The 284,157-nt window shown below is 34.4% G+C and overlaps 4 protein-coding genes and 1 pseudogene across 4 annotated transcripts; 3 read left to right on the forward strand and 2 right to left on the reverse strand.

The window, feature by feature from the left end:
• Positions 1-19,631: 19,631 nt before the first annotated feature.
• On the reverse strand, positions 19,632-24,976 carry LOC149426136 (uncharacterized). Its single transcript, XM_089639171.1, has 2 exons — positions 24,888-24,976; positions 19,632-20,016 (listed from the first exon to the last, which is right to left on the reverse strand). Exon 2 carries the CDS (start codon positions 20,014-20,016, stop codon positions 19,771-19,773), a length of 246 nt encoding a protein of 81 aa, XP_089495297.1. The 5' UTR covers positions 24,888-24,976; the 3' UTR covers positions 19,632-19,770.
• Ing3 (Inhibitor of growth family, member 3) lies at positions 24,739-45,798 on the forward strand. Its single transcript, XM_089638839.1, has 10 exons — positions 24,739-24,894; positions 25,110-25,181; positions 25,279-25,476; positions 26,425-26,566; positions 28,091-28,277; positions 28,810-28,929; positions 35,142-35,362; positions 36,383-36,484; positions 36,601-36,760; positions 38,113-45,798. Exons 1-10 carry the CDS (start codon positions 24,867-24,869, stop codon positions 38,224-38,226), a joined length of 1,344 nt encoding a protein of 447 aa, XP_089494965.1. The 5' UTR covers positions 24,739-24,866; the 3' UTR covers positions 38,227-45,798.
• A 135-nt stretch (positions 45,799-45,933) lies between these two features.
• LOC149426138 (MOXD1 homolog 1-like) lies at positions 45,934-197,406 on the reverse strand. Its single transcript, XM_089638719.1, has 12 exons — positions 197,258-197,406; positions 157,422-158,512; positions 75,417-75,560; positions 69,402-69,596; positions 64,054-64,324; positions 55,586-55,687; positions 55,274-55,437; positions 53,576-53,692; positions 52,491-52,792; positions 52,036-52,136; positions 51,538-51,704; positions 45,934-48,828 (listed from the first exon to the last, which is right to left on the reverse strand). The coding sequence occupies exons 2-12, from the start codon at positions 158,328-158,330 to the stop codon at positions 48,664-48,666; spliced, it is 2,637 nt and encodes an 878-aa protein (XP_089494845.1). The 5' UTR covers positions 158,331-158,512; positions 197,258-197,406; the 3' UTR covers positions 45,934-48,663.
• On the forward strand, positions 60,417-62,595 carry LOC149426139 (uncharacterized). Its single transcript, XM_089638960.1, has 2 exons — positions 60,417-60,986; positions 62,012-62,595. Exons 1-2 carry the CDS (start codon positions 60,513-60,515, stop codon positions 62,447-62,449), a joined length of 912 nt encoding a protein of 303 aa, XP_089495086.1. The 5' UTR covers positions 60,417-60,512; the 3' UTR covers positions 62,450-62,595.
• Positions 178,134-178,252, forward strand: LOC149426140 (U4 spliceosomal RNA; annotated as a pseudogene).
• Positions 197,407-284,157: the final 86,751 nt, after the last annotated feature.

The raw sequence follows: 284,157 nt of genomic DNA on the forward strand, positions 1-284,157 counted from the left end.
ATCACATTTTATTAATTTTGGTTGTTAATTCGGATTATTACATTTAATTTTATGTTGATTATTTGTTATAAATAATACATTCACTTACATGAATGAATTAAATATGATGATATTATTAATTTTACATGGCAATACTAAATTTTGTGTGATTGGCAGCAGTGTCTATGAAATATTTTATAGATAGAATTACGTTATTCGGTATAATTACGTTATTTAACAACGGCGACAACAACGGCGCCGCATATTAATTGACATATCGCGAAAGTTAATTAATAAAAGAAATAAAATTTCAAAGTGCATATTTTTTCGTCTCCCCCGACTTAATAAATCATCTTTTGAATTAATAAATCTAATTCCATTTATTTGAAACTGAAATATGGCGTATTAACTGTGGAGCGGAATAAGAGAGCAATATAAAAAGAGCCGTGGTTTTCATATCCAATATCAAAACAAATAGAGGACATTGCCGGAATACATTACAATTTAATGTAAAAAAATATTAGAGCAGTGCCAAATATCAATGTGCCAACCCTGATTTTGCTTTCGTTTCGGATTGGTTTGCTCAGTACTAACCGAAGCCACCGCATGGAAAGGCTCGGTCATTAGTCCGCCGTTTCCCATAGTCAAGCCCATTATTCGATCCCCTCCCATATGTGTTCTTAAATACATTGGCATCAATATTTTAAATTATGACAATAGTAGTGAAAATGATTTGCAAAGTGAATAACCATCTTCTTTAAAAAAATCCAAGTTTGCAGCGTAATTATTTCATCAGACTTAATTCAACAAACCTTTTTTGAAACACAGATTTTTTTATATTAACAGATAATTTATTTTTTTTCCTCGCAATTAACACATTTTATGTGGGGCATGTTATTTGTTTTATCTAGATTCTAGATAGTATAAAAATATTTCTCGTGATCTTATTGTGAAAAAAATGTGTATTTTAAAATGTAGTTCTATTTCTATATTTTTTCTATCTTCTGTTTCTATAATAACAAAAATAATATCAACCTTTATACCTTATTTTATTGTATTTTTGTTTTATTTTTTTGGTCAGTTAGTAAATGATCTCTAATTTTAGTTTCGCAGAGTAATGTTTTTAAAGTGTAAAACTTTTTTTCATATTATAATAGATTTTGATTCAACAGTAAAACGTTTAAAATAAGAACTGATCCCAATTGTTGTCATTGTATTGTAGTTACCTATAATGTCTTATAATTAATATTATTATTCCACACTAACTACACCCATTTAATTTTCGGTCACATAAATAGGCAGTTGTCAAAATAATGAATTGGTTAAAATAACATTACATTATGCAAGTATTTTAAAATTAAAATTGATATTATAGAAGCGTTACGTCTCTTTCATTGATTTTAACAACGCTTTCGGAAATGCCTGTTTGTGCTGCTTTTTATTGAGAATTTGAGAATTATGAAACAACCTCATTTACAATGCCACAATAATTTTAAAATATATATTGAGTTTGTTTGTATTGCACTTCGCATATAAACCATTAGTAAAATTTAATATAATTCTATGGTTACTATAAAACACTTTTACAGTAATAGAAACAGTTTTTGTAATTTTTGTTTAAACATTCATTCTTCCATTGAGGTATAATATTCAATGCATTTTTCACATTTTCGGACAACCATAAAACACAAAAAACATCAAGTCGGCTTCCCACCCCTCCCCACCGCGGCTTACTCCGCGGGCAGCGGTCAGCTATATCCCGCGCCAAACGGCTCGCTTGCCCCCCGTTCGACTAGCCCCACCCCTCCCCTTACCCCGCGGGCTCCCGTTCATCCAAAAATCACGCGAAATGAGCGTGCGTTCGAAATTAATTTGAAAAAATAGGTTGCCGTTCAAAATTTTGTTGGATCTTTGCAGAAGTCGTTTTTACATAGCTATCCCATCAACTTGGCGTAAAAAAATTGGACGGAGGATTTTTCCGGAGCGATATTTTTGACTGATATCAAAAAAGCATGTTCCAAAAGAAAAAAAATGTTGGATCTCTTGATTAAATAAAGCAAACACCAATATAAAGACACTCCGTGATCAAAAATTGGAGGGAGGAATTTTCCCGGCAACAATAGAATTAAAAAACATATCCCTTTTAAAAAAATCACTTTCCCTAGCATCAACATCAACACGTGCAATGTTCAGGGATAATAAAACCGTGCTGCTGGTTTTCGTGGCGTGAAGCGTTTGTTCACTTAAAAATCGTTGATTACTTGGTTTCAGGGCAAATATCAATTCGTTTCAGAATTGTGTTATTAATTATTAACTTATTAACTGCCAACTTTATTTTCGATTTTAATAGAAGTATTGTCATGTTTTTTTTCTTTTCAATGTAACTATGTACAAAAAGTTTTTTGAAAAGTGTAATCAATTTATTGATAAAATTGATGAGTTCAGATTCTTTTTCGAATAAAAATGGTCCAATTTACAAAAAGTCCATATTGGTTTTATTAATCCATAAGGAATTGTGGTTTGAAAAGCTCGAATTGAAAGCAGATATACGAAGCGTTGTCAATAAACCATGCAATTCGCCCTTTGTTAATTTTACACAGACTCTAGAAGCGGCCGTCAAACGCGTAGCGTAGTCCCGAATAGCACTAGCCCTACCCCTCCCTTTACCCCGCGGGCTCCTGTTCATCCACAAATCCCGCGAAATGAGCGTGCGTTCGAAATTAATTTAAAAAAATAGGTTGCCGTTCAAAATTTTGTTGGATCTTTGCAGAAATCGTTTTTACATAGCTATCCCATCAACTTGGCGTAAAAAAATTGGACGGAGGATTTTTCCGGAGCGATATTTTTGACTGATATCAAAAAAGCATGTTCCAAAAGAAAAAAAATGTTGGATCTCTTGATTATATAAAGCAAACACCAATATAAAGACACTCCGTGATCAAAAATGGGAGGGAGGAATTTTCCCGGCAACAATAGAATTAAGAAACAAATCTCTTTTAAAAAAAACACTTTCCCTACAAAAATATTTTTGGATTTCTATTTAATCAGGTGGATATTAATTAATACTAACAATATGCGAAGAGTTCTCGAAAGAAGTACTTTTCCAGCGAGAGTTATATTTTTTTTTTAGTTTTTGCTAAAAATAGCTAACTTCCCGTTAAATATTTTGTTGGATCTCTTGTCATTCGTCATCCCTAAATGATACTCCACGCGACTGCAAAAATTTCATCGACGGAGGAATTAATGTTTGGGTTAGCCTCATTTTGAGCCTTTATTGACTGGCCTATACTCACATTGTGTTGCGCCAACAATTATATTTATATTTATTTAATTTAGCGTGGCCTGTGATTACTTTAGAGCATATTGTACATATTATGTACTATGGCTTCTAAAAGCAATATGCTCTAAAGTAATCGCACAAATATTACTAAAATAATGTCAGAACTCAAAGCAGGCCACGCTAAATTAAATAAATATAAATATAATTGTTGGCGCAACACCATGCGAGTATAATGGGTATACAAACTTCAAAGAATGGGGTCTACTAGGAATAATAATAAACATATTTGTATCTTATATATTCCAGTACATTCAAGTCTACAACCTTTCTCTCTATATCACAGTGGTTGACTTTAATTTTATTGATAGGGTTTTACAAGCGGATTTTTTTTATTTCGACTTACCCGTTATAAAGGCCATATTGCAACCCAGCCTCTGAGGACTATCAACAGGCGGATATTCTTCTCCGTTTTTTACGTATGTCCTCATGCGTCCACCGCTCTTCGCCCGCAGAATGTCGTTGATTATTTTAGATGTGCCATACAACGGGGAAGTGTCCAAAGACCCCGATACCGAATTGATCTGAAATAAATTGATTAAAGCTTTGTTTACAGAAAAAAATGGATTTTTGCTTCCATGCTTCGGTTAAAGGATTTTAGAATGGATTGACTAAATTGATATGACTGAACGATCTCATGCAATTCTATAAATATATTTTTGAGAAGGGCTACAGCGAATTTGGTGATTGTTAATTTCGTGATTACCAAAAAAGTTAGCTCCGAGAATAGTTCATTTATAGGATCTTACTTTTTTAAATATTAATTCCCCACAAGATTCTCCAATGTGATATTTTGGGAATCTGTGTGGGGGATTACAGATCGATTAGCTTCAAAAAGATTTTATGGGGATATTTTAAAAGGTGTTTGCGGACTTGCGTCTCTGTGGTGTCTGATCTTAAGGAAAATTGGTCTTTAAGCGAAGTAATAGTCCACCATAAATTTACCTGGTGCCCTTTTCCTCTTTGACAGCCCAGATCTGCACACGTCTGGGCCCTGGAGAAGTTTTGGCACTGAATTTTCTCGATCATGTACATAGGGTCCTGCATGGAAATATGCAATGGCATGCAGGACATGTCCATGTTGTCCATATACTGGCGGTCGCTAGTGCAGCAGATGTGTGTGTCTGTAGGATCATTATTAGTTGGATGTTAATGCTTACAATTAAAATATACATTAAAATGCTCAAAGATATGTTATATCAATGCTCAAAGGTCATAAAACCTTCTGACAGAAGAGTACATAGTAATACAAATAAATTACATAGCAATACAAATAAATTACCCTTGGCGCATTCAAAATAACTATTGAGGATTATGGTGTTGATTATTTCACCAGATCACGAAATAGGAATCAAAATAATAAAAACCCCTGGTTTGTACTGACCTGGAGGATCTTGTATGAGCGACATGTCGTGGGCCATGAATTGTCCGAAGCCGAGGAAGATGATGTTCCCGTGGTGACTGTTATTGACCCCCTCTGAGAATAGCTTCAAACTGATCTCCCGCGCCGTGGGCAACGGTTGCACACCGTCTGTCAGGACGGGTTCGCTGATATCTGCAACAATTCATTCTCAATGTCCTCTAATAAACTTAAACATTCCCCAGATACTAGTAATATGTGATTAACCATTGTCTCCATTCTCCAAGACCAGATTACGTAGGACGACTGTTTTCGATGTGTATCTTGGCCATAAGAGAACAACATTAGTGACATCATTTAATGGAAACAAGTCTGTTATTGAGTTACTGTGACAAAACCAGGAACAGTGCTAGCCTGCTTAAGCGCTTGTTAGCTTGTTAAGCGAGTACGAATAAATTCAGCAAAACCTGCTCCAAGTGTCACTATTCATTGGGAATAAACAATCTACGGATCAGAAAAGAAGAGCACATATATTCACATTTCTTCAAACTTATTTGAAAACTCGGCTATCATAAATTTCAATGTTCCCCGTGATTATATCCATCACGGACAGCATAGATTGTTTTATCTCCCAACTTGCATGACTAACTAGGTGTTCAATCCAGAATCAATTCGGATATCGGCGTATTTAGAATCAATGAGGCTGCTTTCAAACGGCAAGCCTTGATGCTGCTGGTAAGTTCCTTTAGAAGCCTTTTAAATTTGTTTTACACTTAGGTATATGTACTGCTATATAAAATTTATTATTATACTTAATAATATGTTAATTAAAAACGCATATAACATTGACATTCTGTAAAATTTTAAAATACCAAAAAATGAATTGAATTGAATTTAACGCAGGGTCGGAGTTAAGTGTTGCCTTGACTGATGCGCACAGGGACTCCAAGAGACTCCTTGAGTCACAGAAGCCGCTCAGAAGTTGGGCGTAGTGTACAGACCAGCAGAGTAGACTCCTATCTACTATAAGAGATAACCTAGGTATGCAACTTTAGTCTCGGCAGAATTGAAGTATGTTTGATGGCATAGTATAGATTGCTCACCATCTGCATACTTGGCTGGTAGCAGGTTGAGGTAGATGCCGCCCGCCATGGCCGCGCCTGGCAACACAGGGTTGGTGCATGAGCCGTCGAACCGCCGCACCACAGAACTGAAGTTGCACGGCTCCACGGCGAAACCGCAGATGTCCGACCTGATTTTGGGATTCCTAGACCCACACAAGAGAAAAATATAGCCACTGCACAACACGGGGGTATCACAGATAATACTAGAGTCTTAGAAGGTGAAGTTGCAATAAACAAAGTAATTAGCAAATATAGGTGTTTTATTAATTATTTTCCTCATATGAGGGATTACTAATTTATATAAAAACGTATCATAAACCATCACATATAAAAGAAAGAAACCTACATTTAAATTATGAAAAATACCTGCGCCTACATATTGATAAGCACTTGCCATTGTAGCACATACAAAGCTTTAAACTTTAAACCTTCTAACTTTAGTATTTTTTTCAAGTGTCGATTTCATAGATAAGATAATTGTCAAAGTTTTCATTTTTCAAAACCCGCCAAAATTATCGAAATCTGACGGGGTACCAAAACTAATAACTCATTAATTTTTTATCTTTGATTAAATGCTTCCTATAATTTTTAGTATTAATGAATCTATCCTGAATGGCAAGCATAAATCCTTCTATTTCTGCGCTCAACTCTCCAATACTCAACCATTTGTTTGACGAAAATTTGTCAACATACGTATGGTTGAGAGATTTGAATTGTTTTGCGTGTAAAATTTTATTTGACCAGAAAACTCACACCAACATCAAGCCACTTTACAATCAAGACATCCACAACCACAATACTCGAAATAACAATAAAATCCGCATTCCTCAAACACACACTACAAAATATGGGTTAAAATCACTGAACTATATTGCCTATACACTATATAATTCGCTTCCAGATATGTACAAACACATCCACCATAATAAAAAATTGCAAAGCAATGCTTTAAAAGATTATTTTTTAACTACATTTAAAAATGAAAATATGTAACTGTGTTGTCATTTCTTGTTGTATCTTATCCATGTTTTTTTTTTCTTTCAGTACTTGTTTTCTATTGTTCTTTGTTCTTCTTAACGTGTCATTATTTTAATTTTTAATTTTTATGCTGTATTGAATGTGAAACTTATATTTGATATCAAAATACAGTTGTAAAATTGTTCCTACTACCTCCTACATATGAATTGTAAGTTCCTCCTGTCCTAAAATGAGTTCCGTTACTCATCGGGATTGCTCTAGCAAGAAATAAACACAATAAAAAATAAAATAAAATCTAATAATTCCTGGTTGGGATTTATAAAAATTTTGTCATTCTCGTCGTATAAATTTAAAGGTGTAATTGCCTTGCTAATTATTTTGTGCATTTCTGAGCTTTGAGCTTTCCTATGTTTTAAAGAAGTTATTTTGACTATACCTCTACCTCCTAAATTTCTAGGTAAATTAATTCGTTCTATAGCTGAATTTGGATGATGGCAATTAAACTTTGTTATCGTAGTTCTAATTAATCGTTCTAAGTTATCTAAATCTGTATTGGACCATTTAATTATGCCAAATGAGTAAGTTAATAGAGGTATTTGTAGAGGTATTTATAGAGGTATTTATGGAGGTATCAAGTATTTATAGCTTTTACTAATTTTTAGCAGACAGATTGCATTTTAAAAATTTTCTGATCCTAGTTTGAAATTTAATCCTAATATCATTTTTAATACTTGTATGGTCTAATCTATTCGATTGTTATTATTATTATTATTAATTTGCTCTTAGCCACAGTCAGATAAGTCCGCTCCTGGCGCCGAATTACTAAGGCGCCAAGGCACTGATAATACTTAACATCTAACAGTCCGAATAAGTCGCCCTTGAGATTATTTTTCAAAAAAACGACGCTACACAAAAATAAAAATCATCCGAATATTACAATGATTTCCTACCTAGCTGTCTACTGGTTTCGTTATGGGGCGCCAAAATTTTACTCGCGCCAGGCGCTGTTTAGCTCACTTTTTTTGTTTGACTTACTTAATCCAGTTCCTACCCAGAAACTGGATTCGACATCTCTACGTACCTCGCCAAATGCCCATCGGGTAGGGCCGACATTTATTCAATATATGAACTGTTGTAATGTGATCCGATTTCAGAGAAATGTGTATATGTCCGACATATATCGACAACGATCTGCCGACTTTCATTTCGATCGGATATTGGCATGTGGGTTCACAAAAGTGAAATTCAAATAGATCTATAAAAAATACATTCTGTTTTCAGTACATTAAATCGTTTTATAAATGTAATTTAGCAAAATAATTGTTTCAAAATCTTATTTCGATGTGGCTTTCTCCATTTGACGGACACTAACGGCAAATTAAAACAACTAATCAATGCATAGATTTCTCCGAATGATAGAGGAAATCCGCGTCTGGGTCAACTGAAACTTGCAGCTCAAAATGAGAAGAATTCATTGCTCTTTTTAAAAACATTTTCATATTTTCATTTCGGTCATATGGTTGCTTAAAAAATTCATCCCAAATAGGGTGACCAGGTTAGCAATAGAGGTGAATCTCTATGTAAAAATGTAAATGATCGTTTGTTAAAAATCTTAAATCTGAGAAAGTTCTTCAACGATTGTTTTGAAATTTTGACACGACATTGCATTCAAATAGAGTGTGCATATAATATTTATTTTATGTTTATACATATTACACACATGTTATCTGTGACAGGTAAAAATATTTTTTTTTTTAAATAGAGCCATCTGTTGGTGGCAAAAGCAACACGCGCTATTCTTTATGTATCTGCACAGAAAGACTGAGCCACAGAAACTCGTGTCAGTGTACAGCTAGTACTAAAATAAAGTTACTATCCGCGTCTGTTGGTCCTTAGTCTGTGCGCTTAGTGCTTCTAAACTATGCAACGGATTGTGATAGGGTTTTCACTATCACGTAGAGAATTTATTCTGGAATGTTTATATATGTAAAACATATATTATATTTGTAGAAAGTAGAGACAAGTCGAGCAAATCCGGGTACACGTTTACTAGTAGGTATCTAAGGGATGATAGTTTCTTCAAAAATATCCTCTCAATTGATTAATTTCAAATAATTACCCAGAGGTTTTTCTTTTTCCTCATTTCCGTGCTTATAAATTCTTATAACTTTCCTCGATTATTTTGGGGGAGGTGGGGGTGCGTTTGATGTGGCAAGAATGGACATAGGTATTTGTGTTTGTTTTGTGGCCACAGAAATTTTTTTTTAATACATCTATTTGATTTCGTATTGGTTTTCGTGAATGAATGAACGGAAATTTTGGAAGTGGAAATTAACCCGAGTTTCAGCTTGATCGGATGATTCATCCTCCCCATCTCCTTTCCCTCCCCAATACATTCAGCCTCACAACGGTTCCATGATAACTCAACTCAGTGACAATTCAACACACTTTTAAAAATTTCAATTCTGAATGGTGCTCTTACACCAGGGCAATATTGAGAGTATCTTCCAAACTGGAACGTGCCGGATGTATAAAAAATATTTTTTGGATAATAACATAACCTAATCTAACCTACTTAACCCAGTTAATAAAGTTTTTGTTTCATCACTTTCCATGACTTTATATAACTTTTTAAAGATGTGATGAATTATAATTGTGATGATTTATCCGGTCACCAACTAATTTAGGTTGGACCCATCCTTCATCAGAACAAGAAAGCATTAATTAATTTATTTTATTTTAAATACCCAAAGGCCATATAATGTAAGAGATCTTTTTATTTGGAGAAATTACAATGAAAATAATAATAAAACTAAACGAATAAATTAATACAGGAAACAGAAACTATAAATATGAATGTAACATAAAAATAGACAATCTGCCAATATTTCCCAAATCAACCCCAGTATTAATAAAAATCTATAAAATTGTTGTTAACAATAAAAAAACAATATTTTACAGGCAGGCCCCCGATATCTTTAAACTTGATACCATAATGATATCGAAATGGTAAAATTTCAATTGCCAATTAAAACCAAGGAATCGATATCAAGAACTTATAGTCATAATATATGTTTAAGCCCCGCATTCCGAATTTCTACCGATTTTCAACATATTTTCTCTTGAACTCTTTAAGATCCTAGAAAAATGTATGTTGTTTTTTAAGGTAATATCATTAGACCTTTGTCCTTTGTAGAGCCGAAAAGGAATTGTATGAAATTCACTCGAATTTTATTTTAAGGAAAACCAATTAAATATAACAGAACAATATTAAAATCCCAAAATTCAATTCCAAACACACTAAAAACTTATTTTAATAACCTTTCTTTAACTCTAAAAATTATCTCAAAAATTCACGAATTTGAGCTAAATTTGAAAAATTATGTTAGACTACTAAAAGAGTCCACATGTCTTTTATTATTTTTTTTTATAAATCTTAACATTCATTAATAAATCTTACTTATGTTTTCGTTATTATTTACAACATTTTATTAATTACTTAAATGATTTTTTTATAATTGAGCTAAAATTCCCTCACCAAACACCGGAGCCTTGTCTCTTTATGGTGAGGAAAGGCTATTTTTGTTTTACATTATAATACTGTATGCAAACATTGTACGTTTATTATAATAAATACAAATATTAAATAATAAAAACATAAAATGCTTAAATGCAACTATAAGGCATTTGCCGAGTTATTTTTTCTCTATTTTAAAAGTGTCATGTTTTATTAAATACTTTCACCATTTTCGCTTAATTATCGTCGTTTTTTATTATTAGTGCGCTTCCTCCAACATTCGTATTTACATATCTCCCTTTCAAACCATCTTCTTCTTCTTCTTTTTGAATGCTTAATTAACACTTATTTAACTATAATAATATAATATTTTTAAAATTCTACTACACCTTATGTCATTCTCGTATTGAATATGGAATTATAGGATGGGGATCTGCTGTATCTAAGAATATACATAATCTGAACACAATTCAAACAGGAATCAAAAAGACCATACTGAAAGTACCCATAAAAACGCCTTCATTGAAATTTTCAATAGTTTTGATGTACCAAATGTACAACTAATATATGCTTAAAATATACTATTGAAACTATTCAAAAATAATGAATCCTTTCCAATACCACGTATTCATCAAACTAGATGAAATCACAAAGACATAAAAATATTCCAGGTCATAAAACCACATTCGGACAAAGAAATTATATTTATTTTGCGACGAAACTACACAACATCCTTCCCCCTGATATAAAGCTAATAGAATATTTGAAATTACAAATCAAGAATAAAAATCTGGTTGAAAGTATTTAATGAAAAAACTCTGAAAAAACATTAAAACGACATAGAAATTTAATAAAACAGAAATGAATAACTTTAGTCCGCCTCAGCATACGTCACCCAAGTGAGGAAGACTAAGAAATAAAATTAACTATACATATATTTAATATAATATTTTGTATAGACAATGTTTAAATATTCGATTCAATAAAAAACTTTATTTTAAACACGGTTTCGTAATAAAAAATACAGTGTGTGGCAAGCCTACGCACGACGGAAGTGAAACTTTTAGTATTCTTCTCTCTCTCTTTTCATTTCATATTATTATTATTCAGAATGCTGTACATTATAGTTTTAAAAAGCATACATTTATTTATAGGCGTGTTGTTAACAAATGAACGTTTAACTAGATTCCTAATATTGACATATTTATAAGTAGCATGTGATAAAAAAAATTACAGTTATTAAAATATGGGATTCGAACCCGGGTCCTGCATAACGAGTGTCGAACGCTCTGCCTCTAGACCGCGAGGAGCGGTATCTCGCGCGACGAGAACCGCGTATACAACGTGTACTCCTCAATTGACTTGTCCCGCGCAAATTTTCGTTTTCAAACACGGCAAATGAATAATATCACATAACGTCTCGTTAACGCTTTATATAGGGTCGAATCGAAGATATGTCGGCAGTGTGAAGTCATATCTGTCGTTTTTCAAAATATTTCCGTATATTTGTCCGTTTGGAAAAGATCTATCGTGTTTTAACAGTCTCATACCCGTATGGAGTCTGAATTTGAAAAACATTTCTAAATTTTGAAAAACTCACTTACGACTGTGTTTTTTACTAAAAAAACTTGTCACGCACGTCTGCGAGGGTAATTAGTCGCGTTATCGGCCTTGATTAGTAATTTTAATGATTCAAAATAAACATAATTAATCAAAATACCGAGCGACTCTACCGGCTCGATTTGTAAGCTATATTTCGACCAAAATATCATATAGGTACCGACCGTTACTTCTAGCCAATTACTCAAGTGAACACCTGCCGGTCTAGAGTCTCACTAAATGGATTCAGACATTTCGGGAGACTCTCGGTTAAAATTTATGTAATTTTTTACTACATTATTACAAATCATGTAGATATCTTCTTATATGTATGCCTGACAAAGTCGCAGCATGAGAACATTTTATCACTTTTCCTCGTATTAAAAAAATCACAAAAAGAAAAAAAAAATAGTTAAAGCGGGGATCGAACCTCGGTTCTTCACGACGACAGTCGGGCACTCTGCCTCTAGACCGCGAAGCTGAGTTTGGAGAGTGACCTAAACTAGGTATATAATATTAGCTAGTCTCCTATAGCGAAATGATCACGGTTTTTCGTGACGGTCATGAGTCGGTTTTACTCCGGTCCTCGAAAATGCATAACGCGCGTAAAGAAGTTTCACTTCAAAAATTGTTGCAAACTCAACTTCTTCAGGGCAAAATACAACTAAGCATTGCTTACCCTATCCCCACAGCATCAGGCAGTGGATGAGGCAAATCAGCGAAATACTCATCGAATACACAAAACAGCACCCCACAGAACAGAACGTATAATTTAGCCATTTTACCAAATACTTGTGAATATTTCAAATTGATGTATATATTAAAATCCGTACATGTTTGGGGCTCAATCTATCATCGGTGCTAAGCGCACCACTTCGCCCGAAGACTAAAAAAAACTAAGGAAATTATCGAATCACGATAGCCATAAAGTATTCATGTATACCTGGGATTTATATCTCAAAGTCGTGATAAAGCAGCAAACTAAACGTAATATTCCGCCGGTCAGTTGCAATATTATGTTTGGCATTCGTTTGTGATGGATTATCAACAGTATCAACACCCCATTTCCTTTCATTGTAAGGTTTTCTGTATTTTTATTATGTCTTCTTCTGGTGAACTCTTCTATCGGTGGTTGGAAATCTTCAACCCTTAACACTGCACTTCTGCACTTCAACCCTTAACTCTGCGCCAGTCAGGGCTATAACAGTATGACGAAATAAAACAGGTGTGAATTTCATGTGAGGAATTACACACGGACGAAATTACACATTCATCTAGACTTACACAAGTAAAAAAACTTCGATAAGGTTTAAATTCCTGTTTAACACCATTTTGGTCAAAAAGTGTGTTTTATTTTATTTTGCGAAGTTCAAGCACAAATATTTAAACGCTTTAAGATCATTTTCCAAAGAATTTAATTAGCCACATTATACAAACAAAACCATAACTGAAAATAGGTTCGTAAGTTGGAGATTTTGAACTTAGAAGCAATTTTTATAGACCTGACACTTACTATTTTTTGTAGACTTAAAGCTCGAAAAAAGCTCGATTAATTCAAAGGCGAAGATGTGTTCTACTCGCAGTATTTAAATAAAGCAGCTAAGATATTTTCAAGCGATCAAATTTTTAAACCAAAAACACATGATTTAAAATAGTTTGAATACCGCAAGAGTCCCAACTGCTCCCAACCGCAAAGACACTAAATATTATTTTAAATAAACACAAATCAAAAAAATACTTGCGAACGCCGGGATTCGAACTCGCGAGCTTCCACTTGCTAGTAGAGAGCCTTACCTCTCGACCACCTTCGCAACTCCACATTTGTAGACCACGTTTTCATATATATATATATATATATATATATATATATATATATATATATATATATATATATATATATATATATATATATTTTATATACCTAAATTGAAATGTTGGTTGAGTGTGCATTTACTTGGGTTAATTTATATTCAAGAAATTTTTCACCTCCCATTTGATGAGGTCTCGTTATGTTCCCACAACATTTTCACATCATTGTTGCACCACTATACATTGGTGTCTGATGTCTTGTACAATAGCAGGATCTTTGCTTTAGGTTAACTGTCATTCAACGTGGAAATGCCGATGATCAAAATTTGACCTATTGATTTTTTCTTGAAGAGACAATACCCCAAAATAAAGCCAAAATCTTAACGACGTAAGTGAAGCAGCCGTGCACAAAAATATGCGACGCGCGGCCCTGTGTATTGCACAGATCTATGGTTGAATTTGCCATAACAAATCTCTAAAATAAAGTGGGAATAGCGACATAAGCGATGCAGGTGTGTGAAAACAATATTCGGCGCGCGGCCCAGCGTAATGGACGGACCTACGGTCGACTTTGCCGTAGCAGGCCCAGAAAATCGATCTCTCCTTGGGGTTTATTTTAATTATTTGTGCGTATTATTAAAATCTCAAATATCTTTAGAGGGATCCTTCGGGACGTTATGGTGCTTACTAATTTTGTAGTTGAAAAACGTTTTATACATTTTTCAAATCGTTTACAAAAAATATTACAATGATAAGGTCCTGTATTTATTTATCTTAAATATAAATATCTTACATCCGTAGGAATCCCTCCAGAAATTTCTTCCTCCATTTTAGATTTTTTTTTTTTTTTTTTTTTAATATTTTTATTCTAGATAAAAGAAAATTACATTTTCACTTATTTAACTAGAAATAACATATATATTACACATAAATATAAATATATTACACACCGATATTATTCACTTTCATTGTTTTGTTGATTGAGCATGAAACTGAGCAATTTTTTTTTAAATATACCTATACTTTTTTCATTTTTAATTTCGTCTGGGAGGCAATTATATATGTTGCTTCCCTCGTAACCAATGGATTGCTTGCCATAATGAGTATGTATCGTGTTTAAATGTATTTTATTGTGTTGCCGTGTAAAGTGTGTGTGTACTTGGGACGTTTTAATGAGTTCTGTATTTGTATGTATGAGTTTATTATTTATTTTGTAAATAAGGAGACATGTATTATATTCATATAATTTTCTTAATTTTAATAGTTTTGTTTCTATATATAATTTTTTTGTTGATGTTCTAGGTTTGAAGTGAAATAGTTTTTTGATTACTTTGTTTTGTGTTACCTGTAGTTCGTTTATATATGTTTCACACGTATTTCCCCAGATTTCAACCAAGTAGTTTAAATGTGAGTGTACGAGGCTATAATATAGACCTTTTTTAATTTTATTTGGTAACAGAAATGATATCCGGCTGAATACGCTAATTAAGGGGGTGATTTTATCTTTAATATCTTGAATATGCTGTTTAAAAGTTAGGTGTTTATCAATGCACAGTCCAAGATATTTCTCCTGTATCAGGATTTGCAGATTGTTATTTTAAATTTTTAAGGGTACATGAGGAGGAATTATTTTACGAGTTGAGCTTAAAATCATGTATCCTGTTTTTTTAACATTCATTGTTAATATATTTGATTGGAGCCAACTGTTAATTTTGTCTAAGTCACTCTGTGCATTTTTTAGTAAGATGTTTAAATCTTTACCCCAGTAGAAAATTGCAGTATCATCTGTATATAAAAAAATATCACCGTTTAAATCTAATTGGGAGATATCATTAATATAAATTTGGAACAGAAGTGGTCCTAATATGGATCCTTGCGGAACTCCGTAGTTTATTGGTAGGTGGTTGCTATTTTGATTATTGATGCTAACGAATTGCTTTCTGTTGCTAAGATATGATTTGAAAAGATTAAGAGCAGGACCAACTACACCAATTTTCTCGAGTTTCTTGAGAAGTATGTCATGGCTTACTGTATCGAAGGCTTTTTGAAGGTCAATTAGTATGGATAAAATATAATTTCCACCATCAATGCTGCTTCTAAGTTTACTGATTAAGTCATTTATTGCCGCAAGTGTGTTTGATTTTTTCCTAAAGCCATATTGTTTTTTATATAAGAATGATTTTTTTGATAGAAAGTTGTTTAATCTATCGTAGATTACACGTTCAAAGATTTTAGATAAGATTGGTAAGATAGAAATGGGTCTGTAATTTGAGGTATCCGTTTTGGACCCACCTTTGTGAATTGGTATTACCTTAGCAATTTTGCAACTATCTGGAAAAGTTCCCTCTTTAAGACACTGATTAATTAACTTTGATAAAATAGGAACCAATTCTGTGGAGAGACTTAGAACTGTTTTACATTTGAGTGTATCATAACCAGCGCTTGCATTTAGTTTTAAGGATTTTATTATTTTACTTATTTCTAATTCCGTGGTAGGTTGAAGATATAGTGATTCCATGCTATCATGCACTAATGTTATTTCATTGGCTAGATTGTGTGTCATTTTGTTGTGTATATTATTAGCTAAGGAGGAGCCAATGTTACAAAAGAAATTGTTAAAGTGGTCGCATATCTCTACGTTGTTTGTGACTGTTTCGTTGTTAATGATTAATTTATTACAAAAAGTATTCAAAGTATTCGATTGGTTCTGTATGATGTTGTTTATTAACTTCCAGGTTTTTTTACTGTTATTTTCGCATTTTTTAAAAAGATCACCGTAGTGTTTTTGTTTTAAGTTTCTTTTTTTCTTAGTAATATTATTTCTTACTACTAGGAATTCTGTTTTCAATAACGTGTTGTTTGGTTGTTTTTTTAGTTTCAGGTGTAATCTGTTTCTTTTGTTGATTAATTTTATAAGGTCTTTGGTTATCCAGTCTGGGTTATTTATGTTTTTTGTGTTAATTTTAGTGATGCTATTATAATTAATTTTATTTGTGAGGTAGTTTACAAGATTGTCATAGTTTAATACCGAGTCGTCATTCATGTTAAGATGAAAGGGATTTTGGATGATATCATTCTTTAGATTATCAAAATCAATATGTGTATATTTTCGGGACGACTTTATAGATGTGTTTTTAGTATATGTGTGAATTACATCAAGGAGTAAAATATTGTGGTCGGATATTGAATTATCACAGTTCGTTAATGAGTATTCTAGTTTTATGTCGGTGAGTATATGATCAATGATTGTGTTTGTATTTTCTGTGATGCGTGTTGCGTGTTTTTTGTTTATTTTGTTCAAAATGATATAATTATTTAAACTAATTGTATTTGTGTATTTACGAGTGTGTGTATTAGTTGGATCAAGTAGATTTATGTTAAAGTCTCCAAATATAATACCTCTTTTATATGTTTCTAGCTGAGAGGAAAGTGTCTCTAAGAAGTCTTTGAAAACAGTATTTGGTTTTTTATATACTAATCCTATTTTAAGATTGAGCTTGCTTACATGAATCCATAGAAAGTTGTTATCAGAGTCGCACGTGTTATCAATCACATTGTATTCTAAAGAATTTTGTAGAAAAATAGAGAGTCCGCCACCAAGTCCAGCTCCCTGCGGCCGGCAGGATGCTTCGTGTTTGTATCCTTCTAAGTTGAAGTACTTCAGGTCCGCTTCTTTAAGCCATGTCTCACACAAGAGGATGATGTTGAAGTTCGAGTTAGTGGATTTCAGTAAGCATTTGATGTCATCTAGTTTACCTCTCAGGCTTCTGACATTTAGGTACATAAAAGAGAGTAGGGTTTTTCCTTTAGATGTACTTGGATGTGTATGGCACGAAATTTTTTTAATTCTGATGTGTTTTTTTAGTTTTTCTGAACTTTTAGTTTTACTTAACATAACCATTTGTGGCTTTCTCTCCTCCAATAATATTTGGTGCTCTTCATGGTGTGATATAAAGCTTTGTATGTTTAGGTATAAGATCTGTTCCTTCAGCCTAAAAAATCGATTTTTTTCCTTTCTATTTCAACTTTTCTTTTATATACTGGGCATTCCTTACTTGTAGCTGAGTGATTTGTATTAAGTTTGAGTCCCAATCTTTTATTTGTTATTATGCAGTTTATGCACTGAATATCCCCATCATCTGTGCATTCTTTTATGTCATGTTGTTTTGCACATTTAGAGCATGATTTTTGATTTTTGCATTCTAGTGCCTTGTGGTTATATCCATTGCACTTAAAGCATCTCATTATATTTATGTTATTGTACACCCGGCATCTGTCCCACCCTATATATATCTTTTCGGCCTTTATTATTCTCATGTAAGTGTTTCCGTCGACTTCCGCATATACTGTATAATTTATCTGGTCTCTTTTATTTTTAAACTCTTTTATATAAGTTACTTCAATATTTGAACTTTTTTCGAATATGTCTTCATTTTGTGATTTTATTTTTGTTTCGATTTCATCTCTGTCTTGCTTCTGTGTTATTCCAACAATTTTGATACTTGGTTTCTTCGCTGTAATTTTTTTAATATCGTATTTGTCTCCTAATTTTCCCTTTACCTCCTCACACATCTTGTCTATATTCGACGCATTTTTACATTCAACTATTATTCCACCATCTTTTGCGTTTCTTATACCCGTCACACCGCAGTTTATGGGATCAATATTTTTTTTAATTTCCATTGTAGTTTTGACATTTTCTTGTTTATTTTTCGGTTTAATCATTACCACAGGCTCATGTTTTTTTACTTTCTCAGCATAAGATTCATTTAAAGTTATTTTTTTGAGGTCATTTTTCAGGTCGTCGCTTTTATTTTTTATGTTTTCGGAGAGACATTTATTTTCACTTATCATTTTCTCACATTTTGTATTTAGTTCATCATATTTTTCAGAAAAAAATTTCATCTGTTTCAGGATAATCAAGTTCTTTTCTAATAATTCATCCATTTTGTTCTCATAGATTTTGGATTGCTCTTCTAATTTATTTTCAAAACAGGTTTTCATTAAATCAAACTCCTTTCTGAACATTTTTTGAATACTGTCAGATAGATTTTTTTCATTTGCATCTTGCGTCACATTTGCCCTGGTTATTATTACTATTATTAATACGTTCATCAGAAATAATTAAAATTTGAGCGTCCAGCAAACCCCCGTTACCAGTCTTATGTCGCCTTAAGCCAGAAACTAACGAATATGTAGTAATATTAAAATTTTGAAAAGTGATAAAGATAGATAATTTATTAATTCATAATATTTAATAAAAATATGACATAAAATATGTGCAGTTTATTACCACATTACATTTTTAAAAATTAAAAAAGTTCAACGACCAACGGTATAGTTTTTTATAGTAAAAAATAGAATACCTTTTCAAAATTTAAAAAGATACTTTACAAGATAAAATAACAATACTTTGAAATCAATTTTTGTTTTTTTTTTGCAGAAAAGAGTCGATACGTCTAGGATTCGATTTAAATTCACAAATTTTCGGCTGTGTCTGGTAATACGCTCTTTACTTAGGTTCTTTGACGCAACTGATTCAATAATGGCTATTGTCTCTAATTAGATATACTAATTAATTGTATCCATTGACCAAATACGACTACATCAATGATTGTATCCATATTTTTACTACAGAATGAAGAGTATCCCATTGTGGTTTTGTTTTTAAAACAAATCTATAGTTTTATACCGAGACTGACGAAATTTTGCACACTTGGCCTTCAAAACAGGAGAAAGGTCACTGTCGAGATTTTAAAAAACCACACCCTCCCCTTAAAGCAAATACAATGTATTTTAAAACTTAAAAAATACCTATTTTTTGAGGATTGATTCTTCCTCCCCAGGCAAAATTTGCAGTCATTCATACATTCATTCAAGAAATAAAAGTGAAATTCAAATACATGTATGCAAAAAAAAACTACGCAGTTATGTATGAAAAATTTAATTTTAAATAAATTTATTTAGAATGAGTGATGTGTGGAGATATTATAATAACATTTTATTGACATAAATCTATTATAAATCAATACAGATATTCATGTAGTTAAATTTTGAATCAATTGGATTAAGTGTTAGGATTTGAAGATTTTCTCTGAGACGCGTATCCAATCCTTTGGTGGATCTCTTTGCTGGTCTTTGGACCAAGGTTCCAGGTAATCGGAGAATAGAGTGATGATTGATTGGGATCCTGAACGTTTGATTGATCCTTGTTGATGGATTGGCTGGCGTTGGCCTGTTGGCGCTTCATTGCGATGAATTCTTCCAAATCGTCGAGTTTCAGTTCGATGCTCGTCAAAGGCCTTCGAATCATCTGTAAAAATAAATTTTATCCCATTCGAAATCAATTATTAAGAGAAATGTAAAATAATTAACGATTTTTTATCATTGTGATTATTTTTTGGGTTCAGGGCATACCTATCTGCCTCGATAATGGCAACTAGGAAACTGCCCAAAAGATTGGCCGAAGGATTAGGAAGCGCAATACGGCAATCCTATACAAATCTAAAGAAGCCACCTCTTGGCTGGAGCCTCACAACACTTGATAACTTGAGGGAGGCTGATCCGTCTGATTGGCAATCCATTGTTCACAGACCGATTGCCATCTCTAATGCACAGACGCAAGGGTGGCATGCTGAGTCTGTTCTACAGGTATTTTAATATAGCCTGCTCCAATGAGTTAGCAGCATTGATCCCCGGTGCACCGGTACAATACAATAACAGTAGTGACGAGATGCAAACATTTTACCAAGTGTTCTTCAATGTTAAAAGAGGGTAATCTCAAAAATAAAAAAAATAAAAACGTCTAGACTCCCATACAAAATACAGCGCCGCACAGTGGGCTGAAAATCGCCTTTCATAGACATAGAGACTTGAATTTTCAAGGGTATTTTTTTTGGCTAGAAATGGATTCTGCTGATCATTACTATGCATAGACTAAATAAGACTAGACACGGCATATTCATTTAAAAATAACCCCAACACAATTTTGGTTTGGTTCACGTGCACATTTATGAAAAGGCCCACGCACTGTGTCGCAATGCGAAATGGGCACTGTGCATTGCGTTTTACCTTTTGTTGGTCTAGAGCAGGGGTCTCCAAACTACGGCCCGCGGGCCGTATCCGGCCCGCCAGTGTCTTCCATCCGGCCCGCGACATCTTATGACCAGTGTCATCAAGGACCCGCGACAGCTAATGGCTAAGACCTTGCTCAGAAGGGGCGAAAACTCCGCGAATTTTTTCGTGCGAATAAATAAATATGCTCGTTGGCGAGGTACTTGGCACCAATACATTGCGTCCACAAGTATCGCGCGAATATATCGAGAGGATTTTTTTGAAAAATCTTTATTTGATTCGCAATGATATCAAGGTCTGAGAAACGAGTATCAAAAATTATCTTCAAAGCTATCTAAAGCTATATTTACATCCCTGAAAATTCTATTGTCTACCCCCCCCCCCCCCCTCCATAGGACAGAAAATATGGGTGTCTAGAAATTAAAACGGTTTTGACCCTCTGAACTCACTTGAGGAGTCAATGTGGCCCTCCGGCTGAAAAGTTTGGAGACCCCTGGTCTAGAGTAAGCTATTTTGCTTCTCAGCTATGCTGGGCAGGTTCATTTTTTCAATCACAAAAATAACGCAGTTCCAAATATTTAAATTTGAATTATGTCCATATTACAACACCTTTGACAACAAATTCTCCATGGTTTCGCTTACGAGTTTGAACGCTTGTACAAGGAGTTTAAACAGAGTTGGGTTGTTAAGTTCATCTCCATATTTGTGACGTACACTACGTGGCGATATTTTTAAAATGAATTTAACTAGACAGGGCTAATCTAGTATAATACATCAATGTTACTATGCTATAAAATTTCCTACGAAGCAATTGCGTGTACAAATGAAGGAGTTATCAATTTTTTAAGAAAAAATTGTATGGCACTGACATTAAAAATGAGGCTATCTCTGGAATCACAAGGTTGGCCATTCTATCCTTATGCCGGCGCCAGACATGTGTTCAAAGAAGTGTTCACATAAGTGTTCACGTGTGTGGCACGGGCATTTGATACTGTGTTCACTTATTTGCGCACTTAAGTGCGCTTTGCCGTTCCGTGTCGGTTTCTTTGGCGCACATCAAAGGGATCAAAGTCAAAATGTTTGCATGCCTGCCACACTGCCACAAACTGCGCAAAGCCCAGTAGCGCGATCGTCGCCGTGGAGAGTTGTTGTGCCGCGTGCGTACACAAACAAGCCATAACCAAGCGAACTAGCGATGGAGTGGAACAATGAGGGCGTGTTTGAATTCATTGAATTATTACAAGGAGAGCCTGACATATGGGACCCAAAACGAAAAGGGCATAAAAACAGAAATAACATTAATGACGCCTGGAGCCGTATTCAACGGAATTTCTCAATACCTTGCGCTATCGAGGAGAATAATTACTAGCACATAAATAATATAAGCAAACTGTGTCGACCAAATCGTCGTCCATGTTATGTGAGGTCTATTTGAAAACTGTGAGCTCAAAGAAGTGATCAAATCTTTGAACACATATCTGGCAGAAACACACATAAGTGACCAAATGTGTGAGCAAAGTCTTCAAATAAGTGTTCACTTATTTGAACACATGTCTGGCGCCGGCATTACACACAGATATACTACTATTTATTTGTAATTTTTTGACATACTTCGTGTTGTGGCGCAACGTGTGATTTTATTTTTAAAATCCTCAAGTTGAAAAAAATCTTTTTAATGTTGATGATTCATTTTAATGCTTAAATGCTTTACATATGAGTAGGCTTGCAGTGTTAAAATATTGTTAGCTAGACAAAGCATACAAGATGCATTTAAGCATTAAAATGAATCATCAACATTAAAAAGTTTTTTTTCCACTTTGAGGATTTAAAAAAAAATCCTAAGTTGCGCCACAATACGAAGTATGTCAAAAAAATACAAATAAATAGTAGTATATCTGTGTGTAAGGATAGAATGGCCAACCTTATGATTCCAGAGATAGCCTCATTTTTAATGTCAGTGCCATACAAATTTTTCTTAAAAAAATGATGACTCCTTCATTTGTACACGCAATTGCTTCATATGAAATTTTATAGCATAGTAATGATCAGCAGAATCCATTTCTAGCCAAAAAAAATACCCTTGAAAATTCAAGTCTCTATGTCTATGAAAGGCGATTTTCAGCCCACTGTGCACAGTGTTTTGGCTTACAGTATAAATAAAATATTGTAAACTAGACAAAGCATACTCATACTCATATGTAAAGCATTTAAGCATTAAAATGAATCATCAACATAAAAAAAGTTTTTTTTTCACTTGAGGATTTAAAAAAAAAATCGCACGTTGCGCCACAATACGAAGTATGTCAAAAAATTAAAAATAAATAGTAGTATATCTGTGTGTAAGGATAGAATGGCCAACCTTATGATTCCAGAAATAGTCTCATTTTTAATGTCAGTGCCATACAAATTTTTCTTAAAAAAATGATGACTCCTTCATTTGTACACGCAATTGCTTCATATGAAATTTTATAGCATAGTAATGATCAGCAGAATCCATTTCTAGCCAAAAAAAATACTCTTGAAAATTCAAGTCTCTATGTCTATGAAAGGCGATTTTCAGCCCACTGTGCGCCGGTTGAAAAAAACGCAGGCTTTTTGAGACTGGTGACAGTCTGGTCGCGCTAGATTTGGTGCGTTTTCGGGAGAATAGAAAAATTAAAACTTCGAACTTTATTTTAACTATTAAAACAAACTATAATAGTAAAAAATGAACTGGTATTTAAGTTATTCAGACAAGCGATAAAGTACCTACCTACAATGTAATTTTTACAGAAAATTATATAGGGTTTTCCAATAAGAGGTGTTATTTTGATATTCAATAGTAAAAGATCAATGGTTTCGTTGCTTGTGTGGCACGTAGCGCCGTCTTGTTGAAAGTAATCGTTGTCCAGATCAATACCATCCAATTCGGGCCATAAAAAATCATTAATCTTCTCTCGATAGCGCAATTCATTCACCGTAACTGTTGCTCCAGCCTCATTTTCGAAAAAGTAAGGTCCAATGACTCCGCCGGACCATAAACCGCACCAAAGAGTCACACGTTGAGGATAGAGAGGCTTTTCAACAATAACTCTTGGGTTTTTCGAGCCCCAGATGCGACAATTTTGTTGGTTGACGAAGCCACCGAGGTGGAAATGGGCCTCATCACTCAAGATGATTTGCATTTGATTCACTCAAGTGAATTTTAATAATTTCAATGCGTTGTTGAAGTGTGTATCGTTCCATTTGTATTAATGGCGTAGTTTCTACTTGTCAAATGTCAAAAAATAACAGCTTCAAAAGTAACATCTACCGAAATAGCGGGCTATTCAAAATAACAACTCTTATTGGAAAACCCTGTATTATTGAATACGAAGATAATACTACGATATATAAAACAGAAGAAGAAACTGAAAAATAAAAAGGTAACGGTCTCAACTGCGAATCAAACCCAGAATCTGTCTTAAAGTTATGTTGAAAATTATTTTAATTGCTATTTTCAAAATTGGAACTGATTTGTCGAGAATTAAGACTATCCGTGATTTTTCACGCATTTACAGAAATTATCAAAGAGGAAGACACGTGTTTTGCAGACGGTTAGGTAATAAGTAGATAAGTAAAGAATATTGAACAGTTTAAATTTTATCATACCATACAAAATCATCAATAATTGATAAAAACCACATTTCTTAGAAAAGCAGATAGTAAAATATTAATACCTACATAAATGTGCTTCCTAACATTACGTTCTAATATTGTTTAGTATTTAAACTAAGGGGTTGAGTTGACATGGTTGTTATATACTTTCAATGGTTGATGAATGCTTCTACCTGGAAAGGTCGAAAACGTCAACATTTGCAAATAATAATACCGTCAGCTAAAATGAAAGGTTTCGTTTTCAAAGTTGTTTGTTTTGCCGCCATGCAAACATTCAGCATATTCTTGAAATCTTGAATTCTTGTCCTCAAGTTGGCGGCCATTATCAGGCGACGCTATTTCCAACGGTGACAGCTCCGTAGCGTGCTCGTGTTTTTAGCAATATTTCGATACGTTTACGCTATATTTGATAACATTTACGTTTTGAAAATATAATAAACTAAACAATTCAAAATGTTATATTTGGAGGATTACCTTGAAAGTAAGTAGATTGATGAAATCACGACAATGCTCGACAACGCTACCTTCAGGGCGTTTCTGGGCCTCTTTGCCAATCAGTACTACCAACTCTACCAACATTAAAACTAAATTTTGTCGCGGATTTATTTGAAATCATCAATAACTTCATGTTTGACGTTTTGTAATGTCAAAATTTGTTTTTAAACACAGCGATCTTAAATTTCATCTTATTTTCAGTGATCGAGCACCTGCCCCAGGAATTGAGAGATCGCTTCACAGAAATGAGGGAATTAGACTTGTCGGTCCAAAGTTAGTATTTTATGACATTGTTTTGCATGTAACCACATATTTTTCAATATAAACATCACTGATAAACCTTTTATTACAACACGAAATTATTTTCCAGACAGTATGGACTCCTTGGAAAAGCGGGTTCGCCAACTGTTTGGAAACTGTCGACGAGGAGATGTGACAACGGATTTGGCCAACCAAGATTTTGGCGATATCAGAAGGGATTATTACAGAACTCTGGAAGACGCCGATGAGAAAGTACAACTCGCTAATCAAATGTACGAACTTGTTGAACGATACCTGCGAAAATTAGGTATGTGATGAATTCAATATTTTTTATTTATTTTGAATCTAATATTAAATTTACAACATATATTGATCAAAAACTCAACGTAAATCAAACTGAACTACATTTATAATGCTTTCATCGATCAAAACCTGTAAATATATATATATATTTTTTAAATGCATATCAGCTTTTCAGAATAGCTAGCTTATTTTGTGAAAAATTCACTGAAAATTGTTGAAATGTACTGCATTCAAGATTAAAATGATTATAAAAAGTTCTGTTATAATTCATGAAAATGTCCCCATTTTGTTCTAAGCTTTTACTTTAATTGTTAATTTGTTTCAAAAGTACGATTACAATAAATCCTTCTGTTTACTTATTTAAGTGTAATTAAGTACTGCATTATTTTTTCCTATGGTCAGCATTTTAGAGTGAAAACATAGGCGAAGTTAGTTAGATATTATAGTGAATTTACAATAGTCTTTTCATCTGCCTCCTGGGCTCTTTCTTCCGACAACCGCTCCTGGATCCCTGGTATTGAGGCCAAATTACCCATTATTCTATACAAATATTATAAGCCTAGCATATACAGTGAAACTCTCTTATAAGGTTTTTCAAAGAACTGAAAACTAAACTTCTTGTTGGCTTCAAGTCAAATCAGGCAATTTTTTTTATTAGTTTTCAACGGACTGTAAAATAAAACCTTTTGGATACCTAAATCGACTACAGGCCGGCCTTTAGACATTTCTTAGATATGTAAAGGCGCTTTTTGTTGCTTAAGCGATGAAATTTGAAAGGAAATTGGTGGAACTCTTTTTTGTCTAACACGCTCAAAGGATAATGCGTGAAAAGTTGTTACCAATGTCCTTTGGGAACATTATAAGCGAGTTTGACTGTATTATGGAGATGTACATTTCTGCGTCAAAGAAGTGTTTGTTCTGAGCGTTATAATATTTGTGTGTGCCTTTCCAGACACTGAACTGTACAAATTCAAGTGTGAATTGGAGGCGGATAATAAGGGTATCACGGAGCTGCTGGAGAAGCGCTCGCTGGAGCTGGACCAGCCCAGCTCCCTCGGCCAGAGCAACCAGCCTGGTCAGCATAAAGAGAATAGGTACTGGACAGAACACAGGAATGCTCTATGTTTCTTCTCGCCAGGTTACTTCGCAAGACAGGGTTCTCGCTGCTGTCAGACATGCACTCCGGTGTTGAGAGATTGACCACGGTGAAATCACTTTAAATTGAAACATGTGTTAAGATCTGTAGTTCCTAAATTTCACCGTGGCCAATCTCTCGTTAGGGCCAGTATACCTCTTTACTCGGGCCGTTGAAAAGGAATTGTTTTCAAAAACAAATTTTGAATAAACTACAATGGTTTAATTTAATTTCTATATTATGTATGTGGAACAGATTTTGGTTTTTATTTCAATATATCTTAGTAATATTGGGTTTTAATTGCAATGTAAAAATTATGCATTTCGTTACAAAATATTTTGCAAAAACATTTGTTTTTGGAAATGATTTGTGCTGTGATTTGAGCCATGTGGGGGAGTAGGTAGTACCCAAAATTACTATCCTCCTTATATTAGCTTAAATACTTGACACATAATTTTAGTATTTTACATATTTCTGCGCAAATACATAAGTTACCATTAATAATTGACTGAATAATTGGGATTTCTATAGTTTAAAAGCCCATCATGGGGTAGTTGGAAGACCCACTTGGTTACAGACGTTTTGTTTGGCATCTTGGCCTGTCAAGAGTTAACAGAGCATATTGGTCTCATAGTGGGCAAATTTCATAGCTTTTAATCTCATCTCTAATTTCTGTTAGCGCAAACCCATCAATGTGTATTGGGTGCTTGTCACAGATAAATAAGATTTTGAAAATTATTTGTAATTTGTGATCATTATAAAATAAATTAAGCTTAAAAATAGACAAATCGCAACCGGTATTTGGTGATTGTAAGATCTTAAAAATTAAAAAAGTATATTTTAGAGAGAGATAAGAGGAACCTAGAAATTTGCTTTATGGAGTCAGAACCCTGTCGCAGTAGTCTTGCGTACTTGTGAACATAAGGCATGACGTTAACCGCAAACCAAAAGCTGCATCGGATGTCAAAGTGGAAGTCATTTTTATCTGCTTTTATGTCCCTCGCAGTTTTTGGTCTCGACTGTCAGTTGATCGTGCCTTTACTAAAGGGGAGTAAATGCGATTAATCTATTCTATGGATTTCAGAAGTGTAAATCTTCAATTGCTCAGCATTTTTACAGAAAATCCTGAAAACAGATTTATTTTTATTTTTCAGCTCTTATATTTATACAACGATAAATTACCATTCGTCTTAAAGAGACTTATATTAATAAAATTAAAATTATGTCTGAAAAGGCTGAATGAGTATTGTCCCTCATTCTTGAAAATTTCATGTATTCCTGTGACAAAGAAAAGTACCCTCAATGTTGCCGCAATGCAGAAGTCGTATTCAACTTGTAGAATTCGTTTGTTGGGTCAGCAGAAGAAATGTGTTTTGACACAACATTAATAATATTAACAATGTATTTAGAGTCTGAGAATTGGTGGTAGGAAAGCATCCCGTCTATTAGTCAAGTGTCAGATTTATAATCCACCTATTTGCAGGTATAGAGTGCGGGCGGAAAAGCGCCGAGAGAGCTGGGGCGGCAGCACCAGTTCAGTATCGGGCGGGGGCACTGGACGTGGGGCGGAGCTGGGAGCGGGGGCCTCTGGAGGCAGGAGCGCTGAGAGCAGAACTCTAGTGGCCGCCACGGCACCACTGGCTCTGTCAAGAACTGATTCCGCCATACAAGTAAGATGATGTTTATACATATTGATATTTTGGTGCATCGTTTAATATCGTATTGTTGGTGGACTGTGATGAAACAGATTTTTTTACAGAACTGATGCAATCTTGTAAGGAGTTGCAATAATGCCAAGATTCATTGCAGTTGATTTTGAATTGGATCAATTCAATCTAAATTTATTTTTTCCATAGCCCACATTTGAAATACTGAATTTTAAAATAGATATCACGTTTCTGTGTTTAGTTTGACACACCTAATTTTGCAGTCGGGATGCGCTTGTGTGGATTTTGTTGGTACAAAAACTCAATTGATTTAAAAAATGGTTTGTTCATTCGTTAGTTCTCTTTTTGCCACCTGCAAAGTTAAGTATGCCAAACTGTATAATTTTGTTACATTTCATTGTTTTCCATAATTTCCTACCTTTTTTTACCAAATTAATTTAATATCCTCATATTTACAGTTCACGACACCCATGGCAAAAATTATTATAGATTATAATTGCCGAGTACTTGTTAAAGATTTTTTTATGCTTTCCAGGCTGCCTTAGGTCGAGGGGTGGCAGAAAGCAGTAGCCCCGGGGGCTACACCCTGGGACACATGGGGGCTGGCAATGCGATTGCCGCTGCCGCTAGTCAGGCTATAGCAGCCACCCAACAAGTACGGTTTAACTTTATTATTGGAATGAATGTGGAATAGTTACTTTATTGAAAAGTCCTTCATATTATTTGAATATTTTACATTTAGGATGGGTTGTTTTACAGAATTTGAACAATTCATCAAATTTAAACTTTCATTTACGGGTTCTGTTGATTATGTTGATCATTACAGCGCCCTTGAGGTGATTTTGCACAAAACGGCGCTATACAAATCATCCAAATATTATAGGCTAGTTGCTTGACAGAACTTAAATAATAACAGAATTCTTTCACAAAACTTAAAAATTAACTTTGAAATTTGAAGAATTGTTAAAATTCTCTGAAACAACCCGTCCTTAGTGTAGGTACCCGGGTATTTTCATTAGTCATTGAGGTACCCACAAAAGCTAATGAAAATGGGGTAGGTACTTTCTTGTAATATTTTGTTCTTATTATTTTTGCTAATAATATGTGAATGTGTTCCATTTTTAAAGTGTATCCACAAAAGCAAGCACTATTTGTTTTGCTAGATGGATTAACGGAGGGAAAACAATGGGGTTAGAAAATGTTTCATTTTGGAGGAAGTAATTTTAATTTAAGTTATTAAAGTGATGTACCTACATAACATATTACATAATATGTACCTTAGGGCAGCGTTTCCCAATTTTTTTTCGCCCCGGAACCCTTATCGATCATACTTTTCTAAGCGGAACCCTATTTTTATAAGAAAAAGATAAACTTGTAGTTTGAATACTTTCATGTTTACCATGAAAAGAAAGATCAAAAGTTTTGTGTAAAACTTTATTTTAATGTGAAGAGTGGTATCTTTTTACATTTTTTGTTAAAATAGCATTGAAATCAGGCTTTATGTCAGACAGCTGAATACGAAGATCTGGAGCTGCATCCAGTCTGTTTCTGTATTTGTTTTTTTGTGTAAGCATAAGCCGAAAAACCAGTTTCACATCGGTAAGTGGTCACAAACGGTAACAAAACTGTGATAGCCTTCTCGACGACTTCTGGATATTCGTTTTTAAGTCCAATCCAAAACTCATCCAGATTAGTTTTTTCTGAATTAAACTTTTGCTGTAAGGAAGAAGAACACATGATATCAATCAAAGCCTCGTTCTCTGTTGCTGTAAGAGTCGACGGTGTCCTGTGAACTAGGAATGGATTATGTACCCAGTCAATGTCCTGCAGGTTTTTTTCAGGAAAATACTCTTCCAGAGATTTGTTGAGGACCATCAAATGTTCGTAAATGCATTTTTCAACATCTGAGGTTACTTGCAACTCATTTTTTTCCAGAAACTCGTTTAAAAGAGTAAAAAATTGGTACTTTTTCTGTTCAACACATTCTATCCAGAAGACAAGTTTCTTTCTAAGAGAAGAGATTTTGTCGTTTACTGTAAAAGTATTTGTGTTTCTTCCTTGCAATGACTTACAAATTACATTCAGTTTATCAAATATATCTGCCAAATACGGCAGATTCATTAGCCATTGCTCGTCGTTCAATAGTTGTACAAGACCACTCAAAGATGAAGAAAGCGATTCTTTGGAAAAAAATACCACTAGTTCGTTGCGCAATTCAAACAATCTTGATAATACTTTTCCTTTGGAAAACCATCTTACTCTCGTGTGAAGAAGAAGTGATTGATGCTGACTTCCTATATCTTCACACACTTTTTTAAAAAGTCTCAATTGGAGCGGACGTGATTTAACGTAATTCACAATTTGTACGGCTTGATCGAGAACTTTCTTTACCTCGTGTGGTATTTTTTTTAAGACAAGGGCATGTCGATGTAAAACGCAGTGACTGCTGCTGCATTTAGGTGCAACATTTTTAATTCTTGTTACAGTACCTTTTATTTTGCCAGTCAAAGCGGCAGCTCCATCGCTACATACATCGACACATTTGTTCCAATGAATGTTATGTACATTCATGTAATTATCAATGACTTTGAAAATTTCTTCTCCAGTGGTGTTGGTCTCCAAAGGAGCACAAATAAACAAATCCTCTTCAATAGATCCCCCGAAGGGGTATCTTACGAAAACAAGCAGTATTGATGGTCCAGCGACATCTGTACTTTCGTCGAGTTGCATTGCAAACATTTCACTACTTTTCAATCTACAAATCAATTCATCTTCAATGTGGTCAGATATTTTATGGATTCGATCAGATATGACATTATTGGAACTCTGAACTGCTGCAAATTTCTTTGCTGCGTCTTCGCCAAGTACACACTTGGAAATTTCTGTCATACAGGGTTTTATTAAAGTCTCTGCAATTGTGTGTGGTTTGCCAGCACGAACAATCCTGTAACTTAACAGGAATGATGCTTCGGTGGCATTCTCGTTATCAGTTTTAACATATTTATGTAAAGCAGCCACACTGGTTTTATGTGCATCTTTGTATCTTTTAAAAAAGTCTAAGCTTTTGTCTTTTAATTGCGGGTGGTTGGTATTAAGATGTCGTTTTAGCTTTGCAGGTGCCAAAGAGCTATTACACATGATTTTGTTGCAGATAACGCATTGACCATCCGGATTCACAAGCATTCCTACAGAAATAAATCCAAAGGATAAGTAAAATTCGTCATATTTTCTCTTTTTTGAAGTAGTGTTGTCCTGAGATTGCCCAGCCCTTTTAGTCGTTGGTGTATTTTGTCTGTCCTGCTCAGAACAATATCCTTCAGTATTTACAATTTCCTGGAATGAAATAAAAAACATAAGTAATGTGACGGCAAGATGCAGTTTGGTGTTGGCTAAAAAGAATAGTCCCACCCCAAATCCTTCTTTGGCACAGTCTGGAATTTGACCCCTTTTTCGGGCGTGATTCATTTATAATAAAATTAGATGGCATTTGCTGTTTAAAAGGCTAGAGTCGAACATCCATGCGTCAGTTATACTACATTAAAGTAATTTGTCAGGGTTGTCACGGTTGTCACCAATCAAAATATGTTCATGAACTGGGCCTAAATGATTATTATTGCTAGGTAAGTATAATTTACTTACGGATAAATCAACAGCTTCTTCTGAAATACTTTCATTATTTGCTGACGATGAACTTGATGAAGCACTTGAGCCACTTTGTAAGCGCCCTGTTTTGAACCAGTTATCCATTTTTTAATAAAGGCTGAAATAAATAAAAAAAAAAGTGGGTGTGTCAAGCCTACGCAAGACAGAAGTGAAACTTCTTTTGTTAAACCGTATGAACCACAATCAATTACGTATTTCACTCGTATTACACTCACGACGCAGTATACTAACCAAGCAGCTGATGCTTGGCGTGGCGCAGTTCGCTGGTGTCTGAGAGAGAGGAAAGAAGAGAAGAGAGAGAACGTTCGTGAGCGGCTCCCCCACCTCAACAAGCGCATATGGTGAGAGAGGGACAGTGAACGGTGAGCGGTGGTGGGGGTACCCGCATTTTCGTGTCGATCCTGACTCGGTTTTACTCCGTCCCCGAATTACGCGCCTAAAGAAGTTTCACTTCAATAACATGAATAAGAATAAATCGTTTTTATTTGTTTTGGCACTATATGCAATTGGTAACAAATAAAAAAAATACTTACCTAAAACGGATATCGTAAGTACAAGATTATAAGAACAGGAATAACAATATCACTGGAATGTCACCTTTGTAAGTTCACACGAATTAAAAAAGAACGAGAATACACACGTTCCCTCATGTCACAGTCATAGACTCGACTGAGCTTGCGTCGGGCGATACGGGTCGCGGGTGGAGGGAGGAGGCGACGGCGGTCAAGCGCGCTGGATCTAGCTCCCGTGCGCATTATTTTTTTTGTTATAGTACGTTAAATGCGGACGGAACGCGGAACCCTTGTGATGCTTCTACGGAACCCCAGGGTTCCGCGGAACACCTTTTGGGAAACGCTGCCTTAGGGTGTCCCAGGACATAAGGAAGATTTTTTTTTTCATGAATTTAAATATGCATACCCTCTTATTTTATTTCATTTGATCCCAATAACTCACATAATAAATATTATTTTGATTAAACACCGGCAACCCGTGCCGACTTGATGCCAAATATATGGTACAGAGTTAATATGGAAGGATTTTCAACATTCATTTTTGTCGGTTTAAAAATGCACAAATGTTCAATTATGTAGTATTTCATATTTAAAAATGGTTTATTGATTAAATTTTTTCTTCATAGTTTGTTTTTTACAGTCAGGATAAATCTTCCGGTGTTCCTGAACGCTTGGTAACAAAAATTATTTTTGTTCCTCTTCGACCGTGAGATTAAGCCATGAAAATCTTGCATTAACTTAACAGTTCTTTCAGCTGTATCATTCACTACCCTCAGCGGCGACACCTTCTTTCTGACTTCTTGATACGAAGCATTATTTGACCACATCGTAAGTAATTCGTTAAGAAAACAGGCATCTGTTTTCAGACGATCAAACAAATACTTGCTCTTGACTGAAATGAAGTCGTAAATATTTTTCTCTGAAACAAAAGTCACTAAATTATGATATGAACAAAAACCTCAATACAAAACATAATTTAAACTACTTAATAAACTTACCATACAATTTACCATCAAGATCTTCCTTCGATGGGATGTAACGTTTGTCATGGGTTGATAAATTATTTTTTTTGAAATTTCGAGCATTTTTATTTTAGTTGTTTGATCCACAGCGTCGTCAAACGGCGATAAAATAGATCCTTCATCGGTCAAATACCATAACTGCTTACTGAACAGAAATAAAGCTGCCATTGAGATGTTTTCATCCATTTTTTCTTAAGCCTTCATCGATTTCAAAAAGCACAAGTCCTGGTAAGGTGCTTTAACTGCTATAATATATTGTAACCATGGCTTAACATAGGATGTTACTCTGAACAGGCAAACTTCTAAAAGTGCCGCCTTATCCTTACCGGTAATTTTAAATTGCGCACAAATTAATGATATTTTCAAGGAATAAAGCGCCTTTGCCATCCATCGAGCACCTGGAGGCCGAATCTTAAATTTTCTGGCTGTATCTCCTCCTAAAACTATCACACAGAGCTCTACAAACTCTCAATAGTCATTCCCAAGTATTTTTGTTGTCAGTGCAGTACGGTAAAAGTCAAGCAAATCATCGATTTCGGAAGCGGTTAGGTGCAATGTGAGATTTTCTCTGTAGCACTGAATTTTATCGGGATCAACATTTTTACAGTTACCTCGAAACTTTTTGAAGAGTGGTATGTCAGGGCTTGTAGTCACTTGACTGATTTTTACTTCAAACACAGCTTTTAATATCAACTATGGCCATATTTGGTATATATTGACAGTTAAATTCACTTTCCGGATATTGTAGAACAAAACTTCAAGAACTTGTTGTAGATGGCAGTTTAGAACACGATATTTGGTGTTTTACGACTCCTAAAAATATACTCTTTTTAGAAGTGCGTAAATCTAACAACATCTTGCCTGAACGAGAGATTTTCGTTTACTAACAAAATAGCAAGTTACTACAAGCTCATCAACACGTTTGCTCGCTGGCGTCTTAATGTACAAGTACTGACATCTTTTGATGCAAGTCGGCACGGGTTGCAGTTGTCCAAAGTAAACGAAATTTTTTTTATAAGTGTTTTGTCATTATTAAAACAAAATTAGAGGGTATGCGTTCAAAAATAACAACTTTAATTTTTTTGGGACACCCTAATGTACCTACATAAGAGGTGCAAATTGACAATAATAAACAGGGGAGAATGACTTGCAACGACTGTTGCCAGAATATGGTCTAAACACAACAATGTTTGAACACTTTTCGCAAAAAAAAAAACCCATTTTCAACATTTGCGACACCAAAATGATACATAAGTGAACTTCAATATAAGCTAAGCATTTTGTGACCTAGCTTCCTGTAGGTACAATATGAATTCTATTATTATACTTCAATTCTGATTTTCACCAAGGCAATATTGTGAGTATCTACCACTTCGGGTTTGTTTTAAGTCCTTACCAGGGGGTATAAGTCCGATCGAAAATTGGAACCGAAATATTGTGATGTCGTATGTTTGCCTAACTATATCCACCAATGAAAATCTATGGAATAAACTTTCAAAGTTTTTCATTGGTGAATAGTATAATGAGTAGGCTCCGAATAAGAATTTTACTGTCTATATATTGGCATATCTATGGTTTTTTAGCGCAAATTTGTTTCATACAAAAAGCCCGAAGTTACCAATCTATAGAAGTTGATTTATGGTCCTTACTGACAATACAACTCTCTTTAGATGCAACAGGGTCGACGCACTGCCTCGCTGAAGGCCTCTTACGAGGCAATCCACGCGGGAGCGCCCCCTGGGGAGCTGCAGCTGGGCCGCGAGCTGGCGGGGGCGGCGCAGCAGGCGCTGCAAGCGGCACACCACGAGCCCCCGCCAGCAGCGCCCTACATCCCACACCCGCAGCCCCCCACGCCCACCGCCACCACACAGGCCAACAAAAGACATAAGAAGTAAGTCTAACCTCAAACTGGTCATTAATAACTCCGAAATGAAAAGTATATTATTTTAAAGTACAACTGGTAGACTGTCAAAATGGAAAGAGGTCGACAAACATGCGTACGAAGCCTTTTATACCTTTGTTCGTGTTGTACATTCATCATAGACGTTCTCTGTTATTCCATAGTCTCCGACCCACATTCATTACAGATAGTGTAGTTGTTATTGTAACTTTAGGTTTTTTTATTACTTAAAACTTGATTAGTATACCTGACTATGTCCCAATACATATTACTGTGTCCCTCATTTGTTACTTATTTTATGCAATAATTAACTGAGCATAGCAAAGTTCTGGTTTCACTCAACCATATGCATTTTGTCGTAAATTTGTTCTTGCATTCCATTCCCGTTTTCGAAAATCTGCTGCTTCCACTTTATTATTTAAGCAAGCCTTACTTTGATTAGATGGCTAACTTTGACTATGGTTCAGTAAAGATTCTGTTTTCAAATGTGAAATCGTCATGTTTATTTGGACTTTCTTATTTGCATTTTTTTCAAATATTATGGTACCTACCTGCCTGAACAAAGTTTGAAAAAGAATTGTTATTGAGATATTGACGGTTTCTTTGGACAATTGTATAATACCTTATTCGAAATTTAAAAAAATATTTGGTATATAAATAAATAGGTATTTTTAATAGTTTTTTTATTTTTTTTATTCTTTATATTGGCTTTCACCCATTAAGAGTGATCTTGGCCATACATTACAACATTATTCTTATTAATAAATACAACAAATTACAGGATAAAATTGATTACATAACATAACGTAACATAAATAAACCAAACATAACATAACAATGTATTAAGTTACTCAGTACTTTAAAATTTTATGATTCAATGAAAATTTAAGTTTTGATTTGTTAGAAAATTAGACTATTATACTTTTTTGGACGCGAGGTCTACTGTCCACAGAACTATTAGTATTCATTCACAAAATATATATTGACACGTTTTAAAACTGTGATTTCCAGAAAGGCAAGTTACGGTGGCTCCTCAAGCGGCAGCAGTGTCATGCTGCACTCCCAGCAGACCCTGGCCTCCTCGGTCAGTCGCTCTTCTTCCCCTACACAGAGGTACAATACAATTATATTGTAGTTTGTAATTCCAACTATGTATTTCATGATACACTGTAATTCTCTCCACGAGAGCAGAGTTTGCTAACTATGTGGATGTGGCTATCTTTTTCCAGTGTTGGCAGTGTGGGGGTGTCTAATGCTGCGCCCATAACCTCTATGCCGCTGGAGGAGGCGCTTACCGACGGGGAATGGACCTACGACCCCAATGAGCCCCGCTACTGCGTCTGCAACCAGGTGTCCTACGGAGACATGGTGGCCTGCGATAATGAGGATGTGAGTATTGCAAAGGACAGATGTAGGATATTGCAAGGCTGTCTGAAACATTAGCTAATAGAGGAGGAAGCGCAACACAACATAATACCCATAGACATCCAAATTGGTAGACTTGCCCAGTTGTACATTGATCGCCGAAGAGCGCACATTGAAATAATCAGACCCTGCGCTGAAAAGTAAAGTTTGCTAAAGTAAGGCAAAGGTTTGCAGCGCATTCCATTGTGGGACTTTTCTACGTATCTGTATCTGAATGTTCGTTCTTAAACAAACTGCTGGGCATTGCTAAAATGTCTGCGGTTGATAAATTATTACACATTTGTAAAAGTGTCTAAAATTAAATAGTGTAACAAAATATTCAATTTTGGAAATAAGCCAGAACTTTTTTTTTACCGTTCAAGTAAGTCGTAAGCTGATTTTATTTTCGAGGACTGATTAGTGATATTAAGATGTGAGTTGCCTGTATACTGTCAGATTAATTTATTGACAAATCACAGAAAGGGAGATGGTCATGACGCCTCATTGCGCAATTTTCCCTGATTGGCTTGTCTGTCAATTTGAATGTCTGATAATACTCCAAAAATCAATCACAATTTTTTTTTATGTGTCACCTCACAAGAGCACCCCTGCCTGTACAGTATAAAGGCAGGGGAGCTATGTCGCCACCCCGTTGGGCAGCGTTGTGAGGCGGGTGACAGATAATACGTTTGGCTGCTATACCCTTACGCGGATCTGTATTATGGGATCTGTGAAGTTTCACTAAGTGTGGATAGATTGCATCTAAAAGGTCAGCATTGCAAAGGTTAAACATAATTTTGATTCATAGACAAGTGATTGACTGTGGCTGAGGCTGGAGAAAAAAGAGATGATGCAGATGAAGGAAGGGAAATACCAGGCTATTCAGATCTAGTCACTAACCGTAACTAAAGCCATGTCCTGAGATGTTGTTGAAACCAAAAAGTTGAATATCATTTTAATTGACACTTCACTACTGTAAAGTGTATTTTTTTAAATTCATGTTATGTTAGGTACAAAGCTGGGCCATGCGCTGTTCATTTTAATAATAATAATCAGAGCAACTTCATGGCTACAAGGATACAAGCCACATTACATCAATCAAACTATAGGAACAAAATTTCTGGGTAATCATTTTGTATCCACATCCCATTTAAATTTGAAAACTTACCTTAGGTCAAGTATTTCTAGTTTTCCTGGAAAAATTGAACCACTGCTGATGATTTCTTTGTGTGGCCTTTGTTTTTTCAACATGATTTTTCCTGTGCAATGTTGGTTTCTGATTCACGGCATATCTTATTATTTGACCTGTATATTTAAACTATTCTGTTTCATTGCAGTGTCCGTTTGAGTGGTTCCATTACCCGTGCGTCGGCATAACGGCCCCGCCCAAAGGCAAGTGGTACTGCCCGCAGTGCAACACCAACATGCGGCGACGGAACAGGAAGAACTGAGCGCCGCCGGGACGTTCAGCTACTTGTTCACAGGACCTGCTCTCGGCAGGAATCCCTTCGTCGCAAATATCCATAAGAAGACTTCATATTATTAATATTGATAAGTTAGGATATTATTTCAAACACCGATTTGAATGGCGTCACATTCATTTAAGGACTTGTAATGTAGACAAATGCCCTTTGCAAATTTCCACTTCACATTAACATTAATGTGTTATGTTAGTTGATTGTGGAAAAATGATTTGCCATGTTAGTTGACTGTGGAAGTCAACACGTGTTTGGGTTGTATTTTTATGCATTTCTAAAGATCTTGTTATAGAAAAAATTACATACTTATCCATAGTAGACTTCACATTAACATTGATATGTTATGTTAGTTGATTGCAAAAGCCAAATGATTAAATTGTATCTGCAATTATTATTAAGATGCTCGTAAACGTAGACGAAGTAACCCTCTGCAAATATCCATAGAAGACTTGACAAAAATATTTGTAATATTATCATCACATGTGCTATGTTATTTGACTGTGAAACCCAATATTTATTTGGATTGTTATTACTAGACTTGTAACCATAGACACAGATCCTTTGCAAAATATGCATTGAAGACTACACTATAACCTTGATACATTATGCCAGAAAACCTCCGCAAATATCCATAGAAGGCTTCATATTAACATTTAACCACTGGAGCATTTTTGGCCAATTTTCAAACACCCGCCGAAATGCGGCTAATTTGAAGAGATATTTTAAAACATTTATTGGCATTATTTCAAAAGTTTCCGCGCGTTGGAATCTTCGATTTATCACAAAGCTAACTTTGTAGTTTCATACTTTAACAAGAGATGTCTCACATCTATTTTGAATAATTTATTATTGACAGTGAACCGAAATAATTAAAATATATTTTGTTACAAATCATTGATCATGATTTAAATTTATATCTGTGATTATCAGCTTGGCCATAGACAACACACAGAAGTCGTAATATTTAATATTGCTCCAAGTAGGTACCATAATCGGCAATTTTAAAGTAAATAATTTGCAAAAGTCACGCATTTATAAATTTGATGTTTTTTATGAATCCTAGATGGGATAAATGGTCTTTAAGCAGTTTATATGTAAGCAGTTTATACGTCTCCGTATTAAAATCGGAGGTATGTTTTTTTGAAAGAGGATGGAAAATTTCCAAAGTGAAAGCCTAATAATTTCCGAGCACTCAAGGTTGACATTGATTATATAACGGAACGCTCTAATGGTTATGTCAGTTGCTTGAGAAAACCGTATGGATTGTGTTTGCATTCCGTAAAGGACTTTTTGTAGAAGGCTTTAATTATTGAGTTATGTTGGTTGACTGAAATCACAATGTTTGAATTGTGTTTGCATTGACCTCTGATCATGAATAGAAATCCTTTTAAAATATTCATAGATGACTTCACATTATCGTTGATAATTTATGTTACTTGATTGTGAAAGACGCTGTATTTTGTTTGCATTTGTATTAATCAATGGATTTGTAACCATAATGCTAAGAGAAACCCTTTTGAAATATCCATAGATAATATTTACCCTTTATATAAATTATCTTGCTTAACGGAAATCATCTCAGGTGTGCCCCAGGGATCGCATCTTGGACCACTCTTATTTAATATTTATATAAATGACATTTCCGTATGCTTTAAAAATAGTTACTTTGTTTTATACGCGGATGACATGAAAATTTATAAAGCTATACAGTGTTTATCCGATTGTATGGAATTGCAAAGCGATCTTGATAATTTGTGCGTATATTGTGAATCAAATTTATTGTCCTTAAACATATCTAAGTGTCACTCAATTACATTTACTAGAAATAAAAACAAAATCATCTATCCATACAACTTGAATAACAAACCTTTACAACCTATGTCTACGTGTAAAGATCTAGGTGTTTACTTAGATAGCAAATTAATTTTTGACAAGCACATTGAACACATTATTTCTAAATCCTACAGAATGCTAGGTTTCTTATTAAGAATATGCAAAGTTTTCAAAAGTGCTAAGATTCTGAAAATTTTGTTCTGTTCATTGGTCAGAAGTCCACTGGAGTATGCTTCCACAATATGGAATCCTCAATATAAGGTATACATAGATTTAGTAGAAAGTATACAGAATAAATTTTCGAAACATTTACTCAAGAAATACAACAATACTACAAATAATATGTTAACTTTACAAAAAAGACGCACATTGTCAGACCTGTTGTTTCTACATAATCTGCTAAATAATAAAATAGATAGTCCCGAATTACTATCCGTCATTGGTTTAAATGTTCCAACGAGGCGTACCAGGCACACTACACTATTTCATATTGAAGCCAACAATACCAATGCAGCAAACAACTCAGTAATTACTCGCGCAATCACAACATACACCCATTACGAAAAATTACTACATTTAGACATCTTTCATGATTCCTTTCTAACATACAAAACTAACTTATTAAATTTCTTAGCATGACAAATTTCAAAAATATTTTCACATCATTTTTCAAAACTCCTATGTATTAACAGTCAATTACAATTCGTGAGCTTATTATAAGTCTTATTTTCAATTCATTTATTATTATCTATCCACACACTTCCTTCCTTTTATAACAATCTCAGGCGAAATTACGTAATGACATTTTATGGACATACGTAATAGGTACTACAACTATGTAATAACTAAAAAATTTCTAACTGTATCTTATTGTACTGTGTATGTCTTAACAAATAAATAAATAAATAAAGACAATGTGGAAATTCATTGTGCAGGCAACAAATAAGGTACAAATTCAATCATACGAGTTGACCCTTTTAATTGTGCAGATCAAATAATGTACTGGTTGTTAATTCAATCATAATAGTAGTTGACTATTTTATCCACTCGAGCGATAGATACCCGGATAGTTGATTTTTATGAGTTATAAATTTAATGATTTTCAATTTTTTATAAAACTTAAAAATATGGGATAGGCCGTGAAATCTAGATTCATTAATTGACTTTAAACCGCAGTGAGCAGTTCATATTTTTCTGTATTAATATTTGGAGTATGATATTAAATTAAACCGAACACCCGGAAATCTCCATCGCTGGAGTAGTTGGTACTACATAATTGTAAATTCAAACATAATAGTTTACTTTTATTTGTTCAGAAAACAAAAATAATTTACTGCTTGTAAATGCAACTATGTATAATAGTACATAGTTCTTAGTATTTTATTGGAACGGAAAATGGCAAATAAAGTTTGCTTTGCTGTTTATTATCAGTTGGGTCTAGCCCAGTTAGCGAGATTCTGGATTCAACAGGCAAATTTTGAACAGCTAAAAAAACATAACCTAGGATTCAGCGGATTTTTACATACAATCATCAAATATTTTGTTAAATTGTATGATCAATTTCGAACTTTAAAAATAGTATGTTTCTTTTATCTGTTTTATTCTTGTGTTGTACAATTATTATAATATGTAAGTAGCACTTAGATGAGAATATCGTTAATGCAAGTTCAATACCGAGTATGGGCCAACAATTGTAAGTTCAACACTGAGTATGGGCCAACAATTGTAAGTTCAAAACCGAGTATGGGCCAACAATTGTAAGTTCAACACTGAGTACGGGCCAACAATTGTAAGTTCAACACTGAGTACGGGCCAACAATTGTAAGTTCAACACTGAGTACGGGCCAACAATTGTAAGTTCAACACTGAGTACGGGCCAACAATTGTAAGTTCAACACTGAGTACGGGCCAACAATTGTAAGTTCAACACTGAGTACGGGCCAACAATTGTAAGTTCAACACTGAGTACGGGCCAACAATTGTAAGTTCAACACTGAGTACGGGCCAACAATTGTAAGTTCAAAACTGAGTACGGGCCAACAATTGTAAGTTCAACACTGAGTACGGGCCAACAATTGTAAGTTCAACACTGAGTACGGGCCAACAATTGTAAGTTCAACACTGAGTACGGGCCAACAATTGTAAGTTCAACACTGAGTATGGGCCAACAATTGTAAGTTCAAAACTGAGTATGGGCCAACAATTGTAAGTTCAACACTGAGTACGGGCCAACAATTGTAAGTTCAACACTGAGTACGGGCCAACAATTGTAAGTTCAACACTGAGTACGGGCCAACAATTGTAAGTTCAACACTGAGTACGGGCCAACAATTGTAAGTTCAACACTGAGTACGGGCCAACAATTGTAAGTTCAACACTGAGTACGGGCCAACAATTGTAAGTTCAACACTGAGTATGGGCCAACAATTGTAAGTTCAAAACCGAGTATGGGCCAACAATTGTAAGTTCAACACTGAGTACGGGCCAACAATTGTAAGTTCAACACTGAGTACGGGCCAACAATTGTAAGTTCAACACTGAGTATGGGCCAACAATTGTAAGTTCAACTTCGAGTATGAGCCAACAATTTCAAAATACATACGTTTTTTGCCTCTTTCAGTTGAACAGCACAGACCGCATTGATTGGTGCTTTCAAATTTTGAAATTGACTAATTACTTGTACTTGGTTAAAGTCTATACTGTGAATGAACCATCCCCATTACTTAACAAGCCCGAGTATACCCCTACATAGTTTTGCGGTCCCCTTTGAACATTTTTATAAATGTTTCTTCCACTGTGTTGGACTTGGCGCCGACGATATATTATTGCATTATAATAGACGTTTTGTATTCTAATCTGATATTATTGGTGACCGGATAAATCATCACAATGATAATTCATCACATCTTTAAAAAGTTATATTAAGTCATGGAAAGTGATGAAACAAAAACTTTATTAACTGGGTTAAGTAGGTTAGGTTAGGTTAAAAAAAAAAAAATTTCATCGTTTCTAATGACTTTATATCACTTTTTAAAAGTGTGTTGAATTGTCACTATGTTGAGTTATCATGGAACCGATATTATTATATCTGTCCATTCCCGTCTAGTTATCTTTTTACCCATTGATATAGAATAGTCAAAAGATGAACCCAATGCTTTATGGACACATGTATGATTTAATGTGGGTCTATTTAATCCAAGTTCAATCTTAAGCATTCTGTACCATCCTTGTAAACCTTGTAAACTTTGGCTAGTAACTAAATATATAAAGTGATAAGGCTTAAAAATGATTATCAATATTATAGCTGGCTGTAAAAAAACATTGAAATAAATAAACCATGAACTTATTCATTTTTCTTTTATTTAAAAAAAACATGTAAAATGAAAAAATATTATGTATTAAAATAAATATCACTGAACCAGGAATCGGTAAAATATGTACATAATTTATTGAAATCCGGAGAGATTCTGAATATTATTTTTATGTGTAAATAATATTGATTATACTCGTAAGATAACTAAATAATATTTATGTAATAATAATTATTAATCCCATTATTGTATTTTATGTGTAAGTACCACAGACAAACGTTTTTATTTTGCACTTTATTTACGTGTACATATTCTGAAGTTCTGGTCATATTCATATTCTGATAGCTGGCGCACACATGTGTTAAGTGCAGTTTTAACAAAAAAACAATTACGTGTTTTGTAAAGCATTTATCAAGATTACACTTTGTAAGATATTTTGTGGAAATTTACATAACTTATTTTATCTAGAATATCTAGCGGACAATCACATTAATTTTGTTGTTTTACATCTTATAATTAACCTGGAGTATTCTTATAAATGAATTTTCAAATTGCACTTAACACATGTGTGCACTAGGCCATCGATGTACAGTTTTTCAAATTACAAACCCAATGTGTATGTATTAAATTGGCCTGTTATACTAGACATTGGTTGTAATTCTCAGTTAAAACAGTTTGGTAGGTAGAGGAAAATACTTATCGAAAATCTGTATTTCTTTAATTATTTCAGTTCCATAATTAACATAAACACCTCAGTACAATAAACATTAACTACATTTAAAAATCTTTTATCAAAACTTGCTGATTTTTTAATACAGTCAAACTTGGTTATAACGATCACGGCTATAGCGAGTTCATGGCTATAATGAGCAATTACATAATGATATTTTAGTTCTGCCTTATTCACTGATATAACCGAGCAAATGATTCTGTCAACACAATTTCTGAAATACATGAATGCTTCGTTGGGTCTGAAAAAATAGTTTTGAATTATTCAAGAATTTCCTATCTTGTTAGGGACGGTTACATATTTTTATGGCAATACCTGTGTAAGATTGTCGGCTATGTGAACCATTGCTATCCATCGGGCACAATGTAAATTGTCATAAAATCTGCAAAAGTCATGCGAAATTTGAGCTTCGCAAATTTGTTCCCTTTTTACGTCTCCTTATGTATTACAACTGATCGTCAATTTTGTTTTAAAAACCAATAAAAATGTTAATGAAGGTACCTAGTTACGAGTACCTATATACCCTGCACAGGGTAAATTTATGATAGTGATTCACAACTTTTTCAGCAGAGTTTGCCTATTTTCCAAACAGGTCGCGACCTACAAGCAGATTTTTTTTATTTTCTTTGAGGGGAGGGCGTTGACATATTCAGGAGTTGAAATTTCTGTTGATTTTTTGAATTTTGTGTTATGCAAACCGGTTCTTCAAATTTGGTTTCATTTAGGAAATGCAGCGTAAATTAACCAAAACTCTATAAAAATATGTTCTCAGCCAGGGTTTTTTAAGAATTACCCAAAACATTTAGATTTTTCTCTATAGCAAAGTGGGCCGTATTAAATTGACGAGCGGGCCGCGGGTTGTGCATCACTGGTTTGTGACAAGTAAAATTTCACAGCCGAAAACCAAAACAAATCCAGTTAGCTAGTTATTTATGACGAGTACAATTTTACAAGCGGTAGGTACAATACACACAAGGTAGTGATAAAAAGATACACAATTTAGTGATATTTTTCTTGGAAGCCTTGAATCAGGTGATGATAGTTGATTGTTTTGAAGAGGAAATTGAGAAGCATGAAAGCGAAATCCTTAAAACAATCATTAATAATAAATTTTGAGTAAAAAAAGTGTATTTTTCAATAAGTAATACCTTCTCATATTTTGAAAATATACTGTACTTTTGCGAATATACTGACTTTTAAAAAACCGATTTTGAATAAAATGATTGATAACCGAGTTTGACTGTAATTTGAATAGTAAAATAATGAAAAGAAGTATCTTGACTAGGGGCTAGACACATTTCTTTTAAGTTTCATTTTTTATTACAAGAATATTATTAAATAAGTACTACTTTTAAATTATGCATTTTTTAATCATGTCTTTTTTTTAAATAAAATTTTGGCACATTTTATCGAAGAAGACATTTTGAAATGTAAAAACGAATTGTGTTTGCATCAGAAATGTTTTGAAGAAAATAATTCAACTGCTTATTTCTTTTAATAATTCATGTTTCATACTATGTATATTAACAACTGTATTCGTCAAAATAAGAATTGTTGTATCGTTATAAAAAAAACTCCTGCATTACAACGTACGGTGACTGGATAACTCATCAAAATGACAATTCAAAATACCTTTAAAAACGATGTAAAGTCATCAAGTGATGAAAACAATAACTAGATTAAATAGCTTATGTAGGTTAGGTTTATATGTTAGTTTTTTTTTCATTGCTTTTAATGACTTTATATCATTTTTAGAGGAGTGTCGAATTGTCACTGTGTTGAGTTATTAATTGAATTAAAAAATAATAAATTGGAATAAATAATAATTTTTATTAAAATGCAAGGTTAGAAAATTCAATATAAATCAAAATCAAGACCTTTTCATTTACACACTTACATACAGTTATTGTACAACTACTATTGACTTAAATCAATTAACTATCTAATATAGAATAAATAAAACTAAATGATTAGGATTTATTTACAATGATTGTTCATGATTAGGACACGGAAACATTGTGGCAAAATGTAGAATCTCGGAGCCACTCTTTTGATCATGATTAGGACACGGAAACATTGTGGCAAAATGTAGAATCCCGGAGCCACTCTTTTGATCATGATTAGGACACGGAAACATTGTGGCAAAATGTAGAATCCCGGAGCCACTCTTTTGATCATGATTAGGACACGGAAACGTTGTGGCAAAATGTAGAATCCCGGAGCCACTCTTTTGATCATGATTAGGACACGGAAACATGTGGCAAATTGTAGAATCCCGGAGCCACTCTTTTGATCATGATTAGGACACGGAAACATTGTGGCAAAATGTAGAATCCCGGAGCCACTCTTTTGATCATGATTAGGACACGGAAACGTTGTGGCAAAATGTAGAATCCCGGAGCCACTCTTTTGATCATGTTTAGGACACGGAAACATTGTGGCAAATTGTAGAATCCCGGAGCCACTCTTTTGATCATGTTTAGGACACGGAAACATTGTGGCAAAATGTAGAATCCCGGAGCCACTCTTTTGATCATGATTAGGACACGGAAACGTTGTGGCAAAATGTAGAATCCCGGAGCCACTCTTTTGATCATGTTTAGGACACGGAAACATTGTGGCAAATTGTAGAATCCAGGAGCCACTCTTTTGATCATGTTTAGGACACGGAAACATTGTGGCAAAATGTAGAATCCCGGAGCCACTCTTTTGATCATGATTAGGACACGGAAACGTTGTGGCAAAATGTAGAATCCCGGAGCTACTCTTTTGATCATGTTTAGGACACGGAAACATTGTGGCAAATTGTAGAATCCCGGAGCCACTCTTTTGATCATGTTTAGGACACGGAAACATTGTGGCAAATTGTAGAATCCCGGAGCCACTCTTTTGATCATGTTTAGGACACGGAAACATTGTGGCAAAATGTAGAATCCCGGAGCCACTCTTTTGATCATGATTAGGACACGGAAACGTTGTGGCAAAATGTAGAATCCCGGAGCCACTCTTTTGATCATGTTTAGGACACGGAAACATTGTGGCAAATTGTAGAATCCCGGAGCCACTCTTTTGATCATGTTTAGGACACGGAAACATTGTGGCAAATTGTAGAATCCCGGAGCCACTCTTTTGATCATGATTAGGACACTGAAACACTAGCAAAATGTAAAATTCCGGAGTCAAGACAATTAGATTATCATTATTTAATTGGTTAAATTCGTTTTAATCACAGTGTTGTTCCTCGAGCTGCAGAATGTAAACCACAAGAGGTCTGGTCTGAACAAATTATCAATACACTAATATTTTTTTAGCGAAATAAGTTTTCATTGGCATTTATAATATGTCAACAAACTCTTATTGTCGACAATATACCCGAGTCTTCGCATGAGGACCAAGGAAGTTAAAACCAGGAAGTGATCGAAAAATAAGTGTTTAATATAATTTCTGTTAAAAAATTCAGTTATTTTTCCCTAGACTGCACTGGTATTCCCACAGCATTCCCATGTCATAATCATTTATGTAAGAATATGATTTAAAAAAAAACATAAGAACTGTTTATAAAAGGTAAACATTAAAAATATATTTCGATGTCTTCTTGGTTCAACATTAAAATCACGTTGAAAGTCTAGAAAAAAACTTAAATTATAAAAACTACCATAGAGTTTTAGGTAAATATAAATATTTGGCAGTTGCTTACAGTTACCAAGAGAAGGTAGTTTATATTACACAAAATTAAAAATTACCAAGTACAAAATAATATCTCCTTCAGTCCAATTATTAAATATAAATAATTGAAGGCAATTTTTTTTTAAATTATCAGTGATGTAAATATGTACGTACTTTCTAAAATTAGATTTCAGTGTAGTACATATTGCACTAACTTTCTGATTTTATAAATTATAGAGCATCTAAGTGGATTCTTTTAAGTTGCATGAATTCCACAAATCAATGCAGCTTTTAGGTTTGCTGGTAAATATACATGAAATAGGGACTCGTTAAATGCGCACATTTTATTTTAAAAATACTTTGTAGTAGTTAGATAATAATGAGAAGTAAATAATTCAGTTTCCGGAAATGGAAAATAATGCATTTTAATATTTATTTCGTTCAAATTAATATTCCGATTGTTAATTGGCGGCCATTGTCACTGAAGTCAAAGTTTAAAGTTAGTTTTTTTTTTTTTCTTATTTTAACCAAAATATGAATCTATGACCCTAAAATAGGTTTTTAAGTTGTCAGTTTGGACTTAATTAAAAAAAAAACAATCAAATTGTTATGTCAAATCATACCATGAAAAAAAGATGTCAAATTATCTGTTGTTTTTAGGAAATAGCTACTAAAATACATTATTTTCCATTTCATGAAATACTTCATATTGTTATCTAACTGGCGCACAGTGGTTTTTCTTTTAAAAGTGCTTATTTACTGTGCCCTTATTTTATGTATATTTACCGGTTTGCTCAAAGGAAATATTGTGCCTTATATGAATGCTGCATTTGGTTGTTTGTCACATTGATATAAAATAGTATTGTAGCTTCAACATTTCGTAAACAAGAATGTAAATATGAGAGTGGCAAATAGCATAGAATAGGCGTTGTAAGATGAAGTAGGTGACCCGTTGTGTTGGGATTTGTAGCTGCACTGCTTTGAGGGGTCTTCTGCTACTTCCGAGAAGTTGGGGAAGATGCTGATCTCGATGGGCTGAAACAAAATAAGTTTTCATTTAAAACTACTTATTCAAGATACTAAGCGGCAGAACAGATGTTCTAGCACAGCATAGCGTGACAAGAGGAATGGCGCTATTAAATGAATTTTCTAAAACAGTGGATATTTTTAATTACTCTTGTAATATATAATTTTTAAAAAATTCTTTATTCAGTGCATTGTTTATTACAGTCATTAAGAATATTTCGTCCACCATGCTAGGCACGTGCCCATGGTGGTGGTCGATTATATATAAAGTACATAAAAAATAATTTTGTAATAATAATATGAAATATAGAAGAATTTAAAAGAAATATAAAAGAAAATAGGTAGTATAAAATTTAAAAGAATATAAATTGTATATAATTTAGAAATACAAAAAAAAAAACAAAAAAACTAATAATATTTAAATGTGCGAGTTGCAGTGTTAATCATAGTATATTAAAATAATATGAAAAACTATATCAAGTATGAAAATAGGTGGTCAGTCTGATTGAAAATTCGTTCATAACAGACCAGATTGTGCCATCTTAATGCACAGACGAAATGCAGGCATGCTGAGTTTGTTTATACATGAATTTTTCAATGGAGTCTACTCTAAGGATCTAGCAGCATTGATGGACATAAGCGGCACACCCACACTATTAATATTGGCTTAGTGAGAATGTTGTACCCAATAAAACTATCAATGCTGAGTTATTGATGATGTTATTATGTTATTATGCATCTTTTAAGGTAAAAATTATGGTAATGAAAAATATTTAGGCCTGTGGCAACACTTTTAAAGATTTGGTTTGTGGAAGAATGTTGTACATGTTGTTTGTCGAAATCACTGAGAGTGGTTTATTTCATGGGAATATAGGGTGAAAATGGATATCTTATGTTTTAAACTGAAAAGAAATCAAAGCCAAGAAGCTGAAGATTGCAGGAAAGTAGTATTTTTCGAGAAAAAATACAAGACCGAGTTGTTTGGCGGTCCGTCCTCTCTGCCTACCCCTGCGGTAAACGGCGTGATGGTTAGTTAGTTAGTTAGTTATAAATCACTTATTTACGATTATTGTGATTTGTTTTTGGGGAATTATGTCGTGTTGCGCCACAGCGCCCTTGAGGTGTTTTGCACAAAAACGGCGCTATACAAGTCATCCAAGTATTATTATTTTATTATTATTGCGCTACCTCCTTCTTTAGCCAACGTTTCGGACAGCATTGCAGTGTCCATCGTCAGGGCAGATGTGCAGGACACATCATATCTGCCTTGCCCTGATGATGGAAACTGCAATGCTGTCCAAAACGTTGGCTAAAGAAGGAGGTAGCGCAACACGGCATAATACCCCAAAAAAAATCACTATTATACTTTTGGCCGTGAAAATCTCAGATCCCACTTATTTACCTGTCGAAACAGGTTTGTGGAATAAAGTTGTAAGTTGATCTCATGGCAATATCACAAAGTGAAATTGAGTTATATATATAGTTTTTGTCAGAATTTGAAGCTGCGTCGAATGAGCCAACTCCTACGTAGATCGGACAACATTTTTGGCGTTTACATCAAAAGCCCTCTGGTACTACATATTTCTATAATGGTTATCCAAATAAAATATCTTTAACCTCTCAGACAAACACTTTTATTTACTTTGTGTTCCTTTGCGAACTGTCAAAACGTGAAAATTTTTGTGTTATTCACGAGTTTTGTTAAAAGCTTCATAACTCACGTTTTGAGAAACGTGGCCTCATTCTAAAAAATGTTTTGGAAAGATTATGAAATTCACTATCGTATTGTTTTGTTATACGTAAATATTTGCGTTTCTAAATATACATTTTCTGAAAACATCAAAAATATGTAAAAATCGCTGACCATTATTTCAAAGCTGTGAAAAATGTACTTTTTTCTGAGTATCATTAAGAAATAACACTTTATATATTGAAGAAATATAATTAAAAACTATTAGTCACCTCAAAATATTAACCGTCCAAACTTAAATATTTTTAATAAATTATTTAGAAACGCAATAAATTATGAACGAACAAGATGACAGATCCAATCGACTTAGATAATGCACCTCTACATTCCATAGATATTCTTGAATACAGACGCGTAGCGTTATTCATTATCGATACTCTGTTTTTTAAATCATGGCAATCCGTATACTAGTGATGGAAATAAATCGATTTTTGTAAAATCTCGCGCGTTTACGTGAAAAGACGTTCTAATGTCTTGACCGCTATTATCATATTTACGTCTTTTGACGTTCTAATGTTCTGAGTGGTTAAATACTAAAAAAGTGTTTTTAATATTATGATCAAATAATTGATTTTCATTAATAATAAAAGAAGTTAAGCTTATTATTCATTAAAAAAAAAATCTTTGGTTTGCGTGTCCTGTAAAATTTACAATATGACGCATCAGTCATTTAGCCTTTTTACCGTTGATATTATATTTGTTGCTAAACTCAAATACCCCAATGATGTATATTAATTTATTTATGTTGAGAATGTTGCTCTCTGTAATTGAGTAGAGTAAAAAAAACACATGGAATGATGTTGTTTGTGAAATTTTTATATGTATACAACATTTTTCCACTAATTCAGCGTAATTTCTAGAAATATTGCCTTTCTACACCACTCTTTACATTTGAAATTCTTCAGAATTTTATGTTTAAATGTATTTTATATTCAATTTTTCTTTTTAAAAATAAGCCATGTACTTACGACTGCTATCGTGTTGTCTCTTTTGCGGCAGAAAGTCATGTGTTTTCCTTTGTAGAGGGTATCTTCTATCCTCTTAGTCAGAAGAGGTTCGTTCCATGGGATTTCATTCAGATGGGCAATGAACGTCTTGTTGCGGAATTCTGAGGGCTCTTTGATCACCAGTTGACCTAGAGTTTAATTAGAAGCGCATTACAATCATTATATTAAATAAAAAAATGCTCTTTTATGTAAGTACTAAGGGATAAACATCCACAAAGAAGAGTGTTTGACAAAATTTTGGGCAAATTTATATTAATACTAGTTTGCGTGTACTCTGGGTTGCTCGACTTTTCTCCATTTTCTATAAATACAATATGCATGTATTATATATATAAACCTTCGGGAAGAAATTCTCTAAATGCCTTTCAAAATCCGTTGCGTAGTTTAGAAGAACTAAGCGCGCAAACAGACAGACGCAGATAGCGAATATATTTTAATATAATAGAGATTAATAATTACCTAAAAGACTAACACCCTGATCATCCCCTTGTACAGCCATGTCTTTTGAATTTTTATCAGCAGCAAAATTATTAAGTAATTCCGGGAAATTTTCAAGGGATCTGAAACAAGAATTGAAAACATTATAAATAAATTATTGGATACGAATTTTGTATTCTGTTTAAAATATAATATCTCAAATGGGAATTATTTCATGAATAATTCAAGACTTAGAATAGACTAGATGAATTTTCAATTTCTATAGTACGTTTGTGTTGATGCTAAGCTTCTGTTAAAAAAATTTTAAATGTGGAAAAAGTGTATGTTTTTAAAATTTTCTTGTGTAAACATGTATGATTTTTTTATGGACAAACACCGATATAGTTCCCCTGTCTTTACACTTTACACTGTACAGATAGGGGCGCTCTTGTAAGATTTGAAATTTGAGAAAAAAAAATGAAGTCAAATGAACTCACCCAGATGCCATAAACATGCTTTCCACTTGCTTCATGTCAATGTTGTAGAACTCCTTTACCCCGAAGGTCTCGAAGAACTCCTTGACAGGGGTCATGGAGTAGCATCCGGCCAGCGGGGTGCGCGGGTAGTGTAGGATGAAGGACAGGCACATCTCCTGCTTGGAGGAGTAGCCACCGAGGGTGGGGCGGGGTCGGCCGCTCGTGTCGTAGGTGCACTCCATCATCAGGGCATCTCCCTGCTGCACATTCCGCTCCTCCAAGAGCACCTTGGTCTGCTGGTTCTTGTAGTCGTACTTGTCATCCTGAAGAATTCATGGAAATATTCTAGTATATTGCAGTCAAACATATCTGGCTGACAGGAAGGCAAGACTAGAGGAGGACTGGAGGTAAAGGGCTATTAATAGACCAGAATCATAGAATAAAGAAGAAATATTTGGCCATTCGGGCCTTCAATTTCCAAAACACAACTGTGTTTCGCCATGATTACGAAATTCAAATGGAAAGGAGATCTACAATGTCAGGCAAGTGTAAGATAGACAGAACGCGTGAATGGTCTAAAACCAAAAGGTACTAAATTAGGGGCAAATTTTTTTTTTCTATTCAAATTTGCCAGAACCATAATACCATCCTAGTATCACGTAGCACAGTGCTGCCGGTTAACAAAGAAAAACATTTGATTTTAAAAATTATACTAGCGCAGACTCGCGAAAAATCAGGAAATATTATAATTGTAGGATTTGAGAAATTAAAAACCTTTATAAAATATTTTCCTCCGCCTTTCATTAACAAATATTGTCAATTTTTCATCAGATTCAATCAGAAACTCAAACTTGAAAAATCACAAAATCTGTTAAAAAATTTAAACAAGCAAATATGCATTTCAAACACATAATTAACAAGTTTTTAATAATAAATATAAAATAACTTATATAGGTAATTTATCGCTCATCAAATTCACACAATTTTGAAAATTTCTATGCCGATTAGAGTTCGTTGAATGTGAATAATTTCACGCAGGAATATTTCACTTCAAGCATAGAAATTAATATTTTTGATGATTTATTTATTTTTGTTGGTGTATTTACCTCTGCTATTTTGGGAAGCTCCTGCCCATTGCGAACGTGCCTGAGTGACAGTTTTCTACCAGCGCTGTGAGCATGCAGCAGAACGGACACCACATTGATCCCTTCCTCTGGCAACATCTGAAACAATGCACTATAACATAAATAGCATGTTCGCTTCAAAAAGATAGTGGGGTATCAATCATCCTTTATCTTAAAGTATCAACAAATAGTATGTAAGAATTATAATAATCAGTTAAACCAAAAAAAACACAAAATCTAAAAACTTACACGATAAATATAAACAACTAACATGTGAAAAATCACAGGAAAATTGGCAAATTCTTGACAAATAAGTTCCAATTTTTTCAAAGACACATTTAATAATAATAATAATAATAATTTATTCCAGAATGTATGCAGGGGTAGTGCAATGCAATACATTCCATATTTGAAATAATATACATAATAAGTAATAAAAATAATAATAAGGTAGGGAATAACATAGGTGATTCCGACAGGCACACAAAAGCGGAATTTAAGTGAAAAAAGATATAATATAAACACAAAAATGAGCGTGAACAGCTGTTTATGGGGGATATTTGCACATCTCCCGTCTCCAGAGGGCCATCAGAGGGGACTCCATCCAGGCAACCATGGCAGCGATGATTTTGTTACTAGATTGGCATAGTCTGCGCCATAAGCTTCCCATGTGATGGCGGAGAAGCGCTCTGAAAGAGTGTACTCGTCCCTCCAGGAACATTTCCGTGGCGCTGCAGTATCTCGGTAGGCAGAATAGTTGACGATATGCATTATTGTAAGCAACTTTTATCTTATGCCATTGGGATGAAGTGTAATCCACCCACAGCTCTGACGTATACAGCGAAGTGCAAAAGGCATTTAAGTTCATTTAACCAGATTTCACGCAGAACGCACAGATAATGAAAATTAGTATGTATGATGATGTATTTTATTGCTTGATGCAGTGCCTTATATTTGGTTACCACAATTCTGATGTGATATATTTAACAGTTAACTAACTACTAGATACTATCAATGACCAAATACCCAATAAGATTGCTGTGATCCTGGTACATATTTTGTCCATGTCATGTTGAGAATGAAGCCGAACGGTTTGTCAATAAAACCTAATTTTCTGCATTTTAATACTTCTCGGTATCTGGAGCACAGAAACCAGCAGAGTAATTTCGACTAAACAATAAATAGAAATTAAGAAATATATGTAAATTCAGAAACAGTAATTTCAACCCTTTCAAATAATTGTGCTCCTGGTAAATTGGCGGTTGCCATCTTGAATAATTAAAAAAAAAAACACCTGCAAATAATTGTAAAAAAAAATCTATCAGTCATCTTCTCACATGCTTACGCTCCTGGCATTTTTTGGCAATAATTTGTTTACTTTAATTTCAAGAGTCTTCGATCTTCCTCATGTCGGCTAATGGATTCTTTTCAAAATAGAATTGTTTTGTCAGACAGAAAAGAAACGCATCCAAAGAACAAAATCTATGAATTTCATAAACAGTTTGTTCGTGAATCTTTTGGCTGCCTGCAAAGTTGTGCCAAACTATTTACTTGCCCAAAACTTGACATTTCAAACTGCGCTGCCTCGCCTCCATCTGCCCTGATGATGAATACTGCAAGGGCGTCAGAAACGTCGTACCGGTATAGGTACATATAAGTTAGTGTGATTGTTGAACTTACTTCAGTGGTGCAGGGTTCGGAGCAGTACCCAGCAGAGTGATATCGTTTCTGTCCCGCCGGCAACACATGGAGAGCTGAGACGGTGATTCCCGTCACCATTATCCCCGCATCGTGTTGGCGGAGTTCGCTGGTGTACAAGATGGTCACTCCGGAGTTGTCAATCACTACAAATAGGAATATTATTGTGGTAGATAGGTGAGAGAAAAAGTTTTATGTACAAAGGTAACGAATTTGAAATGGTAGACGGGAATAATATAAAATAAAGCAATGACTTGGGAAACATGAGAAGGCATCTATAAAATGTATGTGTACCTTTTTGTAAGGAAGGATTTTCGTAGTGAATTTCCAACATGTAGTAGATAACCCCATTAGGATCTCCGAGTGGTATTCCAACATGTCCAGGGAACATCTCTCCTGTAAAAAGATAAACATTAGTCAATCATGTTATTTATCACCCTTTTTGGGAATCATTGGTCTTCAAAGCATTTTAAACGCATCGTTCGAAAGACTGGATTTGGAGAAACTCTTGGACACTGTAAAAGTTGAAGGCAGCGGAAGCAGAGGATTCCCTTGACTAATAAAGTCTCTAAATAAACCGGAGCTAGTGGGACTATGGCATCCTCAATTGAAGGATGTTGTCAGATTGAAGAGAGTAGGGGTGGGAAGGAGATGGCCAGAGGAAGTTTGGAAAGTATTTATCAAAACAAATCACTAAAATTGGATAAGCACAGACATTTCAAATTCAAGCGACCGCGACGTTACGTTTCTGAATGGAGGTCTTTCACCAAGGCGATACCGGCAGCAAATAAACTACAGGTAAGTATATAATTTAATATTAATTATGTGAAATCAAACTATCTTTTTCAATGACTAAAGAAAATTCCCTATCTTTTATAGAAGAGTCCCAGTGTGGGTTTGTTTTTTTAAAAAATGTATGGTTTTATTCCGAGAATGATGAATTTTGCACATTTGATCTTTAAAATGGGAGGAAGGTCACATTGAGAGAAAAAGAAATTTCGAAAAACCACCCCATCCCCTTTTGGAGCCCTTTAAAGCAGACTTTTGAAACTCTGAATGACATTTTGCACACTTCACTGGCATTCATAATTGTAACCGGACAACTCAACACAAAGACATTTCAACACAATGAAAATTCAACACAATGACAACTCAACACACCTTTTGTTTTTAAAGTTATATAATGTCAAGTAAAGTGATGAAACAAAAACTAGTTTAAATAGGCTATGTAAGTTAGGTTAGTTTTTTTAATTGCTTTTACTGACTTTGTGTCACTTTTTACGAGTATGTTGAGTTATCATGGAACCGTTCAAAATGAGAGGAAAATTACAGTCTAAATCTGATTTCGAAAAGCTCTGTGTAAAGCCCAGCAACGCTATTAAATATGAAGTATTAATTAAAAACTAAATAAAATTTACTTGCGTACACCGAGTTTAGAACCCACCTCCTGAGGATCCACGGAGATCGTCGATTTAGAGACAGGCAATTTAAATCTTATTGCCACTATAGCCCAGTCAATGAAGGTTTTGTGTCGGAACTAATTCCCCGGAAGCTGAATTTTTCACAGATGTTAGAAGACTTTTAGACATGTATTTTTACAAAAGTCCCCGACTTTCCCCCTTGTGCTTCCTTCCCCACCCCCTCTTGAATATGTTTTTCAAAGCCTTTCGGAATACGCTAATATCTCCTTAGTGGTTTTATTAAATCAAATAATTTATTTTTTGTTTAGTTTCTGATAAGTTATTCTAAAAAATTGTATTCTTTCATTTTTGCGAGAAGAGCTATACAATCTCTACAATTTATTAGTAAAGGAAAAATATCAGTTTTTATAATAGTATTTCAGAATATATTTGCACATAACTTTTTTCTGAGCCTGTAAATGACAAAAAATAAATCAATAAAACTTGTAGACAATACTTTTAACTATAGAATAATGTATATAACAATGGGTTTTAATTTACAATAAGGCACGTAGGCTGTTAATAAGGAGCACGGCGCGCGGCGGCTCGAACGCGCAGCGGTTCGCGGCGCAGCGAGAAATTACAAAAACCTAAGGAAAGTAATGATTAATTCATGTGTTTGCTTTTTTTATAACAAATTCATTTAACGTTGAAGAGTTTTATTGTTATTTACCAGTTTTAGTTCGGAGGGGAGGGGGGGAATATAAATATTTTCCCCTGCCCAATGAAGCGCTTTCATTATCCACCAACCGCCGTGCCCCGGTCTGGCTAAACAGTCATATTATGTTGTATGATTGTTTGTTACTTATTATTTAAATAAATGTATGTGGGAAATTTATGGGAATCACTTTACGCGTCCTCAACAGTAACCCACATGCTCCATGGACATGAATATTCTCGGGCAAACAGAGCCTACACAACAGCAGCGTCTCTTGTCCACGTAATCAGAGAAGAATACCGAGATATTGATGGGAAATTAAGACAAATAGAAAATATGTATCAAGATTTAGTTACGTGGAAAAAATATATGGAGGAGGTTAAGACAATCTAAAAGAGACGATTCCATATACTGAAGCAAGTGAAGACAGGATTAAGGAATCATCGAGTAGTACTGCCAAGTTGTGGCTTTAACTTCTACATTGCATCGACCTCATGCTTAGATTTATATTTGCAGAGAAGTCCGGGAATCGGAAAATGCATCTAAATACTATTGTTGATATGCTTCCATTTTTCCACCCGGCAGGACATTTACCATACGCAAAATCAGCACATATGTACGTTCAAAGTATGTTGCAACTCGAATCAAGAATAACTAAAGAAGAATATAAGCTGAACACTGAAAATGGGTACTTTACATGAGACATGAGACATCGAGTAGTGTCTCATGCGACCAATGAAGTCAGTAGGAGGTTTGACACTTGGGCGCAGAATCACTGACAGGAATCAAAGTGGAAACTTGGAACCACTTACTGCGTGAAAGTGCAAGAGAGCATTGAAGAATTCATCGGTTTAGAATTTAATTTTACTGAACAGCATGTTGAGCTGCGCGAATCACGGAAGAAAAGGGATGAGCTAGATATAGGAAAATATACATCATGGCTAAGACAGCACAGCCCGGTCACCAAGCTCTCGGTAGAACTGGTGTCTTTATCTTCAGGGTTTATTTCAGATAATAGTGTCAATTGTGATAACGCCTGGCAGCTATGCAAAAAATGAAAGGATGTAATTTTGGAGATATACGACTGAAAAGGAAAGACATGGTGACTACCCAACAAGATTCAAATCCGCAACTGTTGGGACGAGACAAGTTGCAGTAAACCCCAGCAGCTATTTAACAGAATACTGTGCATTAGTGATAGTCCTAGCAAGCTTTAGACCTACTTAGGATATGAATTGGCTTCAAGACCCCTTCTATTTTTGATGAAGTCTCCCTTCGTAAAGGAACAAAATCATGTACGGCGAAAGTATTTAGCGAAAGTATTCATGACGAAGTTGATTTGGAAAATGCTGCAATAGTCATCGATGGGGGATACCTCCTACACTCTGTTGTTTGGCAAACTTAAACTACTTACGGAGACATCATTAAATCATACTCACGTTTCGTCCATACTAAATTTAGCAAACATTCTATTGTCGTTTTCGATGGATACCCTGAAGAACCGACTGTAAAATATGAAGAGCAAAGACGAAGGTTGGCTAACAACTCATCGTGCGATATTGAATTAAACTTCACTACAAGTTGTTTGACTAAAAAGGAAGCTTTCTTATCTAATAAGAAAAACAACAAAAATAATGATTGAAGCACTTTGTCATGAATTTAGTGAATCTGGTTTGAAAACAGTCACGGCCGAAGGTGATGCCGATATTGACATTGTACTAACCGGCATCGAACAACTCAACTTCTTCTCAAAAGTGATTGTTGTTGGCACGGATAGTGATCTTTTGGTATTACTTGCTCCTGAAGGAAAATTCGTTTTTTTCTGTAAAGATGTTGGTGGAAAGGCCCCTTCCAGAACTTTCTACATCATAGAGAAACCTATAATGTTACATAAAGATATTCGAAAACACATGCTATTTACCCATGCCATTACGGGCCGTGATTCGACCCCATCTTTATATGGGTTAGGAAACATAAAAGCTGTTGACATGATGAAAAACAATCCCAAGGCAAAACGCGCAGCTGAGGCATTTCTGGAAAAAGATGCAACTGAAGAGAACTTGTTGCAAAATGGAGAAAAATTCGCTCTCGCCATGTATGGTCTTGGTAGCTACTCTAATTGAAACGAAGCTCGATACTATAAGTTTACCAGACTAACGACAAAATCAGCTTTTAAATCTAAAAACTACCACCGACTTCAGAATCGTGTCATCAACATTTGTTGAGAGTTTATTTGCAAGTACAGTTTTGGTTAGGAAACAAAACTAAACCCTATAAACTGGGGATGGAGGTATGAAAATGTAAATGAAAATTGTGGAAAGAAGAAATTTTTAAAACCATTTGCTCCTGATGACCTTCTTTCTCTGGTGTCCTGTTCCTGCAAGTCTGGATGTGGAAATTACTGTGGCTGCAGAAAATTTGGATTTACCTGCTCTGCCACGTGCTACAACCGTAACGAATTATCATTTCTGAACACACCCCAGTATGACGAACAAATGGAAGACTCTCTTGACTAGAAAATTATTTTAATATTTGCCTAATGTTGTCATAGATAATATTGATAGGTATATAATATAATTTACAAACCGTTTTGTCATTATAATATTTTTTGAGGTATATTTTATGAAGCTTGTTTGAAAGTAAACCATTTTAGATCTATGCACTGTTTTAAGTGATTTGTTGTTTCGGTATTTTATTGTTGATAGGTGCATATGATAAAACAAGTGAGAATTTCCACAAAAGATTTTTTAGAACTTCACCATAACATAAGGTCTGCAATATTTTAATGTTGTGAAAGAGTAGTCTCACGCTGTTGTCGGTATTTTTGGCTTATTTTACATAACTTTATTTAAATAATAAGTAACAAACAATCATACAACATAATATGACTGTTTAGCCAGACCGGGGCACGGCGGTTGGTGGATAATAGCTGCCTTTATACAGTCGCTCTGTCGCGCGTGAAACAGCAATAGTGCGCGAAAGAATGCGCGTGTAAAGGTGAGGGATTCGGAAGGGATAGACCGTGCGATTGCGTTCATCAGTATTTGACGCAATCGCGTGGTTCGAGGTTGCTTTACACGTACAGTTCTTTCGCGCACGCAAGATGGCGGACATACGCACGTGGAGTAAAGAATTAATAATAGAGTTACTTGAGTTATATAAGTCTTTTCCTTGCCTATGGAAAATTAAGTCGGAACATTATAAAAACAAAAATCTTAAGGAGGAAGCTTACATCAAAATAATCGACTTTTGTAAAGAGAAAGGATTTCCTGATGCCAATCGAGATTTTGTGGTCAAAAAACTACAAAGTCTAAGAGGCTCTTTTCGAAAGGAACTAAAGAAAGTTCAAAACAGCCACCGCAGTGGAAAAGGAACAGATGAAGTGTACAAATCCTCGCTTTGGTACTATGATCATTTGCTGTTCACTAAGGACCAAGAACTACCTACTGACAGTATATCTAACATTGAGGATGATCCAGTTGATGAAAACAGAGCTGTTGAGGAAAATATTATTTCGACCAACGAAGGCGGAATAACAGAAAGTGGCGTTGGTGAAATTGGACAGCAAACTCAAGTCGTAAGTAAATTTAATTTATTTTTATTTATTATTATTATACATTTAAATATATCCAATAGTACAGTTAAAACATTTTGACCGTTTAAGAACTCACGTTACTTAACCCTATTGGTTGTCGCACACAAAGACACACACTCACGCAACTTTAAGAGAAGGTCCGACAACCTTTACATTATATTTTCTGTTTTTAAGTTCTTCCACTATTAACCATACGATCTTGCCACTCAACACTCCCATCTGTATTAAAGTATGTTTTATATTGTTCTCTGTTTCGTTTAGCTTCCGAAGTGATCTGTGTGTGGGGACGTCTTTGAAGATTGATCAATGGAACAGAATTTTGTTGAGAGTCTGTAGTAATCTCGTCTCGTGGGTAATTAGAAATAGGATATGTGTTACTGCGTTTACACAAAAAATTGTGTAAAGTGCAAATAGCAAGGACGACGTAACAAATACTTTTGTGGTTTTTTATATTTATTGCTGTTTGTAATACCCTAAACCTAGCTGAAATGATTCCAAATGCATTTTCAACTACGTTACGGGCCCTTGATAGTCTGTAATTATAAATCCTTTTTTCGTAATCTAGTTCTCTCTGAGAATATGGTTTGAGAAAATTAGGTTCTAATCCAAACGCTTCATCACCCAGAAAGACAAAGTTCAAGTTATTTACGGTATCACAATTTTCTGGAAAATTGAGATCGCCCATTTGCAGTTTATGATAAAATTCTGTTTGCTCTAAGACTCCTCCATCGGATACTCTTCCATTTTTACCCACGTCAACATAAAGAAACTCATAGTTTGGACCAACTAAAGCCATCAATACGATGCTATAGAAGTGTTTGTAATTATAGTACACAGCTCCGGAACCCGGCAAAGGCACAATGCGAATGTGCTTGCCATCCATGGCACCTCCGCAGTTGATGAATTGCCATTTCACTTCAAATTCTTTTGCTATCTTGATCCATTCTTCCTTCGTAGACGGCATCTGAAAATGAAATTATAATATGTTTTTTGTCTTATATTTTTAGAATGATGCTGCTCCTACTGGATGGGACTCGACACCGCGTAGAAATAAAAGAAAAGCTACAAACAACTACCAGGCCGAATTCTTTAAAGTCTGTGCAGATACTCTCAAATCAAATAGCAAGGAGTTTTCGGAGTTCGAAGTCGCCGGAATGAATATGGCCAAAAAATTAACTAAAATGGATCCGGTGCAGGCAATTTATGCGGAATCCTTAATAAATAATATTTTACGCGAAGGGTTGCTGAAAAAGTTGACGGAAGAAACTGACATATGCGACAATTATTGTAATAAGACCATTCGAACACCGTCTTCTGCTGACTTGCACAGGACTTCATCGATTAGTTCAGACGTATCACAGTCTATATTAGAAGGCATCTACCAAAATCAGGAAGAAACAAGCCTGAGAACTTTTTACGAATCTTCTACTGATACGTACCAATGACAATCTGATATGTATCTCAAATGAATCACAATTAATCTCAATAAAAAATACTATGTAAAACTATAATTTGGATGATGATTAAAGATATACAGGACTGATTATTTAGATTTTTATTTATAACAATAATAAAGTTACTTACCTTTAAATAATCCACCCTTAAACATTCATAAATAGCTCGACACGTTTCTGGTATTATTGAAGAAAGAGATGGAGCAGATATACCGGTACTGAATTTCAAATCTTCAAATGAGCGTCCTGTGGCGAGATATCGAAGAGTTGCTGCTAATCGTGCTTCTGCACTAATACTCTCTCTCATAATGGTGTCTTGCCTCGATATTTTATGTTTGATTTTATCTAACAACATACTAAATAACTGATCATCCATACGCAAATAATTCTTGAAATCGTCCGGATAATTTTCACGTAATTCTTCAATCAGTGGCATATGACAATATTGCTGTCTGTATTTCTTAACCCATACAGATCGTTTCTTCTTCTTTTTGAGTAGGCTAACACCAGCAAATATCATGACTTGTGCCATGATATTTCTTTTTCTTCTATCCATTTTGCTCCGTCGCACTATACTGAGTGTACGCGAACTTGAGTAAAACTTTGTAAATTGCACACACTCCAACACGCGCCAGTTCCACGCGGTCTATCGCGCATGATTAGTCTTTACACGTTCGCTCTTTCCGTTCACATGTAACGTACACATGTAATCGCGCGCGAATGAATGTTAAGCTTAAAAACTAACAAAAAGTGATCGCGCACGATTGCGCGCACAGGCTTACCAATACGCAATCCTGTACGCTCCTGAGAATGCGCGATAGAGCGACTGTATAAAGGCAGCTAATGAAAGCGCTTCATTGGGCAGGGGAAAATATTTATATTCCCCCCCTCCCCTCCGAACTAAAACTGGTAAATAACAATAAAACTCTTCAACGTTAAATGAATTTGTTATAAAAAAAGCAAACACATGAATTAATCATTACTTTCCTTAGGTTTTTGTAATTTCTCGCTGCGCCGCGAACCGCTACGCGTTCGAGCCGCCGCGCGCCGTGCTCCTTATTAACAGCCTACGTGCCTTATTATAAATTAAAACCCATTATTATATACATTATTTTATAGCTAAAAGTATTGTCTACAAGTTTTATTGTTTTTTTTTGTCGTTTACAGGCTCAGAAAAAAGTTATGTGCAAATATATTCTGAAATACTATTTTAAAAACTGATATTTTTCCTTTACTAATAAATTGTAGAGATTGTATAGCTCTTCTCGCAAAAATGAAAGAATACAATTTTTTAGAATAACTTATCAGAAACTAAACAAAAAATAAATTATTTGATTTAATAAAACCATTATGGAGATATTAGCGTATTCCGAAAGGCTTTGAAAAATATATTCAAGAGGGGGTGGGGAAGGAAGCACAAGGGGGAAAGTCGGGGACTTTTGTAAAAATACATGTCTAAAGGTCTTCTAACATCTGTGAAAAATTCAGCTTCCGGGGAATTAGTTCCGACATTGGGTCTTTTTTCCCTTCATTGACTGGGCTACTAGGAGAGCAAAAAGTGTGTGATTTTTATCGATTTTCACTATAACACTAACCTTTGGATCCAATAGCCCAGGCGGCCACCGGGGTGAGGCAGGAGTCCCACTCGACGGGCATCTCAGGCCCGTAGGCCCCGGGCCCCTCGGCGTAGCGCTCCCAGGCCGGGCGCTCTGCGGGCGGGGGGCCCGCGCACTCGTGCAGCACCATATGGCGCGCAGCAGGGCCCGCGGAGGGGCTGTACCCCACCACGTGGTGCTTGCGGGGCAATGAAGGGGCGCGGAACACCTTGCACCAGAACATGGTGGCCATGTTCTCGGGAATAATCACCTGGAAAAAAAGGAAAGTTTTAAGTATTATTTTATATTCATTTAAATCTGCATCGGTGAAGCTTTGAGCTAAGCCTTCTCCAGTCCTTGATAGAAATCATGGAGATGGGCCATAAAGCATACAAACCGCGCGCACAGAAGTAAGACAAACATTCCTGGGTTACGATAAACCTGACAATATTTGAAAATCTGCTACTACCACCACAGTAAGCGAAAATGTTGCTTGTGTTATGATAGCTTAGATGACTTAGCCAGCCGAGGAATTGAAGACACTACGCCCGGGTGGGACCTAAACTTGATGCCAACTCAGCCACTGACCAGTTCCATGATAAACTAAACGACAGTTCAACACACTTTTAAAAAGTGAGATAAAGTCGTCGAAAAAAAAACCATTAAACCTTACTTACCTAGACCTAAGTAACCTATTTAACCTGGTTTTGGTTTCATCACTTTTCATGAATTTATATGAGTTTTTACAGGTGTTTTGAATTGTCATTTTGATGAGTTACCCGGTCACCGTTGCCAACATCGTTCACTCACACTACTGCAGATCACACCTACGCACAGCAACGCCCCGCCTAAGTTTCTACCTACATACCAAATGCATAAATTCATTAGCTCTGCCGCAATCCACACAATTTGGTACGTTTCGCTTAGGTATGCTTTCATGTCATATCTCCTGTTGTTTCTATGATCTAAGGATAATACGCAAAAAAATCTTGCACAAGTCTGAAAAAATTGCATTGCTGATTTATTAAAATCCGGTTAAAAACGGGATTGAAGGCCGTTTACTGTTAAACTAGAACATTCTTAAAATATGATATATTTTTTTATGAACAAGATTTCGACATCGCGATAATACCTTCTCTTTTTACTAAAAGTTTGACAGGAAAATTATAAATTCATTCGTTAAGGGCTTGCAGTCCCGTTTTTAAGTGGAATAGGAATAAGTTGAAGAGATAATTAATAAATTTTTCAGTATAGTTTTCACCGTGTGTAAATCTCAGAAAACCATCATTACCTATATCTGAAATTATTATCAGGTGTTTTCAATTTTTCAATTGTTCCCGGGCAGCAAAAGAGTACGAATGCATCATTTTGCTTCATAACAATTGTGCAGTGAATAGATTCCGAGAGTACTATATTATTATAGATGATTACAAGTATCTAGACAGATAAAGCTGGGTACATTTAATAACCGTTCAGGAGTTTGGAGACTTGCAAACAGATTTCGAACTGGACTGACTCGAGATTTTGACTGGAAAATATGCCGTATTTTGTGGCTAAAAATATAAATGAAAGCCTGTAGCTTATTGGTGATCGAAATGACAGAGTTTTCGCTGTTTACTACAAATTTATTATTATTACCTATTATACTGGTCTTGTTTTTACTCGACCGTTTTGCATTTCGCCTGTCTGTAAATTTGTTTGTACATTCCGTTTCCGGTTCAAGATGGTTGCCGCTTTAATGGTTCAGTATAGATATGTTTTTTAATTGTGTAATTTTCGACTTTCTCATTCGCATTTTTCTAATATTATGGTATCTAGTACATACCTACCTCCCTGTGGAAAGTGTGAAAAAATATTTGTCATTGAAATAGTGTCATTTCTTTGGGCAAATTGTAAAATTCCTTATTTGAAATGTAGTTTATAAGTAGGTAGGTATTTAAGTACTTGTAAATCTTATGATTCCGGAGCAAATTTTTGTTTTGATTTATTAAGACGGGACAATTCCCTAAATAAAGTTGACATCTTAACACCGTTAAGGCGATGCCATACGTAGTAATGCAAAATCATGTGTTTTTGGTTTGAAAATTTGGTCGCCTAGAAATGTTTCAGATGCTTTAATTAAATACTGCGAGTAGAATACATCTTGGCCTTTGAAATAATCGAGTATTCTTTTTATACGCCCAGAAAAAAATAATGTAAAGGCCTATGAAAGCCGCTTTAAAGTTCAAAATCTCCTACTTACGAACCCATTTTCGGTAATGATTTTATTGTGAAATGTGGCAAATTAAGTTATTTATAAAATGATCGGGAAAAAAATAAATATTTATGCCTGAACATCCACAAAATAAAATAAAAGGCACTTTTTGGCCATGTTTTTTTCTTGCATAAATCAAAAAAGGTGGATGATGTTAAGCGGGAATTTAAACCTTATCGCCATCTACGTAAGGGTTGTTATTGATAGCGGCTCAATTTAAAATATTACACAACGTAGTGCATCGCCTTAAGTGAAGAAGCCACTCACAAAAATATGCGGCGCGCGGTCCTGGTGTATTGGACAGACCTACAGTTGAATTTGCCTTAGCAAATCTTTAAAAGTATGTGGGAATCTTAACAACGTAAGTGATGAAGTCGCGTGAAAAATATATTCAGCGTGCGGCCTCGCGTAATGGACCAACGGTCGAATTTGCCCTAGCAGGCCAAGAGCACTGATATTTCCGTAAGGTTTATTTAAATTATGTATTTCTGACGAAATTATTACTACCTGAGATGTTTCTAGACAAATACCTCGGGAAGTTACTAATTCATCGTCTATAAAAAAATAGCTGGTACTTACCGCTAATTTTATGCTTCAAAAACATTTTATAAAATTATATTTAATAATTATATATAATATATTTTAATGATAAGGTACTGCTTTTATTAATTTTAAGTATAAATAAAATACATCTATGGGGATCGGTCTTCGTCGGAATTAATTAAAATGTAAGCCTAGAGCAAACCCCAGTTATTAGAGTCTTGTGTCGCCTTAAATAAAATATAATTAGAGACAGTTTCACATGGCAACTCGTGTTATAGTTTTAGCATAATTTTAAACCCTTTACTAAACATCCAATGCATTTAAAGCCGTGGGAGGAATGCTCCCGCCAAGAAAATGGGTAAATATTTTGGGTATTTATTTTAAGCAAGAAATAAAAGAACCTAAAATGGTAATGGAACGAACATGAATAAAAAGAAGCTGGTCTATTTCCGAATTTATTCTCGAATCGGGACATTTATAGACGTTAACCCTAGGGGCTTTTGGGACCTCTTCAACTCTTCAGTGCTACCAGTAGGAATGCTATTTTTTCAAATCTATCTTTGCTTTTTAAATTGGAAGGATCCCAAACGTTGTACAAATAACATTTTCGAGTATTACATAATTTAAATGTATCCTTTGTACTGAAAAAAAATGTATATTTAAAGCTGAGTAATCGGAACATTGCAACCTTTTCCTAGAATAATAATAATATTTGGATGATTTGTATAGAGCCGTTTTTGTGCAAAATATATAATACATTTCTACAATGATCTATGTTATTACTAACTGTAGACTAGTCACACTACAGGGTTTTCCAATAAGAGGTGTTATTTTGATATTCAATCGTAAAAGATCAATGGTTTCGTTGCTTGTGTGGCACGTGGCGCCTTTTTGTTGAAAGTAAACGTTGTCCAGATCAATATCATCCAATTCCGGCCATAAAAAATCGTTAATCATCTCTCGATAGCGCAATCCATTCACCGTAACTGTTGCTCCAGCCTCATTTTCGAAAAAGTAAGGTCCAATGACTCCGCCGGACCATAAACCACACCAAACAGTCACACGTTGAGGAAAGAGAGGCTTTTCAACAATAACTTTTGGGTTTTCCGAGCCCCAGATGCGACAATTTTGCTTGTTGACGAAGCCACCGAGGTAGAAATGGGCCTCATCACTCAAGATGATTGCATTTGATTCACTCAAGTAAATTTTATGCGTTGTTGAAGTGTGTATCGTTCCATTTTTGTTAATGGCGTAGTTTCTACTTGTCAAATGTCAAAAAATGACAGCTTTAAAGTAACATTTACCGAAATATCGGGCTATTCAAAATAACACCTCTTATTGGAAAACCCTGTATTATCAATTTATGTCTAACATATTGCATCCACCAGTTCGTCGATCACTAATACAAAGCTATATGTACAATGCATTTTATTTATGAAGGTGATGCTAGAATGTACATAATATGTTATTATTCGTATTCATTTATATTTTGTACAGGCAAATAATAAACAGTACCATACTAGTTGTAGGTCACTTAAGATTAACACTGATTATTGTTTTCCATAATTGGAATTTCCGGTATTGATTGTAATAATATGTATTTATGTTCTTTAATGATTTTATACTTCAATGAGGCTAGGAGTGTGCGCCAAGAGCTAAGACCGAGTTGTTTGGCGGTCCGTCCTCTCTGCCTACCCCTGCGTTAGTTAATTGGTTAGTTATCTATCTATTTATACATATCTATATATCTAAAATATGCTATGTCTATCTATGCATTGAAAAATATATTTATTTATTTATTACTTTATTTTACCCACCTTTTTTGGGGCTTTTACAAATGAATAGTAAAAAAAATGTATTAATACAGTACATATTTATTATACATAACTAAACTGTCTCAGTAACAATCTTTTTATAAATTAATTATTTGCAGTGACTCGGTATAATTATTTTCCTCCATAAGTATTCTGGGCAGTGAGGAATACATATGGTAGTTAGTACAAGAATTTCTGCACTGAAATAAATCCCTACTTCTAGTATTACGTAGTGGAATCCAAAAGCCTATCAATGCAAGCAATTCTGAACTATCAAATGCATAATTTAGAATTTTATATAGAAATACAAAGTCAGTAAAAATCCTTCTGTCAGACAATGTAAGCATATTCATTTAATATAAAAAAGTGTTGTAGTTCAATAAAATTGCTGGAGTACTCATTTAAAAGAAAATTAGAAAACGAACGAAAATTAGAAACTTAGAAAACGTAAGAATTTATTTTGTATTCTTTCAATAGCGTGTACATGAATATTGTAATGTGGTTACACGGGAGAATTGTACTCAAGTTTACTTATAACAAAGGCAAAATATGACAGTTTAATAGACGTATTGTACATGTGATACAGACAAATTTTGTTATTTACATATTAGGCCTAATCATGACATTATTTTTTGTTGTTTTGTTCGTAATATCAAAAAACATTATATTATGAAATTAATTTATCTACAGGTGGTGAAACTCAATACTAAATATAAAAAAGTAGAGTGTAAGCTTACATCTTTCATAGTAACATCCCATCTCAGGTACTCCTCGGCGCCCTTGAGGCGGGGGGCGCCGGGGGTGGGGGGCGGTGGCGGCGGCGGCGGGCGAGGCCCCAGTAGCTGCAAGGGGCGTAGCCCGAGCCAGCCGCCCCAGCCGCTGCCGCGAGGGTCGCCCCCGCCCAGGGACCACTGCACATCTATCGGGTCGGACTGGGGACAAAAAAATGGTCAACATTATATAACATGTCATGTAAAATTTATAATCAAAAGATTTTAGTTGTATTTGCGTGAAATATTATTTATTCATAAATACGTTCAATGAACTCAAATTTGTTTTGAAAATAAATGTCATTTTAAAAATAGGAGCTGATTGTTCAAACAAGAGATAAAGTAGGTAGGTAGGTATCAGAAATTATAGTTTTTTTTCATAAATTAATAATTCTGTGAAATGTGTATTTCTTTTGTTAAAATACTTGACAGGTTTCGTGAAGGATAATTTAGACAAGCAGTATAGTAGGTACCAACCGGTGTAATATACAGGGTGTATCGGCACTAACCCGACAAACTTTAACCAGCTATTCCTTAGCACATTTGGAGTAAAAAATGTTATGGGCACTTTGCTGTCCGGTAGAATTTTTTTTTCAATTAAAAACAAAAAAAAATTAAATTTCCACACTACATCACTGTCATTGGCATTGCGTTTCGTGTTCAACAGCTGTTATAAGCAAGTATGTCAAAAAGCGTCTTCGCTCTTTCGCACACACTAAATAATAATAGTTAAAAATGAGACGAATGGTGCCGTGCCATTTAGTTGTGATAGTAAAAGTGCGCCAATATAGGTATACACGTGCATTATTCAACGGAATTCGAATAAAATATTTGCCAGATGGGTTTTCAAACTTTGACAAAGGATAAAACAATGGTGACATGTGGTGAAAATATGAATAATAAATTTTTTATTAAAAAAAAACGTTACCGGACAGCAAAGTGCACATAAGATTTTTTACTCCAAATGTGCTAAGGAATAGCTGGTTAAAGTTTGTCGGGTACGTGCCGATACACCCTGTATATCTAATATTTTAGCAGAAAATAATTTTAATTGACTTTTTAAAATTAGAATAATATTCCGTGATTTTTCATTGAAGCATTATAATATTTTATTTAAATGGGATATTTTAATAAAAAATTTGATAAATGGGGTTTTTCTTAGTTTTTCTGTCAAAATATTTCATTGGAGGTAGATATTTGACTTAATTTATCGCTTCTCTGAATTATTCTTCACACAATCAGTTCCAATTGTGAAAATGACATTAAAATTCAAAGCATATTTGAATTCATTGAACGTGCAACATTCCATGCAGAAATAGCTTTAATAAATAATTGGGTAGTCCATCGTCCAATATTGTAAAATTCATTGGTTCAATAGTTAGTTGGTCGAGCGGTCCAGAGCTTCGGGTTCCCACCCAGGTCTCGGGGGTTCATCCCTCTATTAATTAATGCACATGACATACCACGCTACGGAATATGATAACTTCGTAACCTATTTACACAGCAGAAAGTAAAAACTTCATAAGTTATGTAATAGATTGTAGAATTGAAGATCTTCGGGATTACGTAGAATTCAAAATCTTCATAAGCGATTATGTAGAATTTAAAATCTTCACTATGTAGAATTCAAAATCTTCTTAAGGGATTATGAAGAATTTAAAATCTTCATAAGGGATTATGTAGATTTCAAAATGTGCATAGGGGATTATGTAGAATTCAAAATCTTCATAAGGGATTACGAAGAATTCAAAATCTTCGTGCGTAATATTATAGATTGTAGGTAGAATGTGGAATAAAAGTGAAAAACCTTAACAAGTAGGTATATAATACAGCCGTTAGAGTCTCGGCGTATGTAGTGAAATGAATACTGTCCGGATCGTAAATTTTTACAACGGAAATTCCGATCGTAAAGATAGGAAATTTGTTTCGAAATTTAATACCATTGTTTGAAGTCATACGTGTTCAACCCGTTGCCCTTATCACCTGTCAATGTGGCCCGCTGGTGTAACACATTATTTTGTTTATTACGAGGTAAGTATAAATATTGTTCGTATGTATCTAGTTCTGATTTCGGTTTTGGTACAGAATTTTGAGATCTGGTTTTTGACGACCTTCGTGGACCTGGAATGAATCTGGACCCATGGGTTTAATTCTTGGAGGGGTAAATAATGATATAAAAAATAAATCGAATTTTTGAAATAGGTATAGAAATTAAATATAAAGTAGATTTTCGCCACTTTCCAGAACGAGAAAATTTCTAGTAAAGCTGTGTTTTTTTTATTTACCTTAGGTTTAATTTATTTTACTCAGCGAATGTTTTTATCATTTTCTTTTGAATAAATTTTTATGTGGAAATAGTAAAAGCACAACCAGAATATGTTATTAGCTATGTACAATAAGAGATTACGAATTTGAATTTACGTGATGCCGTTACAAATGATTGTAAGCCCGAGTGGCCCTGATATCCCAAAAGGTATACGCCCCTGGTTTAGGCAATAAATAATTCAGACGTGGTCTGTAAATTTCCAAGTCTCCACAATACAATATATAGCGCAAAAATCAAATTTTTTGACAGGTCGCAGTTTGAATTAAAATTAAAACACAAACTGTTTTATATCACATCATAATATGATATGAGGTCTTTTTAAGATATACAATTCCGTAGTACATTATTTTGATGTATCTCGTAAGGTTTATGGTGCAGCCACACGCAAAGCTCACATCAACAGATAATATAAAGCACAATAGCGCTCGCCATACAATCCCATACAGACCCGACACACGTAAAAAGATAACGCGCTATAAGTGTGGTTCTGAACTTCGCTAACCGAATTTATTTTACGTAACCGCTCCCGACGCGATATTTGAAAAGTTATGCGTCCCCCTCTCCGCCGTAAAAAGGAGAGGGGGTCATTTTAATTGCAGAGCTACCAACTAAGTTCCGTGTTCCCTCTGACAGCCATGACATAAGCAGCCTAATAATGCATTTCTTATTTATTATGTTAGCTCATATCGTCATGTGTGCTAGTAAATTTAGAAACATAAAAAAAACTTTATTTGGCAAACATACTTAACATATATTTAAAATATAAATATAATCAATATTTGAATTTGAAGTAAACAAATTTTCGCCCTTTCAAAATTAATCATATTTTTAACTCAGTATGTTTATTTGGTAATATCATTCGGTTTTTTGATAAAGTTGGACGGCCCGATACCTACATAGAGAAGCTTCTAGTTTGTTCGTTTGTTGATTGTTTTCAATTGTTTTCCTGGGTAATCTGGTTTGCTCTCGTCAGCTCTCGTGCTCTCTTCTCGTTCCCTGCCCTGGTGTTGGTCCTTGCCGCCTTTGCCTTCGACATTTTTGGAAATCGACGTGAGCTTATTTTACAATAATTTATTATATGTCGCTTTCGTCGATCGGCGTGCGAACTGCGAATTTCCTGATTCGACGGAGAGGTTATGTCAGGTTATGTGAAAATGCGCTATTTACGCGCAGATTGTTTAAAATCTAAAAAGTTTATAAATAGCATTTATAATTATATAGTTGGCGGCATCATCATCTGAGGATGAGCTGTCCAACAGATCCAGCAATAGGCGACAAGTATCATCCATTTCGAAAACGTGCTCAAGCTGTCAGTAAGTAAAGTTGTCACTTTGACAGATGAAATTATGTTCCTCGGCCGCTCTCGAATTCAACTGACCCCCTCTCCTACCATAGGAAGAAATATTTGATAGCGTCGTGTGTCGGTAGAAAAGATGATGCGCTGTACATTAACTTTTGATGTGAGCTTTGCGTGTGGCAGCAGCTTTAGCCAGCGTTAGCTATATAAGCCCCTGAAAATATTTTTTACGACTTTCTTACAAAACATCGAATTATCTCTAATTTCTAAAAATATAATATGCACGAATTATATATTTAAATCTCCCGGAAAAAAATTATTAATCTAATTAATATCAAAATCCGTTGCGTAGTTTAGGATAACTAAGCGCACAAACAGACAGACGCGGATAGCGACTTTATTTTATTCTGAAAAACCTACACTGTTTAGGCACCAAAGTATTCAACAACCCTCGTTTGAACATTTCTTGCAATAAAAATAAGTTATTTTAATCTAATTATTATAATTATATACATCCACAAAGTGTTTGCTATATGCGAAAATCATATTTTTGTTTATGAGACAAAAGTTGACCTAAAATTAGTCAGGTTCTCAGGTATACATGGCGTGATCAAAGGGATTAAATACATGAGTCGAGTTATATCTAGAGTCGGCATAAGATATGAAATTTTACGATAGATGTATGATTACGGATGAAATTAGAAATGTGTGCCAGGTCAGATATTTCTGGCGTCCAATCTTGTCTACTCACCTCAGCTGCAAAGGGTGTAATGTTTACTGTCATTACACCTAGTTGGCTTTGTACAGTGCTTATTAAAATGTCACAATTGATTGATCAATGAATTCATTTGTTTACGAATAGATACTAGGAACTTGAGATATTTTGGTTTCCTGACGTCCTTCGTCTGCTATCCTAAATATATTGTAATTTTGGTAAGGTATAACTGGGTTATGTTATTCACTTATAGGTCATCACATTTAAACTACAACAAAATTATTACAAACGAAGGTATTGCTAAGGTACCTCCATCACTTTGAAATCAGAAAATAGATCTTTAGGAGGTAGACCTAATGTTTCCGTTCCGTTTTTTTGGTTAGTTGGACGCACGCGGATCGAAATATGTAATATAATACCTATATTATTAATGCTCAAATGACGCGTAATCACACAGACATCAGCAACAGAGTAGTTTTTATTCTATATTCTATTCAGTATCCAAAAAGCTGGAAACAGTTTGATATTCGCGTGGTTTGATATTAGTTCTGGCTAGGCCGAACACGTATTTGGCAAGAGCATCAAAAGCACAAAATACGACTTAAATGCTTATAAGCATAATGCACAGAATAGCATACCCGAAACGAGTGGTTTGTTTTGGTACGATTTGAAATTTGTTGACGTGAACATTTTTTGACAATTTGGCTTAAATAACTAAATGAAACCGATTGAAGCATACCTTTCAATTACCTATTTAATTTTGGACCCGTATTTGGTGTCGTGGAGCATAAAGGATTTAGAAAGCTATAATATGATATACTATTTTTATCAGTAATGACAATAATTACATCTTGTTCGTGGGTTAGTCTATAGATTTATATAATTGTAGTAAGTTAGACCAAAGAAAAGGCGGATAAAAAACTTGACAGAAAAAGGTGGTGATTCAAAGGGAAGGTCTATGCCTAAAATTGAACCCAAGACCAAAGACAAGGCGAATAAATAAGATTGCTTGACAGGAAAAGGTAGAATCAAACCGAAGTCGTATGCTCAACACTGAGCCCAAGACCAAAGACAAGGCGGATGCAGAAGAGTATTGCTTGACAGGAAAAGGTGAAGAATCAAACGGAAGGCCTATGCCAAACACTGAACCCAAGACCAAAGACAAGGTGGATAAAGAAGATTGCGTGAGTTGAAAAGGTAGACAACCAAATGGAAGGCCTAACTATGCCTAACATTGAACCCAAGACCAAAGACAAGGCGGATACAGAAGATTACTTGACATGTAACGTTAGAGAATCAAACGGAAGGCCAATGCCTAACACTGAACCCAAGACCAAAGACAAGGCGGATACAGAAGATTACTTGACATGTAACGTTAGAGAATCAAACGGAAGGCCAATGCCTAACACTGAACCCAAGACCAAAGACAAGGCGGACAAAGAAGATTTACATGATAGGAAAAGGCGATGAAAAAAACGGAAGGTCTATGCCCAACACTAAACTCATCTATAGTGATCCATTGACTATCGGCGAGTATCTTTGGCAGGTACTGTCGTACTTCTTTTTTACGTGGTTGTCAAAATTTCGTCGCAAATTAAAAGGATATAATATAACAGGTGAAGAAATAAATAGTTTTGTACTCACACCAATGATAGTATCATCAGGGTCGCAGGTGTCCAGAGGTCTCTTAAACTCGATGACCAGATGGGTGTGGTTCCTTAGTCCAAAGACCAGCTCGTAGTCTTGGGAATAGTCGGCCATGGGAACTCCTCCAACCAGGTGGCAATCCTGTAATACAAGGAAAATATTTTATTAGTTAGGAACGACTTTTTATGTTTAACTTACTTTGAAGGTTATACCCGAGATAATACTAATATATCTAAACGAAACATAAAACATTACATGACACAGAAAAATAAAAATATAACGGTCACAACTAGCAATCGAACCCAGGATCTCTTTTCTCAGACTATTATTAAACCTATTTATTTATAAACAAATTTGTCGATCTAATATTTCAAATTCAGAATTTATAATATTATCTTGCTACTAATTTTTTCCAAATCTTTTGGCTAACTACTTTTTTAAATGAACAAAAGTTTCTAATGAATGTTCTGTTTCATGTTTCGTTTGGATTCATTGATATTATCTTCTTCAATGATATATTATATTAGTTGAGTGCGTTTATGCTCAAAAGGGTAAATAATATACAGGGTGTTAGGAATAATTTTAAGAATCACTAATACTGAATTATCATTTTTAAATTTGGTACAGTTAAGCGCACTTGGAGTGAAATGACACTAAACTGCGCTATATAAATGCCATGTTATTATTATTCAGGGAGGTACTTAACTTACTATAACCAGTGATTCTGGGTGACTCCAAACGGAGGACTTTAAAAAAAATAAAAACACAAATTTCAAATAGTAAGTCAAGTAGGTCCCTTAACATCCTGTAAACCACGTTACTCGTTATAATGGGCAAGGGAAATAAATTATTTTGTTTAGATGGTCAGTATATTATTTGTTTGTGGGTTAGGACACAATGAAAAAATTATAATTCATTATCAGGAGAACATTTATATCAACCAACACTAAAACTAATTACTTAAATGTCTAAATGAGACGAAACAATTGTAACAAAATAATTTTCTAATTACGCAAAATCATTAACTATTTTGAATTAACAGAGATAAAGTTTTTTTCATTTCTGATGACTTATTCATGAGTAACATAATAAAGTTACTTACGTGACCAAGCTTTTAATCCACCGAAGATATTGACAGATAGAATTGTGTTGTAGGCGTGTCTGTGTGCCCGAAGTAAGGTCAATTTTTTGAAAAGATAACCGATTTCATTGGCCTGTCCCAGTTCTAGGAGAAAAAATGCTTATTTTTTACATTAGTAGCGAAACACTTGGGGTGACCTCTGGCAGAAGTGTTGGTTATCCAATAAATGGTTACCTCCCAAATTGATAAAAATAGAAAGATCACACATCTAGAGGTTATTTGTTCAGATTTCAGTTTGATTTAATATGTACATTTAAAATAGGGGTCGATTTGAAAGTTTGATAATGACCCGACTTTACAATGTAACTAACAACTTTCTCATGTATTAAATATTTCACGTTGTATTATTAATTACATCGACTGTGAAAAAGTAGAAGGGAGTAAGCCAAAAATATTATAATTTTTTTTTTGTTATTTAAAATTGAATGAATAACATTATTATTTTGGTAGACAGACTTTTATTTAATTTCTGAGATGATGGATATTGAATTCGTAAGAAGAAGCTGTAGTAAGTTCAATAGATTATGCACAAACATCGATTTGTTTAATCATCGAACCTCCGTAAACATGTCAGAAAACTTACTATTTCATTGATTTTTTTTTTCATCACCTTTCCTTCTTTTTTCCTGTTTTGCTTTCAGTTTGAATTGAGTAAAATAAGTTTGAATAACAGAATAGTATCACAATTGAATAACAACAGCTTGAATTGAATAAAAATAGCTTGAATTGAATAACAACAGCTTAAATTGAATGAAAATAGCTTAAAAACAGTTTGAATTGAATAAAATCACTTTCTTTCATTTTTATTATTGATTTAACGATTGTTAAGAGTTTTCTTAAATTTTTCAAAAAAGCACTTTTTGTATCTGTAGTTGCATTTTATCATAAGTGCTTGTATTATATTGTTATGATTTTTTTTTGGCATTAAATCTTGAAAGATGTTATGATATAAAAAATCCTAACACTACAATATGAATGTATAAAGACGGTTTACAACGCAAATAAAAAAAATGTAAACAAGTATACGTTAGTTAAAAATATAAATTATTAATGTATATGTACGTATATTGTTTTTTTTTCTAATTCATTTTCGATTAAAAATACATTCTTGTGTTTGCAAAAGTACTTGTATGTACGCTGAATCCAAATTATGGAGAAACATCAGTTTATGATGTTGTAAATTACACATTGAATATAAGATGATACCTATGCAGAAAAAAATACCAAACAAAGCCAAAAATATAGGTAGGTACCTACCAACAAAAAAAATTAAACCGAAAATTTTTAACAAATTTTTTAAGGTGTATCAAGATTTAAATACGGTCCACGTGTGGAAATAAAAGTGCGGTTCTGAAAGGGTTAAGGAATAATTGTTCCAGTCTGAAGATAGCTATAATAAGCTAAAACTGGTAACGGTCAAAATATAAAATAAATGGAAAAGGTTTAAAATGGTTTCAATTTTATTATTATTAGGTACGTTTTAGGAATAATTTTGGTTCTACACAAGAGAAAATATTGTGCATTCATGTTTATTTTAGAGAATTAATTAAACAAAATTATACAGATATTCTCTGTGGAGGTTACTCCCTTCTCTATTTTCACAGTTGACATTATAAATTACATTTGTTATTCCTTTATCATAATTATATTATTAATTATAATGTAAGCGCTGTTTGGTATGTTTTGTACGTGTGATCAGAAGTTATCTATTTCTACTCGTACTTGCTAATGTGAGTAACTTGGCTAGTGTCAACGAGTAAATTTAGGCTGACATATGTCACGTGGGAATTATCCACACTGACACGTGTCCAAAGTTATGACTGACACGTTATTATATTTGATTTCAGTGAAAAGGTAAACAGCTTTATGGAAAATTCTATCGATTTAAGAAACACAAAATATCGCAAGGATTGAATAATTTTAAACGATTCTTCACGTGGTGACTCTATCTTTCCAACTTTCTTGTTTTGATATTATGTACAGGTTAAAAAACAGAATTAATCAATTCGCAGTAAATAAATAACGTATTGTACCGTACCTACATAGTTAAGTATCGACTATTTTCAAATTTAATCTATATATACCTAAAAATAAGAATGTCTGTAAGTGGGTTTGTGAAATTTTTCACACTTAACCTTCAAAACAAAATAAAGGTTATTGTCTGCATGAGAATTCCAAAAACAACCCCATCCCGTTTTCCCACCCTTAAGGCAGAATTTTGATGATATTTTACACATTTTTAAAATTACTGCCATTACTTACATCTGCTTTCGTAAAACTCGCGTAGAGCCCGCTCGCCGCCGGGGACTTCTGTTAGTTAATGAATAAATTACACTTAAAGCGGCCGCTACACTACTCGCTTCGGCGCTTCGACGAAGTCCTCGACGAAGTTAGCCGAAGTCCGAAGTGCGTGCCCACACACTCGTGCAACTTCGCGAGTAGCTCAGTCTCTCGGAGTCCGTGCACTAGGCAACATGGACGTTCAAGTGGCAAATAAAGGATGAAATTAGATTAAATGCTGTTGATATGAGATCCCTGAGGCGTATAATAATAATAATAATAATAATTGGATAATTTGTAAAGCGCCGTTTTTGTGAAAAATCACCTCAAGGGCGTATGTGTGGTAAAACCATGTTTGATCGTGTGAGGAATGTGGAGATCCGCAAAGAGTGCAAGGCTGATGTAAGCGTAATGAGTAAGATTAAGAAAGGGACGCTTAGATGGTTTGGGCATGTAGAGCGAATGAGCGAAGATAGGAGTGTGACGGCCGGCATAGTCCAGTGGTAACGCATTGGACTACCATTCCGAAGGTCGCGGGTTCGAACCCGGCGTGCGCAAATAAATTTTATTTGATTAATTTGTGTTATTTCACAATTAATTAATTAAAATAATATATAGTATATTTGCGGCACGTTCCAGAGTGGAAGATACTACCAGTATCGCCCTGGTGTAAGACCACCATTCAGAATTGAAACGTTGCTCCAAATGGCTTTAGCCGTGTTTAGTGACTAGATCTGAATAGCCAGGTACTTCCCCACCTTCCTTTTTCCCTTCCCCACTTACCTTCAGCCTCACAACATCCCCCAATTGGGGATGCCATAGTCTCACTGGCTCCAGACGGGAGCAGTTGGGACTCTTGTGAGGTATTCACTATAAAAAAAATATAAAAAAAGGAGGATATATGATGCAAATTTGAATGGTAGCAGAAGTCGGGGACGCCCGAGAAAGACATGGCACGATCAATTGAATCAGATACTCGAGTCGGGCCATGTCAAGAGTCAGAATAATAGAAGAGTATGTATGAGACGATGTATGAATGTGAATGAGGCAAGGAGTGTGTGCCAAGACCGAGTTGTTTGGCGGTCCGTCCTCTCTGCCTACCCCTGCGGGGAAACGGCGTGATGGTTAGTTAGTTATCTTTATGGTCCCTTTCAATTGGGTCCCAAATAACCGCCTCGGATTGGAGTGTTTCTAGGAACAAAAAAATTAGGTCCTGTGACCACAGTGTAGAAGCCATATTTTATTACGTATAGTCACTATGACTCTGCGCACGCACAACCACCAAACACGACGTCTCGAAGCGAACTGAAGTGAACCGAGTAGTGTGGCCAGACACTTCGTGTTCGAACTTCGAGTCCTTTGACTCGGGCGCATTTACCGACAACAATCGGAAGTCGGGCCAAGCGAAGCGAAGATGCCCGAAGCGAAGCGAAGTTCGTGCCCACACTATCGTATTAGGTCAACTTCGATCAACTTCGCGAGTAGTGTAGCTGGGCTTTAACGAATCGAACTTCATAGCAAAACACCGGGAGTTACTAATTGGAACTAGCAATTATATACACGTAAAGAAATAATACAATAGAAAAGGCATTCGAAGTGTTTAATGACGAGATCTAAATATATAGGAACTTTCCAACCTTCCTCCACCCTTTACCATCCCCCTCCCCTCTCCACCCAGTTTGCCAACATACCTAAAAGGGTTGCCATAATCACAAAAAAATAATTAAAAATAATGTCATACGTAGCGACGGATCAGTTTTAACAGCCTAGTTAACATAGAATAAAAAATAATACTAAAAATGCCTTCCTTACAAATTTGAATGCAACAAATGTTCCATTTAGCCCAACAGCACAGCGCTTTGTCTCACTTACAAACGCCTGACATTGTAGATTTTCATATTTTGTATTGAAAATTTAAGCCTCGGTTAGGCAAATACTTCGATTACAAAACACGCCCACAAGGCACTCTGTTATTCTTTATTCTATGGTAGTTAACAAGATTTTACCTTGAAAAAATAACAGAACACTATACATGGTGTTTGGAAACTTATAGTACAATGTGAAACTTCCACACATTTGGCGTCGATTATATGCTATTACTTTTTATTTGATGTTTCGTTTTCAAGAAAATAGAAAAGTTGAAATTTTTATTAATTGTTTATAAAATGCGTCGATGTGTAAACTTATCTCTAATCAAAGATATTAGAAGAACGAGATATGCTATGTTGGCCGCCGGACCGTAGGCGGAGTACTACCTAATTAGGGTACTTTGAATACTATCGGGACGTGTACGCACAGAAATCTGTTCTATGTGTTAGTGCGGATACCTTAGCGTAAGCGAAGGTGTGCAGTAGTATTGGTGAACAAAACCGGCGACACTGGGCAAAACAATTCCACACAGTATGAACTGCTCATAGCACATCTCGTTCTTCTAATATCTTTGTCTCTAATAGTTATTAACTGTAAAGTAAAAAGAAAAAAAATGTTGAAATTAATAAAAAAAAGTGTTTTTGGGTTATCTATGTGACGTAGATTCCCGTTTGTACACGTAGAAAAATTAGTCTTGCATATCTTATCTCTAAATAGTATGAAATAAAGTCGCTATCCGCGTTTGTCTGTTTGTGCGCTTAGTTCTTCTAAACTATATAACGTATTTTTAGTTTTCACTTTCATTTAGGAAATTTCACCAGAAAGGTTTTTGTATTTAATACATGCATATTATATTTATAGAAAGAACAGAAAAATCGAAAAAAAACGATTCGGGCGTTTATATTGCTAACGCTGGCTAAGCCTTATGAGACACATCAAAATAATGTACTACCGAATTGTACATCTTAAAAAGGCCTACAGAAAATCTAATTTGTTATATGTCTATCTGCTAAGGATAATTCCCAGCAACGACGGGAACAAGTCAGCTAGTTTATTAATAATCTCTTCAAATTATTGGTAATCCGGTTACAAAAGGGATTGCATGCCGTTTCCTGACAATTTTTTAGTAAATTTATAATATATCAGAACACGTGTTTATGTGCCTGCATTTGCCTTATATATATCACGACGAAATGCGAAAATATTAGGGCTTTTATGAACACGTGACAATAATTCGTGGTTTACTAAAATGTTATCAGGAAACCTTTCAATTCATTTGTTAAGGACCTATAATCCCGCTTTTAACCGGATTATGAAAAATTTGAAAAGATTCTTAGTAAATTAGCAATACTCATTTTTCTCCGTATACCACTAGTTTCTGGACACCATGTATATGAAGACGTCCCAGGGCTCACAATGGAGCGGAAGTACCCCGAAAGGTTTCCCACATCCTGTTTGCAGATTGATGATATTGGCTTATGCAAAATGGCTCGTTCCTTGTTGGATCACGTTACACCCTCACCCTTCTCTCTAAAAGAATCGTTTCACGAACTCTGGATATATTTCATTAGGCCCCTGAATTTGTCACGGGTTGTCAATAAAAACGGGTAAATTGGTTATACGGCTACATATAACTTAATGTGAAGCTACTAGATCGACGTGATCCCCTTTTTGAAGAATAAAAAATGTGTTCAGATTATAATACACCTGTGTAATACAGGAACTACTTATTTATCATTGTACTTATTTCGGTTGTGGGTCTGTGTGCGAGTGATTGTTTCAAAACATATATTTTATTACATTAACGGCACACGGGAAGCCCTGAAGAAAATTATTTCCCTCAGGGCCTATGTCATCTTTAAAGATGCTGTATGGAGGGTATTTTTGAGGAGATGAAGGAGTGAACATAAGTCTTGAAGAGATCCATGTTGTAGGAGGGAGGAAACACAGAGGCCGGCAAATCGTTCCACAGCCGAGCTATTGAACTCAAGAACGAGTCGTGGAAGCAACCCGCTGACCCCTCAATGATCCTGATACCTGTGATCACTCAACCATGGAGGCCGTCAATTCCTAGAGGTACATTGTATTTTGTCATTCTTTGTATTACCTCTCCCTTATTTCTAGTTCTTAGTTATTAATATTTCACTGTGTTACCATCGTCTTGACTTTTCCAAAAAAACTTGGAAATTTCTCGAATGCTAATGGATTTCTCTCATCAGAGTATTTCTCCTGAGGGAGAGAGAGAGTAATTAATCAATGTGGGAATCGGACCAGCATTTCTGCGGGACAATGCAACTGCACTGACAAAAAGGCTAATCTACTGCAAATCTATCTCAAACCATATTCGGATGTAGGTCAGATCAAGCTGATTTCTTTTCATTAGCGTAGCCATCACACGGGCAGCAGGGATTTCCACCAGAGGACTAACTCTCAAAAGGGGCCTTTTCTCAATTTGTGGAATAATGACAATGAATCGGGATCAACGTCATTCAACATGCTGTAATAATTCTGTGAGGCATTTGACTAGTTATATAATAAATTTCCATCAGAAATTAAACCAGCATTTTATACTAATAAAAACTTAGGAAAAATTTTAATGAACGCTAAAGACAAAGAGGATATTTTAAGCTACTCGGACTTTTATAAAATTAGTTGTAATGAAGTCCAGCCTTTTATATTGGATAAACATCACGTAATATAGAAACTAGAACAAAATAACACTTAAGATGCTTAACTAGTTCAGGTTTTTCAGAGTTCGCGGAACTTTTAATTAATGAAGACCATACCTTTGACCGTGATACAGGTATCAAAGTCATACATAAAAATGGAATAGGTTTAAGACTAAACAATTTAGAAGCTTTGGAAAAATCAGTAAATTCAAAAATTAAATTCTTAGTATGTTCCCCATTACTTCACTTATCCCAAGTTCCCCTTTCCCACCTCTCCCCTATAACTGACGCAATGTCCCACTCTAGTATACTGTCTCTTTTTTAAATAATTTATGTGTACATACTTCTGTATTTAATAACATAATTTTATATAACTGTCCTGATGGTGGTACGGAGGTACTGAAACCGGTAGATAGTAAAATTTATCAATAAAGTGACCTAAAAGCAAGTGTTTGCTTCTTTTTCTAAAAAAAAGTATATAATCGATTAGTTCTGACGTTAGTGGTGCGTAAGCTTGCCCCGGGGCTCGGGAGTTTGTGGTTACGACAGTGTAGGTATCTATTATTCGATTCTGCGTGGAATCTTCAATTGTTCTTCAAGAAGACGAATGCATTTGAGAATAAAAATTTCCACCAATATTAACAATGCTGTATTATTTCACGAACGTCAAAGATTTCTCCCATTTTAGAGATAATCACATTAAAAACGGTGAGCTAAATTCTTACTTGAATACAAATATTTTCTAAAATTCAATTGCAATTTAAAATTAAATAATATTTTCTCCATTGTCATTGGACGGTTTTTAATGAACAATGAATAAAATAACAAGCTGAATCTATCTGCGCCGTGAACTAAATTCACTTGTTATATATATCTTTTTTTTGACAGTTTCCTTTATTAAAATAATAATAATAGTTGACACCTAACATTTTGTAACGTAACATCGTAGAAAAATTTTGACACTTGGGTTGGGGTTAGACGCAATAATATCAGGTCATCAAAATATTCCCGCGTGACATTCAATTTCGAATAGATTCGCTGTTTTAAACGCAACGCAAATAACTTCTGTTTTGAAGGCAAATGCAAGATTTTCAGATTTTGATTTTAGATACAAATTATCATTTTTTGCAATAAAATGATTAAAACTTCTTCAACAATTGTAAATTCACTTTGTGGTGTCATTTTCATTTAAATTAAATGAATATTTGTTAAAAGTTTAGTCTGACGAAAAAAAACATGGATTTAAAACATAGTGCAAAAAAAGGGGTGTTTACAAAGTTGTTTATTTTATTTAAATTATTAAAATTTCGAAGGCCATTCCAGCAGAAGTTTTTAAAATCGCTTATGATGTTTGTTTCTTGTTAACAATATTTATCATTTACCACTTTAAACGATACCAAAAAAACACATTTAATTAGAACTAAAAGTAAAATAATTTTTTTTTTAAATTGGTAAACCTTGAGAGAGTTAACTGCTTGGCGGTTATCTGTTTTATTGAATTATTGAATTGAATTGAGTATCTGCGGTAAACTTAAAGGCAGATAGGAGAGAGAAGGCTTGTTGTTCTCTTTTGTAAATCTGTTAATAGGTATTATTTGTCTGCCCATAAGAAAATAGGACAACATATAAAAAGTTTAAGGATGTGTTCTTTAGTGATAGATGAATGCACTGCGTGACCCGAGTAGCAGAGTCTTACATATGATGAAAACGTTAAAGTTCCTCACAACTTATAAAGCTAACCGATGCATTAGAGGGGAATGATTACTCCGCAAGACAGATAAGGCTAATAATAAGAGCCAAATCTACCACAAACGAAGAAAGAATTGGACACGATCCAAAAGGCTGTGCTTTTTTGTCTTATGTTCATAATGTGGTGAACAGAATTGCCAAGATACTGAGAAATAATCATAAAAGCTGTCTTCGGAACCATGAAAAAAATACAAGACTTACGGAGGCCTGCGAAAACCAAATTTCCTCTTGAGACCGATGGAGATTATAAACTCAGCTGTTCCGGATGTGACAAGGTTTATGTAGGCCAGACAAAACGGACGATCTCCAAAAGGATATCAATAAAACACCTTCGAGCATGTAAACTTGTCCATCCTGACAAATCGGTAATTTCCGAGCATTTAATTAAAACAGGCTATTACTTGGATTTGTTCTTGAAGTCCCGAGAAAACCCAAAACGCATACAGCTTACCTATGTACGGAGGCAATTGAAATTCATAAAAGTTTCATTATCATTAAAAAAGGCGACGGGAAAAGCTAAATAGTTTCTTGTATCCTGTAATTGACGGCTACACCAAAATCAAACGCAGAAAACCATTTTAAATTATATTGTAATACCAGTTCTTAAAGAATTAGAGTACAAAATTTACCACATCGATTACACATCTGTCATGACACCGTAAAGCTGTCCGAAACGTTGGCTAAAGAAGAAAGCACCTTAAAGTAAGGTACACGGCATAATACCCCTAAAAATAAATAATTACAATTCCTTACAAAACGGTTATTAAGGTATATCGAATAGTAATCAGTGCACCACTAGATGAGACGAGTGTCAGGTGTATGAAAGACGCTAATGATTTGGCTGTGAATTTGTGCCAGAATAATGTTGGGAATTTCAGCGTTGGCGTGTTGCGATTGCCCATTGTTGGTTAGTTAGGCCGGCGGTCATTACAATTGTGTTTTTAGAACGAGGTGCACCTCGGGTTTAGATAATTATATCAAAATGTTCACACGAAGCCAGACATGATATAAATTATTAATGATTCAGCCAGGTAAACATTCCAAAGACAATCTCTTCACAAGTCAAAGAACTCTGAAAGGTCAAAATGTCGAGCGGGTCTAGTAGAGTGGTCGATTTTCATTTTAGTGAAAAGACTTAAAAACTTGATTGTAGTTATTTCTTATCATTATTATCGTCAGTCTCTTTAGTTCCATTGCTGGACGAAGACTTCCATTTGGACTCACCTCCCCTTTTTCTGTCAGTAGCATTATTGATCCACCTGATTTCGTGTGACCAGCAGATTTCACTGAAACCTATTTTAGATGGGTCTACAATTCTACATTAATGAATAACCACTCCAGTGATTTTCAGCATATTATGCCAAGTTTTGCAAAACGTCTTGAGTGATCGCACGGTAAAATATATCATTTTTCTTTACCTTTTGTAAGCCATTTTTTGCGAAACGTCTTGAGTGATCGCACGGTAAAATATGTCATTTTTCTTTACCTTTTGTAAGCCATTTATTTGAAATTTTCAAACATTCCCGCGTATGTTTTCATAGGTAGAAAGCTGATATAATGATTTCCTCCACTAGATGTCTAAATTCCGCCATTTAAAGCCTAAAGTAAACTATTCTAGAAATCATAGATTATTTAGTCTTTCTGAATTGAAGTTTGTTTACGAACGCCGGGTTATCAAAATGATGCAAATGTTTGTTTTATTCAATATATATCACATATATAAATACCAGCGTGTTTGTAATTGAATTACCTATCTATTTAACGTATTTTAAACTCACAGAAAGTGATTTTTATTCTATATTTTTCTAATCAAAATGAAAATTCTCTGCCACGAGTCTTTTACATTGACAAATGCCGCGTAAATGGCTGTCTGTATAAAACGTTTTGTCGAATTATAAAAAGCAAGATTCGAAATTAGTCTTATTGATCATAGTAAACAGAGAACGTATCTTTCTAAAGCAATACCAGTTCTTTGTGTTAAAAGTATTTAATATCCTTATTTAGTGAATTAAATTTTAACAGTTCGCGAACCCAAGTTAACACAAATTCCATTTACAAAACTTTTAGAATAGCTGTTTACGATTAAAAATTGAGTCTCGTAATATATATTTGTAATTGTGATTATCAAGTAGGCTATGAAAATATGCAGAAATAGAAAATATTCAATGTCGACCCAAAAAAGTGTTAAGTACGGCAATACGGCGACAGGTGATTTTTCACAAAAACGGCGCTCTACAAATTATCCAATTATTATTATTATTATTATTAATTTTAAAAGAACAATACGCAGAATTCACGTGTTCATAAAGTTTGTGATTTTTCAATTTTTTTTTGTAAATTCTAAAAATATGAAGTAAACGGAAAAATATAGGTAAATTAATTGGCTATATGGCACTACAATCAGTATATATTTCTTCATGTTAAAATTCAGAGGCATGATTTTTTTTACTGAGGGCGGAAAATTTCCGAAACGTGCCGAGCACTGTACTCATATAATAAAGTTTTAAGTCTCTAAGTTAATTAGTTTTTTATACCTCCTCAAAACCGGGTCGTTACTTCTGCCTCACTCTGCACATAGGTATATGCAAAAAGCATAGTTTTGTTTGTCTTAGTTTGTTCTATGCACGAATCTGTTCTTCTTACCAGTATCGCCACTGCATTTTTCTTCAGAAGTTTACTACTGCGGTCAAGACAAACACACTTTTGAACTCTTTCAATCTCTTGTCTTATCCGTCGATTGGAATTGATGGAGGTAGTTTTCTGAACTGATAAGCTGTTCTTTAATAAGAAAATCAATTATTTTTAAATTTTCTAATAAAATGGCTTTGCTTTGTAGTAAGCAGTAAGGATTAGTGACATTTGAAGTGCCTTGTTTAAGCGTAGATAATCTCGCAGTCAAAAGTTGTCTTTTGACCCAGAACAATATGTGTATTTTGAGCATCATAAATTTCCAAAGAACTTTTCGAATAATATTTAAATTTATTTTCGAATAATGCATAAAGGCGGGTCTACAGCGAAAATATTATCACAAACGTTGAATCAAATGTTTGGGCAAACTTGAAACATTGCGGGCAAAGCCACAAAGTAAAACATTTGGTCGCTCGAGAAAATATTCATAACCCAGAAAAATGTTTGGACCCAGTATTTATTATGATTCAATTTTTTCCCTGAACCAACATTTGGACAGCCCCGCAGAGTCCATCAGGGCACTGAGGGTGCAGAAACGTAAACGCAAACCTCCATAGAACTTGTAAATCAACTTTCAACGTTCAATTTCGGGTTCTGTTAAAGTCCTATCCTAGTTCCGTTATTATATCAATATAAGCTAGTTGCTTGACAGAACTGAAATAATAACAGAACTTGAAAAAATCTTTTACAGAACTTGAAAATTAACTTTGAAATATGAAGAATTGTTCAAATTCCCCGAAACAACCCGTTCTTAATTATTTGCATTTTTTCAACATTGCCTGAATATTAACGTTTCTTTGGACAAATTGAAAATATAAAAATGTTATAAAATATATGGTTCATAATTATGTAGGTAGGAATTAAAGTAGCTACTTCCAAAGCTTTAACGCTTCCGGAGGAAATTGTGGTATTGATTCAAAGAGAAAATTAGAAGTGTATACTTTTCTTGGACGCGAGGTCTACTAACAGAACTACTAGTATAAAATATCCTAATTCTAAAACTGGGTACCAAGAAGCGTTCACGCGCTAACATAGAGAATATTTCTCAACATCGATCCAAGTCTGTTTCCTGTCCGGGGTTTATAAATATTTACGTGTTTATTTTAAGCGTTAAAGCTTTGTTAAGGAAGTAAAATTTTCAAGCAAGTACGTCAACAGGTTATTTGGTTATTTCCATCGTCCATTATCTCGTAATCTCAGGCAGCATTAAGGCGGAGAGGATTTAATATTCCGCGAAGTTTTCTGCAATAAATTTGATATAAATAAAGGTCGGCGGAAAGCAAAGAAACGCCACTGATAAAATAATTCTAATAAATAAATAATGTTCTATTAGTGCCAGAAGAATGACGCTGAGATAAATAATTTTAAATTAATAAAAATGTGTTTTTGCACAGGTTTTAAAATTTTCTACTTTTAGAGCAAGGAATTTTTGTACTACGTAATCTATGTAAATGTGTCTTACGTGATCCATATTCAAATTACGGCTTGCGTAATTTTTATTTATATATATCTATCATAATGACTGTACAGTTTAGGACTGTTGTAAGCAGAAGTGGCGCCCTCTGTTATTTTCAAAAACAACCGTTAAAGTTTTCAAACTGCGACAGCGGATATTATCTGATGGTTGTAATGAATATAGTGGATTAATTAAAATGTTATCTGTAACTCCGGTTTATAGAAATCTAGAACTAGTATGTGTTTTGAATTTAAGTGTCATTTGGAAGTGATTGTGTGAACAAATCAGACAAGCGATAAAGTAGGTACAAAAATTATTTTATTTAAGTAAATTCATTAATAATTCTACATTAAAAATGTGTATTTCCTTTGTCAAAATTTTTGACAGATGTCGTAATTTATCAAGCTTACTGACGATGTTCATTCGACAGGTAAATTTCTGATAGTATCTAAAATTGACAATATTTCTTTTTGAAAGTAAATGAACCCAAGACAAATATTTTAATTTATTTATACTTTCAGCTTCACAAATCTTACAATTGTAGTATCCCGTTATTTTCCTCGGGTCTGCGCTAGTTTAAAATAATTTACATGATGCCTGTTCCAGAGTTGTGTGTACTCTCAGCATCGCCCTGGTGACATTGCTTGGAATTGCTTTCGCGTGTGGTGACCAGTTCTGAGCAGCCGGGTAGCTACTTCCCAACCTTCCTTTTCCCTATATTCTTATCTTTACTACTACCGTCAATCTCACAATATACCGAAATGAGAGAAATTTATTTGACGTACGAAATAATGGATCTACGAACGCTTTTTCTCACGTACTTATCTCTCGTAAGGTCGTCTCCGAAAACGAAATTGCATGATTTTTTTATAAAATATTGAAAAGCTTGTGATATCACAGGACGTGTACGGCGGTACTGCAGCACTGCCATTTACCATTGTTCACTTTAAAAACTCTTAACATCGTCATTTTCATATCGAAAAAGTTTTTTTTTTCGTAAATAACTCTTTATACATAATACATTTTCAACAAAACAAAAAATTACGAGTCGACCTCATTGGCAAAAGTACCTACCCACTTATTATGTATATGATTGAGAATCACTGGTCCAGGAAATGACTCGAGGGTCCAATTTGACGTTAAGAAGGAAATATGTAATAAAGATGAAGCACCATTATGACCTAAATTGGAGCATAAAGATGACGATAAAAACCTCATTAATTCCAAAGATTTTTTGCTTATCAAAAATGTATTATTTTGTTCTAAAATATTTTTATTTCCTCTGGGTCACGTGATAGTTGATGCGATCAACACATGTGTGTAAATGTGTGAATTGGTAAGGTATTGTAAATGACAGCAAAGTGCCCATAACATTTTTTACTCCAAATGTGCTAAGGAATAGCTGGTTAAAGTTTGTCGTGCCGATACACCCTGTATTTCTGAAGGTTATTGTTATTGATGTCGATATTATAATATTGTGTGATATACTACGCAATTATTTTGCGGGGATTTGGGAAGTTTTAATATACTGTAAGTTGTACAGTCTAATACATATATAAATAAGTACATGTGAGTAAGTACAGATATTTCTACTAAACTACCCCTACAGCACTCAGCGTACAAGTTGCTTAATTAGGTTAGCAATAAAAATAAATATGATCGCGTTCGCGTTCCCCACATTAATGACGCCATTAAAAAAGGTATGTGATAAGCCTAGTACTCACGTATGGACATGTTTGGCCGAGCACTACGTCATTGGAGCATTTCTATAAGTGTGGATGGATCGGTCCGGCAGACATGCATGCAGAAATGCTCGTCGCTCGGCCTGCGACATCATGCGCGCCCGGACACACTCGCGCGTGAATACTAGGCTTAAGTGATATATATGAACAAACATTAAAAAAATATCGCATTACTTCCTACTAACCTATACAAAATCAACACGTCAACAGGTATGGTTCCATTAGCGATGGGCGTGGATATTTTCACAAAGAGTGACAAATTATGATATATTTGGAGAAAATTTTTACAATGAATCTGTTGTTTCATCAGCATGAGTTTCTATTATGATGTATGCATTACGTCCTCCATGGTCGAGGGGTAAGGCTCTCAACTAGCAACCTGGAGGTCACGGTTTCAAATCACGGCGTGCGAAATTTTATTTGTGTTATTTCACAACTTATTAATTTAACCTAATAGTATATTTGCGGCACGTTCTAGAGTAGAAGATACTCTCAGTATCACCCTGGTGTAAGGCCACCATTCAGAATTGAAACATTGCTTGAAATGGTTTAGCCGTATTTGGTGGCCAGATCTGAATAGCCAGATAATTCCCCACTTTCCTCTTCTCCACCTCCTTGCCTCCCCACTACCTTCAGTTTCACAACATACCCAGATTGTTATAAGCAGTTGGGACTCTTGTGCGGTACTAAAATAAATCAGTTGTACGTGTTAATACCACCCATATGTCCCTTTATTCAAATATTCATTACCCTTATAGCTTTTAACGACCTCGCATTGTTTTCAGATGACTTAAAATAAATAATTTTGGCAAGGCATTTTTCAAGTGTCGATGAAGAAAAATGTAGATTCCAACAAACACGATAATAATAATAAATAAATAAATTCCAGCATCGTTTTTGTGAAAAAATGCATTGACCTGGTAAATAATTCAGCAATTGAAATGGAAATTCAAATACAACAAACGAAAACAAACTTAATGTAATATCCCAAAAGCTAATATAATACACTAACAACTTCTAATAGAGAGTTTAAAACAAGTGACTTACAACCAATAATAACTATAACCTTACTTTTAGAACAAATTGTAACCACCAACCTCATGAAATGGATGTGATTAATCGGTGTGAAATTTTGTCCCGATTCTAAACAACCTCACACAAAGCAAACAATGGCCCAACTTTGGCAATATTTGAGATCCCCCAAAACTTCAACTTCCCAGACAAAGCTTTTCAATTGCCATGGTTGGCTCGTTCAAATGCGATGGTAGAATTTCCTGCATTATATTGTCATTTTTAGAATTTCTATACCCACTGAAAACCCCAAAAGTTAACATTCAAAAAGCAAAAACGTCATTATTAAACAAGGAACAATCTGATCCTTTGCATCAAACTAAAAATATAAGCCTTTTTTTATGTTTTAAGTAATAAAATGCCACCGAGTCTACTCGAATACAAATTGAGCTACTTTACGAAATGTACCACAGTTAAATTTTACGTTTATTTCTGGGTACTAGGCGTTCGTAAAATTTTACTGGAAATGTTGGAAACTGGAAACCAAAGTGTAAAAATACACTAAGCCTTTATTGCAAAGCGTTGTATATCGAAAGAAAGCATCGTATGACAGGGAATTACTGTTATGTCTGATGCGAGTTCATAGGAATAGGAACAAAAGGCAAATTCATTACTCTTTCCTTGGGATATAATTTGATCGATGTATCTTTCTCCTCGACTACCCACTTAAATATTGTAACAATTAAATTTTGAATATTTTATATCTTTCCACTGAAAAAAGTAATCATAAGTTATATCATGGCAGTATTGTGTAAATACCCACTCGGTCATAAAAAAGTATGTAATAATGATAATAAAATAACTTTGTTTTTAATACCATTTTTTGTATATATTTGAAATATATGAAACCAACCGGTTTTGGTTCACCCTGAACCTTCATCAGGGTTATATAAAAACACATAACAAACCTTGGTTTTATATATTGAATATATATACAATAAAGTAGTATTAAAACAAAGTTATTTTATTATAGTTATGTATATCCACAAAGTATTTGCTACATACGTGAAAATTGAAAAAAAGATGCATTGTTTTAAACCTCTAGTTATAATGTATTTCTTTCAAGTCACTAGCTATTAATCATAGTTATAAGTTATCTACGATGTTATAATTCTAAGTGATGGGGTATAGGTTAAATTAATGAATTAAGTTGTTAAGCGTCCTAGAGGCATTTTCTCATAAAAACGGCTATGTTTAATGAAAATCTAATGTTTAAGACACAAGATTTTTTATGCATGGCACAAAGAATTACGTACTATTTTTTTTGCAATACAAACAACACCCAAGTAAATTGAAAAGAGAAAAATTAATATTCCTAAAAAAGTCAAAATATTTCACCAATAAATGAAGATATAATATATCTCGACTCCATCTAGTAGGAAATTTAGCATTACCAATGCCTTTTCCTACAAAAATAAAGTTGGTTGTTTTCTAGTGAAAAATCTAATAAGAAATAATTGTTGAATGAAAACTACCAGAACATATTGAATAACTTGGCGGGTTTTGAATAAGCCGACGTAGCGCAATTGATAGTGCACCTGACCGGCAGTCAGAAGGCTTTAGGTTCAATTCCCGTCGGCGGTATGTATTTTTTTCTCGGAATATTTTTACAATTTTTATATATAATACGCTATTATTATAGATTACTTAATATATAATAATAATAACATAACATTTATATAGCGCAGTTTTGTGTTGTTTCACTTCAAGTGCGCTTAACTATAATAAACTTAAAATAAAATTTCCTATTGTGTTCCTTTAAAAAAAATTAATTACATAATATGAAATAAAGAATAAACGGTTTACCCAAAAGCAGAGAATAAAATTTAACAATAACAGTGCTATTTTAGTAGAGGACAACAATAAAAGACAGTGACAGTGCACGAAAAATAAGAACTTTAAAATTAAAATATTATATAAAACAGGAAAACATTAAAATATTATATAATAGGTGGACATTAAACATAAAAGTACAATAAGGAGGAAACCGAAACCAAACAATTACCGGAAAACTTCAAAACCTGGCTTTTTATAGTATATTAAAAAAGAAGCTTAGATTCATGAGAATATAAATGATTTTAAATTATTAAATATGATTTTTTGAATAATTTTGTTTTTAAAACCCGTTTAAATTCAGCCAAATTTTGTATATTGGTAAGGGCTGGGGGAAGTTTATTCCAAATGAGTGGGCCAGCTACACGAAAAGAGCGATCATAGTAAACAGCTCGATTTGACCGAGAAAGTTCGATTAAACGATTGGTAACATCTAGATCTGCTGACCTCAGAGTAAGCTGTCTATCGCTTAGGTTTTGTCGGACACATAATTCCGCTATATAGGCTGGCGCCATTCCCTGCAATGCTTTGAAGGTCATTAAGCAGATCTTGAACTCTATTCTTTCAGGGCATCGAAGCCAATGAAGACGATCCCTTAGAAGCGGGGTTATACGACAATGCTTAGATTCACCAAAAATCATTCTCGCCGCAGCATTGAAAACGGACTGGATTCTGTTGAATTGTTTTTTAGGTAGGCCAGCATATGCACTATTACAACAGTACATACGTGAGACAACGAACGAATTAATGAGTGATTTCGCTCCATCAAAGGGAAGGCATCTCCTAATTGATTTTATCTGCCTTAGATGGAAAAAGCCAGCACTTACAGTTTTTGAAATTTGCGATTTAGACAATTGTCTAAAGTGAAACCTAGAAATTTTATTTCCGTAGAAGGGATTATATTTGTATTCTAAATACGGATTGGACTGGAGTCGATGAGGGCTTGTCTTCCAGGAGAAGCTATCCAAATAAATTCCGTCTTTGTCGGATTAAGTTTGAGTTTATTAACAGACATCCAACTTGAAACCGTGTCAATGAAACTAACCACCTCGTTTTTAAGGACGTCTTTTTCATCCGGGGAGCAAAACTTGAAAATCAAACGATCATCCGCGTAGCCTTGTGATTCAAAGCCAGCTGAGTGAATGAGTCGTTCGAGACGATTAGTATATAGAATGAAGAGAATGGGACCCAGTACAGAACCCTGGGGAACTCCAAATTCGATGGGAGTTTCAGGTGATGTATATTTATTGAAAGTTACTGAAGCTACTCGTCCAGACAGGTACGATGACATCCATTGGAGTACATCACCTCGAACGCCAAATTCGGTTTCAAGCACATTTAATAAAATACTATGATCTACAGTGTCAAATGCCGCACTCATATCAAGAACAGATACCAAACCCAACTTACCTGCTTCCATCCCGATGATCAAATCTGAAATTACCCGCAAAAGGACAGTTTCCGTTGAATGAAATTGATTGATTGATTTTTGGCAAATAGACCGGCCGAGTTCAAGTACCCCACCAATTGTTTGGCAACGATTTTCTCAAGCAGTTTTGACAGAAATGGTAGGTTAGATATTGGCCTGTAATTATCCGTATTGTCTGTATCAAGATTTTGTTTTTTTAGAATCGGAGTTATAATTGATTTTTTGAGTGTTCCCGGTACAAGTGAATTTACTAGTGACTTCTGGATAATTGCGGTAATTATAGGCGTTATATCCGGAAGACATTTCTTTAAGAGCCAGGTAGGTATGGGGTCTTGTGTGCATTGTTTATTAGGACAAGACATCACAGCACGCGTGACATCTTCTTCCGTTACAGCTGCGAAAGTAGTGAAGTCACCAGAGAGCGGACTTGGTGCTGCGACAGAAGGCGATCCTACTACACTGAGGGCCCGAATGTTTTCAACCTTATTTCTGAAGTGTGTTGCGAGGCTGTTTGCTTCAAGGGAGGAATCAACCTTGATGTTGCTCTCTCCAGACAGAGTCTTTATGTTTTGCCAGAGCTTTCGAGGGTCCTTTTCTGACTCAATTTGGTCACACCAAAAGTTTGATTTTTTCTTCGTCACTTCTTCCTTATACACTTTTTGCTTTGCAATCCAAAGCTGCCGATTGCTGAGAGTTGGGTTCCGTCTGTAAGCCCTCTCCAATTTACGCATTTCCCTTTTCCTTTGAAGACATTCTGCATCGAACCATTTACTGCAATTTCTAATGCGGCAGATCTTTTCTGTGAAAGGAGCATTTTTATCAATTAATGCCAGTAGCGTAGAATTATAGAGAGTAACTAACTCTTCTACCTGCATTTCGCAATAATTTTCCTTATCACAGAGAGGCGAGGTTTTTAATTCGATGCAAAATGTCTCGAAGTCGAATTCTCTCCAATTTCTGGAGCTAATAGATTTAAACTCCAGTTTAATCAGGATCAGCTTTTCGTCAATTAAAAGAAAACCTTAACTATACATTAAAAACTGCCCATCAGCTTTACTTAACTAAACGACTGTATGTATTTACAAAGTTTGGGACATCTTGTGTCCTATTTGTGTACGATTTCATAGAATGACTATATTGGTATTTTCCCGCTAGACAGAACACAAGATGAGAACATACAAATACTTTTAATATTCATGTCAGTTTAACACATCTCACTTTTTGTTGTTACCGTCTGCCTACAGGAAACCCAACCATGATTTGAAAATAATAAAAATCAAAAAATAACTTGTATGATAATAATTTTATCTACTGTCAATCAAATTGCAAACAAAATATGCTTTAGCCTATGATCATTCTGACATGTTTGTGCTTTTCAGTAGTTATGTCAGAATTATTTAATATATTATTTGCAAAAAAAAATCATGGAATTTCAACTGACGAAATTGTAACTAAAAGCAACTAAATTAACCGAGAAGATGGACCGCCAAATTTCACTACTTGCTTGCTGAACCCCGCCACGCGTTGTTGAGGCACAGTTTGTCTGTGCAGATAGAAACACAATAGTGTGTGTTGCTGTTACGTCCTACAGATTGCACTGTTTAAATAAACATGTTTATCCAACAGATTACGCTGTTGTTTAAAAAAAGCATGTTAAAAAGACATCTATATAATTTAGGTAGGTACCTATATCAAAACACACGCGTATTCAAATGTAACGTTGGGTCAAAATTTTAAAGCAATCTGTGTAGAACTTTCGGAGATTTAAGATTTTGAACAAACGAACATTTACATTTTTATTTTTATATATATTCATTATTATTTACTAATTTTTTTTTTTGAATTTTTCATATATTCAATAATATTGTTATTGGGTTTATAAAAACAGTTTATTTTTAAACAAGTTCTGCTGTGTAATTATTATTACGCGTGACAGCTGTTTCGCCCTCTGAAGGCATTATCAAACTGTCAACAGAGGGCGAAACAGCTGTCACGCGTAATAATAATTACACAGCAGAACTTGTTTAAAAATAAACTGTTTTTATAAACCCAATAACAATATTATTGAATATATAAAAAATTAAATGGAGTTCTAGAAATTAAACTTAATAACAATAAATAAAAATTATTTACTATCGTAGAATTTGCATAAAGGAGCACAACAAGTTTACAAATCTATAAACCTTTTTATCTTTTTACCCCGTTAAATAGACTTTTACAAATATATTAGAATATTTTATTCATCAACCAACTTCGTTTTGCACATCCAGAGTTAATCAATTTCTTTATAAAAATGAGGTCAATTTGAAGATTTTACAATAAAATGTATTGCTACAATAAAATGGTAGGTATTATATTTATAACGAAATTAAATGTAGCAGTTGAAGGGCATTCAACATCGAATTAATACTTTTAAATAAACATTTTAAATCGAAAATAATTCTTCGTATTGATAATTTTAACAAATTTAATTAGTAAAAGTAAATCAATTTAAAGGTAGTCGTAATCTAGGCATTCTCTAGGAATACCAACTCTAAAATTTATTGTTGATTAATTAATTTATTATTATTTGACTACTGCCCTCTTTAACTCGTCCGGCAATATTTTGACTGTAGATGTGTTTCTACTTTGCAATGTATAAAAAATGGAATATTTCTCAACGTATCCGGAAACTAAAAACCGTTCTTAAAGGTGCTAATATACGTTTTCAAATTTTATTATTAAAAATAAAAATATATTATTATCGAAATATTAAAATTTACAATGCGGCATAAAAAAAATAAAATGGTCCACGTTTACGTTTTTTGTAACCACAAATACTGATAACGAAAACATATAAAAAACACTTGCATTTTATTAGACATATGTATTACAAACGTCGTGGTCACCTCACGTTTTTAACGTTTCATAAAATAATTAAATAAAATTCACCAAGTTTATTTTTTTTAAATGGCGTTCGTAACATTTAGTTTCATCGAGGTGAACATTTTAATAATTCTATGGTTAACTTCTAGGTATATAAAGTTTGGTGATTTTTTTTCTAACATTATATTCATATTTCATATTTCTCACCATGACAGTGAGGGAGATACGATTTCTAAGAGACGATGAGTTTTTCCCAAAAGCGAACAAATTGGCTTGAAGGGTTAAGTATTTGTCCGACTCGGGCGTATATAAAGAATATCCCATAATGGTTCTGAAGTAACAAGAATTCACGAAACTCGAGCTTTAATATCATGAATTTCTATTATGTTTCTAAGTCGTTTAGTTTAAGCCTTTGTGCTAGATTGTTATTGTAAAGGGAAAAATTATCATCAGATTCTACTTAGATTCTGATCCAGGATTAAGCTGGCAATGATAAACAGGGCATAAGTTCTTAATCATTTAAATCGAGAAGCTGACGTGCGACATTTCATTGTTGACGTTTACTTTCACGTGTTGAGAAAAAAACTTATTACTTAGTTGCGCAAATAGCGAGCAGATGTGGAGTAGATATAAAGTCAATGAGCTTTTAATTGAATAATAATGCCGAGTACTGGTTTTGTAAGAGGCATGCCGGCTGTACGTATTCCTTTATTTATTATGCATCCACCATATAAATGTGATAAATATACACAATAAATAACAGAACCTTCTGTTGATGAAAAATTGTCTTTCTGTAAAATTGATTACACTTACGTTTACACATTGACATTTAGGTGAACGGTTTGTTTCGGAGAATTTGAACAATTCATCGATTTTAAACGTTCATTGTCAGTTCTGTGAAAGTCATATTCAAGTTCTGTTATTATATCACTATAAGCTAGTTACTTGACAGAACTTTAATAATAACAGACCTTAAAAAATCTTTCACAGAACCCGAAAATAGACGTTGAAATTTGATGAATTGTTCAAATTCTCCGAAGCAACCCGTCTTTAGGACGGTTTGCTTCACATAATTTGAAAGAAGAATTTATGAATTGTTCAAATTTAAAAGTATGTTTTCATTTTTTTTTAATGTTCACTCAAGATTATTTTATTACTTCATTTATGTGTAATAGCTGGCCGATTATGATAAAATAACGGAACCTTTACAGAACTTGAAAATTAACTTTGAAATGGGCGGTCTGAAACGTGGAAGGTGGGTCCAATTGAGGTTTTACCACGACGCCGGTTAAGAGTTAACAAAATCGCTTCACCGGAAATCTCTATTATAAGACGATTTCTTCAAACTTCAATAGTGAAGAAGTTAGGGTTCCAGAAGGTTTTAGAAGGGGGCGATTTCTATGCTATTCGCAGTCACATACAGTTTATAGAAGAAAGGATATCCCATATGAGTGTGTGGCAGCTGCCGCCGACAGGTGGTATGGAGACGGCAGACGCTCAGCAGCACGCGCTGTTTCACATGTCCCGGCAGCTGGCAACACAAGGAGACTGCCACGTGCAACAATAACAAGTGATGGAGGAGTCAAAGGTGGAAACCATCTGTTATTCGTAATAATAATATTTAAAATATAAAACCATACATTTGAGAAAATATAAGAAACTAAATAATATTGGCATAAAAGAGATTTATAGATATAAAAAAAATCAAAAGTGTTAACAATTTTCTAAAAAAATTTCAGGCAGTGGTGAAGGTCGCGTCAATAAGGATAGACACAATAGGATTTCCCCTTTGAATCTCTCCCCGCTGATACAAAATACAGGGTATCCAGGGGTAAAGTGCACAAACTTCGGGAGTTGATTCTAAATAATGATAGAAGTATAAAAGGTTAATAACTTTTTTTAGAAATTCCGTTGTTTTTTACAAATTAAAAAATATTTTTCCATAAAAGATTTTTTTTTCCATAAAATGTAGAAATTTCGCATAAGGTTGTTTTTATTTTTTACTTGTACTATTATGTAGAATCACCTCCGGAAGTTTGTGCACTTTACCCCCGACACCCTGTGTATCGCGGTTTCGGAAGAGCTTTGGTTCATAAGCAATATACTCCTCCCGGGAGAATCATTGGCAGGTTGGTCCTACAGGCAGGAAGATAGAATAATCTATGGTGATGCTATCTAATAGTACGTATACATTTGAGAACCGAAACGCGAACTGAGAAAGGAACAAAGAACTGCAAGCGGCGTTTTGCGCCATTTGCGGTTGCTTAGTTCTTTTCATTGAAATTTGATAATCTAGAAATATTTTAGATAATTACATAATGCGAATTTAACATACCTCGGCCGTTGAAATAATCGAGTTTTTTTTTGTAAGCCCTGAAAAATATAAAGTAGGTATAAAGCCCATACTTAAAGTTTAAAATACTTTCGATTATGGTTTTATTGTATAATGTGACATTTGTTTAAGTGTTTTCGAACATTATCGTAAACATTTAAATATTTGTGCCAGAATTGAACTTGCGTGCAGCGTGCCAAGTGTAATATAAATCACCTTTTGCTAATGTTTGTTCTTGCCTAAATCAAAACAATCGGCTGGTTTAAACGGGAATTTAAAACCTTATCGCCATCGGCGCTCTACAAATTATCCAATTATTATTATTATTATTATTACATTAGGAGTGTTATTGTTAGCGGCTCGATTACAAATGTTACACGACTTGGTGCATCGCCAATAAACAGTATTTGGCCAATTTTATACATAGCAAGAAAATAACTGTTGATCAATTTTGATGTACTCTACATTGTTTCAGCTATTACTATGAATGGTAGGTATCTTTACTTTTACTATCGCCCTGGTGGAATATCACTTTTCAGAATAGAAACGCTGTTTGAATTTAGCCATGGTTGATGACCAAATCTAAATAATCAAGTACTTCCCCATTTCATTAAGCTTCATAAAAAATCTTAATTGAGAATACTATAGTCCCCGTGGCTCCGTACATTAGAGAGAAGTTAACATTAGCGAGAAGTATTTATCTCAACGCAAAAAAAAATCCTCAGGGCTCTTTGAGGATGCTAAGTGGAGGATAATTTTAGGGAAAGGAAGGAGAGGAAGTTCTGGGAAGGAAAAAGGTATGGGTAGGAATTTGAATCCACCCTTCCCACTGCGATGGGTCGAGAGATACAAGTTTGAGAAGTCAAAAGGTCTTCCTCGACCAGTTTCTCCCGATCCGGCTCACCACACAGTAGATGGGCAAACGCAATAAGCCGCCAAGACATAGACAAAACTTCCTTAAGTAACCAAACGAACCAAACCACATCTTTGTTAAGAGTTGCCTATCTAAGAAATGATTTTGCTGAAATAGCTCTTTCAGAATGTCATTATTGCGAAGAAAATGATACAAAATATGCTAAAGAATTTTTACGGTTCAAAAGGTTTTTATTAAATTTCATTAGGTAGGTACCTATCAACCTACCTAGGTAGGTACCTATTAACCTACCTAGGTAGGTAAATACAATGTTTTTATCCCTTTCTTTGGGACTGAAACTTTTTGCGAGCAGCAACTGCGCAAAAAATGCATGGCGTGCAAACTAGGATATTGCAGAAGTTTTAATAAAACTAAATGATATTATCTTTTGCAGCAGTTTCCTGTATCTTTCGAAAGGTTAGGAAACAATGTTTTTTCGAACATCTGTCCGCCTTGCTGTTTGCTTTGATATAAAGAAGGCAATAACCAAAAATCCATTATAGAATTATTAGGCACATGCAGTCGGACCAAAACCGCTCATTCAGGTGTACTTTAGTAATCTTTTGAAAATAAATTGTTTAAAACAATGTTAAGTAGTTTATTTATTGTTATTGTAATTTAATTGAAGTAGATAACTTTGTATATACCACTATTCAATCAAAAAGTATCGCCATGTATCAAAACTAATGGTTTCTTCGTCGGGAAATATATTTATTATACGTGTATCCCAACAAAGAAACCGCCTATACTTTGCCTAAATAAATAGTGGCGAATACAAAGTAATTTATTTAATTAAAATTAAAAGCGAATTTACAATTATGGAAGAAGTATTATTATTGTGTAATCGTAGAACACCTTTCAATAATTTTTTTAGAATAAATCAACTTCAGGTGTTTCGGCATTCAAGCCCACTATCAAACTGTAGTTAAGTCACATTGGAACGTCTTATTTGTACGATTTTAATTTATTCTTCCTTATCTTTATTTATGATGCGATTTATTGAAATTTTCGGTAAAAACTGATTTACTTAGAAAAGCGATTATTGTGTGTGGCATTTACCGTTAAAAAAATTGTTTTACGCGTTTAATGATAGCAGGTTTGTCTAAATTCTTTTTTTTTAAATTTTATTTTTATTTTTTATAGTGAATACCTCACAAGAGTCCCAACTGCTCCCGTCTGGAGCCAGTGAGACTATGGCATCCCCAATTGGGGGATGTTGTGAGGCTGAATGTAAGTGGGGAAGGGAAAGAGGAAGGTGGGGAAGTACCTGGCTATTCAGATCTAGTCACTAAACACGGCTAAAGCCATTTGGAGCAACGTTTCAATTCTGAATGGTGGTCTTACACCAGGGCGATACTGGTAGTATCTTCCACTCTGGAACGTGCCGCAAATATACTATATATTATTTTTAATTAATTAATTGTGAAATAACACAAATTAATCAAATAAAATTTATTTGCGCACGCCGGGTTCGAACCCGCGACCTTCGGAATGGCAGTCCAATGCGTTACCACTGGACTATGCCGGCCGTCAAAAAAGTTAAGTATTAAAAACTATATTTCATTTCATTTGTGTAAAAACTATATTCTTAGGGAACTTAATAACAACATTATTAAATTTTAACTACATTAATTTTAAAATTTTTATGGTTGTAGTTAGTAACGTCTAATTATTCTATGTTGTAATTTGTTAATCGAATATTCCTTTTCCCCGTCTTCAATTTGTTCAGCTTAATAACATTCCTCAAAACATGGATTATAATGAATGTAAAAATGAACCCAAAATATAACATTGTTCTGAAATACATATACAACAAACTAAAAGACACACTCACTAAAAAATAGGATGCATGATCTAGGCAAAAAGTTTTAAAAACTAACTAAAATAGAGTTCACTGTTCAATTTAAAACATACTAGAGAGACTTAACACAGTTAAATGGAAAATATTTCATAAATAAATTTAATTTTTAATTTTGTTTGTAAATATAGTTAAATTTAATTTCACAACGATGTCTATTTATAATGCACCGGTCTTCTGTTTGTAGCTGCTTCCTGCGATCATGTTTCCAATATTCCTTTCCTGGATTGTAATTTGGGTAAATTTTGCTATCCTTAAAAACCTTTAGTAAACCACGACTATATTATCACGATGTCGGAACACGTGTTCGAACATATTGTAATTTGAAGAAATTCCTAATAATTCATTTCAGAAACAACTTCAGAACTTAAAAAAATAAAGCTTTCAAGATAAATAAATTTTAAATTGGTTACCGGGGGTAAAAGTATTTACAATAATAAATAAGAATAAATTACTGATAGAGAAACATTGTTACAATTTATATGACTACCTTCAATAATTACGTTAAGGGTGGGTTATTCACTTCCAGTTTAAATTTTTCGCCAACAATATTTGGACCTTTGATAATGTAGTTATCAAAGCTTTGTAATCTAAACCATTTACCTGCTGTACCCGAATGTAACAGCTTGTGTGTTTATTTGAACGGAAGCGTGGGATTGTTTTCTCACCGACCAATCTATTGTAAGGACTGAGAGCAAATAATAATATAAAACCTAGAGAGACATTCTGCGGTGAAAGAAATCCCATAAAACCACAGTGTTTGATCGTCCGATTATTGTCCTTATATTAATGCACTAAGTACATTATCAAGTGGAAGTTTTATGATGATCGAATAATGATTTGGTATATGGCAATGATTTTGTTTTATCGAAGGCAATATCGTTTGTAATTTTCACAATTGTTGCATAATTGTCCAAAGAGGCGGAGCAAACAGTCCACAATGGAGTGTTACTAGAGGGTTCTGATATATAGAAGTGAGGCATGGAACTGGCAGAGGAAGGATCAAAGTAGACTGAATGCTGTAGAAACGAGATCTCTAAGGCGTAAGTGTGGCAAAACTATGTATAGTCGTGTGAGAAAAGTACAGATTACCAAAGAATGCAAGGATTGATGTAAGCGTAATGAGTAGCGGCATATAAAGTTGTGATATACAGAAAAATAATATTTGTATTGCATATATTCGCTTCGTTTTCATCTTCTACATTCATTTTTCAATTGAATAATTTAAAAATAAAATACTGCTTTTATTTTATCTGGCATTTTCATAATATTGTTTAAACAAAAACCTAGTTAACAACCACTCTGTAAATTGCCATCTCAACACAAGCGTTAACATCTAGTGAGATGGGCAATACGTCATTATTGTCATGAAATCTAATATTCAAATAATTAAATTAAATTAAAATATCTTAAAAAGCGTAAGCGTGTTTATATCTAAGTATATTTGATTACGTAAAGAAACGAAGGGATATCTTGAACTGTAATCCAGGGGAAGAAAAACTTTTTATAACTTAATCAAATAAGCCACTTTTGAGAGTTTCGAATCCAGAAGACGCAAGTTTATTTTTGTCGCCGTAAATATTTATTCAGTGTTAATCTTAGATCGAGCGGTAAGTTCCCGGTTCCCATATCTCTCCACAGAGCGGAAGAGGCTGGGATGATGTGGTACAGGGTAGAGTGGGTACCTACCCGGGATGGGAACTGGGAATTGGGAGCATTGGGATAGGAGGGTACATTGTTTTTCCTTTCAATTTGACACTCGGCTATTTGGAGAACGCTATCATAAGAAGACGGGCCTTTTCATATAAAATGAACTTGAGATATAATGAACATCCCTTGTATGGCCGTGGGAATAAAGCGGAGAACAGGGCCGCCGCGATTACTGCCGGTGTCTGCTGCGAAAAATGCTGCCCCACGCTCTCGGATTATAATAACCTCTCTAACTGGCGAACATACCTTGAACTCATGTCCCGGCATAAAATATGCAATAACGTTATCGACTGTCCTCACGTATTCGAAATAACAAACTTTAAAATACGACCCAGAGCAACTAGTTTAAAAAACTAATTCTTTTTTTTTATTTATTTTTTTATTATCAATATAAAGTTTTTTTACAGTTTTTTTTTTCGATGTCTGTCTCACTAGGATAAACCTGTGTCGAGACAGACGTATTTGATACAAAAATTAATGTTTACATATTTTTTGATACATAAAATATTTCATTACATTAAATGACATTGTGAAAAAGATAAAAAATAATAATAATAAATGATAAATTTGTTAATCAGCATCTAGTTGGAGTACATACTTATGAAGGGATTTTTATAAAATTTTTGATCTTGGATCTGTCTTGGCTGATGATCTAAGACTTGATGTCTGTTTTATATTTCAAAAAAAAATTCGTTCAGTCTAATGGCTAGTGGGAGAGCATTATATAGCCTTGTTGCAAGATATCTAAAATTTCTCTGGCCAAAAGTTGTTTTAGCGAAAGGGATTTGTAAGAAATTATGTCCTTTGGTTCTAGTATCACGAGCAGTTTGGATATTGTCAAAAGTAGTTTTGTGGTTTAGTAGTTTTCTACACTAATAAAGTTGTCAGGTATCCAATCAGATGAATGTGCGAGTTATTAATTATTAGATACCTGCGATAATTTTAGTAGAAAAATGAAAGCAGTTCGAAGTACATGTTTTGTCTAACATTGTATACTTTTCCTCATTTCTCTGTGTAACATTTTTTTTATTTTCCTCCTTTTTATTTTTTACAAAAAAAAAATTGTAATTTCAGTCATCTGATAATATACAGTTTTTCTCATTTTTCTTTTTAAATTTTTAACAAAATTTATAAATTAAATTTTTCTCCCTTATCTGTGAGAGATAGTTAGAATGCAGGACAACTCTCCTGTTAATGTTTTAGTACTGTTTCGTAATTACTGTCTGTGTGTAAGTTTTCTCGTCAAAAAAGGTTAGCAATAGACAAGTGGCCTATGGACGGAAGATTGCTTTGCTGATAGCCAACCGCTCATAGGAGATGGCACCAGAAGAAGAATAAAAAATTGTAGATACTACTGGTATCACGTGTGTAACGCTATATAAAAGTCAGGCAAGCCGCATTGCTTCTTGTGAAATAACATTCATATTTTGAACGAATTATATAAAATATGAAGAAAAATTTGTTCATACTTTATTAATCGCATTATTTTCGGATCCTTTACAAATGCAAGCACGAAGCTCATCTTATTTTTATAATTCTTTGATATACGAAATATCTTTTCAATTATTAATTCCATAAAGGTGTTTTTTTTTGCACACGGGGTTGAATATTAAAGGTTAAATATTATTTGCATACTTACTGCTGTGAAATTTTGTTCATTTATTAAAAATCTTGTCAAATTATTCGTTTCCTGTTAAAAATGGAACTGGAAACCCATAACGAATGGACATTTTCAGACTGGTAGTTGAAAATCTTATGCTACGGAATTTATACAAACTTAGGCAGGGGTACACAATATTGTCTTTATATAATGAATGATTATATTTTTTGATAATTTAATGTATTATAAGTTTTTTTTAATTTAAGGTATATATAGGTAATTATAACATTTATTACTAAAATTCCGAATGATGTTACATAGTAAATAGATATTTTTAATTGAAATTATATAATTGAAAAGGTTTGTGATTACTGATATTTTACTCTGTTAATGTTGGGATATTCCCTCCTTGTTGCTTAGGGCTTAATTGACAAACTATGATAATTATTGTAATTAGGGTTCTCCATATATTTGGGTTATTATGTTTTCATTTACATACTTAAATAACAACACTGTTCTCCGAAGTAAAATTATTCCAATATATTATTCCAACCTATACTAGTAGGATGAAACCGGCCCTGGTGAAAATAAATAAGTAGAACAAAGTGCAAAAGTTGTTTAAATTTCTATTCTAATACAATGGAATTCCACCACGAATTAACAGTCCAAAAACTAGACTCATAACGAATGATTTGACAAATTTCATAAAAAACTATCCGTAAAGCACGAATATGTTATGTGAACACGTGTTCTTCAAAATAATAATAGTCTCGCGTCTTGTCTATTACATTGTTATTGGGAATCATGCACTAACATTTTTAAAAATTATCTTGATAAAAGCCGTACTCATTTTTCTCCGTGTATATAATACTTGTAGTTTAGAAATTAATAGAGATTATAAATGACCGAATTATAGAACCCAAGCGCGTTTGCCACTCGGTTCGGCCGCCCGTGTGCGCCGCACCCAAAGCGCGTAAGGCTGCAGCGCCCCTGGTTGGAACTTCAACCCTCTGTCCCCCGTGTGATCGGCGGGGATTCCCACGAAACTTTTACGCTTTGTCGCAACTCGCTGCCAGACTGTATTATTGATATTGCCGCAAAAAATGTACGAGATTTTTCGTTATTGGTGCCATGGGAATTATACAGAAGAATTTTCGTTACACGGCATTCTCCCGCTGGCGTATCGTTCTGTACAGGGACGTCAAAAAGGCAAACAGGACAACGTCTTTAGTCCCAAAACTGCTAACCGAAAATATTTATAAGACGTTGATATTTTTGATTGATTTATTTACAAATCAAGCATTTTCGCAAATTTTTTCGACTCTTCTCTTCTTTGAGACATTCTTTCATGTAATGAGGTTGTCAGAACGATAATTTGTGTTTTTTCAATGATGCATGCAAGTCCTTAAAGTTTGGCAGATTTTTTTCTATTTTTGTTTTGGAAAACTGTTTCGAGAAATGTTTCATAGAAAGGGCGCTATAAATTAGTAGAAATTGAATAGAGATTAAGTTTTGCTTCCGCGTTTGCATGTTTATAGAATACACATTCACATGTTAGCGCAAAAAATGGCATTCTCGAAAGATTTCAGAACAGCTGGTCTTAGTCTAGGTACTCGTTTTGTTTGCCCTGTAGTAAAAGATTAATGAATCTCCAGGGAACCAATGTGGCATTGTAGTTTTGGAACCCAGTATCTCTTTTATCTATGTAGACTTGCCACCCGTCCTTTCTACAATATAAGAAATGGACAAGAATGTGTTGAAAGATACAAGATTTTGCTGTTTAAGTGTCTTTGTCATTATCAACTCAAATCAAGACCAAAACATAGGATGGGTTGTTTCGGAGAATTCGAACAATTCTTCAAATTTCAACGTTCATTTTCGGGTTCTGTGAAAGTCCTATTAGGTGCTGTTATTATATCATTATAGGCTAGTCGTTTGATATAATTGAAATAATAACAGAATTTGAAAAAATCTTACACAGAACTTGAAAATTTACTTTGAAATTTGAAGAATTGTTCAAATTCTCCGAAACAACCCAAATGAGAAAGCTCTAATTAAGAATCTAACGCCACTTCATTAAATATCATTTGCGATGAATTCAAATCCAAGTTTATCGAACAAATGTACATAACGTAATAAAATGATAGTAAAATATGATGCGACACGGAAAAGGAATGAAGCATATAAAAAACAAATGGAACTTGGTTTTTTTTTCGCTGAATTATTTTCCAATGCCTTGACAATATCTGCCAGTGAATAGCTGTTTCTTGTTTCTTTAGACCAGTACTTCAACCTAGTCGTCGAAATATTTAGCATTTTGAACAAAAACAAAACTGAACACTTCAAATATTTAAGCCCAGTAATTAAGCCCCCGCATACCAAATTTCTACCGATTTATAACAAGTTTCTCGTTAACTCTTAAGTTTTTATGGTCCAAGTTCCATTATTTTTAAAATATATATATATACATTTGTTCTGCCGAAACGTTAATTTTGTGAAATTTCCTCGGTAAAAAAAACGCAGAATAAGCTCCGAAGATTATTAAAAACACTTTTTGTTCTGTTATTTAATATGTTATAGGTATGAAAAAAATCACAGTGTATCTTTAATTGCTACTAAAGCATATGCAAAAAGATTTTTGTTCTATTTCAAACGAGTCATGTTTTATAAAATATTTTCACAATTTTCGCTTAGTTATTATCGATTTTTATTATTGGCGCGCTCCCTCTAACATTCGTATTTACTTCAATATTTATCCATTTCAACCCATCTTTGAACGCTTACTACGGGCCCTTAATATACCAAGGTTAAGGTTTATTGAATATTCAATGTTCTGGTGGAAGTAGACTTCATATTTTGACCACAAGAAATATACATAAAACATCTAAAAGCGCTTTTCAGAAAAAAAGTTTGGTTTTGCACAACACACTGAATCGTAAACTTTTATTGATGTATTTGTCTGCGTTTTGTAGAAATGCATTGACATAATAATATAAAACGTTTCATGTGTAAATATTAATCTATTATTCTATCCACAGGCCAAATAATGGATGGAAACGAACAATAAAATAAAATCCACACAGCTGCTGGCAAATAAGTTGAATAATATAGGTATATAAGTTTTTTAAAGTTTATTTTTAGATTTTTACATCATACGTAAATGGATTAAAATATTACGAGCTATAGAGTTCTACAATTAGAGGCGCTATTGCGTACTAATAGCTTATCGACACGTTTTCCACTATTATAATTAGAACGCGATAACTCAAAAACTACCACACTCAAAAACAAACTACGCACAGAATTCGTTTTTCAGAAAGACGTGCACAAAATACAATAATTTCTTTTCAGACGCTGGTGTTTTCCATTTGTTCTCACGTCAATTTACTAAACGTATATTGGAAAAAATAAATCAAATTGTTAATTATGAACCCTCCAAATTGTTAATTACTCCTTCTGTGTGTAAGAAATTTAAGTTATTTACTGATTTTCATTGTGTTGTTTTTATTTTTTTATTTTATTTATCTTTAAACATTGTCTTACGATTAAAGTAGGTATTATTTTTTATATAGGTAGTTAGTTTAAATCATCTATCTATATACTTATATAAAGAGCTTTTTTTATTTTTCTTTTCCTGTCCACTCAATTTTATATCTTTCTTTAATTATATATGTTTTTATTACCATAACATGATTTTTTTGCGGAAACTTTCCTAGTTCATGCAACCACGTAACATGTAATTATTTCAATAAAGTATGTAAGTTTGACTTGGAATTTTAGTTACAGCGTTTGAGGTAAAAAGGTGGAACATGTTTTTTCTTTTCGTGTCCCATCTAAATATAATGCCTTAATGTTAGGAGCATCAAAAATATACATTTTTTAAATATTCTGAACAGCATTCTACTATAAATTACCAGTCATTTTAAATATTTTGAATCGCGTTCTACTCTAAATTACCAGTCATTTTTCAACGTCAGTAAAATAGTGAGTTATGAATTTAGAGTGAAGAACTACCCACGTGATCATTTTACATTTATTCGTTGAATGATTTTCAGGTCGAGTTGTCCTACATATGATTCTGCCGCTGAGATGTCAGTTGTAAGTTGTAACCCATCTTTCTATCACATACTTATTTTATGAGAAAGAGGGAGATGTTAGAACGGGGCTACCAGCGGTTTTCGTGTAGGTGAATTGATATTCTAGTAAAGCACCGATAATTCAAGCAGCCAGATAGAGTTATTTGGAATTTTTAGGAGCGCCGGCCGTAGGGTCTTGCGCCGACCTGGGGCGTGCGAGGGCGTGCTGCCCCGTGAATATAGATTATCAAAGCCTTATCTAAATATACAGATATAATCCATTTGTAGCAAAGCCATTACTTGAATTTGACCAGGAGGAGCATGGTGGTCTGACAACTTTATCATCAAATTGAGAGCTTATTCCAGATTAGGATATACACCAACACTAAAAAACGTTACTCCTTTTCCTTTAATGTGAATACCGCACAAGAGTCCCAACAACCAGGAATCAGAGGGACTATGAGATCAACAAATATGTCATGAAGCTGAAGGAAGGGAGGAGGAGAAGGAGATGGGAAAGAGGAAGCACAGAAAGTACATCCCTACTCAGATCTAGTCACTAAACAAGACGAAGTCAGTTTAGGCAACCTTCAGATTCTGAATGGTCGTCTATCACCAGGGCGATGCTGAGAGTATCTACCACTCTGGTAATCAATACAGAAATACCCATTAAATGGTGAGCTCTGTCGTCATGAAATTAACATTTTTTCTTCTTTGTTAATTTTTTACGTCACGCATATTTTCAGCCAGTGAAGTCATTTCCCCCATGATTGCTCGTCCCTGAAAAATGGTAATTATTTTCGAACAATTTGTAGTGATTTAAATTAAAATAATAATAATAAAGAGATAATATTTAAGCGATTTGTTCCGGGTGAACAAGAAATATATTATTGTATTTAGAAATGAGTTTAGGAATCGCTGAGTTGTTGAAACAAGAGTCGTTTGTTTGAATAACGGTTTCAACAAGGAAATCATTGTTTGTGAGACAAACAATGATGATAATTACTATTCTTGAAGCCTCTTTCGTACTAGAGGTCTAAAGGTGTAAATTATAGTCGGCAATCCGCACTCTTCACATACTCCGCACTGCTGCACATAGTCAACAGAACATAGTTAGTTCTGGTCGCTGAACATTCCTAGAGGTGCAAAAAAGGGCGCTACATAAATTACTGTCCAAGTATTGTTACATACTACAGTCACGCTATCTTGACCAGGAGTCGAGGGACCCTTTAAATAATTGTCCCTGTGGTCGCACATTGCATGCGAACCAATTTTCGTGGTGGACTGTAATCAATGTTTACTTTTTTTCATATTGACACAACTACCTGAGAAGCTGGTTAATATTGGTAATTGGAAACTGACTTACACCTGATCTTCTAAAAAACGTCTTGTGTTTAGCATGTAAACTTTCCTGCTTCTCTTAGCAGACTATTATAAACACTGAGGGCCACTTGACGTGTACACTGCACAGTTTGTCTTAATATAGTGACGAGGTATTTATAAAATGTTGCAATTGTTGATCACGTAGGTATTCCAAACTGTCAGACCGGGACAGGTAATTGGGTAACAGGTTCATATGTTAGTAGAAATGTATACTTGCGTCAACAGCCATAGTGTAAAATCTCTACATCATGATTAAAACCAAAAGTATAGTTAGTATGTAGGAGATGCCTATAGTTTCGTCAACAGTACCTTTTATGTTTAGTGTTACAATCCGTCTTCATCAGTTGCTCTATGAAAATATAAAATAAATTGTGTTAGGTAATATTTATATTTTTTTTTTTGTAGGTACAAATGTCCCGTCAAAAGACGAATGTTGATAATTGAAACGTTTCAACACTCTAATAACTCGAATACAAAAAATTATTTCGCTCCCCCTTAACGGTGTTGTAGCATCTCCCCTCCGCAAAAACGTTTTAAAATAAAAATCGAAATAATTTCGAAAAAAATTGCGGTAACTAATTTATTCGAATAAATTTGAATAAATTATTTTCAAACGGCTAGCCTTAGTATAGCTACCCACCCACCCCTTGAATGTTGGTAGGGTATCTATACACTTACTAACGAAAATTATCATTTTATACGTAAAAATTTTGTTCCTAATAAACATAGAATGTCGGAAGTTCTGGTAATTTGAATGGAGTATTTAATTATTTTTTTGATTGAATTATATGTTCTTGTGAGTATTTGTTGCTAATTTACTAAAAATATCTTCAAATTATTCGAATTTCCGGTTAAAATGGGATTGCAGGCCTTACGAGTGAGTTAACAGGTTTCCTGATAAACTTTTAATGAATTATGAATATATTATCATAAAAATTAAAATGAAGACATGTTCCGACATCACGATAGTATATTCAAAATTTCCTAAAAGTTTATCAGAAATCCTGTTAATTCATTCTTAAAGCCTGCAATCCTGTTTTAACCGGAATTACCAAAAAATTAAGAGATTCTTAATAAATTAGCAATAGTCAGTCGAAAATCGTCATTAATCTAAGTTGTGTAAGATATTGCAGTAGGCCACTAAAAATATTCGATAAATAACAGAATGTTCTAAATACACATAAATATAAATCTAATCCCTATTTGAGTTCCACTGGAGTTCAATTTAACGGTGATGAATTAAATAAGCAACAGTAAAAAACACAAAATTACATGAGGATGAATGGAGAAGGCGCACAGGAAAGTAAAGAAACACATCAACAATTTCTTAAAATTTATAACTAAACCCATTCCAATAAAAGTGTGATTTATTCTAATGGATTTCTTTTACATGGACCATAACAAAAGATACAATATTCTACTCCGTATCGGAGCGCACAGAAAACATAAAGAACCCAGATGAATTTTATTGAAATCCCATGCAACTTTAATATTGTAACAAATGGCTTCGACAAACCCTTCGTTTATAACCCTACAAAATTCTACGTCTTATATTCTTTCAGAATCTCCCCATCTCGGTAATTTCAGCAGTAAAACTTTTAGCGAGTTGGAACACTTAAATTTAACCCATTTTGCACTGGTAACTGCATATTGAATAACCGGCCTTTGGGATTTGTGCCCTGGAGCGCAAAACCAATTTGACCCTTTCATGTTCCTTGTGGAACGCCGCAAAAAAAATAAACTAAACTTAATGTGAATACCTAATAACGATATTTTTTTTATCTAACTGAGTTAATTTGTTAAAGTTATACGGTTTGAGTTTTCTGCAGGTTCGATGTGGAAACATGGACACCTAGAGCCAGGTAAAGGATTTATTGGAAAGATGTCCTCGTGATGGTGTCGGTAATGATCAGGTTACCATGGATGGCGAGACATAAAATTCCATCGCTGCTTAAAGACACCCATAAGAGCATGTTAACCTAAAACGCATCCTGGGATATTTTGTACAAATCTTTTGCAAAAAGCGAACATAATTACCGGTAGAAATTTATGGTGAATGTATAGTGGAAGGTAGAAGAAGACATGCAAGATCTCCGTTGGGCTAGCAAAAGTATCAAGAGCAACTGAAACATTAATGTGTCCGAGTCGCGTTGGACGGTGAAGAGTGGAGGATTGAAAGAACGACTGAAGAAGAACAATGAACAAATGAACAATAAATAAATGGGTTAAAATAATCAAAGACGGGAGACATAATTAAAATATTATTTTTTTAAATAAATCATTTTATTTCATCTGTAGTGTATTCTAAGGGTAACTGCTTATTCGTTAAAATACTCGTATTTTAAAATAGAAGCATGGGCAATAATTACAAACTAGCAGATAAAAAAACCGCTGCCGCGGTTCGCAAACTTTAAAGATTCCTTTTTTAAATAACAGAGGGCGCCACTTCCGTTTACAACAGTCCTTAACTGTACACCCATTAAGATAATAATATTATCAGATGTAGACATCACAAAACATGACCACATGACATGTAGTACCTAACGCACAGTGGCACGAGTCTTAACGGCCCTCGCTACTAAATGTTTCTAGCGCGAATTCGAATATCTAACTCGCTGCACCTGGCAGCTGGCCGGTGCGTTCCATTCAATACAAGACACGCACAGAGCAAAACAAATTATTATTAATTAAAGATATTGTGATTATGAAAATTATGTTAAAATATATTTTAGAATGTAATGCAATATTACAATAGCTTGATTCATGGAGGAGGTTCTCAGTAACAACATTTAATATAACTTTTTATTTGGATTTTTTTTTGATAAATACAATTATAAAGAGTTACAAAAGGCTTCCCTTTGTTCCAGCCTGGTTTCGCAGTGCGGCGGGGCACTGTTAATACTAAATTGTATAGTTTAATTTGAGGTCACGGGTTCAAAAGCCGGCGAGGACAAAACAAATTTAATTTAATTTATATAAGTATGTCATATTATAGAATTAAAATAAATTTTATATAGTTACATATAATGAATCTGTACCTCGTTCAAAAGTGGAAGATACGTTCAGTATCACCCTGGTGAGAGACCATAATTCAGGATTGAAAGTTGCTTGAGAACGGCGTAGATATGTTTAGTGACTAGATCTGAATAGCCTGGAACTTTCCAACCCCCCATCTTCCCTATCTCTAAAAATGTAGACCACATACATAAGGAATAAAAATGAAATTTCTTTTCAGGACACTTCAATGAAAATGTTATTGATCTTCTTAAAAATTCTTACATGTTTTGGTTTTAACTGAAACCAATTTTACTTTACTTCTTTTCGGTATTATGCACTTTGAATTACTCAGGATTTATAATAGGCATGCAGCGATTATGTCCAGGATCAATTAATTCGGGTAGCATGCAAAAATTGTAAAATCGATTCAGCTGTTCAACCATATTAGTCTGCCGAAATTCGTCATCCCGTAAAATTTTTTCGATTTTTATCCGAGTTCAGTCCATACAACAAACATACAAATAGCTTTTTTTGTTACATGTAATTGGCCCTGAACCTGGTAAAATCAATCGTGAGATGTATTTACCAGAATTTCTCCATTTTTGCTAACATAATTTTTTTGGATTTTACTGCTTCTTATATGAGCATGCTGCGTGCTGCGAAAGGACATTTAATTTCAATCATGGTGTATTCAGAAGAAATTCCATCTGGTGTCGCACCCATATACGGATACTCTTCATGTATGAAAAGACCACACTTTTCTATGGTAATGCTTTCTAGTTCTGCAAGCTCCTTCAGGACATTGTATTCATGTTTGACTTTGACTTTGGACAATACCCTCAAAACTACATCACTTGTTCCTGTATTCTCTCTGAAACCAAACTGATTGCTAGAGAGTATATTATATGTTTCTAAGAATGATACCAATCTCGACATAGCTAATCTCTCTATTACTTTTGAAAGAGTATTGAGTAAGAATATAGGTCTGTAATTATTAACATCTAGACGATCTCCATATTTAAAAAGGGGAATTACTTTAGCTTTCTTACAATGAGAAGGGAACATCCCACTCTCGAAGCTAATACAGTGTTTTCCAATAAGAGGTGTTATTTTGAATAGCCCGCTATTTCGGTAGATGTTACTTTTGAAGCTGTCATTTTTTGACATTTGACAAGTAAAAACAACGCCATTAATAAAATGGAACGATACACGCTTCAACAACGCATTGAACTTATTAAAATTCACTTGAGTGAATCAAATGCAAATCATTTTGAGTGATGAGGCCCATTTCCACCTCGGTGGCTTCGTCAACACGCAAAATCGTCGCATCTGAGGCTCGAAATACCCAAGAGTTATTGTTAAAAAGCCTCTTTACACTCAACGTGTGACTGTTTGGTGCGGTTTATGGTCCGGCGGAGTCATTGGACCTTACTTTTTTGAAAATGAGGCTGGAGCAACAGAATGGACAACAGTGAATGGACTGCGCTACTGAAAAAAAATTAATGATGTTTTATGGCCGGAATCGGATGGTATTAATCTGGACAACGTTTACTTGCAACAAGACGGCGCTACGTGCCACACAAGCAACGAAACCATTGATATTTTACGATTAAATATCAAAATTACACCTCTTATTGGAAAACTCCTGTATTTACAAGGTGAGATATGAGACAAGCTAATTCGGATACATGCATTTTATACACCATAACACTTAAAGAATCAATACCGCACGAGAAAGACATTTTAAAATCATTTATCACATTTGTGACTTCAGAAATGCTAGTTGGTTTAAAATAAAAATTGTCCCCTGTAACGTGAAGTTCAGATTTAAAATCATTCACCAGACACATCTCAATAGTTTTATTAGCACTGCACAAATTACTAGCGAAGCTTAGACCAATGTCACTGAAGAAGTAATTTATATGATTAGTAATTATATTTGGACTCTCTTCTATTGAAGTAATAATACTATTAATTTTCAATTTTTTAAGGTAGTTTGTTTCTTTAGTTGTTAAGTGACTAGATCTGAATAGCCAGGAACTTTCCAACCCTCCTTTTCCCTATTTCTAAAAATGTGGACTACATACATTGGGAATATAAATGAAATTTCTTCTGAAGACACTTCAATGAAATAAAATGTTATTGATTTCTTCGAAACAATTCCTTTTTACATGTTTTGGTTTTAGCTGAAACCAATTTTACTTTGTTTATTTTCGCTATTATGCACTTTTCTAAATACTCAGGATTTCTAATAGGCATGCAGCGATTGTGTCGAGGATCAATTAATTCGGGTAGCATGCAAAAATTGTAAAAGCGTTTCTTGACATTATCAAGCTCGAAGTCATATTGGGTACGTAATTAGTGTCGCCAGTATCCCGTTTGCAAAAGTATGCCCGTTCCTTGCATAGTGAGTGGTCTCCAAATACATGTTTTGGACCATTCAATATATCCAAATAAAACTGTTTTATTTTTCCTAATTCAAATCTTCCGGTACGTTATTGCACAACGTACAGCCGTTCTCAGGCGTAAAATACGGCTTGACACAATCTTCCTCAATGCTAAGGGATACTTCTAACAGTGATTTAAGTTTTTTGCAATAATTTCGAAGTAAGTGATTTCGGCATTCGATCTTTTCGACTGAAACATTTTTATACGATGTGCTTCTTTTATTTTATTGTAAGTGCTGGAATATTTTATATACTTTTATATTTTAAAAACATCAAATTGTTTATTACTATATTTATTAGAAACCCGAAAAAAAGTTAACAATAAATTAATTCTTAATAATATGAAATTGTTTATTACCTAGAAACCCGAAAAAATGTTAACAATATATTAATTCTTAATAATATTAAATTGTTTATTACCTAGAAACCCAAAAAAATGTTAACAATAAATTGATTCTTAATAATACTATTTGACACTACACAGCTTCGACGGAAACGCACAGATGAAACATAAAAAAAGGCGACACACTATTATAGTCCCTACGCGCAACGCATAGAGTGGAATATTGTTGAAACGTCTCATGGAAGTGTAATAATTACGCGGAATTTCGAACTTTGAAAAAATATTGACACGACGGACCGTAGAAAGCGTGCATTCACGGCCACCTCATAGAGCCGAATGAGTAGGAGAATTCTTCGATGTTCATTATATAGTATTTAACGAAAATAAATTGTTAGTAAAAACATATATCTCGATAGAAAAATGTATTTATGATAGCCTAGCGTGGCTACATTATCGATATTTTGACGATTAATAACTTAGATTGTCGTTTGAATCTGACAATTCATGATTCTTCATACAACGATTGAGATCGCTAGTAAGGAAGGCCCTTAAAATAACAATGTCCGGTTTTTAATCAACTTCGCAAAGCTAAGATTAATGCTGACAAGGATAACGTAATCCGAGCTTTGTACGTGTTGTATGACATACATTTCGATCGAGATTAATTCTCCATAATACACTGGACTCCGTTTTTACACGGTTTCGCAATAACACGGTGCTACATCCCTTGCATGTATTTACTATTCAGAATAATACTATGCTCAGAGAGCGGGGGGAGGGGCACGAAGTCCTGCAACTTGCTAATAAACTTCGGAAATCATTTTATAACAAACTAGCTAACGTATACCCGGCGTTACTAGGGGTTATATGAATGGTTTTAAGTAAAGTTTTGAGATTGTGAATTGTGAAACCGCATAAGAGTTCCAGCTGCTCTCAACCGCCTGGAACCAGTCAGAAGCACCTCCAAATGGGGTATGTTGTGAAGCTGAAGGAAGTGGGGAGGGTGAGGAGATGGGGGAGGGAAAGGTGAGGAAGTACCCCATTATTCAGATATGGTCACCAAATACGGCCAAAGCCATTTCAAGCAACGTTTTAATTCTGAATGGTGTTCATACACCAGGGCGATACTAAGAGGATCTTCCAAACTGGAACGTGCTGCAAAGATACATTTCGTTTCGTTTTCTTTACGCAGTTTTCGTCCTTGCGAAATATTAAATTTTGACAACTATTTGTCAAGTATTCGAATAGGGGAATTTGCTAACGTCAATAAATAATATTTCATATATAATGTATGGCTCCGAATGCTGGACTATGTACAACTCCTACTCTAGGCAACTCGAATCAGCAGAAATGCGAATGCTTAGATGGACGGCAGGAGTATCATTAAAAGATAAAATTAAAAGCTCACGCATTCGTGGTAGCCTGGGTGTCACTGACATAAACAGTAAGCTAGAGGAACGACAGTTAAGATGGTATGGGCACATAAGACGGAGACCACCAGACCACACAGTGAAGCAGGCAATGTCTATAGAGCTTCAAAGACAGTCATCCAGGGGTAGACCAAAGAACTCCTGGATGACCCAATGCTCCAAAATCCTACAAAGAAACGGCCTAGATGAAAGCGACACTCAGAACCGAAGAAGCTATAACCTGAGAACGAGAAGAGCCGACCCCAACAGCCTACCTAGGCAATGAGTTGGGATAGTGCTAGGAAGAAGAAGAAATATATTATTTCACAACAATAACTTCGTGTTCAATTCTGTTATTGAGAGAATACATAGACCGGGTAATGAGCTTATACTCGTACATGTCTTTGATATTTTAAAATTCAATCTCGACACTTTCAAAGGTAAATTAGTTCAACACTAAATGTAAATAACGAGTAATCATAATTTATGCATCAGCTTCAGTTATAGTGATTTGTTTTTGGGGTATTATAGCGTGTTACGCTACCTCCTTCTTTAGCCAACGTTTCGGACAGCATTGCAGTGTCCATCATCATGGCAGATGTATAATCTAAGGTTGTGGTGAAATGTGTGCTTATGTATGAAGGTGTGATACCATGTTGCCATCTCCAACCCTCTAAGAGCTGACATTAATAGAAAAATTTTAAAGAGGTTTTCTGCGTTTAGTTCTGGTGTAGCTTAGCTCCATCGTCTCTGTTAATATTGCCTCCGTAATCACAATAGTATTCACAATATTTTTTTACATTTTTTTTTATTACTCGTATATAAATTTCAAGGGTTCTTTAAAGTTAGTGTGATGATTAAACTTAACAAGTATTTTGTGGTTTATGCTTTATTTTGTACTGTTATTTTCAATTTAATTTATAATCGTTGTGTAAAATTCAAATAGGGAATTAATAAATAAATGCCTTTACCATAGGTAACATTTTTCAATATTTAATGGAGAGTGATATTAGAAAAAATCTTTTTGAGTAAATTCAAAATCTGACGGCCAGCTGGTGAACCTTTTAAAGGCTGTATTTTTTACTGGTCTGGAAAAAACGATATTTCAAATACTAGATGCGCCCACGCTAGCAGCCAAATCAAATTATTATTTTTGAATATCGAATAACATGGTTTTTGTACACGCATTTTTATTCCATCACTAAACGCAAAAATGTAAAATGTTTTAGTGCGTTCGGATGACTGCAACTAAGTGAAATTATTATTACCAAAAATTAGGCAGAATACAGTAAATATTATCGTAGAGCACCTATATGAATATTCAACACGCAACGTTTTGGGTACGGAGCTGAAAGTTTTACGTAAACATTATACAAAACAGTTGGATTCGCCCTTTTTGTTTGGGAGTAAAAATCTAGCTCTTATTCTAACCTGGAGTTTCTTTACATCTTTCGTCTTACTTATTAGATTCATTACGCGCCTATTCAGCTTTGGTGCAATGTAGTGTTTGGTTATCTTCTTAGTATAGAATGGACTTAAGATCGGGCATATTCAATAAATGCTTTGGTTCGTCAAAGATTAGGAGTACTTCATTATCGTAAGATAATTACAATGAATCTCTAGCAGGACATACGTCTGTTCAATCAGTCCGTTATTCTAACGAGAGAGGCAACTGAAGTGAGCTCCCTACCTAGGGATTGACTAGCATCGGCTGTACTCGTAACTATTTGCGTACAACCGACATGCTATCTCTGTCAGATGGTGCAAGTCCATATATGGAAAAACCTTAAACATACAATGACTGGATAAAAATAACTTAGATCTACACTCTTTACCTACATCTGGTGTGCGGTATCGAAACTAAAATAACAACACTACAGTTGGTACAGCTAAACCGGGTGTAAGGCCGATTTACTTATACCCTATTCCTACGCCATAGTTTAATGTCAACTTTCCACTATTCCAACAATTCGGCCGTCGTAATATTTATGTAAGTAAGGTGGCTTAAATATAACAGAGAACAACGACTTTTCGCATTACTTTTCTGACATTATTTTATGATAAAGTACAATCTTGAGAACTGCATTTCATTCAAGGAAATTATTTATTATGACAGGGTAAAAAGGAAGGTAAACCTGGGTAGGTACCGTATTAGAATATTCACTGAATATAATATACATTGAGGGTTGCGAGACGTAATCTTCCAATCTATATTCTGAGAAAAATGAGAACTGTTTAACCCTTGCGAACAGAAGCGATATATTGGCTGTGGTTTTCTGTGGCCAAAACGACTCATAAAAAAAAGCTTGATGTTCCGGTGGGTTTGATATTTTGATTTCACATATTCACACTTCCATCTCAGACCCTTTATTTCCGGTACCTAAATAGTTTTGTTGCAACTCGCAGAATTTTGTTAGAAATAAGAAGTTTTTTTTGGACCATGTCTCAGGTTTAAAATGTTTAACTTATTTTTTTTAAATATATTCCTGAAAGAAATGTTCATTTCTTGATCTTGTATTTCCAAACTTTGTAGAACTGCTATCAATATTAATGAAATCGAAAACTTTGCTAAACCTCACGCATCAGCTATTTGGAAAATGTTTTTTTTGGTGTCTTTATTTCATAATATGAGTACCGTACAAGAATTCCATCTGCTCCTAAATGGCTCTAAATGAGCCAGTGTAACTATGGGATTCTGCAGTAGGAACTGGGTCACACTGGCTATGTTGTGAGGCTGAATGTAGTACGGGGGCTAAAGAGATTAGGAATAAAGGTGGGGAAATACCTGGGCTTTCCGATCTAGTCAACAAACACGGTTTAATTTATTTTAAGCTAATTTTCAATTATGAATTATGGTCTTTCATCAGGGCGATACTGAGAGTATCTTCCACTGTAAAATTAAATAAATTACAAAATTAAAAAGCATGAGTGAACCGAAAAACAAGGTGAGAGAGGAAAAATACGGAACAGAGGCAGACAAATCATCCCGCAGCTGATCTGTTGAACGCAAGAACCAGTAGTAAGATCTCACGATTGGAAATTTCTAACAAGATAATATTATAACTAGGCTAAAATACCTTATAATATTAATAATACCTCCAACTTCCGACACTTCCCATACATTCAGCATGCTTCATTAGTGTCTCCTAGCGGCGTGAGTTGTGCGCCTTGGTTTTCTTCATAAAATTTAATGGACATTATGTGAAATATATTTTTTATTTTACGTTTATTAGTTAATAACCATAAAATAATATATTTTCATGGTATAATCAACTTTAAAATAACATTTTATTACCAAGAATTTAAAGGACTAGTTTTATATTTCGCCAACTAACATGTCAACTTTTTTGGCATTCTGATAAACGAATGAAGTGTTTTTTGGTTTGTAATTATTAAATCCTTAAATTGCACACACAGAACCCACTTTTCGAGAAATTCATATATATTGTTTTAATAATCAAAATTTATCAAAATATAAATTTAAAAAAACACCGCCACCAAACACTAAATAAATTCAATTTGCCGCCATTGAATGAAATCTCCACATCAATATGCTTCACGAGCGACTCTAGCGGCCAGCATTGTTGATACTGCCAATATTTTACTGGAGTTAGACGGATTATTATTATTAAATTTAGGGTATTTGTTCGGCTTTACTAGACTTTAAGGGTGGTCAGGTAGTAGAAAATGCGCTCAAGTTTCATTGTCCGCGTTTAATTCCCCAAACAAACAAGTGGAATTGGGTTAATGAACAACTTGATGTAATGACGTTGGGGTAATTTGTCACGCGACGATCATGGTGACTTCCGCTCCCAATAACCTCTTAGCACACACAGCTACCAATACTGTCATCAGTCATCTGGACTACAACACACATCACCAAACGTAACATTATCTTGCCTGGTGTTACGTAAGATATTTCAAATATAGAATAGAAATACTTTCATTAAGGGTGAAGCTAATAAAAACTATTTATTATTACAGTGACTATATAAACATTGTATATTCAAAATAATGTTAAATTTATTTAACGGAAAAAAACTTAATCCTGTCATAACAACAAAACTGCAAGAGTATATTTATATTTTTTTATGTAGTGGGAAGGTGGGGAAGTACTTGGCTATTAAGATCTGGTCACCAAACATAGCTAAAGCCATTTTAAGCAACATTTCATTATACAATGGTGGTCTTTCACTAAGGCAATATTGAGAGTATCTACCACTATAGTTTATTTGAGGTAGAAAAAATACGCGAATAATCAATATATAAATATAAATTAGACGTAGGTGTGAAAAAATATTTAAAATATATCAATAACTTGGTAAATACAACTTTTATTTTTTCGGGTTTCGCTCTTCATCAGGGCTGTAAAATACCATATTAATACAATATTTATAACACTATATTAAATTATTCTTTTATTTTAAATTATAATGTCACATCAAAAAGTATCTGCTTTACACGAACAAATATTAACTTGATCAAAAAAAAAAACATAATAATTTTTTTATAATGTACTTAGGCAGACTTAATCATTTAATTATATTATACTTTTATACCTATATCAAAGTGTGTACGTGATGTAGGTATAAAATTATAATATAATTATAAATTCAATTTTTTTCATAGTCTTCTTCACTACGTTTTTTTTAAATGGTTTACTTGTATTAAAGGTATGCAAAAATTAGAATTAGCGAAACCTCCTTGTAAAACATTGTAATGACGATAATACCCTTGTTTTATTCAGCGAGAATATCATTTTCCCTTGAAATCCCTTCCTGGAAGGATATATGATCTTTTGTCAGACCCTTTTCCATCAGCGTGCCCCTTTTTGACAAGATTATGATAAGATGTAAATAATTTCATCAGATGCTACCAAAATATATTTTAATTTATAACACTATATTAAATTATTCTTTTATTTTAAATTATAATGTCACATCAAAAAGTATCTGCTTTACACGAAGAAATATTAACTTGATCAAAAAAAAAACATAATAATTTTTTTATAATGTACTTAGGCAGACTTAATCATTTAATTATATTATACTTTTATACCTATATCAAAGTGTGTACGTGATGTAGGTATAAAATTATAATATAATTATAAATTCAATTTTTTTCATAGTCTTCTTCACTACGTTTTTTTTAAATGGTTTACTTGTATTAAAGGTATGCAAAAATTAGAATTAGCGAAACCTCCTTGTAAAACATTGTAATGACGATAATACCCTTGTTTTATTCAGCGAGAATATCATTTTCCCTTGAAATCCCTTCCTGGAAGGATATATGATCTTTTGTCAGACCCTTTTCCATCAGCGTGCCCCTTTTTGACAAGATTATGATAAGATGTAAATAATTTCATCAGATGCTACCAAAATATATTTTAAAACTGTATTCAAAAGTATTTTTGCTTTTGGTTACGTGATACTAACCTGTTTTCAGTGATAGATCGGAGATATTCACCTTAGTGACACACAACTATATTTATCGTTTGACGTAAGTAAAACTCATGTGGCAGTGGATATGGTAAATGGTGACCTACGTAGAGTTTGCAGTTGGGCAAAGGAGCACGCGTTACTTCTCAATCCTCAAAAAACTGTTGCTTTATTAATGGGAACTAAGCAAAAAATATCATGCGTAAAAAATGGAGGACATGTTGTAAAAATACATGAAACCACCGTTCCCTTTGTTGATGCTGCGCGCAACCTTGGAATAATGGTGGACGGTAGATTGAGGTATGATGAACATGTTAAAAACAGGTCACAGTGGTGCTACTCGAGGCTTCGTCTATTGTACAATATAAGAGATAACATATCAGTGAAACTACGCAAGATTATTACTGATAGTCTTGTTCTCTCAATATTGGACTATGGAGACTCAGTTTACGGTCCATCTTTATTGAAAAAAACCCAAAAACAAGTACAACGAGTCCAAAATGCATGTGTCCGATATTGCTATAATGTCCCGAGACGCGAGCATATCTCGCCTTACCTCTATCGGCATCGAATACTGAATATGTCGAACAGAAGGAAGTTACATCAAATGTGTCAACTGTTCAACTTGATGAATTCAAAGGTTCCTTCCTATCTGTTTGACAGACTGCAGTGGTCCCGTGACTCACATGCACATAGTACACGCCAAAGAGACCATTTACTTGTTCTCCCCAAACATAAAACTGCTGTTTTTGAGGGTAGTTTTAGCTACTCATCGTCAAAACTTTGGAATAAAATACCACTGCCTATTCGAACAACAACATCGTTGCAGTGCTTTAAGAAGCTCTGCAGCGAATGGTTGCTGACAGCACAGTCAACCGCACAACATCATCATTGATCGAATTTAAAATGAAAGGGACACCTACTTGTGATTATTATTTTTTTTTATTTTATCTATGTATTTTATGTAAATTTAATCCTGAATTTATATTTTATTTTATTTTAAAGAAATTTGTATTTATCGATTTATAACACATTCTATTAAAGGCACTGCTGAAAACCAGCTACATTCCCGGAGAAATCCGGAATGTACAGCTGAGCAGTTGCCCTTTTGGCAATATAATCATCTAAATGTATGTGTACAAACTATATGCAAACATGTAAAAAATTATTGTCAAATAAACGTTTTTATTATTATTATTATTATTAGTGATGGGTAAATTTGATACAAATTCGAAGAATTATTTCAACTAACAGTCGTTATATATTTAATCAAAATAAGCAGAAGCGTCATTATTTTGTAAATACAAGAATGTTCACGTCGATTTTTCAAACAATTGGAGAGTTATTTATTCGAAACATCAGTCAATCACAAATTCATTTACGTTCGCTTGAAACAGACACTAACTAACTAACCATCACACCGTGTCCCCAAAGGGGTAGGCAGAGAGGACGGACCGCCAAACAACTCGGTCTTGGCACACACTTCTTGCCTCATTCACATTCATACATCATCTCATACATACTCTTCTATTATTCTGACTCTTGACATGGCCCGACTAAAGTATCTGATTCAAGTGGTCGTGCCATGTCTTCTTCGGTCGTAAAACAGACAGTTTTTAATAATAATATTTTCTATACCTCTTACTCAATTACCAGAAGAATTATAGTGATGCAATGCAATTTGAACTAATTGTAAAGATTTTTGCTTTGAATGATTTCGTATTTGTTTTATGTGAATACCGCACAAGAGTCCCAATGGCTCCCAACCGTCTTGAGACAGTGAGACTATGGCATCTCAAATTGTGGCTTGTTGTTAGGGGAAGAGGAAGGTGCGGGAATTCCTGGCTATTTAGATCTAGGCACCAAACACGGCTAAAGCCATTTCAAGCAACGCTTCAATTCTGAATGGTGGTCTTACACCAGGGCGATACTGAGAGTATCTTACAATTTGGATCGTGAGACAGTATACTTTATATTATTTTAAAGGAATGATTTTTTAAGGGAACCTCTCCCCATGTGAAAGCTATAGCTAAGGCACAGGTGATTGATTCTCTGTGAAAAATTAGTATTTTGATTTTATTAAGAATCTCTTCAAATTATTGGTAATCCGGCAGAAGGTGCATGAACACGTGTTTCGATATATTTTGAATTTACTAAAAGTTTATCAGGAAACGGACTGAAATCCTGTTTTAAACCGGATAATAATTTGAATTTGCAATAAAAAAAAATATAAAAAAAAACAATTTCAGAACACCAATCGGAAACACCCATAATAAAATGCCATTTTTCATTGCGATTTTCCTAATCTGAAATAGTAATATCAACTGCAGTAAGTTTATGCATGCGATGCAGTTTTTACTAAGATCTGTGATTGTATATACTTGTATATAGTGGTTTTTGTTTTATAACAATATAATATGTGAGCGATATTGGATGCTAACTTTTCCATCGATCAGTTAGAAGTTAGTGGTTCAAAATATTTTAGGAATTTATGTGGGTGTGCTTACAATTCTTAAAAAGGTTCTCTAACTGTGAGACATAAACAGCCCATCCATCTCCAAATTTACTTGTTGACGTTAATCTCACAAAAGGAACAAAGGAATTGCTTTCCAAACTTGATCCATTACACATTAAATGACATTGATGAACGCTTTATCTTATAAGAAGATACTTTACTTTGATGGGAAGTTAAAAAAAAAAGAAACACAAAAACTAGCTAACCATCACGACGTTTCTCCGCAGGGGTAGGCAAAGAGGACGGATCGCCAAACAATTCGGTCTTGGCACACACTTCTTGCCTCATTCACATTCATACATACTCTTCTTTTATTCTGACTCTTGACATGGCCCGACTCAAGTATCCGATTCACTTGATCGTGCCATCTCTTCCTCGAGCCTCCCCGACTTCTGCTACCATTCAAATTTGCGTCATATATTCTACTTACATTCCTTCCTTCGTTCATTCATTCTACATGCCCAAAAACCCTTTTGAATTAATGAAAAATCTATCATTTTAGGCTATTAAAGAAATGAACGAAAGGAAAGAAATTTTATATAAAAAAACCTCTTTAACCCAGATATAAAATGACTAGAAAATTTTTATGAGTACAAATCAAAAATAAAATACTGGTCGAAAGAGATCAATGTAAAAATAAAAGCAGTGAGTTAAATAAGTTGTACAATAAATAAGTATAAATAAATATCTCTCGGATTCTGCACAGAGTTTCTGTAAATTTGTCAACTGATTTTCGAGGAAAGTCTTTGCACGAGTAAAGTTCTTAGAGTTATGCGTATTAAGTTGAACGTAAACTTTGTAAAACTTCAGTAGGTACCTACTTATTAAGATATAAACTTTATTATCGTGCATGTGTGTGGAAAGTTCAATCGAAATACCAATTGAAATATTAATCTCTGATAACTTTTTGTTCAGTTTACTTTCAAAATTAAATTAGAACTAAACTTGAAAACAAGTCTTGATTTCAATTTTATCTTTGCTTCCATCTTTTTCGTACTAACAGGATGTCATGAAATTAATTAATTGAACTGACCCACCAAAATAATCCTTTTTCACATTTTATTTTTTATCTCATTCAAATGTGAAAAACAAAAGGAAATAACCCACACTTATTCAAAAAATCACATTTTGGCTTTATAGTGTTCTTGCAATATACGCATTTCGGGCCAATAGAGATAATCCTAAACGGTCATGAGATAAAAACAATTAATTCATTATTAAGTAAAATTTGGGATTCCTCCGTAATGAAGTTTTTTTTAATTGAATTTAACAGGATGTATTTATATATGTTTATTAATACTTCCTGTTAATTTAAATGTTTTAACTTGTTATATGAATATAATGTATTTAAAAGGTTATGAAAATACTACAAATAGAGCTACGAGAATTATACTGAAAATATATATGCGAAAAACAAGGAAATGTCGAAGGAGTTAAATATCTGTCATTTGAACAAATAATTAATGGCCGTACATCGATTGAATTTCTAAGAAAAATTAAAAACCTGCAGCATAACTACACACATGAAACGAGGAAATCAAATAAGACGACTCTTCAGAAAAAAACCATAGTCATAAGACATTGATATACGGAGCATTGAGAAAACATTAAAACTTCAATTAAGAGGAAGCTACAAGCCAAAAATGTGATTATTTATTTCTTTGTATTCTACTCAAGCGAAGCGATAAGAAAACCTTCAATTTAACTAATGCAATTTTTTTGGTTTTCATAATGTACACCAATTCGTTATAAAGATTAATCAAAATAGTGATTTGGCATTAAGCTTCACCTTAAGAGAATATGTAATTGATTTATTCTAAATTTTTTTTTTAATAATACATCTATATAACGATTGTATTATGACATATATAACTACGTAACTATTAAAATACTTATGCCACTAATACTATTTAAATAGATCATGCAGGTTTTCAATCATTTTTAGTGTGTGTAACATATCTCAATTTATTTGGGTTAAATGTGAATGAGGGGTTAAATGACGCGAGGCATGGAACTGGCAGAGAAAGGACGAAAGTAGACTGAATGCTATAGAAATGAGATCCTTGAGGCGTATGTTTGGTAAAACCATGTAAGATCGTGTGATAAATGTGTAGAAAGTGGGGACGCCCGAAGAAGACATGGTACGATCAAGTGAATCATATACTTGAGTCGGCCATGTCAATAGTCAGAATGTATGAATGTGAATGAGGCAAGGAGTGTTTGCCAAGAGTGAGTTGTTTGGCGGTCCGTCTTCCCTGCCTAACACTGTAGAAAAACGGGGGCGTGATGGTTAGTTAGTAAGTTAGTTAAATTTGTAATACTACGACTTATTCAGTAGTAATTAAGTAGCATTATATTAGACATATTCATAAAATTGCTATTCATCCACTGAGACTGGACAACCTCGGATAGAGGTTTCTTTAAAGTGGAATGGAGTTAGGAGGAGGTGCTGGAGGTTGGGCAGAACCTAACTATTAAGTTCTAGTAATTCAAAAAATTTATAAGTACATACATTTCAAGCAATGTTTTAATTGTGAATATTTGTCGCCAACCAAATTGATACCGAGACTGTTTCCACTGGAATGTTTAATTAAATTTTATTTGCACTTTACCGTGTCTTGAACCCGTGACCTTTAGGCCCAGGGCTACAAGCTCGTGTTGACGTATTCAACTCTCAGTAGAAGCATCTTTAGCGACAACCCACTTTCAATAACAACAAATTGTTTCTTCAGTTTAATTAATAATTAAAAAGATATATTATGAATATAATAATGGTGAAAAAAACAAATTTTATTATGTTCACCGAATTTAGAAATCTTAATCACCACAGTATTTTTAAAAACTTGTCGAAATGCGAACGAATTATATGGCGAATAAAAAAACACAAACAATCCTTTTTTTGCGTCCGGTCAGAATTCAATGTCCCAAATCACTGACCCAAACTTTATTTTTAATAACTGCTTTGTAGGTACGTACTTATTTTTTATAACGTAAGAATACATGTCAGCAACTAACTAACTAACCATCACGCCATTTATCACAAGGGTAGGCAGAGGGGACGGGCCGCCAAACAACTCGGTCTTGACACACACTCCTTGCATCGTTCACATTCATAAATCGTATCGTATATACTCTTATGTTAGTCCTTATCCCTTATGTTATTGACTCCTGACATGGCCCAACTCATGTATTTGGTTGACTTGATCGAGCCAAGTCTTCCTTGGGCGTCCCCAACTTCTTCTACAATTTACATTTGCGTCACGTATTCTCCTTGCATTCATTTCCTTGTTAACTTTTTTACGTCTTATGTTAAAACTCATAAATCTTTAACCAGTAAATCATGTTAGATAAACCTTTCAACGTAAATCCAAATATCGATCATATTGAAGAACTTCCTGCTTTCGACAGACAATAAAACGGTACATTCACACAATACTATACCAAGGCACAAAGGAATAATGCGTATTACCCCCGGCTTTTGGTAAAGTACAGGTGAACATCCGCAGGACTCTATTGCAAGGGAATTGAAATCGGATACAGTACAGAGCACCCGAGTTCACGAATGCCATTAGTGTTTGTTGCTCAAAGGACCCAAGTTCATGAATGCCATTAGTTGCTCAAAGGACCAGTATCGATATTAGGGAGAAAGGAATATTCGGTGCACTGTGCGAAGCCGCATTGCGAGGAGTCCATTTAGCCTCACTGAATTTTTAAGTAATCTGAGAGTAGGTACATAGGACTGTTATCATCGGTGTCATCAGAGTCCTGCCTGCATCAAACGTCTTCACTCCTATAGATCTTTTGATTTCACACTACCATCGATATGTAGATTTAGTTGGTCAATGCTCATTCCAGTTTCTTTCCCTGGGATGCGGTATTTCCTTTCACAACGTGTCTCAACACTCCCAACGTCCTGCAGGCTTATTATAATTGAAGATCCTTTGATGGTTAGCTATCTCATATCCTTGCCACAATCCTTGGCCAGTGGATTTGTCTCTGGAGTTTGCATCAAAACGGACCTCACGTTTTTGATTTTAATCTAAAAAATACAGAAGATGATGTAGGAGATTGGTATTGTTAAAAAAAAATTGTGGTAAAAATGTGATTTGAGGAAAATAAACAGGAGCTAATGAGAAAACATTATCAACAATATTTTATGGTCGCTGACCAAAGTCTGCATACCTCTTGAGAAGTTCGGTGATTTAAGACTGGTTCGCTTTGAGAACCCCTGTCCCAGTCATTTGGCGGTTGGGTTCCCCTGACCAGGACAATACCCCATAGACAAGTGAACGATTGTGCATGTGCAGAGATAATTTAATTAACTGAATAATTTCACACGGTCAAAACGGCTCATTGAATCCGCGTAGGCCATTATGCCCGCAGGAAGTGCTCGCTTGAGCTGGCAAGAGTTCCGAAACCATACTTCGTACTAAACTTCCAACAGCAATTATTTTTAGTGGGTTATATGTTTTTTAAAATACTGTTGGAGTGAAGAATTTCATTTTAGTTTTATTATTGGTCTTCCTTTTTAAGCCATTCACCATCTTACTAAAAACGCAGTTTTTTATTCCTGACAATTTTTCATGGAAGTATTTATTTAAAAAAATATTCTTTTTATCATTTCAAGTGTCCAAATCAGTTTATTTCGCACTGTCTTGTCTAATGGCGCAGGTTTGGTGGAATGACGCTAGAATTCGTCCGGAGCGTTTAGTTATTTTGGTAAATTAATCATTTTTCGTCGTATTAATTCTTCATATATAAATTACAATCTTCACGATGACGGCCTCCGTGGTCGAGGGATAAGGCTCTCGACTAGCAAGCTGCAGGTCGCGGGTTCAAATCCCGGCGTGCGCAAGTAAATGTTATTTGTTTTGTCACAATTCAATAATTTAAAATAATATATAGTATATTTGCGGCACGTTCCAGAATGGAAGATACTCTCAGTTCGCCCTGGTTCAGAATTGAAATGTTGCTTGAAATGGCTTTAGTCGTGTTTGGTGATCACATCTGAATAGCCAGGTACTTCTCCACCTTCCTCTTCCTCGTCTCCTTCCCCTCCTCAATAAATTCAGCCTCACTACATACCCCAATTGAGGAAGCCATAGTCTCACTGGCTTCAGACGGTTGGTAGCAGTTGAGACTCTTGTTGGGTTTCACATAAAAATAAAACATTCAATATATCTTATAAATTTTTAAGAAAAAAAGTATTTTTTATGTTTTAAAGTCATAAAATAAGTCTTATTTTCATTTAGGAATCCACAGTTCGGAGGCACGTTTAATGTTAGTTAATAATATTGGAACAATGAAGTAGCAAGTTAATATTTAAAAAAAATCAATTATGAAATCATGTTTTGTAATATTGGCCACAATAATTTCTGGTTTGTACATGTCATGTTACTATCTAAAACAGAAAACATTGTTTAGTGGCGTATTACGCTCAAATAACCTAGTTGCCAAGATTAAGATTAACGTAGATTACGTCAGATTAAGTAGAAATTAAAAAAAAATGAAGCATCAAAAATAGAATTAAAATTGTCAATTAAAACGCAACAAAATGAATTGGTTCCACAATCGTACCATCCTCGAAGATTGTTTTAGCTAGTACTATATTTTTCGTCTAATTGTACTGCCTTTGCTGTATGGTTATAATGACTCTTAATATGAACGCCACACGTAAATACCAGTATTCGCTTATGTTGTAACCGGTGACAAGTTGATATTAAAAAAAAAGGTTTTAACAAATCTCATAGGTGCTGCGCACTCAGTCAGCTAGTAGATTCCCAAGATTTGCAAGTCTACCACTCTGGCGCCACTATTATGTTTGTATGAACCTAAGAAAGTTGATGGAAGGTCTCATAGGTGCTTATATTTATAACGCACCTATGAAATTTTGGATTAATTTCTTACTCGCTTTTGGGCAGTACGAGTATTATTCTGACGGGTGGATTTTTAACACGATATTTAAATGGCGCGGTAAAATTATAATACAAGTCTTTCTCTTTTCATTTTATGTTTTATATGAGTTCACTGTACAAACGCACTTTCAAGAAAATCAGCGACGGGTTGCATTTGTTGTCGTTTAATGTCGGTGTCGGTGTCAATTTCAGGATCTTGTAATACAACAAATCATAACATATAACTAAAGACTATAAAACAAAGTGACTTAAGTTAATCTAATAATGTCGACAGGGGTGCGATTTAGCGAGCATTGTTTCAGCCAACATACACGGTAGTAGGATCCATTTTTTATTATCCGGACACAAACACAGCTCGCCAAATTTATTGCGTCTAAATAAAGGGCTAAAAAGGTTTCCGGCCCGGCACGGCCTCGCTTTGTTCTGTAAATCTGTATCAGTCCAGTCAAATATCATACCAGTCACATGTACATTTGTCCAAACGGAAAAAATTTATTGGGAAAAGAATCAATTTCCTGTGGGTAATACTGAGTCGTTATTTTGACTGATGAGTTGATTTGTGTGGTCATATCTGATGAATATTGATTTATTTAGAGTCCAAACTGCTCCCAATAGTCTGGAGCCAGTGATATTAGGGCATGCCCATTTGGAGTATGCTGCGAGGCTGAATGTATTGAGGAGGGGAAGGAGATGGGGAAGAGGAGGGTGGGGAAGTACCTGGCCATGTTTAATACAATTTTACAACGTACTACGATCTTTTTTTCAATCTCACGGGATTTTTCTTGTTTTATGTGAATACCGCACAAGAATCCCAACTATCCAGAGGCAGTAGGATAATGACATCTCCAATTGGAGTGTATGATGCTGAAAGGAGTCACGAGGGAAATGAGATGTGGAAGAGGAAGAACTATCCGCACGGAGAAAAAATATGGCTGATTTATTGAAATTCTGTTACAACGTGATTGCAATTCATTTCCTAGTAAAATATTTATCTTTTCAGAATATAACATACAAGTTATACCGACAGTTTATTAGGAAACCTGTCAAATCATTTGTCAAAGTTACTTGTTAACGTTGCTTGTTGATTTTAACGTATGTTAACTGCTGTAATGGCATCCGATTTTAGAGAAGTGCGTATATATCTGTGTACTTCATTGCCACCAAAAGACATAATGCGTTATCATCTACAACGAGTCGATTTGCCGACTTTCAACTCGATCGGATGTCGGAAAATGTGTTAATTTTCGCTTTTAAGATTTGTTGTCATTCATTTCAATTCCAAATTCAATTAATTAAAAATTTAGTTGCATGTAAAAGGTTGACCCGTAAAACACAGTTATTTTTACTAACTCTTTTAAAAATAAAAAAAATAATACTAATTATGTTAGTATTAATACTTTTACCAACCTTTGTCAAATGCCGATCGGGTAGGACCGACATTTATTTTGTATATTATTAAAATTTGCATTTAGTCATTCATTCACGAAAACAAAAGCTAAAATTCAAATAGATGCATTTGAAATATATTTCAAATACATATATCTCAAAAATATGTATTTCTCAAATATATATATTTCTCATATATATATATTTCTCAAATATATATTTCTCAAATAAATATATTTCTCAAATAATAAAAACAACAATAGGTGAAGTAACATATTATTATGTTTAGTAGAATTACAAAGTAAACAAGAAAGCACAACTTTGCTTTCGATTTCGAATTCACGAAAAAATTAACAAAATAAAATGTTGGACCCGTATATTGAAATATTTTATTATAATGTGAGTACCGATGGAAAAAAATACACGTCGCGCGGGAGATGTAAATGAATAAATACCGACCAATTTTACTATTGCAGTGCGTAACGTACACTTTTAACCCTACATAGCTAAAGTTTTAATTGTATCTCAATAAGCTAACCATTCGTTATTTTGACGAACATTTTTTGAAGTCCTATTTTTTAATTAATGTGTTTTTACCGTATTGTCTATATAATATCCACTGTAGTGGCAAGATCCTAGACATATTTAGCGATAGTACGTGAACTTTATCAAATCTTTTGTTTTAACTTACTCTACGCAAACATTATTTTGTATTGGTTTTTGCAAACTTATTGTTTGATTTTTACATTTTGTTGTGTACCGTTTTTGCTGGTATTTATTTTGTGTTATTTATTTGATTTTTTTTGCATTAACCCACTGTCGTGCTTATCAAACATGCTAATTTAGTTTATTTGTCATGTGTATTGAAATATTATCAAATGAAATTATTCACGATAAATTTTAAAATTGGAACTGATTGTGGGAATAATTCAGACACGCAATAAAGTAGGTAGCAAAATTATTTAACTAAAATTAATCAATGAATACTTTTATATATGAAATGGGTATTTCTTCTGTTTAATTTATTTCTTTTAAATTATACTAACGGTGTTCATTCGAAAGGTGAATTTTTGATTGAATTTTTTTGGCCTATAATTTGTCAGCAAAAAATACATAATACGCCATTTGGTTTTGAAAGGTTCATCGTGACGCAAATATTTTATAAATACGTACATCTTCACAAATCATACAATTATAATATACCGTGATTTTTAACGGGTCTGTGGTAGTAATAAATAAAATAAATTAAACTCTTATTAGGCAAAAGCAATAAGAGGGAAGGGACAAGGAAAAAATAGCGAAAGGCGTAGATATTGGAAAACCTCGTTCCAATATATAAAAAATATATGCGTATATTTGTTCTCGCAAAAATCGAAAAGTAGTCGACAAATATCGCTAAAAGTTTTTTATTAGAGTCAGAAGTGTTCAAAGATTGATTTAAATGGTAGAACCATCATCCCATACGTCAACGGATACAATACATGTCTAATAAATTGAAAACATAATAATATTGACATTGAGAAAATGAATCATATCTTAGATTTTGTATGTTGGACCCTCTGAATCGTGAAGATTTGGAAGAAGGGAACCTGACAGGAAAGTGACAGATGATAAGTCGGGAAACAAAAGCCAGAACAATAAAACTTTTATCTCAGCCCCGCAGATTATAAGGCGTAAATTTTTTCCCATCGGCGTAATTTTGTGTGGAAAACTGTGATAAAAGAAGCGATTTATCGGCGTCCAAGTAGCGGCAAGAATGAAAGCCATAAAGTAAGTTAAGGCGATGCCATACGTAGTAATGCAAAATCATGTGTTTTTGGTTTGAAAATTTGGTCGCCTAGAAATGTTTCAGGTGCTTTAATTAAATACTGCGAGTAGAATACATCATGGCTTTAAAATAATCGAGTATTTTTTAGATAAGTCTTTTTATAAGCCCAGAAAAAAATAATGTATAAGGCCTATGAAAACTGCTTTAAAGTTCAAAATCTTCTACTTACGAACCCATTTTCGGTTATATTTTTATTGTATAATGTGGAAAATTAAGTTATTTATAAAATGATCGAAAAAAATTAAATATTTATGCCTGAACAGTGAACATCCACAAAATAAAATAAAAGGCACTTTTTGGCCATGTTTTTTTCTTGCACAAATTAAAACAGGCGGATGGTGTTAAGCGGGAATTTAAACCTTATCGCCATCTACGTAAGGGTTATTATTGATAGCGACTCAATTTAAAATATGAAACGACGTAGTGCATCGCCTTAAAAGAAGGATTCATTATTGAGACCTAAAGGCGCACAGCTGATGGATCCGTTGGAACCTCTCTCTCCTTCTCTTACAAAGTATCAAACGTAATAAAGGGTCTCTATCTCTCAGTGACAAGATAATTTTCCACAAATACTCGAACACATATATATAATTCTTTTTGACGAAGCACTACATAGTAAAGCAAAATAATGTCTTTTTTAAGTTCGAAAATTTGAACGCTTAGAAATATTTTATATACATCAATTAGTAGGTAGGACTGGCATTTATTTCATATATTAACTGCCGTAAAGTCGTATATGTTCGCGTTTGTGTACCTCATTGCCACAAAATGATGATAGAATGCATTGTCATCGACAACGAGTCTATTTGCAGAGGTTCAGCTCGATCGGATGCCGGGAAATTGGTTATTTTCCGCTCCCAACATTTGCATTAATTCATTTATTCATATTTATTTATTTATTATTCATTAACGCCCTATCGGGCTTTTACAGAGTAAATCGACAGTTTATGTATGTAAGTGTGGGCACGCACTTCGAACTTCGGCTAACTTCGTCGAGGACTTCGTCGAAGCGTCGAAGCGAGTAGTGTAGCTGACACTTTACATAATAATTGGATAATATTCTAACTAAATACAAAAAGATAAAAATAAAATGCTAATACTAAAATTAACATAAAATCCAAATAAAATAATATAATATAATAAAATAATATAATGTAATAAAATAAAATTATATTATTAAAACAATACTAACAACAAAGCATTCACATAATTAGTGGTAACTTTCATTCATTCCTTCGCAGTTGTCACACGGGGTTACGAAAAATAAGAATTAATCATTGGTATATTTTGTCTATTTTTTAATAAAATTAGAAAAAAATCACTCTTTGTTGATCACAAAGGTTTGAAAGAATTTAGGATTGGTTGTAGCGGCGTTTATGTGTCAAGTAATTACGAACAGGAAACGGGTAAAAATGTTAGTTCAGTAATTGGGTCTCACAGGGGACACTCCGATGCCTATATTTTATATACAAATATACACAGGAAACAAAGGACGGAAATATCTAATAGTTGGGAAGATACGCCCGCTGACGGTGCGGATATAAGAAACTGTAAGTGTCTATCTACCTTTCCCATAGAAAAGTAAGTATTCACTTACATTCCAACGATGGTTCCACGCTAACTCAACACAGTGACTATTCAACACACTTTTAAAAAGTGATATAAAGTCATTAAAAACGATGAAGAAAAATATTTTTTTAACCTAACCTAACCTACTTAACCCAGTTAATAAAGTTTTTGTTTCATCACTTTCCATGACTTTACATAACTTTTTAAAGATGTGATGAATTATCATTTTGATGATTTATCCGGTCACCACTGAAATCGAAACAACCCAACTGAACAAAAAACACCTTGTAATATAGTTATAATTATTTCAGAAAAAACTCTATTCAATATATTTATAATTACTTTATATTATCTCTACTACTAAATTTTAACCATGTGCAAATGAAATCCTCAGCACAGGAGATCCCAATGAGGATATCATTATATCCATTTGTTACAAAAAAGGAGAAAATCTTCATTATTTGATAAAAATTTGTTTTATGTTACCTTATATTTTTAAAACGTTTTGTTAAATTTTTGATTGCCCGTAAAAAATTGGAAAAAACAAAAAAAAAATCTAAGTCTAAATATAGTCACTTTGTCTATATTTAGACTTACTTGATAATACTGGCGACGCCGACGTTCTGTTTTATCGGTTTTATTGTAAATATTACCGCCATTAACATTACCTATGTATGCTAAAAAATATTTGTTCAAACATGTTATTTTTAAAAATTCAATGGCTCTCGAGATTTTAAAGCGAATTAACTGCACTGTACATGTAGTGATTTGAATATCGGAGGCAATTTGTATTTACGATTCCCACGGTTCCTACCCCGAATGTTCTTGAGCTTAGTCAGACAGACCATAAAGCGACGATGGAGCACATACTGATTGCGCAATATGTAACTTAATCAATATGCCAGCATGTTCCCTTGTCACTGTTCACAGCTCACCGGGCAACGTTCAAGTTCCCAGCTGAATATCAATCAAAATGAATTTCATATCGAAGCCGGTGCAGACTGCAGATTGGTATCATTTTGCCACCACAAAATACCAAGTAGGATCCAGCTGGAACTATGCATTATTTATCAGATATACAGCAGTGTATTGTATGTTTATTTAATTAAAGTTGTATGAATCACAACATCGAGATTTACAGCCAAACACTGAACGCATTTAAAGTGGATAAAGGGGTACACCAAGGATGTATTCTCTGGCCAATGTTATTTGTGATGTTTCTTGTCGCCCTTTTTAACGAACAATCAATAAAAAGTTTCATTTCTAAAGTATAAATTCTATGCATTTTGATCAACAAAACAATTAACTTACATTTTCCTCACAACTATTAATGAACGCTATAACAGGCTTAGAAACGGTGTGGAACAGAAGAATCGAAATTACAAAATACGCCATGAGTAAATTGCAAGCAAAGTGGTAAAAGCATAGTGAAAATCAGAAAGACAAGAATCGTCTCCGATCAAAGATATTTCAGGATACCATACATAGCAGGCACTTGAATTTGTTTATATTGATTTTAACAGAGCATCACGGCATCCAAACATGCCATCAACCATTTGTGTATAACGTATAGGTACCTACCCAAATGTATATTAAACGCATCGCTGGCCAAACTGAAAAATCAAAAATGGAGGTTAAATGTATTAAAAACTCATGGCCGTGATCATTTATTCAAACAAGTTGTGTTAACTTCAAACACTCAATTCAGAAAGCTTCATTTACCGGACAGTTTTTAGAAATATTTAACAATTCAGCGAAAAATACACCCTAAAGTTTTGTCCACTTTTATTTAACTGAGTGAATCACGTATATAAATGCACACGTGCGATATGTCCGTCTCAAACCAATAACCTACCACCAACTAAAAACCGGTTCATTATCGATAATTGAGCGTTAACTTCAGAAGTTAAGTCACGACAGATTTGAGTACCAATTAGCAGAGGTAATTACTTGTGCTTACTAAAATCAAGGTGATTAGAAAATCGTAAAGCCGATTAATTCGCATCCTTTTTAGAAGGTGTTGTAAGCTCGACCACTGACTAGCAAAAAAGGGGTTCTCTTGTCATGTTCGGCATGAAGTGGAAGTGAGGAATAGAAGGGGGGAAATGCCAGTGGACAAGCGTGTATTATCGTTATCGATCCCTTTTTTACATGAGTACCGCACAAGAGTACCAACTGCTTCCAACCATACGAAGTCAGTAAGACTATGGCATCCCCAATTGGGGTGTGTTGTGAGGCTGAAGGTAATGGAGAGGGAAAGGATATGGGGAAGAAGAAGGGGGAAGTACAGGATTATTCTGACCTGGTCACCAAAGATGGCCAAAGCCATTTCAAGCAAAGTTTCGATTTTGAATTGCGGTCTCTCACAAGTGTGATTATGAAAGTATCTTCCACCCTGGAACGTGCCGCAAATATATTATGACCAGGTCTGAATAGCCAGGTAATCCCCCACCTTCCTCTTCCCTATCGCCTCCAGCACCCCACGAACTTCAGCCTCATAACATACCCCAATTGGGGATGCCATAGTTTTACCGGCTCCAGGCGGTTGGGAGCAGCTGCTACTCTTGTGTGGTATTCATAAAAAAAACCTCTTAACTCTCATGAGTTAGCAGGTAAAACAAACATGAACATACATTTTTAAAGCAAAGCGATCCATTCAAGGTTTTCAGCCTTCAATACAAATGCCAGGTGTCCTGTATCCTTTTGTATCTTGTAAAAACATCAATGGCAGCGTAAACTATATCGTGTATCGTGTCTAGCCGTTCGAACTTCTCGGAAAGGAGTCGGTTATAGCGCGGAGGTAAGCGTCCTCGGGCTGGCTGGCGGCCAAACCGGTTCCGGCGGGCAGCATCCCGGGCAGGTGAGCGGTGAGTTGCTACTGGAGATGCCGAGATATTAATTAGGGCTTCATTGATCCACTGCGGGAAACAGCGTGGCGAGGATGGCCGAACTGAATTCTTGATCAGATGCAGCCAAATACTGAACGCATTTAAATTGGATAAAGGGGTACATAAAGGATGTATTCTCTGGCCAATGTTATTTCATATAAACGGTAAATATAAGACAGGTGGGAAGGTTATGTGATGGTGTTTCTTACGCTTATAAGTATAAGAAAAAATCTAAAATCAAGGCCGTCTGATCAATTGACAGCCAAATTTGTGTTATTTTGTTTTAGAGCCTTGATTTTTCTGAATTCAAATCATGTAGATTATCGGTATATCATTATTGGCTAGTTGTTTTACAAAACTGAAATAATAACAGAACTTAAATATAACCTTCACAGAACTGGAAAATCTACTTTGAAATTTCATGAATTCTTCAAATTCTGTGAAAAAAATCGTCCTAAATCCAACCAATATAACATGCTAGCTCTGACGTGTACCTGGCGGTTACGAACTTTTGTTCCGATGCGACATGACAAAAAAAATCCCATTTCCTTTACGGAGAAAAATGATCGTGTTATAAAAGTGACAGCATTCAAGTTCCTGATAAAATATTAGTCATTCAGAACACGTGTTCTTTTCCGAATAGATATCATGGCGGTATGCTACAATATAATTATGTCAGTATTTGTATGAACACATGTTCCGCCGTCCGCATAATAAAAATTGCTTTTGACTGATACTTTGTAACAAATTCTTACAAGTCATTCGTTACAGGCCCGCAGTCCCATTTTTAACAAGAAAACGAATAATTTAACCAGATTTTTAACAGTATTTAATATCAATAAGTTTTCTCCGTATAACTAAGTAAATTTAGATGAGACCTTTTGGTTCTGACAACGTATATATTATAAGGTCGTGCTAACCTCTATCAAAAATGTTTACTAATCTTGTTGAACAAAATTTATCTACTATGCTGCAGGTTGTCTAAGAATAATATGACTTTGTGTGATTCATCATAACATGGAAAAATGGATTTTGTTTGTAAGATTTTTTTGGGTTTTATCTTTTGTTGAAGTAGGGCGCTTTAAAAAGTACATATTATCAAACCGAGAGGTTTCATTTTGAAGCAAATGTTTGCTGAAGGTATTCCTTTTGAATTTATGTATCTGCAAAATACCTTTTGCGTACAAACCTTTGAAGAGAATTCCAAACATCCCGAGGGTATATAAAATTTTTGGCTCGTTGAAACATTACTTTTGTACGCGTTTAAATGTTTTAAAATGCCGGCATTTGAACACATCATAATCACCTTTGTGTCTCTTTCTAAACAGTAGCACGATATTTGTCATTTTGACTTTTTTGGATTTAAACAAGGTTTTTAGTTATTTAAAACTACGGAGGTTGAAGTTGTATATGATTTTCTTTTTCGAAACTCATATTTGGCTGCAGTTTGATATCTATATAAATAAAAATATTCGTTTGTTCAAAAACTTAAATCTCTGAAAGTTTTTCACCGATTGCTTTGAAATATTGTCACAGTATATGTATACGCGTATGTTATTATATAGATGTCACCTGTGACAGGTAAAAAATTCTGTTTTTTTTTTTAAACAGCGCCATTTGTTGGATGTAAAAGCAACACGCGCTATTGTTTCTCTATCTGAACAGACAGACTGAGCCACAGCAACGCCTGGCAAGGTACAGCTACTTACAAAAATAGTGATATAAAATAATTGGTATAATTTTGAACGTATTTTAATCTTACTTAAAATATTTTGATTCTTCTTCCTATTTTCTTTAAAACATCTTTTTATCAAAAAGCTGAATCTTCATTCTTATTTCCAATAAAGTTTCTATAGTAATATGTATTTTTAAAATTTTTGTTTTGCCATAACATGTAGTTTTCCCTTATGTTTCATTATTTGTTCTACAAAATATTATTTTGTTATTCTTACATAAATCATTTACGATTACCATTATACGGGCATGAGCCTAGGATGGTAGTTGAGAATATCACCAAAATTGTAATTTAAAAAAAATTATAATTTAAAAAAATATATATATATATCTGTACGAAAATTTATGGTAAGCAGTAGCTTAGAACAAACTCAAAATTTAATGACAACACAACGACTCGCATGACGTCATAAGTCTCGGCGTGTAACATTTCACTTCCACGTGAATAAAGCTTCGCAGGACTGATGTACTCGTACTTTTCGCGACAGCATTAGCGAAATTTCTAAATTGAGTGATTGAATGTAAGCTCACTACTTTTAATGTTGAATCGTCCCGTAAAATAATAATAGTATTTTATGGGTTTTTATCAGATGCATCTCCGTCTTCTGTCGTTCAGTGTTAATGGGAATATTTTGACGCAGAGCGAGGGGTTTTCAGCCATTGATCTCTATAAAATTGGCATAAAACTTTCCGATAACCCTAAAAAACATTTTAATGTTCGAAGATATCCGAAACCGGGTTAAACCTTTAAGGGTAGGTAGCGGACACATACACCCCCATCCCTCTTAGCGATAATTTTTCTTCAGTTGTAAAATCATTCACATTTTTCAAACTTCGTGAAAACGATAAAAAGAATCGGAATAATTTGAAACACCTGATGGGCCGAGGAAGCAAAATTATAACTACATAGAAATTAATTCGATTGCTTTTTTAAGACTTTGAACAAAGGAATTACAATGTTGCTGCACAAAATTCCTCAAAATAATTGTATTTCTCTTGAGACTTTCTAACTTCGTTGATGAAGAGTCGAAATATACAAAAAATATAGCAAAATACATCTGAATCAAAGCCTAATTCCTAGACACTACAGAAGTTGCAGAGGCCGTCCAACTTTTGAAGAATTAATATACTTCTGCTCCGGGAGGAACAGCGAATGTAAATATTAAATTATGCTGATTTTATCAAAGAACTTAGTACAATTATCATAGTGCTATTGATTTAAGATAATTTATTAATTACAACGTTATGATAGGAATATGTAATAGCATTGAATTGATTTCAAATTGTAAAAATAAGATATTCAACCGAAGAAGCCACAGGTTTACTTGTCCCAAAATAATGTCGAAAAAAGATATCAAGAAAGTCGAGCTTAAGGTAGTTTTAGAAGAGAATGGCAGAAAAAAATATTATTGCGCTGCGGCAACGCTGCTTGAACTCCGAATCTTCCGAATCAAAACCTAATTCTTATTCCATCACACTACAGAGGCCGTCTAACTTTGTCGGTGGAGAAATGCAGATTAAATCGTAATACTTAAGTAAATATTAAATTAGTCCAATTTGATTCGCTGGCGATGGAAACCGAACAACTGTGTGCATAGATCATAATGCTATTGATTTAAGATAATGTTGACATTATAAAAGAGCTTTGTGTAAATTCGTATTTTAATTTAAAATTGTAATAAAAGACTGTTTGAAGCATCTACCAAGTAAAGCCGAGGTACGCTCGTTGCAAAAAATCTAAAGGAAATTCGAGTTTTAGGTGATTTTGGAAAAAAATACCAGTAAAACGATATAAGAAAGTTGTAAAAACTCCCCCAAAATTCATTCTTAAATAATCATCCCTAGACCTTAAAGTCTCGGATAAGCACAAACTGTATTTGAATTGGTCCCGATAGGTAAATACTAATCCCTAAACAGGGCAAGCACAGATAAAAGATATAAAAGTTTTGCTATTGAGGGACTAACAATAACCCCACTCCAATAGACATGTAAATATAAAGATAAGACCTTCGAAATAAACAAATACTTTGTTTTTAACAACTAATTTTAAATAAACTCTCAACAATTTTTTAAAGAACCATTCCCTCATTAGGACAAAGGAAGTAACAACAGATGAAAAAAGAATTAAGTGTCTAGTCATTATAACATGATGGAGTGGGAAGTAACCATAGTAGAATAGAAAGGATAGATATATGGTTCCGGATGGAACAGAGCAATAAGCTGTACTGAATATTGAACTCGATACTGCTGATAAAACGACGATTATCAAAGGCTAAACATTTTTTATGTCACCCCATGAAGGAAAGAACATACATACTATACTATACTTCCTCCAAGTTTCACCACTTCGAATGAATCCCGATTATAAAGTCAGTTTAATACAATTCGATTACGTCATGCTGAAGACCTCAAAAAGGTGCTTCGCTATATGTGAATTGCTGATAGTCGAAATCATAAGTACATACCAACAAAACATCGTTAAATAAATTATTTCTTCGAATTGTTTAAAAGAGCAAGGGCCATCTAGAATATTTTATGTCCATGGGAAAACCCTAAGCCAGTTCTGTGAAGTGTTCACCTCATTTAAATACCTCGAGCGGATGTTCACAAGAAAGATGCTTTAAATTTAATGTAAACATAGTTTGGGCTTATCTCAGCACCTAATTGAGACCGATATCTATCCTCGTTATGGCATTATTAGCACTAATTCTGGAGACACTTTCAAGGCAGACAACAAATGTTTTCATACACAGATTAAATATATGTGTGCAGTGTGGGTAAATTATATTGCAAAGTGGAGTTTCTTTGTTTCTGTATCGCGACTAATTCCTTTGAGAAGGCATGTATTATAATTGAGTATTGACACCAGTGAGTCCGATGCGGTCTTTACCTGGTCAAGCAGATCTCGACTCTTGACCTTTTTCTTCCTCTGCGTTCTTCAACCCTTCCGAGACAACAGCAAGTTTCTTCAGGCTTTCATGTGTTCTCGCAAGGTGTTTAATGTAGTGCTTCACATGTCTCAAGCATATCGTTCCTTCATTTAGAACTAATATGTTGGCAAAGAGTTCGCGACTTACTGACACACATAAATTTAAAAAATGTAGAGTAAAATTTAATTGTTTATGGATAATACATTGGGGGATAACCTGTGCTGCTTAATAATCGAATGCTTACATTGGTGTTTAGCATGTAATTAAATTACGTATTATGTTATTAAGATAAGTAAAATATTTAAAGTTCTTTGAGTCCGCGAGTTGTCAATGAGTCTTAATGATAGTTTTCATAAATCACTGTGTTTCGTATGAAGATTTTTCCTCTATTTACTGAGAGTTGAGTTGGTAAGAAATCCCTGTGTTCTTTTTCAAATTACCAAGTTCCCAAGGGATACCACGAGTATTTCTCACTGATTGGCCTTTCGCCAAATTGCTAATATAAGTTAATCTTAACAAGCGGAAAGAGATTTAAAAGAAAGTAAGAAACCATTTACAGGGATTTTAAGGTAACTTCATTAACGCCATAAAGCAAAAATAGGAAAATTACATGTTTTAAACACGCCAACGCTGTTCAAATATTTGAAACATTTTTCAGTATAGTTAAAATTTTTAATCAATCAGAGAGGAGGCTAAATTTTCTGCCGATAAAAACTATGATAACGGTGAAGGTGATGATGACGATTTCGAAGATTATGACGATGGTGACAATAATGACGTTGACGACGACGAAGATGATGGCGATGATAATGGCAAAGATGATGATAACTACTATGAAGATGGTGACGATGGTGAAGATGATGACGATGGTGATAATGGTGACGATGAAGACGATGAAGATGATGACAATGGTGACGATGTTAACTGCGAAGAAGTTGGATGACGATTATAAAAATTATGACGGTGATGACGATGATTACGATGGTGAAGAAGATGAAGATGAAGACAGTGATATTTATTTAATCATCACAACCAGTTTCATAAATCTAATCCACACTTTCAAGTTCGCTATCTTGAACACAGTTTGAATTAATTAGTACTTCTGGATAATAATTATGGTACTTCTCACGCTTCAGTATAGTTGTTGCGAGTTTCCGTTATGTTTTCATACAAAGCCGGAGCAACATTTTCAAGCGCTGTAATGGGAGTTGAGTTTCCCCTAGCGAGCATTTCCCTCTCTGATGGAATATCAACTTAATTAGATCGATAGTGTTTTTGCTGGCTGGAAATTTGTTTTTCAGTACACCTATTTGTACGAGTAGAAAAGTTTTTGACAAATGCCTCGGGTTATTTAATAACGTCAGTATCTTCAGGAAGGTTTAGTGACTTCAGTTGCATTCCTGGTCATAAGTAAATTGTAGTGTTTGATCATAGTCACTATTTTATAATTCAATTTTTAAATTCAAAAATACATTATTTAGTAGGTAACGCTTTTATTTTTAATAAATTAATTAAAAATTATAATTTTATTCTGCTCAAACGAAACGATAGGAAAAGTTTCAATTTATTCAATAAATATTTTTTGGTATTCATAACGAAAACAGAGTTGTAGCAAAGATTAATTTAATATAGTGATTTCACTCGTAGCTTCGCCGTTTGACGTTTTTTTTACTTGGAGATATGCTGTTACATCGGGGAATGTATCTTTTAATTATTCAAATCGCAAATTTACATGTGGGATTTATCAAGGAAAACGCTTTCAGCCGGATCTTAGATCTAAAGATTGCAAATATTTACCTTATTATAAGGGCCTATTGAACGTACGTAATAACAATGAAGAAATACACCGATTCAAGTGTCATGTGGGCGTTAACCAATTTCATCGACCTGTCTATGGTCTAGGGGTCGAAATTACTCATTTAAATTTGGGACCTTTCTAGGGATAATTATTTGTTCAGTGCATAATAACAATTGAAACACTCGAATGAAAAAGGGTATTTTCGGTATAAAGGTCCTTTTGTGACCTGTTATTTGCAATAATAATAGAATTATCTTGCACAATCTTATCGCAACCTGACTTAGTTATTATGAATCTTATTTTAAATATATGTTACTACCTCTCGAACCCGACTCCGCCTGCGGTGAGTTCACATCAATCATAGAATATGATGTTTGCTGAATTGTTTTCATCTGTCGACATAAAAAATGTAGGGTTAAGTAGAAAAGTTAGTGGGTCTATCAAACTATCGCATATTTTTTCACTTACCGCCTAAAATATTTCTTGAACATTGTAAAAAATGTTTTAGCATTAAGTTATTTGGTCTTCATTAGTTGTATAAGTCATTTTTCAGGTTTGTAATGGTGCGTATACATTTGCGAGCCAAAACGCGAGCCGAGCCTCGAATTATGGGAAAGGAACGAAGCAACCGCAAGTGGCGTTTCGCGCCATTTGTTGTTGCTTCATCCTTTTTCTATAATTCGAAGCTCGGCTCGCAAATGTATTCGCGCCATTAAATGTCTTTTAGGTGATGTTTCCAATGAATGATTGGCTAAAAAAATAATTATTTTTCTATTATTTTAATTGTGGTTAAGTTTTCGACCCAATTTAACAGACCTTAAAAATGATAAGATACAAGTAACGAGTAAAAAATACAATGCACGGATATAACTAGAGGAAACCGGAATGTTGTTCCGGTTGGTGAAACCCATCGGCCTTAACATTCCTGTCAGTGAAATATAAAAAAAAACGATCGTTCCGGTTTGTGGAGCAAATACGATCCTTCTATGATTTTGAAGAATATGGAATCACAAAACTAATATTTTTCAGAATTTGAATGTTTTGTATCATTTGTTGGCAGATTTCGTTTCAAGTTACATCAATCATCCACCTAAAACCGGATTCTGGCAATCCGGTTTGCGAAAATGTTAAATTCAAGAAATGAAGTTGAATGAATTGATATATCAAACAAAGTTAAAGGAACAGAAAAATAATGATTAAGTACTGATGTCAAAAACATTTACGGAATTTTTCGACGTCAAATGTCAAAATAACGTACGATCCCATAAATTATATCAATAACAATATACATATTTAAATAGCGCAATTTTGTGATATCTCACGCAAATTTACTAGATACGGCTTGAATGTACCATCCAAGCTAGGAGTAGTCTTGTCCCGGTGCGACCGGTACACCAGGGGGTACTGTTTTGTTAGGACTTGAGGTTTAAGTTTGATCAGCACGTGTACATGACAATAACCTTTACTCAATATAGAGGATGGATATAGACAGGGTTCGAGGGATAGATTAAGCATAGTTTTTATTTGTTTTCGTTTTTGTCCCCATCCATGCAATTTCTTAGTGTGATTAATTTTTGATTACTATGCCGTGTTGCGCTTCCTCATTCTTAAGCCAATGTTTCAGACAGCAACACTCTCCATCATCAAGGCAGATGTATAGATTGTGGTGAAGTGTGTATTTATGTATGTAAAAATGACATGTGTTGCGCGCGTTAATCCTCATACGGCCGGTATTTCTATATGATAATTTATTAAATGAATGTGGTTTTTGGCATTTAGTTTTGGTGAAGCCGTCAAGCACCGGACACGTCTTAAGCTTAGCCACGTCTTCTTTATTGATATTAAAATGTGTATTGTTGAATTTAATTTGCTCCTCAATTGGCAAAAGAAGGAGAAAGCACAACGCGACACAATAACCGAAAAATGAATCACGATAATACTTTTGATCGTGAATATCTAAAAATAATATCATGTTATTTACTGTTTATTCTAGCTTCTGTTAGCGTCTTCTTGCGTCTTCTAACGTAAAATCTTGCTTCATTTAGCTTCTTCTTATACCTTATAACTTATCTTTGCTTCATTTAACTTCTTGTGTCTTCAAAGGTATTTTTGCTTCATTTAACTTCTTCTTGTCTCTAATACCTTAGCCTTCCTTCGTATAGCTTCTTCTTGTGTGTTCTAACTTATTCTTTCTACATATAGCTTCTTCTAGCTTCTTGTTTCTTTGGGATTCTTATTGCTCCTTCTTTCTTCTGATCAAGTGTGATTCTAGATTACAATGTTCGTTTACAATAATTAATGTCTACGATAGTACATTTAAAGCTCTCAGGGTCAATATGCTTGACGTTGGCAAAACAACCTGAATGTTCGAGTATCAGGTGCTAAAACTCAAAGTCACGGTTTGAGTATAAATAACACAGTTTTACATTAATAAAAGTTCAGTTTGTTACGAGGTAAGTACGGGAAGTACGCGATGTGGTAGGTCAGTAACCGAGCGGACACCGGCCAGGAGGAACGGGAGAACAGAACGTTGCAGGAGGTTTACGATGCTTGTAGTATGCAGTATGCACCAAGTATTCAGATGTTGGTAGCTTGTATGGACAAAAAGCAAAAAACGATTTACGCGAGACATGCTTGTTTGCAACGTATGAGCTACACGAACCCGTAATCAAAAATTCCAATTCAATTTTTATGGAATTGAATATATTACTGTCAGTTATTGCAACAGTGTCCAATACAAAATTTTGAGATGTAAATCAGTGTTTGTATATTGCTCACTAAACTTGTGACAGCTGCCGTGGTTGAGTGGTTACGATCCTTGGCTATGAATCCGAAAGTTTCTGGTCGAATTCCAGTGTGCGCAAGTATATTTTATTTGATTAATTTGTGTTATTTTAAAATTTATCCGTTTAAAACAATTTACAGTATATTTGCGGCACATTCCAGATACTTTAAGTATCGCCTTAGTAAAAGATAACCACTCAAAACCGAAACATTGATTGAAATGGTTTTAACCGTGTTTTGCGATCAGATTAGAAAAGTGAGGTACTCACCTATTTTCCTCTTTCCTATTTCTTTTCGCTCCTCTTTAAATTCAGCCTCACAATCTCAGATTCTATGATATAGTCTCATTAGCTCCAGACGGTTGGGAGCAGTTTGAAATCTTGTGCGGTATTCACATAAAGCAAATAATTTTTAAGAACATACAGTTTTATTGGTTTTCTGGAACTTAGGAGTAGAAAATTTTTTGCAAAGACTGTATGAAAAATCACATTTCTTTAGAGCAAAGTCCACCTAATAAATTAAACTGCATGAACTGGTTTTAAGAACGCATTTAATTTTGTATTTAAACTAAATCTTCGTCAAAGATTGCAAAGTTAAGTTTGTCAAGCTACACACTAATCCCTGGTAATCGTACCTTTACCTCAAATACTTATGCCTGTGACAGACCACGCTAGAAGCGCGCTATAGCAATAAGTAAAACCACGAAACTACAGCGCAAGTGTGTCAGCCCCATTATTGCAAATAATCATGATACGTTTTAGTTCCTGAGTGAGACCAAAGCTCAACTCAAAAAATTTAAGAAAGTTCGATTATGGAGAGTTATAATTTACGAAGTAAACTCAATTTAACTAAATTATTAGAAAGTCAAAAAATATTTGATCTCCTTTGATGGCATAAAACTATAAAATCAATGTTTGACTGCTCTGACGCTATGGTTTTTTTTCACTACATGTACCGCCCAAACATACTAGATGGAATATTTTATTTCACAACAATAACTACGAAGTCAATTCTGTTATGGAGAGGGTTAGTTAGTTCAGCATTTTTTAGTTCATGTAAATAACGAGTAGGTAATCAAATTTTGGCATAATATGCTCAAATCAGGTTCGATTCCATCTGCACGTAATTTTTTTATTTGTTAATAGGTATGATTGCTTCATTTATATTTATATCATACAGGTCTGATAGCTTCATTTCAGTTTATTATTTTACTTGACTTCTTTGTTTATAATATCTGTCTTAAATCAAAAATATGATATGTTTCCTGGTTTGACTGATGTTTACTTAATCCAGATATCTGTAAATTAGGTTGTTTACATTATTAAGAGCATAAAACTAACATTAGGATTTGAGACCGAAATACCTAACTATACTGAATAATATTTTTTTATTCGAAAGGTGTAGCAAATATCTAGTATAGATATGTGCTATTTTATTTATTTGTGGTTTAAATTATGATATATAGGGAAATAAAAAAATCATTTTCGAATGCTTTCAGAGTAAACTTTGTCATTTTTTGAGAGCTAATTGTATTAATTGTAAACACTGTATAAAAAGGTGTTTTTTGGGTAGAAATTTTAAGTTGTGTACGATTAATTCATGTTCCTGCGAAAATCAGGTGGTTTGTATTTATTATTTTTTATCTTATAAATTGTATTTTTATAGTAAATTAAGCAAATTTTTTTAAATACCATCATTAACTCACAAATAATTGTTAAGTCACCTCCAAAATAATGAAAATTTTATTTCTTTAATGGCCTATATTTTGTAATTTAAAACACACAAAAATAAAATAGCACATATCTTAATCGATATTTGTAAAATTTTTGGATTAAAAAATATTTTTCAGTTTGGTTAGGTATTTTTCAGTTTGGTTAGGTATTTTGGCTTCAAATCGAAATTTAATTTTTATATGAAAAGGGCCGCACAGCCTTTCCCCCTAAAGTATGACTGTGGGAGTTCATTTTATAGAGAAATGCGTGATGTTCTTCTTTAGTTGTTGACTCGTAGATAAAGGATCATTGCTCCCCACTCCATTTTCCAGAGAAATAGAGAAAATTTATTTTTTGTTAATACCACAAAAGTTTCCCAACTGCTATCAACCGTCGGGAGCCGGTGAGGCTATGGCATCCGCAATAAACTGGGGTATGTTGTGAGGTTGAAGGGCAAGAGAGGGAAACACCAAACATGGCTAAAGTATTTTTTAATGTTATTACTGCTGAGTCCCAACTTGCCATCCGTCTGAATAGACTATAGCATCCCCGATCGAGGTATGTTGTGAGGTTGAAGAATGTGGGGGAGGGGGGGGGGATGGGAAAGAGATCGATAGGGGAAGTACCTGGCTAGTCAGATCTAGTCAACCAACAACGCCATTCAAGCAATGTTTCAATTTTTCTGAATGGTGGTGTCGTAGACCTGGTAGATATCTAAGTATGAGTGTTTTTGACATCATGTTAATAGTAAGCAAAGAGCTACAATTAGAGGCGCTACTGCTTACTAATATTTCTTCGAAACTTGTTCCACTATTAGAACACTATAAGCGGTGCGCGTAGACCGAATTCGATAATTTTAGTTGGGAGAGTTGGAAGTCAGTTGGAGGTAAAAAAACGGAACCTATTTTTTCACTTCACGTCTCATCTAAATATAAAACATCAATGTAATATAGTAAATATGGGTTGAAATATCAAACAATTCCACTATTCCGCATTTTCTTTTAGTTATGTGGTGGGAATACCTTAGCGTTAAAATAACCCGTTGAGAATCGAGGCACACAAAGCGGATCGCGATGGATCCCTTTTAATTTGGTATTTAGCATGCTGCCGACACACGGGATTATTTGTTACTTTATGGCTGCGCCCGTGCTTGTAATGCAAGCTGACACGTACATGTCGTACACAGGCAGCCATTCCACGGATCCAGTAAAGAGTACGCAGGGCACAGGGTGGGGTACAGAGCCATCAGTCAGCGTGTAAAACATGGCTTCCCAGCGCCGACATGAATAAGAATATATAATACTTCCAAGAATCAATACATTCTCGCCCATAATTCGGCGCTTTGTGAATATGTAATCAAAACAACTTTATTTATTCAAAAATTCGAATTCTTAACAATTTATCCCTCCCTCTTGCTGCTTCTTGCTCATGTGCCTACACAGGAAAGGTACAATTATTATTATTGGAGTACGTTTGTTAAAACCAATGACTAAATAATATATGCTAATTAAATCAATATTCATCGAATTACAACGATTATTAAATCATTAATAATAACACATCTTTTTTTCTGCTTCCACCCCCCACTAGAGGAAGAATCTATTTAATACAACTACTAAGAAATAGTGAAACTTTCCATATTCCTTTTCAAAGGAACAATTTAACCTTCTCCCAACCTCTTACGTGTATGAGTCGTCTATGTAACATATCCCAAACATGACAATTTTTTAGCGATAACCCACAAAACTTTCTTAAATTTCTCTGGATCTTTTGTTTTCACGTGATTTTACTCGATCCAAACATTATTTTCTCTTGTTTTGGTGTTGTTATTGTTTTAAATGCCTATTTATTGTTTTATTCTTAAATATTGTTGCAGACCGTTACTGGACTTTATTATTATTTCTTTTATGTTTGTCTGTTGTGTGCGCTATAAAAAAAGACGCTTATCGCATAATAAAACGCATTCAAAATCATCACAGACTAGTAATGTCTTCATACTAATATTAAATTTTACACCCGAACGCTTAAATTCCATGGAAGAAATATTCGAAGAATGTTTTAAATCGGTTAAGGGAAATATTGAACTGAAAATATCTACACTTCATTTATTGTTATTAAGTTTAGTTTGTAGAACTCCATTTTAATTTTTATTTTTTATATATTCAATAATATTATTATTGGGTTTATAAAAACAGTTTATTTTTAAACAAGTTCTGCTGTGTAATTATTATTACGCGTGACAGCTGTTTCGCCCTCTGAAGGCATTATCAAACTGTCAACAGTTGACAGTTTACACTGGACAGTTTGATAATGCCTTCAGAGGGCGAAACAGCTGTCACGCGTAATAATAATTACACAGAAGAACTTGTTTAAAAATAAACTGTTTTTATAAACCCAATAATAATATTATTGAATATATAAAAAATAAAAAAAAAAAAAAAAAAAAAAAAAAAAAAAAAAAAAAAAAAAAAAAAAAAAAATCTACACTTCACTTGTGGTCTGCAGGGATATGTTTAGTCGACTTTGCCAGCGGTCTGGCATAGAAAATGGGATTCTTGTCTGTAGAAAAGGCTAGGAAAGGGGAGGTTTTGTGGGGAACTTAGTGGCTTGAACTGTAAATACATTTTGAAAAGGGTGCGGATTTATCGGTTTAGTGGTTTTCTAAACTCTGTGATTTTAGAAGAAATAATTAACTTTATTAATTGCCTTTCAAACATGTCAAGATTTGAAGAAAAACTTCAATAAGGATACTTAATTAAGAAAAGTGAAATTGTTTAATGTGGTTATTGGTTTGGGGTAACAACTCAAAGAGTGAGTCTGGAACAAGAAGGTGCGATTACAATTTTGCACGTGTGCATTTATAAATAAACATATTTGGTGACTGTTTATTTTGGTCTGATAATAGTTTTCATGGCTTTGGTCTACCACTTCTGTACCGTTTATCGGGAACGGGATTTTGCCGAACAAACCACGAACTTAACGCTTTTTGTTTAATTTTGTAAAATCGATATTTAAACAATAATACTCATTCGATTAGGTTTAATTGTTTAGCTCCCGATCGGTGAAATCATAATTTGAGCTTTTTAACTTTAGCAAAACTTTTCTTGATCAGATATATTTTTTTTTGTGTCTATCTATCTTTTATTTTCATGGTTTTAATTTTTAAATATTACCACACATTTGAGCTGTGACGTTATGTTGCTTGTCACTCAAAAAATGTCACAAATCACCAAACCGATATTTTTGTGACATAAATAACATTTGCCTCGCACCAGCCGCGTAATTCACACGTCTAGTTTACATGCATTAAAATATCGCAGAGAGTTGTTATCGATTAGTCAATTGAAACCTTTTTTTTTGCGAATATTTGCGTAGAATTTGTAATACTTGATACTGCATCCGCAGTGAAGAAATCTTTTTAGAAAATAACGAACATTTTAAACGTTGTTCTTTATTTTTATTAAGCCCACACAAAAGGCCCTGAGGAAAATAATTTACCCCAGGGCCTATGTCATCTTTTTGTATGCTGTGTGTAGGATCTTTTTAGAAAGGAAGGAGAGGAAATTCTGGGAAGGTAAAGGGTATGAGGGTTGGGTAGGAATCTAGGGATTAGTGTTTCCAGGAGCGATGGACACATAATACATCCCTGACACCGCGGCGCAGAGCGATGCGTCTAGAGACCAGTCAGAGAGGTCAAAACCAAACCAGCCTTTCCCGATCTGGCACACCACGCAGCTGGCGGGCAGGCGCATCCTGAACACACTCACCCGATGAACCCGGCCACCCCTGCTAAGTCACCAAACGTAGCGAACAACTTGGGGTGACCTATGACAGAGGTGTTGGTTATCTCATAAATGTTTCCCGGGGTGGCGGTACCCAAACCCGCCTCCCAAATTGTGTTATGTTTCTTCTTAAGGCGATGCCATACGTAGTAATGCAAAATCATGTGTTTTTGGTTTGAAAAATTGGTCGCCTAGAAATGTATCAGATGCTTTAATTAAATACTGCGAGTAGAATACATCTTGGCCTTTAAAATAATCGAGTGTAATCAGAAAAAAATAATGTAAAAGGCCTATGAAAACTGCTTTAAAGTTCAAAGTCTCCAACTTACGAACCCATTTTCGGTTATGATTTTATTGTGTAATGTGGCAAATTAAGTTATTTATAAAATGATCGAAAAAAAAATTAAATATTTACCCCTGAACATCCACAAAATAAAATAAAAGGCACTTTTTGGCCGTGTTTTTTCTTGCTTAAATCAAAACAGGCGGATAGTGTTAAGCGGGAATTTAAACCTTATCGCCATCTACGTAAGGGTTGCTATTGATAGCGGCTCAATTTAAAATATTACACAACGTAGTGCATCGCCTTAAGTCTTTTGTGGGAAAGACTGAAAGATTACAACGGAGTACGCATTTACATAAAACATCACAGAAATCAGCTCATATTTTCGCACAAAACATGTTGACAAAAGAACAACTGACAGTGTATTTACAACACAATAAACTGTTTACGGGTTCAAAGATCCTACTCTTGTAACTGTCAGAAAAACGCAAGGAAGGAAGCACTCTGTCGTTTCCATTTAATTTCATAGATGTCATTTCGGGACGAGGATGAGATAAAAGGTTCATCAAAAACATTATAACGCTATCTGGTCCCCCAGATTCGTCTTCTTATTTTTATTCCCAGAATAATGGGGATATCATTTGGGTTAATGTTTTTTTGTGGTAGAGATCAATGATATTTAAAAATTCACAACGGTAATTTCGACTTTGACGGTTCCGGTAGTTTAATTAGGCGTATGAATGATTAAATTTGTGTTGTACATTAAATACCAAAATCATCTTGTACAGGGTTTTCTATAAAGATATATTTATTTAAAAAAACTCACATTTAAAAATCGACGCATGAAGCCCATTTTTTCTCTATTCATTACTCGTTGTAAAAAGAAATAAAACTTTGCGTCCCAGGATACATGGTTATCGGTGATATTCGAGGCGCAGAAAAGCAATTATTATTTATTATAAGCTTGATCGAATTCCATTATACCAACTAAAACTTAGTGATACTCTGCAGGACTATCAAAACTTATATAATAGTAAAGAATCAGTAAAACTGTTTGTTTTTACACGGTGGGAAAATAAAATCTTCAAATGATACCAAAATAAAGGTAAGGAAACACTAGGCCCAAGTACGTCGACTGTGCCGACGTGTACACTTGTCCTACGTACGCAATACAAATTTGAATCACAGTGTCGCGACATTCGATGAATTTTAAATTATAAATCACTTCTTAACATCTTACAATCTATTAGGTGTTCTTCACTCATTTTAAAAAGAAAATGAGCCATAAATAAATGTCAATAAACGCCAATTGTCAAAACTTTAAACGTCAAATCAACTCGTTGGAAGGCCTTTCAAATACGCCATATTTTTTTATACGTCTCACTCGGATCTTATCAGCGCAGATCGACATTGTATGAGGAATGTAGGATTACGATACAATTTTTTCTATTTTTATTAAAAATATATGAAATGTAAGATATCAGATGTATTATTGCGTCGCTTATGTTGCGTACGTGGGCAGAGTGAGTCTACCTTTATAAGTTTAAGCTTAGCTAAGCAATCATAATAATAAAACTTACCAGGATATGGGGCTGACCATCGTCGTCCAGCCAGGCCAGCACGGCGTCATTGCCTAGAGCGAGCGCGACATGCCCTGTAGCGCGCGCCTCGGCACGGAACACTGCGGCGTGCCCGGATACACGAACGCGCAGGGCAACCTCCCCCGTGCTGCCCAGCCACCACGGAGTACCCCAGTGGGGACCTACACTCGAGTATTCCGAGTTCACTACAGCACGTTTGCTCCTCTTTATTCCAACTTCCCTGGTATTTTCAAAAATCTTTGCTTTTAATTGAGCGAATTTTTTGGCATTTTCTGTGCGATATAGCGTTTTTTTTGCTTTCATTTTATGGTTTTTTGGTTGTTCGACTGATTTTGTATCTTTATCTAAGTTGTTCACACTTCTTCTACTTATAGTGGAAGCATCCTTCACATTTTTAAGATGCTTTCCGAAATGTACAAATAAACTAGATTTAACTTTTGAGTTTGGGAACTTGTTTCTTGTTTGAGCCTTTTTCACTATTTTTGTATCGATACTTCTCAAATATCTACTTTTTGGAGATGTGGGTGTGCTTGATCTAGCATTATCTCTGATGACTGCAAGTCTTTGCTCCAACCAGGGGTGTGGAAGATTTGGATCTAAATTTAGGGCTACTTTAACATATTCATCAAATTCCTTTTCTTTCTCATCTTCTGCTTTTTGGTCAGCTTTTGAAAGGGAGTTATAATCTGGTCTGACCCTGCTCATGGATTTAGGTCTGGAAATAGAGGCGTCTGCGTTTGTGATTTCCATATTGAGCCAATTAACTTGGTTATTGCTATCGAGGAATTGAATGGGTAATTTAGTATGTTTTTGTAGCTTGGTTTCAACACTGGTCAAGAGGAATATAGCAGCGCCCAGGAAGAGGATTCTCACTTTAGAGGACGCCATTGCTGGTTTTGGCACTTATCACTGTTCACAATCACTTTGATAACGTCACGCGACGTTTCTGCGTCCACTGAGAAAAAATTACACTACTCCGTCTTTGCCATGAAACGTAATCCAGTTTCACTCAGAACTTTGAATCAACTGCAGGTAGTGGCTATCATCCCCAATCAGTCGATATTCGTTATCTGGAAGAAAACAAACTATAATAAATATCAATTGATGAGAAGTGTATCATAATTAGAGATCAAATTACAATTAATTACATCATTGGTAGCCGCTACATTCGATCATTAGAAAAATCAGTGCCCATTATCAAGGTTAATTGAACTTTGCACTCTCCTGCCATGCCACTCTGCCACGGAGTTCTTCAGAAGCACAGAGAGACCATTCTTATTAAATAAAACATGAATTCAATGCTAACAGAGTTAAAGTTAGATAAACGTAAAACGCAATTTTGCAGCAATCTATAAAAATTTCGGTGTCATTTTTTTAATGAGCCCTGGAAGCTATTTGCGATACGAGCTTCATAAAAACATCATTTCCGCTTCCTGTATTAAATGCGCCTAAACGGCAAATAGCGTTCACATTCGGCATATGGCGTTCAAGTGACCTTTTCTCTCAAGGAACTTTAATTAGCATCATTAAATAAACTGTTCGTATTACGGTAAAATAAAAATAATAGAGCGCCATCCTGTCAGATCCATATCTCCCAAATTAACACAAAAATATCATATCGCAGAGTGCAAATATTATTACTGCACGAAGGCTGCTTTATTAAGTGATGCAATGATTCCGATTACGACGCGTTGTAACAGCAGGGAGTCATTATCTCTGAGGTTATAGTAATCTTTGTCATCTGCGAGATAACGATTTTAAAATAAATATTTTTTCGAAGTCATTGTTTTTGATTTCGCCAAAGAAGTGCTAAGCGTTAATTGAATGCCACATGAGAAATTTTTTTCTAATTTATTTAGATTCTTTAAATTATTCGTTATCCGGTTAAATCGGGATTGTAGGCCCTTAAAAATTAATTGACAGGTTTCCAGATAATCTTTTAGTAACATACCAATCTGTTATCACGATGTCGGAAAACGTATATAAAAAATAGCAAAAAGCGAGTGACAGTGAATACCTACTCACACATAATATACATTGCAACAAAGTACTTGCTCACACATAATATACACTGCAACAAAGTACCTACTTACACATAATATACATTGCAACAAAGTACCCACTCACACATAATATACATTGCAACAAAGTACCTACTCACACGTAATATACATTGCAACAAAGTACCTACTTACACATAACATACATTGCAACAAAGCATTGCAGTATTCAGATATGCCTACGCTAAACCAATGAGCGACAAATATTTCAATGAATTAGTAGTTAGTTTTGTATAAAAGCAATCTTTTATTAATTATAATAATATAATATCAAACCGTAAAGTGATTGTTTCTTTAAAAAAATGCATTTTTAGAGCGGAAGCACACAGAGAGCGGTCAGAGTTCTGCGTTCTAGTGACCGTTGACCGCTCAAGAGTTCCAAAGCACACAAGCAGCGTTCAAATTCTCGCGTTCTAGTTTCGTTTGGGTCTTTTAGAAAGTTCATCATCCGATGAAGAATTATTGCTCTTGTGGAGCTTAGCAGCTTCTAAAAAGAAAAGGAAGTATTGGGTGCACCCAATCAACACAACGCGAGAAGAACAAGGCGAATTTACTAGTATTTTTCAGGATTTACTTTAAGAACAACGATTCTATATTTATTTTCGAATGCCGATTAATAGTTTTAATGAATTGTATAACATCATACAACCCGATATCGAAAAACAAAATACTAACTGGAGGAACTGTGTTTCATCAAAAGAAAGGCTGGCTGTATTTTTAAGGTACGTATTTATTTATTAAGGATAAGAAAAGACACTAGAATATTTAGAAATAATAACAAAATATACGAATAAATAATTTACATCACTTAAATCGTATAATAAACTCCTTTCCCTAACAAATTCAATGAACTTTTCCGTGTTTGTAACCTCAGACATCGCAGCGTTCTGGCGTTCTATGCCTCGGCGGGAAAAGAACTCTTAGGACAGGTTGTTTCGGAGAATTTGAACAATTTATCAAATTTCAACGTTCATTTTCAAGTTCTGTGAAAGATTTTTTCAAGTTCTGTTTTTATTTCAGTTTTGTCAAGCAACTAGCCTACAATGATATAATAACAGAACTTGAATAAGTCTTTCACAGAACCCGAAAATGAACGTTGAAATTCGATGAATTGTTCAAATCCTCCGAAACAACCCGTCCTTAGAACGCGACGTTCCGTTTTCACCGCCGCGGTCTGACGGGTCTGACTGCCCGCTGTGTGCGTTGTTGTTACAGTATAAAGCTGCTGCCACACGCAAAGCTCACATCAAAAGTTAATGTACAGCGCATCATCTTTTCTACCGACACACGACGCTATCAAATATTTCTTCCTATGGTAGGAGAGGGGGTCGGTTGAATTCGAGAGCGGCCGAGGAACATAATTTCATCTGTCAAAGTGACAACTTTACTTACTGACAGCTTGAGCACGTTTTCGAATTGGATGATACTTGTCGCCTATTGCTGGATCTGTTGGACAGCTCATCCTCAGATGATGATGCCGCCAACTATATAATTATAAATGATATTTATAAACTTTTTAGATTTTAAACAATCTGCGCGTAAATAGCGCATTTTCACATAACTTGACATAACCTCTCCATCGAATCAGGAAATTCGCAGTTCGCACGCCGATCGACGAAAGCGACATATAATAAATTATTGTAAAATAAGCTCACGTCGATTTCCAAAAATGTCGAAGGCAAAGGCGGCAAGGACCAACACCAGGGCAGGGAACGAGAAGAGAGCACGAGAGCTGACGAGAGCAAACCAGATTACCCAGGAAAACAATTGAAAACAATCAACAAACGAACAAACTAGAAGCTTCTCTATGTAGGTATCAGGCCGTCCAACTTTCTCAAAAAACCGAATGATACTACCATATAAACATACTGAGTTAAAAATATGATTAATTTTGAAAGGGCGAAAATTTGTTTACTTAAAATTCAAATATTGATTATATTTATATTTTAAATATATGTTAAGTATGTTTGCCAAATAAAGTTTTTTTATGTTTCTAAATTTACTAGCACACATGACGATATGAGCTAACATAATAAATAAGAAATGCATTATTAGGCTGCTTATGTCATGGCTGTCAAAGGGAACACGGAACTTAGTTGGTAGCTCCGTAATTAAAATGACCCCCTCTCCTTTTTACGGCGGAGAGGGGGACGCATAACTTTTCAAATATCGCGTCGGGAGCGGTTACGTAAAATAAATTCGGTTAGCGAAGTTCAGAACCACACTTATAGCGCGTTATCTTTTTACGTGTGTCGGGTCTGTGTGGGATTGTATGGCGAGCGCTATTGTGCTTTATATTATCTGTTGATGTGAGCTTTGCGTGTGGCAGCAGCTTAAGTACATTCTAATGAACGCCGAACGCCGAACGCGGAACTCGGAACTCCTGACCGCTCTCTGTGTGCTCCCGCTCTTAAAAGTTCCACAAGCTATGCTTAGAAGTATCTTATAAATAATTACTAAGCCTCTCCGTGGTCGAGGGGTAGGCTCTCGATTAGCAATCCGGAGGTCACGGGTTCAAATCCCAGCGTGCGAAAATAAATTTTATTTTTTTTAATTTGTGTTATTCGCGGCACATTCAAGTGGAAGATACTCTCAGTACCTACCGAAATGGCTTTAGTCGTGTTAAGTGACCAGATCTGAATAGCCAGGTATTTTCCCCTCCCTTTCTCTACCCTCCTTACACTCCCCACTACCTTCAGCCTCTCAATTGGGGATGGCACAGCCTCATTGACTCCAGAAAGTTTGGAGCAGATAGGACTCTCGCTATCGTAAATGCGAATGTGTATAGGTACCTATTAATGTAACTGCATCTGTTACTTACATTACGACCAGACGATATGAACTTTTTGGTAGTCGCGTTGTAACTTCGGTTGTGCTTCGATATAATAATATCGTAGAATATTGGTTCTGCAGCCGTCATAAGGAACATTAATTAAAAATAGGAAAATAAATACATGAAGGCATCTTTTCACGTACAAATTACAAGAGCATAAAACAAAGTTGAATACCATTACAGTTTTTTTCCCACAATAATTTAAAGGCCAGGCGTACAGCGATCACAATTCGAGCAGTGGGCTCCCAAAGCTGGGGTGCGTAACTAATAGATGTTTTTATACAAGAGCAAGAGAACATAACTCTGTACAAAAGTATGTAAACAAAAAACCTCATTATGCGAATTGATTTAGGGAAGTCAATTGCACGATAAATTGGGTACTTTTCCATCAATTTGTATTTCTAGTGCTGTTCTGTAAACCGACGCAGCGTCTAGGAAGCTTTTTCGTTATAAATGACGTGATTTAGAACAGTTTCGGTGGAAACTGCCGCATGAAAGTTCAGATATTTGTTTACTTGTGTTGTTCATTCGTAAATCGCACAATTTACGAGCTTTTTGCGTGATTTTGCTTGGAAATAATAATATATTTATAGGGATGGGGGAAAACGAGATATCGTAAGCATTTATATGTGATCGATTATTTCATCAATCGAAACATAAAATGGCAATGACATGGTTAGTAAGCAGTAGGAATAATCGATAAATTTTCATAATTGATTGATGTGTTGAATTCAGCGCTCGAGAACGATACGACAGAGAAGGTTCACAAAAAGGTTGGTCAATGTTTTTTTGGCTTCCAAACGGACCTCGTCCTTTTTTCGAGCGATTAATTCGAAACATCGAGCGATTGTTTTAATGTTTTGATCACTCGCATCACTACTTCAGAGCAGCTTGTCACACGAACTGTTTTATTTATCTTTGAAATCATTTATACGATGTAGTATAATTCAATGCGGTCATATTATTTACGAATTGGAAACGATTCATGTTTGGCTTCTACTGTAAAATTTATTATATTCTAATGTTCCTTTCCTTTCTCTAAAATTTATTACAAATAAAATATTTATCATACTATCATAAACATATACTAAACAAAATATGTCCACTCAGTAATCTTAATTCATCTCGGGAGTATTTTAAATTTTCACCATTTTGAACTTGTATAAAGGCTGACAACGTGTAGTTTTAACACAACAAATTTTGAAATCTTTAGAGACTGAACATCTACAAACGTACAGAGTTAGGAATTAAATCGTCTATCTGCTCGATAGACCAACGTAAAATATGAATGTTTTTAAAGACTCCTTTGTAAAATTACAAGCCCAGAGATATGTAGGGTAATACGGCGTCTAGAAACTAGCATTTCAACCGGGAAACTGGTGAATACGTCACGTAGAGAACTCAAAAAAACTGAGTAATTTGGTTTTATTATATTTTTAACTTTTTATCAGGCAAATATAGGGTTAAAAAAACTTTTGGAGCTAGGCTTACGTTTCGAATTTCCAGACACCGTGTATAACCTGAAAAAATGACATTATAACAAACATTGTTGTGGTCTGTGAAAAAAAGTTTAGATTTGTAGAGAAAAGTAGGAAAATTAGGATTCTTAAAAAAAAATAAGTGGTTTTGCTCAAAGAAACGAACCAAAACGCCACACGGTATGAGCCTCGGAGCTGAAAATTTCACTCCAATGTGAATGAGGCTCGGAACACTGGTCCGTTGTTGGAGAACCGTTTCATACTTCGTTCCCCCAATGACGTTTGAAGGACTCGTTCCCATGTGTTCGCGCACATTTTTATCAAACAAAATAAATCGAAGGCCGAATAAAAACAGTAGAAAATCGAATGCGAACAAGCCAGGGAATTCCACCCAACAGGCGCGGCCAACGAAACTATTCGGAACTTGTAAAAAGGTTGTCTGACACACTATTATTCTTTGTTCATAATCTTATACGTGTGGAATTATACAGGGTGTTAAGAGACGTATCTGACTTTTAATCAGTGGCCACTGAGCTTATTTGGAGTAAAACATGCAAATCACATTTTGGTCTCCGATGACTAACAAAAACATACAAAAAAATTAGTAGGTTGGACAGTTACACGGAGAAAAATAAATGGCTTTATTATCAAGACAATGTTAAAAATGTGACTGCATGATCATTTCCCAGTAATTAGTAATACTGAATATATCAGAACACGTGTTCACGCAGGTGCCTTAGTTTGAATAAATGTAATGCGAGCTGCGAAACCATTATTATTTTGGAGAACGCTTGTTCCGACTTCCTCATAACACATTCGTGCTGTAGGTACTGATAGATTGTTATGAAATTTGTCAAATCATTAGTTAATAATAATAATAATTTGGATGATTTATATAGCGCCATTTTTGTGCAAAATCACCTCAAGTGCGCTGTATAAATATATAATAAATTTCTACAATGATCTACTAACTATACATATATGAAGATAATATATATGTATATATATATATATATAGTACCGTACTTACCTGATAGGTCACTTGAGATTGACACTTAAGGCGATGCACTACGTCGTGTAATATTTTAAATTGAGCCGCTATCAATAACAACCCTTACGAAGATGGCGATAAGGTTTAAATTCCCGCTTAACACCATCCGCCTGTTTTGATTTATGCAAGAAAAAAACATGGCCAAAAAGTGCCTTTTATTTTATTTTGTGGATGTTCAGGCATAAATATTTAATTTATTTTCGATCATTTTATAAATAACTTAATTTGCCACACTATACAATAAAATCATAACCAAAAATGGGTTCGTAAGTAGGACATTTTGAACTTTAAAGCAGTTTTCATAGGCCTTTACACTATTTTTTTCTGGGCTTATAGAAAGACTTATCTAAAAAATACTCGATTATTTCAAAGGCCAAGATGTATTCTACTCGCAGTATTTAATTAAAGCATCTGAAACATTTTTAGGCGACCAAATTTTCAAACCAAAAACACATGATTTTGCATTACTACGTATGGCATCGCCTTAATTACCATTAACTAATTGTTTATTTGCGAAATTTAGATACAGGATTTAGGACATGATGGAAATTTTTATATAATTGAACTTTCTCTCAGGAATGGTATATTTTTTAAGGGTATGACAGCTAAAAAAGGTTTTAGTTTAGATCTGAATTCTGTTGGACTTTTTATGGATCTTTATTCCGAAGGAAGTTTGTTCAAGCCTTCCGCCCAGATGCTCAGCGCGATCACCAAACTTAGTATTAGGCTTGCGCTTAGGTTTCATCAGTCTGCCTGTTATAGGCCTCCAGTCCCATTTTTACAAGAAATGAATAATTTGACTAGATTTTTAATAATCTATTTTTAATAAATCGTCACTGGTTAAAGTAAGTTAGGTAGTCTATACTCTATATAATGTGGAGAATTGGTTTTATTATCTACTGCCGATTATGGCAATTACACGTTGCCTGATACAGATAGTAGTTGCTTGTTGAACTACACAGTTTTCCATGAAATACGAAATGAAACACGTAAAATCGGTAATAAATGCAGTTTTTAGATATCTTAATTATTTAGATAACAGATAAAACTTTAAAATTGATTAATTTTTTTCAAAATTTATGTTGTAGGTAGGTATCTAGAAAGTATCACTTGATTTATATTTTGGAGGGATTAATAAGCATAAGGCGTTTGAGAAGAAAAAAACCTTAAAATCATTAGGTAGGTGTCTTTTTTACATTAGCTCCCCACATAAGAGGCCCCGAGGAAGATAATTAGCCTCAAGGCCTATGTCATCTTTGGTAATGCTGTGTGGAGGGTCTTTTTAAGGAAAGGAAGGAGAGGAAATTTCAAGAAGGAAAAGTGTATGGGGGTAGGTAGGAATTCGGGGATCAGCGTGTCCAGGAATGACGGACGTATGAATGCATCCCTCGCACTGCGGGATGGGTCGAGGGAGTTCTGTTGAAGAGGTCAAAAGTCTCCCACAACCAGTCTCGCCTGATTCCCGAACCGGCTCGCCACGCTGTTGGCGGGCAAAGGCATCTGCCGCCAAGACCTAGACAAACCTCACCCCATAAACCTGGGCCCTCCTGCTAAGTCACCAAACGTAGCGAACCATTAATGGCAGAGGTGTTGGTAGTCCAATGAATGGTTCCCGGGGCAGCGGTACCCATATTCGCATCCCAAATTTCTACTAGCAGTTGCAAGTTATAAGGTCACCTCATCGTTAGTTGCTTCCTGCCACAATTACTAAATGATGCTAAACGATATTTGGTAGATGAAGATAATGCTGGGCTCCGAGGACCCATTTTATCAGTGGGCGGGTTCTTTGATCGATTGGTAAAATGAGAAGAATCCATGCTTATTATGTGATCAACATAATCGAAATATTTCGAAGTTTCGAAACTTATCGCTCTAATGAGAAACCATCGTTCGGAATACAACTGTTGCTTAAAATTGCATTAGCTTCCCTAATTGTTGAAAGTATGTTTTAAGAAAGGCTGTAGGGATTTATAAAGTAAAGAAAATGGGGTAGAGGAAGGTTTGAAAGTACCTGGCAATTCAGATTTGGTGAGCAAATCTGGTTTAAGCCATTTCAAGCAACTTTTAGATTTTGGATGTCGATCTTTCTCCAGGGCAAATACTACACCAAATATAATACACCAATTCAAAGAGAATATTCTGTTCTAAAAATACGATTTGTGAATCTTTAAAGATACAACACTCTTAATTTAAACATCTAGAAATGTGGTTTCGATTATGATGTGTCTCCAGGTTTCCTCACTAACTCTTTTATTAAATAAAACTCCGGCTCAACAAAACACTCTGATATCGTAATTAGCAGACAATTGGAAACATGTGGAGCCGACCTTGAGGCTCCCACCTTATTTATTATACGCTTGCTACCTTCACTAATCGACGGCTAAACGCCATCTATGGGTAACCTAATAGAAAATATCTAGTGCCATATATGGTTTAACTTTTACACTAATATTAAGGTTATTATAATACAGATTAAAACAAATTTCAAAACTTATTAGACCTTCATTTTATGGATCTCGATGGAACTATATAGATATGTCGATTATTCTCAGAACTGCCTTATACTTTTGCTACATTGATCACGTTGAGTTTGTTACAACAATGAATCCGCCGCAACTTTTGTAACTGCATTTTAGTTATAATGAATTATTACTAGTTCCAATTAACAATCACAATAATTTTGGAATTGGGAATTATGATTTAAATTAACATACGTTCAAAGACCATGATAGAGGAATTTATTAAAACACAAATGTACACAAAAAAGTACACACATCTGATAATATTTAATTAACAAGAAAAATTGATAAAATATATACAATGATTATTATCATACTACAACTCGAAAATCAGTATTTTACTATGAGTAAAAATTGATAATACGTTTTCAACAAAACAACGAATGTTAGTGTTAATTCGTCGAACAATGCCATTCAAAAGAGAGCCATACAAACAAAACCCATGACACAGTGGCGTTGTGAATATTTGAGAAGCATGGGCAATTGGGCAATCATCATGACTGATGAACTATTTTAAAAACTGTGCTCTTCGTTAGTTGACTTAAGTCAAATACTTAATAAGTCATTGGGTACATAATATCTTTTGTTTATGTGAAAACCGCATAAGAGTGCCAACTGCTTCCACCCGTCTGAATACTATGTGGAGACTATGGCATCCCCAATTAGGGTATGTTGTGAGGCTGAACGCCCACTTACTGCGTGGCAGGCCGGAAAAGGAGATTCTGGTTTAGGGAGATCTTTTGACCTCTTCGGCAGGACTCTCTCGGAACATCGCCCTGCACCGCAGTGGGATTCGATTTTCTATAATATCTTCATACCTTTTTCCTTTTCAGAACTCCCTTCTCTTCCTTTTCTAAAAGTACCCTTCACACAGCATCCCCCAAAGATCACGTACCTGAGGGGATCATTTTCCTCGGGGCCTCATTTGTGGAGCTAATGTTAAAAAGATAAAAGTTAAGCATGTAATTTTGAGCACGGCAAAATATATTTTTTGATACTGTAAACATTATCGACGAAAATGCCTACTTCAGCACACTACATCTTATTATGTAGTCAACAAATTTGATCCAGAAGGTTAAATAATAATAGTTTTAAATATATTTATGTGCAATATGTTATGCATTTTAAAAGAACAGAAATTGGGAACATTTATTTAGTGATGTTAAGTAATTTTATTTAAACATATTAAATTAATCAACTGCCTTCTAATTTTATGTGTTATTAGAAAACTATTTAGTGCAGACCAGTGAAAATCATGGGATAATCTGAATTCTCAACAAATAAGTTTCAATAATGAAACTGACAAAATATTTTTTTGTTAAATTATTATATGTATAATAGTGCATCTGAATTTATCGTTATTTATTTATTAAAGAGTTATAATCACTCACCGACTCACCCACATTGTTATACATAACTTGTATAAAAATTCATTGCAGATTGATATATTATTATGGATTGTTGGGGGCTGGGCAATTTTTCGATACGCCATGCCACTACAAAAATGGATTGGTAAAAAATTACGTACAAGACATTGAAGATAATATCATTGCGCGTAGGCAGCTAAATATTACCACCCAAATCAGTACCTACCTGGCGTCAAAACACAGAGCTCACTGCTTTTTCACAAATACAAACACATATAAAATTGTAGTTAAAAAATAATACGAAATAGATTCATATTATATTCTGTGGCACTATTTTTATACATAACATTGTACGTTTTTACAATTTATTACTGTAATTTTCACTAAATTCAAAATCATGTAGCGCAGACCCGTGAAAAATCACGGATTGTCTGAATTCTCGACAAATCATTTACAATTTTAAAAACGGTAATTAAAATATTTTTTAAACAATAATATACTATGGGTGGGTAGGTACTTTATAGCTTATCTGAAGTCTCCAAACTAGCACTTCCAATTTTGAAAATGATGATAGTTAAATTCAAAGCAAATTCTTGAATTATAGACAGAGTACAACAGAAATTAGTATTTTTAACTAGCTAACTAACCATCACGCCATTTCCCCGCAGGGGTAGGCAGAGAGGACGGACCGCCAAACAACTCGGTCTTGGCACACACTCCTTGCCTCATTCACATTCATACATCGTCTCATACATACTTTTCTATTGTTCTGACTCTTGACATGGCCCGACTCGTATCTGATTCACTTGGTCGTGCCATGTCTTTGTATTATTATTATGTCATGTATTTTTTGTATATTATTTATATAATTATAGTGAATCGTGAACACTTCATTAGGACAACCTATTCTAAGGACTTTTTGACATAATATTTTTGTGAATTGAGTTATTTAAAGAAATTGGTAAAATACTAAATCAGTAAATAATTAATATTAATGATATTGTGTTGTTTGATTTTGGGATTATTAAATAAGGAAACAATTCCATGCTTTTGTTTTTATCCAGACCGAAACATTATGTTTGACTATAAATTATAACAGAAACATATTTTTAAAAACTTGTTCGCACTTGCATATTGTAAATTTTGTTGCAGGACTACCAAAAACAACTGTCTATTTTTGTCGGAAATGACAATAGAAAGCATTTGTTAAGTTTGTCGGTTTATTGCATTCAAAATAGTCATCCCACTTCAGTCGAGGGCGGTCGTAAAACACTACAAATAACAATCAGGTATATGGAGAAATTAGTAACATCCGCTCAGGTATAAAGAGGTGTCACTTCGTCAACACTTGAGGTAAACTTTCTAAGGTGAGGGTAGTTCTAGACCCTACTATTAGTTACCTGGCCTTGTGTTTTGGGAGTTTGTCTAATATTTCATTGATGTTTAAAATACTAGAGTTGCCCACGCGCTTGTGGTACGAAAAAGGCAGACACACGGTCTTCTTTCATAATTGTGTAAACTAATTTCACAATAACTTTTTAGTAGAATGCACGTACTCCATTATCGTACTCTAACTACCGTACTCACTGGAGATAAGTTCACTTATCAGGAGCTGGTCGTACTGTACAGATTACAACTTGCAGATGCTGCAAATAGCACCTCTGATAGCTGGAAGACTGCAATGACTTTTTGACAATAATGGGAAAATGTCCAATTCACACGTCATTACGGACGGTTTATAGTTGTTGGAACACAACGACGCGCGACGTGTGGGAATATCGTGTTGGTTCTATCGTTATTTCAATGGAAGATGTTTCGAGAAACTAACATCATTTATCCACTCGGAACTGGCGCACAGTCGGTACACCAGGGGGCACTGTTTTGTTAGGACTGGAACACGTGCTCAGAAGATTAGAAGGAGGTTGGAGTTTATTCGCGCGGGATATATGGCAACCTAATAAAACAAACTTAGAATTTAGGATGGGCAGGAATAAAGGATTTGATTGAGCGTTATTTTTTCTTCCTGGTGGCTTACTTCGTCTAGCCTTCTTACATTTCCTTGCCTATTTTTTACTTTTCCTGGTTCATTTTGTCTCTTCTTGTTTCTCTTGGCTCTTTTTGGCTCTTCTTGCATGGTGCACAATCGCCAGGAGACAGCAATTTATTCAACTCCCAAGTACTCCATCATTGTAATTTCTGCAGGACGATGAATTTGGCACGCAATTCGAAATATTGGCATTAGAAGGACAAATATTCAGGTAAATCATTGTATTTGGACAAGATATGGGAATAGGAATTTTACCCACGAGCTAAATTGTAAGCTGAATTGAAATTACATATTTAGTGTTTTTCCTGTTTGCAAAAGATCATCTAGTTTTTGCAATTTCGATGGCAATATAACTCTGTCCTTACTCCTGTCCCACAAGACCTAGGACTGAGAACTTGCGATTAAATTTACAAGGCACTTCAGTCGGAGCAAGTTAATTAAACATGCAAGGTAAATACAGGTACAAGGTACAACAAATGTGAGCATTTATTACCCCATGTTTTATTTTGCTGGCTTCAGTCGGGGACTTCAAAACAACTATTATTTGTTTGAAGATCTCACGGACGTTATACTTTACACTATATCTATCTACATATACGCTATCTTACCTGTTAGCTGGTAGCTTCTGCCGCTGAGAGCTCCGTTGTATTAGTCATCACATTTTCTGTTACATTCGTCATTTACGAAGAAGTGGGAGATTCTACGCTACACGTCCGTGGTAATAAACCGCACAAGAGTCCCAACTGATAATGATAAATGGTTTTTAAGATTTTAGATGTATCAACGAGGAAAAGATGAGATTATTTTGAAAAAGACATCTTGAGTACGCCCGCTGCCGCTAGGTACTCGATCGGCTCTTTTATGAGAAAACTTTTGGGGTATAAATACGCCGAAAGAAATAATAATGATGAAACTTCGCAAACTATTGTTCAAATTACAAGTTTTCTAGGAAGATCTACAAATTCCTCAGGTAGATTGCAATGTTAAGAGTAAGAATTCGTTTTGTTATTTGTACCACGAACAAACATTGAATTCGCCAACAATAGCGTAAGAATGGAGAAGTTTCAACTCAGCCTTGTTGAAAAGAACCATATGAAGTGCAATAAAGCGTATGTGCCTTTACGACTGCACTCAACAATCACTCTTTTTTATTATTATGCATAAGGTACATTATTCTGTACTACAAATAATAATTATTTGTGATTGTCTTTGAGGGAGGTAGCTGAGCGTGACGGGCCGTGTCGACTGCTCCACATTTGGAACACTAAAAATACATTTAAATTTTTGCAAGAATTCTAGAAAAGGAGTATACTAGCTGTACCACTGGTAAAATTTAACGATAGAAATATATTCGCCTTTTGTATAAGTGTTGCGCAAAATTTTCTATAAACTAAAAAAGTTTGCGGTTTACTTTTGTTTGGGATGAGTCACAGTAGAGAAGAGTTGGTGCAAAATTGCGTGAAAAGGGTGGTTTATTTTTTCTTTCGTTTAAATACAGTAAAAAAATTGCTTCGCCTTTTTTACAAGGTGGGTACATTTTTGCGCATGATGTATTATTATGAGTAGACTTTAGGAATGTCGGAAAAGACGGTTGTAAAAACAGCGTGAAATAATTTATGTCGTTCTGCCTGAACGATGTAAGAAAAATAATATAAGAATAAAAAATATTTTTGCATACAATTGTCTCTAAGCAAAAATTCTTTCTTTGTCTGAAAAATTAACTAATGCATTTAATTTGCTTTAACTTAAGGCCACTAGTTTTAATAAACAGATAGGTTTTTTAAAAGGACGTAAATTCAAAAAAATATTTCGATTTTGTATGTGCGAAATGATGGATCGTAGAATGAATTATGTCCATTACAAATAATTAGGATATATTATTTGAATAATTACATTTATATATATGCGTAATATGAACAGTTATTTTAGGCTTAGTAAGAAACCTAATTAATTAAAATCGAAATTAACAATTTTGGTGGTACTTATTTGATTTTGCATGTGGCATAACGAAATTCTGTTGCAAAACGAGGTGAAGTCATGGAAGTATATAATATTCACCTGTACTAATGCTAGAAAAAGTGCATATAGAATATAATATTATTTGTACTAATATACACTTGCTGTCCCTCTTCCGCTAGTGACATCAATAGGGGTAAAGAAGACAAAAGGCCGGCGGTCTCACCGATGGAAGCGTATTTATACCGATGCACAAATACATTTAATCGTAAAAAATTTTATTGCAGTCAACTCTCGTTGCGTTATATAACACACCTATTTTTATTATATGGACTTTACATTTTTAACTCGAATTAAATGTAACATGATACCACAAATCGATTTTACATAAAACCAGATACGGTTTTGTTACAATTTAGTATTCAGCTACTGTTATCTCTAAAATAATCATAAAAAATCTCATATGATTCGACCCACCCGTCATTGTTATACCTACATAATCTTCATTAAACAAACCACCAAAAATGTTATACAAGTTCATTGTGTTCGTACGGAGTATTTATACTTCAAAATCATTAGAACAGGAAAGAGAAGCCCCATTCAGACGGTAGTAAAATGTTCGTCGCCGAAACTTTACGGCGTGGGATAATTTTATTGTAGTTGTCTTATTACAACCTACCAGTTTGACATTAGTATACATTGTAATATTATGGGGTTTCGGTTTATATCATCGATTTTTTCAATCTCGAAAAGATGCAGTGCCAAGGAAACCAAATATGTTGACTGTTCAGATTTAGAAGCAAATTTAAATCATTCATATGTGAACCGTGGATTACATAATGTTTAAATTATGACAAACTTTAGCTACATTACAAAGCTTTTGACGCAGTCAACGAATGCGTCGTTCTTAGTTGGGTAGAAGTCAGGTTTATTTATAAATTTCCGTTAGAAAGCGGTTTAGTAAATTTAATTCTATAATAGACTCCGCGCTAAAATAATCTTTATGTGAATGAGGCTCCAGGTGTTTCATTACAAATGGTTGTTTTACAAGAGTGTTCAGTAATTTATAGTGATTGTGAGAGGTAATAAGAAAGGAATGGCGTCTCTGAAAATTTTACCGCAGAACGAAAACAAAATTTGATATTCAAGACGTATTGAGATTTACAAAGATGTGTTTGGAAAATTAATGTTTACGTGACTATTTTTTTCCTCGAACAATGGATCCTACAGCTGCAGTTTGTTACAAAGATGGATACAGGAATTTATTTGTGTAATTGAAATAGCAAGGCGCATTTTTGTTATATTTTGTATTGTATGTGCGAAAAGAGCACAAAAAGTGACATTCATTAGAATATACAATACAACATATTTTTATAGAATATACAATATTGATTAGAATGTAAAATACAACATGTTTTTGTATTAAAAACATGATAATGTTCGTTTTCAGAAAATACACTGTTGAAAGTATGCAGTACACTAGATTTATATATTATAAAGATGGACATCATAGTAGTTAATGTGAGGAGATTATGGGATTACGATAAACAGAAGCAAACATTAAAAAAGATATTGAACGACACTACCGACGATGTTTACGAAGTCGAGATTGTATGGGATGGAGAGTAAGACCATCACTAACAATGCTTGCAAAATTCCAGAAAATAAGCATCGTAACTACAATTTAAAGACATTGAATGGGACCCTACCTCTTTACCAACGGCGTTATAAGGAAACATATGGTTTCCTCCATCACCGCACACTTCAAGACTCTATTTTTAACCACTCTAGACCATCAAAGGCCCTGCATACGGGGTTAGCGAGCAGTATGCAAGTACTTACATATTTAGTTTAATATTACAGACACCGCAATCTGAAAACAGAAGAGAAACAAGAGGTAATGTAAAAGACAAAAAAGGAGATCTAAAATTAAATATGCAAGGTTATGAACTTGCATCATCGCGTACCGAAGACAGCTAAATCGCTTTCGCCGGGCAGTCCCATTGAGAATGAGCAATTTAAGGACAGATTTTTTGAGATGTATACGTACCTAATCAAAGATATAGCAAAATAGGAGGTTGGACCAACAGGTTTAGGGCAAATTCTAACACAGCAGATAAAAAACTTTAACAGTACTCCCCAAAGAAAATTAGGTTCTTCCGAAATCCTTCAATTTATAAACCTACGCATACCCACAAGAACAACACGACACAATACTATATTCTACTGCTGTATAATACCAAAGCGCAACTACATTGCTCATTCCCCGATACAGCGGTTTTACATTATGGGAAACCAATACTTAGGTGATTTGGACATGTTTAATGAAAACTTGATGAATTTTGTGGATCAAATTAAAAACTCATTCCAACCCTATTCTGAATACATTTGATTGTCACTTTGTAAACCTAACTGATCGCTGTATTTTGTTTAGGGTACTTCCTATGCCAAAGACGATCAAGCATATTATATAGATCCAGGCAATGGATTTTTTAGCATTCCAATAAGCACGACATCGATGACAGAACATCGATATTTTTGATCTTCTTAGTAATAAGTAATAAGACACTATTATTGAAAACGTCTACTTTCAAGACACAATGGATTAAATTGATAACAAAGGTGATACATTAACCTTGAGACATTAGATGTTGTAAATCTAAATCACGTGTAACAGCAAAACGCCACCGCAAGCCGGCGTCAGGGATTAATTTTTTTTCGTGGAATTCGAATGTCCCTAACCGCAATCGGGCTAAACGCTAAACGCTAAACGGATCCCACCGAGCTGCTATCTGCTGTACATATTATAACATACTTTGTACAAGTCGGGGAGGAAATGATACGTGAGCTAAGTGCGAATGTTTGGATTATGAGATGAATTCTTCGGTCGCTCTAAATACTATGAGCGATTCACAGAATGTTAATGGGCCATTTGCCCGATCACCGCTTTAAACTCAGTGGACTTAACCATAGATAAATCGTGGACATAGGACGTGGATATAGTTCGTGGACTTAGGTCATGGATATGCAAACTATTCTTAAAATTTCAAAGCAAGTTCATTCTTTTGTTGGGAAAAGGTATTTTAAGGGAAAACCTTGTATTAGTACTCGCATAATATAATATTGTTTGCGATATATTTAATCTTTGGTCTAATTTAAAATTAGTGTTCCGAGGCCAACTTTAATTTCTCCGTTTACCCTAATACCTACTCGTAATAAAGTACTGAATGGATTTAATTTACGTGGGCAAAGGATTAAAAATAAGGGTTGTGTATAATACTTTGTGCTTTTTTAGATTAAAGCGGAATCTTTCGGAAAACTGCACACCATACTAACAAGATTAAACATGGCGTCGAAAGATAAAACGTGGTAAATTGGTTAGGTTTATTAATTTTAACTACTTAGGCGAAGCACTACGAAATTTTGCAGAATCATGTGTTTTAGGTTCGAAAATTTGATACTTTTAAGATGCTTTAATTAAATACTGCTTGTAGAACATATCTTTGAAATAATCAAGCATTTGTTATGAGCACGGAAAAAATGTTATATTTGGTCAATAAAAACTGTTTAATGTTTAAAATATCTCCTGCTTACGAGCTCCCTTTTCGGTTATGTTTTTACTGTACAATGTGGCAAATTAAGTTTTTTTTTAATTTATCTTAAAACATTTAAATATTTGTGGCTGAACTTAGCAAAATAAAATAATGCCCACCTTTTGCCAACGTTTCTTTCTTCAATACAAAGGCGGTTGGTTTTGAGCGGGAATTTAAACCTTATCGCCATCTACAGAAGGAGTGTTATTGTTGGCGGCCCGATTCCAAATATTACACGACATGGTGCATCGCATTAAATTGTAACTTTAATGCAACTTTTTCCAATTCCTCAGATATCTGTTTCTTGAAGTAAATGAGTAGAAAAGTGTTATTTAAAAAGAGAACGAAATTTTTTCTAAATATATTTTGACCTCTCTTGACAAGTATTATTGAATAACAATGGAGTTGGTGGGTCATTTAGAATTAAATAACCTCAAGGGTGCATTTGTTTTTTTAACCATAAGGATTAAGCCTCCCCTAAAAATAATATTTTAATTCCTGAATGAAAGGAGAAGAAAAACGTTACGTACTTATTTTAAATATATTGAAATCAGCTAAAAGAGACGATTTGATTCTGAATTGTCTTATCTGGGTTATGCGATGTTCTGGAACGAATTCATATCGATTTGCAAAATACGTGTAAGGAACATACTTTGCCAAGTTTTAGACTAGCGACCTGTGGTCCCACACCCATTAACTTTACGACTTCGATACGGAGGTTGCAAAAAATACAAAAAAATCAACGAGCGGTGGTTTTTGAGATTCCTTTCGCACAGCGGTGTTTATTACAAATACTTTTTTAGCAATAATTCGGTTCTTTGCTGATAATTTGTTTTTAGATCAGATTTTACGTTTACGATTAAACTTTACTTATCAACCATAGAATAAAAAAGGAACACAAGAAATGCGATTTGGGCGTGTTTTGTTATCCAAAAGTCTAACAATTCTTTGCTTAAATTTCAAATACAAAATTGTGTTTCATCAACTGTGCGAAAATGTTCATTTCGATCAAAAGGAGAGATGGCGATATACGATGTTTGCAAGAAAGACAGAGCGCATGCTAAATGGGCAAAAACCAATAGGTATTAACCCAGTGGCGACATTGGATTTCAAAATCTACACGGAAGGCTTTTTTAGTGTGTATTATATAATTAGTATTATCTACTTAGTATTATCTATTTAGTACCATCTATTTAATATTATCTATTTAGTACTATCTATTTAGTTTTATCTATTTAGTATTATCTATTTAGTTTTACCTATTTAGTATTATCTATTTAGTACTATATATTAAGTATTATCTATTTAGTATTTTCTATTTAGTGTCATCTATTTGGCATTATCTATTTAGAATTATCTATTTAATATTATCTATTTAGCATTATCTATTTAGTATAATATATTTAGTATCATTAACGAAGAAGTTAAACTACAAAGCCGGGATGGGTGGCCGCCAGACAGTGGTTAAAATACAATATGGTTGTTTGGTCAGTTATTAAGTCGTTTCCCATTATACTTGAGAAGTAAACATTTCTTGTGATATCTTCAGGTTATCAAGTATTTCCTATTAATGTTTAGCAGCTTAAAACCAACTAACTCTGAGGGCTGTGCCCTTTCTAAATACATCTATTTGAATGACACTTTTTTTTTCGCGAATGCAAATCTTGGAAGCGGAAATTAAACCCGTTGCCGACATCAGATTGAGCTGAAACACGGCAGATAGAGTCGTTGTCATTACAATGCATTCTATCAATTTTTTATATCAATCTCGTACACACCCGCAAATATACTTTGCGCACTGGTGATATCGTAACCAATGAGGTTTATCCGAAGTGCGAATATTGATAAGTTGAAAACTTTTACCAATACTCCCCCAGTTCACAGCAGTTTGAGAGCCAGTCTCTGGGGAGGAAGTTTCAATCCTCAGTCAAACCATTTTTTTCTTCTTTGAACTTGGCTACTAGCTGGTCTAAGAGATGGCGTACCTAGGTCAAATATTGAAAATAAAGATGTATTATAGTATATGTTTTTTTTTATTGCAGACCATATCCAATTATAACATACATCATATTACATGAAGCTAATACAAGGAGAGATTTTACAATTTAATGTAATTAAAAAAAATACAGCAATGACAAAAATAGATCACAAAAAATAGAGTAATCACAAAAAATAGGGATAATGTCAAGTCAAGACAGGCTCATGTTAAAAGGAGTACATTTTGGAAATTTGTAATCACAATTCAGTAATTGGGCTACCTTTTTGGAGTAGATTAGATGTTCATCTTACATTGACAGATCAATTCCAAAAGGACCGTTACTTTATTTCCTGTCAAAGACCTATTAGCTTCCATTCTTTTAACGAGAGTGATCCCAGATAATTTGCTTCTAGATTAGAAGATAACTTCAGTGGCGATGATTGATGATTGTGATGATCAACGGGCTTTGTTTCGCAAAAACACTGGCTGTAAATTCGAACACATTAATTTTTACCTGAATACGATTAATTAGAAAATTAATGAAAAAAATGATTACTAACAAAACAAAAATTAGCAAACCAAAAATTTCATCTGTAGGTATGTAAGTTAACTACAAAGGGCCGCTGCTTGGAGGACAAAACCTTTCCCTCGAAATGTGAGACTTTCACATCAATTTAACATTGAAAAAATACTTTTTGTTGTGTTTTACACAATACGAAAGGTTCAACTACTAAATATTATTGAGAAATACTATTCTATATTACACATGGTGTCCGGAAACTAAGGAAGTGGAAACGTGGTGAATCTATAATAAAATTTACATTAAGACTTTTTTGATTTCAGCTTTCGTTTTCAACTAAATCGAGTCGGGAGTTGAGTTTTTCAAAGTCAAATGTGAAAAATGTCAGTCGCTAGGCGGTTGCTCAGATGTGTTATTCCTTTTAAAAGGCGTTCAAGCGCAGACCCTGTTCCAAAAGATTTTGACTCTTAAGTTGCGGTTATAATTAACTAACTAATTAACTAACCATCACGCCGTTTCCCCGCAGGGGTAGGCAGAGAGAACGGACCGCCAAACAACTCGGTCTTGGCACACACTTCTTTCCTCATTCACAATCATACATCGTCTCATACATACTCTTCTATTATTCTGACTCTTGACATGGCCCGACTCGAGTATCTGATTCACTTGATCGTGCCATGTCTTCCTCGGTCGTCCCCGACTTCTGCTACCATTCGCATTTGCATCATATATCCTCCTTACACTCCTATCTTCGCTCATTTGCTCTACATGCCCAAACCATCTAAGCGTCCCTTTCTTAATCTTATTCATTACGCTTACATGAGCCTTGCACTCTTTGAGGATCTCCACATTCCTCACACGATCAAACATGGTTTTACCACACATACGCTTCAGGGATCTCATTTCAACAGCATTCAATCTACTTTCACCCTTTCTTTGCCAGTTCCATGCCTCACTTCCATACATCAAGATAGGTACCAGCACTCCGTTGTGGACTGCTAACTTCGATTCTTTGGAGAATTTAGGTAAAACAAAAACAAAAATCAAGTACTCAAATACTCAAATCGAGAAAAAAGTATTTTTTAGTTCTCCGTGTAATATGGATTCACCAATTGTCCGCTTGTACAACGAGTTCCCGGACACCGTGTACAAGTTACATAGAAGGCTGATTTGATTGAGTGTCCCGGCCTTGTGATCTAGGAGGTTTTAGCATAACTAGCAATGGCTCTAATCGAAAACCGATTGTCTCCAGATCCCGTATGCAAACTTCGTGAGATTTCATTTAAATGAAGAAGTCGAGAATTGCTTCGCGTTAAAATACTTATACCGTATTATGTTTGAGGGTTCATTTCTCTCAGGCGATTGATTTAAAGGGTTTAGTATGAACTTCAGGGTTCAATCAGGTTACCGTACCAACATCTCGCCTTTGTAAGTTGGAAATAGAGTGATCGTTATTTTCAAAGCTCAGTTGATCGTTGATCACATTTCGCCGTTTTCATCGATCTTAGTTGAAAGTTGATGACATTTCCGAAAGACGCATTTTCCCTCAACTCCGGAAATTTGTTTTTTTCTCATGAATTATCTCAAGTCACGTACATAAACGATACGTCTTGCGAAACCATTACGACACTTTTATACCTTTTTATCTTTAATGTTTTGTACCAAAATCAAAGATTAAACTTTTCGTAAAAAGCATTCAGGTAAGAAATACCAATCTTATACTTAATTAAACTGAAAATTTTGTAAAAAATATGCCTGTAATGCTTTTACATACTTAAGCTGAACACTGAAAATTGTCTCTGGACAATTCTGCTTTTCGATTAAGGAACAAAAAACATCGGCGTCTTCTGTGCTTTTCATTCCGCGGTCCACAATCAGTCATTTTTTTTACTTTTTAGGAATTTCGGAGTAATGCACTTACCGGTAAATCGATCCGCTTCACTGAAAGTACGTCTATTTTCACCAGCTTTTTTGGTGGAACCATGTAATAGGTATCTCAAAAAATAAATCACTAATGAGATATTTGACCCTTTACAATTTAAATAGCCTTTGCGGAAAAACATCCAAATTGAAGATAAAATAGATATTCTTTTTTCAAATTTTGCCGATGAAACAGGGTATATTTTCACTTTTTTTTTTATTCTCGAATAAAATCAAGATAATGAAGGCATTTTAAATTTATTTTTATGTTCGCGAATAAATTTAAATTTAAAATGTACCATTTTTGATTTGCCGCCAAAACGTCATGTTTTGTTTTTATTCGTGAATTCAGTGGCGTTGACGTTACGCCGGGCAACGTTGGTGACAGCCGTCTTAACAGCCAGTGGCGGTTTTTAAGTCAAAGTGACGTTGTAACCAGTTGGAACCAATCCAGAAAATGCGATTTTTTAAATCAATAATTATGAATGAAAAAAAAAACAAATTTATCAAATAAAATTTACCTGCGCACGCCGGGATAAACCATTAAACCAAGGAAGCCGTCAGAAAGAATTTAAACCGTGTTTTTGCGTGCTAATAATTACTTCAAAAAAATTGTTTCATTTTTAATAAGAGTATTGAATTTTATTTTCTTGAAATAAAATGTTGAGTCAATTTGATGGTAAACCCAAGAGAGTTATATTTGGAAATGTAAAGCTAAGGAAAGAGCCAATCGTTATACCTTTTTCCACTCTTGTCTTGTTCAAATATTACGTTGTTTTATAAACAACGCCACACGTTCTGTTTATCTGAACCAAGGTACAAACCACACAGAAAGGGGAGAATCATCACTTCAATGATAGAGTCAAGTAATGAAATATCGTGAAAAGAACCATATTTAAAGCATTTTCCAAGAGAATTACACCGATGAAGTATATAAATATAGCATTTCAACATTCTTTGATAATTCATTAAATAATTAACGTGATTTTGTTATTATTGAAGAAGTGATTACAGCAAGTAAGGCTACAAATGCAAAAAAAATATTGAATGAGCGCAGCGAAAACCATTTAGCAATACTGTAAAATTTGTTACGTTCCGGTTCCGGTTCAAAATGGTGGACGTGTTGGATACTACATATCTATCCCGCCAGTGTTCGCATAATCGTGGTTCTACTACGAGTTGCCTAATCGATATAATCAATATTATGTTACCTTCCGGACTGAAAAAATTATGTAAAAAAAAAATTATTGTCAATGAGGTGGTGACATTTCTTTGGACCTATTGTATATTCCTATGTTATTGTATTGTATGTTTGAAAGGTGAAACGAAAAAATGTAACGTAAAATATTTATGAATTATAATTAAGGCGATGCCCTACGTCGTGTAATATTTTAAATTGAGCCACTATCAATAACACCCCTTACGTAGATGGCGATAAGGTTTAAATTCCAGCTTAACACCATCTGCCTGTTTTGATTTATGCAAGAAAAAAAAAATGGCCAAAAAGTGCCTTTTATTTTATTTTGTGGATGCTCAGGCATAAATATTTATTTTTTTTGCTATCATTTTATAAATAACTTAATTTGCCACATTACACAATAAAATTATAACCGAAAATGGGTTCGTAAGTAGGAGATTTTGAACTTTAAAGCAATTTCCACAGGCCTTATACATTATTTTTTTCTGGGCTTATAAAAAGACTTATCTAAAAAATATTCGATTATTTCAAAGGGCAAAATGTATTCTACTCGCAGTATTTAATTAAAGCATCTGAAACATTTCTAGGCGACCAAATTTTCAAACCAAAAACACATGATTTTGCATTACTACGTATGGCATCGCCTTAAGTATGGGGGTATTTAAGTACCTACTTACAAATCTTATGATTTTAGAGGTAATTTTGAATGATGGTTCCCTTTTTTACAAAGTTCCCGTCTTTTTAGAGCATGCTCCAGTGAACATTGACATAGCGATGTGTGAATGTATTTACCTTTCAGACACATTGAGAGATACCATATTTGACTTAGGAACAAAACTTCCGTCCCAATATTACAGACGAGATGGGAGAGGTTTTCAGATTGTGGCAAATACAGGCTAAATAATTTGCTTACTAATCGCTTCATCAAATAAACTGAAATGATTTTTAACCAAAGATTTCAGAGTTCTTCATTCATTAACCCTTAGAATGCCGGGAGTAAAATGCCAATCGCTCGCCGTACACTGGATGACGCTATTTTTGTAATAACTTACTTTTTTTGTAAAAATTTTTTTTTAGAAATTGTGTCGCTTTACCAGATAATGTGTTTATATATTTATTGTTTGTAGTTTCCATAGGACAACTACTTATATTTAGGGATTTTTTTTCTCTCTCTAATGTTATAAAAAAAATTATGTTATGAAGACATACGAAAATATTCTTGACATTAATAATATTTTCCAGTAAAATATGCGTTTTTCACATTAAAAATAAGTAATAAGAGGCTTATGATTTAAGATTTTCACGGCCAAAAGTATTTTTGTTATTTGTTTTTGGGGTATTATGCCGTGTTGCGCTAACTCCTTCTTTAGCCAACGTTTCGGACAGCATTGCAGTGTCCATCATCAGGGCAGATGTCTTATTTGAGGTTGTGTTAAAATGTGAGCTTAAGTATGAGGTTGTGATACCGTGTTGCCAGCTCCATTCTGGTCAGCTTTGACGTCGTGTCACTTTTCACAAATGTGCCTCTAGAAGACTCCATGACAATGCTCAGGGAGATATATGAGGAAGACATTTGCAAACTTTTTGAACACTGCCTCAAAACGGGATACTTTGCATTTCAGGGTGAACTATTTGAGCAATTGGAGGGAGTTGCGATGGGCAGTCCGTTATCGCCAGTACTAGCCAACTTTTTTATGGAGAAGTTTGAAGAAGTGGCACTCGACACAGCTTCGGCTGTCCCTAAAGTATGGTGGCGCTACGTCGACGATGTCTTCGCCATTTGGCCTTATGGAACGGAGAAACTAAACGAATTCCTGGACCATCTTAATTCTCTCCACAGCAAAATTAAATTCACAATGGAACTGGAAAACGAAGATAAAATCCTGCCCTTTCTAGATGTGGAGGTGATGCGGAAACACGATGGTAGCCTAGGGCATACTGTATATAGGAAACCAACCCATACGAATCGGTACTTACACGCTGATTCGCACCACCACCCAGCGCAGAAGAGAGGACTTATCCATACATTGGTGACCCGAGCGACCAGAATATGCGAAGAACATAAAATCGGAGCGGAACTTACGAAGCTGACCGATGCACTGGAGCGTAACGGCTACCCAGCAAGTCAGACAAGGCAAATCATAAGAGCCAAATCTGCACCAAACGAAGACAGAGTTGAACAAGAGTCGAAAGGCTGTGCCTTCCTGCCTTATGTGCACAATGTGACAGACAAAATTGCCAAGCTTTTGAGAAAGGAAAATATCAAGACTGTCTTCGGAACAACAACAAAGATACAGGACTTACTGAGGTCTGCAAAGACTAAGTTTCCTCTGGAAACAGATGGAGTGTATAAACTCAGCTGTTCCGGATGTGACAAGGTCTATGTAGGCCAGACAGAGCGGACTATCTCCAAAAGAATTTCGGAACACTTCAGAGCTTGTAAACTCGGCCACCCTGACAAATCGGCAATTGCCGAGCATTTGATTGACACCGGGCATTACTTTGGATTTGTTCCTGAAATCCTGGGGAGACCGAAAACTTATAGAGCACGGCTGATTACGGAGGCCATTGAAATTCATAAAAATCCCGTAAACATCAATAGAGACGATGGAGCTAAGCTTAATAGTTCTTGGTATCCGGTAATTGACGGATACACCAAAGCTAAACGAAGAAAACCACTTTAAATAAAAAAAAATGATACGTTAATGTTAGCTCAGAGGGTTGGAGCTGGCAACACGGTATCACAACCTCATACTTAAGCTCACATTTTAACACAACCTCAAATAAGACATCTGCCCTGATGATGGACACTGCAATGCTGTCCGAAACGTTGGCTAAAGAAGGAGTTAGCGCAACACGGCATAATACCCCAAAAACAAATAACAAAAAAAATAAGAGGCTTCACTGTAAATAAATACAATACCATGACTTGGAAAATTAAAAATTATTGTTGAAAATTTTTGACTAACTGACCTGCTTGCCAAGGAAATAAAAAAATGTAGCATGTTGGGACAATTTTCTAAGGTTCAAAATACCATAAAATGGAGGCAAGTACGGTGAGCTACTAAAAAATCCATGGTGGATGTCTCGGCACACTAAGGGTTAAGGCAAGTACGGTGAGCTACTAAGAAATCCACGTTGGATGTCTTGGCATACTAAGGGTTAAGGCAAGTACGGCGAGCTGCTAAGAAATCCACGGTGGATGTCTCGGCACACTAAGGGTTAAGGCAAGTACGGTGAGCTACTAAGAAATCCACGGTGGATGTCTCGGCACACTAAGGGTTAAGGCAAGTACGGTGAGCTACTAAGAAATCCACGGTGGATGTCTCGGCACACTAAGGGTTAAGGCAAGTACGGTGAGCTACTAAGAAATCCACGGTGGATGTCTTGGCACACTGAGGGTTAAGGGAGCGCCAATGATGTGAATATAATTAATGTTGATTGGCGTGGATATTTTTGGTAGAAAGCAGAAATTATAATAAAGTCGTTGTTTCCTAAATTGATTAAATCTTGTTAGATTGTAAAATGATTACGCGCGACTTAATTCAATACAAATCAAGTAGAAGAAAGTGGAAGGCAGAAAAAAATGCGTACCTTCATGAAGATAATCTGTATTAAAACCCATTTTTGTTTTCAAAGAATCAGACTCGCATAACTCTGTATATATCGCTGCAAGCCGAGAACTCACAAGACAGAATGAGTAACTTATGTATCGTGGCAAGAATAAGAAACTCAGGGTCAAACAGTCAAAAAGCAGGGATAAATTTAACACCGATAAAAATCGTATAGATATAAACATTAAATCATCAGAAGCTTATTTGTACACAACTGCTGACCCTATACAAATCGCAAAAGTGTGCCCCGCTTTTGAATTTGGCAGCCACCTCTGGTCTAGAGCCTTAAAATAAGTGAAAAACTTTGAGTCTGTGTAGAAACGTGTCGTCCGTTTGATAGCTTTCACTATCTTAATAAGCGGATTGCAATCTTTAGAGCACAGGCGTCACGTAGGTATGCTGTCCTTGTTCTACCGATATTACAATGGAAGATGCTCCAAGAAACTAGCGTCATTGATCCCTTCGGTACCGGTGCATACTCGGGCAAACATTATCCAAACGCGCGCTCAACATATTTGACACAATAGAACGGGTGGCTTCTACGACTCGTTCTTGAGTTTCTGCTCGGCTGTGGAACGATTTGCCGCCATCTGTGTTTCCTCCCTCCTAAGTCTTTTCAAGACCCATGTTCACTCCTTTCTCTCCCCAAAAAGATCCGAAAGAAGGAAAGAGATTACATAGGGCCCGAGAGAAATTTAGTTTCTCAGAACCACCAGCGTGGAATTAATAAAAAAAAAACAACTATGAGTAGGAAACACTGAAAATGATATGTTGTATATTATGCAGGAAGAGCATAAGGCTGGCATAAGGAAAATCTCATTTCTGATGAATCTTCTAGAATGGTTCGGTAGTAACTGAATACATATTTCTATTCCAGTTTGCGGAGGATCAAGTGCACAGGTGTCAATGATGTACTCCAACATCCAAAATAGCAAATGATTTCGACAAAAGAAAATATAAAGTGTATACAGATTTTGAATTTTCCACAAGGTGAAAACATTTCACTCACCGTGGGAAAAAATAGCTGATGTAAATAAAATTTACAAGGTGATATAAAACTTTTTCAAAAGATTCTGTCCTCTCGGGAGGGTCATTATCATAAAAAAAGAAATTTGCATTTCTAACAGAATAAACCTTTCAAGGAATACTGACATAATGGATATTTTCAGAGGCCGTAGAGTTTGTAGCCGCTGGGCCGTCAAGGAGGTATTAGGAGTTTCTTAATCTTTCTCTGTCAATTTAAGCTCAAGTTGATAAAGGAGATAAAACGAAAGATTATGGCCAGATTATTCATCACCAGTTTCACCCCGGATTGGAACTTGGAACTTGGAAAATCTGCATTTTTACGACTTTTTCGCCAACAAAACCACGAAACTAGTACGAAAACGTAAGCCAACCTTAGTCAACTGTTTTATTCAACCAATTATTGAAAGAGCTCGTAAAATCACAAAAACAAATGTTGATAACCGTTTTTTATTGTCAATACAATTTGAAGCCAAAGATATTTCATTGAATTCGAATGAAGTAATCGGTAAGTAAACAATTAAGCTCTGATGCTGAGTTTTCAGAATTTGTTGAAAAACTGAGCGTAAGAGATTAAATCACATATGCTTTACGAGTATATAGATATATTTTGATATCATGAGTAACTCATGACAAAGTTCCGGAAATTTCCAAGATTCGTGATATTGAAATGATTTTACGAAATTCTTTAAGGCTCCGTAGCAAAAATAAGAAGAAATGCTAGAGGAATCTCGTTAATACTAAAAATCGATAATAATTAAGTAAACATTTCGAAAAATATAAATTCAGGCTATATATGTTTGCGCTCTAAAAACTCGAAAAGTAGTCGACCGATATCGATAAATATTTCCAAGTTTGTTCTTATTAGTGCCATGAGTGTTTAGATAGTGATTTTGAATGGTATTAGAAGTCGGGGACGCCAGAGGAATATTTAATGCAATATCTCTGCACCGTCATGAGATACGGAGTCGACTTAAATTCGATTTAATATATTTTTTTAACAATAACATTGTGGTAATGGTGGAAGAAGTCAGAGACGCCCGAGACAGACATTAGCAATAGCGAAGCATTGAGGGAACCACTAGTATTTAATAAAACACGACTCGTCTAAAACAGAGAAAAAATCTCTCGACAAATTCCTAAGTCGCATAAAAAGATACATTGATTTTTTATAACCTATATCATGATAAATAACTGAACAAAATATTTTTAATAATTTTCAATTCCAATTTTACCGTTCCGGTTCTACAAATGTATATTTGTTATTTTCGAAAACAACTTAGTGTTCAAGAGAAATGTTTTAATAAATCGGTAGAAATTTGGAACGCGCAAGATAAATTATTTTTCAATGTGATAATATTTTGACAGAATAAGTGAATAAGGCATTTTCAATTCATCAATGTCTCGAACAAAAATTGTAAAGTTGGAATTCACAGAACTTGGCGTTTGATTCACAGGATTATTCACAAACGAAAGAGAAACTTTAAAGCTATTTTAGGAAATGTAATTTCTGAGGCTAAGATAAGCAGGTAACATGATTCACGCTGTAAACTTTTCAAACAAAAGAGAGATACCTACGTGTTTTTGTTTGTCCAAGTCATTAGTATATTATCCATAGTAATATTGTATTTTGCAACAGAAAATTACTTACCATAGTAGTATTAGCATATTTTAGGCAGTGTCATACTGAATAATCCAAAAATACGCAATTTCCACCTTTCGGCATGATGTGGTTTAACATATTGTGAATAGTAATTATTTTTTACAGTGTACACAGGGTGTAACAGCACGTAGCCGTAATTTAACCAGCTATTCCTGAACATATTTAGAGTAAAAAACGAATATGTCAATGAGAATTTTTTTTCAAAAAACAAAAAAAAATATTTGTACATCACATGCCGCATTCTGTCTCGTCTATTACCGTGCTGCTGGAACGAGATGGAGTGCGTATCACGTGACTAGTTGTTCCCAACACAGTTGCGACGTGTGATGGAATAATATTTTAATTGTTGGTATAACTAATTTTTGACGAAATTCTTACGATAGTTTGTGGTAGTATACGATTTTCAGCGGTAAAAATTTCTTTATTATTGTGTGTTTTGTCTAGTTTTGCAAACTTTCAGTTTTACAAATGCTATCATTATAATATCCCGTGATTTTTCAGTGATCTGCGTTAGCATAAAAACCATAAATGATTGAAAGCATTCGATGTTATTTTATGATTTATAACTTAAATCTACAAAGTATTAGAGCAGACAATGCAATAATGATAAGATCTAACTTTAAAAAAAACCTGTTAGAAAACCAGTTTGCAGGTTGGTAAATGTTGTAGGAAATGAGTCAACTATCAGGAAGAGTTTCTTAGGAATCGTTTTTGCATTGTTATGAATCTAACGAATTGGTCATCCTAGGTTACTTCAGAATGAATCAAGACATTTTGCGCTTCGTCATAGTTATGAATGCAATTATAACTCATTGGTCTAAGAGATTATTTATAAATTTATTTACCTTGTTATTTATGACAGCTTTTACAACTATTTATAAAACTTTACAAAACAACATCCTGATTATATGGTTTTATCGCGCAGCGGCGGAAATCAGAAAAAAGAAAACAACATATGAGTATTATGAATGCTATGTTTACCGCATTTACAAAAATATTGAAATAAATTATACAACTAAAAATAAAACCCAGCTTTATGTCAATACGCTTTCTTTGTTGGCATATTTCGAAGAAAGTAACAAATTACATTGAAATGACTTGTCAATTTCCTACTGATTCATAACTTGACTAATATTTAGAGAACTAGAATGCATCATGATACAGGGTTTTCCAATAAGAGGTGTTATTTTGAATAGCCCGCTATTTCGGTAGATGTTACATTTGAAGTTGTCATTTTTTGACATTTGACCTTAACATACATTTAAAAAATGGAACGATACACGCTTCAACAACGCATTGAAATTATTAAAATTCACTTGAGTGAATCAAATGCAAATCATCTTGAGTGATGAGGCCCATTTCCACCTCGGTGGCTTCGTCAACAAGCAAAATTGTCGCATCTGGGGTTCTGAAAACCCAAGAATGATTGTTGAAAAGCCTCTGTATCCTCAACGTGTGACTGTTTGGTGCGGTTTATGGTCCGACGGAGTCATTGGACCTTACTTTTTTGAAAATTAGGCTGGAGCAACAGTTACTGTGAATGGATTGCGCTATCGAGAGATGATTAATGATTTTTTATGGCCGGAATTGGATGGTATTGATCTGGACAACGTTTAATTTGAACAAGACGGCGCTACGTGCTACACAAGCAACGAAACCATTAATCTTTTACGATTGAATATCAAAATAACACCTCTTATTGGAAAACCCTGTATGATACAAAAAATGTACAGATTTTTACTGTTATCGTAATATGTATTGTTTAAATTTTCTTCTGTTTTTATTTGTAATGTAAATTTATCTTATGTTCATTACACAATTTCGGTGCATGAGTGCGTGATTTAAAAATATGATGGGACGTGATGCGTAAAAGTATTCAAGTTCAGTGAATTTTTAATTTTCAAAATAGGAACTGAAAAGTAAAAATCATATCAGACAAGCGATACAGTAAGCACGAAAATTATTTTATTCATTGACAAGCTAACATACCCGGCATTGCTCGAGGTTGTGAATGATTTGCAGTAAAGTTTTACTGTTGTGAATTCTACGATAAACATCGATGGAAATACTATCAAAATCCCTTGCGTAGTTTAGAAAAATTAGAAGAACTAAGCGCACAAACAGGTTGACGCGGATGACGACTTAATTTTTTACTATTTGGAGATTAAAGAGAATTCTTAATTTAAAATGTGTATTTATTTTGTTTAAATGTTTGACAGATGCTTAGATGAACTGAAAAATGTCGAAATTTTTCAAGTTTACAAACATTCGAATAAACAACATACACTGAATAAATATATATATAGTAAGAAAATACATCGTCTCATATACATACATAAAAATTCAGCTTGCGTATATTTGTGTCCGCAAAACTCGAAAAGTAGTCATCCGATATCACTGAAATTTCGTTGAAAGTTTGTTTTTATTAGTACCAGGAGTGTGTTGTTATTAGATTCAAGAAGGTATTTGATTCATTTTAATGTACATCATCCATGAACTGATTGGTTTAAATCTTTTAACACCTAACAGCTGTTTCGCCTTTCGACCGACTGCTAACATGTACTTGTATGTAACCTTTTGTTATGACTTGTGACGTCTTCACGGGCTAACCTATGGTGAAATAAAAACACAGTTGTCAGTGAATGTGTCATAAGTTAAAGCAAGTCAGTTCATGAATAGTATCCTAATAATAGTCGTTCACACTATCATCAAAGCGATTATCCCACAAGGCCAAGCGGCGGTACAACACCTACGATAAAAATGAACATAATATTACGAATTTACATACATTATCTATATTAAAACCATTGTGAAATGCGACTCTTATTTTCTAGAAAGAATATAAATAGAATCAACGGTTCCATGATAACTCAACACTGTGACAATTCAACACACCTTTAAAAAGTGTTATAAAGTCATTAAAAACAATGAAAAAAAATATTTGAACCTAACCTAACCTACCTAACCCAGTTAATAAAGGTTTTGTTTCATCACTTTCCATGACTTTATATAACTTTTTAAAGATGTGATGAATTATCATTTTGATGATTTATCCGGTCACCAGAATCAACACACAAAAACTGACTACAAATAAAACAGGTTGCAGAATATTTTTTTTATGTGAAAACCGCACAAGAGTCCCAACCATGGAGTTCTTTCTCCGTGGTCCCAACTGTTCCCAACCATCTGGTGCCAGTGAGACTAGTGGAATCTCCAATCGGGGTATGTTTTGAGGCTGAAAGTATTGGGGAGGGGGGAAGGAGAGGTGGAAGAGAAAGGTGAGGAGTACCTGGTTATTTAGATCTGGTCACCAAACACAGTTAAAACCATTTCAAGCAAAATTTCAATTCTGAATGGCGGTCTACACCAGGGCGATACTGAGAGCATCTTCCACTCTGGAACGTGCCGCAAATATACTGTATATTATTTTAAATCAGTAAATTGTGAAATAACATGAAATAAAATTTGATAAATTTCAAAGCCGGGATTTGAACACGCGACCTCCAGCTTGCTAGTCGAGAGCCTTATCCCTCGACCACGGAGGCCGTCATGTATGAATACATAATTATAAGTAATAATTTATAAGTATATTTCCAGAGTGGAATATACCAAGGACGGGTTGTTTCGGAGAATTTGAACAATTCATCAAATTTCAACGTTCATTTTCGGGTTCTGTGAAAGACTTATTCAAGTTCTGTTATTATATCATTGTAGGCTAGTTGCTTGACAAAACTTAAATAAAAACAGCACTTGAAAAAATCTTTCACAGAACTTGAAAATGAACGTTGAAATTTGATGAATTGTTCAGATTCTCCGAAACAACCCGTCCTAAGTATCTCCCTGGTGAAAAACCATTCATTCAGAATTCAACGATGCATGAAACGGCTTTTACCTTGTTTTATGATCAGATCGGAATAGCCAGGTACTTCTCCAACTTCGCCATTTCCATTTCCTTCCCCTCCCCACTAACCTTCATCCTCACAACATATCCCAATTGTGGATCCAATAATCTTCCCTCGTACTTTTCAAAAACTAAAGAAGAAATAAATGTTCCAAGTAAATCTTTTTAAAGAGACCTTTGCTTGTGTAGTACAGGTGTATAATTTTTTTAAACAATTTTTCATTATATTTTGTTTATTAGAAAGTTGAAGATATAAAAAATAAAGTTTTAGAATTGAAAAATAAAATAAAAATTTGGTGAATAAAATATATTCAAAACGATTTGCCTGTAATCCTAAATGAAATGTTCTGTTTGCTTTTATAATTTATTCTCTTCGCACTTGAATTATTTATCGTACACTATTTTGGGCATAATGAATGCACAAGTTATAGAAATAATCATTATCCTTGGATCCGGACAAAGAAAGAACAAAATAACACAATCTTTCCAATTTACATAAATGTTCCACCTGCCGCGACCGGCTTCTACCTACTACAAGCATTCTGCACTAGCGATGGGTAATGTCACATTTTATTAAGATCTGGAGTCACGGTACCAGCTCAATATTTTCGTACGGCTCAAAGAGTCGAACAGTGATAATACTGTGCTCGCGCGATACGGCTCCCAGCTCACAGCGTATGAAAGATCGTACGACTCTTTGTACCGGTTCGCAGCCTAGAAAAATAAATAATATGCTAGGTAGTTAGTAGGTGTAGGTACACATGCCTAAGTCCTAATAACAATTAATATTTGGATAATTTTAATTGCGCTATTTTTCTAAAATATCTCCTGATAAAAATGACTAACCATTCAATCGAGCCGTGGTACGATTTACAAAGAGTCGAACCAATACGGCTCATCAAAAAGAGTTGTTTATTGTGCCAGTCGCTCATGAACGACTCATCGCTAATCTGCAGGAATAATGGCCCGGTGTTTGCAAACGAGAAACCTTGTGCGTGACGTGATTAAAAATAATACCAATGATACATATTATGTAATATAACCGTTAATAAATTAACCGATTGCCGCTTCTAATGCATATTTGTAATGTGAGCATTCTGAGTCTTTTCTACGTGTATTTTAATGGAGCCTGCTTAATGTAGCTAGTAGTATTGATATGTGCACCGGTGCACGTACACGAAACTCGACACCAGCGGAATACTAGTTCACAATTTGTAAGTTGACTTTATGAGAGTTATGAGAAGTCGGCTCGAATGTGGAACGAGCCACCGGTATCTGTTTTTCCTCCTTCATATAATCTGGGCCTCTTCAAGACCCGTATTAATAAATCCCTTCCCGTAGTCCCCACCTTAACCCGCCTCACAACGCCTCCCAACAGGGTGGCAGTATAGTTCCCCTATCTTTAAACTGTACAGATAGGGGCGCTCTTTTAAGAAAAACAATTTTTTATTATTATTTTCCATTTTTTCTCTCTTCTTATTAGTTTCACGTCTACCGCTTTCTTGCGATGCGCATGTGCAAATTTGTTGATCATCACGCACAAATTTGTTAATCATCACGCACAAATTTGTTAATCATCACGCACAAATTTGTTGATCATCACGAACAAATTTGTTGATCATCAGTCATCACGCACAAATTTGTTGATCATCACGCACAAATTTGTTGATCATCACGGACAAATTTGTTGATCATCACGCACAAATAAATAATATGCCAAGCGAGGATTCTTTTTTTTCCATTTTTTTATGTGAATACCGCGCAAGAGTCCCAACTGCTCCGGACTGTTCAGACCCAGTGGAGCTATGAAATTCCCAATTGCAATAATATTGTGAGGCTGAACGGAGTGAGAGGAATGAGAAGGGAGTATGAACGTTTACAAGTAACTACTTGGGAATTCAGATCTGGTCACTAAACACGGCTAAAGCCATTTCAAGCAATGCGCGACGTCTCGATTCCGAATGGTGATCTTTCACCGGTGCGATACTGAGAATTTATACCTACCACTCAGTGTAATAAAATTTTCTTTATCTTTAAAATGTTCCTACCGCGTGTGCCAGATTTACGCAATCAAATAAATAAAAAATGTTAATTCGTATTCAAGTGATAACATATAATTTTAGCAAACAATTTTTGTTCGTATTATACGAAATGCACGACTTTTATTCTCATCATTAAAGAATAACACACAAGAAGAATTGGAGTGTAATATTCTTAGTAATTATTTTTTTTTATGTTTAATACATGTATATTATATATTTTTTAACGAGTCGACTGATTTTTGGCATAAAATACCAAGTTTGCAAAACGTTTTGAGTGCCAATTTTATGGAACTTAAAAATATAGGATAAATCTAGGCGAATTCATTGGATTTAAGCCGCACTAAGCACTAAGCAGTCATGTTTTGTATTAATATTTTGAGGATTGGTGTTAGTTCAATAATATGGTAAATTTATATATATATATATATATTACACCAATCGCTCGAGTGTTCATACGAGTAGTATATTTCATTTAGCTATAAAATTTAACATTTTATATTTAGTATATACCTATTCTAAAACTACTATAATAATATTCTATTACCTATGTACTCATATTTGGACATCACAGCATTCAGACATAATATACGCAAAACTTCCTTAAAATTTACAGCGAGTTCATTAAACATTTTAAAACCTTTATGATAAATATTGTTTTGTGCTGCCGATAAATTTGTCTTAGGAAAAAATCGTTACAGCTTCTCGTAGAGCCATAGACTATACTATTAATACTAACACTTTTTAACATGTAATCGGCAACATTTTGTTTTTCAACTTAAATATATATATTAGGGTGTTAAATATTATGTAAAATCATTATAGTTCTCCCTCACAATAAAGAGACAAGGCCTGGTGAGGGGATTCAAGAACAAATAATGTAAATGATGATAAAAAAAGAGAGAAAATAAATAAGAAAAAAAATCAACCCCGTCACAGTTTTTTTTTACTATAATGCATGCATTTTAAAATGTATTATTGTTTTTTTTGTTTTGATTGAGGATTGAACCTTTCTATCTACTCACTAACTGGAGTCGACAACCTCGCCAAATACCGATTGAGTAGGACGGACATTTATTTCGTATATTAACTGCTGTGATGTCATCCGATTTCAGAGAAATGCGTACACGTCTGCGTGTGTGTATGTGATTTCCACCAGAAGTTGATAAATTGCATAGCCATCGACAACGAGTCTATCTGGCGCTTCCTAGGTTTTCATTAATTCATTCATTCATTCACGAAAACAAAAGTGAAATTCAAATATATTTAAAAACGAAATAATGGACTCTTTTAGTAAATTTTAGGTAAGTAATTTTTAAACTTAAGCCATAAATCATAAATATTTTCATACGTACTTTGTTTTCAAACAATACTAGAAAAGATTGTGGGAATGTGTGCAGACAAAAAATCAACAATATCAGTCGTTTATGCTGAAGACCAATAGGCCAATTTATTATTTAAATGTGGATTGGTATCAGACGTGTTATAATCATTTCAAAACATGAATGCATCATGGTATGAAGCAACATGGTAACAATCCACAAACATTTTGGACTAGTTCCTGATGAATGTAAAATCTCCCCTAAATACGTTGTAACAGTAAAGTAATTTATTCAAGTACGAACATGTCGTATGAAAGTAGGGGAGAGCAGGGTAGCGTTACACAGAATTTGCACCGGTTCATTTAAAATAGTACTTACAGGTAAACTTAACCTGTTAATGATAATCTATAGGAATATAAGCACAGCTGAATGTGTTAGCTTTCTCTATAGGTGTGTGAATTTCAAAAAGGAAACCGAATTAACTGATACATTACTTTCAAATAAAGTGTTAATCTCATTTGTCAAGTGAATAAATTATTACAGTGTGTTGGTTCTCAATTTATTACGGAAATTATTCAAATTGTTTCTTTTATCTTCCATCTTCTATAAATTCACAAATTTTCACGCTTTCTTTAAGGCCCCGTAGTAAGCGTTCAAAGATGGCTTGAAAGGAAGATATGTAAATATAAATGTTAGAGGGAGCGCGCAAATATTAAAAAAACGATAATAATTAAGCGAAAATGGCGAAAATATTTAATGAAACACTATTTGAGATAGAGCAAAAATCTCTCGACGAATGATTTAGTTGCTATTGAAGATACACTATGAAATTTTTCATGCCTATAACATATTAAATAACAGTGTTTTTAAAAATTTTCAGAGCTTACTTTGCGATTTTTTTCTATCGAGGAAATTTCATACAATTAACGTTTTGGCATAAAAAATGTGCAGATATTATCTTCAAAAAAATTTTTTTTTTGAACTTAAAAACTTGACGAGAAACTTGTTATAAATCGGTAGAAATTGGGTGTACGGGGGCTTAAGATGAGCTCCAAGAATAAAATATCAATTAAAATTGAACAATTGAAAATAAAGCTAGATGCTACAAAAAGAATAACACAAAATATGGGAGGATAATACGTGAAATGTAGCTGAAAAGCTACCTAACATTTTCTGTGCTAACAAGGACGAAATTAAACTATAAATCTCATCGATAGCATGCAGATGCAAGTGCTGTCATTCAATTTCCGTAAATACTGGTTTTCATCGGAAAAGATCCCTTCATAAGATAATTTATAAAAACCATTTGCAGGCATACAAAGATATGCAATGAGAAATGTTAATAGATGTTGCAAACTAATGCAATGAATATCCCTGGCAATATGATTTTTTCTAAGATGAAGCTTGATTGGGTTCTGGTGTGGTCCAATAATTTATCTATGTACCTTTTACAATGATAATAATTGAATAAGCGAATATTCGAACAATCACGTCAAATGGAAACCCAGGACTATGCCACTTTTTAAATTGAATTTAAACTATTTACAAATACGTTTTAAAATTCTTAATGAATATATAAATTATGAAGAATGACAACGCTATTTTCAAAACGTTTCAGTTAAAAACAAAGTTAAACATTGGAAACAGTATTTCGCAGGGTTAAATATAGTATAATATTAAACAAACATTCATTTTCCTTGTATTGGTTTATAGAAATTCCAACTTGTGCTCACCTGTTAAATCAATCACTCAATTAAACATCACAACATCCAAACGTACGTTTTTTTTACCGGCGTTTTTGTTTTTGTTTTGTTTCGGAGTCGAGTGCTCGATGCGCACTGTGTAACTCGTGCATGCGCTCGAGAGATGCGCAGTAGTCGAACGGGGGGACGCGCAAGACTGAAGACTGGGACTGGATGGCGGGCGGCTCAAGCGGGGTGTGCGGTCTGGGGGGGGGGGGGGGGGGGGGGAGGAGAAGGGGTCGAGCCCCCAAAGGACGGGTTTGTTAAGCGGAGTTGCATGTTATTGTTGTATATTTAAATAATGAATTGTGGGTTAGCTGTATGAAATGTAGTTTTGAGTTATGAGAGATGATTTACTGTAAAAATAGAATTTACTTTTATTGCATGTATAACACGTCTTTTTTTCTAAAAATCAAAAATGTGGAAATCTTTCATCAATTTGTAATTTTAAATCAATTTATTTCATACGTGTTGAGTATATTTTACTGCACTTTTTGGTAATATTATTATATGGCCTCTTTCTGGTAAGAAACCACATTTAGACTTATTTAAAAGTAAAACGGAGTTAATTAAGAGTCTCTACCTAACTTCAAACATTCAAAAGGAAAATCAATTACCTTTCAGACGTATAATATTAATTTGGATTTGAAGATCGAGCTTGGAACTAATAATTGATTTCTGTTCTAAAGCGGGAATTCTTTAAAACACAACTACAACGAGATGATTGGTTTAATTTTTTTCTTTTGAATATGAATTCGTCCTGTATATATCTGTATAAAAGTTATTAGAATGATGGAAAAAGTCTCGAACCGCAAACAACAGATCTGAGAGAATGTCTAAATTATTTTTTTACATGAACAAAAAATAGATTTAGATTAATAATTTGTAATTGGCAAGAATTAATCTAAAACTAACTAACTAACCATCATGAGCAGGGGTGGGCAGAGCAGGGGTTTCTGAGCAGGGGTGGGCAGAAAGGAAGTAATGTAAAACAACTTGGTCTTACTATACCCGTCCGTTATTCTGACTCTTGACATAGCCACACATTATTTGGTTAATTTCATCGTGGACTACAGGTTCAATAATAAAATATCCCCAATTCCCCGTGAATGCAGTATTATACCAATTCTCATAATGTAGACATTCTTAGTGATAACCTTTAAAACTATGGTACAGAAGTAACGCTTATGATGGTAAATTAATACATGAGTATGCGATATATCGGGAGCATCTCCTAACCTTATCTTATATTCCTCTTCCTCTCCCCTTTACCTACTAATTTTAATACATGATCTCTAAGCAACTTTAGCTTAAGAAACTTTTTGGCTAAAGTTTATTTTTTTATGTGAATACCGCCCAAGAGTCCCAACTGTTCCCAATAATCTGGTGCCAGTGAGACTATGGCATTCTCAATTGGGGTAATTTGTGAGGCTCAAGTTAGTGGGGAGAGGATGGTTGGGAAGTACCTGGTAATTACACTTAGATATATAAGAAAATTTAACCAATACACATAAATACATGTACCATTTAAACATAACCACGTAAACACCTCAGCACAGGTTCTCCCAGTGAGGTGTTCACGAAACATATAACATTACCCACCACAGTGTCACCTACTCAAACCTACCTCACACCCAGCATAAAACACCATATTAACAACAGTTCTAAATTTATGTATTATATACAAATGTAAATATTTGGTAGACACTGTAATGTATGTATAGAAATAAATAAATAAATTCCGGTCTGCTCACTAAACACGGCTAAAGCCACTTCAAGCAACGTTTAAATTCTAAATGGTGGTCTTACACAAGGGCGATACTTTGAGTATCTTGCAATCAATAACGTAACGCAAATATACCATATATAATTTGAATGATTAAATTGTGAAATAACACAAACCAATCAAATAAAATTTTCTTGCGCACGCCGCAATTTGAACCCGCAACCTTCTGATCGCTTGTCGAGAGCCTTACCCCTCGACGACGGAGCCGTCAATTAATTACCTCAAATTATTAAAACAATTAACCTCAAATTTACAGATCTTTGTTATGTAAAATATAAACAAAAAATCGATAAAGCTATTGTATGAAAAATTTAATGCTAAAAGCTTAAAGATATGTTTGAAAATATCATCGAAAATCCAGCCACACGTGAATAGAAGCATTTGCGGAGTTTGAGCGCAGAGCAGCTGCCAGCGATAGCAGCCAGCGTCGAGCGCATTGCACGGGCTTCGGAGGCAGATACAGTACAGAGCGCGGGCACTAGGCAGCTAGGCGGCCGGGCCACGGGCGGCATTATTAGTACCTTCCCCGCTTACCGGCCTTGGGTGGCGGGTCGCGCCGTAAAACTCCCCAGATTTCATAAAAACTCCCCAGATTCGACAAATTCAATACTTCAACACTGAAAAATAGGCATAATGTAAAATACAGGGTTTTGACGATGTTTTATTTCCTATTATTTTGGCAACACAAAACTATTTATTAACATTTAACACTTTCTACAAACTTAATAACGATACTTTGTAAAGATAGAGCTGGTATGTCGGTATTTTTACTATTTTTTTCAGCAGGCTTATTTATCTTGCCATGGTTCCAGAGACATCAGAGAACAACTTGACAGACGTAAATATATCTCTCAAGATGCGCCCCTGAGGTGATATCTCACAAAAGCGGCGCTATACAAATTATCCAATAATAAATAAATAAAATACCGGCACATTTTGATGTTCGCTATGGTTCGGTATATCAGATGATTCAAGCTCGGCTTCTTAAGAGTGTAGAGCTTAGCGCGGCTCTGAACATAATCCGAATATGAGTCTAAAGCCTAGATATCAGCAATATTACACATTTATCTATGATTTCATTAGAGGAAAGTACTTGATTTTCCATGAGTGGTGTGTCTATGCTACTATGTTTTCGGAGATCGCGAGCTCTCAAAATGTCAAATGTGTTAGGCGGGCTATTTTACCAGTTGATTTTTTTATAAAGTTCTCCACTTCTATCAGCATGGTGCTAAACGCGAGGATACTAATTTTAAATAGTATTTATTTTGGTGTCATTGTCAAAACACTGTCCAGGTGTTTAAAAATTCCTCGTATAATACCTTACCAGACTATATGTCTATTTTAGACTGATAATCAATTAATAACATCAACATCCAACACGCTCGATGAAGATAACAGTCAATACTCATAAAATTGTGCAGTTTACGTATATTTCGGTGAGATTGGAGTACGTAAATACCGTAAAAGTTATATGTGATATTTGTTACTGCTAGCGCCTCGGTGTCTAAACTATTCTGCAGCTTACAAAGCCGATTTAGCCCGCTTAAATTTGAGCGAGGATACGGACTGACTGATATACGGGCCTATGAGAGAGATTTAAGTCCGTCGGGTTGCTCTATGGTAGGAGCCCTGGCATGATAAGCCTAGTGATACCATTACTAAAGCATACTGAAAAAATATAATGGAAACAAAGGATTAAATATGAGATGAGCAATGTGCTTTTATGAGTGGGAGAGGGTGCATGTTCTGGCTAAAACCCAGAAAATTTTCTGTGCCTTTGTAGATCTTCAGCATACGACCGAGTCGACAGAAAAAAAACTATGTAAAGTGTTATCTAAGTATGGAGTTATTACGAATCTTATACATTCAACTGAGTCTTTATATAAGGGAAGCTTTGCAAGTATTGGAGGGAACGGTGGTTTTGCGGGGTGGTTTGATATAAAAAAGGTGTGTAAAAGCAAGGCTGCGTAATGCCACCGCGGGTTTTCAATTTATACAAGGATACTTGGATGCAAGAATTGAAGGAGGTAGGATTGGGCGCGAATTTGAATAATCTGAAAGTATGTTGCCTGCTGTATGATGATGATGCGGTGTTGATTGATTGAACACTATGGAAGATCTACAGTGTCTTGGATGATCGAAGTATGTATGAAAAATGAGTTAATGATGAATGAAAGTAATTCTAAAGTCATGGTGTTTGAAAGAGAGAGTACAAAACAGTGTGCAATATAGTTGTGAATTATGAATACTTGGAGCCGGTGGATGGCGATACTTGGCGTCAAAAGAAGTGAAGCTAGCAGTCCACAATGGAGTGCTGGTACCTACCCCGATGTATTTATGATGTAGGATGAAAGAATACTGAATGCTGTAGAAATGAGATCCCTGAGGCGTATGTGCGTAAAACCATGTATGATCGTATTAGGTAGTAAGCGTACCTAATGAGTAAGATTAAGAAAGGGACGTTTAGATGTTTTGGGCATGTAGAGCAAATGAACGAAGATAGGAGTGTAGAGAATATATTATGCAAATTATAAATAGTAGAAGAAGTCGGGCACGCCCGAGGAAGATATGGCACGATCAAGTAAATCAAATACTTGAGTCGTGTCAAGTCTAGAGAATAATATAAGAGTATGTATGAATGAGAATGAAGCAAGGAGTGTGTGTCAAGACCGAGTTGTTTGGCGGTCCGTCCTCTTTGCCTACCCCTGCAGGGAAACGGCGTTATGGCTAGTTAGTTACTGATTCTTCACAGCCAGACAGTTACATCAGTTAATGAAATCATTGGAAATCCCCTTACCAACATATAATATTTAAGAAATACAAACAATTCCAGACAAACTACGTTTTTCACATAAGTCTTTAACCCATCGCTCACAAATGGCCAATGAATAAAATGTATATTTTCACAAAATCCAGATTTCTTACATTTTTCCCTTTGAAATTCAAAATCCCCGAAATCTGGGGACCTCTCCCCAGACATGCCATCACGGGCGCGCGCTGTCGGGCGCTCGCAGCCCGCGTTCTTGTCCGTCCCAATCACCCGTCTGCTAGTCCGCTACTGCCGCTAACTGCTTCCATTCAAGGGGCATCTGACTGTAATTATTATTATTATTTTACCGTCGATAGGAGGTTTTTTATGTACATTCTATAGACTGGGGCCCGCTGCCGGAATAACTACCAAGTAGATGTACCTGGGTTAGTATAAAGTTTGATGCAATGATTCTTTACGACTACGATTATTAATTGGTTGATACAAACAATTTTTTTATTTGTGTTTTATACAAGGGATGAAATATGTTTTTTTTTTAATTTGCTCATTGTGGGGCACTTTGTTGGGCAGGTGGGCAAATGCATTCGCCGCCAAGACCTAGACAATCCTCATCCCATGAACCAGTGCACCCTTGCTAAGTCACTAAACGTAGCGAACCACTTGAAGTGACTTATGGCAGGGGTGTTGGTTATCCAATAAATGACTTCTGGGGCGGCGCGGCGGTACAGTTACTCTCAGTGTCGTCCTGGTGAACGACCGTCATTCAGAATAGAAACATTTCTTGAAGGCTTGAATAGCCGTGTCTGAGGACCGGACTTGAATAGCCAGGTACTTTCTCCATCTCCATCTCCTTCCCCTCTTCCCCATCTCCTTCCCTTCCCCAATGCTTCACTACGTACCCGAATAACTGGGGATGCCGTATCCTCATTCGCTCCGGATGGTTAAGAGCTATTGGGACTTCAAAAAAACACAGTAGAATGTTCAAATATTAACGATTTTCTTTACACTTATCAAAAAAAAAACCAAGAAATTAAAGAATATCTAATCATTTCAAAAAGACTCAAATAAAATGGGATAAAATTAATTAAAGCTTTATTTACATTTTCCAAACATTAAGGAACTACTTGACTTTATTCAATTTCATAATTACCCAAACACAGAATATATGATTCGTACGATGACGAGTATATACGAGTCAGATAAAATATAATGTTACAGATAATCTTTCGGAGAGTGAAAATTTCCACAAGTTAAAAAGATTCTTCCAATCTCCGGTTAGGTTAGGTTAGGTACTGTAGATCGGAGACGTAATCGTTAAATCACTGGTCTTAGTAATGGGTATTATTACCCTTTTTGGAAGCGGGTAATGGGTAACGCGAGGAGCCGGAATTATAGACAAAGACGAATGAGGGTCGGAAGATTTAACTAAATAACTTCAATGGAAATAAAAAAAATGTCGAAAGTGTTTTGTTTAAATTTTACTAAGTCTCCTTTAAAAATAATACAACGCTTAAAGTATGCATTCACGAACCCCTTTAATAAGGCGTTTTTATAATTTTTAAATTAGGTACCAGAATTGATGGAATGCTCGTCAGTCAGTCAGTGGAACAAGTTCAGTGAAAGTCACAAGTTTACAGAAACAATATAATTATTTTTCCAATAAATCGATCGGTTCTTCCCAGAAATTCCTTAAGGCGATGCACTACGTAGTAATGCAAAATCGTGTGTTTTTGGTTTGAAAATTTGGTCGCCTAGAAATGTTTCAGATGCTTTAATTAAATACTGCGTGTAGAATACATCTTGGCCTTTGAAATAATCGAGTATTTTTTAAATAAGCCCAGAAAAAAATAATGTATAAGGCCTATGGAAATTGCTTTAAAATTCAAAATCTCCTACTTACGAACCCATTTTCGGTTATCATTTATTGTATAATGTGGCAAATTAAGTTATTTATAAAATTATCGAAAAAAAATTAAATATTTATGTCTGAACATCCACAAAATAAAATAATAGGTAATTTTTGGCCATATTTTTTTCTTGCATAAATTTAAACAGGCGGATGGTGTTAAGCGGGGATTTAAACCTTATCGCCATCTTCGTAAGGGGTGTTATTGATAACGGCTCGATTTAAAATATTACACGACGTAGTGCATCGCCTTAATTACCCCTTCCCCTTTGAGCACCTCCCACTCCAACACCTAGAAATATGTACATATATATTATCAATATTGTATATCATATAAGTTAGTTTTAATATTCTCCTAATGATGGAAGAGAGAGGTAAAAAAATGTATCTGTTTATATTGTTTTTTGAATTAACGGCACATACACGATAAAATAAAACAGGAGAAAAAATATAAGATTCTAAATGTTAACATGACAAAATAAAAAATAGTTTACCTTGGCACAAAGTTAATAAAAGAAATGAAGAAAACCTGGTTAAAATATACACTGCTAATATGTTTAATTAGTACAGCTTTATACTTCAATAGAGGTATATTAAAAACATCAGCTAGCATAGCATCAGAGTTACCAGTAGTGTGTTATCTATTTATAGCATATACCGGAGTTGTTTCCGTTTGAAAGTTAGATTCATTATTGAACAACTCCGGATGTTTAGGTACTATTTGATGAAAAGTAACAAACATGGCGAAACAAAATCAGGAAGCTAGAAGTCGACAAAAGAAAACATTAAAAAATACATTTTTTTATCAACAGTCATCATTTAAAACTAAATGTATTTCATTTATTGACCTTTTTAACATTTACAATTATTTGAATTCTTTCGACTAACATAATAAGCTTATGCTCGTATTATGTTAGTCGTATGCATAACATAATTTAATACTTATATTATTATGTAGAAACAAAAAAAATATTTATTTAAACACTCAATACCTTGTTACATAGGTACTCATACCAAACACTCAGAGTTGATTATTACTTATTTTTTATTAGTGCCCAAATAAAAAAAAAAATAAAAAAAAATTCTAATTTTGGTGCGGTTTACAAAACGTTGGTGTAAACATAACTTTATAATTATTAATATTCTTCCACGATTGGTCAGCTTTTCTATAATGATGTTGATACTGAAATAAAACTATTTAATTTTTTTCACTTTTAATTGGTAATACAACATGTTTCCAAATGAATACCGCACTACTAGGCAAGTACCTAGCGCCTTGCATTACGACCCGGAGAAGTAAAGGCCGAATTACACCTGCCGATTTCCGAGGCTTTGTTACTCGGCCGATAAACTTATCGGTGATCACATGAAGAAGAAACAGTGGGCGAGTCAGTTTATTGAGTAGTTTAAAGTGCTGTTAACATGGTTTCGCGATGGAAGAAAAATAACAACAGCAAACGTCTGACACTCGACGAAGTCCACTGTCTTGCCTGAATCACTCGCCCGCTACTAGGCCAAGTACTGACTGTGTCTTGGCCGAGCACTTGACAGATGTAATTCAGGCATTAAACGGTTCCATGATAACTCAACACAATGACGATCGATATGAAGTCATGCAAAAAAGCGATGCAAAAAACTAACATACAAACATTATCTACACTGGGAAATTTCCCGTATAAAAAAATATTGCCAATTTATTAAGAATCTCCAAATTATGCATATTCCTGTTAAAAACGGGATTGTAGGCCATTGACGAATGAATTCATAGGTATCCTGATAAACTCTAACGGCCGTTGTTCCCAAATTTTCGAACGATCAATCTCAGGCTCCGATCAGCCAAGTGATTTGTTCAGTAACGTTCGATTTGCCTGTTTCCTAACATTTTCCCTGTCTCCTTTCATAGATAATAAAATGACATCAAATTACAATCTTTCAATGTTAAATTAATATTGACAAATTAAGTATTTTATTTATTATTAATATATAGGAGGCTTTTTTAAATAGTGTAATAAATAAACCATTTTTTTCAAACAAACGTATGTAATATGTTAAAAATTAAGTGTTAGCTTGACCTTTTTCACTGTGTCAACACTTTTTATAACTAGTCATTTACTGATACAAGCTTAATCCAGTAGTTTGGCTTCCTTAAATTGGTTGATTGCTCAGTCGTCACCTTTCCGTTGGAAAGAGCGTAGTTGTGCGTTTGAACAGTGTTAAGCCAAAATTTCGATTCAACAGTTGATCAGTAGGATTGGAAACAACGATCGCAAGTAAAATGCAAATGTTTTGTCACGATGTCCGAACTTGTGTTGATTTATTATTAAGACAAACGCAGGTGAATGAACTTGTTCCGATACTATTATGAATTTACAAACACTTTATCAGGAAGCGGCTCGCAGCCCGTTTTAAGAATGATTATCAATAATTTTAAGAGATTTTTAATAAATCAGCATAACCCATTTTACAAAACCTATTTAACCTTGTTTTTGGTTTTCCACTTTTCATGACTTTTAAATTAAAGGTGTGTTTAATTTTCAATTTAATGAGTTATCCCGTCACTATTTGAATCGTATTCGTTGCAATATTAATTCTTTAAAATTATTACATGTAGATTATTAATAATAATGCTTCAATTAATAATCTTCTAATATTTCAGCGTGAGCTTCAAATTACCCTTTAGGGCGCAGCAGTCTTTATGTAAATGCAAACGTAAGGCAAAATATTTAACTCCTAATGAAAACAATTTTGAGGTGATAAACAATTTAAAATCAACAAGCCAGCGCGTAAAAGCAACAAGCCAGCGTGTAAAAGCAACAACCTATACCACCCTTCACCACAAGATTAAATTTAATTCTGGGGTAGTCTGGTGTGTGGGGTCTAGGGTCTGGAATGCCAAAGTAATAAACGCATGAATAATGCTTTCTGTGTTCTTACTAAGTTTGATAAACATAATTATTTAAGACATGTTCATTTTTGTGTCACTCTAAAAACCAATTTATTGCCGTTAAACTTGGTCTTATACACATAAGAGTATAGAAAATACAAATTTTATGTATCAGGATCGCACATGCCCTTCATAGTAATACATAATATTGCAGTAAAATATTCTTGCTTGAATTTGCAGGTAAAGAATTTTTCGCAGCCAATTTGTGTAATTATTATGCATACGCTTACTAATAAGTAATATATTTTTAATTAATGTTGAAGTCGAAATACTTAGGTATGCAAACTCACAAGTTATACCAATTACGGTTTATATCTAAAAGGTGTTGAACACTGCCCTGCCAGCATTTTTTTCCTACATTTATCGTTTTCTTAAATCAGGGGTAGGCTTCCTTTTTTACGGTCGGGGACTCTGGATGTTTGTAGTGTCAGGGGGTGGGGGGGAATCGAAGGAATCGCAGGACCGGTTTTTATTTTATACCTCACCTAGAAGGCAAAATATGTTACAAAACGTCGCAAATGAGTCTGTAACTATAAAATTATAATAACACTCGGAACACGAGAATGGTTTCCGTGCGTCAGCAGATGAATCCGCAACTGGAATTTTATTCGTGCATTCTGAACCCCAGACTGGTTTTGCACGAAGATGATTTCAAATTTATTTAAGTACTAGCTGTACCCTGCCACACGTTGCTGTATCTCAGTCTGTCTGTGTATATAGAGAAACAATAGCAAGTTGTGCCATTACGTCCAACATATGGCGATTTAAAAAGAACAAAAATATGTGTTTACCTGTCACAGGTGACATTTATATAATAAAGGTATTCGAATGCCTTAAAATTAAATGTGTAAAATTTTTATAACCAATCGGTGAAGAACTTTAGGAGATGGATGATAGGTGGCGTGTTAATTGAAGTATTTTACGTCTAATTGCTTATATAATGAAGAAGGATCATTGCTCGGGTGGAAAAAAGTTGGTTGCAGATTTTTAGTGGAACTGAAACACGAAGTATTGGCAAATAAAAAAAACAAAAAAACGTTTTTGTAATGTTTTTATTAAAATCTTGTTAAGATAGTTCTGATAATTACTCATAGATGGCAGTGATTGTACGGTTGGGCGTTGATTACACTGTCGGGTCCCGAATGGTTCCGACGGAACCCGAGGATAGCCGATCAAAGGTCGGCAGTTCATTCCATTTCATTGCTTCCGCAGAATAACTTATAGAGTCAAATAAATCAGGCGTGTGTCCAGTAAGACTTTATTGTAATTATCTACGATTGTAAACTTCTTGTAATCTTGAACGAACCGAGCAATTTTTGAAGATTCCCGTAAACAATACATTCAAGTGAGAATATAACTACTAATAATCCAAGACATTACAGTTTTCTTCTGTCACTAACTACAGCAATGTCATATATTTTCCTTACGATCAAAGGTAAATCCTACAATAACTGAAGGGCAGAATTTTGTAAACCTCTGAAAATTTAGAGCATAAAGCTCTTCAAAAATATTACACTTATCTTAAACGTCGATCCTGTGAGGTTTCCACGAACCTTGTAAGACTGCTTGTAAATCAGTTGCTTGATCGATAGTACTCCCAAGAAGATATATATAGTTTGTGAAGGTAAAAAAAAAACAATTGTATTGTTAAAATATCACCTCGAGGGAGCTTTATAAAATAGCTATAAACTTGGATAAAATCAATTTTATTCATCACGTTTTCCACCAAGCCGTAGATCTTACGTGCCACAAACACTGCGTTGGTTATCCACGAGAAAATGCACTAGCGATAAGCTCATCAGATCTTTCCTCAGAAACCTGCAAAATGAAAGCTTCACAAAAATAATAATGCTTCGTGAATCATGCAGTAAAATATTACTGTAGTAATCAGGTACAACATACGTAGACGGTTTGGAAGAGGGATGGAAATGAATTAATTCTATTTCAACTACGCTGCCGTCCTACTGAAAAAAGAGGAATCTCAAAATTTTCAAAATGAGTTATATCTATTTTGTGTACCTCCAGTACAATATCTAACATAATTTTTCTTTTAAAAAGGTGTTATATTTTTTGGTTTTTGAGAAATAACGACCTAAGACTAAAACCGTTAACTGTTAAATAAAAAGTGAAAAAGTGGCATCTACCCAAAATTACGTTAAAATGTGATTTGTCTCTACTTATCTTCATTTTAATTATTGATTCTTGGTCACAATGAAAGAGTACCGTGAGGGTGTTGAGTGTGTTTGATTCGGTTTAAACTAATTTCTACAATACAAATAACCAACATACAGTTAACTTATAAAAGTAAAAAAAATAAAGATATTTAGTTTTCCCAATGATAATACATCTTACATACATATTTCTATAATATTAACAATTATTACGTCTCAATCAAATGTGTTTTTATTTCATTATGATGAATCATAGGTTACATTGCATCCCATTACCTAAGTCAAATAATCTTGCATTAAAAGTGGAAGTCTTCAAATGCCAATTTTTAGATACGTATGTTAAGAATTTATACTGTTTTTCTTCTAACTAAAATTGGCATATTCTCAAATTCCACCTTATTACTACAGATGGTACCTACGTATCTTAAAAAAATAGTGATTTTTCCTACACTACTCATTCCAATACATAATTTGTTTTTATACAATCTCATAAATCGTAATAGTCAGGATAAGTTTTTAAAAACTTATCTGTTCTTTAATTTAATAACCATTTATTATGGGTTAAATATTTTTGTAATATTTTAACCTTACCACTGACACCACGGGCAGAAATCATAACAATCTATGTTTGTAAACGTAAATATGTATGTTAGTCGTAAATCTCTAGTTTAAGCCGTAGTTGTAAGTCGTATTATAGCGGTATTGTGTAAATACCCACTCGGTCATAAAAATATGTATTTTATTTATTTATTTATTTCATTCAAAAAACAGTTTTTACATAAAAAGCATACTCTGCACATCTCACTAGGGCATTCCTGTATCAAGATGTGCAGCTTTACAATAATATAATTTAAAAAATACATATATGTAAATTTAAAATAATAACAACATTAAATTAAATTTAAACCAAAAAGAAAAGTTTATGACACGGACGTTTCGAGACCGGTAGACAAAAATAAACAAAATTTTAGTAACAAATGTATGAAAAAATAAAGACAAAATGTCAACAAAAGAAGCATTAGTAAGTAAGTTGGCAACAATAATATTCTTCTGTTAACTAAAGTACAAGGTACTTGTGCTGGCTTATCAGACACAAGCATAGGGTAACCATACTAACAATTACAACATGAATAGTATGAATAATAGATTATAAGAAAAAATAAAAATAACTAAATAAAAATAGGTAAATAATAACCGATAGGTAAGTAGATAATATTATAATAAAAAGTAAGTTAGTAAATAATTTAGCTAGACAATAATTAAAGTAAATATTAATACGATAATTAAGTAGATAATAATAATAAGTAACATAATAATAAATAACCAAAAGTTATTTTAGAAGTAAATAAGTACATGCGCAGTAAGTAAATAAGGATTGTATCGAAACAAAGCTTCCACGAGGAATTATGATATAAGCGACAACATGGGTGATCCAAAATCATCACTCTCAGCTAGTACGGAGATTTTGACCATTTTCTTGAATGAATTTAACGTGCCTATAGTTTTTATCATTTCTCCAAGCATATTATATAGAAACGGAGCTTTATATGAAAAACTCCTTTGTCCGAAGGATGTTCTGGTATACACCGGCTGATACATTAAAGAAGAACCCATTCTAGTGCTTCGCACTTGTTGAGATCTTTTAGCAGTAATAGTGTTGTTGAAAAATTTACAGAGAGCCTGTATTATGTACAACTGCCTTATTGTCATAATTTTGCTTTCACTATATAATAACTTTGATGGATACATAAAATTTCTCTTATACATTATTTTTAAAATTAATTTTTGCGCAACATTCAAAGGCTCTAAGGTAGTCTTGTTACAAGAACCCCAACAGACAACATTATATGAAAGCATTGATTGAACAAGAGCATAATATACAGTTTTTAATGTAACTTTGTCCAATATTGGCTGGTATCTTATTTATCCAATCGCTTACAAGCCGTGAGGGTTGGAAATAAATTGTCCAACTTCGCAACACTATCTTCAGGGGTACCCCAGGGATCAGTTTTGGGTCCACTTCTCTTCATCCTTTTTACAAATGATGTCGCCAAAATAATCGAGTCATTTGATCTCTTGTCTCACTGCTACGCTGACGATCAGCAAGTTTATTTTTACTGCGCTCCAAATGATATCAATAGTCTCAAAATCCGTATAACTGAATGTCTAAAAGCAATAACTCGTTGGATGTCTTCAAACAAGCTGAAGCTCAATCCATCTAAGACTGAGTTTCTCTGGGTAGCCACAAACAAACGTCAACATTTCATAGACAATTCACCTATTACTATTTCCGGCAGCGATATCATCCCAAAAACAACAGTCAAACTTCTCGGTGTCAATTTAGATTCAGACTTTTCGTTTAAAAGTCAAATAAATAGGACTGTAAGCACCGGTTTTTTTCACCTAAGACAACTCAAGTCTGTCCAAAGAAACCTTCCTTCAGAAGCAACAAAACTACTTATCAACTCTTACGTAGTCTCACGTCTCGATTACTACAACGGCATTTATGCCAGCCTTCCAAAATATCAAATTGACAAACTTCAATCAGTGTTTAATTCAGCGGCACGGCTCATAACCGGGGTTCCAAAATATTCGCACATTTCAGAACACCTTTGTAACCTTCACTGGCTCAAGTGGCCTGAAAGAATCCAGTACAAACTGTGCTGGATGGTGTTTAAATCCATCAATGAAATGGCCCCACCCTACATCTCTGAACTATGCTTCCCGGAAAACACTGGTCTGAGGCAGTCAACGCTTAGATCAGCAACATCAGCAGCTGTAGGCAGACTGATAGAACCTATGCGCAAGCCAAATACTAAGTTTGGTGATCGCGCTTTCGGAGTATCTGGGCCGAAGGCTTGGAATAAACTCCCTCCGGAACTAAGATCCATAACAAGTCCAACAGAATTCAGGTCTAAATTAAAAACTTACCTTTTTAAGCTGTCGTATCCTTAAATTAAATATACCAATCCTAAGAGAAAGTCCAGTTATATTCAATTTTTCAATTAAGTCCTAAATCCTGTATCTAAATTTCGCCAATAAACAATTAGATAATGTTAATTAAGTGTTAATCTCAAGTGACCTATCAGGTAAGTATTGAACTGTATATTTTCTCCATAAATAGTTAAGTAATAACATAGACCACTGTACAAATGTATTATCAGTTTGTACAGCGCCCTTGAGGTGTTTTTGCACAAAAACGGCGCTATACAAGTTATCCAAGTATTATTATTATTATTATTATTAATATGTTTCTAAGATTTTTGAAAATGTAGGCTAGCCTTCTTATTTTGTTTCTTAATATAGTAATGTGATTGTTCCATTTTAAATTTTTATCAATAATTAAACCCAGGTATTTGATGTTGTCTACTCTTTCCAAAGATTGACAGTTACACTCCTGCACACAACAATGTATTTTTAGTGAACGTTCCAAAGATGGTTGATTTACAGAGGAAATGCTAAAAGTAATATATTTAGTTTTGTTCATGTTTAAGGTTAACAAGTTTTGATCAAGCCAATTTTTGACTGCCCTTAATCCTGCCTCGCACTTAGCATACGTTTAATTCCATGTGTCAGCAGCAAACACCAAGACAGTGTCATCTGCAAATACAATTGAAGATTCAGAAAATTTCAGTTTACAGAGGTCGTTAATATATAACAAAAATGGAATTGGACCCAGAACACTACCTTGAGGAACACCATATACAATTGATTTATTTGAGCTAACGTGATCATTAATTATTACTCTCTGTGTTCTATTTTCAAGATATGTTCTGAACCAATCTAAAGATTTATTAACAATACCCATTGAACTGAGTTTTTTTAAGAGTAAACCGTGGGATACGGTATCAAATGCATAGACAAGTCTAAAAAGACGGCCATTGCTTTATTGCCAGTATCAAGAGCTTCTACGACTGTGGTGATCATTTTTAATGCAGCATCACTTGTTCCCATGTTCTCTCGGAAGCCAAATTGATTATCTGAGAGAATTTCATATCTTTTTACATAAGACATCAACCTAATTTTAGCTAATTTCTCTATTATTTTTGATAACGTATTTAGCAAGGAGATAGGTCGATAGTTATTTACATCTTTGTTATCTCCTCCTTTAAATAAAGGAATAACTTTGGAATTTTTGCAATGATTAGGGAACAAGCCATTCTCAAAACTAACATTTACAATGTGTGTAATAGGTATAACTAGTTCAGAAGCATTTTGTTTGTAGACCATTGCACTTATACTGTCATTTCCACTCGAAAAACCTGATTTTAGCTCATTAATCACATTTAAAACTTCATTACAATTCGTTGGTTTGAATTCAAAGCAGGCATTTTGCATAGATTGTGTTGGATTATAATTTTTTACTAAAGATTCTTCACTGGTGTTATTTGCACTACACAAAAGATTAGCAAAATTTTGACCTATATCACTAAAAAATTATTCACATGGTTAGTAATGACTGTTGGATTATCATTTATGGATACAATGTTATTATTTACTTTCAGTTTATTTATGGGCACTGATTTCTTTTGCAAATCCAATGCTTGTTTTATTATTTTCCATTCTTGCTTTATGTTTCCTTTTACCTCGTGAAGCTTCCCTTTATAATATGTCTGTTTGGTCGTTTTTATAATTTTAGAACACCAATTTCTGTATCTTTTATAATGTGCAAACAGTTCGATATTATTTGGTTCTTTACGACAACTCTTGTGTAATTTGTCACGTTTAATGAGGCAGTTAACAATTCCAGAAGTTATCCATGGTTTCAAGTGCTTTTTATTACAATGGATTCTCTTAGTATATGAGCAATTTCCAATATGTAATTTTAGACGTCTTATGAAATTATCAGCTGCAGTATTGACATCACTGGTGGATAAGACTGTATCCCATGTTTCTTCTTTCAGTGTCGAATTTAGTAGGTAATTATCCACAGTTAGTCTAAGCTTTACGTCTATTTTTTTTTATTTTGTTATTCTGGATTTAGGATATTTCAATAATGTAGCAAAATGGTCTGTAATACTGGTATAGTTTTAAGTCATTACTCAAAAGTCTTAGTGGTAAATCAGTCGACATTTATCTTAGTTATAAGTCATGTTATGTCTTTAGCTATGAAACTTAGTTATAGGCCAAAAGTAATTAGTTATAAGTCAAGTTATGTCTTTAGCTATGAAACTTAGTTGTAAGCCAAAAGTAAAAAGTTATAAGTCTAAGTGAATAAATTAAATGCATAAATTGAGTTGTTAAGCGCCCTTGAGGTGATTTTCTCACGAAAAAGGCGCTGTGCAAATAATACAATCATTATTATTATTATATTTATATACATATCTATTTTACAAAGTTGCCAAAATTTACATTTTTGTAGAAGACACCCTCTTATTATAGACGGCAGTACGCGTCAACAAAACCATAGAGAAAATTTGGTTTTGTTGACGCGTACTGCCGTCAACTAAACCAAATTTTCTCTATGGGTTTGTTGACGCGTACTCAGTCAAATATTGTGCAGAAAACACAAAAAACTGTCAATGTCCAGCGCATTTTTGTAGAAGACACCCTCTTCTTATAGACGGCAGTACGCGTCAACAGACCATAGAGAAAATTTGCTGAACATTGACAGTTTCTTGTGTTTTCTGCACAATATTTGAATGAGCTTAGCGCAGTTCTGTTTTAACTCGATCGTTTTGCATTTTGTTTTTCTGTAAAATTATATGAACGTTCCAAGATGGTAACCGTTTTAATGGATCAGTGAACATTATTTATTCGAATTTGAAATCGTTGTGTTTTTTAAGACTTTCTTATTTGTATTTTTTCAGTACTATGGTATACACGAAGAAAAATGAGTAAGTCTGATTTATTAAAATCCAGTTTACTTCTAAACATTTTTAGTATATTACTAATCACGAATACTAATATCAGAACATTTCTTCGTGAATCTGCATTTGCCCTGACCATAAATAATAACGAAATACGAAAATATTATGATTTTTATAAACACGTGTTCCGACGTCGCGATAATACATTCATTTTTTAAACTTTAACAGAAAACCTATCAATTCATTTTTGTTAAGGGCCTGCAGTCCTGTTTTAAAGCGATGCCATACGTAGTAATGCAAAATCATGTGTTTTTGGTTTGAAAATTTGGTCGCCTAGAAATGTTTCAGATGCTTTAATAAGCCCAGAAAAAAATAATGTGAAGGCCAATGAAAACTGCTTTAAAATTTTTATAGTAAAATCTCCTACTTACGAACCCATTTTCGGTTATGATTCTATTGTATAATGTGGCAAATTAAGTTATTTATAAAATTAAATATTTACGCCTGAACATCCACAAAATAAAATAAAAGGCACTTTTTGGCCATGTTTTTTTCTTGCATAAATCAAAACAGGCGGATGGTGTTAAGCGGGAATTTAAACCTTATCGCCATGTACGTAAGGGTTGTTATTGATAGCGGCTCAATTTAAAATATTACACGACGTAGTGCATCGCCTTAAGCGTATTACGAACAATTTTGAGATATTGCAATATTCTAATCAGTAAGTTATCTCCGTGTACCTGCATGAAGAAATTTAAAAAAAAAATTGTCATTGAGATAGTGCCGTTTCTTCTGACAAATTGTATGATTCCTTACTTAAATAAAATAAATATTAAGTAACGTAGGTAGGTATTTAAATACCTACTTACAAATCTTACGATTTCTTAAGACATATTGATTTTGATTTATTAAATTAACTAGGAAAAAATTATAAGTAAATCATTTTATAGATTTATTTTGGTATATCCCACTTTAAAACATAGCAGGAAGTGTGATGTCGATAAAAAAAGTTATGACGCAAAAACAATTTTCGATAAATAGGTCCTGAACATGATTATTTGAAAAATCATTTTCACTCAAAGTATGAAAAAGGATCCTTATTTTGGGTACAACAGACATATCCACAAAACAAATCTATCGGTTTATCATTACAGTCAAGTGGTATATTCCAAGATTAATTGGAGACATTGTCAAATATTATTGTTTGAAAGTGATCGTTTCTCGAATAAAGTAAAAAATCAAAATCATTGTTTTGGGAATGGATATTTTGATATTATTTTTTGTTTATACGTTGTATGTCTGATTGGATAAAACAAATATTGAGTTTTTCTAAAACAAATTGAAAAGTGTTAATTTTCATGATAAATTCTGTTTATTTATTTTGTACTCTCACTTTACTACCTGTAAAAATACAATGACCGTGTCCACGCATCTCATCAATTGATGTTCTATCTGTACTAATTACACTAAGTTCACTCATAGTTCAGTCTCAATTCAGTCATAATTTAGTCATTGTTCAGTCATAGATCAGTCGCAATTTAGTCATAGGTCAGTCAAAGTTCAGTTACAGTTTAGTTATAGTTCAGTCACAGTTCAGTCAAAGTTCAGACAATGTTTAGTCACAGTTTAGTCAGAGATAAGTTATAGTTCAGTTATGATTTATAATAAAACAATAACTTTATAAAACCATCTTTATTATAACTATTGCCGGTTTATGCACAGAATTCACACACGGTATTACACCGCCTGTGTATTAATGCGACGGACAAATCGGCTCGGTTCATCGGTCCGCTGTATGCATGACCGTCACGAGCCGATCCGTGTGTGAATGTACGCAACGGATCGGCTCGCCGAACATGACCTCATTTGCAGTCAATGAGCATGACGTGATTCAGTGATGGCTTGCCCAAAGTTTGCATGAGGTTAGGTTAAGTCCCCAGCATATTTTATAATCAAGATGGGCTTGAAAACTTTGACTAAAAAAACAAAATTTTAATGCTTCCATAGATTTTGTGCTTTCTTTTTTCCCTAGATCTAGAGAAAGTTTCCTAGACGTGCCATCAATGTAATGTGTAATGCTCGTCGCTCGAATATCTGAATGACAGACAGGAAAGATCCGCCCAGCAGATCCGTATGTGAATTCTGCGCATTAGTTGTATCTAGGTAGTTTAGTTTTATGTAGTATAGTTTCACAGCTGACAACGGTCGGGAGGTGGGTGATTACAGGCAGTCAATTGGCTGCGGTATTTGAAGTGTTTTGCGTTCCAGATGACAGGTTATTAAATAACCTACACACGTTTCTCATTATGTAATAGAATTAATTAGATAACACAATTTAATGGGGTTTGATGTTATTATTTAGGTAACCGGGAAACTTAGGACAAACACACTTTGAATACAGGTTTCTTCTCTGGCTTCTGGAGGTCTAGCACAGACGATCGCTAAATTCCTATGTCAACACGATATTGATAAAATCCGTCATCTATGGTCACTTGATGACATTTGCAAGCACGGTCAGGATTCCGACAGTCGGTAAACAGAAACAGCTACTTTTAGCGCGACATCAAAGGTGTCGAATAAGCTGTCGTTCGTTATTCAAAATAACAGGCTTATTAGTGAATGGAGGTGAACTAACTAAGCTTTTAGAATTGAAAGAAATCGTATAAACGACCCACATATACTTAATTAATTCATCTAACAAAGTCATCATCTAACTGTCATCAATTGATTCCGTTCCATTTGGAAAAACAAAAGCTGTTAGTTATAAATAAAGACCCCATGAACAAATTAACTTCCTTTTTAGTGCCAAAAAGTACATGGGGATATTCTCAATTTATTAGCACTAACTATTTCGTAGCCTTCTGACATTTAGGAATGTCAATTCATAGAGAGGTGAACCGGTCTTTCCACAATACATCTACTTGCATTATCAATATCGGTCTGTGTATCAACAGAGCGACCGTGCTTAGAAATCGGTATAAAATCATTGTTAGTTACGCCTATCGAACTGATATTGTAAAGTTATCGATTTTACTGTGCTAGACCCCCTGAGCTATTTTATTTTTAAATGCTCAATTAAATGTTAATTTTCAGTGTATGAATTCTCGGAGCAGACTAAAACATTATCGCTTTGACTCGGTTGCTTAAATGCAGGTCGACTACCTGCTCGCAGTGCTCACTGTTCAGTGAAGCATCGCATGTTTGGGAAATAATAAACGCGAGAAATAATTATCTCATTTGCATACGTATTATATTAATACGTAGTTAACAGATGATTGCGCTCAAAGCACGGAGGATCCATGGCTCAAAGCAATACTGCGGAGGAAGACGGAGATTAAACTCAGGACCGGACCATTCCGTACAGGTAACTATAGGTACATTCAAAATAAATATGTAATTAAAATATAACTTTTTTAAACTGCTTTTTTAATTTTTTTTATTGTTATTAAGTTTAATTTTTAGAACTCCGTTTTATTTTTTTATTTTTTATATATTCAATAATATTGTTATTGGGTTTATAAAAACAGTTTATTTTTAAACAAGTTGTGCTGTGTAATTATTATTACGCGTGACAGCTGTTTCGCCCTCTGAAGACATTATCAAACTGTGATAGTTGATAATGCCTTTTGACATATGACAGTTTGATAATGCCTTCAGAGCTTCAATGCGCGTCAGAGGGCGAAACAGCTGTCACGCGTAATAATAATTACACAGCAGAACTTATTTAAAAATAAACTGTTTTTATAAACCCAATAACAATATTATTGAATATATATAAAGAAAAAAATATATGTAGGTATTATAACGTCACTTATTCTTAAATTATGTAATGCCGTTGAAGCAGCCGTAGTCGTCACCATGACTTGTTTAAGATACCACACGGTAGAACAGATGTTTTAGCACATCATAGCATAGTATCTAATTAGATTGTTATAGTAAAAAATCTTGTACGTATGTTGTATAAATGAACGATTAATCTGTCATTTAATAAATACTTCTCTAAATAGTATAAAATACTGTTTGTTTAAATGTCTGTTTGTGCGCTTAGTTCTTCTAAACTACGGAACGGATTTTAACTATCATTTAGAAAATTTCTTCCGTAAGGTTTACATATCGCACACCTAGATGAAGGGTAGTACAACTCAAAATACCTCTTTTTTCAGGAACAGCAAAAATCATTTTACTCGATTTTTATGTGACCGATTAAAAATATTTTTATATAATGTTGTATGTTATTTTACTAGGATATTTATTTGCTTAATTACTTATCATCAAATACACGTATCACTTGTTTATTAATTAATTTCGTGTTATTTTAGTATTCGTGACTAAATCATTATTTAATAATTTTATCAACTCAAATTAATCAACTTTTATGAATTAGTAAAATTAAAATTACTTACTTTTGTAAACAAAACCGGAGTATGTGGAGTTGATATGTAGAACGCCCGAGAAACAAGACAGGTTCAATCACGAATACCAAATCAACTAAAATAATTCACGCTTTATGACTGCAGTTAATCACGAATACAAAACTAAGTCGAAATAATCCAGTCTTTGTGCGTATTGACAGCACCTTCCCCTACTGCTGGTATGTCGTAATAAGGAAGTTGAGTCCATTTTTTTTATTTTTTTTTATCAATGTTCGCATTCAAACTTAAATACCGGTATTTTTTTTTTTTTTTTTAAAGTTTGTTTTCATAGTTAAATTAATTCTCAAAGTTTAAATTTTATTAAGCCCGCCAAAACGAGCGGAATCCGAGCGGTAACAGGCGGGGTGTAGTGTGACGTCATTAGAACTGTGAAAACCACGTCGCTTAAGCATTATGTATGGAAAAAAATTTAATTCTTCAACAAGGAATTCCAGTAATTTTTTTACCAATGTTAACCGTCTATTATAATTGATGTTATTAAAAAAAAAAAGAAAATTGATTAAGATTTCATAGTTAAATTAATATTTTAAGTTAGAATATTTGCTTTTCACGCCCGATACGGTACTTGTACGGTATCGCCGTCGCTACTTGTTGACGTTCCCCGCGCGAATTCAGGACCACCGCGCAGAAAAGTAAAGACCAAAAGTAAAATAACGGTTTACAGCCCAGTTCACTGTGAGACTTTTCTGAGCGGCCGGCGGCCTGAAGTGTATCACATGCTTTGTGACATGTATAATAATAAAAACATCTAAGTTATGCAATAAACAACATATTATTATAAAGCACTATACGAATATGTATCTTTAGAAATCCATTTCATATAATAATAATAACAAATACGTACATATATTTGACAAACCCAAATAAACCTTTGGCCTATACACCTCTCTCATCTAAATCGACCATCTCTCATGTAATATAAAGAGATGCACCATAGGTGTTCCGTTGTACGTACAAGTCACGACACATGTGACGACAGAATTCTTTCGACCAATCGTGGAGCGTATACAGTATATTGCTATTGAATGCTTTTTCAAGAACGTTTAACTAATTGTAAGAATAATAATATAGAAATATATTTATATATTTAGAATCGATATTTTTTGATCTACATGAACATATTTTTTATAAGTCAAAATATTTTTCACTCAACTTCCTTATTGGTGATGTGTTACTGTTGTTGGTGGTGGGTGTACGTGGAGCAACTCAGAAAGACTAACTTACATCGCCATCACATTATTATTGATGGAGATTTTAAAACAGGTGTCTTTGTAGTTTGTGTAGTTTTCGACGCAGATTCCGAAAATCGCAATAACTCAATTTTGAATTATTTCGAGTTGTGCTACCCTTTATCTAGGTGTGCGATATATAAAATATGCATATTATATTTATAGAAATTGAAGAAAGACGAAAAAAAATTTATAATCAAGTAAAATATTTTTTCGGGCACTATATTGTCAACGTTGGCTAAACCTTATGAGATACATCAAAATAATGTACCACGGAATCGTATATTTTAAGGAGGCCTGCGATGGTATATGTCTATGTACTAAGGTTAACCCCCACCAACGCCGGGTACACATCAGCTACTGTTATAGGAAATATATCATATAAAAATAGCACATACTCCATGCTCCAAGGAGACATTTTTTTATAGAGATTCATTTTTGGGTTATTATGCTGTGTTGCGCGACCTCTTCTTTAGGCCAAAGTTTTAGACAGTGTATAACGGGAAATATTAGGTACAAGGCACTTTGTCGCCAATGAACCATGTTTTGAGGTTAACAAGTGTAGAAATAAAAGAAAGCGGAGAACGATTCCAAGATAATAATATTTATTCCTACAACTTTAGATAACATGAGAACTCTTTAAATCAATAGTAAATATCTCAGGGGTGTGCATCATCCGAAGGATAGAAATGCACGTCGGCAATTTTAAAATTACATTGAGCGATCGACAATAAGGTTGATGACATTAAAAGTTAACTGACCTGATAAACGTAAAAGGGCGCCAAGCAGTGCAAACAGCATTGCTAAAATTTAATGAGTAGAGCGTTGGATGACCAAGGTAAAATTAACTAGCTGCGGCGTCATCGTAGCTCGTAAAATATGTCGACCCATGTGGTGGTTCGAGTCTTCTACACCGTCACAACGTCCCGGAACCGCAGCCTGTTGAATACTGAATTCGGCCGCGTTGGTGAGTTCGCGATCCAGTCTCCCGTTGTGCCGAAGTTGCCCTACGGCAAACAGCCGTAAATCAGTGATGGGAACTGATTGCTGTTATCGCTCTGTAGCGGGCTAGATATAACTGCTACAAGTGTTACAGTGTCCATCATCAGGGCAGATTTTTCGTTGTTGTATTTATTAACTTTAAAGCCACAGTGAACAATATCTGCCAAATTTCAAAATAATCATATTATATAAATATGTATCTCTCGGGTGTATTGAACTTTGTAAGTATTGGAGAATTCTACAATTTATATTAACTTGGACGTCATATATTATTCAGAAACTCCTTTTTTTTCTTCGTCTAGATTTTATCAACGATAATTTCATTATTTTGTTTTTATCTTCACTATTATTTCGGATCTCCTCATTAAAAGATTGAAATATTTACAATAATTGAAATATTTACAATAATATTATTCGGTTCCATGTAGACCGTTTGTTATCCACGTGTTTCCATATATTGTATTATTTATGTTGTATATTGAGTAATTGTAATAATGTAGTGTGTAAGTGTGTGTGTATGTGTGAGTGTGTCTTCAGTTGTGAGAAGTGGTGATCTATAAAAGTGAAGCGATATGTTTGCGCATTATTTATTTATTATTGATGTGATATTCCTTTTAAATGTGAGCAGCGAAGCCGAAAAAATGTCGACGTTTGAGTTTAGACAAATATCATTTAATGTGAAGAGCTCGGTTAATTAGCGAATTCTATCAATAAATATTCGGATTTGCATCATATTTTCACAGAGGCCATTCATCAATTATAATGCGGCCCTGTAAACGCGCCACAGTCTGTTCTCTAGTATAAAGGAGATTCAATCATGATCCGGCGGATGCGGGCAATTCCTGTAAAGTGCATTCATATTTTTTGTTGAATCTAAAATGAAATCATCTGCGAAAATGCAGAACGGAATAAGTCTCACGTTTTTTGCATTACTACATTATCGGTGGCACATAAACATCCTGGAAAATTACAAGCATTATAAATGCAGCTTCTTTTATTAAAAATTAAAACGCCTGAGCAGTTTAAATAATCTTGTTTTTAAGGATACGAAGGAGAGGAAGGAGAAGAAGATTTGAGAAGAAAAAGTTGTGAGGGGTGGGTAGGAATCTGGGGGTCAGTGCTTACAGGCAAATTCGTTTGAATTCATCCCTCCCACTACAGTGCAAGGTGATGGGTCGAGAGAAAGAGAGATAAAAGAGGTGCACAGATCTCCCTCGTCCTCGTACCAGTCTCATCCGTCGCCAAGACCTGGACTATCCACACCCCATGAACCCGGCCATCCCTGCTAAGTCACCAAACGTAACGAACCATTTGGTGTGACCCATGGTAGAGGTGTTGGTTATCCGATAGTACCCATAAACGCCTCCCAAATTGCTAATATAATCGGTTTAATTTAAAGCATTCTTATAAAGTACCAATAAAAAATCTACACTATAAAAAAAACTAAATCATGTAAACTAAAGGAACATTAAAATAATGAATCATCATTAAAAAGTGAAATGACACTCTATTTACTATTTAAAGATAACTTTGTATACAAATAAAACTATCATGTCACTTTTGTTAAAAACCAGTGAAATGAAAAATGTTTTAATTTAGTGTGATCCAGTAAGACTATGGCATACCTAATTACGATATATTGTGAAGCTCAAGTACGTATTGTTTTATATGAATTAGATTTGAAAGACCCTGATGTATGGAAGTGAGGCATGGAACTGGCAGAGAAAGTATGAAAGTAGATTGAATGCTGTTGAAATGAAATCCCTGAGGCGTATGCGGTAAAACCATGTATGATCGTGTGAGGAATGTGGAGATCCGCAAAGAGTGCAAGGCTGATGTAAGCGTAGCGAGTAAAATTAAGAAGGGGATGCTTAGATGGATTGGGCATGTAGAGCGAATGAGCGAAGAAAGGAGTGTAAGGAGGATATATGATGCAAATGCGAATGGTAGCAGAAGTCAGCACGATCAAGTGAATCAGATACTTGAGTCGGGCCATGTCAAGAGTCAGAATAATAGAAGAGTATGTATGAGACGATGTATGAATGTGAACGAGGCAAGAAGTGTGTGCGTCCTCTCTGTCCTCTCTGCCTACCCCTTCGGAGAAACGGCGTGATGGTTAGTTAGTTAGTTACCACAATCTTAAATTATCAAAATTTACTTGCGCACCCCGGGATTCGAACCCTCGCCCCGGATTCGTAGTCACCAGTTAACAATGGCCGCCAAACAATGACCAGGTAATCTTAAAAGGTATGCTTTTGTTTAGCTTTTTAGATAAAGATCTGCAGAACTGAAAAACGCCAGAAGTAGGTAAGTGAGTACAAGTATTGTATACACAAAAATACATCTAAGATAGGAGAGTTATTAATCAGTCAGCCCACAGAACTCGCACACAACATGACAAGCATCCGAAGTATCCTTGAACTTTGAAATAAGCTCGTAGGCCGATACGAATAATTGATTCTTGCGAGTTTTATACATTCCAATACCTACGATTACGTACTTTAGGTGTAAAAATTGATTAAAATGCCTCTACATGTGAACTACTTAAATAATAAAAATTAAAAAATATAATTTTTTTCAAAACCATCAGGAACGTCCTCAGTAAAAAAAGACTTAATCAGGATCTGGATGGCTCTTTGCCAATCACTGTTAGAATACGGAATTATCGGATGGAGCAGTGTAAATGACAATATCCTAAAATCACCAATTAAATAACAACATTTGTAAGATGAAATGTTAAAATCATGTCAATTAAAAAACTCTTTTAAGAAATAATACACCTTTCGATGTACATATAAATACAAAACCCAACAAATAACAAGTAACACGTGTATTAGAAACACAAGATGCGAGGGTCAAAAACGTATTCAACAAGCAACTACAAATATAACATTTGGGTAAAAAAGCTTGCTATGTAGTGGGAATAACTCTACAAAAAACCAACTCTCATTAAAAAAATCGCAGCAATACTGCAACTTATAAATCTTAAAGAAAAATGCTGGATACATATCATAGGAAGTTCAGAAATAGAAAATATACTGTTACCAAATAAGGACTGAAACCAAATCACTCGACTGCACTAAAAAATACCATGTAATATATTTCAGCAAACACACTTCATAATATATTTATAATTACTTTATTATCTATTCTAATACATTTGAATAATATTTAAAAGAAATCCTCAGCACGGGAGATTTATTTATTTATTGTTTAGGAACATTTACAGACTATTAACATGAAAAAAAATATTTAAATAAGCGCTGCAAAAAACGTATATGTCAACAGTCCACTTAAAAATGTTCACATCGTGCACAAATATGATTTAAGATTTTCAAGACCAAAAGTATTTTTGTTATTTGTTTTTGGGGTGTTATGCCGTGTTGCGCTAACTCCTTCTTTAACCAACGTTTCGGACAGCATTGCAGTGTCCATCATCAGGGCAGATGAGTTATTTGAGGTTGTGGTGAAATGTGAGCTTATGTATGAGCTGTTTTCCAAGTAAGATTTAAGCCATCTTAATAGATCACCGTGGATACCTATACGATCAAGCTTCTGTAGTAGAATAGAATGGTTTACTTTATCAAATGCATTTTTAAAATCTATGTATATAGCATCTACTTGAGTTCTTTCGTTAAAAGCATTGGAAACGTAATCACAAAAGTCAAGAAGATTGGAATTAGTAGATCTGTTGGGAACAAATCCATGTTGATTAATCCATAATTGTGGTTTAAAGTGTGTGAATATGAAATTATACATTATAGATTCGAAGACTTTTGCAAAACATGATAAAATACTGATTGGTCGATATTTTTTCACAAAAGATTGATCACCAGATTTATGTATTGGAACAATATGTGCATTTTTCCATAAATCTGGAAAAGTTCCCGTAGATAATGATTCGTTGAATATATTGAAAAGTGACTTAATCAACGAGCTAGAGCAACATCTTACAAACAAGGGAGGTATTTTATCTGGTCCTGGGCCTTTATGTATATCAATTCTTTCTAAACAAGATTTGATAGATCCCATGCTTACATTAAGTTTACTAAGACTAAATTGGTTGAATATAGGAACATTCAGTACGAAAGTATTTGTTGTGGGATTCGACTGAGTATAAACTGATCCAAAATAATTAGAGAACATGTTGGCAATCTGCTGTCCATTATTTGCAGACATATAATCCATATGCATTATTTTTGGAATAGAATTTGTATTGGACAATGATTTAGAATACGCCCAGAAAGTCTTTACATTATTTTTTCGAAGAAAACTTCTTCGGAAAGGTTATCACTTTGTGATGGCATTATTTATTTTAGTAAAAAGACAAATAACTTTGTTTACATCACTTTATTTGTACACAATCAACATGTTTCGTGAACAATGTTCACTTCTTCAGGATCAAACGTACACTAAACTTAAAAATTAAATATAGATTACATATGGTCGGAAAGGGCAGAAGGGGAGGGGGAGAGGTAAGAGTGGGGAAAGTTTATCAATTAGGGATTTCAAAGCCATTAGCAGGGAAAGACCGGTTAAGTGGGAAAAGGTTCAAAAGATGGTTTACAAAAATTTGCTGTTTATTAATTATGTCTGCTTTATTATTAACATTTTTTCTGATTTCTAGAATCTCTAACTTATTTATCTGTGATGCCTTATAGCCTGTATGCAATATTTTAAGTCCATGGTGTTTGTCAAAATTATGATTATTGTTTATTAAATGATCTGCGAACTCAGACTCGCTATTGCCATTCAATGCCCTGAGATGTTCCTTAACCCTTACTTCAAAGTTTCTATTTGTTTTACCTATATAAAAGATATTACAATCTTTACAATCGAGTTTCTAAACGCCCGACTTTTTTGTTTTGATGTCGCTGTCTTTGTTGTTAAGGATGAATTTTTTTAATTTGTTATTTGCATAAAATGCTGGTTGTATATTACCGGGAATACTTTTGCTAATTATTTTTGACATATAGAATTCTACGCCATTGATTATTATTGATGTTTAGAAAAAAGGGTAGATATATAGTTTTAAGAATTTCTGTTTATTCTTTTTATTAAGTATTTGATCTATTAGTTTAGTAGAATAACCATTCTTAACTGCTATTTGTTTAATGAGATTTAATTCCAAAGTAAAATTAGGAATAGACAAATGAATCGTAACTAATCCATTAACCATAGAGTGAAAGGCCGCGAGATTCTGAGTGAAAGGATGATTTGATGAATTATGTATAACAGTATCGGTGTACGTATATATATATATATATATTTTTTTTTTTAAACAGACAGTAAAATTTTTATTCAGAGCCCACTTATTATAGGTACTATACACAAATAAAAAAAATGTGAAAGTTTATTCCTAAGACTTTCAGGGTTTTTCATTGTTTTTTTTTTATTTTTTTTTATTTAAAGAATGCAAGACAAAAATATATATTACAGTAAATAATAAAATAAAATACAGAAAAAAAAACAGAAAAGTTCCAATAAACTACTTTTCAGTAGTTTGTCGATGGCAACTTTTCACATAAAAAATATCAAAAAAAGATAACAGCTTATTTTACTTAATGACAACAGTGATAACAATAAAAATAACAATTTGTTTTGAAAATATAAAAACATATACACAACAGTGATAGTATCTACCTATAGTTTGTATACAAACTATTTCTTTCAGCGAGCCAATTTTTCAAGATAATATTTTTTGTTTTTACATTTGTACATTTTTTTTATTTCAGCAGGTAACATATTTAAGCAACTAGGTATCATGTAGTCCAGTGTTCTTTGTCCATATTTGTTTAAATGCTTAGGTACAATTAGTCCTTCATTTATCGTAAAACGAGTATTGTAAGTGTGGTCCAGTCTATTTATGTATATAGGGCTATTCATATGCTGAAATATAATTTTATACCACAGAATTGATCTTACTGAGAAAATTTTAAGATTCTGATAAAGGTATGGAACATTATGCCTTTTTTCGTATAAACTTTTATGAGCTAATAATTTAACTAGTGAATTTGAACTGATTGAACATTGAAATTGAAATCTATTTTATTACCTATCAGTGTTAAATTTAAATCTAAGAAATTTAAACTCTTCTCTTTACCTAAAAGCGCGTATATTGCTGGAAAAGATATGTCGACGATATAATATGTATTTGGTTAGGTACAGACAGGCAACTGAACATGTTCTTAAACTTTTTAAATAAATTTCATAAAAACATTCGATTCACCCTAAAAATAGGTTCCTGTTTCAATTTATTGATAAGTACCTCTCGGCTTTGTTGTAAATGAAAATTCGCAGCATTAAGTTTTTTTAATTTCTGTCTCATTTTCCTTGCATATTTTGTCTGTCGTACTCCGTGGAGAAGAATTCTAGGGATGTTTTGAGTTCATCGAAATGACTTAACTTTGTCTTGATATCCCCTAATTCTTTCACTATTTGTGAGTTAAGGTATAAAAATAGCTCGCTTTTTAGATTTTTTAAAACTTCATCTAACTTACGATCTAAATGAGACATCATTAATTGAGATTCATCACCTAGGGTCACACTATGTGCAGTGGAACTATTACCGCGAACAGGGGTTTCCGCATTACTTCCTGTAGACCGCTGTTCCACCTTACAATCTGGGCACTTCCAAGCTGCTTTGTAGTTCTTCGATTGCTTCAGGTAATTATCCTTCGTTGTTCCCAGACATTGGAAATGATAGCTCAGCGAGCATTGACAGCATGTCATTACTTCATTATTTTTTGCTTGTAGTTGGCATCCTTCGCGATTAAACATTATGACTATGAATAATAATACAATTTATTATTTTTATTTGTTTATGTTTAGTTGATAAGTTGACAAGTTGCTCCTGTCAGACTAGCGCCTATTTGCCGCAATTCGTAGGGCACAGTTCCAAAATCAGACACTTTACGACCAATGACTATATAAAGACAACACTTGATCTTAGCGCCTGCGTTTTTAGTCTGTTTACGATGTAAGAAATGTTTTATAGTTTTTTTTAATCACTACACAGCTCAAATTTTTTTTTTTTAAATTAGCATTATACACTTTGTTTCACAAATCAAACTGACTGTAAAAGTCGAACACCAAGTGATTTCAATTATTAAAAACTTGGTACTAGATTTACTTGTAAATCCTTATCGTTTTAGCAATTTTAATGTGGAGCGTATTTCACTGTATTCTAGATGGTATGACGGTAGGTAAAATATTAGATCGTATTGAGGATATCATTATCTCTATTTGTTACAAAAATGAAGATAATAAAACATTAATTTATATCACAATTTGGGAGGTAGATATGGGTACCTCCGTCGCGTGAACCATTTATTGGATATCCAACACCCCTGCCATAGGTCACCCGAAGTGGTTCGTTACGTTTGGTGACTTAGCAGGGGCGCCCGGGTTAATGAGGTGCAGCTTGTCTAGGTCTTGGTGGCTGATGCGTTTGCCCACCAACTGCGTGGCGGGTCGGATCAGGAGAGACTTGTTGAGGGAGACCTTTTGACCTCTCCAGCCGGAATGTCTCTAATCCCATCGTCTATTAGAAGGGGTGAGCAGTTTTTCTTTCCCATTACTACTACTAAAAACTACATTATAACGACTTTAATTCTACTCCGTATCTCATTCCAATGCAGACATTATGCGTTAAGTCTACCCCTGGCGTCCCCGACTTTAATACTTCTGGCCATATTAGAAAAAAGAGTACATTCTTATTTAAACATTCGTATTTTACTTATAGTTTGTTAGGAAATCCGCCAATTCATTCGTTAAAGGCCTCCAGTCCCGTTTTTAACAGGAATACGAACAATAACAATATTTTATCGGTATGTTTTGTAAGATGTATAGCTAATGACCTAGGACGGGTTGTTTCACAGAATTTGAACAATTCATCAAATTCCAACATCAACTTTCAAGTTCTGTGAAAGTCCTATTCAAATTCTGTTATTACATCATTATGGGCCAGTTTCTTTACATAACAGAAATAATAATAAAACGTTAATGGAGATTTCGCAGAACTAGAAAATTAACATGAACAATTCTTTAAATTTCAAGTTGATTTTCAAAGTTCTGTGTAGGTTTTATTCAAGTTATGTTATTATTTCACTTTGGTGAAATAACTGGCTAATAATGATTTAATAACAAAAAATTGAGTAGAACCTTAACAGAACTCAAAAATCAACATCGAAATTTGATGAATCGTCCTAAGGATATTTCAAATAATTTGAAAAATTCATGAAATTCTATGAAAGATTTTTTCATGTTCTGTTTTATTTCAGTTCTGTCAAGCAACTAGCCTATGTTGATATAATAACCGAACTTTAATAGGACTTTCACAGAACCCGAAAATGAACGTTGAAATGTGATGAATTGTTCAAATTCTACGAAACAACCTGTCCTTGTTAGACTCATAACTACTGACTTGAAACTAGAGGCTTAACATCATATTTTCTTACAACTGTGGCTGAAAGTTAGACTTACAACTACTTAAATTAAAAATATGCCTGAATAAAAATTAAAGGATTCATCGATGAACGAATTATGTAAAATGTATTGAATTTCATTACACAAGCCGAAATCAACGATAAACGGATTGTAAAAATATCATCAAAAATAAGGAACTGGCATTTTTAAAATTGGTTGTTGACGCAATTATTGGATTACCCACGCAGTAAGCCTACTTTTCGCCTGCAAATAATAGATTGATCTGTCAACAATAGGTTTTTCAGACGAACCGTCCTGTTCTGTACAGAGTCAAGCAGGTTAATCAATTATTTTTGGGTTTTCCAGACCGAAATTGGCTTTCAATTCAATTACGTATTTGGGCGTTCTTGAAAACCGTACAGGGTCAGCAACTGGTGTCTGTTGTAGAATATTATTAGAAATATATCGTATTACTGTACATAGATGTATACGTTGTTAGAGAATATCTGAATTAATTCAATTTACTCAGAACAGTACCTTTTTATTATTCATAAATCCTGTGAAAATTTTCACAGGTGGGTAGATAAATTAATGAAATAATAATGTATTTATTGGAATAATTTTTGAACGTTAAACTTATCAATGTAATATTAAGAAGAAGAAGATATTTTTTCTTGGAGGTCTATGAACAGTTATCTTTCATAAAAAAAAATAATTATCTAATTTTTCTTTTATTTAATATATCAAAACAAACATTTCCTCAGAAATCATACGATTTATAAGTATGTATTTAAACATCTTTAAACATAATAATATTTATTTTTTGGACTAACTTAGTGAGTAAAACCTCAAATTGTAATATTTAATTATTTAAGACAATATCAGCGATTCCCAAACGAAAAGAGGTTTTACTCACTAAGTTATTACAAAAAATATATATTCCTAGACTTGCAGAAAAGTCAATAGATGTCGCACATAAAAATAAAAATAAGATATGTTTATCTAAAAGACACTGTATAGATTGCATTTAGTTTGGATTGATCTTGCGATAATACATAAAGATAGTTGCCAATAAAAATGTGGGGTGAGAAAAATGAAGACAATGTTGGTAGTTCTTATTCGAAATATGATACAATTAAATATGACCGCAGGAGATAGGGTCCCATTAGCTCAGTTGGTAGAGCGGTGCCCCGGCAAGGCAATGGTCCTGGGTTCGAGTCCTAGATGTGACCGTATCTTTTTCTGATTTTTCTGTTTCAGATTTTTATCATAAATATTAATTAAATTAATTATATACCATAAATACAATATGTCCAGAGAAATGACACCATCTCAATAAAATTATTTTTTCAAAATTTTCGCTAGGCCGATCGGTAGGTACAAAGCACAATATTAATTATTCCGGTTTGACAGTTTGTAGTTGGAACCTTGACCGTGCGGACTCTGGCACAATAAAAAAGTAGTATTTAACAAGACCACCATCTTAAACCGGAACAGGAACGTAATAAGCAATTTTACAGAATGATGAACTGCCATCGAGTTAAAACAGGAATTGGTAAGGATAATATATGTAATCCTTAAATTAAAATATGAGATCGATACAAATTATGGAAAATAAATAGTTCAATGGTAATGTTGTCCCGGTAAGACCAAGATTCTAGGTTCGGTCTCAAATTGCGACCGTTACATTTTTTTCTGTGTCTTGTTCTGTTTCATGAATAAAATTAAGAAACAACACACAATAAAATAATTCTTCGTCAAAGTTTTTATGTGTACTTCCAACAGTTCAATGAATTGAATATTAATTTTGAAGTCTTGGCACATGCGATTATTCATCGTCGTGTCAGTGACCGCTTCTGAAATCCGCTGTTTAAATTCATTATCTTATTTATTTTTGTACTAGCGCAGACCTGCGAAAAATCACGGGATAGACTGATTTTTTGAAAAATTTTGAATTAACAATAATTTTCATTTTAAAATTATTGTTGTAAACCGTTTTGCGTTTCGTCTGTCTATCCCGACAGTTAGAATTAGCGTGGATCGAGTTGTCAAATCATAATAATCAATATTTTAGTCCTTATCTGTCTGAAGAAAGTTTGAAAAAATAATTGTAATTGAGATATTTGACATTCCTTGTATAGTTCCTTATTTTAAATTTTATAAAAGGTTTCATAAAATATATGCTTTATAATTAAGTAAATAGGTACCTATTAGTGCTACTTCATAATCTGAATATTTGAGAAATTTAGGTCTTAATTTATTGAATTATTAAAAGATAATTAGAAACATACTTTTTCGAGCGTGAGGTCTACTCTGTTCACAGACTTTACTTTATCACTTATCGGAATTCTTCACATAATCAGTTCCAATTTTGAAAATGACACCTAAATTTGAGATCATTGGAACAGATTTCAAGTAGGAACTAGCGCACAGCACAGAACACTGTACATAATATTTAATAATTGAAGACAATGTTAGTGATTCTCACACGAATGTTTCGAACAGAAAAATCAAAAAATGGTACGGTTGCATCGGAGAATCAAACCCATTACATTAGCCTTGCCGGGGTTCTGATCTACCACTGATTTAATTTGACCCTATTTCCTTCGGTCATACTTCGACTAAGAACTACTAACATCATCGTCATTTTCTTAACGTATATTTTTTTTGGCTGCTATCTTTATGTACGATCGCAAGATACTTCTCGAACTAAATTCAATCTATATAGTGTCTTAGATAAATAATATCCGTTTTTATATTGATGTGCGACATCTATTGACTTTTCTGCAAGCCTAGGATGATTTTTAATTTATTTTTACAATAACTAACTTCGGCGATAGCTAACTTTAGGGCTGGTGTCAATTCCTAGATGTGACCATGTCATATTTTAGAATCACTAATTTGTCTTCGATAATTACACATTGAAACTTGAAATTTTACTCTTGAAGTTAGTCAAAAAAAAATAAACGTTAATATTTGTAATAGTTTTATTTTTACTTTTTATGTGACACCTTACAAGAACGCCCCTGTACAGGGTAAAGGATTTGGCACCACCCGGTTGGGCAGGGGTTAAGGTAGGGGCTGTAGAAAAGGCTTTATTAATGCGGGTCTTGAAGAGGCCAGGATTATATAAAGGAGGAAAAAAAATATGCCGGTAGCTCGTTCTACATACGACCGGTCTTACACAAAACGAGTTGAAAAAGCGGCCCGTTCTCATGTGAACGAATGATATATACCTATGTATATACCGCCCTCATTTGAACAGAATCAAGGCTCCAGCCCATAGGTGACTACTAAATTCAATTGTCGAGCTTACTTGAGATTTGTGTATGGTTAGCAGCTGGATAAAATTGAAAAATCTGCTTGTCCTATACAAGTCGCCCAGTTTCTTGGAAGCTTGTGATTAGTAATTATCTGATATAGAGACTCTTACCATCTCGAGAATCAAATATTCGGAGAGCAGTAATAATTAAACTTTTGAAATAATCGTTAAGTGAAATGAAATAATTCGGTTCCGCTACCGATAGACTTTTCATCAAAAATGTTTCAATTACGACTCCAGACAAGTAAAAAAAGTTCAGCGAAGTTCTCTTTATAAATTTACTATAAATCTTTTTTTCTTGGGAGGAAATCTTTTTCCAACAGCATTGTGTCGAATAAAGAGTATTCTATTACAATAACTGAAAACTGGAAGGCACTCCATAATTTGTTTGTTCCTATACTATAATATACAAGCACGCAAGTGGCTTACTGCTCGATCGGAAGGCCTTTGGAACGAATATAAAAATTGTGGATTACTTCCAAATATTTCTGAAACATTTTACAAGAATAAAAGAAAACCTTGATAATTTGCAAAATCTCTCATTTTGATTTACACATTATTCATTATTTCTCAATGGGAGTTCAATCGGAGATTAAAAGAGAGAGAAACAATCAAATACGATAATTACAATTACCCAAGAAACAATAAAACAATTTACGCAATGTACACGATAAAAAAATGTTCATTCTTGCAAAATAATGTTTATTGGTTTTAAAATCTCATATTCGCTGAGCACACGTTGACATAGTAAACAACCAAGGCTTGCATGTTTACCTCTCTGGCGCCACTAGTATGTTTTGTTGGAACTATCTGTTAGAACAGAAGTCCCATAGTCGCTGACATTCATAACGCACAAATAGGGTTCACTTCGGACTCGTTCTTGGGCAGTATAATTAGAATTATTTTCGTGTTTTTTTTCCTTACGGAGTTTGAAAGCCGCGCTGTTTAAATGTGGAAAAAATATAGCACGAGTTTAACTTATTTTCTTATCCTTTTATGGGAGTTAATTGCTCAAACGCACCCTATAAAAGACCGCAATTTTTCATTATCATTAATAATATCAGCATTAAAATACATTTTATATACCCGTGCACTAGCAATAAAAATATACGCGTTTGTTCAACCATATATTTGTTTTATTTTTATCCGAACTGCGTCAGACGAATTTTTTATCTTAATGTTCTAATTTTAGTGAATTGTTAGTTGTTATCTGAACAATATTGTCTTCGGAATTCAAGTCATGTTACGTTTGAACCCATTTTTTGCAATGATAAAATAAAACAACGAGATATATAGTGTTTTCAAAATAATTTAGTTGTTTTTATCTGTATTCCATATGACAGCGTTAAAGCAATGTTTGTTGAAATCTTCATATCACATCATTACGAATGGCAATAACAACACAAAATGAAGAAAAAAAAACATCATCCCATGGCGTTCTAGATTGGGAAAGTAAGGAAAAAGATCGCCTAGAGATGAGATGCGCTGACGATAGATTACTGCCAGCATTGATGGGTAAAATATCGGCAAAAAATTGGAACATTTGCTGAAGATCAAAACCAAAGTTAAACCCTAGAAAGATAAGGAAGATTTAATTTTTTTATATATAAAGGTATTGAGAAAAGCAGCCTCCGTGTAAACATAATGCCGTGGTTAATGAATCAGAATAATCCGCCAATATGTTTGGTGGTTCACAAATACTTAATTTCCTGCCAAATCTCTCACAGAAACCTGCCACAGTTGATTAATTGATTTATAATAACGATCATGCATATTTATCATAGCTTATTTTTGGCTATGTAACAAAGAAAGCAAGTACTTGTAGGCCCCAATGATTTTATTTATTTGTTTATTATACGCCCATATAGGCTTTTACAAACATGTGATAATATGTACATAATAATTCATTGCTAATGTAATCAAAAGTAAAATTTGCGTTTAAAATTCTATAGAACCCGTGCAGATGAATAGTATTATGCTAACCTTAATTGTTATTATTACCGAGCTTTGTTATTATAGCCTTCTTGTAACTATATTCCGTGCAGATGAACACATCTACAATTTCTGCGAAAGTATGGCCAACTGCATGCAATCTAGGTACAAGTGATTATCTAAATGTCTGAGACCTAATATTATTGTTTCAATCAAAAATCATTTTCGTTCGAGTGGTTCATGAGTCGCGTTTAGGTAATAATCTTATACAATATTTCGGAAATAACGACAGAGTTAAACTTTGTGTAGAATTATAAAAGAGCCCCTTTCTTAATGCGTTTTTGGTTCTTGAGAGCGTTATTCGTAGTAATTTTATATGTCCGTATTTACCTACGTAGGAGAGATATATATTTGAAGAGCGTCGTTGACAGTTGCTTTGTTTGTTTGCAGAGATTAATGATGGGGTTGTTTCACGCTTTGGTTGTTTTTGGCTTGTGATGACACTATTTTTTTTTGTGAAATGAAACGAGGTCAATTTAAGCGGTGGTGTCAAGAAATGAAATAGCTTAATGAGATAAGGAGTTTTTATATAAGTAGTTGACATTTTCCCTAACTCTACATGATTTATTTAGTATAGGCAGCATATTGACATTTTCCCTAACTTTACATGCTTTACATAAAATATTGGAGAGATGCAAATGAACGCGGGGAGATAGCAACGTGGCGCATAACGTTTTTATAGAATGTCTTCGGTTAACAAAAGTGTATTATGTAAAGTAACGAATTTCATTTTCTTTCAATACAGTAAATACGAGTATCGCGTATCACACTATTTTATTTTGCAAGGGTAATGGAAGGAACCAACGAGCAGGAGGTTTAATATTAAATAAATAATGTGTATATTTTCAGTCATTATTGATAGGCTTTCTTATACTTATTTATAAATAATGGTGTTACACGATTACGTCGTTTTCCTGTTAAACACGGGACTGCAAGCCATTAACGAATGAATTGACAAGAGTTCTCAACAAAGCATCAGTCAAAAGCGAATTTTTTATGAGGACGGCAGAATACGTGTCCATACAAATATTGAAATTGATATTCACATACTGATCTATAAACCATACAAACCAGCCTCTACCGATCTGGCAAGCCACACAGCTGGCGGGCAGGCGCATTCTGAACACACCTCACCCGATGTACCCGGGCACCCCTGCTAAATCCCTAAACGTAGCGAAACCCTTGGGGTGACCTATGGCAGAGGTATTGGTTATCCAATAAATGGTTCCCGGGTTGGCAGCACCCAAAACCCCCTCACAAATACATTTGAATTCCGTCAGTATATTTATTTGGAAAGAATAAGTGTTCGTGATATATTCTGAATGACTAAATTTAAAACAAAATCACCTTTTTAACAAGATCGTTTTACTCCGTGTAGAAAGGGGCACCACGGTAAGTCCACATTTTTCTGTTCTTTCCTTTATTGTAATCTGTAAACTAATAAAGAAATCGAAGTTCTTTTTTTGTCCAACATCCTCCTCTAAGAACAGACCTATTCATAATTAAAACCTTTCTGTTTGATTTTCTTATCTTCCCTGTATCTATCTGATCTTGTTTATGTAACGAGACCGCCCCTGATTTCTCTACCTCCCCTTCTAACTCAATTTGTAAACGTAACCTGGTTTCATTAATGTTTGTGGAATATTAAGCATTGTTCAACCCTTTTTGTTTGGTATTTATAATATAATTTCGTGAATTTGTGGCGTGGGGAATGGAGTGTGGCACCAGATCGCAGGAAACGGTGCACGGAGAAAAATGAGTACGGCTTTTTTTTCAAGTTACTGTTAAAAAATGTGACTGCTTTGCTATTTCCTAGTAACATATAAGTCATTCGGAATACATCTGAACACGTGTTGACCTATGTGTCCTTTTACGAATAAATAATGGAGGAGGTACGAAAATATTATTATTTTCATAACACGTGTTCTTTCTTCGTCATATTTGTGTCTTAATGATAGTATGTTATGAAATTTGTGAATTCATTCGTTATAGGCCTCCAGTCCCGTTTTTAACAGGAACACGAATAGATTGTTAAAAAATATATTCAAATTATTCGTATTCCTGTTAAGACTGGGATTGCAGGCCTTTAACGAATGAATTGATAGATTTCCTAAAAAGCTTTCAGTAAAACTCGAATGTTTTATCGCGATGTCGGAACACGTGTTCGTAAAAAATTCTAGTATTTTCGAATTTCGCATTATATTATTCGGACAAACACGTGCTCCGATATATTATACACTTTTCTCCATATGATATTGTTGAATTGTAAATGAAAACAATTAAATATTCTTCAGTCCCTAACCAGACATAAATATTCGATGATTCAATGTAATGATAAATATATCTCTTTTGAGGTCATGTAATCAAATGGGAAAGCGTAAATAATTATATCAACAAGCAGGTGCCACATAGCTTAAATATTTAATTTCTTCATTATGTGATGGATTGTCTAGCAGCAGGTTACAATTCAATGAATAAATAATGTGTTTTGGAAGTATATACAAATATAGCTATTCATTGGCGTAGCGGTCGTCTGGGCAACCGCCCGGGGTCCGGGAATCGAAGAAATACAAATAAATCTACGTGAACTGGAATGAATGCATTCCACATTTTTCGAATGCTTCGGCAATTCCTTTCAATGAAAGCCCCTTTCAAGCTATGTGCCACCTATTCACGTAGCATGTGTTAATGTAACCTGCTCGCGCACGAGACTCTATTGAAACATAAATTGCTTTGGTCTCTGAGAACCTACATTTATTATCTACCTTCAGTGAATATGGCTATAGGTACTGTTATCATATTGCACATCTGTTTATTTTGTTAGTACTGTGGAAGAATGGGGTGAAAATCTGATGTATAATCACTTCCAGCTTCATTACAGAAATATTTTAATCCAATCCAATTCAATAAGAGGATTAATAATAATTATTCGACCACAAGCGTGAAGTTAATTATCTGAAGCTTCATCACTTAAGGGTAAACTTAAAATAATTCACAAATTGTTCGTTCATAGATGGCGCTAATTTAATTATTTAACAAACACTTTTGCAAATCAGGCTAAAAAATATTAAGATGAATTGTTTTCTTGCGCCTTTTTAAATAGTGTATTAATAGAAATAAATAGTTTTGTCCATATATTAATATTAATATTGTATATACAATCTTATGGTATTTGAATGCCTTTCTTGAAAGAATTGAGTATTCATACGGACTATATTATTTAATCATAATACACTTTATGTAGACGCGTAAACAATGAATTCATCTTTATATTTTTACTCAATAAAGTTATTCCAAAAAATAAATATTCATCCCAGACTTGCAGAAAAGTCAATAGATGTCGCACATTAAAATAAAAAAATAATATGGATTTATCTAAAAAGACGGTGTCTAGATTGCATTTAGTTCAGATTGAATCTTGCGATCATACATAAAGATTGTTGCCAATAAATAATGTGCGGTGAAAAAATGAAGACATTGTTGGTAGTTCTTTTTCGAAGTATGATACAGTTAAAAATGATAGGGTCCCATTAGCTCAGTGGTAGAGCGGTGCCTCGGCAAGGCAAGGGTCCTGGGTTCGAGTCCTAAATGTGACCGTATCCTTTTCTGATTTTTCTGTTTCAGATTTTCGTTTAGAAATCGCTAATATTGTCTTCAATACTTAAATATTTCATATTTTTCACTAGAATAGCACATTGGTACTAATAAAAAACCTACATTATATCGACTCCGTATTTCATTCCAGTACAGAGATAATGTGAAGTCTTCTCCGGGCGTGCCCAACTTCTTCTACTATTCAAACCACTCTCACTAAAACTCCTGGCAATTATAAGAACAAATGTTTGAAATGTTCAAATCGGTTCAGTAGTTTATAGTGCATAGGGGACAAACAAACAAATATTAATTTTTATATAAATATAAGATTAATAAAACTGGCTTTTACAACTATTTTTATAGTAATAACTAGTGACTAACACCTATGATTTGGAGACTTACGACTTATAATAACAAGGAGAAAAAAAGAGTTTTGCTGAAAAATTTAAATCTAAAATCAAAACTATTTATTCATATTCACACACCGTTTGTAAAGGCGCAAGAAAACAATTCATCTTTATATTTAGAGGTATAACGTGCAAAAAGTGTATTTTTTACAAAAAAATATCACCATCTATAAACGATCAGCCTTCGAATTTAATCATTATTTTAAAAATTATTATTATAAAGCGCACTTGAAGTAAGTTGCAAAAGTGCGATATGCAAATATTATATTTAATATGCGCTGTCTTTATCTTCAACCCATAATAATATATGATTACAAAAAACGAACAAAACGTATCTTTTAATCCGTAACTTTTATAACGTCTTCAATAATATTTGTTATTAAATAATGGTGAACATCAGGTTTAAAATTTTGCCCAAGAACTGAAATATTTTCGCTACGCCAATGCTGTGGCACAATCACGGGAATTTACTTGATTGAACAAAGTAATTTATAATAATGGTAAGATTGAACTATTTATCAGATAACGGGCCTATTCTGATATCTTAGTATCGATACGTCCCTTCTGTACTTGAACTGAAGGCCAGGAATTCCCGATAATTCTGTCACATAAATCAGTATGCTTTTTTGCGATGAAAAGGTTTGTGTTCCTGCTTATTGTGTTGGAGATTTATTTGAAAAGTTTACTGGAAAACGTAAATCAAATAATGTATTCTCGAACCGTAACGTATTTCAAATACACTTACAAGTTTTGTTCTTTAAGGATCTTAAGAAGTATAATTATTAGGAAGGTTCGACGAAGGTTCTCGTAGAAAGAACAATTAGTTCTTAATGGAAAAGTTTCACGACTTACTCCTTGGAATCTTACATGGAACACCGTTCAGAAAAAAACTGACCTGTTTTTAACAAAAAACGTGAAATACTGTGTATTAAAAATTTAGGGCTGAATAATACTTTGATAACAACAATAACTATGTGAATTTATTAATCCTTTAGAACACGTATTGAGTTGTAGTTATTATATTAAACCTTGAATCCGAAATGCAACTGAACAAACATGGAAGACAATAATTTGAATTTACATATTTAATTAATTGTAATACATTTTTTTACATTAAACTTACACAGGAGGCGCTGAGGAAAATAATTTCCCTCAGGAAACATGTACTATTTTGAGATGATGTGTGCAGGGTGTTTTTTAAAGAAACGAAGGATAGGAAGTTCTGTAAACCGTTTTACACTAACGTTTTTTGATATAATTTTTTTTTTTTAATTTATAAAAATACAAATTTTTAGTCAAAATCCTTTTGTAAACAGTAAGAAGGCCTCTCGTCTAAAAAGTGGGTTTTTAATTTTCTCTCATTTAATAAATTACAACACAAATTTCTGACGAAATTATAAGATTTGTGAGTAGGTACTTAAATACCTACATACTGAATTATAAACAATATATTTTAAGCCATATTTCTTTATTTCAAACAAGGAGTCATACAATTTTTTTAATGAAACGTCATATCTCTATGTCAATTCTTTTTTCAAACAGCTAGTTACCATAATATTGAAAAAAATCGAATCAGAAAGTCGTCATAAAACACGACGAATTCACATTTAAAAACAATCTTCAAAGAACGACTGAATCAATTGTATCAGACGTAATCGTGACACACAAGACTGTAAGGGGCCGGTGATCCCAATCTGTGGAAGCGTGAGATGTCGTCCTTCAGTGGCGTGGAGGGGTAGAACGGGGCCGTCTCTGAAGCCGCTGTAGAGCTGGTCCGATAGCTTGTCGCTTGTTCTTGAGCTGATTCCGAGTCTGGTCCGAAGGGGTAGGCAAGTCCGTGGTCCAGGGTGAGGCGGGGGTCAGAGTGAAAGAAGGCGAGTAGAAGCAGAAGTCGGAGCGAGGTAGAGGTCAGAGCAGAGAGAGAGGTGTAGAGCTGGTGGTGGTTTCTGGAGATCTGACGTTTTGAGGGCCTGTTGCCCGTTTTATAGCCGCCAGCGGGCGCACGACGCGCACACGGGCTCACTTTCTCTTTGATTCCTGGAATCCGTGAGCCGTGTTTGCGACGCTATCGCGGCGCCCCGCCGCTCGGCCGGTAGTTTCGGGCCGTGGCCGAACGTGACCACGGCCTTCCTTTGTTTGGGCACGATCCTCGGAACCGTGCCCGTGGGACGTAATGACAGCGTACCACCGGTCATTTGTGACGCTATGACGGCGCATGGCGCACGGCACGGCTTCCCACTACGTTTTGGCACGGTTCTAACAATCGTGCCCGAATTAAATTATGATTTTACCAGCTCTCACAATACTTCTCTGCCCGTATACCTCTAGCCAAGCTCCGACGTTCATTTATTATAAGATCACAAAAACATTTTACATCATTTTACAAACAGAGGGTTATAACAATTTACCTTTTCACACATCAGCATTTTACATTCTTCAATTTAACAACAGGGCAAATATCAAATTTTAATATGGGGTGACCGCGGCAGAGCCCGGAGCAGTACGTCCGTTACATCAATAAAACGACCACCATCTTGGAATATAAATAAATCAGTTTGACGTTTAGTACATACCTATACGTATGTATATAAATATCATGAATTTGAATAAAACATCTGTCATTGGCCTTGACACCTCCCGTTTTAATCAAAAGTTCCTTGAATTACTTCGATTTTATTGATTACTAATTTATCCAAACTTAAGATACAGAATATATTCAGGACTCAGGTGGAAGAAAAATATTTTAATATGTAAATCTATAGGTCACTGAATAGATAATACATACTACAAATACCTTTCATATTGATATGCATGCAAACCAACTGACGAAACCTTTTGGTTCTAGTCTATTTAGCACACGCTCTGTCCTTCTTACATTTGTTTGACATCGTGTCTATCGCCATCCCATTTGAAAGAAAGTTTCGTATCAAAAAAGTGTTTCCCTGAAACCCGATCGCGATTTTACAAAGCCTTCAGTTATCGTGACGCCTGTAATAGTGTAGCTTTTGTTTGTGCAATCACATTTACAAAGTCTATACCATTTCAGTCATGTTGATGCATATAGTAGAGTAGCTCTTGTTTGTGAAATCTCATTTTTCAAATCCTATACTATTTCAGTCCACAGACTTTATTGTAAATGCGATTGGTAGATACGTTGTGATAGCAATGTTTAGTCTAACGCAGTCTATAGGATAGGTTAGGTTAGAAAAATTCTCTTTTTCAAATATATCTAAGACTTTTTTCGACTTTGTATGTTACCGTGAACGGTTTCAGCCTATTATGGCCATCTTCAGACTGGATAAAGTAAGGATAGCCTGGGTTAGGTTATGTTAGGTTTGTACAATGACACAATACAAAATAAGCAAATATTCCGGATGAATTTTAAATATTTTTACAATAACTAAAAAACTGCAAACTGCTCTCGCCTCAACTTTAGGTAGTTTAGATTGTCGTCCTACTAGTAAAAGAAAAACTGGAAATTATAGTTTTGACTAAATAAGTCAATACATAGATATTTTATGTTTAGCAGCTAGTTATTGCAGAATGATATAGTCATTACCATGCCCAAAGTGGTAAAGGTTTTGTAAATGATTTTGCAGAAATAAAAGCTTATCTGTTACAGTCGTCACCGTGACTGAAAGGGTAGGCTTAGGTATATTTCACACCCGCAGTATTGTTTCCACATATATATAAAAAAATGTTATGCTTGATAATAAATACCTCTTTTTTGGTTTTAAATTTTATTTTATTTTTTTAGAAATAATTCTATGTTAATTTGGCATAACATTGGACCACAGAGGGTATTTTTTTCAAACAATAAGGGAAAATAAACATACACAAAGGTAATAAAAATAACTGTTTCATGTCAAAAATGCACGTTTACAATGTAGTGATAATCTCTAAGGTCCAAACAAATAACATTTTAACTAAAATTCATACAGAAATAATGAAATATTCTGGCAAATGACTGTGCACAGTGAATTGAACTGATGTTATTATTATATAACACATCTTTATGCGTTAAACTATTTCTAATTCGAGTAGAAAATATTGATATCTCACATTAAATTAAGTACTCAATGACGGCAGAAATTCGATGAAACTCACAATCAGCAGATGTTAAAATATTTATCGTTGTTGTGGCGGGAATAAGGATTTCAACCGAGCGGAAAAAATAGAGGCCACAGAAAAGATTACAAGCCATAAGAAAACAAAAACATGGCTCTTACAAATCGCTATAAAAAATGACAAAGTTCATGTTAATTTGAATTAGCACTGGGGCTGAAAGAGTTAAATGATTTTGACGTCACCCTGACTAAAATGGTATATGCTTTGTAAATACGCCGGCCCGATTGACCAGACTTTCGGACCAACACACCAACGTAGAATTTCTTGTATTATCATTTATTCTAATGATGCTACGTGGCTCAAGCTTCAATACTAATTACCTACCCACGTGTAAAATATTTAAATTTGATACCATGTCTCGTGTGACTAAATTTCACACAAAAAATAAGTATTGCTCCGTGCTAGTCTTATTTTTAAGTAAAATGAAAAGTGTTTTCCTTGAAGGAATACGATATGTTTTCATGCGTTATGCATTCCAACCATTTGCCTGAATACGTGCAAGACATATTTTTCGCTTTACTCGAGAAACGATCGGAAAATGCCGAATCCTTCCGAAGTCAACTTAAATGTGATTCTAAATCTAAACGACGTAAGTTTGAAATTGTAGGTACACTTTATTCAGCCATTTAAAACTGGAGACTAAACTCATTGTTCCATGTTTTCTACGTCAATCCCTTGTTTAAGTGAACCAAAGTCGAATTAAACTTAATTGAATTAAGTTGAAAATTAAATTCATTTACTTTAGGATCTTACAAAGCTCAGGCAAATTTTCTTTGTTGATGTGTGTTTATAGATATTTACTTGGTATCATTTGTTTCAATTACTAAGATGAGTTCTGTTAACGGTTATTATTAAGTTAAGGTAAGTTTATGTGTTATTTATTTATTATTTTGTTATTTTATTTCTACGGGCTGTGTAACTCAATCATAATCTACGGTTGCATTGGGTGGGGAGGTACAGGAAGAACAACATTAATCCCGATATTGAAGGCACATTAATCTATTTTACGTGTTTTTATGAAGAAACCTTTCAGATATTCGAGCGACGCTCTCTTCAAGGAATTTAATGTACTAGATGTCCGACAGTGTTGTATAAAAAAATAGTAATCCATGTTCATAAAAATAAAACCAAAATGAAAACAGCCGAACACAAACATCAAACCAGAAATAAGGGAAGAAATGGCCTTTCCATTCCAACAAACAAAAACTATTCTCATATCTCGGTCCTAAAATATATAACAAAATCCCCTCACAACTGAAACTGTGTGAATTGTCATCCTTCGGTCCAAAAACAAAATGGTTATTAGATCTAGGCAGAACTGATTCCGAAATATTACTAAAAATAAAATCTAATAATTATTTATCACGAACGCCTTTTATTTATCTTCACTTTTAGTCATTTTCTCAACTCTTAAATCCTGTATTCTTCTAGGAAAATTTGAAACCTGTTAATTTGACTGTCATAAAATGTAATTAAAAATTACAAAGATAAAATAAATACATAAAATAAATAAATGGTGATTTAAATTTTTCGTGAAGTTCAGGTACACATACCAAAATGTTTTCCGATTTTAATCCAAAAAACTTAATCTCTCATACTATTCAATAAAACCACACCCGAAAAAGGGTTTGTAAGTAGGAGATTTTGCGCTTCAAAGGATTTTTCATAGGTCTGATACTTTATTTTTGCATGCTTCTAAAAATACCCGATTTTGGCAAAAAATAAATATTCTACCCGCAGTTTTCAAATAAAGCACCAATTTTTATGAGAATACCGCACAAGAGTCTTAACTAAATTTTGGGTAATCTGGTTAAAAACGGGATTTCAGGCCGTTTCGTGATCAACTTTAAATAAATTCTTCATTTATCAGAACATGTGTTCATGCACCTGTATTTGCCTTGATAATATACAATAACGAAATGCGGAAATATTAAGATGTTTACGAACACGTGTTCCGAGATTGTGATAATAAATTCGTGTTTTACTAAAAGCTTACTAGGAAACCCATCAATTCATTTGTTCGTGACCTGCAATACCATTTTAATCGCATTACGAATAATTTGTCGAGATTCTTAATATTTTGGCAATATTCAATATTAGTATTTTTTCTCCCTGTGACCGGTGAGACTATAGTATCCCCAAATGTTGTTAGGCTGAAGGTAGTAGGTAGCGTGATAAAATGGGAAAGAGGAAGGTGTAAAAGTATCTGGCTATTCAGATTTGGTCACCAAACACGGCTAAAGACAATTTCGAGCAACGTTTCAATTTTGAAAGGTGGTCTTACACCAGGGCGATACTGATAGTATCTTCCAATCTGAAGAGTATCTTCCACTCTAAATAATTCCAAATCTCTTTTTTATATAAATATTACGTGTGATTTCATATTTTATGAAGTTTTACAAGAAATCGAACATTTTTATTTATTTTTAAGTGGATCTGCACCTGTACCAGTCGCATGATATTTTTAAGTGGATCTGCACCTGTACCAGTCACATGGTATAGAAGTCATGAGGTGTGACAACTTCCCTTACTATCAGTTGGATATTTGTTGCCTTTCATGTTAAATTTATATATTCTGTCCTAAGTTGTAAATTTTGACAATTCAGTAAAGCACCTGTAGATTTTACGACAAAACTATAAAATAACATAACAAAGAACTATGGTACAGATTCACTAAAAACATGTCAGTAAGTGAGACAGCTGTCACTAGTATCAATATATTATGGCAACAATGTATAAATATAAAACCGACCAACGACTACCGAATAAAATTATTTATTACGTACGTATTATTTTCGTTTATTAGGTTTCCTACGGTTCCATGATAACTCAACGCAGTGACAATTCAACACACTTTTAAAAAGTGATATAAAGTCATTAGAAACGATGAAAAAAAATATTTAAACCTAACCTAACCTAACCTAACCTACTTAACCCAGTTAATAAATTTTTTGTTTCATCACTTTCCATGACTTTATATAACTTTTTAAAATGTGATGAATTATCATTTTTATGATTTATCCGGTCACCGTTTCACCTAACCTAACCTAACCTAACCTACTTAACCCAGTTAATAAAGTTTTTGTGTCATCACTTTCCATGACTTTATATAACTTTTTAAAGATGTGATGAATTATCATTTTGATGATTTATCCGATCACCGTTTCCCACATTGCCAAAAATTACTTAACATACCTACTGTATAATATTATTGCTGTTTTACTTATGGACGTGTACGATACATGAACCAAACATTATTCATATACCTATTCAAAAAGAAACATGTTTTCACCAATAAGCCAAGTCGTTAATATTAGGGTTCCTGTTATTGTTGAGAATAGATTCATGAAATAATAACTCCTTCATTACAGCAAAACACTAAACAGACTAAATTCTCTAGAAATCAGTAAATAGTGTGTAGGACAGCCTGGAGGCCAACGTCATCTGAATTATGCTCTCAAAATTTCTCTAATATCATAGTTCCCCGTACCTTGAGACCCACTATATATACTACCGACATCTGTCGGATATGTCTTTAAACTGATCTATCTATAATAGGACCATCTATGCCTTATTGATCGAACAATCAACGCTATCATTGTTTTGTTATTTACACGTTTTGAACCAGTCTAGAAACTGTAAAATATTTAACTTTGTTTTTTATGGGTATATTGGCAGTTTTTTCCATAGATAGATTTCCATAGATTGTTCCATAGATTTTTCTATACCACCTCATGAAGCTTGAAGGTTTCAGAGAAAAATACAATTGAACAAAGTAGATTTTACTAATATAGCAGAAAATATATTTTATTTACACTAGCTCCACACAGGACGCCCGGAATAAAAAACATCCTTCGGGGCATATGTCACATTTGGGGATGCTATGTGTGGGGTCTTTTTAGAGAAAGGAAGTTCTGGGAAGGAAAATGTGTGAGAAGTGGGTAGTAATCTGGAGTCAATGTGCCAAGGAGCGACGGACTCCCACTGACGCGCAAAGTAATGGGTCGCCTAAAGTCCGGCTGAAGAGGTCAAAGGGTCTCCTTCAACCGGTCTCACCCGATCCGGTCCACCAGGAGGCAGGTGGGCAAACGCAAACCAAGATCTAGAAAAACTTAACCACACGAACCCGGGCACCCCTGCTAAGTCACCAAACGTAGTAGCCACTTGAGTAACCTACGGCAGGGGTGTTGGTTATTCAATAAATGGTTCCAGGGTACCCAAACCCGCCTCCCAAATTGTAGATGACTTGATTTCACTAAATCACTCTATTTAGAGCAGCGAAGTAATTAAAATATGTATAACCACTACATACTTTTGGATAGCTTCTTACAATACACACTACCAGCTATCCCTGTTCCAATATAATACCATTTTAAAAATACTTATGTTTATATCTAGGATTAAAAGAAAATCTTTCTATTAAGAACCCAAAATCGTCACTCGAGCAGGCACGTAATAAAAAAATAAATCATCGAGTTTCTTAAAAAATGTCCACGTACAGAATATATTATGCAGGTACCGAAATAAATGTTCCTAATAGGTATAAAAACACTGTTTGAAATATTTCGAAGATGCCAGCAGTGTTCGAACCGCGGGAAAGCTTAGAATTCTCCGGATATTCAAGGATTTGAAAATGGAACGAAAAGGTTAATCTTTTGTTCGATGGCTTACGGCAGGATGTAAGGGAAAAATATGGGCCGAGGTTTTCCGCCCAAGTGTAAATATTGTAGGTAAGTTACGCTTTAAAAGGTGTGTTCGAACTATTGGTTTTGTGGAGGAAAAGAGCTATTTTATGTGTATGCTGATAAGATGGTTTAATCAAATGTGAATTTCTTGTGTTGAAACTGTTTAATCGCTGTGGTAAAACTTCACCGTTTCATTAAGGCCGATTTATAAGAAGATTAGTTGCCAGCTTAAATCTCTTACATATTTCATGCTTTAGTTTCTTGTATTGCATCTCTACATTAACTCTTTCCCATTGGCCTCAAACGACGCCGTCCCGGCGTGTGCACATCGATGTGTCTTAAAATCAAACGACGCCGTCCCGGCGAGTGTGATGTATGTAGGATTAAAAACGAAAAAGGGATACATGAGTGACAACTGTGTTAAAATTTCAAATGCCAATCGCTCTGTAGATAATTATGAATTCGTTTCGTAGTATTGGCAGGATTCCGTTGGTAGAGTTTTTTCCTGATATTTACGATTGAAATTTTGTTAGATTTCGGCAAATGGCGGGTGGTTCGGAAATAGACAAGCTTGTCCGTAAAATGCGTGGTGGCCGGCTACCATCAGCCCAAATTGAGAGTTTATTATATGAATCTGACGACGATAACTTAGCGACCATATAGATTCCTCAGATTCGTAGTCTGAGGACAAAGAATCCACTTAGGAGGAAATGGAAGTTTTGGACGTTTCGACGAGTGAAGTAGGCCCGTCGGCTTCCATACCTCCAGCAAAACGTCGCAAAACTACCAATCCTGATGAATGGACGTGGAAATCGTCTCCAAACATCAGCCGGATTCCATTTACCGGCAATCCAGGAGTACGAAGAAGTACGTTGCAGGATTTGGAGGAGGACAAGACGGATTTGGCATTTTGGGCACCCACTGTAGTCGAAACAAATCGGTGCGTAAATAATTTCCGTAAACTTAATAATTTAGCATCATATTTATATAGTTGTATACTTTTTTTATAGTTTTAAGTATATATTTATGTAAAAAATATATATTATGGTTATAAGTATGATTAATGTACAACTTTTCTCAGTCAAATTATTAAAAAAAACGACAAAAAAAATTGGTTATAATTATAAATTTATTTTTATATCCTCGTTTAATCATATTGTTTATTTTGTTTTATTTAACAATAACTCCCTATTTTGTGATCTTCTTCGCAGAGATACAGTGGCAAGTTATACATCATCCGGTTTTCCTTCCTTTCATACCCTGTTCATTCCTACATATACTATCACCCAATTCCAGCAACCATGAATGCTACCTCCTTTTTCTATGGGACACTGTTATGCAGTTCGAAACTTTGGCCAAACAGGTAGCGCAAGACGGCATAATATCCCAAAAATAAAATACTATAATACTTTTGGCCGTGAAAATCTCAAATCATAACCAATTCATTTCGTATTTGTAATAAGCATTTACTTTGTGGCTCGTCATAATTTACAATAAAAATTTATAAATTTGTTTTAGACCACATTCATTTTAATTACACGGAAGCACCCTTCCTTCGTCAAGAGAATATTAAAACTTTTTTTTTCAACCAACATTATACAGGGTGTATCGGCACGTACCCGACAAACTTTAACCAGCTATTCCTTAGCACATTTGGAATAAAAAATGTTATGGGCACTTTGCTGTCCGGTAACATTTTTTTTAATAAAAAATTTACTATTAATATTTTCACCACATGTTACCAATGTTTGATCCTTTGTCAAAGTTTGAAAACCCGTCTGGCAATATTTTGTTCGAGTTTCGTTGAATAATGTACCTACGTTGACGCGCATTTACAATCACAACGAAATGGCAAGGCTCCATTCGTTTCATTTTTAACTATTATTATTTAGTGTGTACGAAAGAGCGAGGACACTTTTTGACACACTTGCTAATAACAGCTGTTGAACACGAGATACAATGCAAATGACAGTGACGGAGTGTGGTTTTTTTTATTTATTTTTTGTTTTTAATGGAAAAAAGATGTTACCGGACAGCAAAGCGCCCATAACATTTTTTACTCCAAATGTGCTGAGGAATAGCTGGTTAAAATTTGTCGGGTACTTGCCGATACACCCTCTATATATTTTCTTTAAATTTTTTTTTTGTATTATAAAATGGAGGCCTCAGCACGGGTAAGCCACTCAGTAAGGCCAACATTACTGTATTGTACTATGAAATGTAAATTATTGTACCAAAATAAAAAAAAATAAAAAAATAAAAATAACTGTGAAATGCAGTGTAAATTTTTTTTTAAAACTCTCGGGATGAAATTTAAGTCTTTTTACTGTTGACTTCATAATAAATCGCTCGATTCCGCATCGAATTTCTGTTTTGTGGTAGCCGACTCCTTCGGAGTACATGATGCAACAATGTTATGCAATATTGGGCATTGAAGAAATCTACATTAGAACTCTCAATCGCGTATCATTGGTTTGTCAGATCGGACATTGTTATTCCAAAGAGTCGACAATACCGTGTTCATTTCAATATTGCTTTTATGTCGCCTTCCTTGATAAATATTATAATTTAAATAAAATCTTATTTATTTATTTTGTTATGTGTAACAATTAGGTTCATAAAGTTTAAATTATTATTTTTTTCATTTCCGACATCTACCATCTGCCTATCCATATTTCTAATACTAGTTGGCTTAATGTTTCGCCGGTGCTAGTCTTGAAGGAAATATACATTCGACCATCCCTTCTTTAATTATTCAAATTTATAACTTATAACTAAAATTTTTAAAGAAAGTCGTGGAAATTATTTTTACTTTCCTCGTGGTTTTTTGAAAGGCTTTTAAATTCATATTTGAAGTATATTTCGTGCCACAATAATTATTATCAAAGCCGAAAGTCAAAAATTAATTACAATTTTTAACAGTTGTTTGTTCAAAACAAACAATTCTACAACCTCTCACATCATCTGTCATTTTCACTGTCCATAAATTTAAAACATAAATATACAATAAAATATTGGAACATTTTCCAAATATTGAACAGTGAATGATTAGCAAAAAAATTGCGTGGGCTGCCAGATATATTCACCCAGTGGCGTAAATATCGAAACTCTGCAACCCGGGAAGCTCGTTTTCCGGGCCCAAAACGTGCCTAAAGGTTCACGGATAACTGCCTACTGTAATTGACTCCGTACAGTCGCCTTCGGATCATTACCCTGAACAACGCATATATCAAAAGGGCTATAGTTAACAAAAAGTTCAACTTAACCTAACCTATCAATCTACTTGGTAGGTAATTGCCATTGAGCATCAATCACGCAAAAGAAGAGAGATGATATGCTAAATTATTGTGAACTGTGTAAAATTTTTTTATTTAATAGAAAATAAAATGATTTTTTTGCATTTAAACCTTTTTGTAATCGAACCTTTCAAGTCTCGGAAGGATATTATTAGCCACAAACATCATATTTCATTAAATATATCAGGTATATATGGTATGTAAAAAATATATGATTTTAAATTGGTAGGCTTTTTTCACTGAGAGTTAAAAGTAAAAGAAAAGGCATAAAAACTGAAAATTAAAGTGTTCTCACTAATTCCCTACATAAAAAGAATGTGTTTTCTAAATATCTAATTATTGCAAAATTATGGAAGTTTTGAGTCACAATGTCCCGGTAAGTTTTTTTGAACATTTTCACGATTGATGAAATTTTTCAACAGTAATTCTAATTTTAAATACATGCAGTTCAAAGATAATTTTATCTAGTTTCTAAAACGGTATTTCTTTTAACGAAATCCTCAAAAAAATTTAGATAGCTCGGGAGCATTAAAAAAATTCTTGAAATTTCACCGTACTTTTGGGAATTGCAGGTAAAAATATTTTAAAACTTCATTGTGAAAGCAAGTCAGGTCGAAAGGGTATGGGAAAATTTCAGGGACCTTGTCCTAATATTTTTATTCATTTATTGGTATTTTTTCTCGGAAAGCTTCCTCTTATCACTATCTGGAGGGGCAGTTTGGGGGACAACAATAGAAAATTGCTTGAAAATCCATTATAATAAATAAGGATTTACCGAACTCGTATCATAATTCACCAACTAACCTTTCGACGTTTTTTGGCATCTTGAAAACGACTTGGAGTGTTTTGATTTGTAATTATTACATCAGTAAACTGTAAACACACAAACTACTTTTTGGGACATTTTTAGATATATTGATCAAAATAAAAATTAGAAAGCGCAAAAAACCGCCATCAAGTACTAAATAAATTAAATTTGCTGCCATCGAAAGGATCAAAGTCAAAGATATGCTAATAATATTATACGGTATTTGATTTAACCTCTCGAGCGATAGCCACCCAAATTCAGGTAGTAGGTACCGCAAATGTTCTTGAGCGATAGCCACCCGAATTTGGCTAGTTGCAAGTAGGATATTTTTATGAATTTATGCTGAAATCAGGAATTAACAAGGTAGCGCATTTTCTGGTGACTGACACGCAGAATACACGCGTTTATAAATTAACGATTTTGTTTTGTAAAACTTATATACATTTATTTAACTTACATATTTAAGATGGGTTAAACGGTGAAATACAGATGAATTCACCGGATTTAAATCATCATTTTTCCGTAGGTACGACTATTCGAATGAATCCCAAACCGCACCGCAGGAAATGTCTATTTTCAAGTGTTTAAAACACAACGAAACCAGATCGACACCCAACCAACCTTACCTACATACGCTCACTCCCATTAGCCTTAACTGGAGATTATAATAGGGTGATTGAACTAGCCGAAATGGTATTGGAGAAGATGAGATGAGTTGCCGGAAGATATAAAGGCTCTCAGGAAAGTGCCATAGTTATTGAAAGTTTTCAAATATTGTGGGCAGTGGTCCCTTCAAGCTACGCTTGATAAAATATAGAATGACTGACACAGACCAAGTATTCAACACGTTTGAAGTACTAGATATAAGCCAATTATACATAAACACACCACTAAACTACATTTTTGACCAAAAACTAAGTTCAACATAAACAAACTATCATTAATAGACTAGTTAGACTAGCGTACATACACAACATAAAAAAAACTCCGACGGTAAACACAAGCTTTGGACAATGACACAACAAACACCAGGCAATAAAAGCATTCAACATTTTTTGGTTTGATACAAAAAGTGAGGGACAAACAAAATATTGTAGATACAAAATTAAAAGATGGATTAAAGAAAAAAAGGCAATATTAAATTATTTTTTTTAACGTAAAAAAAAAATGTAAGTAAGACATATGACATTTAATTTTATTATTTCATATTATCTTTGTATTGAATATTTTCATATTGTAAAATGGGGGCATCAGCACGGGTAAAGCACCCAGGGAGGTCCACATTATCAAATAATGTTTTAAAATATGTAAAGGTATTGTATCTAATAACTAATAAAAAAAAACTTACTAACTAACTAACTAACCATGACCCCGGTTCCGCGCAGGGGTAGGCAGAGAGGACGGACCGCCAAACAACTAGGTCTTGACATACACTCCTTGCCTCATTCACATTCATACATCGTCTCATACATACTCTTCTATTATTCTGACTCTTGACATGGCCCGACTCAAGTATCTGATTCACTTGATCGTGACATGTCTTCCTCGGCCGTCCCCGACTTACCATTCACATTGGCATCGTATATTCTCCTTACGCTCCTTTTTTTGCTCATTCGCTTCACATGCCCAAACCATCTAAGCGTCCATTTCTTGATCTTACTCATTACGTTTCAGCATTGCACTCTTTGCGGATCTCCACATTTCTCACGCGATCATACATGGTTTTTATCCTTTCTCTGCCAGTTCCATGCTTCACTTCCATACATCAGGGTAGGTACCCATTGTGGACTGCTAGCTTCGCTTCTTTGGATATTTTTTTTGGTAACTTCGACTGCGTACAGTCCTTTATTAATAGAGTGATCAGCATTTGTCCTTCTTCCAATATCTCTGTCAGCCCTCCTCATAAATATTCATAAAAATTGTGTTAAGGAATGTGATGATGAAAATTTAATGAATAAATTAAACAAATTGTAGCGTTAAAAATATTGCCAATGGAAATAACACCACAGTTTTGGAAAAGTTTTAGAATTTATTAGAATCTTATGTCGCCTTAAATGAATTTAATATTATAAAGGTTTACTTTGAAAGATTTCTGAATGTAAGAAAGTATGTAAAGATGCGGGATGCTGAATTACTTTTAATATTCCCATGATTAAACTGGAAATAAGATTTTACCTACCCGTGTATGAGTAAACTCTCAGCATTAATGGGAGGTCTACATTTTTCATACTTAATGCGGTGCGCAGTGTCAGATTTATTTTTTTCCTATCGCAATAAGAATACTAAAAAAAAATAAGTTTATACCTCCGTTTTTGTGAAAAATTGCCTCAAGGGCGCTTGTATAATTTATCTTCGTAATGTGTTGTTAAAATTTTACCAGCATAATTTAAAGTTTACCTCATTTTTAGATGTGAAAATAAATGCTTGGAAGAAAACAAAATTTCTTATTCCAATAAATTCATCAACTTAAATATTATTAATCTGTTGCAGGCTGATATTGATATATTATGTAGGTATTGTGAATTGAAAAATATATTTCAGATACAGGAGACTGAAAAGAGGCTGCATCGCTCTACGTCAGTGGTTTTCGAACTTTTTAAACGAGCGACCCTCCAGCCTTTTTAATGTGAACGATGTGAATTTCACATAAATATCTGATTTTATATAAGGATTTTTTTTTTCCATGAGTGCGATAGAAAACGAAATATTGAAAATACAATTATAAAATGTCCTTTTGCTAATTGTCTTAGTGTTTCAAACGGCCTTTGACGGCCTACGTGGTTAGGGAGTGCAGCTCTCGACTAGCAAGCTGGAGGTCGCGAATTCAAATCCAGGCGGCGGCGTGCTCAAGTAAATTTTATTTGGTTAATTTGTATTATTTCACTACTCATTTAATATAATATATAGTATATTTGCGGCACGTTCCAGGGTGGAAGATACTCTCAGTATCGCCCTGGTGTAAGACCACCATTCAGAATTGAAACGTTGCTTGAAATGGCTTTTTCCGTGTTTGGTGACCAGATCTGTATAGATAAGTACTTCCTCACCTTCTTCATCTCATCTCCTTCCCTTCCCCTCTACAGTCAGCCTCACAACATACCCCGATTAGGTTTGCCATAGTATCACTTGCTCCAGACGATTGGGAGCAGTTGGGACTCTTGTACGGTTGCAGAGAAGAAAAAAACCAATGTTCAATGTAGGAGAAAAATAACAAAAAAAAGAAAAATAACCTTTTCCTTTAATTTGTATTAATTTATTTATTCATTTACGCCTGTCGGTCTTTTACATCAAACAAGAAAAATTATTTACATTACATACACATAGTGCATTCAAATAAACATAATAAAAATCAAAGAAATAATAAAGTATAGCAACAAATGAATATAAAAAATAAGATAGGAACAAAATGAATTAATACAACACAATATTACTTTTCTAGAATCACCCTCAACAAAAGATGTTCGCATAATGATAGAATCCATTTATTCCACTTAATTCAAATTTCAAATTTTTCGAAGGTGTAATATATTTACATGTCCGCAATTCGGTGAATATATTCGTCATCGAACCATAGTACTTCTCCGTAAGTACTGGTGATAAAGTATATCATTCAGTCCATTTAGAACTACACGTGGTAAAATGATAAATGGTTACTTATTTACAAATAAGTTGGATGTGCCTGCAAAATATATTTATCGCTGCGAAAATTTCCTAATGCTGAGGCAAGTGCCAGGCAAGCATGAATGTGTGATGGGAATGTTCACGTTGATGGCAGGGGGTTTATAAGGATTGTATGTATAGAGACCAAAGCTGGCAATGCTTGTATGAATTACCATATCAATCCAGGAGGTAGAGTATCATCAGGCAGTTGAATATTTAGAACAGGAGTATTAAAGAATGTGGAAGTTACAGTATTTTCTGAACGAGGATAACGTAGATGTATTTTGAAAGAGCGCGACTAAAGGAAATGCGTAGTTCTGAAAGTTATTAACATTTTTGTGGCTCAAAATTATAATAATATATTTTATAACTTTGTAATCTTAAACAATTATCCGTTGCTATTAAATGTATTCAACAAGACTTTACGTCCCTAATAAAATGGTCACATGATGCAGGCTTAATCATAAATTCCAAAAAAACAAATTGATTCACAAACGATCTCCACATGCTTCAGTTTCGATTACAACTGAAATTATATCTCACAACTGAATACGTTTATTTAGGAGTGTTGATTTCCATTTTTATTGGGATATTCAAACAAACAATAGTTGCAAAGGACTGAGAGCGATTGTGTGTAGATTATATAAACTGAAGTGTTTCGTTCCTGCTAATATTTAAAAAATCATTTATCTATCACTCGCATATGGTATAATTACTTGGGGACATTCTTGTAAAACTAACTTAAATTACCTACGATCAGTACAAAAATCTATGGTTAAATTTAGTTTCAAAAAATATTTTTTCACAGAGAAATAACACGTAACATTTCAATGTTGTATCGAAACTTAAATACCTTGCCTGTGCAGGCCTTACTATGGGAAAATATTGATTTAGCATATATCTGACTCTAGGTTCACTAGGAAGAATGAAGGCATGCTTGTTTCTAAATATAACAGTACATACGGACAGCGAACTCTAGAATGTCCAAAACGTTCAACTTGTTGCCAAATAACATAAAAATTGTAAATCACCAAATAGATTCAGATATATATGCTGAAAACATGACGCATAAGTAAAAACACTAATCATCACTATCAATTAACAGTTGCTATTTAGCATGTAGATTTCATGTTATTTTCGATTATTTGTGCCTATAATAATAAGCTGAATATATCTTATAAGTAGCAAAAATATTATGTATATTTCCAATTAGCAACAATATTATGCATACAGATTTACATTGTAATTCAACATATGAATCCTTTTGACAAACTGCTTAGTTGTGGTTTAAAGGGAAAAACTTTAAAAAAAACCTTTGTCCACAATAGTTTTATTTCAAGGCGCTACTAAAATACTTTGGGTTGACAACATCCAAAAACTCATTTGACAAACAATTCTAAAAGAAAAAAGAAATCCTTTAATAAAATCATTACAAATGTTTTATTCCTACCCTAAAACCCACGCTATTTTTTTCCAATTGTAAGTCCTCGCTTTAAAAAAGATTGGTATTTGACTATTGTTATTGCAAATATTTTAAAACAATTATTTTGCAAACAACAATCTCCAACTTCAATCAACGAAAAGAAAATATCATCTCCACAAAAAATTAAATGAAAACAGAATGAAGAATTTCTAAGTAATCGAATTATTAATAATAACGAAGATTGATAATAAAAAAAACCCAACTTGTCCAAACAAATGATTTGTTAAAATGTACTTTCTCAATTCAACATGAAAATGGAAGTTACGAATGTTTTAAATGTTTTTTTTATTCCACCCGTTCGTTCTAACTCATCCCTTGGACCCCATTCCATGTTGCTTTCCTAATGGAGATATTATGATCTTGTATTATGCCAGAAAGTACGGTGATCAATTCTACGCTTCTGAAAATAGGTTATAATATATCACGTGTGACGAGTCGCAAGTAAAATCCAAAAGGCTGTTTTCTCATTTGGTATCCGCAAGATATTCGTTTGCCCGATTTGTAGCTTTTTTGGCAGATTGTACAGAACCAGTCACCATAGCGCCACATATTAGGGTTACAGCGCGCAAAATAAAAGGCTGCATGCGTTCTTATATATATTACTTATTATATAATTATTTTTACCCCACCCCCACTTCCTTCTGACTAACAACATAGCCTAAATTGGGATGCTATTTTCCTTAGTATCCGGACGGTTGAAAATAGTGGGACTTAAATATGAATTAGAGTACCTGATCCTTTTGTGAACTGAGTCAAATGGGCAAAATAATACATTGTTAATAACATATTAGTTTAGCAATTATTCGGAATAAATCATTTTATATGTAAATATCACGAATAAACCGTAGGCTAAAATCACAGATGTCATGTTACATTAATATTCAGGGAGCAAAGGGAATATTTGCTTTGAGACAATTAACAATACTCGTATCAATAGATCCAACATTATTTAATTATATTATTAATTGACAAAATATACAATCCATTATGTTAGGCTGATTAATGTTTGGGTTACGTGATTCGTTGTTGGATTGACCTAAAAACGCAACAGTTGCCTTATTACCTGATCGGCCTGAACAACTGAACGGTCGCCTTGGGCACGGAGTTCAAAAAGAACACGAACGATCGATACAGCCCCATATCAATACTATATTGACGAAATACGTTCATTTATGTCCAGTTAGCGGTAATAGCACGGTCAAAATATGATTCTGACATTCGGATGACAACGAATGGTTTGACAAATTTCATAACAAATTATCCGTTAAGCACGAATATGTTGTGAGGAAGTCGGAACACGTGTTCTTACAAATAATAATATGTTCGCATCTCGTCCATTATATTTATTCGAACAAATCTACCTGCGTTAACACGTGTTCAAATATATTCTGAATGACTGATATTTTTCATGAAATGGTCATGCAGTCATATTTTAAATAATTTCTTGATAAAAAAGCCGTACACATTTTTCTCCGTGTATTCATGACTTTTTCGAAAATGTCGTTCGTTGAAAACCAGCTATCTAATTAATGAATGAGGGTGAACCAACTAAGCTTTTAGAACTGAAAGAAATAAAAGTAAATGCGGACTGCCAGTATTAAAGTAAATATTTCAATTCGACATTGTCAATTTATTATTATTTTTTACTTTTACGTAGGCGTATGTAAAATGCGTTTAGTAATGTCAATTCATAGAGAGATCCGTCAGTGTTGCCAGTGTATACTGATTCTGATTTATTATATTTATTAAAATCATCGGTAGTTATGCCTATTGATCTGATATTGTAAAGTTATCAATGGCACTGTGCTAGACCCACAGGAAATTCGATACGAAATTCGGGATATTCCCACAGCCGGGACTTTTCTCGTATATTAATGATTTAAACAAACTTGGACGTACATTATGGATGATGTCATCTTATGCTACCTTGATCAAAAGAATGCATGCGGCCCAGTGATGATTGGTCAGTTAATTAACTTAGTTAAGTTTTAGTGATTTGTTATATAGTCCATTACTTATTCTTTTTGAAGATGTGGGATTCAGTTAATCCACTGAGATCCGAATTATAATACCTATGGTTTGAATAACAAAGAAATCACCCGAAATTTTTTCACAATATAATTTAAATATAGAATTCATTATTGATGAGGGAATTATTGGTCCTTTCTGCGTATAAAATATACCTAGAGATATTGAACTCATAAAACGTTAAATAATTTTACGAAAATGATTTCCATAATCATCTATTGTGATATAAATATACCCAAGTAAGTAGATTTATTTTAAAATTTCGATTCGCTATTAACAAAACTGCTGGATTCTGATATTTTGTTGTAGGACACAGTAGGTTATATATTACAGCTATATCCGTGAGAACAGATATGATGATAGGATGCAGCGTAATCTACCAATAGTTCTAATGTACACACGAAGTGAAAATGAAAAGTATGCTGTCAAGGTATTTTCACTTTAGCAGCAAAAACGTCACCAGTATTTTGCATATCGATATGTACGACAGAACTGTGGGTAGATTACGCCGCATCCCAAAGCCATAAGGCAAAAGTTACCTACCTAAGTATTCCCCCTAGCGAGATCCTGTAGTGATAAGGAAATGTTCCTGGAGGGACGAGTGCACTCATTCAGTGGACTTCTACGCCGCTGCACGGGAAGCTTATGGCATAGACTACGTCGATCCGAGAATACCATCATCATTCTGGGTGGCGGGTATGGGTACCGCCACCCCGGGAACTATTTATTGGATAACATACACCTCTGCCATAGGTCAGACCAAGTAGTTTACTACGGCTGGTGATTGAGCAGGGGTGCCCTACTCACCAGCTGCGTGGCCGGCCGGATCGCGAGAGGCCGTTTGAACTTGCACTGCAGTGGGAGGGATATATTCATATGTCCGTCACTCCTGAATACACTTATCCATAGATTCCTACCCAATCCTCATACATTTTACCTTCCCAATATAAATAGATCGTCGGCACAGTATCTCCAAATATGACAGAGGCCCTAGGAATTTATTTTATCATTTCCTCAGGGCCTCTTGTGTGGAGATTCTTTTTTTGCACGTTTTATCAGTTTCATCATCACATCATCACATTTTTTATTTTTTTTTATAGTGAATACCTCACAAGAGTCCCAACTGCTCCCGTCTGGAGCCAGTGAGACTATGGCATCCCCAATTGGGGGATGTTGTGAGGCTGAAGGTAAGTGGGGAAAGGAAAGAGGAAGGTGGGGAAGTACCTGGCTATTCAGATCTAGTCACTAAACACGGCTAAAGCCATTTGGAGCAACGTTTCAATTCTGAATGGTGGTCTTACACCGGGGCGATACTGGTATTATCTTCCACTCTGGAACGTGCCGCAAATATACTATATATTATTTTAATTAATTAATTGTGAAATAACACAAATTAATCAAATAAAATTTATTTGCGCACGCCGGGTTCGAACCCGCGACCTTCGGAATGGCAGTCCAATGCGTTACCACTGGACTATGCCGGCCGTCAACATCCGTCACATCATCACATCATCACATCATCACATCATCACATAAACCGCTAATCATATAAACCGCTTTGTCCCTTACATTCAATATAAGGAATCTAAATATCCAGTCTGGTTTAATAAAGATTTGATTAATTTAATTATACGTAAAAAAACAGCTCACAAAATGTATAAGGATCACGGAACCTCAAAGTTGTACATAGAATTCTCTAAAATAAGAAATGATTGTAATAAACTTTCTAGGGCATGTTATAACGACTATATAAAGCAGACAGAGAATGATATTTTTAGCAATATAAAACGCTTTTGGCGATTCAGTAAAACATTAAGAAGTGGAGACTCTGATATACCAAATACTATGTATCTTGAAGACCGAAAGGCTGATGGTATCAAAAATATTGTCGATCTTTTTGCCGACTTCTTCAAGAACGTTTACGATAAAAGTCAACCCAAACAGTTCTCCTTACCTAACTATTCTCCTAATTTCAATATAAACCTGTCACATGTGCACATCGAACTAAACGAAATTATTAAACAAATTAAACTTCTTGATCCCAATAAAAATGCTGGTCCTGACAACATTCCACCACTACTCTTACAGAAGTGTGTCACCGTTCTTGCTTATCCCCTGTACACACTCTTTAGTCATTCTTTATCGAAAGGTATATTTCCCGATCTATGGAAACATAGTTATATAACACCTATCTTCAAGAAAGGGGATAAAAACGAAGTAACTAATTATAGACCGATATGCATACTATCAACAATTCCAAAACTCTTTGAGAAGCTTATCCTGGATAAAATAATTAGTTCATTTAAAGATATTATATGTACTGAACAGCATGGTTTTATAACAGGAAAATCAACACTAACTAATCACATTCTATATCAAAATTTCATTTCCGATGCAATGGCGAAGAAGCTTCAAGTTGATTCAATTTACACTGACTTCAGCAAAGCGTTCGACAAGGTTTGTCACGCTATTCTCGTAGAAAAACTGTTTAAAGCTGGAGTTCGTGGAAATATGTTGCATTGGTTTATAAGCTATCTTTCAAATAGAAAACTTAGTGTTAAACTAAATGGGGAATCATCATATGATTTCTTTGCATCCAGTGGGGTACCGCAAGGTTCCCACATTGGACCTGTATTATTTATATTTTTTGTGAACGACATTTGTAATATTTTTAAAGGCATCGACGTACTTATGTTTGCAGATGATTTGAAACTTTTTAAAGCAATTCGAAACCTTGACGACTGTTATATTCTCTCAGCAAATTTGTCAAAATTAGTTCAGTGGTGTAACGATAATAAGCTATACCTTAATGTTAATAAATGCACAACTATGATATTTTTCAAAATAAAAAATCCGATTTATTTTAATTATTCAATAAATAACATCATTCTCGAATCTGTTTCCCAAATAAATGACTTAGGTGTTACATTCGACACCAAACTTAGCTTCATACCTCACATTGAAAATATTTCAAAGAAGGGTTTAAAAATGTTAGGTTTTGTACTAAGAGTGGCTAAAGATTTTACCAACATTAAAACATTGAAACTTCTTTACACATCACTAGTGAGAAGTCAGGTTGAATATAATTCAACTGTATGGTCTCCCGACTATAATGCGCATTCTCAAACAATAGAAAGAGTACAAAAAAAATTCCTAAGCTTTTTAAATTATAAACTAAAAATACCTAAAGAACAAATAAACTACACTTATCTATTACGGTTATCTAATCTATTAACTTTGAGTGACAGAAGAACTCTTTTCGATCTAGTATTTCTATTTAAAATCTTGCATAATACAATTGACAGCCCTGAATTATTGGCGCTCATAAATTTGAATGTTCCAGCCAGAAACACAAGGTCAGTAATACCGTTTTATTGTGGTAATACTACGACCAGGACGCAGTTCAATATACCACTCCACAGAATTCAAAACTTGGGAAATATGTATTCGCACATAGATTTATGGAATATGTCACTGATACAATATAAACATGAAATAATCAAATCATTTATCCATGATACAAGTTCTCACTAAAGAAGTTCATTGTTAAATTTATCAACTACATTGGCAAATTAAATGTATGATTCATAGAAGCATTATAAGCCATCATAATCTGTAGTATTATTTAGTTATAAAAAAAAAGTTTTTTCATCATTAGAATTAACTTATATAAAATATTAAAATACAAATGGGACAGTTCCGAACTCCTGCAACTAGCTAATTCCCCGGTACAGCGGTTTCGTACTATGCGAAACCAATACCGAACCAATACCGTAACAATAATGTTGTGATTCTCTGATCACAGTACTTTAAATTTTGGTATTTATTTTTCACTGAACTTAAAATTTAAATTTTTAATGCATTTATTTTTAATTCATTTATGTATGTATGTATATTTCTTTCTCATGTTAAATTGTACTGCCTTTGTGTATATATGTAAAAGCCCTCTGGGCGTAAAATATAATAAAATAAAATAAAAAAATAATATGCCAAAATCACATCATCACATCATCACATCATCACATCATCACATCATCACATCATCACATCATCACATCATCACATCATCACATCATCACATCATCACATCATCACATCATCACATCATCACATCATCACATCATCACATCATCACATCATCACATCATCACATCATCACATCATCACATCATCACATCATCACATCATCACATCATCACATCATCACATCATCACATCATCACATTATCACATCATAACACAATCACACCATCACACAATCACACCATCACACAATCAGACAATCACACAATCACACCATCGCATCATCACATCATCACAACATCACACAATCACACCATCACACCATTACACCATCATAGAATAAAGAAATAAGGAATATATTGAATTGCAATACCCCTGCATACCTTCTGGAATAAATAATTATAAGATCTACTAGAGGTTTCTACATTTACAATTATTATAAGAACGTCACAGACAGCTACCAAAAATTATCATTTTCTTATTACAATTTCCAAAGAAGTTTTAACTTACTATAACAATTTGAAGAACACATGCCTGAAATGGGTGTTTTTAAACAAACCCGGCATTATACTTCAGCCACTTATAAAAGGCTAACTTTAAAAGCCAAAACAACCGATGGAAATAGAAAACAAAAATATGAGAACATCAACATAATAATGGCGCTTCCGTGTTTCATCCCTTAACTTTTAGTAAATTTAACATCATTAGAAGGGTAGAAAAAGAGCTTTAAGACTGTTTTCCATTATATGGAACTTTGGATTTTTGGGAGAAGTAGGTGCAGCATGATGATATTTGTTTATCATCTTTTATGTTTACGTGAAAAGTTGACCTTTCTGAACGGTAAGATCCTTTACTCTAGGACAAGTTTCCCAACACTCTCTCGACGTGCAACTTTATTTTAAAGAAGCTTATTTGATGAACTTAATGAGGTTCCTTCAATACCTATGTCATTTTTTGGTCATGAGAACGACTCGTTTTTATGCGGGAATATGTCTTCCGTGTAAATAGGTAAGTTATGAATGAGTTATTGTATATCGTCGCATTAATTCGTAGACTGCGTAACTCCAAATTTTTCGAAAATACGTTTTTAATGCCATCTGGTGTTAAAATTAGACCCGCATCGACTAGTAAAACTCGAAAATTTAAAAAAAAATTAACCTTTTAGATAAACACAAATTAGGAAACTGCGTAAAATTATGGTGCCATTTTTACTCGCGAATACTTCGTAACTCCTTAATTCAGTATTGGCCGGTGAGCCGTGCACGCTTGTTGTGTTTTTGACTGAGGAAATTTATTTACGGTGTAATAGTTTTACCGTGAAATTAACTGAGATAAGTTGATTAATCAATTTTGAACATTTTATAACCTTAATTTTAATTGTGAAGTCACGAATAGTGTTTTGTATCTGTAGTCTAAACTGACGTCTTCTGCACCGTGTGACGCTCTGCCGTAGCTCTCTTGTTTTATGTGCCTCTGCGGTTTCGTAAATACCTAATAGGTCCTTGTTATGTGATTATCTCCTCTTCAAGGTCACCATCTCTTTGCAAGTGGATCTCCTCCTAATGCATATCCGGAACCGGTTCTTCACTGTCCTCTTCAAACAAACCCAAAATATTTACGGTGGAACGTGCGGCAATTCCATCTCGTCTCTCCTCAGACACAGTCCGTTCTCTGTCAGGCATCTTCCGCGGGTCAAGCACATGTCTTGGTATGCCATCTACTTCGATGTTGTTGACTGAAGTAAGTCCTGTCACCCTTCCATGCACGATGTGCATCTCCCATCTACTGGTTTAACCGCAAGAAGATCGCCCACTTAGAGCTCAGTCAATACTTCCTCTTCTATATTCACTTGCGCAGAAGGGTGTCTCCACGAGTGTGAAGTGTGAACTATACTAGACAGCGCAATACCTCGATCATCCTGACTTTTTGCAGCCAAAGATTGTACCGGAACACTGCCTGCAGGGGATCGCTTCCACTTCTGGCTGCAGTTCTCTTTATTGTTTGATGATGTCGTTCAACTATACCGTTTCCAGCTGGTCGGTATGCCGCGCAAAATCTTTGACGAACATTCCATCTCTTTCACTTATCTGTAACACTGTAGGAACAAAATGCAGTACCATTGTCCATGAGAACTACTTTGGGCGGGCCTCTTTCCCGAAACACTACTTCCAAATGTCTGATAATCGAAGCTGCATTATCTGACTCGATTTCCCGCCACACGGCAAATCTACTTGGACCGCAATCGATAAATGTGAGTAAACATTTCCTACCGAAATGAGTAACATCAACTGCCAAGCGACTCCAGGTTGTCACAACATTAAGATTACCCGCTTCATGGGATGATGGTGGAGGGTCAATTGTCCTACATTGTACGCAGGAACGCACGCATCTATCGACGTCCTTTCTTCTCGCCTCGGGATCGACCAGCCGGGCAAGATGAAGCGTTCACTTTACTCCAAATTGATGCTGAGCATGAAGAGTTTCTACGCTTAAAGCACATGTTTGCTCACCAGTTCCACTTTCAAGTCTCTCCCACCTATCTTCACACTCTGAGGAGTCTCTTTCACAACGTTTCCTGTCATGGCTACTCTTTGCCCGGGTCTTGCAAACCCTATAAGTACATCAGTTTTATTTCTACAGGACAACAAGGGTGATCGACAATGTCAGATCAAATTCTTCTACAATCTCCTTCATCAACTCCAAGCGTCACTTAACGATCATCTCTGACACGACTACTCCCGGTCAGTGTAGATCTCACCCAGCACAAAACCGTCGCCGAATCTGTAATGATCTCCAGAGTTTGAAGATTTCACTTGAGAGTCAGATTTAATCCCTTAAGGAAGGAAAAGTACCAGCATTTACAAGACTTAAAACAGACATTAGAAAAGGATTACCACTCCTTATAACCTTCCGCATCATTAAAATCATTAAAATCATTAAAATGCATCTAAATAGACTGCCTCGACATACACATACATTATTGTGTTTTATTTTGTAAATGTAAAATAACTATCTCCCAAATTTTCCGCTAGGTTGGTCATAAAACTGTTCGCAGAAAAGTATGTATCTTTTGTAAAATGCGTATCTCCATTCTCGGTTTTTACGTAAACTTCCTAACTCCGATTTGAAATAGAAAGCCTTAACTTACAAAAGTTTAATGATTGAAAATAAATTTACAAATATATTATATGTTCGAAACATAAATAAAAAGAATAAGCCGTCTTTCATTTTTTTTCACTACGAGGTTTTTTGTGCCTCCTGTAAAATTTTACATTTGGGAGTTACGCATTCTACGAATTAATGCGACGATATATCAACTATGCACGAATGAATCAACGACGCTGGTTCCTAAATTATTTTTACATTCTCTTGGCCTTGCGGGAAAATATGCTTTCTCATGGCCTATGTCATATTTGGGAATGCTTTGTGAAGGGCCTTTTAAAGTAAAGAAAGAGGAGGAATTTCAGGGAAGAATAAGGGTATGAGGGTTGAATAGAAAACTGGGGGTCCATATGAGTATATCCAGGAGTGATTGATTTGTGAATCCATCCCACCGCGGTGCAAAAAGATTGGTCAAGAGAGTCCAAAGGGTCTCCGTCAATCTGCCTCTCCCGATCCAGCCCACTACGCAGTTGGTTGGTCTTTAAGTCACCAAACGTAGCGAACCATTAGGGGTAGCCTACATGTTGGTTATCCAAGAAATTTATGCGGCGATACCCATTCCCACCTCTCAAATTGTAAATGTCTTACTAAAAAAATGTGAATTAAATATTACGCGGCGCGTGAGGTCAGAACAGTGAAAAACTACTAAGCTCAAGGCCGGCTTTACCACACTAACTGTGAAATTTTTAACAATTTTTTTCATAAATTCAAACCGGTATAGATATCAATTCTATCAGGATTTTCTATTCAGAGTGAGGCTATCAAACTCAACAGCAGGGAGCCATCATTCAATATAGATTACGCAATAAAACACAAGTGGCCCAATTTACATTTTTTGCTGTATTTTTTCGAAGGTTTCTTGAAGAATTGTACTAGTATTAGTGACATATGAATAACACTACGCAATGACAAGTATTAGGTATGTCTTTGACTTTTTTTTTTTTTTTTATAGTGAATACCTCACAAGAGTCCCAACTGCTCCCGTCTGGAGCCAGTGAGACTATGGCATCCCCAATTGGGGGATGTTGTGAGGCTGAAGGTAAGTGGGGAAGGGAAAGAGGAAGGTGGGAAAGTACCTGGCTATTCAGATCTAGTCACTAAACACGGCTAAAGCCATTTGGAGCAACGTTTCAATTCTGAATGGTGGTCTTACACCAGGGCGATACTGGTAGTATCTTCCACTCTGGAACGTGCCGCAAATATACTATATATTATTTTAATTAATTAATTGTGAAATAACACAAATTAATCAAATAAAATTTATTTGCGCACGCCGGGTTCGAACCCGCGACCTTCGGAATGGCAGTCCAATGCGTTACCACTGGACTATGCCGGCCGTCAAGACTATCTCTTATTCTTCTTTTATATCTTCTATTTCACCGATCAAAATTCACAAGGAAAAAGATATATTATTTAAGAAATTCTTAAAAGTAATAATTGTAATCCTGAAACACAAATTTGAATTTACAAAATCTTCCAAAACCTTCTTCATTTTCTCGGAAGATTTTCAAAATTTATATTTCTGTTTCAGGCTAGTAATTTGTTATCCTTTGTGCTTTCCTTAAAACCTTGTATTGTAAACATATGTTTACCTTTAATCAAAAATAATGATATATAATTTATTTATTAATTTAAACGCCCCAGTGGGATTTTACATGATTAACTTCATAGTACAATGCCAACAGTAGGTTTTTATTTATATTATGCATGAAATTGGTTGAAGAAACAAGTTCACTGGGTTAATTATTATTTTTTCAACTGTGATCCTAAAGTGCGCCTTATTGAAGTATCTAAGCAATCATCACAGCATACGAGCGAAACATATTGCCGTACCCAAGGCGACTGATGCGACAGGCGATTATCTGAAAGATACCAAAAAACATTGTATCGTTACAATTTTGTGGAAGCCACAAAAAAAAAATAATACAGTGTGTGGCAAGCCTACGCACGACGGAAGTGAAACTTTTAGTATTCTTCTCTCCCTCTTTTCATTTCATTCTCTCTTTTTTTCTGTCTATTGACATATTTATAAGTAGCATGTGATAAAAAAATTAAAAGTTATAAAGATATGGGATTCGAACCCGGGTCCTGCATAACGAGTGTCGAACGCTCTGCCTCTAGACCGCGAGGAGAGGTATCTCGCGCGACGAGAACCGCGTATACAACGTGTACTCCTCAATTGACTTGTCCCGCGCAAATTTTCGTTTTCAAACACGGAAAATGAATAATATTACATAACGTCTCGTTAACGCTTTATATAGGGTCGAATTGAAGATATATCGGCAGTGTGAAGTCATATCTAACGTTTTTCAAATTATTTCCGTATATTTGTCCGTTTTGGAAAAGATCTATCGTGTTTTAACAGTCTCATACCAGTATGGAGTCTGAATTTGAAAAACATTTCTAAATTTTGAAAAACTCACTTACGGCTGTGTTTTTTACTAAAAAAACTTGTCACGCACGTCGGCAAGGGTAATTAGTCGCGTTATTAGTAATTAGGCCTTGATTAGTAATTTTAATGATTCAAAATAAAAATATTAATCAAAATACCGAGCGACTCTACCGGCTCGATTTGTAAGCTATATTTCGACCAAAATATCATATAGTCAAAATATCTAAAAGTCGCAGCACGAGAGCATTTTATCACTTTTCCTCGTATTAAAAAAATCACAAAAAGAAAAAAAAAAATTAATTAAAGCGATGATCGAACCTCGGTTCTTCACGACGACAGTCGGGCGCTCTGCCTCTAGACCGCGAAGCTGAGTTTGGAGAGTGACCTAAACTAGGTATATAATATTAGCTAGGCTCCTATAGCGAAATGATCACGGTTTTTCGTGACGGTCATGAGTCGGTTTTACTCCGGTCCTCGAAATTGCATGACGCGCGTAAAGAAGTTTCACTTCAACCAGAAAGACTAATCAGAATCACAACGTTATATGAAATGGTTTCAGCTAACAAATAGGTATTTTTTTTTAAATATGAATCATATCGTTTCACGGTGTCCGGAATGGCGATCAGTCGTTCTCGAACGAACCGTAAAATTATGAGTGAGTCATATTCGTTCGACTCCCGGTAAACTGTACCACGGCTCAAGTGAACGGTTACTCTTATTTAGGAGATATTTTAGAAAAATAACGCCACTAACATTATCCATGTATTAATTGTTATAGGATTCTCAGAGACGTGAAGGCGTCTAACACTCTGACATCTGGACATAAATACTAACTACCTGGTATGGTATTTTTCTCGTACGATCATTTATACACTTACTCTGGGAGCTGGGAGCCATATAGGGGAAGTCGTAGCGGGGGAGCCGTAGTGAGAGAGCCGTTTCGGGGGAGCCATATCTAGGGGGTTCGATTCTTTGAGCCGTGCGAAAATATTGAGCTGGTACCGGGGCTCCCGCTCTAATAAAATGAGTCATGACTTCTCGCTTATCCGGAAACTCATAGTACAAGCTACACTCATAGTACAAGCTACATAGTACAACTGGTGGTTACTCAAAATGAAAAAATAAATAAATAACACAATCGACTCCAAATGTGATTCACAAATATCCCGTTTGTGATATGAGTTTCCGGACACCGTGTATAATAAAAAAGCGTGAACTAAAACCAGCTTTAACTCTCACAGAGTTTTAAAACTCATAGAGATTACAAGTATAGAATAGAGATGTAAAATATAAAAAAAAAATAAAAACATTGTTTTCTAAGGTAGTTTTGCGGGGTATGCAATGTGCAAAATACCCTATACACAAAGGTAAAAAACAGTGAATTTGAAGAAGGAACTTATTGATTATCTAGTTATTATGAACTATAAAGTAATAATGAGAGTCTGATATTATACTCAATACTGCATAGCCACGATGCGCTGGAAGAAAACTTCATAATATAATTACGAGTTTTATTAGGTCCCTCGGGAATTTCAGCATCGAACGGAAACACGTCCATGTTGTATTGAATCTGTGGCGTTGGTTGCAACCACGGAGCCAATGAGCCAGGCAGTGGGGAATGAGAATGTTAATTAATTTTCTTGAGATGCACCCTGAGACTCCTACGCTGGTAGAATAATAAATAACAACATTTATTTAATGTTTTCAAATACGCTTGCTCTCAAACGGAGATTCCGAATATAATAAGTTATAATTCCGAAGTTAATGAAATAATTTGGGTGGCGGGTATGGGTACCGCTGCCCCGGGAACCTCTGCCACCACAAGTGGTTCGCTACGTTTGGTGACTTATCAGGGTTACCCGGGTGAAAAATTGCTTGAAAGTCTAGTTGGTTAAAGGAAAAAACAATTAAGCAATCCCCTTTTCCCTGTATTATATTAAATTTACTCCCACGATGTTATTAGTTTTTCTTAACTAAAATTCATCCATTTTTTTTATTTTTTGGTTCGACTGAGGATTTATCCTTCCTACTCTCAGGAGCTGAAGTCGACAACTCTACCAACTTCGCCAAATGTCGATCGGGTGGGACCGATATTTATTTCGTATATTAACTGCTGTAATGTCATCCGATCTGTGTATTGATTACCACAAAAGTTGATAGAATGCATTGTCATCAACAACAAGTCCATACGCTAACCCCCACCACCAACCAGTCTCTGATGTTCTCTCCCTCTACTACATACTTTCTCTTTCCTTTATGTTTACCTTACACCTTGCTCTGTATTATAATTTAGTATTATATTTTATTGTCCTGAAGAAGATTGAGTCCAATCGAAACCGGTCGACGAATATACCTCAAAATAAAGTGGTTTAAAACTAAGTGTTTGTTTCATTTTGTATAATGTTAAGCCACAAAGTGTTTGCTTTCTTCGATAAATAATCAAATAAATGCATTTAAAAATCAAATTTATACTGATTATCTTTCGAAATCGTCTTTAAAGGTTCCAAGTAGAAACAGATAATGTTAATGAAAAAAATTACTAACCTAGCCCAAATTAACAATTTAGCTGTAATAATTTATTTTTATTTTTTATTAGAAATCATACAAATCGTACATTATTTTAGTTCCATTCGGTACCAAGAGATGTGATAATTTCATTTCTATTTATATATTAGCATATTTAAATACTTCTGATTACATTATCCTCTCATTTATTCAAAAATTTCCATTGCATTCAAGCCAAGAGTCAAAGTAATTACATCACACGACTTGACAACAAACAGAGAAGACTGCGGAATAAAACCGCATATTTATATTCACAAAAAGAGCAATAACAAAAAGGTAAGACAGTCACTAAGATCTAGATAAATAACGAAGCTAACGTGAAGTAAAAGCCTGAATAAGCTTAGCAAGAATTAAATATTATAATGTACAAAAAATTATGTCTAATTATTTGCGTAACGAATGACGAAAATCGATTTTTCAACTGAAGTTTTCTGGTAGGTACCAGATTAAGGGTCTAATTTTCCTTAATCAGTAGTGGTATTCCACTAGCTACCACTTCTGACAGACTACTGTCACAGACTACTCTCAGAGCCTGACTCTCACACACTCACTATCCGAGACTCACTTCGATATTCACTATCAGCCGGAGCTGAAGTTAACTAGTAGATACCAGATTAAGGATCTAATTTCCCTTAATCGGTAGTGGTATTCCACTAGCTACCACTTCTGACAGACTACTGTCACAGACTACTCTCAGAGCCTGACTCTCACACACTCACTATCCGAGACTCACTTCGATATTCACTATCAGCCGGAGCTGAAGTTAACTAGTAGATACCAGATTAAGGATCTAATTTCCCTTAATCGGTAGTGGTATTCCACTAGCTACCACTTCTGACAGACTACTGTCACAGACTACTCTCAGAGCCTGACTCTCACACACTCACTATCCGAGACTCACTTCGATATTCACTATCAGCCGGAGCTGAAGTTAACTAGTAGATACCAGATTAAGGATCTAATTTCCCTTAATCGGTAGTGGTATTCCACTAGCTACCACTTCTGACAGACTACTGTCACAGACTACTCTCAGAGCCTGACTCTCACACACTCACTATCCGAGACTCACTTCGATATTCACTATCAGCCGCAGCTGAAGTTAACTAGTAGATACCAGATTAAGGATCTAATTTCCCTTAATCAGTAGTGGTATTCCACTAGCTACCACTTCTGACAGACTACTGTCACAGACTACTCTCAGAGCCTGACTCTCACACACTTACTCCGAGACTCACTCTCGGAGACTTACCGTCCAAGACGGGCTTCTCCGCCAATACTGACACTCGATACTCGGGGTATCTGCTCTTTTAATTTTAAAATACAAAGAAACACATTAAAAAAGTTCACTTTACTTGGGCTATTTTCTCCCACGCCTTTCAAAAAATTCAATGCTCGACTTTCTGAACAAACTCTCTATCCGATATATCTCTATCCGATATATCTATCGGATAGAGAGTATCGAGTGTGGTTGAAGAACCATTAATTCAATTCAACGTTACATATATAACGTAAGACCACCATTGTAAATTGAAATAATAAATGAAATGGCTTTAGCCGTATATAAATATTCAGGTACTCTCCACCTTCCTTTACCCCATCTCCCACCCCTCCCCACTACCTACAGCCTCACAACATATCCCGATGGGGGATGCCATAGTCTCACTGGCTCAGACGGTTGGGACTCTTGTGCAGTATTCACAATAAAACACAAAGCGTTTACCCCCAGAGATATAATTTTTAACGATTCAAATTTAAGGAAAAAATATACGTTGCTCAAAATAAAAGATTTATTAATTGTGAAGAAATGGTAGGTCTTTACATTAGGTATCAATAATAATATCTAAAAAGGGTAAATCAGACTGTGATTGCCCGCAACTAGTGACAGCCCACTCTCACTTTGATCGTTCTTTTCTCCTCGAAAAAAGTAAATATTTCAACGAAATCTTACAAAAGGTCTAATTAGTTCAATGTGAATCGACAAAAAATACGACAGAAAATACATCAGGTTTTGTTTAGCGCGAACTTTTTCCAATTTGCAGGATTTTGAATTTCTTGTACTATCTTAATGTATTTCTATTATAATTGAAAATAAATAAAAAAAGATTAGTATGTATGTACCATCTTTAGGTTATTTTATAATAATTTTGAGTGAATCACTAATATGGGCAATCACCGCCATTATTGTGAGAGTCACTTCTGACGGCCTCTAGTTCTGAGGTTCAAAGGCCGAAGGTTCTTGACTAGCAAGTTGTAGGTCGCGAATTACTCATTAATATAATGTATAATATTTGCGGCACGTTCCAGAGTGGTACATACTCTTAGTATCGCCCTGGTGTAAGAGACCACCATTCAGAATTGAAAAGTTGCTTGAAATTGCTTTTGCCGTGTTTGTTGACCAGATCGGAATAGTCAAATAATTCCCCATCTTCCTTTTCTCATCTCTTTCCCCTCTCTACTACCTCCAGCCTTACAACAAACCCCAATTGGGGATGGTATATATTCATTGGCACTATGCGTTTGGGAGCAGTTGGGAAACACATAATTGAACAATCACTGTACGAGTACATTTAGCTAAATTATTGGTTCAATTAAAAAATCATTTAGTATAGTAACCGATAGCAAGATTTGACACAAAATAAATTGTAATGAACCTATTTATTGTTCTGTAACATGTTGGTACGACCAAACCTACAACCATTTAAAGTCAAAATGTGCATAAGCGACAATCATTATCAATTTTTATAAGCAATAATTATTTATTATCCTTTATGCTATGCATAAAACCTTGTCTTATAAACATTAGTTTATCAATAAAAATAATAATATTTGACAAGTCAAAATATTTCACCAAGAAATGTAGATATAATTTGTGAGAAGTTTAGCACTAACAAAAGTTCAAAAATAAAGTTGGTTGTTTACAGGTGAAAAAAATATAGCAGTAATTGTTGATTGAGGTACTAGTAAATATTGAATTATTTGGCGGGTTAGAAATAAGCCGACATAGCTCAGTGGTTCAGAGCACAGAAGGTACGGGCTCAATTCCCGTTGGCGGCATTTATATTTGCTCGGTAGTTTTTTTTAATTTGTATTGATTTTCCACTCGACTGATTATTTGTTATACTTTGTGCTATTCATAAAACATTGTCTTATAAATATTAGTTTATCAATAAAAATAATAATCAATTTAACCCATACTTGTATTTTAAAAATCATTCTACGACACTTATAAATCAAACTTGGCATCCTTCTAAAATAACAAGGGTTGTCAATTTAACAGTCGCTTGAGAACAAAAGCCTCCTCACAAAGCGAGGTTGGTTCACTTGGCAGGATATTGTCCCCCGTCGGCCTATCACAAGCCATTAGTGCTTTCACAAGAAGTATGAAAAACCCTTTCTAAGGATAAATCGACAACTTCAGACGTCGAAGACTTATGACCCGGTAAAGAAAATTCGTGTTGTGACGTAGGCTGAAACAAAGCCTACGAATATGACGTGTTGTAAATATAGAGCTTGATCAACCAATGTGTGAAAAATGGCATTGAAGAAGACAAATGTAAAATTTTATTTTTATCATTTGTCAGGCCACACACACCACACAAAAATTGTGTATCTACCATCGACCAATTATTAAATCAATGATATCTACCCACCAATAGTTAAATTAAATGCATTTGGTGGAATCTGAAGGCAAGCTGCAACTACTATTAGATATACGTCTGTAAAAAAATATTTAATTTGATTACGATACTAAACTTTTAAATTGTTTTAATTCACTTTAATTTAATTAGGGGCTCCAACCCTCATTACGGTTTGATTGGAAACTGTCCTCTACTAAATTTTCCATTTCTTCGGCTTCAACTAGCGTATCTGGGGCACAGATAATTAAATGGCGGTAAAACTAATCGGCACTCAAAAACGTTATTATCGCTGGGGGGAGTTTGATTTCGAAGAATTTTTAATTAATGATGAAGATGGTTAAATTTTAGTGAATAATTATCACTCAGTTTAGATGATTATAAATATAATGTTTTTCTATGTATCAGTTATGTCTTTTCAAATAACGGTTCGCTATGCGTACTGCTTTGGGATAGAGCAGTGTCCGCTTTTTTTGTACTTCACGACACACTGGTAAATAGGAAATGTTCCGCTGCACTAAAAAAAGTAAATGTACTTTATGATAATTATGAATATAGAAAACCATAGAGTAGGTCACAATTTTTTAGTTGTTAATATTTGTACATAGGTGGTTATAATTTTAGTAGTGAGAAGGATGTAATTAATTTTTAGAAAGAATTCCATAAAAACGTGGATCTAAATTAAATTTAAAAATCTGAACTTCTCATAATACTTCTCATCTAAAATCTGTAACTTCTCTCGTTTTTTGGATTTTATTTCCACCAAAATTCGCAAAGATACGATAATCAAAACGGCAATAGAGATTTAGTTGCTGTTGTGGCCAGTGGCGGCTCGTGACTTTGGAGTGCATATCGATGTTGTTTAGTCCAAAATATTTTTTAAAAAATTCGGTAATTCGATTTTGTTGTTCGAAGATTTTTAAGAAATTTCAGTTTGGACTTCCACCTCATGGATTTCTTGAAAATCTTCAGACAACAACACATTTTTTTTTGTAAAATTAGCACTGGTTGTGGCCAATAAAAGCGATATCCAAAATACAGAAAACTACCAATCTCAGAAAATGAGGCTTTTGCACAGGGTCGTTTTCACGCTTTGGTGTACAAATTACCAGACACCACAACAAAGTCGAAATACCCAACTCTAGTCTCGTATCGGTACAGAGCGGGTGTGCGTGCCTCCCTAACTCACACTCTCTACGCTGAGTAAACTAGCCAAACTATATCCCTGTACTATGTACGAACTCGACAAATATGTATTTGAATATGCAGATGCTGAATTAATTTAAAACTAACTGGCGTGCACCCGGCGTTGCTTGGGGTTATCAATGATAATATGGAATGAAGTTTTGAGGTTGTGATTTCAAATGTCCATGAAAACTGGGTGCATTTTTAGGATGGAAATAATATTATTGTAAATACTTGAAAAACATTACTTTGTTAAAGTATTTGTTTGTTTCTTCTAACACAGCAAACTTATTTTGTGGCACCGTTTTAATTGAAATTAATAAAATCTTCGTTTTACCACTTTTATTTTTTATTACCAATATGTTTCATGAGCAACGCTCACTTCTTCAGGGTTTTTAATAATACTAATTACAAATAATAGACATAGATAATGGTGTCAATAGAGAAATATTAGACATAGACAATGGTGTCATTAAAAAATATGTTGGTAATAAACAATAAAAGTGGTAAAAACGAAGTATTTTATTAATTTCTATTTGTTTGTCTTTATCGTGTCATATCTACATCGGTCGTCCTCGACTTCTTCCACCATTAACATACACGTCATACCTTTTCCTTACACGTCTTTCTTCGTTCATCACGTATGCCTCATTTTACAAAAAATACACATTTCACAAATAATTATTTGATTCATGTCTTTCTCGGAACTGCCCGATAATAATATGTTACCATTAAAAAACAACATCATAACGACATTAATTCAACTCCGTATCTCATCCAGTGCAGAAAAAGTATATTAAGTCTTCTCCGGGCGTCCCCGACTATTTTCACTATTCAATATAAAATACCGTAAAGTTACTGTTAAAAGTGTAGAGATAATGCGTTAAATCTTCCTCCGGTGTCCCCGACCTTATTCTACCATTCACTAATGCATACCATTTTGTGACTATACAAAAATACATTCAATCAACTTATCTCATTCCAGTACAGAGAAAATGCTTTAAATTTTCCTCAGGCATCCCCTACTCTTTATACCATTAAAACCACTCTCTAAACGCTCCAGGTATCAATAAGAACGATCTTTGAAATTTTCAGCGAAATCTGTCTAGTAGTTTTCTAGTGTATAGTGTATAAAAAAAGAAATATTCATTTAGATATTTTATATAAGATTGAAGAAACTTTAAATGAACAGGAATTATTTAAATTGAACAGTTTAGAGGTTTACTCCTTTGCGGCACACCTAAGACTTCTTAGGTTTGGCAAACTCTGGGATTACGAACAGTCATAAATTGGAGTAATTTTACCAAAGAACATAAGCAACTTAGATAGAGAATTGAGGATTACACAGTAGACCAGGGCCTCGATTCTCGACGAAGTCATTCCACTCTAACAACGAGTGGTTCGACCAAATCGTTGTTTAACCCACTTTGAAACCGTTCGCATGTTCCGAGTGGAGTTTAAATCACACCATATGCTGCAAAATTCAGAGGAAAACCATTTGCTTGTTCCACGTGTAAAAACTGGAAATGCGTGCGTGACGTTTGGTCATCATCACTCAGGTGATTCCGACACCCCCGCCCTCCCCCGCCGCTAAAATCTAAGACGGCCCGCGGGTAATACTGCAAACATCCAAACCCCCGACCGCAAAAAGGTTCCCGAGCTCTAAAGAGAAAATCGGACTAAATGTAAATTTAACGGATGAAACTCTAGCTGGATTACTCACTACTTTAAGCTATTTTAGAAAAAAAATGAACGCTTTGTGAAATAATGATAAAAATTTAAAATTGTACTTTGGATATTGTGAGAAGGGGGTATAATGAATAGTATGTTTCAAGCAGATCGTGGTTTAAATAGGGGAGGATTTACGAGGTTTCCAATGTATTGCACCGGCCGAACAGAGCCTCCCTTAACAAATAACGGACCAAGCGGCATTTCCCGAGTGGTTGTTTATTTATCGTTCTCACAGTGCTTTGAGCTGCACTGCTAAAATTAAATGTTAGTTTATTACGTTCTATTATTTACTCCCTTGAGGTGATTTTACACGAAAACGGCACTATGTAAATTAGCCAAATATTATTATTTGCACCTGTTTCTATTGAAAAATCAAAAAATGTATTTGTACTAGGTATATAGAATTTTTTTTTTACCTGTTTTGTTTGCCTTTCCAGTGAATACGAATTTTATAATTATTGAAAGAAATACGTTTTTATTTATTTTGAAACGTGCTTAAAAACTATGTTGGGTACCTTCATCGGGTGAGGTGTGTCCAGGATGCGCTTGCCCACTAACTGCGTGGTGCGCCAGATAGGGAGAGGCTGATTTGGAGAGACCCTTCGACCTCTCCAACTGGTATCTCGACCCATTGCCGTGCACCGCAGTGGGAGGTATATATTCATATGTCCGTCACTCCTGAACACACTTACCCCTATATTTCTACATAACCTTCATACCTTTTACCTTCCCGGAACTTTTTCTTCTTCCTTCCCTAAAAAAAACCCTCCAAACCGCATCCCGAAATATGACAGAGATACCGAGAGAAATTATTTTCCTCAGGGCCTCCTATATTGGGTTTACAATAAAAAAAATCCTGACGTAGAAACCATAGTAATTTTAACTAAAATGATGTACCAAAGTAAATTTGCAAGTATGTATTTAATTTAACTAGTACGAAAACTATCTATATTAACTGAAAACTAAATTTTGACGTGGTAATATTTCCCTTTTGTGATATATTTATATGGAATGAAGAAATTTGTGTTCTGAAGTGGAATAAATATTTTTCAATATAGAACGGAGAGTAAATAAATCACGAAAGAAAGTCCTGCTCCGGCAAAGTGAAGGATTAGCTGTGTATGTGTGTGTGTAATAGGAAGAAGCAGAATACATGACTTATTTACTATAAGAAGGACTCAAACCAAAACCTTTTAGTTGGTCTAGCTTCAGTAGAATATGCAAGTTATAGTGCTAATTAATATTTCAGTGAGAATTTCTTAATGGATTCTCGCAATTTTAAGTTAAATGGATTTTACACACAAAAGAAACATTTTGTGAGGCCCGAGGAATTGGCTGGGCGAGGAGAAAGACAATTTCTAAGTAGTCGACCTTCGAAGGCCTCAGGCCTCCCTCAGTGCCTATGTCATCTTTGAGGATGCTGAGTGGTGGTTTTTTCAGAGAAACAATTCTGAAAAGGAAAAACGTATCAGGGATGGTTGGGAATCTGGAAGTCAATGTGTCCAGGAGTGACGAACGCATGAATCACACGGTGCAAGGCGATGGGTCGCGAGAGTCCGGCTGGAGAAGTCAAAAGGTCACTATAAACCAGTTTCTTCCGATCCAGCCTACCATGCAGTAGGTGGGCAAACGCATCTGCCGCCTAGGGGTTATGCGAAGGACCCAATTCAAACGACTTTTTTTTCTGTCAATGTTTAATATGATAAACATGTGCCTGTTCGCGTAAAAACAATTACTTTATATTGTTACTAGAATAAGCAAAAACATAAGCAAACTTGTTCTGGTCAAATATGTTCAAGTAATAAGACTCAATTTTCGTTTAATTTCGGTCTGTGTGTAATAGAATGAACAATCGATCAGTCTCTGTGAATTAGATTAATACCTGCAATACATCAGCACGCATACATTTGCAGTAAATTCTTATCCCTTCTGTCCTCACAAATGACAAACTAAATCCGCCGATGTTCGGATTCCAATCAATTTACCTTTAACGGTTTACTGTGAGCGCTGAAAGGCAGTGTTAGACAAAACATTCAAAGTCAACCAAAGATATTAGAAGAACGAGATATGCTATGTTGGCCGCCGGACCGTAGGCGGAGTACTATCTAATTAGGGTACTTTGAATACTATCGGGACGTGTACGCACAGGAATCTGTTCTATGTATTAGTGCGGATACCTTAGCGTAAGCGAAGGTGTGCAGTAGTATTGGTGAACAAAACCGGCGACACTGGGCAAAACAATTCCACACAGTATGAACTGCTCATAGCACATCTCGTTCTTCTAATATCTTTGAAGTCAACCGTATTGATATATTCTAATTCTACCTTTGGCTCGAAATGGGCTAAAAGGACATTGGAATGGATAATCAGGATGAAATTGAGCACCGTTAATATGCATTACCGCTCACTCTATGATGATCTCAAACAAAAACCAAAATAATTCAATTATTCACCACCGATACACTTATTATTATATTTAATAAAATTACTGACTTCAATCAAATCACCGTTCATTACTCGACGATTATATTGTCATAAAGCAGCGTTTTTCAACAATTTAAATTTGTATATCCATTGGTCACGTCCACATTAGGTCAGGGATTGAAATCCTTAGAACACAGGTGTCAGGTATGTATGTTCTCTTTATTCTATCGGTATTACAATGGAAGATGCCCCTAGGAACTACTATAATTGATCCCATATGGCATTGTCGGAAATACGACAAAAGCGCGCCCAGCGTAGTACACGCTTTTTAGTCACTTCTACGACTCGTTCTTGAGTTCAACAGCTCGGCTATGGAACGTCTGCAGGCCTCTGTATTTCCTCCCTCCTATAGCATGGGTTTCTTAAAGACTACGCAGCATCCCGAAAGATGACATAGGCTCTGAGGGAAATTATTTACGCAATGGCCTCCACAATATCTAGCACAACGCACCGAGCCGCTCCCGATTGGCAAATAAATACAATTAGCAAATAAATAATAAAACGTATAAAGTATAAATCAATTGTGACTATAATAGTGTATTTAGGCCTTTATCAATCTTCATCCCTTTCTAGGATGCTTGTCGAGGACCGCACTCCCCGAAGTAGTAGTTTCTTCAAAATAGCTATACTCGTTTACAGCAAAAGGTCAAAAGAATGTATGAAATGATTTGTGACCGGTAATATTGTAGTTGCTTTGGTTTTTTATAAATGCGCAAGTAATTGCTTGGCGCGTGGAATAATTTTTAATACTTACGCAGCTCGACATTTCAAAAGGAAATACTAATATAAATATCACTATTGGAAACTGAGTGACACTGTCAAAAAATTGTCATAATAATTTTCATACTTTTGCCCTTCTCATTTATTAGTAATTTATAAAAGTGATATTGTTTGAACCAATATATTTTTTATATCTTACAGTTTACAGTCACATGTAAGACATGTTCCCTTTCATCGTCCTTTCCGTCTCATCCCTTCACTCTTCACTAATCCTTAGTCACGCCTCCACCCCCCCACTTCAACACTTAGGTATCTATTATTTTCGCCCATTGTTTTGTAATGTTAAGTAAGTATATTTTGCCCTGAGGAAGGAACGGTTGTTTAATTATCAGTCGGCGTATATAAAAAAATATAGTTAAATATAGTTCTAACAAAATAACACTTACAGAGCTACGTTCTAGCTAGTAATACTGTTATAGAGCTACGTTCAAAATTGTATAATGCTATTATTTATTTGCAAGTTGGTGGCGGCTTGGTGCGTTGTGTGACCTAGTTTTTTATTTTTATTTTATTTTTTATTCTAGATAAAAGAAAATTACATTTTTCACTTATTTAACTAGAAATAACATATATATTACACATAAATATATTACACACTGATATTATTCACTTTCATTGTTTTGTTGATTGAGCATAAAACTGAGCAATTTTTTTTTAAATGTACCTATACTTTTTTCATTTTTAATTTCGTCTGGGAGGCAATTGTATATGTTGCTTCCCTCGTAACCAATGGATTGCTTGCCATAATGAGTATGTATGGTGTTTAAATGTATTTTATCGTGTTGCCGTGTAAAGTGTGTGTGTACTTGGGACGTTTTAATGAGTTCTGTATTTGTATGTATGAGTTTATTATTTATTTTGTAAATAAGAAGACATGTATTATATTCATATAATTTTCTTAATTTTAATAGTTTTGTTTCCATAGATAATTTTTTTGTTGATGTTCTAGATTTGAAGTGAAATAGTTTTAAAAACGGGACTGCAGGATTTTGACGAATGAATTGACTGGTTTCCTAACAACTATCGGTAAAACACGAGTGTGTTGTGGCGATGTCGGAAAAGGTGTTAAAAAAATTCAACTATTTTTACATCGTGATTATATTTATTAGGATAAACGCAGCTCCATAAACACGTTTTCCGACAGTTTATTAGGAGATGGCCTGCCATCACGTTCTTCACAGATTTTTAATAAATCAGCAATACTAATTTTTCTCCGTTTAAATAAAGCTGCTGCGGAATTTTACACAAATTAGCCTACGACATTTCCATGCTCTTTTTTTGATCGAAGTATGTTAATTAGCCATGAAAAATAACGAATGTATCCGAATTCTCAACAAATCAGTTCAAATTTTTTTAAATGGCAATAAAAATAATTTCTGATAAAAATATCATATTATGCTTATAGCTTTTCTGAATTCTCCGAGCGAACTCTCAATTTTGAAAATGATTCTTAAATTAAAAGCAAAAGTTTTAGATTTCATTGAAGCGCAGTTACAGACAGATCGAAACAGTCAAAACTGAAATTAGTTTCTCATAATTTCAATCCACACTTCAAATAAGTTCAAAATATTATTTCTCGTGTATTTACTCTTGCTTAGTTTAATCTCGTTGAGGCTTAATTTTGATGTGTAATTCTATAAGACGCGGATTATCCTAATACTTGGGTTTTCCGACTTGCTTAAGTTGATCACAAGTCACAGTCACAACCCTCTGAGGGATCATTACAAGTTGCCTCACCGGATGTCACCACAAAGTGTCACCCTAATAATAAGTTCCGGAAGCGTCGTATCTTGGTGCGGAAGCGGTGCTACCTTTGTTTGGGGGAAACACGAACCCTCCGCGTCAATATTGTGCCGAAGTAATATGCTCTGGAGGTCCCGGAAACGTTTTTAATAATACTAACCAGAAGGTTGAGGCCTTAATGACGTAGGTAAGGGATGAACTCGTGTACCGAGAATATTTCCAACTGCCAATAAACGAAAAATATAATACTCCAATGAGCGCAACTGTTTAATTAAAATTAATAAGAAAACAAAATCAGTCTCAATTATAAAGGTGGGGAGGTTAGTGCAATCCCACACATCCCATTATAATATGTAGGTTAGTAAATTTATTCTAATGAATGAAACAGCAAAACAACACGTTTAATCTGTTAAGTAAGTATGTGGAATCACAAATAGATTTGAATAACCTAAGATAGTGAAGAAGCCATTCACAAAAATATGCGATGCGCGGTTTTGGTGTGTTGGACAGACCGGTTGAATTTGACCTAGCCAATCTCTAAAATAAGCTGCGAATCTTAACGAACTAAGTAATGCAGTCGTGTAGAAGCAATATTCGGCGCGCGACCCAGCGTCATGGATGGATATACGGTCGAATTTGTCCTAGCTGGCAAAGACAATTGATCTTTCCGTGGGGTTTATTTGAATTATTTGTGATGAACGTATTACTAGAATCTCAGACGTTTCTAGAGGGATCAATAGGGAAGTTACCAATTCACCGCTTTGAAAAATTACCTACAGTCAGAAAATTATTTTATTTGATAAATATAATTCTGCATTTGAAATGCGCATTTCTTTTGTTTGGATTATTTTACGATTTTTAAGTTTACTAAAGGTGTTCAGTAACGGTGTGAATATGAACTTAAGGGTACACATGCACGACTTACTTTAAATATTTACAAAATTTACCTTTCAAAACTTATAAATTTACAAAAAAATGTCGAATAAAATACGTAAAATATATTTTTTTTAAAAATATTTATTTATTATATAAGTACATTTTTGTTTATTTGTTACAATATATAATCAAATATTTCAAGACTCCTCTTCCATTGAAGCATTAGCTTGTGGCTGGAAGAGGAGTGTACATTGTTTTATTACAATAAGTAAGTAATTAAAAATAAAATTATTTTAAACTTATTTGAAGTGAGTTATTCTTAAGATTAATTCAATTGGAAACATTTTTATTTTTTGTAAGTTTGTCTTTAAAATATTTTTTCACAGTGTTTATTATTTGGATGTTATCATTAATGTTTCTCATTTCTTCAGGTA

Source organism: Hesperophylax consimilis, chromosome 1 (genome assembly GCF_061612785.1).
Source record: "Hesperophylax consimilis isolate HC1 chromosome 1, BYU_Hcon_1.0, whole genome shotgun sequence".
Lineage (NCBI taxonomy): Eukaryota > Metazoa > Arthropoda > Insecta > Trichoptera > Limnephilidae > Hesperophylax > Hesperophylax consimilis.

Excerpts from the sequence above, each read along its gene's own strand:
- LOC149426136 (XM_089639171.1), bottom strand. The coding sequence starts at position 20,016 with ATGATTCGAAGGCCTTTGACGAGCATCGAACTGAAACTCGACGATTTG.
- Ing3 (XM_089638839.1), top strand. The coding sequence starts at position 24,867 with ATGTTATATTTGGAGGATTACCTTGAAA. Across the intron at positions 24,895-25,109 it reads TTTGGAGGATTACCTTGAAA|TGATCGAGCACCTGCCCCAG; the intron begins GTAAGTAGATTG and ends TCTTATTTTCAG. Across the intron at positions 36,761-38,112 it reads TGGCCTGCGATAATGAGGAT|TGTCCGTTTGAGTGGTTCCA; the intron begins GTGAGTATTGCA and ends GTTTCATTGCAG.
- LOC149426139 (XM_089638960.1), top strand. The coding sequence starts at position 60,513 with ATGGCGGACATACGCACGTGGAGTAAAGAATTAATAATAGAGTTACTT. Across the intron at positions 60,987-62,011 it reads TTGGACAGCAAACTCAAGTC|AATGATGCTGCTCCTACTGG; the intron begins GTAAGTAAATTT and ends TTATATTTTTAG.
- LOC149426138 (XM_089638719.1), bottom strand. The coding sequence starts at position 158,330 with ATGGCGTCCTCTAAAGTGAGAATCCTCTTCCTGGGCGCTGCTATATTC. Across the intron at positions 52,793-53,575 it reads AGCTTCCCAAAATAGCAGAG|GATGACAAGTACGACTACAA; the intron begins GTAAATACACCA and ends TGAATTCTTCAG. Across the intron at positions 51,705-52,035 it reads TCAGGGTGTTAGTCTTTTAG|GTCAACTGGTGATCAAAGAG; the intron begins GTAATTATTAAT and ends ATTAAACTCTAG.